The sequence below is a fragment of the Megalops cyprinoides genome, chromosome 2, assembly GCF_013368585.1.
Source record: "Megalops cyprinoides isolate fMegCyp1 chromosome 2, fMegCyp1.pri, whole genome shotgun sequence".
NCBI classification, from domain to species: Eukaryota; Metazoa; Chordata; class Actinopteri; order Elopiformes; family Megalopidae; genus Megalops; species Megalops cyprinoides.
The window spans coordinates 22,285,274-22,573,631 of record NC_050584.1 but is presented as its reverse complement, the minus strand read 5'-3'; the positions used below and the strand labels follow the sequence as shown (position 1 = coordinate 22,573,631).

The 288,358-nt window shown below is 44.4% G+C and overlaps 6 protein-coding genes and 3 non-coding genes across 13 annotated transcripts in view; 6 read left to right on the top strand and 3 right to left on the bottom strand.

The window, feature by feature from the left end:
* Positions 1-16,805, top strand: part of LOC118772617 (protein SSXT-like) — an 18,037-nt gene extending 1,232 nt beyond the window's left edge. The window contains exons 3-12 of one of the 3 annotated variants that reach the window (XM_036521117.1): positions 297-381; positions 4,068-4,218; positions 6,977-7,201; positions 7,907-8,074; positions 9,580-9,657; positions 10,968-11,060; positions 11,843-11,968; positions 14,438-14,568; positions 15,070-15,131; positions 16,041-16,805. In XM_036521117.1, the coding sequence (XP_036377010.1) occupies positions 297-381; positions 4,068-4,218; positions 6,977-7,201; positions 7,907-8,074; positions 9,580-9,657; positions 10,968-11,060; positions 11,843-11,968; positions 14,438-14,568; positions 15,070-15,087 (1,075 nt within the window). In that variant the 3' untranslated portion in view covers positions 15,088-15,131; positions 16,041-16,805. The remainder of the gene's footprint in view (positions 1-296; positions 382-4,067; positions 4,219-6,976; positions 7,202-7,906; positions 8,075-9,579; positions 9,658-10,967; positions 11,061-11,842; positions 11,969-14,437; positions 14,569-15,069; positions 15,132-16,040) is intronic. The other 2 variants (XM_036521116.1, XM_036521118.1) reach the window with 2 other exon arrangements.
* A 19,411-nt stretch (positions 16,806-36,216) lies between these two features.
* On the bottom strand, positions 36,217-40,939 carry LOC118795507. The gene is made up of 6 exons (XM_036554042.1): positions 40,728-40,939; positions 40,375-40,443; positions 40,068-40,184; positions 38,872-39,961; positions 37,569-38,749; positions 36,217-37,469 (listed from the first exon to the last, which is right to left on the bottom strand). The coding sequence occupies exons 4-6, from the start codon at positions 39,867-39,869 to the stop codon at positions 36,415-36,417; spliced, it is 3,234 nt and encodes a 1,077-aa protein (XP_036409935.1). The 5' UTR covers positions 39,870-39,961; positions 40,068-40,184; positions 40,375-40,443; positions 40,728-40,939; the 3' UTR covers positions 36,217-36,414.
* Positions 40,940-58,035: 17,096 nt separating this feature from the next.
* trnad-guc lies at positions 58,036-58,107 on the bottom strand. Its single transcript has one exon. It is a non-coding gene; the product is annotated as a tRNA-Asp (tRNA).
* Positions 58,108-59,528: 1,421 nt separating this feature from the next.
* Positions 59,529-59,602, top strand: trnai-aau. Its single transcript has one exon. It is a non-coding gene; the product is annotated as a tRNA-Ile (tRNA).
* Positions 59,603-60,051: 449 nt separating this feature from the next.
* rpp21 (ribonuclease P 21 subunit) lies at positions 60,052-62,768 on the top strand. 2 transcript variants are annotated; one of them, XM_036522371.1, is made up of 5 exons: positions 60,052-60,505; positions 60,676-60,776; positions 61,175-61,257; positions 61,552-61,686; positions 62,070-62,768. In XM_036522371.1, exons 1-5 carry the CDS (start codon positions 60,419-60,421, stop codon positions 62,306-62,308), a joined length of 645 nt encoding a protein of 214 aa, XP_036378264.1. In that variant the 5' UTR covers positions 60,052-60,418; the 3' UTR covers positions 62,309-62,768. The 2 variants fall into 2 exon arrangements, with proteins under 2 accessions (XP_036378264.1, XP_036378265.1); XM_036522372.1 differs by having other exon boundaries at positions 62,065-62,238.
* Positions 62,769-63,250: 482 nt separating this feature from the next.
* aqp12 (aquaporin 12) lies at positions 63,251-64,576 on the bottom strand. Its single transcript, XM_036518225.1, has 3 exons — positions 63,982-64,576; positions 63,563-63,679; positions 63,251-63,414 (listed from the first exon to the last, which is right to left on the bottom strand). The coding sequence occupies exons 1-3, from the start codon at positions 64,574-64,576 to the stop codon at positions 63,251-63,253; spliced, it is 876 nt and encodes a 291-aa protein (XP_036374118.1).
* Positions 64,577-66,270: 1,694 nt separating this feature from the next.
* trnam-cau lies at positions 66,271-66,343 on the top strand. Its single transcript has one exon. It is a non-coding gene; the product is annotated as a tRNA-Met (tRNA).
* Positions 66,344-68,709: 2,366 nt separating this feature from the next.
* On the top strand, positions 68,710-194,006 carry gpc5b (glypican 5b). Of its 2 annotated transcripts, XM_036522048.1 has the most exons (9): positions 68,710-69,432; positions 76,010-76,171; positions 96,205-96,899; positions 111,844-111,992; positions 113,552-113,611; positions 114,935-115,057; positions 143,792-143,912; positions 165,086-165,215; positions 193,747-194,006. In XM_036522048.1, exons 1-9 carry the CDS (start codon positions 69,264-69,266, stop codon positions 193,947-193,949), a joined length of 1,812 nt encoding a protein of 603 aa, XP_036377941.1. In that variant the 5' UTR covers positions 68,710-69,263; the 3' UTR covers positions 193,950-194,006. The 2 variants fall into 2 exon arrangements, with proteins under 2 accessions (XP_036377941.1, XP_036377942.1); XM_036522049.1 differs by lacking the exon at positions 113,552-113,611.
* Positions 194,007-213,155: 19,149 nt separating this feature from the next.
* gpc1a (glypican 1a) lies at positions 213,156-284,108 on the top strand. Its single transcript, XM_036521494.1, has 9 exons — positions 213,156-213,999; positions 247,885-248,043; positions 267,761-268,152; positions 276,879-277,044; positions 277,454-277,584; positions 279,090-279,215; positions 280,103-280,236; positions 282,509-282,684; positions 283,879-284,108. Exons 1-9 carry the CDS (start codon positions 213,846-213,848, stop codon positions 284,085-284,087), a joined length of 1,647 nt encoding a protein of 548 aa, XP_036377387.1. The 5' UTR covers positions 213,156-213,845; the 3' UTR covers positions 284,088-284,108.
* Positions 284,109-288,358: the final 4,250 nt, after the last annotated feature.

The window sequence follows — 288,358 nt, the reverse complement described above, 5'->3', positions numbered from 1 at the left end:
CGTTTGACTTAATAAAATGTGCTTTAAGCCATGTATTCATGCCACTGTGTCCGTTCTGTAAAGGCGGCATGACTTGCTTTCTTGCCCATTTCCACTTAACGTTAAAATGCTTGGCCACTAAAGAAGGCAAAATGTTTAAAGAGAAAGTCTGAGGTGTGGCTTGCAAACATAAACAGGACCTTGGTGTAACAGGAAGGAATATTTTTTTAATCTCTAAGATGCAGAGAGCTGCAGTGTGTTGGTGGAGAAATGAGGTCTTTCCCTGTGTCTTCACATGGGTCTGTTTGACTCAACAGGTATCAACAGATGCTCCACAGGAATTTAGTCTATCTGGCTACGATAGCAGACTCCAATCAGAACATGCAGTCTCTCCTGCCTGCTGTGAGTATCTGTGAAAGGAAGAATGTGACCTTGAGCTTTTCTGTTTATTTTTTTTAAATATATATTTATATATTTATTTTCTTCCAGCCAAGCATAGTGGAAACCCCACATGCTGGCAAATATCTCAAAGCATCACACAACACAGACTGCGTTTATTTGGTTTAATGTCTTTTTCTTTGAGGAGGCTGAGAGAAGGTGCCAGGGGAAATGTCTGTGTCAGCAGTGGTATTGATCTGTTTCCAGCCTAACGTTGCCTTCTAGTAGGCTTTGCTCAGCAAAGAACAGCTTCATTCCTGCCTTTTTATGTGTGCTTTATATAAGGTAGAACATTTTATATAAAAATCATTAATCAAACATTAATATTTAAATACTGGGTTATGCTCTGTGCAGTGAGGCTCATATATATGTACCTAAATGCTTTGTATTCCTAGCCTGTAATTCTACCATGCAGAGTACTAATCGGACCCAATGACTCCCATGAGATGGCTGCTCATACCATAACAGATCGACTGCCATGTTTAACAGTTGGGAAGAGGTAATATGTGTCGATGGCTTAGTTTGGCTTTCTTCAAACATAAATCCACAAAGATGTAGGATATGAGTAAAATATGACTTATCAGACCATATTACCTTCTTCCACTGCTCAGAAGCCCAGGTTTTGTGCTCATTACATTACAGCTTGGTTAGAAGCAGTTTCTGAATGGCAGCCTTGTTGCGCGTGGGTTTTTAATTTTTTAATTTTGGTTTTATGGCAATTACGCAACTGTTGCTTTGCAGTTTTTAATAACTCTTCCTGGTAAGTGTCAGTCTGTCCCTGTTGGTGAGCTTTGACTTTGCAACCACTATTGATGCAACTTTTGCGTCTTTGGCATAAGCTGTCATGACTTTTGACACTCTTCCCCTTGATACATTGAATAATTTTTCCCTTTCTGTGACCTCTTTCCAAATCTGTTAGATGTCTTGTGTTGCTTTAGAACCTCGCATGTTAAAATGTTGATTTTCAATTGTCTTTTATAGCAGAAACATTTGTAATTAGTATTTGCATTAGTATGAAACATGCATAGACTTCTTTTTAATTGTGATTTAGGTACCTGAAAATATGAGTCATTTTTCATTTGCCGTTTATTTTGTTTACCTTGTGTGGGTATATATGTACACACACACACACTTGCTCACTCACTCGCTCACTCACTCACTCACTCACACACACACACACACATTCACACTCACACTCACATACACACGCACACAATCTCACACACACGCACACACACACACACTCACACACAAACGCTCACACATGTACACTACACATAAGCTTTCTAAAAACTAGGTATTTTAGAAGTGCTTAAGCCTAGTTGGCAAAATACTGAAACGGAAATTGTGAAAACACTTTGAGTCAGACAACCCTTTTTTAAGAGCCGTGTGTGCTCTTGTGGTGTCTTGGATGGAGCGGACACAAGCCATTCCACTGGACTTCAAGGCCTGTATAAAGTGCACAGGCTTAGCCATACCACTTATTGCTGTCTTTGAAGAATCAGGGAGTCGAGGGAAAGATTCGGTAGTAAAAAAGTGGCAGCTGAAACTAGCTTTTAAGTTACATGGGAACATCTGTTGTCCATGTGGTCCACACAGCTGATGTAGTACCATCAAAGTCCTGGAGAATGGAGACAGTCTTTCAGCTACATTTCAAATGGTGAATATAGGTTGAATGTATGGGAGAGCAATCCAATATTTCCTATGTTTGTGTAGAAGTTAACCCTCGTGTTTCAAGGGAGATGTTCACCTACATTATCTGTGCTTGACTTGAGTGAAACGCCCCCTATAGGAGTAGCGCAGTGAGTATCATGCAAACAAGGGTAAATCATGTCATCTTCATATTGGAAGGAATAAAGAATCATCAGCCACTGTTGGTGAGGGCTAATGTATGCCTAACGTGTCACATGATGTAACCCACACAATGTCACTGGATCAGCAGTCCTGTGGTTGGACTGCCTGCCCTGAAATTTGGGGATTTGACTCCCCACCAAGTCATTTGAAAGGAAAAGGTACCCACTGCCTCCCTTTTTGGCCCTTGGCAGTGAGACTTTGTGGGGGTAAAGGACCATGCAGTTTACTGCCATCCTGCCTAGCAGCTGTAATTCTACATCGAGCTGCTTCACACCATGGAAATTAAGATAAGCCTGAGAGGTACAGGGCTCCTTGCAGAGCTAGTTTACTTACGTATGGGCTGCAGTGATCTTACAGTATGAAACAATAAGCCAACTTTTTTATGCGTATGGAGGTTTACATCTGCAGATTCTAAGTCTGTCAGTCTGAGTTATGAGTGCTTTTCCTCAAGACATTTTGACATTTAAATATACTTTAAGAGGAAATTTAACTGAAGAGTAGGTCACTCAGCAAGCACTTGTATACAAGAAATAGTTTGATAAGCACTATCAAAGTCTTCTGCAAAGGTATGGATGCTGTTTTATGTAATGTTGCTTCACATTTCAGCAGTGTTTCTGAAAGTGATGGCTTATGATTTCCCCCTTGTTTATTCTGTTAAATGACTTTCAGGTGATCTGCCTCCAGACAATGTTGTGACAAGCTTATAATTCAGCATTGTCACCAGTGTAATCAAATCAGCCCCTTTACTACTTATCGCACCCACACCTGGTTTAATTGATGCCTCCTTAGACTACATTGAGCAAACACACGTTAATTCTGATGAGTTGTAAATCCTCTCTCAGCCAACCATTGTTTTTCGCTGAGGCTTTTCATTGAGACTCGCCGTTCGTGAAGACCTCCACAACCCTGATCTGTAATGCAAGCCCCACTCCGGTGAAATAACCAATAAGATGGCAAAGAGATCGCCAGGGCAAGAAGAGTTTAATTCGGCAGCTCGAGTGCCGTTGTTGGACTCTTTGTTCTGTTCTGACATCACATCGTCAAGGTCCTCGTCACAAAGTCACAGCACCAGCTCCCCCCCGGGGGGGACATGGTGACAAACGCTCAGAGCTGTCACCCTGTGTATATGGAGCTCAGCAGTGCATTTATTTAAATTTACTTGGGGAGGTAGATTCCCCCCCAATTTGTTTCCCCTCTGGCTCCACACGCACGACGTGGGCGGCGCGGTGAGGGAACGGGGGCTTCCTCTCCAGTGAGGCACTGGCTTTGTGAATGGTACCGGTTGGGTGTGAAGCCATACCACAGGGATTTAGATGCTCTGTTGCTGGCTGATAAGACATAACAGAAATGGTACCCATAGCTGAGACTAAGTGCATCTATGTCTTGGGTTTTTTTTTGGTCGTTTGCCCTTTTTTTAAATTTATAAAAAAAAAAAAAAACCAACATGCTGTGCTTGTCAGTGCCCTGTTTCTGACCCTGATGCGCTCTCAGAAGCCTCCCCCTCGCAGCTCCCTGCCCAGAGGGGTTGGCCATTTGCAGTCGTGCTAGACTAAAATGCCCAGGGTTTAACGGTTCACTCGGCTCTGTTCTCAGAGCGCTCTCTCACCCGTGTGGTGGAATTCCTCCCTTCAGCCCTGCTCCTTGCTCAGTACCTCTCTCATCCTGTCTTACATTAATTTCTTTTTTTCCCTTTTTTCCCCCCATCCCTTCTCCAGCGGGTCTCTCTGTTTGAGGGCACAATGATCTCCTTAACGTGTCTAATTTGAGTGTGTGCTCTTGCCCTCTGCCGTCCGCAGCCACCCACACAGAACATGCCCATGGGACCAGGAGGTATGAATCAGAGCGGCCCCCCCCAGCCCCCCCACGGCCACAACATTCCCTCCGAGGGGATGGGCAGCGGCCCCCCCGCCCCTCACATGCAGAACCAGATGAACGGACAGATGCCCGGTAAGTGCAGCCCCCCACCCACCCACTCTCATCTCTCAGCGGGTTGCCTAGCAACCTGGTCTCATTGCATGACCCCGGGGGAGTCTGCGCCGCTTGTGACGTAACCACTTTTTTCTGCTCGGCTGTGTGTGTGTTTGGGGGGGGGGGGGTTGCATTTGGCGTCAGCGTCTCTGCCTTTGTCATTTTGTGCGCGCGTGTGTGAGCGTGCGTGCGGACACGGGGCGGCGAGTGTGTCTGCGCGCGCTCCATCACGACAGAGAGCAGAGCCTGCCGCTCAGCAGACCGCCACCGGGCTCCAGTTTTAGCTGAGGCACAGCATTCCTGCGATGAGCGAAAACTGGCTGGAACCGGTCTGTGCCCAGGCTCACCGTCGGATTGGCTGAAGAGTTTGTTTGGCGCGGATGCGACGCGTCCTTGAGATAATGAATATTCAGCTGCCTAAAAATATCAGAGGGCATTGAAATCGCTGCGAGAGAGTGGCGACGGTGTGTGTCAGTGTGCCCCACAGTTACACAAACCGGGGGAACATCAAGCCTGTAGGAATAATGATCAGAAGTATCATTTTCTGTTATAAGTGAATAAGTGTAACACCAGTCCCCAGAGTCATCAAGTCCGTTTTACACCAGGCTGTCAGCCTTAATGTAATAAAAGCACCATGTGTCACTTCGGCACAGTCAAACACAGCTGGCTGCTGACATGGTTATAATTACAAATTTGACAGTGTCTGAGCCTTAATTATTGTTACGCAGAATTAGCTGATGACTCTCTGAAGTAATTGTCACTACACCATACTCATACTCAATGCAGATTGTGTATTGTAATTTTCTAATACCTGAATATTGCAGTGAGTGGGATGATCCATTTCTGATCATATTGGAATGGAGGACAACCATGACACACATTGGACAGTGATGATGTGTAAAATGTGAGCTGGAACCTATTGGAACTAATATTGGATTGCAGCTGGTTACCCCTTAACACATGAAAATCTTGGCAAACGATACCCTTTCACATTTTGTTGGAGTTGCTGTCATTTATTGTAGCACACTGGTTAAAAAAGCCAGTCGTTCACTTGGGCATCTGTAGCGCACAGTGTGGAAATATGCAAAATAGGTTTGGAACCTAACCCAAACGGCCTTTAAACTTTGTCATTGATGAAGCTGTTGTAGTTTTGATGGAACTAATTTGGTACCAAAGGTTCCACAAGCAGGAGGCGAGCACATTTCGGGTTTTTTAAAAGCGTTTCATGCCGTCCAGAGCAGTCCGATCTATGCAGTGGAAACAGATGGCAGAGGAGAGCAGAGCAGTGTTTGAACCTCTCGGATGGTCCATCTGAACATGTCACTGATCAGGTTTGCCTTCAGAAGGAGTCTCGGTGCTGATGGGAAACGCATTGCCTGTTGCGGACACGTGTGGCACACGTACTCTCTCTTTGTGCTGGCTCATGATCTAAATTCAAACCACATACACTTGCTAGTGTTCAGTTTTAATGGGGTGATTGATTTTTCTTTTTTTCCCTTCACTCCCACAGTTTGTCCTTGAATGAACTAGAAGGGAGATACAGTATGCCGTTTGTCAGCTTGGTTATTTTATTACATTTTTTGTTTAGCACAGCAGAGTTCATCTTAACAGTGGCTGATTTTAGTCATCGTTTTACTCAGGACTATGAGATGGGCGAATGTGGTTCAACTATAATTCCCTTTTCACTGTTGCAAAAAAAGTTCAAAAATGTCAAAGGCTACTTTTGAGGCTACTGTTTGTGTTGAAGAAGAATAAATTAGTTGTAGTGGTAGAAAATGGTACTGTAGTAGTAGAAGAAAATGACAATGTAGTAGTAGTAGAAGATAATGTAGCTATAGTAACAGTAATAACAGTAGACGGCGATGCAGTAGTGGTAGCAACAGTAGTAGTAGAAGATGTAATGATAGTAACAGTAGTATTAGAAGATGTACTAGTAGTGGAAGATGTAGCAGATGAAGTCAGGATTAAACGTGCATGCAGCCATGCAGGCGTGGGAAGCGCAGAGGCTGCGGCAGGGAGGGAGCGGCTCGGAGACGCCAGCGCAGTCAGGTCAACCTCCAGGTCGCTCCACTCCCACACGGGCTCCCTATTCATGAGGCCTCCGCGCTGTATTTATTTATTTAAATGTGTTCTTTGTTTAGCGTGATTAAAAGGATTGATTTAATGAGCTGCCGGCATCTCATTAATGGCCTGTCTGAGGGGAAATGGTGCCAGAAGAACTTTGCACTGTGACAAGACCTCGCAAGGCAAGAGATTGTTTGAGTGAGAAAACATGCCTGGGATTAGGTTATGAGAATGAAGTGCTATGTGTTGATTAATTGATCGATTAATCAATTTCCTTTTTCATTGTGAAGGATGCCTTGCCTGACCAACTATTGAAACTTGGTCAGGCAGCACTTCTAATATTCATTGTTGTACTCTGCCTCACTTGGCAGTCGCTTTGGATAAGAGCATCTGCCAAATGAGTAAATGTAAATGGATACTCAAGGTTAGATGCACTGCCGTGGTGCTGCCCACAGCATGTTGGGTATGAATGTAACCATCGTGCTGTCACTTCTGTTGGCCCTGAGATGTGTATTTAACAGCAGGATTCTGAAAGTGCGCCCAATACTGACGTGCGTCTCAGGGTGAAATAGTGCATCTTTTCTAAAAATAATAATAATAGTAATAAATAAAATCAACTTAAAAAGTAAACTAAAAATTAAAACAAAACCCTCTCTTGCTCTCTCTTTTCAAGGACCTAACCACATGGCCATGCAAGGGCCCGGACCCAACCAGCCCCCGAACATGCAAGGTAGTGGCATGAACATGCCCCCCAGCAGCCACGGGTCCATGGGGGGCTACAACCACGCGGTGCCCTCCTCCCAGGGCATGCCGGCGCAGGGCCAGATGAACATGACTCAGGGGCAGCCAATGGGCAGCTACGGCCCGCGGCCCAACATGAACATGCAGCCCAACCAAGGTATGCCCACCACCTCTCTGACCAATCAGAGATTGTGCCTTACCCAACAAGCCAGACTGTGAGTTTTACTGCTTGCGTTTTGGAATGGGGCTTCCTTGGCTACATGATCGACAGGATGTGTGTGTGTGTATGTATGTATGCTTATTAGTGACTACATTACATTACATTATTGTTATTTAGCAGATGCTCTTATCCAAAGCAACTTGTATAGGTTACAGTTTTTACATGTTACCCATTTTTGCAGCTGGATATTTACTGAGGCAATTGCGGGTTAAATCCCTTGCCCAAGGGTACAGCGGCAGTGCCCCAGTGGGGAAGTGACCTAGCAACCTTTTGGGTACAAGCCCAGCTACTTACCACTATGCAACACTACGATATACTACTATATACTATACTACTATACATACTGTAGAAATAATTATTATTTGCACAGCAGACATATTAGGTTTATATGTTATAAGTTAATACAGTTAGAGTTTAGAGGAAGCATCTACCTCAGTGGCACATCAGCAATGCCCCACTTAGGATTCGAACCTGCTGCCTGCCCACTTCATCACTACATGCTTCAGATTACATTATAAGTAGATTAATGTACAAGTGACCATGTTACCCAGATGTGGTAGATGATTTCCTCAGCTTTTGTTAACTCATTGTGACTAAGATGAGGTTTTCGATGAAATGTGAGATGGTGGCTTGCATTCCCAGCTCCCATGATGCACCAGCAGCCACCCTCTCAGCAGTACAACATGCCCCCAGGAGGGGGCCAGCACTACCAGGGCCAGCAGAACCCCATGGGCATGATGGGACAGGTCAACCAAGGGAACCATGTAATGGGGCAGAGGCCCATGCCTCCCTACAGACCACCACAGCAAGGTAAAGGCAGACTCAGGCGTCTGCTGGCAGCCTATTTTTTGCGTGTGTGTGTGTGGAGGGGGGTGGGGGGGGGGGTGACTGTGTCCCCGAGCCATCATTTCATAGCAGCTGCTCCACACTGAAGCCATTGAGCCTCATTCCCCTCACCGCTTCAGGACAAATGTGGTCACAACGCATCATCCAGGCCCGGGGAGCTAATTATGTTAGCTATAGAGTGCATCACGTCTGTGATGTCAGCGCGATGCAGCTAGCAGATGGATTTCATTGGCCCCAGAATCGCAAGATTACCACGAGTCTCTTAGATCAGGGGGCTTTCAAAGTCTGGGACCCAGAACTGGGTCATGAGATGTCAGCCTCTGACTGTGCCAAAATATGATGAAGATCATGAGTTGTGAATGTTTTGTAATGTAGTATAGATACATTTTGAAGCAAAAATACATCTGGACAATATTTTCACCCTTCCAAATCCCCCAATTCTCCACACTAGCTAATTCTTCCTTTGTGCCAACTTTACTTTTTTCTCCCAGTTTCATCAGTGTGTACATTCTCTCTGCTAATGAATTTCTGTCTATCTCTGCTGACCTCTTGTTCTCCAACACTATGCAGTAACACTTCAGACGATGCAGCCTAACTTAATTCTGGGTTAGATGTCCCGCAATACCAAATTTCATTGCATTGCACCACACTCGGATTCACGCCACTCAAAGAGAAGTCCTCCAACACAGAAGGAGCAATGCCCTCCCCCGTCTCTCCATTCAGGATGCTAAGGGATCAGAATTTTCCGCACAACAGTATGCCCTTATCAGACACACTGTAACACATTGTAAATCCAGTCCAGTTTGCGTGCTCAGGATGAAGTGCATCTCAAGGGAGTATCAGTTAAAAACACTGCTCAAGTCCAGTTCTGTAGGCCTGTCTTTAAAACAGTGCTTTTTCCATAGCGTCCCCAGTCTGTACAGTCCAGTCTAGTACAGTAGCTCTGTGTTTCCCTTCTGTTTTGCCACGTCCCTTGTTAGTATTCCAGCTATGATGCATCATTTTGTATTTTTCTGTTGTGGACAAAGTGACCCCCGTAACCTGCCTGGAAGGCTTGTCTCCGTGGCACGCTGACCTCAGAGCTAACCGAAATGCTCACACACGACATTTAACCAACACCACTGTACGAGATAAGAGATGCAGCTGGACATGTGTGTGGACTGTGCTCTCCTCTTTTCCCCTCTGCGTGTGTCTGTGTGTGTGCGCATGTGCGTGTCTGTGTGTGTGCGCATGTGCGTGTCTGTGTGTGTCTGTGTGTGTGTGTGTGTGCGCGTGTGCGTGTCTGTGCGCGTCTGTGTTCGCATCTGTGTTCGTGTCTGTGTGTGCGTGTCTGTGAGTCTGTGTCCATGTTCATGTATATATGTATCTGTCTGTGCATGTGTCTCTGGGCATGCATGCCGTTTGGTGTGTGTGTGTGTGTGTGTGTGTGTGTGTGTGTGTGTGTGTGTGTGTGAGAGTGCGTTGTGTAGGACCCCCTCAGCAGTACCCAGGCCAAGAGGACTACTATGGGGAACAGTACAGTCACGGAGGACAAGGAGCACCAGAAGGTGGGAATGTAGACTGTTAGCCTGATGGTAACCTGATCACTTTCGGACTCGGAAAGAGCCTGTTACAGTAGGATGGACCAATCAGAGGGGTAGTACACTGGTAGAGAGCAGCACAGATTACACTGATGTGATAAAATCTAATTGGATGCAGAAAGGCTGTTTTCCAAACAAGGTTAATTGTTTATTGTATATTCAAAGACGTTTTTGTGAAAGATTCAGGTAGTTCAAAATAAGTATTTGATGTATAACATGTTGCCATACATTGCTTGGTCTTGGTCACTGCTTAGTCTTGAGAAGAGAAAGAGAAGGTCAAATTAAAAGTTGAAATGCAATACACAGGTGTAAACGGTAAAAATGTGGTGCTACACTCCTAGGTGTGGATTAGATCTCTAAATACACTAGATCCACTACAGAAGAAGTATGTTATATTAATTAATTTGCTGTGCATGTTGGCAGCTGAGGCATTTTAAGAAAAATCTAAAATAAAATGAATAATAGTTGTCATATGTTGTAAGACATCAAATGATCCTTATTGTGTCATAGTAAAATGGGCTAACAACTTGTTTAATAATGTAGTAGTTATACTTCCTTCTATGCCTCTGTCCTCCAGCATGTTCAAGAGCACTTTCTGAAGGCCACGTAATTCGGAACATATACATACTGTACCACTGACAGACACTGATACACACCACCTGTTTTCACTTCAGACCATCTTTAGACTAGTTTGTTTTCTATTCCACTCTGCTGGTTATAGGGAACCCATTTTATGAAATCACTTTGCTCCGATTCATTTTGTGTCACATCTGCCTTTTATTGATTTTATTTTGGTACTTCACTTTTTCCTTAAAAGAGCGAGCAAGTGCAGAAGTCCCAGTTAACATCACAATGTGTATGAACTGATGCTGTACTGCGATAGAAACTTGTATTCAAGCAGCCTTCAAGAAGTTCATAATTTAAGATATAATGCAGAAAAAAAGAGACAAATGTTTTGGGATTTTTTCCAAATCACAAACTTTTTAAAGCTTCTTACAGACTTGGCTCCTCTGTGCTCTGTTACTGATCTTTATGAATTCAGTGGAAGTCTTATACATTTTAAACTTAATGTTACAAAGAGCAATGTTGGTGGTAACATGCACACAATTGATTTCTCTTTTTGTACTTAGAAACATGACAGATGTATATATATTAATGTATACATTGTTGTTTCCTTTGACAAGTATTTTTTTCTTCTTCATTGAATTTTATCTCTAAAGCCATTTTTAGCCGAGAACATTAACATCTCTCCTTATCTTCTTGTCAAATTGATGTAGGTCATAATGATTACGGTTTTCAACAACCCTCGTATGCTGAACAAGGCTACGATAGGCCTTATGAGGATTCCTCACAACATTACTACGAAGGAGGTATCTATATACCTTCACACAAATACCTACATACAGAAGAATTTCCATCAGCTCAAACACTGCATAAAAACCACTTTTGGATTTTTTTTTAATTATTGTTTTTTTATTTTTAATAACTCCTGCAGAGCTGTTGTAGAGTACTAATTGCCCAGTGTCACAACAAACCCAACAGCACTTTTTTTCCTGCCATGCTTACAGTAGACATTTGAAACATATCTTACCAATAATCAGTTACGTAAGCCTAAATGTTCCCAAAGACCCACGAACATGAGCAGATAAAACACTCAGTAGAGCCACCCCTCTCTCACGGGCTTTGCGCAGCACAGGAAGATCAAACAGCTTGCTGAATTTGTGTAGCTAGTTTGTGCTTAATGTTACTGTCTTCTCTTTTTTTTGCCCTTTTAACGTCGTATGTGATTTCAGATGTATTTTTCATGTTTATTCTTCCCCCCCCCCCAATAATGTGGTGTTCGACTTCTTTGTAATGCACGTTGGCAAGGGATGCTCACAACAAGCAGCAACAACAACAACAAAAAAATCAAACATGCTATAGGTCAGACTTCCAAATACATACATGCATTTTCTAATGTGTGGGCTCCACTTGCGGTCATTTCCTTTCTGTTGTTGTTGTCGTGTCGTCGTTTATCGTTTGATGTTTTTTTTCTTTTTTTTGGTGTGGCGAAGAGGAGGCCTTGTGCTGTGTTCTCTCTGGAGTCATTCACAGAAGACAGGGCCGTGAAGGTGTGGCTCTCACACTCCTCCCCCCTGTGTTGCTCCCTCAGGTAACGCCCAGTACAGCCAGCAGCAGGAGGCCTACCAGCAGGGGGCGCCGCAGCAACAGGGCTACCCACCCCAGCAGCAGCAATACCCAGGACAGCAGGGCTACCCAGGCCAGCAGCAGGGATACGGTAGGTTCCACCTCACAGGTGCTCACATGTCGCTCATATACAAGAGTTATTTTTTTAAGAAAAGGCACATGCCAAGCCCTACCTGGCTGTGCTTTACTGACAATGACCGGGAGCTCACAGCAGTTGAGAAAATTGGCTTTGTTCTGCTAGGGTTGGAGTGGGCACATCAGCCAGGGTTTTCTCCTCACGCCACTGCCCATACCAGTGCCTCGTATTGCCGCCTCTGAATTCCTCAGATGATGCTGAGGAGACGTGCCAATCCTCCGTTTGGCATTTGGCGCTTCCATCCTGGTGGTTGGAAATTTAGACAAGATTCACAAGCATAAACATTGGTTATTGTATTCGTTACACAATGCACTCCTCCTCACCTGCAGAGGCTGTCATGGTGGTAAAGTATAACTGGAGATTACGAAACGGTCAGAGAGAGGCAAAACTGGAAAAAAAGGCCACAGTAGCTGCTTTTAAAAGTATTTACTAACTAGTGCCTGCAAATCCCTGCACTGTGGCCTTACTGTTTGTAGTTTGTGGTAAATATGTCATTAAGATGCTTGAGCTGGCTAATATATTTGGCCAAGAGGGGTTAGCTGAAGAAATTTGTTTTGTTTTCTGCCTCAGCTACAGAAACCCATCTGAAAATATGGCTGGCTTCATTACTGTGTCCTGGTTCAGTAGCTGATGGACCCCGCTTTTAATGCATATGCAATGCTGTGATCGAGCTTATTTATAGGCCCAGTTGCAGATGCAGCAGTCGAGCTGATGTGTTTACAAAAGAGGTCTGAAACCTCTTATGGGACATTTGTGTTTCACACAGAAAGCATTTTTAAAAAGTAGTAAAGACACCCGATGAGGGAGCTAGAGGGAGTCTCCATTGATGCTCAGAATATCGCACTCTTCTTACAGTACACATCACATCCATGGCATCACACATGATACTAAGACAAAATCTGTTAACAGTTAATGCCGAGTCTTAAAGATTCATCTGCAGGTACTGTCTTTCAATATTTGCCACTCCTTTTTTTTTTAATTATTCATGTCCTATTTCACCTGAACCTTATTTATTTTCAGATCATTTACACCCACAGCTTAGAGCAGATGCACTGCGGTAGTTGTGAAATTCTATGGCTGGGGGAAAAGGAGTGGACTGTTTGCTAATTGTCAACTTTGCTGCGCCGGTGCCTCTCCTTTGCCCAGAAGTGGCCGAGACACCTGGGAGAGCTTTTTTTTTTTTTTTTGTCAGGGAGGTAAATGCGATGCACTGGTGATACAGGGGAGAAGTGATTGCGGCAGGTCACTGCAGGACGGAGATAGGATTTCACTTTTTAAAAAAGATGAGGGCCAGTTGATGGGTAATGCTGCAGGCGGTGAGTGAGTGGGACTCATCTAGTTTTTTTTTTTAATCCTGTCAGCTCTCCTCACATTCAGCCCCTGGCCTTTCTGATCTCAGTAATTAGGACTCTAGGAGTGGGGACTGTAGAATCAGCACCATCTGAGAGTGTGTGTGTGTGAGTGTGTGTGTCTCTGTGCACCAGGTACCCGCAAGGTTAAAATATACAGTCTGTTTTGTTTTAAAAGTGCCTAACCATATTCTGGGGATGAAGGGAAGGAAACTTGCATAAATTGCAGATGCAAAAGCAAGCCTGCATGAGGCTGTACAGGCCTTAATGAGATCTGCTGTTAATGGAAAACTAAAGACATCCTCTTGTCTTATCTGTATTAGTGCAGTACCTCTGTGCCCAACACGTTTACAGATGAGAGTGAGTAGACCTTTGAAGAGACGGCACTCTTGTCACTGCATACCTTGGTACTGTGCAACTCTTCTGATGAATCCCACAGCCCAGTGCTGTGTCAGGGACTATGTCAACGTCTGTATCAACTTCCTTGGTGTTTTTCAGTCAATAATGTGCTTTGTTTTGTATGTTTGTTGCAAGCACTAAGAAGGTGGACACACTCTTGTAGTGGATGTCTGATCTATAGAAGCCTCTCGGGCTGAAAGAGGAATCTGATTCCTGGGGAGGGTATTCATCTCAGGGGGAAAAAGACATTTCTCGAGTTTAGTTTCCTCTGTGAACACAAACAGTCTGCAGCATTTTCTCTTGCTGTGATGTGGCCTGTGCTGTTTTGGTATGATTTGTGACACCAGGTAAATGTTATGTACTGTAAGATGAGTGTAATGCTCCGGCCATCAAGTGAAGAGGTTTCACCCTCGGTCTGTCCCTTTCATTCAGTCTCCTTCTCTCTCCCTCATTCCCACTCTCCCTTTCTCCTTCCCTCATTCCGTCTCACTACTTTTTTTTCTCGCTCACTCTCCCTATCTCTCTCCTGCATTCCCCCTCTACTTCTCTCTCCCACCCTCTCACTCTCTCCCTTTCTCTCTATCTCTTATTTGCTTCTTCCCTCTCTCACCCTTATTCACTCCTCCTCACTCCGTCTCTCTCTCTCTCTCTCTCTCTCTCTCTCCCCCTCTCTCAGGTCCCTCCCAAGGAGGCCCAGGGCAGTATCCTAACTACCCCCAGGGGCAGGGGCAGCAGTATGCTGGCTACAGGCCGCCTCAGCCCGGGCCTCCACAGGCCCAGCAGCAGCGGCCCTACAGCTACGATCAGGTGAGGAGAGGCTGACAGGAAAGTTTGAGGACACAACGGCTAGTCTTGTGTTTTTTTCCTAATTCACTCTGAGGTAACTTTGTAAATGTTAGCTTAAGTCGACAGGACTTAGCACAAATGTGAACCAGTGTCTCTGGAAGAGGTCTGATCTGATGTGTTGTGCATGGGTACAGTCTGGGGTCTCTGCTGTTGTGGTGATAATGGGCTCACGAAAAAACGCAGTATTCCGTTAAGTGTCAACAGCCCCTGGCTTTAGTGTGTTGGCCTGGGGAAACCCGATGCAGGAGGAGGAGGTCACGTGACCAGGCCTGCCCCCCCCGGCAATGCACCATGTGGCCTCCTGCCTCTTCGCGTCGGTATCTGCCTACTCAGAGCTCATCTGCTGTTGGGCCGAGACAGTGTTCAAGTGTTGGACAAGAGAAGACCATGCTGCCCTGTTACTCAGTGTGGTCCTTATCAGAGACCCAGCTACTCTTTCATATCTTTATTTTTGAAATTCAGGCCCTCATGAGGAAATAAGGACCGGTTATTTGAACCCCTGACTAGATCTGTAAGACATGAAGGTAATGGTTATCGTGCAAGACACTGAATTCAAATCTAGTCATTTTTATGCTAGATTTTCTTTTTCTTGTGTTTTTTTTTTTTGCTTGTTTTCCCCTTTGTTTCTTTTTTCCTCTTTCTTTTTTTACAGTGTTTTGTAATCAGGGGTCGAAATAATCAAAAAGGTCCTCAAAATTAAAAAGATGACTCTCATACTTGCTAAGCTAAGCACAACACTTAGTTTCAGAAAATGCATTAAATGTATTGATTTATTGCATTGTACTAAAACAGTAAGACTAGTTTTGAATTGCACATAATCGTAGTAGACAACAGAAGTGATTATTTACCTTTTCATTTTTTACCAACTTTAGAAATAAAATACTTTACCACTTTTTTATCCAATGCACAAAATTACAACTGGATTTAATTAGAATTGTTGCTGTCAAGTAATTGCTCTGAATTGCTTTGATTGTTTTTTGTAGCTTGCGAAACCACCTGGCTACCCCAGGAAATAATCTGCTTTCGACCCCTGTTTAGAAATATACATGTAAAAAGCTGAAGTCGCCAAGTATTTTAGAAAATGGCATTGTGAACAGTAAGTTTACAAGTCAGACAAACAACTGATCTATTCCTACAGTCATCTTGACACCTTTGAAATGAATTCACTTCCATTTTCCATGAGTAGATTTCCTCTTGCATAGTGCCATGCTGCCATCTGCTGGTTTGTTTCAGTATTGATGACTGAGTAATTTAAGATGCATTAAACTGGCTCAAAGTGCATCCGTAACATCCACATGCCATTCAGGATATTCCTCTTAGCATGATAATTAAAAAGGAAATACTTTAAGATGCTTTTAAAACTAGCATTATTTTGGTGAAGAGTAGCCAACAAGGCTACAACATTAACATGTACTTTGCCCTCCTCTCCACAGGGTCAGTATGGGAATTACCAGCAGTGAGGTACAAAAGTTCCATTCCATGTGCAAGGTCTCCAAACAACCATTGTCTGCCCTCAGGACTGGAATTATTCCAGTAATGAGACTCTCTAATTTACCCTTTTCTGTTCCATTCTGCATAATGGCTGCTGCTGATCTTTCTTTTTTTTCGACCAGTTAATTAAGAGATGGCTGGGTGTTTTATTTTTTCCTCTCTCTGCATATATCAAGGCCTCCACTTTCTAAATTCAGGTTATGTCTGAGGTTGCTGTTCAGGTATAGTGACAGAGCAGCTACATAGAGTGTCAGTTGGTTGTCGTGGTCACCCCAGTGAGGTTAGCCAGAGTGGTAAGCCCATTCTTAGTCTCACTTAAAAAGTGCTGAGGAAGAAGATATGGTTTTACTTACATCATCTAAGTCCCACCACTTCTGATCTCTACAAGTATCCATTTGTTTTGGACTCACTCTAATAGCAATGATGCCTTAAACGTACAACCACAAAAACAGAATATCTGAAGACATGTCCCAAAGACAGAACTGCCTTACTTCCTCACATTTCAGATTGTGAAATATGGCATCATTTTGGTTTTTGTTCTTTGACATCAGGAGACAGTGACTTGTCACTAACTAACCATAGTGCAATGTTTTTTGGTTTGTTTTTATAAAGCAATAATGAACGAGGGAGAAGAAAGTGAGGTCTCTTGTCATTACACATCATATTATGTAAGATGGTCATTTATATAAAGGTCAGAATATTACCTGATGTACAAATGTATTTTTATGCTTTTAGATAGAATTGAATTTGTATAGATTAGGTTTTTGTTTTTGTTTTGTCATTGGAAATTGTAACTAGTTTTTGAAAGAGCCTTTTTTGAGCTGTGACTATTTTTGTTGTAATTTTTCTTTTTTTAAATTTTGAACTTTACGCTCAACAACTGCAATGGCTTATAGGATGTGAATTTCTGCTGGGATCGAAAGCCGTATGTTTTAGGGATGTATATAGAAAGTGCTCCACAGGATAGAGGACTCATTGCTGAAAAGCTTAAAAGTTTCTAATATAATATTAAAAAGAAAAGATGGCCAGAAACTGACGACTGCTTTTGAAACGCACAGCTGGCTTCAGGCAGTGAGGGTTGTTGTAATGAATTTCCTGATCAGAGCATTCAGCCCTGCCATACCCATTTTTGGGTGCAGTCGACTTTTTCCAGTGATCGTTATGCCCACCACTAACTCCAGGACAGATGGAGGAATGGAAACAGAGCTAGAGTCACATTTTGGGGTTTTCTGTCGGAAATAATGACCATAGCCTCCCGTACTTTTTTTTTTTTTTGCTCTGACTTGCACTGTAAAGCACTCTAACAAAAAGCAAATTCTGAATTTGCCCATTTTACAACTCTGAATAAAGTAAAATCCCAGAAGACAAAATGACACAGACCTGACTCTTAAGTAAGTTTGAAGGTCAGGTGTTTCATGGTCCGTCTACAAGTCAAGAAGACTCAACAAAACTGAACAATGAAAAGACTACAGTTTTGCAGACTATTTTTGGTCTTTGTGTTGGCTTGAACAAAAGCCATTGTTTTTATTTCTCTATACAGTATAGTACACTTACCACGAGGGCCTTGGAGTAGTTTTGCTTCTCTTGTTAGAGGGAGTCAGAATGGTTTGCTCTTAGATGTACAGTTTGATTAAAAGATGAAAACAGTTCTGTTGTATCCAAGACCACCAGCTCTTTTAGGTACCCTGCCAATGTCTGCCACTGTGTTTTGAATTACAATGTAAAGCTGTACGTCACTGGATTTTAGTAAAGATGTCAAATAAATTATTGTGGTTTTTCATACAGCTTTGTGTCATTGCTGTTAAATTTTTCTCAGACCTTGGTTGCAGCCTTGTCACAGTGTGCCATTGGGCAGGTGTTAGTAGTAGTAGTAACATACTGGCCAGAAGGGTTCTCACTTGGTCATTAAATAATACAACAAGTTGAGGGAGGTTGCAAGATAGGTAGGAAAAACACATATACCCCTTTCATGGATACCATGCTAATAAAACAACACTACATTGGCTGGCGTACATGCTGTTAAATTTTACATAAAATAAAACCATTTTCATTCCATACTTGAATGTGCGCTCATGAAGTGGGTCATGGACTTGGATAGGCTCAGCCAGGGAACCCTTGTGTGAAAGCAGTATTGTAAATATCTAGCCCCAGTTAAACCCTGATGTTTTGCCCAGTCTTTTTTTCATATTGGAATACTGTATGCAAATAGTGGCCAATGTACTTAGCTATGAAATGAAGGATTGTATTTCACTGGAAAAAATAGCTATTGTCAGCAGCGGGGTTTCCTTAATTTTAGCTAGTGAGCCAATACATAACTTAAGATAATTGTTGTACTGTATATTTGAAAGCTAATGAATAGACTACCCTGGCATAAATGTACCTATAACTGCTTGATTCAGATTAGTGTGCCTTTTCCTTAGTTAAAGAGGATAAAGTATACAATAAGAATACTGCAGCAAGAGTGGGATTGGTGTACAAGAAGAAGCCAAAAAGGACCCATAAACTCTCATAACTGAAAGGTAATAAACTCCTTCCTGAGTGCTTTGTGTGAGGGAACAAAATCCTCTGTGTTATTTATTACATCTGCTATGACCATTACCACACCCAATAATGGTAATAATAATAGTGAAATAACTTATTAATAGTAGTAACTAAGTAACTAATATTAAGACTGCAATGGTGATGTCAGAATGTTCCTCAAGGATTTTGCTGCAGTAGGCATGTCTGACTGGAAAGCTTTGCCCCAGTTCTTGATGTCCTTGAGTGTTCTTGCTTTAGGCTCGTGGGGTCTGCCGGGGCTTCTAGCCAGGCTCTTGATACCCCCTCTACCCTGCTTAGCTTTGGAGGAACACCCCAGCACCAAAGGGAGTCATTACATGCACAGGTCAGCCCTGTAATAAGCCAGTCCCCACAGGCATCAGTGGTGGGCCAGTCTACCCCCCCCTTCAAACAATTCCATTGTAACCATGCATTACCACTGTGCCTTATAGCAATTTAGCAGGCATATAAAGCTCTTTATTTTATATGGCTGCTGAAGAGCCAAAGTCTTAATTTTGGAAATACTGTAAAAAGTTGTTCTGTTCTTTTCCTTGTACTTGGTAATATCATTCCTACAGCATTTGAACAAGGCTTGTTTTTATCATGTCTGATTGATGTTAACATCATGTTAACATCATGTATAGAAAATCATTCTCACTAGAAGGTTAAAAAAATGTTAAAGGAGAAACAGGGATATAAAATGTAGAAAAAAAAAATACACAAAAAGGAAACAGAATTAACATCAACAGGAAAAAGCAAGGGGACTTTCCTGTGGGTTTATGAATGTGCCATTACTCAATGGGCATGGACATTAGAGGAATTAAAACTGGCAGATCACCAACATGTTTAGTCTATGACAATCTTTGCCAGGGTGTGATCTAACAAGCACAACCACACAATTTTTGTATTTCTGATTCACCACAGTTGGTGAAAAAATGAGGGAAAGATAGCTATTGCCTACTTTTGTGGCATGAGAAAAAGAATAGTCAAGCCAGCCCCATTGCAGCCAACAACATACCATTACAGGGAGCACTGTGTAAAATCTAATCACTATACCTAACCAATGTTTCACTGATGGCAAATATGCACATGAGTGAATGCAGTCTACCTGTCACCTTGTAGCTGAACATGGAAAAGACATGAGGAAAATGATATGAAAATGACAAAAAATAATGTCAAAGTTGGAAAAAGGTAAGATAGGAACTGAATCTCTTATTTTGACATTGCTTTTTGTACTTTTTTACTTTTGGCAAAAATTACACTCCATAAATAAATGCATACTTGACTTTATTTCCAAAAATAAATATACTGCATTAAAAGAAATAGCATCTGCTAATTTCAGTCACCACCCACTTAAAATGGAAAAAATATTTAACAAATGTGTTTTTTATAATGTATATTTATTTTTAGTATTAGTTTTGTAGTAATTAGTATGGATATTGGCCAAGAGCAAATACAAGGATTTATTTATCATAATTTGTCCTTGAACTGAGTAAAATATAAATTCCCCCCCCCCCCCTTTTTTTTTTCCTTTACAGAGGGAAATTTGCAGATAAGAGACTACTCCCTAAATAGCCCATGGCAAAAGGTATCCCAATTAACATACTGGCAGCATGCTGGGAGTAATCATTTAGACCACAAGCACTTGCAGTTACATGCTATTTGTATTTGTTCTTTATAGTAGTGTGTGGTGTTAAAATTGGAATGGGCCCAGGACTGCTTTCCTTTTGATGCAGTGCCAACAGCCAACCACAGTCTCACGCTTGGGCAAGGCTGCAGCCGTGATCCCCAAAGCATTCTGAATGACAGAAACTACATGTCGTCTACAATACAATGTCTGGGCTACAGAAACAAAATCATGCGCTTGACAACTTTCTGGTGAAAAGCGTAGACATATCTGTTTGACCCACACTGTATGGCAGAATGTTAATGTTGTTACTATTGTTTATAAATTGATATTGAGAGAAAATACCAAAAAAATGTTCTTAGCATGCAACCCAATCAAGAGCGCATGATAGCTTTGCATGCGCAATGCCACTGTGACTTTTATTCAGATTTAATATGAACAATCGTAAAAAAAAAAATAAAAAAAAAGGAGTTCAAATTTGAAAATGGAGCTACCAAAGTCATCGGTAATACATACTACCTTCACTTGTTCTTATCTTTCTATCCTGCTTCACTGTTCCTGTCTTTAAAAAAAATCTGTGTTAACTTCCTCACTAGCTGCCTGGTGCCTACATCAAAAGCCCACATCAGAATGTGACATGATTGGGGTCAAGCTAAATCAGCTTTCCACCCGCGTTCCAGGGAGCCCACTACCCCTGGGGTCAGGCCCTGGGCTGGACAGCAAAGCATTGTGGGAAAGGCTGACAGTGTACTTGTCTGAAGTGTTTGTCTTCAGAAGATTGATGGAGAGGGTCCTTCTTGTGTAACTGACATCCCTGAACCAAAATCTGTAAAGGTGCGGCCTCGGGAATGTCGCCCACATCTGTCGCTTGGGCCTCCAGGGTGGAGATGCCTGGTTCAGTATACCTCACTTGCGCTGCACTCTCCTCAAGTTGTTATTCCTTGACGATTTATGCCACATCTAATGTTCATAATTAAATATCAAACGCATTTTGAATGAAAAAGAAAAATAAACTTGCAGCCAGTGCCAGCGGGTAGAAAACCTAAATGACATATGCGAATGACGAGCGTAGCCTACCTAAATTCCTGTTTTAAATTATTCTGACGGCAACACAAATTAAAGGCGAGCACAGCACTGTTAAATAACAGACATGTAATATTACCTGATATTGTAGACAGTTGTAGGCTACAGCCTGCAGCTATCATAATCTGAAAATGGTCCTTCTGACTTAGATCATGCACTAGGTCTACATTAAACAAAGGACAAAAGCAATGCGAACAAATCCCGTTTTGGATGTCCCAGTTCTCGCAAACTATTCATTTTCTACCTTTCTCTAATTTAGTCTCATTTGTGTTTCCTAAAGTGTCAGATTTTTTCCCACAGTTTATGGCTTGGTTAGGTTCACTTATGCCGGGCTAGTTCCAGGTGTAGCATTAAATGGCAAGAGAACCATAAATTGTCCTGTCCCACATCGTCTTGATTTAATCTCACTCCGGAAGAACGAGTTTCGCCTAATTCAGGAAATCTACACTCCAATGGTACAGTACCCGGATGCAAAAATGGCTATAACAGTACCTGGATGCAAGAAAAAAAGTATGGTTGAGAAATCGTCCAGCTAGACGTCAAGTACACAATGCGCTGGAGAACAGTGGTCTTTGACAGTGTAGTGTGTTTAAAGAGTCAAACTACATACGGACCTAACACTTAATTGTAAACAGCTGGCATCTGGCTTGATCAAGGTAAACGTTTACGCCTTTCCTTAGAGTCAACTACAGGGACGACAGAAGGCCTCGATTTTTGCCGCTAAGTAGCCGAAAAATACTGACTTTATGATATTACTCATTGCATGAGCGATCTTCCCCTCTCAGAGGGGTACAAAACTCCACCACACAGCTAAATCAGGCATTGCATTTAATAGGATAGAATGGAATTTATTTACATTCCGTAATACTTTTCGAAACAAATCCTTATGTACCGTTAGATACAGCTTGATTGAAGGCAGATAATGTCTTAAATGTTATTACACCGGTCCATATCCCTATTTATAAACTGTTCTTTACAATAGCCCAGACCAGACTGTGCTCCATATATTCGACCTTTCAAAATATCAAATGAATAAGAAATACAGTACCGGACCCAGGGCTGGCTTTTAGTGACGAATACGTGGGCTATTTCATACTCTCAATCAGCGATGTTCATTAGGCCACATGAGTTTGAATTCGTTGTCCTGTGTGCAGTAATCGGACCTAGATTAATTTGCTAGCTACCCAGTTCGTTAGCGACAGTGTAAATTTTCACTATGCCACGAAGCTAAACTAACGAAACACTAGGACGTCGTATTTATAGTTTGGACGCTGTAGCTGTGAAAAACTAACGTGTTCTAAATTGGCAAGGTCATGGCTGGCTCCTGGAGATGCAGTGGTTTTACAGGAATGGTTAGGGTAAGGCAGCTAGCAACGTTGTCATGGAGGACAATTATTAAAAAAAAAAAAAAAAATCAAATAAGTCTTACAGCAGACAGCAAATATATCTGCCATTTAACCCCAGTAATAATATAAGGTTTATATTCATTTAATGTTTACACAGACGTTTGCATGGTTATGAACAAGCAGATCCTTAATGGATGGAAAAGGTGAGACATCCTTTTCTACCTGAGTTGGTTTTTGGATGCAGATAAAATAAAAGGGTCTGTGAAATGTTGATAATGTGGTGTAATGAAATGTTTGCACATAACCCACAGTTTAAGCCGTCAGAAAATCAATAGGATAACGGCAATGTTCACTGCCACCGCCAGCACCCCAATGGACCAGGATGGTGAAAATTGCGCAGTTTAAAAGACTAAGACAAATTAATGTGCGGGACTGCGTCGTTTCTGAAAATGCCGCCTTAAAAATTCACTTTCACGTGAAGGTAAAATTAAAATCGGTGGCGTCCTCTGTCCTGCTTGTCTCGACACTCAGTCGAGACGCATACCAACGAAAGCGGTGGTAGAAGGCTTCAACTTTCGTGAGGTAAGCTAGACTGACGTTATAGCCTAATACTAGGGTTACAGTAGAAAAGGGACACGTATTCCTATTAGTCCCGTTTTGTGCACACAACCCCCACCTCTAGACACTTTGTTTACGACAATGTTGAAACATGCCTAAACCGGTCCTGCTGCTCCCCTTATCAGCAGGACCCCCACAGGTAACCCGAGGCACAGGCACACCCCCCAAGGACAGCCCCCAGGTCACCATTTGCCCTCTGACCTGTCTGTATCCTGTGGCCACCAATGAGAACCCCTACATGGCCAAGGATATGGGAACAGCCTCAGTCTAGTTGTAGCAGTCTTGCTTTATAGCTTCTCAGGTAAACTGTACTTCTGACTTCACTTGGTCACTTACAGCTGTTAACCATTCCTTGCTACTTTATCGCAGAGACCCAGTTGTTCAGAAGTAATATGATTGGATTTCGGCTGTCGGATTGGATCAAATCTTGAAAATGGGTTGTTCAAAAGAAAAAAAAAAAAAGGATTCTGAAATCAGATTAGATTACATAATCCAGTCTTGATTTTGATCTGGATCAAACCTTCAGTATGTGTTGTTCAAAACTTTTTAGTAGGATTGCGATACCTTTGATCCAAAAAATCAGGATTACCCTGAGCCCAGCAGAAGGGTGGATTCAGGGTGGTTTTCAGGAACAAAATGTAATAAAACCTTGGTCACAAAATTGGTCACATAATACAACATTTGTATATAAACATTTATTTATATTTTGCACTTGATTTGTTTAACCGTTACAGTGATGAAGTAGATAAAGTAGACATTAGGCTACCTATTAAGCCTTTCAGTACAGTAAAGTAAAAAAAAGGATTTTGTCCCCATAAAATGGCGGCACGTACGGACGCAGCGGCTCAAGGCTCTCTACCCCACAATTTCGTTGTACCCCCACCGTGCAATGACAATAAAGTCTATTCTGATTCTGATAAAATGATCCCCCAAACAGCTGTCAATATCAAACAAAAATATTTAATTTTAACTGTCATTTATCACTATATTATTTAAAATGACACATCAGAGATGAACCAGTCAAAAGTTACTAACAATTGCACCCCTTATTGCACGTACAGTCAGTCCCTCATTCTGAGAGAACGCCGGAGGTTGGTCTGGGTCTTCAACAGGCCCAGGTGCATCATAAACATCATCACAGAGAGGGATATCGCACCTGGTAGCGCAAGTATTATGTTGCACACCCCCTGTGCTGTTTTCTGTCTCTTCAAATAAAAACACTTGAAGTGACCCCCTCACTGGCTATTCTACCTGTTGTTGTTTACATAGCTAGTAGCCTACATTGTGATATGTAGTCCCATTTAGAGCACTAACAATCCGGATTTGGTAATCCAAAAAAAACATTGTATCTGGATCAGGGTGATCCAATCCAATGTTGCTTTGAAAAACCGACACAAAAGTAAGATGGATTACCTGATCCTGGATAGCAAAACATGGGATTTCCAAATCCGGATGATTCTGATCCAGATCCTGAACAACTGGGCCAGGGGGATTGGAGATGTAATAGGGACAAAAAGAATCTTTCTCCCCGTCGGGGAATCGAACCCCGGTCTCCCGCGCGGGGACCGAGGATAGTTTAGCTAAACGGCCCTAAACCGTTTCCCATTCATTCTCAATGGTAGTCCTAAACCACTACGGATGTAATATATTTTTGACCGCTGTCGCTTTCCGGCGCTGTTCCGACTTTTTAACGACGCGCGCTCTTTCAAAACTTCTTCTTCTAAAGCGAACTTCTGCTGAGACTAGACAGTCACCGGCGACTCTTCACACGTATTGCTCGTCGATCCAAGGTAAGATATGTTGTTTGGGATGAATGTACAAACATAGGATAAATTTATACTCATATCGCCAGATGTTTTCTTAACAGTTAGCTCGCTTACAGTGACGTTAACGTTACTGTTCGCTGCAACTTGGGTGTTATTACGTGCTAAATAATGAATGAACCTAATCCTTTTTTCGATAATGTGTTCGTTTTTCGTGTAGTTATACGATAATAGCTTGTCAGCGCCTTACTGACGCTAATTGTGTGTCTCCGGTTGGCTAGCATCGCTTGCTTGCTAAGAGATAACTATAGCGGCTTGTGGTGAAATGACATGACAAATAATGAATGAATATGATCGTTTTTAACATTCGTGTGTATTGTTTTATTGTCGTGACGTTAAATAATGTTGTCAGTCCGTTTCTGACGATGTTGTGTTTATGTCTCACAAACGTTAGCTAATGACTATTGCTACTCGACCTGTGCCATAATAATAGCATCTGTGGCTTGTGGTGAACTTGCTCGCTAAATAATGAATGGACACGATCGTTTTATATATTCATTTGTATAGCTTTTATGTCGTGACGTTGAATCATCTTGTCAGTCCGTCTCCGACAATGTCCTGTACTGTAGAAAAGGGCCATGTGTTTCTGTTACAGTACTTTTCCACTTCTCAGGCCCCTCTCACCTTTCTCCCCCCTGCTGGCTCTCTCACTCACTCACTCACTCACTCACTCACTCACTCACTCACACACACACACACACACACACACACACACACACACACACAGTGCTTTTCCACTGCTGTTACCCCCACCCTCCTTCCCCCTTGTTCTCACACACACAGTGCTTTCCCGCCCCTGTTACCCCCACCCTCCTTCCCCCTTGTTCTCACACACATGCCTGCGCATGGACGCGCACACACAGACACGGGGACTAAGGGTCAAAGAGGTGTGAAAAAGTATTGTTTTCTTGACCTTTTGAACTATTTGATTGAAGTACAAAAGTCAGAGAAGATGCACAGCAGCAAGATTTTTAATAGACCTTTAAAATCTGTAAACCTTTTTTGAGGTTTACAAAGGTGATCAAATCAAAGGAGAATCAAATATCAGATAACAAATATCAGTATTTGTTTCATAAATGTCTTAAAAGATCTTCTGAAAATAAATCTAAAATTCTGTTTTTTTCTTTTGTGGTAGATCAAGATGCACAAGAAGGTTGTGTTCTTCCTGGGGAAAATCTGTGTTGTGTTCCGCAAGGGACCACTCGGATTTCTCCTCCAGGACCCGTGTGAAGAAGCCAGACGGATCAAGGACAACCCCAGTATGCAGGACAAATCTGCACCCCTGAGAGAGGATCTTGTGCAGAAGAATGCCCTGGCTGCGGTCCGTCAGAGAGGAGGGGATGCCTCAGACAGCGTGGAGGTGCTGGCAGAATACATCCTCCAGTTTGGGAAGTACAAAGGCAAGTCTTTCAGGTGGCTTTTGGAAAATGATGTAGGGTACACTATGTATCTTATCAAGAGCCTCCAGAAGGAGGAGGCCTCAGGTATTTGTATGGGTGAAGGGAATAGCAAGGACAGCCTACTGTCTTTTGTGAATTATGCTCTGAGTTTTGCAGAGATCCAGTCTCTTCTCAACTATGAGGCCAGTGGAGTGGGTGTTGCGGCATCCTCATCAGACGACGACCAGCTCGTTGGCTTCGGCTCCCGGGCCAAGAGCACCTGGAAGGAGATATGGGATAGCAGAGCTGATGGCTACGCAAACTTCATCTTAGGGAAGAGCTGCATCCCAGCGCACGCATGTTCAAGCAGTACCTGAGGAAGAGGCAGCAAGCTGCCTCTGCTGCCACGACTGCTGAGCATGTGTAACGGGTGGTATCTTGCGTTGTGTTTTTTTTTTTTTTTTTTTTTTCAATATGATGTTACGTGGGTCGGCGAGCGAGCGAGTTTCGAACTGAGGTTCTTACTGCTCGCTGCCAACCCCTTAAAGCCAGCGTCGTTGCCAGTTGAGCTAAAGGCAAATTGCCGTTAGCCTGTCGGCAACAACGCTACTTAACCAGGTCTCAGGGGGAGTGACGTAGCCGCTGCAACCACTCGGCTACCTGCTACCCGCTACCTAAGGCTTTACGCAGGACTCACACGAGCTAATCACTTCAGCTCCGCTACACTTGCCTCAAAGGCAGCAGCTAAACCCCTGGGTACGTTAACGTAGTCATAAGTTTTATTCATATTTTTAAATTTGAAATATAAGCTTAGTATTTACTTATTTTTATCTTTTAAATTTTCTTTGCATGTATTTATGTTGAAACACATGATGTGACATATGCATGTTAAATTGGGCAAACTTTCTTTTCTTCTTTTTTTTTGTACGCACTTATTCATGTCTCCACCACAGTGATAGAAGAGGATGAAGAGCTGGAGACGTAGATGTTGAGCATCTCACCCTCCAAGCTGGAAGCGCATATCTGTAAGTACACTGTTATTACACTGACTGAATGTCACACTTGATGATGGCTAAGCCTATTGTGTATCTGATGTCTTTCTTATTTATTTCTCTGTGTCATTGTGTAACCAGTTGCTGTGCCAGCAGTAGAAGCACCTGCCATACCAGAAGTGTCGCCAGGAGCAAAGGCAGGTTTTTCAATAATAAAAGGTTTCAGGAGGACTGGAGTGCAATTCTTTTACATGACGAATTGCTGTCCAAAACTGAACCTTGACTTAAACTGTTATATTGCCTGTGTTCTGGCCATGTTCCAGCCACATTCCTCTAACACTATGTTTGTATGTTATACTAACCGTCCTAAGGACTATGAATTGATTCCGCCATGATCAACTGATTTCGACCACAGTGATGGTAAGTATGCAGTTTTTCTCTTCATACATGTTTTATTGAAAACAAATTAAGAAGTGATGGGTACTAACACTTGAAAGCATGCTTGTTCATTGAGTCATGTTGCTCCTCCTGCTTGCTTAGATGAGTGTGTAGTGATTACCACAATAAGTTTGTTAGACATTTTAAACTTGTGAAGCTGTGAGAAGTGGGAGAAGTAAGAATATGGCTGGTTGAGTTCCTACTAACACCAACACATGCATACATTTTCATCACCATTCTCTTTTTCTATCAGCAAGGGCCTGTATGCTATTTCTACTACTCAAAAAAGGTGCATCAAAGTTATGCTGCTGAGGGACTCTCTGACTCCAGAATGCCCTTTGTAGATTTTGCAGAGACAGAATTCTTCCAGAGGGAGCTGGAGGCCACCAAGAGACGAGTGGAGGAGAAGATGGAGAAGAAGAGGAAAAGGCCAGAATCCCAGCAAGCAGGCCGCCTCTGCAGATTCTGCCGCATGGACCTGAAACAGGGACCAAACAGCCCACACATCCATACGGGCTTCCCTGGCGTGGCAGGGAAATACATTTACTGCCCATCCAAAGTATACTCTCTGTACCGTGATAAGGGCATGGCCAAGGAGATGGACTGGAAGGAGTTTCAGGAGTCTCCTTTTTACGAATTAGAGAGACAAAGATGGGTTTCAGAAAAGTAAAAATAATTTATGTGTATAGAAGGGTCAATTGAATGATGGTTCTGGGTGTTTATATGTTCTCTAGTCTTAATTTATAGGCATAGATGGTCGATTGAATGATGGTTCTGGGTGTTTATATGTTCTCTGATCTTCTGTATAGATAAAACTAGATGTTATATAGCTGTAAATATGTAAATATGACAAAGTACATGTCCAAATATGTAAAGATTTAATTGTATGTACATAGTTTTGATTATTTTTGTTTATTGTTATTATTGTTATTATCAGTATTAGTATTAATAGTGTTAGTAGTAGCAGTAGTATTTTATAATACACATATAGTTTTGTTTTGTTCACAGTCATTTGCAGCATAGGGATATATGTATATCTATACTTGCAATTTGACTATTTATTTGTTAGTGAAACTCTGTTCATAAATAAAATTGAAGTGTAATTAAAATATTACATTGAGTCCTTATTGTGCTTGAATAAAAATGATATAGCATATACTATTCTACACAATTCCTTTTTCTCAATTTAACCATGCTATCTAACCATAAATTCGGTGTCATAACAATGAATCAGTGTGTTTACATTGGATAAACCTGAGTAGTGCATCGACTATTTACATTACTGTACATTAATCAAATAAATTTGATATAAACTACAGAAACTAAGTATTGGTTAAATAATTTTCAAAATCCAAGCATTTTCAATGCTTTTTACTCATATTTCAAAAACTTGTTATCACCTCAATCGGGATTTGAACCCCGTCTTATGGGGAATTTAAAATAAAAATTCATTAAAACGCTTGGCATTTTCAGCACTATGGACAAGAAAAAAATCTGCATTCTTATTGGCTGTTTGTCTGTTACAACTATCCGCGACTGGCCCCCGCGCGGGGACCGAGGATAGTTTAGCTAAACGGCCCTAAACCGTTTCCCATTCATTCTCAATGGTAGTCCTAAACCACTACGGATGTAATATATTTTTGACCGCTGTCGCTTTCCGGCGCTGTTCCGACTTTTTAACGACGCGCGCTCTTTCAAAACTTCTTCTTCTAAAGCGAACTTCTGCTGAGACTAGACAGTCACCGGCGACTCTTCACACGTATTGCTCGTCGATCCAAGGTAAGATATGTTGTTTGGGATGAATGTACAAACATAGGATAAATTTATACTCATATCGCCAGATGTTTTCTTAACAGTTAGCTCGCTTACAGTGACGTTAACGTTACTGTTCGCTGCAACTTGGGTGTTATTACGTGCTAAATAATGAATGAACCTAATCCTTTTTTCGATAATGTGTTCGTTTTTCGTGTAGTTATACGATAATAGCTTGTCAGCGCCTTACTGACGCTAATTGTGTGTCTCCGGTTGGCTAGCATCGCTTGCTTGCTAAGAGATAACTATAGCGGCTTGTGGTGAAATGACATGACAAATAATGAATGAATATGATCGTTTTTAACATTCGTGTGTATTGTTTTATTGTCGTGACGTTAAATAATGTTGTCAGTCCGTTTCTGACGATGTTGTGTTTATGTCTCACAAACGTTAGCTAATGACTATTGCTACTCGACCTGTGCCATAATAATAGCATCTGTGGCTTGTGGTGAACTTGCTCGCTAAATAATGAATGGACACGATCGTTTTATATATTCATTTGTATAGCTTTTATGTCGTGACGTTGAATCATCTTGTCAGTCCGTCTCCGACAATGTCCTGTACTGTAGAAAAGGGCCATGTGTTTCTGTTACAGTACTTTTCCACTTCTCAGGCCCCTCTCACCTTTCTCCCCCCTGCTGGCTCTCTCACTCACTCACTCACTCACTCACTCACTCACTCACTCACACACACACACACACACACACACACACACACACACACAGTGCTTTTCCACTGCTGTTACCCCCACCCTCCTTCCCCCTTGTTCTCACACACACAGTGCTTTCCCGCCCCTGTTACCCCCACCCTCCTTCCCCCTTGTTCTCACACACATGCCTGCGCATGGACGCGCACACACAGACACGGGGACTAAGGGTCAAAGAGGTGTGAAAAAGTATTGTTTTCTTGACCTTTTGAACTATTTGATTGAAGTACAAAAGTCAGAGAAGATGCACAGCAGCAAGATTTTTAATAGACCTTTAAAATCTGTAAACCTTTTTTGAGGTTTACAAAGGTGATCAAATCAAAGGAGAATCAAATATCAGATAACAAATATCAGTATTTGTTTCATAAATGTCTTAAAAGATCTTCTGAAAATAAATCTAAAATTCTGTTTTTTTCTTTTGTGGTAGATCAAGATGCACAAGAAGGTTGTGTTCTTCCTGGGGAAAATCTGTGTTGTGTTCCGCAAGGGACCACTCGGATTTCTCCTCCAGGACCCGTGTGAAGAAGCCAGACGGATCAAGGACAACCCCAGTATGCAGGACAAATCTGCACCCCTGAGAGAGGATCTTGTGCAGAAGAATGCCCTGGCTGCGGTCCGTCAGAGAGGAGGGGATGCCTCAGACAGCGTGGAGGTGCTGGCAGAATACATCCTCCAGTTTGGGAAGTACAAAGGCAAGTCTTTCAGGTGGCTTTTGGAAAATGATGTAGGGTACACTATGTATCTTATCAAGAGCCTCCAGAAGGAGGAGGCCTCAGGTATTTGTATGGGTGAAGGGAATAGCAAGGACAGCCTACTGTCTTTTGTGAATTATGCTCTGAGTTTTGCAGAGATCCAGTCTCTTCTCAACTATGAGGCCAGTGGAGTGGGTGTTGCGGCATCCTCATCAGACGACGACCAGCTCGTTGGCTTCGGCTCCCGGGCCAAGAGCACCTGGAAGGAGATATGGGATAGCAGAGCTGATGGCTACGCAAACTTCATCTTAGGGAAGAGCTGCATCCCAGCGCACGCATGTTCAAGCAGTACCTGAGGAAGAGGCAGCAAGCTGCCTCTGCTGCCACGACTGCTGAGCATGTGTAACGGGTGGTATCTTGCGTTGTGTTTTTTTTTTTTTTTTTTTTTCAATATGATGTTACGTGGGTCGGCGAGCGAGCGAGTTTCGAACTGAGGTTCTTACTGCTCGCTGCCAACCCCTTAAAGCCAGCGTCGTTGCCAGTTGAGCTAAAGGCAAATTGCCGTTAGCCTGTCGGCAACAACGCTACTTAACCAGGTCTCAGGGGGAGTGACGTAGCCGCTGCAACCACTCGGCTACCTGCTACCCGCTACCTAAGGCTTTACGCAGGACTCACACGAGCTAATCACTTCAGCTCCGCTACACTTGCCTCAAAGGCAGCAGCTAAACCCCTGGGTACGTTAACGTAGTCATAAGTTTTATTCATATTTTTAAATTTGAAATATAAGCTTAGTATTTACTTATTTTTATCTTTTAAATTTTCTTTGCATGTATTTATGTTGAAACACATGATGTGACATATGCATGTTAAATTGGGCAAACTTTCTTTTCTTCTTTTTTTTTGTACGCACTTATTCATGTCTCCACCACAGTGATAGAAGAGGATGAAGAGCTGGAGACGTAGATGTTGAGCATCTCACCCTCCAAGCTGGAAGCGCATATCTGTAAGTACACTGTTATTACACTGACTGAATGTCACACTTGATGATGGCTAAGCCTATTGTGTATCTGATGTCTTTCTTATTTATTTCTCTGTGTCATTGTGTAACCAGTTGCTGTGCCAGCAGTAGAAGCACCTGCCATACCAGAAGTGTCGCCAGGAGCAAAGGCAGGTTTTTCAATAATAAAAGGTTTCAGGAGGACTGGAGTGCAATTCTTTTACATGACGAATTGCTGTCCAAAACTGAACCTTGACTTAAACTGTTATATTGCCTGTGTTCTGGCCATGTTCCAGCCACATTCCTCTAACACTATGTTTGTATGTTATACTAACCGTCCTAAGGACTATGAATTGATTCCGCCATGATCAACTGATTTCGACCACAGTGATGGTAAGTATGCAGTTTTTCTCTTCATACATGTTTTATTGAAAACAAATTAAGAAGTGATGGGTACTAACACTTGAAAGCATGCTTGTTCATTGAGTCATGTTGCTCCTCCTGCTTGCTTAGATGAGTGTGTAGTGATTACCACAATAAGTTTGTTAGACATTTTAAACTTGTGAAGCTGTGAGAAGTGGGAGAAGTAAGAATATGGCTGGTTGAGTTCCTACTAACACCAACACATGCATACATTTTCATCACCATTCTCTTTTTCTATCAGCAAGGGCCTGTATGCTATTTCTACTACTCAAAAAAGGTGCATCAAAGTTATGCTGCTGAGGGACTCTCTGACTCCAGAATGCCCTTTGTAGATTTTGCAGAGACAGAATTCTTCCAGAGGGAGCTGGAGGCCACCAAGAGACGAGTGGAGGAGAAGATGGAGAAGAAGAGGAAAAGGCCAGAATCCCAGCAAGCAGGCCGCCTCTGCAGATTCTGCCGCATGGACCTGAAACAGGGACCAAACAGCCCACACATCCATACGGGCTTCCCTGGCGTGGCAGGGAAATACATTTACTGCCCATCCAAAGTATACTCTCTGTACCGTGATAAGGGCATGGCCAAGGAGATGGACTGGAAGGAGTTTCAGGAGTCTCCTTTTTACGAATTAGAGAGACAAAGATGGGTTTCAGAAAAGTAAAAATAATTTATGTGTATAGAAGGGTCAATTGAATGATGGTTCTGGGTGTTTATATGTTCTCTAGTCTTAATTTATAGGCATAGATGGTCGATTGAATGATGGTTCTGGGTGTTTATATGTTCTCTGATCTTCTGTATAGATAAAACTAGATGTTATATAGCTGTAAATATGTAAATATGACAAAGTACATGTCCAAATATGTAAAGATTTAATTGTATGTACATAGTTTTGATTATTTTTGTTTATTGTTATTATTGTTATTATCAGTATTAGTATTAATAGTGTTAGTAGTAGCAGTAGTATTTTATAATACACATATAGTTTTGTTTTGTTCACAGTCATTTGCAGCATAGGGATATATGTATATCTATACTTGCAATTTGACTATTTATTTGTTAGTGAAACTCTGTTCATAAATAAAATTGAAGTGTAATTAAAATATTACATTGAGTCCTTATTGTGCTTGAATAAAAATGATATAGCATATACTATTCTACACAATTCCTTTTTCTCAATTTAACCATGCTATCTAACCATAAATTCGGTGTCATAACAATGAATCAGTGTGTTTACATTGGATAAACCTGAGTAGTGCATCGACTATTTACATTACTGTACATTAATCAAATAAATTTGATATAAACTACAGAAACTAAGTATTGGTTAAATAATTTTCAAAATCCAAGCATTTTCAATGCTTTTTACTCATATTTCAAAAACTTGTTATCACCTCAATCGGGATTTGAACCCCGTCTTATGGGGAATTTAAAATAAAAATTCATTAAAACGCTTGGCATTTTCAGCACTATGGACAAGAAAAAAATCTGCATTCTTATTGGCTGTTTGTCTGTTACAACTATCCGCGACTGGCCCCCGCGTGACAGGCGGGGATACTTACCACTATACTAACGAGGAGTAAAGCCAATCACCGGTCGTGTAGTCAGTGATTTGAAGAACATGTATGTTTGCTATTTAAAATAGCTGTAATAGAACATACATGGCTGATTATGGCTATAGTAAAACAGGTAAGTGAAAATGGTCTATTAGGTCATGTTGCAGTTGAAGCCACATGAGTCACATGACAGGGAAGCGATTCTGCCAAAGCATTGGTCTCCGGTGACTTGTCTAGTCTCAGCAGAAGTTCGCTCTAGATTAGAATATAAAGTTTTGAAAGAGTGCGCGTCCTTAAAAAGTCGGAACAGCGCCAGAAAGTGATACCGGCCAAAAATATATTACATCCGTAGTGGTTTAGGACTACCATTGAGAATGAATAGGAAACGGTTTAGGACCGTTGAGCGAAAGGCTCAGGTTAGATTCACGGCCAATGCATTGAGTTCTTATTTTTTTTTAAGGAAAGGGAATCTCTTTTTTTAATCAAAATTTAAGACCTTGTTTAACTATTTTGAAACAAAAAACTGATGACTAGTGGGCAAGCACAGTTAAAAGTAAGAGTCAAGCCCAGCGTTTGGATCAAGATTCAGCTTTTAAGTTTTTTTTTATATCTAGTTTACACTACAGTGTGTAGTCATTATTCCCCGTACGCAGTATACTAGAACAGCACAACATGTTAGCATGTGTCAGAAGACCCCACCAAAAAAGAGAGAAAACGTACATCTCCCCGTCGGGGAATCGAACCCCGGTCTGCGCCCATTCATTCTCAATGGTAGTCCTAAACCACTACGGATGTAATATATTTTTGGCCGCTGTCACTTTCTGGCGCTGTTCCTACTTTTTAAGGACGCGCACTCTTTCAAAACTTTTTATTCTAGAGCGAACTTCTGCTGAGACTAGTGAACCACCAATGCGTACATACAACACTTCTTAGGGAAAATCATAAAGATATGTAAATACAACACAGTACAACAGAGTCTTTTTCATTTTAAAGAGATAAAAAGTTAGATCAGAAATTAAATAAATACATGCATAAATATGTTTATGCATATGTGAAAAAAGTCTGCTGGTAGGTGCTATTGTTTAATACTGTAGACTCCACACTCCACCTGCTTTTTTTTTTTTTTTTTTTTTTTTTACTTTTTCATAGTGTAGAAATATCCCATATCACACAGCATTGCTTAATATTGATTCTACTTTGGTACCGGTAGCTAAATGTATGTCTGAGTATAGCGTTCCACGTAACAACATGTTCACCTTATCTGTCTGTTTTGAATGCTACTTTAGCTCAAAACATCACTCCTCGTTAGTATAGTGGTAAGTATCCCCGCCTGTCACGCGGGGGCCAGTCGCGGATAGTTGTAACAGACAAACAGCCAATGAGAATGCAGATTTTTTTCTCGTCCATGGTGCTGAAAATGCCAAGCGTTTTAATGAATTTTTATTTTAAATTCCCCATAAGACGGGGTTCAAATCCCGATTGAGGTGATACCAAGTTTTTGAAATATGAGTAAAAAGCATTGAAAATGCTTGGATTTTGAAAATTATTTAACCAATACTTAGTTTCTGTAGTTCATATCAAATTTATTTGATTAATCAGTAATGTAAATAGTCGATGTACTACTCAGGTTTATCCAATGTAAACATCATTTATGGTTAGATAGCATGGTTAAATTGAGAAAAAGGAATTGTGTAGAATAGTATATGCTATATCATTTTTATTCAAGCACAATAAGGACTCAATGTAATATTTTAATTACACTTCAATTTTATTTATGAACAGAGTTTCACTAACAAATAAATAGTCAAATGACAAGTATAGACATACATATATCCCTATGCTGCAAATGACTGTGAACAAAACAAAACTATATGTGTATTATAAAATACTACTGCTACTACTAACACTATTAATACTAATAATACTAATACTGATAATAACAATAATAACAATAAACAAAAATAATCAAAACTATGTACATACAATTAAATTTATACATATTTGCACATGTACTTTGTCATATTTACATATTTACAGCTATATAACATCTAGTTTTATCTATACAGAAGATCAGAGAACATATAAACACCCAGAACCATCATTCAATCGACCTTCTATACATATAAATTAAGATTAAAATTAAGATTAAAATTAAGATTAGAGAACATATAAACATATAAACACCCAGAACCATCATTCAATCGACCGTCTATACCTATAAATTAAGACTAGAGAACATATAAACACCCAGAACCATCATTCAATTGACCCTTCTATACACATAAATTATTTTTACTTTTCTGAAATCCATCTTTGTCTCTCTAATTCGTAAAAAGGAGACTCCTGAAACTCCTTCCAGTCCATCTCCTTAGCCATGCCCTTATCACGGTACAGAGAGTATACCTTGGATGGGCAGTAAATGTATTTCCCTGCCACGCCAGGGAAGCCCGTATGGATGTGTGGGCTGTTTGGTCCCTGTTTCAGCTCCATGCGGCAGAATCTGCAGAGGCGGCCTGCTTGCTGGGATTCTGGCCTTTTCCTCTGGAGCCTCTTCTTCTCCATCTTCTCCTCCACTCGTCTCTTGGTGGCCTCCAGCTCCCTCTGGAAGAATTCTGTCTCTGCAAAATCTACAAAGGGCATTCTGGGGTCAGAGAGTCCCTCAGCAGCATAACTTTGATGCACCTTCTTTGAGCAGTAGAAATAGCGTACAGGCCCTTGCTGATAGAAAAAGTGGATGGAGGATCCATCATTTTCATAGCGAGACTTAGGCTGTCCGCAGGCAAGACAGGTCTTTGTATGTCTTTTCTTCTGCTCTGGCTGGTGCTGCTGCTGCTGCTGCTGCTGCTGCTTCTCCAAGATGCCCTCCACAATTTTCTCAATAGCGTCTGGTGTCAGAGATGTGGTCAGGGCAGGTGTAGGAGGGTTCACAATGGCCGGCTCCATGGTGACCACAGGAACAGTGGCTGTCTCACTCCCCTCTGTTAAAGAGTGCCACAGCTGCTGAGTCTCCAGAAGTTTTTCCTGGCTTGTGTTCAAAGAGGAACTGGTGTTAAGAAGTTTAGCCCGGTGCTTCACATAGCGGGATATGTGTAGCTTGGTTGTGGGGTGCAACAGGCTGTTGGGATCTGTGGCAGACCGATAGACCATGTCTGCATATTCCTGATCCACAAGCTTCAGAATGTCCTTCTCCCCGTGGTACTTCTGGAGCAAGCTGTCAATCGCCTCTTTCATGGGTGGTGTCCAGCGTGTGTGGTCCAACACAAAAACCCGTCCACCCGTCTTTACAGGTCCAGTGCGGGCGCTCCTTGGTGAGGACCTCAGCGGCAGGGGCAGGGCATGTGAGACTTCTGAAACACAGTAAAGCGCATAATAGTTCCTCAGTTAATCATTTCAACTAATTACAATATAATGCAAAAGTGTATGCCTAAAATAGTATGTTAACTTACCCACTGCTGCTGCAGGCTCCTGGCCATCATCTGGCGGCATCTCCAGCTTTAGCAGGGCACCAGGAGAGAGCAGACGGCCAACGAATGGTGCTGGTCCAGGGGATGTCATGGCAGAGCTGGAGAAGGGTGGCTCATCTGGAGCTAGGACTTGGGCAGGAGCAGGTGTCTGCACAGGGGACGGAGGCACAAGAGCAGCTGGTTGATCTCGCTTTTGCGTTCTGTGCTTGTCCCAATCCAAAGGGACTGGACGGCAGCCTGGCTCTCTGTACTCTAGGCCAAACTTCTCTCCGGTGTCTCTGTCAGAGAGGTGAAGCGCAGGGTACTTCTCCTGTCCAGTCACTCTTCCGGAAGCACAGTTTAACTCGACCATTAAAGTTGGATCAAACACAGCAGGGAGGATGACGCCTGGCTGCTTAAGGTCCACCAGCCGCTGGTAGTTCCACCGTGCCACCCCTGTCATGCCCTGGGCCTGGAACAACTCAGGGGAGACATGAGTCCCGGTGACCCACTGAGCCTGGTGGAAATGGTACCCCTCCTGCTGAGATGTACCTCTGACAGGGATCCAGACGGGGACTTTGGCGCCTTCACCAGGTACGTGATTCAGCTGAAGAGTTCCACCATACCTATACATTGTGCCCTCTGAGAGTTCAGGGTCACTGAGGCAACCACGGAGAATGTGCACTCTCTGTATGCGCCACGTCTTCAGCATGGATGGCTTGAAGAGTGGGACATTGTTGGGGTCCGTGGCCTGGTGAAAATGCTTCAGCACTTTCTCCACTCTGTTTAGCAGCTCAGCAGGTTGTGGTATTTTTGTTCTGCAGTGTTCCCGTATATGCTGTTTGGTGGGATTGGGTGGATGGATACCACAGAATACGTAGGCGTCTTGCAGCTTCTTCAGGTCCTCCTGATCCACCACAGTAAAGGCAGCAGAGAGGAGCTGGCAGAAAGTGCTGTACAGAGGGTGATGCTCAGAGGTGCACTCCCGGGTAAAACGCCTCAGGCAGTGAAACAAGTCCAGCTTCACAACGATGTTGGTGTTGTAATGTGACCGTGAGGCACAATTGTTAAGCAGTGGTCCAGAGGTGGCATCAGCAACAATGGAAGGGGTGGTCTTCCAGGCATCCCAGTGCAGATGTTCACCAGGTGTGCAGTCCGCGATCTTAAATGGAGCACAGCAATCCCTAAAATGCAAGGCACAAGGAAATATATATATACATCTATATTTTTTTAAAAGACACATTGTTAATGACACATAACATTGACAGTCTGAATGACAGCGAAAAGAGAGGATGGCTGTTCTCACCTGTCCATCCAGTGGTAGCCTGCCTTTTCCACTCCAGCATCGCTGTACCTCTTGGCCATTCCCTGGTACATGGGTTGTAAGGACCTCTCAGTCTCAGACTGAACCATCACCCAGGAAACAATCAACCAGTTCTCGTTCATGACGGCGTAACTGGACATGACTCCAGATGCCAGTGTCACTTTCTGTGCCACCTTCCTGGTGTGGTCAGACCTGAAGATCTGCCCAAAAGTGCCCTGGAGGATTTTGGACATGGCTGGCTCTTGACGCCTGAACTCATCTAGTAGGCAGTCAGTCAGGTAGTAAGCGGACACGGAGACTCCGCACCAGCCATCTGCATCATCATATGGCCCAAAGGCACGTGGCGTGTCTTCCTTCCGAAGGAACTGCCCAATGGTCCTCTGCCCATACACGCCGGCCTCAGCATCCCTGACGCTTTCTATGGCATGCAGGTAAGCCAGGTGAGCTCGTTCATACTTGAGGTGCATGAGCTCATTTACCTGGTTTGCCATGTCTGTTGGTGACTTGCCGGTGCGCCTCAGCTCATCCATCACAGACTTGCAGATGGCTTTCTTGTAGGTGATGAACGCGGGCAGAAGGTTGGTAAACCTCTTGGGCAGCTTCTCCAGCCACCGTGGACTGTCAGCAAACCAGTTCCTCCGACAGGCTTTGCAGCAGAGTCGAGAGGACAAGATGTAATACTGCCCACTGGTGCCAACAATCACCCGAGGCCTGCCCACACCAGCAGAGACCACCTGCGGATGAGGACAGCCATGGAGACACGGCAGGATGTAGGTGTTCCTCAGCCTGACCATGATGTCACTCTCGGGTTTCCATATGAAAAATGGGTGGAGCTGAAAGAAGTTGGGGGATGGGAGCTCAGCCGCCCTATCGATGAGCTCCGGCTGTGGAGGAAGACGCCACAGGGAAACTGTGTTCCCAGGGTTCCGCACTGGGCGAGACCCAGGCCACAAACCGAGATCCTGAAGCTCAGTCCTCATCCACAGCTTCTGGTGTTGAGAACAGTTCCAGCTGCTCACGTCGTGGTCATATGCAGGCAGGACAACTGGAACAGGTGGCTTAGCTGAGGGTGCTAGAATTTAAAAAGGAAGATGGATAGAATCACACTGAGTTAAATGATGTCTGTATTAAGCGGAGGTTTAGCTGAACATCAGCTCTACACTAAAATGGAAACATACCTGGAGTTGACTCAGGCCTCTCTGTGCTTGTCGGGCCTGCTGTCTCCTTCACCAGGAATGCCAACTCTGGTGGAAGGGGCACAGGTGTCTTGCTCTTCACACCTGGTGAGGCTGGAGCTACAGGAAAGTAAATGAACCAATCATTATCTTTATGTTACTGAAATTAACACAATACTGAATATATATATATATATATATATATATATATATATATATATATATATATATATATGTGTGTATATATATATATATATATATATATATATATATATATATATATATATGAACAGAATTACAGTGTTTTTACCATCAACTGGTGATGCCTGCAGTTCAGCGGTTGTATCGGGACAGGGTTTGGACAGCGCCGCAGTTGGAACTACAACAGAAAGAGTGATCAGTCATTTCAGAATTCTAAATGTATGCATGTGTTGGTGTTAGTATGAACTCAACCAGCCATATTGTTACTTCTCCCACTTCTCACAGCTTCACAAGTTTAAAATGTCTAACAAACTTATTGTGGTAATCACTACACACTCATCTAAGCAAGCAGGAGGAGCAACATGACTCAATGAACAAGCATGCTTTCAAGTGTTAGTACCCATCACTTCTTAATTTGTTTTCAATAAAACATGTATGGAGAAAAAAAAACTGCATACTTACCATCACTGTGGTCGGAATCAGTTCATCATGGCGGGATCAATTCATAGTCCTTAGGACAGTTAGTATAACATACAAACATAGTGTTAAAGGAACGTGGCCGGAACATGGCCAGAACACAGGCAATATAACAGTTTAAGTCAAGGTTCAGTTTTGGAGAGCAATTCGTCATGTAAAAGAATTGCACTCCAGTCCTCCTGAAACCTTTTATTATTGAAAAACCTGTCTTTGCTCCTGGCGACACTTCTGGTATGGCAGGTGCTTCTACTGCTGGCACAGCAACTACACACGGACACAGAGAAATAAATAGGAAAGACATCAGATACACAATAGGCTTAGCCATCATCAAGTGTGACATTCAGTCAGTGTAATAACAGTGTACTTACAGCTATGCGCTTCTAGCTTGGAGGGTGAGATGCTCAACATCGCCGTCTCCAGGTCTTCATCCTCTTCCATCACTGTGGTGGAGACATGAATAAGTGAGTACAAAAAAAAGAAGAAAAGAAAGTTTGCCCAATTTAACATGCATTTGTCACATCGTGTGTTTCAACATAGATGCATGCAAAGAAATTTTAAAACATTATTTCTGGTCATGAGTAAATACTAAACTTATATTTCAAATTTAAAAATATGAATAAAACTTATGACTACGTTAACGTACCCAGGGGTATAGCTGCTGCCTTTGAGGCATGCTCAGCAGTCGTGGCAGCAGAGGCAGCTTGCTGCCTCTTCCTCAGGTACTGCTGCAGCTTGAACATGCGTGTCCCTGGGACGCAGGTCTTCCCCAAGACGAAGTTTGCGTAGCCATCAGCTCTGCTATCCCATATCTCCTTCCAGGTGCTCTTGGCCCGGGAGCCGAAGCCAACGAGCTGGTCGTCGTCTGATGAGGATGCCGCAACACCCACTCCACTGGCCTCATAGTTGAGAAGAGACTGGATCTCTGCAAAACTCAGAGCATAATTCACAAAAGACAGTAGGCTGTCCTTGCTATTCCCTTCACCCATACAAATACCTGAGGCCTCCTCCTTCTGGAGGCTCTTGATAAGATACATAGTGTACCCTACATCATTTTCCAAAAGCCACCTGAAAGACTTGCCTTTGTACTTCCCAAACTGGAGGATGTATTCTGCCAGCACCTCCACGCTGTCTGAGGCATCCCCTCCTCTCTGACGGACCGCAGCCAGGGCATTCTTCCGCACGAGATCCTCTCTCAGCGGTGCAGATTTGTCCTGCATACTGGGGTTGTCCTTGATCCGTCTGGCTTCTTCAGACGGATCCTGGAGGAGAAATCCGAGTGGTCCCTTGCGGAACACAACACAGATTTTCCCCGGGAAGAACACAACCTTCTTGTGCATCTTGATCTACCACAAAAGAAAAAAATAAAATTTTAGATTTATTTTCAGAAGATCTTTTAAGACATTTATGAAACAAATACTGATATTTGTTGTCTGATATATGATTCTCCTTTGATTTGATCACCTTTGTAAACCTCAAAAAAGCTTGGGTCTATTAAAAATCTTGCTGCTGTGCATCTTATCTGATCTTTGTACTTCAGTCAAATAGTTCAAAAGGTCAAGAAGACAATACTTTTTCACACCTCTTTGATCCTTAGTCCCTGTGTCTGTGTGAGCGCGTCCATGCGCAGGCATGTGTGTGTGAGAACAAGGGGGAAGGAGGGTGGGGGTAACAGGGGCGGGAAAGCACTGTGTGTGTGTGTGTGTGTGTGTGTGAGAGTGAGAGAGAGAGCCAGCAGGGGGGAGAAAGGTGACAGGGGCCTGAGAAGTGGAAAAGTACTGTGTCTGTCAGTTGGAAAGTACATTGCACCTTGATAACATTGTATGGGACATACAGGCTTTGCGCTAACAAAGACAGAAACAGAAACACGTGGCCCTTTTCTACAGTACAGGACATTGTCGGAGACGGACTGACAAGATGATTCAACGTCACGACATAAAAGCTATACAAAATGAATATACAAAACGATCGTGTCCATTCATTATTTAGCGAGCAAGTTCACCACAAGCCACAGAGGCTATTATTATGGCACAGGCCGAGTAGCAACAGTCATTTGCCAAGTGAGCGATGCTGTAACTTTATCAACGTAACATTGTCATAAACGGACCGTATAAGTTATAGGCTATACAACGGTCTCACCCGAGCGATGCTAACGTTTGTGAGACATAAACACAACATCGTCAGAAACGGACTGACAACATTATTTAACGTCACGACAATAAAACAATACACATGAATGTTAAAAACGGTCATATTCATTCATTATTTGTCATGTCATTTCAACACAAGCCGCTTTAGTTATCTCTTAGCAAGCGAGCGATGCTAGCCAACCGGAGACACACAATTAGCGTCAGTAAGGCGCTGACAAGCTATTATCGTGTAACTACACGAAAAACAAACACATTATCGAAAAAAGGATTAGGTTCATTCATTATTTAGCACGTAATTACACCCAAGTTGCAGCGAACAGTAACGTTAACGTCACTGTAAGCGAGCTAACTGTTAAGAAAACATCTGGCGATATGAGTATAAATTTATCCTGTGGTTGTACATTCATCCCAAACAACATATCTTACCTTGGATCGACGAACAATGCGTGTGAAGAGTCGCCGGTGACTGTCTAGTCTCAGCAAAGTTCGCTTTAGAAGAAGAAGTTTTGAAAGAGCGCGCGTCGTTAAAGACTGTCTAGTCTCAGCAGAAGTTCGCTTTAGAAGAAGAAGTTTTGAAAGAGCGCGCGTCGTTAAAAAGTCGGAACAGCGCCGGAAAGCGACAGCGGTCAAAAATATATTACATCCGTAGTGGTTTAGGACTACCATTGAGAATGAATGGGAAACGGTTTAGGGCCGTTTAGCTAAACTATCCTCGGTCCCCGCGCGGGAGACCGGGGTTCGATTCCCCGACGGGGAGAGTTTCATTTTTCATTCATTGCTTAAATTGAGTAGGCCTACAACTAAAAAAAAAATTTTGGAATAGTACTTCTTAAAGCTGAAGCGCTCTAAACGGATCACCACTCATTTTAAATGGTACTGCTAAATCACTACGGATGTAATACCACTTCTGCCGCAGCACATCTGCGTGGCGCTGTTGTCTGCTTTCAGCAATCACCACTGCTAGTCTGTCTCAGCCTCAGATTCCATCTCCTGTTATAACGTTCCATCTCATTCAGCTCTTCTTTCAAGACCGTAATTCTCGCTCGCAGATCGTCACCGGCTTTCTTAACAGTAGTGATTTCTGTTTTCACATCTTGAACTTCTTTATTAAGAAACTCTGATGACTCCTTCAGAGCCTCAATCGTGTCAGCATTTTTCTTTATCAATATGGCAAGACTGTCAGCATTTTCTTTTATCTTGTCGGCTACCAACCGTACGATATTACCTTGCAGCTCGGAGAGAGTAGGTTCCACTCTGCTTTAAAAAAAAAAAAAAAAAAAAAAAAAAATGGCGTGCTTGGAGCTGAGTGCTAATCTCAATCTCCGATAGCACGTAGGAGTGCATGTCCATGGCTCTCACAACCTCCATTACACGCTTGGCAGGTATACCTCCACTTTTCGTACCTGGAGTAGTTTTGTTTATCTTCGGCTTTTGGTCTCTTGATCTTTTATCCGCCGTTAGATTAACTTTCTTTCAAAACTGTACCCACGTGTTGTTCACCTGTTAACGTTAGCATCCGCTACTCTGTTCACAGCTAGCTTGTGCAACAAAGTCCAATAGAATGTTTACATAGTCATAAATTGCTTCATATATATCCCAGACAAACAGGAATCAGCATTAGATTCACGCTCAACTGTTCCTATCCGACCTAATTCAACTTAAAGGAGAGAAAATCGCTTAAATTTGCTCAGCCATGCATTATGTTGACTGCCTTGGCCGCCATCTTGCCCACAGCGCGCCACTCTTACTGACTGGATCATTACCAAAAAACACGCAAGCACAATCAACTTGAACCTAAGCCTTAAACATCGACCCGCCACCGGGAAAAGAAAAAAAAAAAAAAACAGACATTAGATCGTGTTTTTGGAGTAGGTCTCAAAACTATTGTAAGTACGGTAGATGATATGATAGTGATAGGTGGGCGTGAGTGGATTTATTTAGCGACCAGTTTCACGTTAGTCATCTTTTGAATAATTTGGCAACACAGGTTGTAGCCTAGGCTATTAGCTAGTTTCTGCACTGTTGAAACTACTGTACGTTAAATAAAATTTGATTTCAGGATACGCTGAATTCATGTTAAACGACAACCGCAAGCACAGTAGGCTAAACCAATAAAGCAGGTGTTTATTTTCGAAGATAGCTCAGGGCTCCCGCTCGTTGACACAGCAGCTGTGGTGGAGAACCTCTCCCAGTCTAGGCCAATCGGACTGGAGGCTCCCTCCACACTTGTGCTGTAACAGTTCTAAGTTATATAATTTATACATACCTTTTTAATAATTACGGAACGTGAATTCCAGTGCCCAATAAAGAACAAATAGGCCTATCATTCTCAACCGCATCACCGCAATACCGCGGTCATGAGACGCCTACCGCGGGGTTGGGGTCATTACCGCATCACCGACATTATTTATTTATTTTAGGGCTGTCAACGTTAACGCGTTAAAGCTCCTTCCGATTAATCTGGAAACGTTAACGCGTTAATGTTTTAATGCAAATTAACAATATTATCAAGTTTGACCGCAACTTCCTTCCGTAATTCCAGCTTGGATATTACCCTGGCTGAATTACTGAAAAGCGTGGCAAACGCAGATGTGCTGAACGGCAAATTTCGTTTTAACCCTTTGGCATGTAACTTAGGCTATTTGTTATGGTATGTAGCGCGTTTGTTACCTTATATGGTTCGTTATGTTTTCATTTGCGTTATTAAGTTTCTTATAGATTTCAGTTAGCATTTGCTGTATTTTTAAGTCAAATCGCTGTTTCCTCAAAGCTAAAATTAGCTATAATTTCTCCAATTTAGTGTTTAATGCACCAGTTTTAGCATATGCGCTAAACGGCTAATCACACCTGTGTTACCGTCCGCGCGAAAGGGTTAAAACGAAATTTGCCGTTCAGCACATCTGCGTTTGCCACGTAAAATAAAAAGACCGTAAAATAAAGAATGAGCAGATTTCGATTTTTTTGCAGCACTTTATACAAGCAGTGATTGTAGTAGATAGCCTACCGACATCATGAATGTTCAATTATGTTGCATGTTTAAAAACCATTAGCCTAATATTCCCTTACCATCTTATTTGTCATTTGATTTGAAAAATGATTAAAACTGTTTTAATGCGGCTACATATAGCCTACCTGTCCATGCTGTTTCAGACGCCATTATTGTATAGCCTACAGAATTATGTGAATTAAAATATAAAATATTAAAATGTTAAAATGTAAAATATTTTTAAGTTTGCTGTCACTTTCTAAGTTGTAATCATCCTTCCCGAGAATTTTGCAGAAAAATAAACAAGTTGTTCATGTGCAAACGTTATGGGTTGGCTTTTTGTGTTGCACGGGGTCTGAGGGCGGCAAACCGCTAAATCGCGGTAATTTGTTGCTTTATTACCGCGGGAAGAAAAAATCATTACCGTCACAGCCCTACTCTTATCCCCTCCTTCAGTTTCATAACACATTTTCTGCACACCATTGTCTTTCATTGTAGCATCATTTTCATCCCATATTTGGCCTTTCCTGTACATGACTGTTGTCAAGTTCACACCTGTTTAATTATAAAAATAATTAGACCTACCCCGCCTTGGCTGTACACTATTATCTCCAAGGCCGCACATATCTAGTATATAAAAATACTTATACACTTAGTCAAAAATTTTCCACCACACAGCTTAACTGGGACGACGCTGCTAGCTACAACAGTCGTTTAAAAACCAGTGGGCTAAAAAAAAAAAAAAAAAAAAACATGTTCACGAGGTAACCACGTTTGCAAATCAAGGACGTAAGAAGTATTCTGGGGTACTCACCGCACGCTATTTTCGGGGTCAAATTCTCTATAGCCTACTACTGAACACTCTTCTGTATGAGTAGCCTATGTCGTAAATTTTCATATATAACGTTAGCTTGCTACTTATTTCGCTGATCGTTAATGAACAAGCTAACGTTAGCTAGCCTGCTGTTTTGTCACTGACATATTGCTTGCTGAGGTAAAGTTACTATCAGATAGGGATGGTAAGATTCACCGATTCGCATCGGTGCACCGGCATAAAAATTTACGATGCGATTGCCCCAATTAAAAAAGTGTGCAACGGATACAATTTGGGGTGAACTCGGGATGAATCGTTTCTAACATCCTTGCATCGTTAAATACGATTTATGATATATAATTAGCTATTAGTAGAGGCCCTATACTTTTATTATTTAGAAGTGTGACCAATAATTTTATATTTAGATTGATTCCTCCTCTCTAAACTTTCTCTCAAGCGCGCTCCCTCATCTCCACTGCTGTCAGTGCCCAATTCTCGTCAAGTCTTTCGGGGAAGTCTCCTGCGAGTTGGAGGCGTCTCCAGGGAGTTGGAGGCGTCTCCAGGCGAGTCAAAGATTATCGTGGAGGAGGAAGAGCTACACGTTCCACCGAATTGATACAAATCAAATGTTTGGCGACACTTCGGATTTTTCGAGAGAAATGGACAATTTGACAATACGCACGCAATTTGCAAAATATGCCATGCCGCTATAAAGTACAATCACATAACATCAAACTATCTGTACCATATTGAATTGCATATAGCATCATATTCTTTTGCATCGCATCGTATCGCGTTGAATCGCATTGTGCTGAATCAAATCGTGTCGAATCGCACTGCATCGCAATAGGGGTGAATCATATCGTATCGCATTAGTAGTTGCTTTATATGTATCTTTAATGTATCGGATCGTTGGTAATGCATCGAGATACAAGTATAGCATCGGCCTCAGTGATGGAGATGCACACCCCTAGTATCAGATAGCTAGTAATTCCGGCGGGAGAATTATGTGCTTATGTAACCTTAACATTCAAAGTATCACAGATCAGTAAGCTCTGCTGACAACCAGGGACCAATTTCTGTGTCAACTGTTGCGTTAGCTTGCACTAACGTTAATGTAATCGGATACCTAAATGTTTAGACCGAATAGGCCTACTTGACTAACAGCCTTATTTCAAGCCATCCTGATATTGTTTTATTCTTCAATCAAGCTATATGCTCCTTTAAGGACTGGGATTATGTATATAGACATAAAATTAATAGCAAGTTGTGTCCCCACCAATAACAAACTCTCTCCTATGCCCTTGCTTGTTTTTATTAAAAATGACTGACAATGTCCTTGTTAATATGTAATTGCAAACATATTATGTCCTTTATCTTAATAAAAAATTATATTTCATTTTTAGAACATAGGGCCTAACAATCAATAATGTGCATTTGGATATGTTTTAATGTAGAAAACATCAGCCTCTAAAGACAATATATGTCAAGAAAAAATAGTCTGTATATTGACATATATGACGGTTAATGTCAAAAACAACTGACTAAACAGGTTGAACAGTGGAAGATTAAAGTAGACAAGATTAGCCATGACAATGACTAAGCCTACTCGTCTCACAAATGTTTTACAACAGTACGAACAGTATAACTGTTTTATCAATATAACAGTGTGTAACAGTGTAAAAACAGTGTATAACAGTGTAAAAATGAAAATGTTTCATAAAGTAGTTTAATATCAACGGGTGTTTGCTGGTTTGCTAGTGTTGTGAACACATCTATGAATTACTTTTCTAAAACCGAAGCGCGCTTGTTATGGAAGAAGGGACATTCTAAAATGCTTAACGTGAAATGGCTTAACATGGCTTAATGTTCGAAAACAGCGATGAGTATGGACGCTTTTTTGATAGGAGATAGTGTTTATGACATGTGACATGTCAGACAAATTTGGTGATAATTCATCGCTATTTTGGGACATAAGCCACGTTAAGCTTTTTCCTTATAGGCCTAATGGGTCAATGGAGTGGAAAACATAGTGAGATAACGACCATACTCCTAGGATTTCGGTTTTGATTTTTTGACAGGAAGAAGTGTTTCTGACAAGAGATGTCTGAGAGAAATTTGGTGATCATTGATCGCAGTTTTAGAACATTAAACCACGTTAAGCGTTTTAGAATGTCCCCTTGATGATATCGACTCCCACAATAGTCTAACATTTATTTGTAGAACTACAACACTTCACGTATTATTCATAATACCATTTTCCATGTAATATATTGCATTACACCTTTGGGGCTTGAAAGCATTTGATGTAGCTTGCGAACTCCAGTTGTTGTTGCCTGTTGTCACCAAAGACTCATGTTAATACCAGACGTGAACAGGGCCTAAGAAGCACTGCAGTCCACCTCCTCTGAGATGCTGGCCTGGAAGCCAGGCAGATTATGTCGGTAACGGGACACAGATGCAAGAGTAGTTTACGAAGCTACTGGGCACCATGGGTAGTCTAGCTAGCTAACAGTTCAGCTAACTCAATGAAACCACCACAGAAAATAAAGACTTTCATTCAGTTATTTGACTCATGAGTGGTAGTGCCATTACAGTAGCATACCTCCTGTAGGGAAGAGGTTTTTCTCTTTTTGTTAGACCAACAATTTAAAATAGTTGGTTGGCGTTTTGTTGCTCCTCTTCTCATTTTGAGCAGTTTCTATCACTTTTACTTGAAAAAAACCGATGTTGCATTGGCCAGGAATCGAACCCTGGCCTCTGGGTTCCATTCCAGCCGATTTCATTTTTTTCTCATCCATGGTGCTGAAAATGCCAAGCGTTTCAATTAATTTTTATTTTAAATTCCCCATAAGACGGGGTTCAAATCCCGATTGAGGTATTACCAAGTGTTTGAAATATGAGTAAAAAGCATTGAAAATGCTTGGTTTTTGAAAATTATTTAACCAATACTTAGTTTCTGTAGTTTAAATCAAATTTATTTGATTAATCAGTAATGTAAATGCTGCTTCTTTTAACATTGTAAAATACTATTCCATTAGATAGGCAGTACAAATGTTGTTATTGTCTTGTTTGTGAAATTCATTTATTTAGTTACTATTAACACCCTCCACAAGGATAGTCGATGTACTACTCAGGTTTATCCAATGTAAACACACTGATTCATTGTTATGACACCGAATTTATGGTTAGATAGCATGGTTAAATTGAGAAAAAGGAATTGTGTAGAAGAGTATATGCTATATCATTTTTATTCAAGCACAATAAAGACTCAATGTAATATTTTTATTACATTTCAATTTTATTTATGAAGAGTTTCACTAACAAATAAATAGTCAAATGACAAGTATAGACATACATATATCTGCAAATGACTGAACAAAACAAAACCATCTATATGTGTATTACAAAATACTACTGCTACTACTACTAACACTACTAATACTAATAATACTAATACTGATAATAATAATAATAAACAAAAATAATCATGTAATAATAATCTATGTACATACAATTAAATCTATATATATTTGCACATGTACTTTGTCATATTTACAGCTATATAACATCTAGTTTTATCTATACAGAAGATCAGAGAACATATAAACACCCAGAACCATCATTCAATCGACCCTTCTATACACATAAATTATTTTTTCTTTTCTGCAACCCATCTTTGTCTCTCTAACTCATAGAAAGGTGACTCCTGAAACTATCTATATGTGTATTACAAAATACTACTACTACTACTACTACTACTAATAATAATAATAAACAAAATAAAATAACCAAAACCATGTACATACAATTAAATCTATACATATTTGCACATGTACTTTGTCATATTTACATATTTACAGCTATATAAAATCTTTTATCTATACAGAAGATCAGAGAGATCTATACACATAAATTATTTTTTCTTTTCTGCAACCCATCTTTGTCTCTCTAATTCGTAGAAAGGAGACTCCTGAAACTCCTTCCAGTCCATCTCCTTGGCTATGCCCTTATCACGGTACAGAGAGTATACTTTGGATGGGCAGTAAATGTATTTCCCTGCCATGCCAGGGAAGCCCATATGGATGTGTGGGCTGTTTGGTCCCTGTTTCAGGTCCATGTGGCAGAATCTGCAGAGGCGGCCTGCTTGCTGGGATTCTGGCCTTTTTCTCTTCTTCTCCATCTTCTCCTCCACTTGTCTCTTGGTGGCCTTCAGCTCCCTCTGGAAGAATTCTGTCTCTGCAAATTCTACAAAGGGCATTTTGAGGTCAGAGAGTCCCTCAGCAGCATAACTTTGATGCACCTTCTTTGAGCAGTAGAAATAGCGTACAGGCCCTTGCTGATAGGAAAAGTGGATGGAGGATGCATCACTCTCATAACGAGACTTAGGCTGTCCACAGGCAAGACAGGTCTTTGTATGCCTTTTCTTCTGCTCTGGCTGGTGCTGTTGCTGCTGTTGCTGTTGCTGCTGCTGCCTCTCCAAGATGCCCTCCACAATTTTCTCAATAGCGTCTGGTGTCAGAGATGTGGTCAGGGCAGGTGTAGGAGGGTTTACAATGGCCGGGTCCATGGTGACCACAGGATCACTGGCTGTCTCACTCCCCTCTGTTAAAGAGTGGCGCAGCTGCTGAGTCTCCAGAAGTTTCTCCTGGCTTGTGTTCATAGAGGAACTGGTGTTAAGAAGTTTAGCCAGGTGCTTCACATAGCGGGATATGTGAGGCATGGTTGTGGGGTGCAACAGGCTGTTGGGATCTGTGGCACACCGATGGACCATGTCTGCATATTCCTGATCCACAAGCTTCAGAATGTCCTTCTCCCCATGGTACTTCTGGAGCAAGCTGTCAATCGCCTCTTTCATGGGTGGTGTCCAGCATGTGTGGTCCAACACAAAAACCCGTCCACCCGTCTTTACAGGTCCAGTGCGGGCACTCCTTGGTGAGGACCTCAGCGGCAGGGGCAGGGCATGTGAGACTTCTGAAACACAATAACACACATAATAGTTCCTCAGTTAATCATTTCAACTAATTACAATATAATGCAAAAATGTATGCCTAAAATACTATGTTAATTTACCCGCTGCTGCTGCAGGTTCCTGGTCATCATCTGGCAGCATCTCCAGCTTTAGCATGGCACCAGGAGAGAGTAGACGGCCAACTAACGGTGTTGGTCCAGGGGATGTCATGGCAGAGAGAGGAGTCCAGCTGGAAGAGGGTGGCTCATCTGGAGCTAGGGCTTGGGCAGGAGCAGGTGTCTGCACAGGGGACGGAGGCACAAGAGCAGCTGGTTCATCTTGCTTTTGCGCTCTGTGCTTGTCCCAATCCAGAGGGACTGGACGGCAGCCTGGCTCTCTGTACTCTAGGCCAAACCTCTCTCCAGTGTCTCTGTCAGAGAGGTGAAGGGCAGGCTACTTCTCTTGTCCAGTCACTCTTCTGGAAGCACAGTTTAACTCGACCATTAAAGTTGAATCAGACACAGCAGGGAGGATGACGCCTGGTTGCTTAAGGTCCACCAGCTGCTGGTAGTTCCACCATGCCACCCCTGTCATGCCCTGGGCCTGGAACAACTCAGGGGAGACATGAGTCCCGGTGATCCACTGAGCCTGGTGGAAATGGTACCCCTCCTGCTGAGATGTACCTCTGACAGGGATCCAGATGGGGACTTTGGCGCCTTCACCAGGTATGTGATTCAGCTGAAGAGTTCCACCATACCTATACATTATGCCCTCTGAGAGTTCAGGGTCAGGGTCACTGAGGCAACCACAGAGAATGTGCACTCTCTGTATGCGCCACGTCTTCAGCATGGATGGCTTGAAGAGTGGGACATTGTTGAAGTCCGTGGCCTGGTGAAAATGCTTCAGCACTTTCTCCACTCTGTTTAGCAGCTCGGCAGGTTGTGGTATTTTTGTTCTGTAGTGTTCCCGTATATGCTGTTTGGTGGGATTGGGTGGATGGATACCACAGAACACATAGGCGTCTTGTAGCTTCTTCAGGTCCTCCTGATCCACCACAGTAAAGGCAGCAGAGAGGAGCTGGCAGAAAGTGCTGTACAGAGGGTGATGCTCAGAGGTGCACTCCCGGGTAAAACACCTCAGGCAGTGAAACAAGTCCAGCTTCACAACGATGTTGGTGTTGTAGTGTGACCGTGAGGCACAATTCTTAAGCAGTGGTCCAGACGTGGCATCAGCAACAATGGAAGGGGTGGTTTTCCAGGCATCCCAGTGCAGATTTTCACCAGGTGTGCAGTCCGCGATCTTAAATGGAGCACAGCAATCCTTAAAATGAAAGGCACAAGGATACAGAACAATTCATATATATATATATATATATATATTTTTTTTTTTTTTTTTAAAAAGACACAATGACAGCGAAAAGAGAGGATGGCTGTTCTCTAGCCTGCCTTTTCCACTCCAGCATCGCTGTACCTCTTGGCCATTCCCTGGTACATGGGCCTCTCAGTCTCAGACTGAACCATCACCCAGGAAACAATCAACCAGTTCTCATTCATGATGGCATAACTGGACATGACTCCAGATGCCAGCGTCACTTTCTGTGCCACCTTCCTGGTGTGGTCAGACCTGAAGGCCTGCCCAAAAGTGCCCTGGAGGATTTTGGACATGGCTGGCTCTTGATGCCTGAACTCATCTAGTAGGCAGTCAGTCAGGTAGTAAGCGGACACGGAGACTCCACACTAGCCATCTGCATCATCATATGGCCCAAAGGCACGTGGCGTGTCTTCCTTCCGAAGGAACTGCCCAATGGTCCTCTGCCCATACACGCCGGCCTCAGCATCCCTGACGCTTTCTATGGCATACAGGTAAGCCAGGTGAGCTCGTTCATACTTGAGGTGCATGAGCTCATTTACCTGGTTTGCCATATCTGTTGGTGACCTGCCGGTGCGCTTCAGCTCGTCCATCACAGACTTGCAGATGGCTTTCTTGTAGGTTATGAACGTGGGCAGAAGGTTGGTAAACCTCTTGGGCAGCTTCTCCAGCCACTGTGGACTGTCAGCAAACCAGTTCCTCCGACAGGCTTTGCAGCAGAGTCGAGAGGACAAGATGTAATACTGCCCACTGGTGCCAACAATCACCCGAGGCCTGCCCACACCAGCAGAGACTACTTGCAGATGAGGACAGCCATGGAGACACGGCAGGATGTAGGTGTTCCTCAGCCTGACCATGATGTCACTCTCAGGTTTCCATATGAAAAATGGGTGGAGCTGAAAGAAGTTGGGGGATGGGAGCTCAGCCGCCGTATCGATGAGCTCCGGTTGTGGAGGAAGATGCCACAGAGAAACTGTGTTCCCTGGGTTCCGCATTGGGCGAGACCCAGGCCACAAACCGAGATCCTGAAGCTCAGTCCTCATCCACAGCTTCTGGTGTTGAGAACAGTTCCAGCTGCTCACGTCGTGGTCATATGCAGGCAGGACAACTGGAACAGGTGGCTGAGCTGAGGGTGCTAGAATTTAAAAAGGAAGATGGATAGAATCACACTGAGTTAAATGATGTCTGTATTAAGCGGAGGTGTAGCTGAACATCAGCTCTACACTAAAATGGAATCATATCTGGAGTTGACTCAGGCCTCTCTATGTTTGTCGGGCCTGCTGTCTCCTTCACCAAGAATGCCAGCTCTGGTGGAAGGGGTACAGGTGTCTTGCTCTTCACACCTGGTGAGGGTGGAGCTACAGGAAAGTAAATGAACCAATCATTATCTTTATGTTACTGAAATTAACACAATACTGGATTATATGAACAGAATTACAGTGTTTTTACCATGAACTGGTGATGCCTGCAGTTCAGCGGTTGTATCAGGACAGAGTTTGGACAGCACTGCAGTTGGAACTACAACAGAAAAAGTCATCAGTCATTTTAGAATTCTAAATGTATGCATGTGTTGGTGTTAGTAGGAACTCAACCAGCCATATTCTTACTTCTCCCACTTCTCACAGCTTCACAAATTTAAAATGTCTAACAGACTTATTATGGTAATCACTACACACTCATCTAAGCAAGCAGGAGGAGCAACATGACTCAATGAACAAGCATGCTTTCAAGTGTTAGTACCCATCACTTCTTAATTTGTTTTCAATAAAACATGTATGGAGAGAAAAACTGCATACTTACCATCACTGTGATCAGAAACAGTTCATCATGGCGGGATCAATTCATAGTCCTTAGGACAGTTAGTATAACAAACAAACATAGTGTTAGAGGAACGTGGCCAGAACATGGCCAGAACACAGGAAATCTAACAGTTTAAGTCAAGGTTCAGTTTTGGACAGCAATTCGTCATGTAAAAGAATTGCACTCCAGTCCTCCTGAAACCTTTTATTATTGAAAAACTTGTCTTTGCTCCTGGCGACACTTCTGGTATAACAGGTGCTTCTACTGCTGGCACAGCAACTGGTTACACAAAGACACAGAGAAATAAATAGGAAAGACATCAGATACACAATAGGCTTAGCCATCATCAAATGTGACATTCAGTCAGTGTAATAACAGTGTACTTACAGCTATGCACTTCTAGCTTGGAGGGTGAAATGCTCAACATCGCCCTCTCCAGCTCTTCATCCTCTTCCATCACTGTGGTGGAGACATGAATAAGTGTGTACAAAAAAACAAGAAAAGAAAGTTTGCCCAATTTAACATGCATCTGTCACATCATGTGTGTTTCAACATAGATGCATGCAAAGAAAATTTAAAAGACTATTTCTGGTCATAAGTAAATACTAAACTTATATTTCAAATTTAAAAATATGAATAAAACTTATGACTACATTAACATACCCAGGGGTTTAGCTGCTGCCTTTGAGGCATGCTCAGCAGTCGTGGCAGCAGAGGCAGCTTGCTTGAACATGCATGCCCTGGGATGCAGCTCTTCCCCAAGATGAAGTTTGCGTAGCCATCAGCTCTGCTATCCCATATCTCCTTCCAAGTGCTCTTGGCCCAGGAGCCGAAGCCAATGAGCTGGTCATCGTCTGATGAGGATGCCGCAACACCCACTCCACTGGCCTCATAGGTGAAAAGAGACTGAATCTCTGCAAAACTCAGAGCATAATTCACAAAACACAGTAGGCTGTCCTTGCTATGCCCTTCACCCATACAAATACCTGAGGCCTCCTCCTTCTGGAGGCTCTTGATAAGATAAATAGTGTACCCTACATCATTTTCCAAAAGCCACCTGAAAGACTTGCCTTTATACTTCCCAAACTGGAGGATGTATTCTGCCAGCACCTCCACCCTGTCTGAGGCATCCCCTCCTCTCTGACGGACCACAGCCAGGGCATTCTGCCACTCAAGATCCTCTTTCAGGGGTGCAGATTTGTCCTGCATACTGGGGTTGTCCTTGATCCGTCTGGCTTCTTCAGACGGATCCTGGAGGAGAAATCCGAGTGGTCCCTTGCGGAACACAACACAGATTTTCCCCGGGAAGAACACAACCTTCTTGTGAATCTTGATCTACCACAAAAGAAAAAATAGAATTTTAGATTTATTTTCAGAAGATCTTTTAAGACATTTATGAAACAAATACTGATATTTGTTATCTGATATTTGATTCTCCAATCTAGGGCTGTGACGATAATGAATTTTTCTTCCCGCGGTAATAAAGCAACAAATTACCGCGATTTAGCGGTTTATAAAAGAAAGATGCATTTTGGGGGATTTTCGGACTGCTTGGGGTTATGACTGATGACGCTACTGCTCCGCGCGGACCAGCCCGGTTTACTGTAGGCTACGTGATTGCTCACCATATGCAATAAACCTAATTACATCAGACTCTTGAGAATGATAGGCCTATTTGTTCTTTATTGGGCACTGGAATTCACGTTCCGTAATTATTAAAAAGGTATGTATAAATTATATAACTTAGAACTGTTACAGCACAAGTGTGGAGGGAGCCTCCAGTCCGATTGGCCTAGACTGGGAGAGGTTCTCCACCACAGCTGCTGTGTCAACGAGCGGGAGCCCTGAGCTATCTTCGAAAATAAACACCTGTTTTATTGGTTTAGCCTACTGTGCTTGCGGTTGTCGTTTAACATGAATTCAGCGTATCCTGAAATCAAATTTTATTTAACGTACAGTAGTTTCAACAGTGCAGAAACTAGCTAATAGCCTAGGCTACAACCTGTGTTGCCAAATTATTCAAAAGATGACTAACGTGAAACTGGTCGCTAAATAAATCCACTCACGCCCACCTATCACTATCATATCATCTACCGTACTTACAATAGTTTTGAGACCTACTCCAAAAACACGATCTAATGTCTGTTTTTTTTTTTTCTTTTCCCGGTGGCGGGTCCATGTTTAAGGCTTAGGTTCAAGTTGATTGTGCTTGCGTGTTTTTTGGTAATGATCCAGTCAGTAAGAGTGGCGCGCTGTGGGCAAGATGGCGGCCAAGGCAGTCAACATAATGCATGGCTGAGCAAATTTAAGCGATTTTCTCTCCTTTAAGTTGAATTAGGTCGGATAGGAACAGTTGAGCGTGAATATAATGCTGATTCCTGTTTGTCTGGGATATATATGAAGCAATTTATGACTATGTAAACATTCTATTGGACTTTGTTGCACAAGCTAGCTGTGAACAGAGTAGCGGATGCTAACGTTAACAGGTGAACAACACGTGGGTACAGTTTTGAAAGAAAGTTAATCTAACGGCGGATAAAAGATCAAGAGACCAAAAGCCGAAGATAAACAAAACTACTCCAGGTACGAAAAGTGGAGGTATACCTGCCAAGCGTGTAATGGAGGTTGTGAGAGCCATGGACATGCACTCCTACGTGCTATCGGAGATTGAGATTAGCACTCAGCTCCAAGCACGCCATTTTTTTTTTTTTTTTTTTTTTTTTAAGCAGAGTGGAACCTACTCTCTCCGAGCTGCAAGGTAATATCGTACGGTTGGTAGCCGACAAGATAAAAGAAAATGCTGACAGTCTTGCCATATTGATAAAGAAAAATGCTGACACGATTGAGGCTCTGAAGGAGTCATCAGAGTTTCTTAATAAAGAAGTTCAAGATGTGAAAACAGAAATCACTACTGTTAAGAAAGCCGGTGACGATCTGCGAGCGAGAATTACGGTCTTGAAAGAAGAGCTGAATGAGATGGAACGTTATAACAGGAGATGGAATCTGAGGCTGAGACAGACTAGCAGTGGTGATTGCTGAAAGCAGACAACAGCGCCACGCAGATGTGCTGCGGCAGAAGTGGTATTACATCCGTAGTGATTTAGCAGTACCATTTAAAATGAGTGGTGATCCGTTTAGAGCGCTTCAGCTTTAAGAAGTACTATTCCAAAATTTTTTTTTTTAGTTGTAGGCCTACTCAATTTAAGCAATGAATGAAAAATGAAACTCTCCCCGTCGGGGAATCGAACCCCGGTCTCCCGCGTGACAGGCGGGGATACTTACCACTATACTAACGAGGAGTGATGTTTTGAGCTAGTGTAACGTGGAATGCCATACTCAGACATACATTTAGCTGCCGGTACCAAAGTAGAATCAATATTAAGCAATGCTGTGTGATATGGGATATTTCTACACTATGAAAAAGTAAAAAAGGCAGGTGGAGTGTGGAGTCTACAGTATTAAACAATAGCACCTACCAGCAGACTTTTTTTCACATATGCATAAACATATTTATGCATGTATTTATTTAATTTCTGATCTAACTTTTTTGTTTCTTTAAAATGAAAAATACTCTATTGTACTGTGTTGTATTTACATATCTTTATGATTTTCCCTAAGAAGTGTTGTATGTACGCATTGGTGGTTCACTAGTCTCAGCAGAAGTTCGCTCTAGAATAAAAAGTTTTGAAAGAGTGCGCGTCCTTAAAAAGTAGGAACAGCGCCAGAAAGTGACAGCGGCCAAAAATATATTACATCCGTAGTGGTTTAGGACTACCATTGAGAATGAATGGGAAACGGCTTAGGGCCGTTTAGCTAAGGGCCCGGGTTCGATTCCCGGCCAATGCAACATGCGTTTTCTTTCGCAAATAGAAACTGGAGGGCGGGGGCAAACTCTTTATCCCGTGAATTGGCCCGTGAATTGAACCTGAGACCCACTTTTGCCAAGACAGAGCTCCTGTGTATCCCAGCCAAAGTCTTCTTTTTTTTTGCAGGACCTCAACATCGCCCTTGAAAATACAATGGAGTCATGTAAGTACTGACTTACAAGTAAAACTATATAAAAACTATGTAATGCTAATACATCTGTACTCCTTGGACTTCTTCGAGGAAACTACCAAATGTATTTTACACTACCAAATGTCATTATGCGTCGGGATTTTCAAGAAGCGGTGGGCACCACAGGAGTGATTAACTCAGCTCAACTGAGTAGATTAATGCTGTGGTACAGTGGATTGTCTTCAGAATAGAGAAATGAAGAGAAAAAGAGAAATAACAGCGAGCATGCTTTAATGAGGAGTTATGGGAAATGGAGCCCCATAGGGATCAGTGTTGGAATCACAGCTGTTTACATATAGCTCAGATAAAATTCAAAACTCTTGTTCTAGTCTACCAAGCAGTACCAATGCATCCCCATGATCCCCATGCGTACAGTCTATCATCATACCTTGCTTTCCTGCTTGACCGCTCTGCTACCTCTGGTCATTTAGTATTTCCGTTTTGTAAGGGTTGTCATTTCATTTACGTTCCTACATGATCATTGCCCCCAAGTGGTGGAATGAACTTCTCACACTGTCAGAACAGTGGGATCACAGCAACTTTTTGCTGGGCTTTCTTATTTCTGATCGACATGGTTCACGAACATGCATGCTCACTGAGTCAATTGCTGACGAAATTCGTTTGTTGCAAGGTAATAAACACACACAGTCAACTTAGGATTCATGGCCGGTTAGCTCAGTTGGTTAGAGCGTGGTGCTAATAACGCCAAGGTCGCGGGTTCGATCCCCGTACGGGCCAGTTAAATTTTACATTATTATTAATTTCCCTGCATTTACAAAAATGGAAAATGTTAACGTTATAACTACGAAATATATCTGCAGCATGTACGCAGTCGCAGATTGTATTAAATTGTAGATGATTGTAGATGTATTAAACAATCCATTTTGTGACTGAGACTTGGCCAACAAGCAATGGTGGAGTACAATCATACAGTCTACTAAGTAAACGCATGTATAACTCATCAGCTGGCAAGTATTCACATCGATATATGACTTTGGAGATTTGTTCCAAAGATCGTACTGTGGTTGTAACTAGTCCTACGATTACAGTGAGCTGCCATTGTTGGTCTCCTAAAGCGACTGCGGTCAGATGGCTTGTTTGGTGCGGTTTGTCCCATCTAGGAAGCCATCCTGTACGCATTCACGTGAATTTTGCGGAAGAGCTGGTCAGTTGTGAGTGTAGTTGGAAAGGAGCTAATCTCGCCAGGTCGCCAGCTAAATTAAATTTACTTAAACGTACACATTTCGGTGATAGGTACATTTACAGCATATCTCAAATGTTTTCCCCAAGGCTTACAAGATGCAAAATCTAGTGTAAAGGAAAACAGAGGTTATATATATATATATATAAATATAGCTAGCTAATACAGGAAGTGTCTAGCTTCACGAAGTTGTAATGCTGAAAGATTCGGCGTTATAAAGGGGATTGTAATCAATCGGTAGCTTGTTAGCCAGCTGGCGACGTAGAGAGACACGTTTGAAATGAGTATGTGTCGCACTCGCTAGCATTTACGTGCATATCTGTGACTTCAAGCGGCGTCTTTTAGGCCATCTTATGTTGATGAAACACGCATATAATCCAACGATGGCAGGAAATATCAAGGATAAAGAAGCATTTCAGAGACTCAACTTTCTTTATCAGGTAGATCGGTCAATTTATTTTCTGTCGGTAGTGTTTTTATCTAGATACACCGTTTTCAAAATAGAGTCTACGTACGGTATTGGCTGAACCGAAATTATAGCAGCAGCACGTGTTCGCAGTAGCTGTATTTGGGTACATTATTATTACTTGTCTTTTTCGGCGTCTTGCAGGCTGCACACTGTGTATTGGCCCAGAATCCAGAGAATGTGGAGTTGGCCCGCTTCTACAGTTACACGCAGAGGACCATATCCAAACGTCTTGTTCTGAGACAGTGAGTAGTCTTCCCTGGGATTGGTCCATTTGCAATCTAATCGTTTGAGTGATTGAACGTATCATTGTAGTTGTGTATCCACTCTTTTTATAGGCTACTCAGGTTTTGCAAAAGCTTTTTGCTTATGTTAAAATGTGTGGTCAGCATTAAATATTTTGTGTCAAAATCTCAAATGATTCAGATGATGAAAGTGTCACACTGTGCAGGAGATAAGGACACAAAAATGTTGAGAATTCATTACAGGGGACTGGAGTAATGACATAACAAACAAAACTCAAGAACTTTGGCTCATTCTGTACCAAAAAGGCCCCACAGGCCTTCACTAGCTGATCCCCCGTACATGTAATATTTCCTTAAGATGGTCTGATGTGGTGTTTAAATCCTGATGTTTATTTCAGGGACCCTTCTGTGAAAAGAACAATGTGTAAGAAATGCTACTCACTATTGGTGCCTGGAGTCACTGCAACAGTAAGACAGAGAAGTAAGTTGTTTCTTGGGAAGAAAAAAATGTGTGTGTGTTTTCCTGTAATACATTTTGACACAATTATTGTCCAACAAATAGAATGTAGATATCCATGGAACTGTAGCTTGCTTTTTACAGGTAAGATCTAGAATGTGAGTCAACAGCAGGTAAATAAAGGTAAAAGTAAATCAACTATTGTATAGAATACACAGCAGAAACTTAGCATTCCTGCCTCAAAGTATACACGGTAAGTTCTGCCTTAGAAGTGGCATATGGAAGCTGGGGGGTTCCACATCTCCCCTCGCCTTTCAGAAAGCCGAAAGAGGGAGTGCAGAACCCTGGTGCGGTGCCTCAGCTGCGGGCAGACAAGGCGGTTCCTCAATGACCCGGAGCACCGTCTGTGGGTGGACCAGCCCGAGGCCCAGCTGGAGAACCAGACACAGACCGGTGAGATGATGACTCCATTACAGAACCCAGAACCACTGTGTAATGAAGGTGGCATGGGGAACTCGTTTTGTATGCAATAGAGTTGGAACAGTCATGTATTCCCCTGCCATAAACGCAGGCACATTGGCAGAGTGGGTAGATTGAGTGATCAAAGGTCACCTGCTTGGTTTCCCGGTCAGGTCAGCCTGACCGACTGGTTGGCTGGCTGCTGTAGTGACACTGCTTCCTTACCGCCCGCGTCAATGTCAGGTTCACGTTGATGATTCTGTTTCTGCCACAGGAAGGATTTTGGATTTAGCATATTCAGTTGTCTTCCACCTTTGCTGCAGGCTGTTCATGTGCTCAGTTGTGTTGTTGCTTGTGCCTTTTGTGTATCAGAACAGGGGCCTTCATCCAAAGAGACGGAGAAGGGGAAAACTGCAAGTGGGCCCGCCACCTCACAGAGAGCCAGCTCAGTCTCAGAGCCCAAGACGTGATCACTGTGGCCTCCACGGCTTCTTCCTCACCTCAGAGACATTGGGCCTTGTTCACTAAATGTCTCATACCATTAAGTGCACCTTTTCATATGACAGCTGGAAGAAAAAAAAATCTAAAGTTTGATTTGTCAGATAGTGATGCTTAAACAGGTTTATGAATAATACACAGATATTTTTAGATTTTCAGATGCATGCCTGCTTTTAGTTTGCATCATGTTTTTTGAACCATTGAATGAATGAACCATTGTGCACCTTATGAGGTCCAATGACATTTATATTTAAATGGTGTCTGTTGTAACACAATATGACACTGTGTCCAGAAAATCTACTGTCTGCATTCTGTGTAACAGTATGTTTGGGTGAAAATGTCAACTGTTTATTTGCCATCTTTAGAGCATAGAAGATGACATGGGAATGGAGCAGAGGAATTTAATGGGGGGTGACAGTTACTGTAATTGAGAATAAATGTTTTGATTATATTTGCATTTTGGCAGTGCTTCAAATTAACATAGGCCTTTTAGCCCCTATCATTCAAAATTCAAAGTGATATTGATGTCCACTAACCATGCCCTTTTTTTTTGTTTTTTTTTTTACATTTTTAGTTGAAGTCCCATGTACACATCTTTCTTTTGACAACCTGTGTTGTGTCTTGTTTAAGTGACAAGTCAGAAAATTAGGTATCAGGTTGTTTTTCTTGTTGCATTCTTTCATAAGCTGCTCTGGAGTATCCAGAACAAACATTTTTTTTAATGATTGAAATAAGATTTGTGACAGACTTGAAATGTATTTATGTGAGTTCTGTTGGTTTTCCTTCTTATGCAATGATACACTAAATATTCACATCAGTGTATAAAGTATAAGTCTTGTCTGTAAAGAGCAGTCTGACTCATTGAATTGAATGGTACTATTTTCCTAAGGGGAAATATGGTATATGCTGCTTTATAATCATTGAAATATAATTTTCCTTTTAAAACAAGGGATGCATTCATTATCAATAGCTACACAGCTACAGTAACTACAAATGTATTTACAGTACACATATTTATAACTTAGCAATGAGTCTGTCTTGCAGGTAGCACTGGTTTGTGTCAGTCACTCTTCTTATCCCCCTGTGGTTTCACAGTCTTCTCTGCCTGGTCCTGTGAGCTCTTTCCCTTTGGCACCCTGAAGCGGGTTTTCTGGGAGTAGAGCAGGTTGCGGGTGAAAATGCGAGGGATATTACCCAGGTACAGGAACAGCGCCAGAATCATTCCTGAGAGAAGAGAACAGAGAATCACTGATGCTTGTAGTGGCAGACATTTCTTCAGTTATACTTTACTTTAATGTGACCATTAAATAAGTAGATTGCTCCAGGGTTAACATGGGACCAGCTGTGTTTTATAACTTTTTAACAAACTTACCAGCAAGTGGCCCAAGCCAGTACACAGTCATGTATTGAAACAGGGTATACCCAGGGCAGTGGAAGGTAAGGGCATAGGCCAGCGAGGGGTTTATAAACCCAGAGGTGTAGCCGCTGGCTGAGAGAGGGGATAAGGAAAGCCATTAGTTGCAGAGCATAAACCACATGCAATGGGAGCAACAGTGCAACCATCAGAAATGTAAAACAAAAAAAAAGAAACCCTTTCCTCTCAAACTACATGCCAACTTACAGATCTGTAGCAAAATTTTAAAACATTACAGAAGAAAGATACCAACTGTTTCTGCTGTATACACCCTTCCTATTACTACTGTACTGAATGAAAAATGTAAGAACTAAGAACAAACATTTCAATGGACAACTACTTAAGTAAAATTACAAGTATATAAGTTTTGCACTCACCTGCATAGGACAGAAATGCAAGTGTGGCTGCGACAAAAGGCACCCTGAGCAGTGCAGCCTTGCGCTGCAGGTTCAGGTAGAGCAGGTGGAAGGTCAGCGCACACACTCCTTCAGTGAACACACCCTGGAGCACGCCGACGCGCAAGGCAGGGCTGCACTCGCGCATCATCATGTTTTTAATCATGTGCATGTCCGTCAGCTCCAGGGACCAGTAGTACGTGGCCATGAGTCGAGCTAAGAATGTGCCCAGAAACTGACCGGCGAGACCGGAGAGGGCGGACACACAGGTAGCGTCACACGTCAAAAATCTCATCAGCGTGACCGAGGGGTTTCCGGATGCTCCCCGCGAGATGACGCCGTGTATCACCAGCACGAGGAAAAGAAGGGTGACGTTCACGTCCGGGCCAAAGCCCCCGGCCCACTGGCCCACCTCCATCAGCGTCTGAACCTCCAGCCAGCTCGCCACGAGCATGAAAGATGCTGGGAACTCCACGGAAAAGCTCCACAGCGGCTGCAGCCTGAGCAAGAGTCCCCCTGACACGCTCAGTACCGTGACCAACAGCATGTAGGCAAGGGAGACATTCAGTCCGGACATCTTCGCTTGTCAGAATGTGAGAACCGCCAATCTTTTTCATTCAGCAGAAGAGGAACGCGTGAGGTTCTTTCAGTGAATTTGCGCTTGGTTTCTGTAAACGTGGCGCACCAGAAGGCAGGGTCTTATCTTATAATGTTCTTGTTTCATCTCATGCCGCTGGCCAAAATACACACTGGTTGTCAAGGACATTTCGGGAAAGCTGACATATGCCACTGATATAACAATCTAGACTTGAAAAGTTCAGGGAAAAGAGAACTGGCTTGCAACCAGGTTTTGGCTGAAGAAGAACCATTTGTTTGACATGAAAAGCAAAGTTATTACAAAGGATCTGGGCAATTCACAATCCACTTTGTATCTTTCTGAGCACTTGACCTTTAACCCTAGAGGGACAGAAAATTATAATTGCCTGATAAAATCTCACCAGAAAAGTGTGTTCTTCCTTTAATATACTCCTTTAGTTCTTCAGTGCATGACTGCAACACTGGGAGATGTATCTGCTGCCCTTAGTGAGTGCTGGTGAAATCATGGAAACTACAGGTCTAACTCAACAGCTATCACAAAGTCCATCACCAGACCCTGTCAGTAAACTCAGCAAAAGATAAGTAAGGACCCTGATACTTAATATACATTTTTGAAGATGCAAATTTGTTGTAAGACAAATCATCATTCTTCTAAAACGTAGAATGTCTGACTGTGTGGTGGCATTGTAGCCACAGTCTACGTTACCAAACCTCTCCAAACAGTATAATGAATTTGCCAGTCGCAGACTACTTTCACACAGGATAACACCTGCTGCAACTGCAGTCATTTGGGACTGTGATCGGCATTTCAACTCTTTGTACTGAACTACGCAGTCCGAAGATGTGTTTATTGAGTCTTTCAGGCATCCCATGTTGTTTCGGCCATAATACTTATTTTATGCTATATTAGGCTACCCAATTTGTCGACAAATGTTTCCCCTCGAAACCAGTCTTGCAATTTATCGTATTTCACCAACACTGTACTAACATAGCATTAGTTTCCTCAGTACGTGAATTTATGAATCAGAGAAACAGTGAGTTCTAGACAAAATTATTTTACTGTAAATTCCATTATTCAAGGAAAGGTATAACAGATATGCATCAAACCACTAATCACTCACGTCTCTCATAGTCCTTTAGGAAAATGATGATTTATCAGAAATTGCATAAATGTATTGATTTGATCAAGTGACGTTGAATATCATCAGGCAATAAAAATGCAACACATTATGAAAGTAAATTTCTTTGCTATCTTCTTTCTATTGTCAAGTTAAAAGTTGTCTTCCGTACCGGATTTAACACAGGCGCAAGTTGCTTTGCAGCTGGTGAATCATTTCTAGGTGGACCCACTCCTCAATTAACCGTTTATTAGCTTCATTAGGCACCGTTTTTTTAATCAAAGACCAAACCTGTAGTTCCGTAGCTGAGTTTGGTGAGGGTTTCGAGGACGCGATTGGTTCTCACCCTCAGTTGTCCAAAATTTCACGGATTTCATTGGTTTTGCGGTCTGCCTTTTCCAACAGATCCAAGACGTCGGGGCTCTCATTGGTTCAGCGTTCAATAGTTTCTATTTCATGGATTTAATTGGTTAACAAATCAGAATAACATAGCCAGCCGGTGAAGTATTTTGGAAGTTGTAGTACTTCAATTATACATGCGGATATCACTTGTAAGGCCTCGTTAGCGCAGTAGGTAGCGCGTCAGTCTCATAATCTGAAGGTCGTGAGTTCGATCCTCACACGGGGCAAGCGTTTTTTTTGCTTCATGTTACTACGCATTTAGTTCCAGTGTATAACTTGAAAATGCATTTTTGTCTCGTTGCTTCGTCCCGAACAACTACCAATGTCTTCCAGCACCAACACCAGAGGAAAATAAGTACACTGCTGTGTATGGATTCCTTGCATTATCGTGGAAAATCGTCTTTTCCCAGCCTGTTCAAACTGCAGATCAACTCGTGGTGGCATCATTGGCTCATTTTATTCGTCAGCAGGGCTTAGTAATTACTCACGTTAATGCAGAGAGTGCCTCGACTTGATCTGTCTTTTTAAAATATGACTGAATTGAACCTAGGGTCCTTTACCAGGTGTAGCCCAGTTTAGTCAGAACACATGGGCTACATTGTCTGTGCCACAGTGTAGCCTATCCCAAGGTAGCCTATTTCAGGTTTTAAGTGATGTTTTTGATGGTAGATTAATTGTGATGGGAATTGGGATAAGACCTATTTTGTGTTATTATTTTGTCTCACATTCAGCGTTTGGCTTCATCGTCTGTTCGAGTTTAAAACAGTTTTGATTTTATATACATACATACATATTTCCATCTGGGAAGTTGCTATATGAAAATAGGGGAATCAGGGATGCATAGCGAAGGTTGGCAGATGCTATTGTGGATGTGTTTAGATTCGAAGGTTTCTTCGTCCGCGGGGTAAGATTAGGCTAATGCAAAAAATCTGCACGGGTACATTCCGAACTTTATGAAAGTGAGAACCATGTTCAGGCTGTTGGAACAGAGCTTTCAGTAGAAAACCGTCATCTGTTGCGTTTAGAAGAAATAACACCAGTAGGCTACATACGTTAATTACGTTCCACTATAACTCCCTTGCCTGGGCTTCCGTCGCCTCTAATACACTGAACTGTAATGGACTTACATCAATTGATGTAACTGCATTATTGTAAAAATGACTGAGAATGAGCAAAGCATGTAATGGAATTGTTTCATTGTCAAAAACAAGCAGGAAAATGGGAAAAGTCGAATTTTCTTTATTGGAAAAGAAAAAATCCTGTGAAACGACTTAATTACAATAACATGTCTTTGAAGTCTATCAAAACTGTTCAGTTTAGTGTTTAAGGTAGCTTATTGTTAAGTGGGTGTCCTGGGTTGTTCAGGATGTAAAAGCTCTGCTCTGTTAAGCAATGCAACATTAGTGCAATGTCCAGATCATTCACTTTTTAGGAGGAAAAAAATGTGGAAATATTTCAAAATTTAAAACATGTTCTGGCACATACAACCAAAGATTCATAGTAAAGCTGCAATTATTGTAATTGGGTAAGTTTATCTCATAAACCAAAGTCGATTGGTTTACAAATTAGCCTGTTTGGTATTATTGATTTTGTTGGAATTATTGATTGGTCGAATATTCGCAAACTGGGGTAAGGGTTCACAAAACATGTGTAGCGGAGCTGAAGTGATTAGCTCGTGTGAGTCCTGCGTAAAGCCTTAGGTAGCGGGTAGCAGGTAGCCGAGTGGTTGCAGCGGCTACGTCACTCCCTCTGAGACCTGGCTAAGTAGCGTTGTTGCCGATAGGCTAACGGCAATTTGCCTTTAGCTCAACTGGCAACGACGCTGGCTTTAAGGGGTTGGCAACGAGCAGTGAGAACCTCGGTTCGAAACTCGCTCGCTCGCCGACCCACGTAACATCACATTAAATCTAATACACAACGCAGTAAGAGACCACCCGTTACATTGGTGCCGTGACTCGGATCACTGGCTAAAGCACAGCTTGGCCGCCAGTGGTCGCTGAGGAGTCAGAGGAGGTCAAAGGGGGGTGAGTGTAGCGGAGCTGAAGTGATTAGCTCGTGTGAGTCCTGCGTAAAGCCTTAGGTAGCGGGTAGCAGGTAGCCGAGTGGTTGCAGCGGCTACGTCACTCCCTCTGAGACCTGGCTAAGTAGCGTTGTTGCCGATAGGCTAACGGCAATTTGCCTTTAGCTCAACTGGCAACGACGCTGGCTTTAAGGGGTTGGCAACGAGCAGTGAGAACCTCGGTTCGAAACTCGCTCGCTCGCCGACCCACGTAACATCACATTAAATCTAATACACAACGCAGTAAGAGACCACCCGTTACACATGCACATGCTCACATACTCTATATTTTTTTTCCAGTTTTTAAGTCGTGTGCGTGTGTTTACATAATTTGAGTTTGTGTGATGAAAATTAGACACAGTTACAAATGGACAAATTAACATCATTTAGACTAATATGTCTATATGTTCCAAATTATATGCATTCATATGTCAGGAATTATCCAAGCACGAACAATCCTTTAGCCAACCCCCACCCATTTTTTTCTTGGGGGGTGTTCGAGTAAACAAATGGTGTGTCTGTGTAATTAAAAAGTATTGGCAGGGCAAAACATGAATTTGTAATAGTTTCCGGTTTTAATTAAATGGTTTGATTTTGCCGAATTGAATTGTTGAATTCGATGTGAATGTATCTTCTAACTTGTGTTGCTGCTTGTCAAACTAATTATAGTGGAAGCCAATAATCTCATCTCCTACTATTCAAATACTTCAGAGGGACAGCAGGCGCGGGAGAGAGCGAAGGATTGAAAGCTCCACAGAAAGAAAGCATGAACACAGAGAAGCGAGCCGGCTCAAACTGAACAGAAGAGAAAAAAGCTAGCTGGATCGCGAGAGAGCTCGGTCTCCAATTTTGTCTGTCGCGTCCGGAATTTTTTTATTAACTTTTGAGAGCAAACGCGCTGCTTCTTCACAAACGAGAGAATGTGAAAGTCCTTTGGAAGAGCTTTGACGAAGACGAGAACTCTTCACAATTTCTTCAAGATCGTTCCTAAAACATTTCCCACAACTTTTAATAATTCACGGACTTTGTTTTATTTATGTGCATATCATCACACCGCTGCCTGGATATCTGTGCATTGAAATGGTGCAATGCCCCGAGGAATATTCCCACGCGTTAACCTTTGGTGGATTTTGGTGACTGTTGCGCTCCTGGTGAAGGTGTCTGGTGTTAAAGCCCACAGCTGTCATGAAGTTAAAACTGCTTTTCAGATGCGCCAGATTGGCCCGTTGAAATGGGTACCTGAAACACCTGGAACAGGTGAGTGAAATGGACGCTTGGATTTACGAAGGTTGCCTGTGCAATCTGCTGGCAGTTTGTGTGTGTCGGCCAGCCAGACCTGCCTTGCTGCTGCTTAGTGACGGTAGCTGTCTGAGGGAGTTAAAGCATGATGGAACATTTGCTCAGATGTAAATTTGAAACATCGAAAGTTACATATTTTCTCGATTTAGTGCCAGCCATCTATAGATGGATGTAAGTGCCTGACAGAGTGTCGGCAACATAAATAGTAAACGTACGAAATCTGTTAATTGTTATTCGGACACACCGGTATATTGTATGGGGGCACCACAATATCCAAGTTCCACAGGTTTCCTTCGCTGCGTAAAATGTGTTATATTTTGAAAGCCGGTGCAACTGCCCGGTCACGTGACTCAGCGCCAAGGCGTGAGCTACTGTATGGCAAGGAAAAAGCTCTTCTGTGACCTCAGCGACTAAAAAATATTTGCTCCAATTTAACACGGAGACGCTGCGCATACCCGATGCATTCCATTTTGATAAGCGGAAAGAAGTAAATCTCCGTTTACAAACAAGAATAGTTTGAGTTTGAGTTCAAGAAATGTCATTGGCATACTTTCAACCCGCAGCCACCAAGGATAATGTCGCTCATAGTACTCAGAATTTTGTTTTCACATTTATTGTTATGAATATTAAATACTGTAGCATTTTTGAACATAGAATATCGGCACAACAACCCATAACTGTGAACTACTTTAAAATAAATAATTTTGTTTTACTGATGTTTTTCTCCATCATCATGTGGACTCGAGCTCTGTAGTCAGTAACATAACTTTCCAATTTCTGAGTATCGCCTAAATTTGTTGTACTGTATCATGGTGCATGTCATGCGTATTATTGGGTTTGGATGCAGATTGTATCATACAAACCCTGCCAATAAACGGCTGTAATGGGATGGAGGTTTCCAGTTCTCCCAGCTCAGCACTGTTTGAGCCAGTCGGCACTGCTGTCAGGGTGTCTCTTGTCCTTTAGCGTTGTAGTAGTAGTAGTAGTAGTACCACCCAAGATTTACCATGCATGTGGCCCAACCACGGTCACTGTCTGGCTGTGTGGCAGTTGGTAGCGGATAGTAGCTGCAGCCCACTTCTCTGCTGATTCTGCAAACGCAGAGTCAGGGGTGGTGAGGAGCAGGGAGGTGGGTTTGATGCCCTGCTTGGCCAGTGCTGTTGCACCATTGAAAAAGGTACTTAAACCAAATCACTTCAGTAAATGTCCAGCTGTATAAAATGTATAAATCGTGCCGGATGTTATGTAACGTCGCAAATGGCCGGCAGTAACAACCCACATAATTATAGATGAAATCTCAGCTCAAGTGCTTTGTTTAAAAATGCGTAGTGGACAAACAAGCACGGTCAGGGCAGCATAACAGTTTCCTCGAAATTTATGTAACATCACAGGCAGGCAATTAATTGCAGGATGCAGAAGGTTTTTTTTTTCTTTAATTCCACCTCACGGCTATCCCATTGCATGGCTTCAGACTGAAAACCTCCCCTGTTTCCTGTTGCCTCCATCAGCATCATGCAGATCGCTTGGCTTCGGTTCTCCTCATACCAGGCAAACCCCGCCAGAGCTGCAGAAGCATGACCGGCTGACGGCTAATTTATCATCGTCAGTGTTGCTGTTGGTTGTTTGTTGCTTCGCTTTCTTGGGTAAACCCTCTCTTCAAAAGCGCTGGATAAAGAGCGGGGGCCAGGGGTGGTGGTGATGGTAGGGGGAGTTATTCTGCTGTGATCTTAGATCAAATGCCAAGCAAAGCAGCTATTGATTTTGCAAGCTCTCAGACTCCATGTCCTGTTTGCTGACTTGTTGAGGGCTTGATGGCGGGGTGCTTTTCAGTGAGGCCAAGAGTAAAAGGTCACGGAGTCTTGTATTTCCCAAAGAGCAGGCCAGAGACCGGCACTGCTTTATGACAAGGTTGCTGAAGAAGATTAATGAGAGACAAAATAATTCCCTCGGCACCTCGCCTTGTGTTTTTGCAAAGTTATACTTTATGCTCGGTATCTTGGTAGCTAGTCATCGTTTTATTTAAACATGGCAATATCAACAGTCCCACTGTTAACCTGTATGCAGTTAGAAAGACAAACATAATGTCTGACAAGTTCCTTCAGTAACGCTACACATTTTACCAGGTGAACCTTGGGGTGGCTTATTTTTTTTTGTATTATCCCTTTGACAGGAGAGGTACAAGTAATTCTCTTTGGATTCCACAAATGAGTTTTCAGCATACTGCGAAGACAAAAGAATTCTCCTCTTGTTATCACACAGTCTACCAACACATGTTTTGTTTCTCATCTAATTGGTCAACATCGTCATCATGTCTGGCGTATACATTATCCAACAAGAGGGAAAACAAAACGCACCTAAAGGGTAAAATTTATTCTTGAAAATATCAAAAACAATCTGTGTAGCCCTGCAGCTGCACAGTATTTTGCATACCCACGCAATGTTGGCTAGATACAGTAGAGCAAGCAGTAGCTATCAACCAGATGTGAGACTCCTGCAATGGCTTGCATGCTAATTGTAAGCAAAACTTGTGATGTCTGGTAGTTTAGTTTTCTCATAAGCTCCTCAAGACAGTGGAGGAAAGATGTAGGGCTACATTTCAGACTGCAGTTTCTGAATGCAGTATCGATTTTCATGTTTGTGCACCTGTTGATTGGTTCTGTGAGAGACAGTCCCTATCGTCAATAAATTGGATGCAACAGTTTTATTCAGATGGATTGAAGGTGAGAGGTTTTTCTAACCCACCTCATGAGAGCTAGTTAGTCACCCGAAACGTGAATGTGGAGCTGTGGCTGAAGTCTCAGGCAGGTACTCTAAGATGATTTCTTCATCACCACTCCAGATAGGGTCTTCATCTGTCCCACATTCAGTGCTGTGATTTGTCATTAGGGTTTCATCATGTATGGTTATTTCATAAAATCATGAAGTGAAATCCCATTCTGATGTTTGGAATACCCTGTAAGTACTCCCCTCTTGGTGGTACAACAATGGATGGGATCCCATATATGCTTCCAAATGGGTTAAATAATGTATATTTATTTTATTCATTACAAAAATTCCCAATAAAAATAACAGGCCATTACATAAGTAACTGGATTAGATGTTAATCCACCTTGTTTTTTGGCACAGACTTTCATTGAGTGTCCATGCAGTGGCCTCTCTAGACTTGATCCACCTCTATGGACTTCCAGTTAATGAGTGATTAGTGAGTGTTTTTTCAAATTAAGTCATGACTATTGTATGTCAGACTTCAGCCTTATGAACCAGGTTGAGAGACCATTCTGATGTTGTGCCTTGTAATCTACAGTATCCCACACTGATGAAACCTGAACCCGCTGTAGATGACTTGGTCCTTTGTGTCTGGATTGGATCGTGGTCCCCATTGTGCCAGGCTCATTCACAGCTCATTCCATTATCACACCTGCACTGAGCACACGTTTCAGTAAGCATTTTCTGATTGGATCTCTCAATTTGAAGTTCCTCCATTGTGATGCATGTGTGGGCGCATACTCATCTAGTGGGGTAAAAAAACCCACCACTGTGATTTGGCACGGACCCAAAGTTATTGTGCCCTTTGACCAGTGCACGGTTATTTTGGTCTTCATAAACCCCCCCCCTCCTCCATGCTGAAATCTGGCTGCACGCGCAAGGGTATTTTGATGCACTGCACGCATAGCATCCCTCCTTGGGGACTGGATTAAGAACTCCGCTCTGCCAGGGCAGCACAGACCCGCACAAAGGAGGGCATGCCTCAACAGGTGAAGAAACTGAAGGTCCTGTCAGTTATCCCTCCCCACCACATTAAAACAAAATTTTATTCTGGTCTCAAAGCTCAGACAACAAATAAACAGTGTTCAGGATGACTTCTCAAGAGTAAGTGGTACATTACTTATTCCAGAGCAAAACAGACAGAAGCTGCTGATCAATTATACAGTGCCAAAAACAGCAACATATGCTTTTTTATGTTAACCATTTCTAAATCTGGATATTTGCTGAAGCAATGCAGAGATAGCTTGCTGAAGGACACTACAGCAAAGCCCAACCTGAGAAGTGAAGCAATAAACTGGGTTTGTTGGCCAAAAGCTTCGACCGCTTACCCCACACAGCCACCTCTGTGATGGTTAACAACATTAATCTCCTCTGTAATATCCACATTTGATCTTCATGGGCTATGAAATGGTCCCACCTATATCCACAATGAATATATAAAGTACATTTCCTTAATTATTCCTCCGTTCACCCTGGTGCTTAACCTCACACTTCATCATTCTACTGTATCTGGCTGATTGCATTGCAGGAAAAGTGAAATATAATTCAGTGTCTGTGACTGTAATAATGGGGCTCTAATAAGGCCTATATTAATGTATATCTTAACAGGGCCTCCTAGTCATGAATGATTTCTCCATTGCTTATTTTATCTAATCGGGTAAATCATACAGAATTAAAATTCTCTTGTTTCATGGTTATTCCACTGCTAATGGGACATGGTTTGTGTTGGCGAAAGCACCAAGGACGGGTAAGTGCTGTGCTGAATTAGAGAAAGGTGGCAGCCAAAGGAGCATAGCTGCCTGCCCAAAGTAGGCAAACAGGGTGAGGAGAACAGAGGGAGAGTGAAGGGAGAGAGGGAGAAGTAGGCTTGGATAGGGGCACCACCACAAGGTGAAAAGGAGAGGGATGAAAGAGAGGGAGAGTTTAGGAATTTTGAAATGTAGTCAAAAGCCCAACACATCAAATTCAATTCAATTAAATGAAAAGGGGGGGAAAGGGACAGAAAAGCTTTGATCAACCCCAAAACGTCCACTGCAAGGAAGAGAAAGGACATGAATGTTGCACTGGTGTGGCTCTAAAAAGAAAATAAAAAGCAGTTCTCCATGGTGGCTCGCTCACACACACACACACACACACACACACACACACACACACACACACACACACACACACACACACACACGTGTCCACGTTCAAACAGTCCCCATTTAGTGAAATCGGACCCTTTTAAAACTCAACAAAATTACTTGTCATTTTGTAGTATTAGAAATCCAGTTCGGTGCTCGTTTTGGTCATTCCATGAAGTGAGTGATAGGGAGAGAGAGGAAGAAGGGGGCTGGAGAGGGGTAGACAGGGGGAAACACGGAGGGAAGAGCTGGAGTCAGGACAGAGGGAGTGCACTATTGTGCCCTTCTCCTTGTCTCCTGGTCTCCTTTCCCCCCCGGGCAGTGGTGTGCACACTCTGTGGCCATTGCTGCAGCAGTTCCTCCTCAACCCCTTCTCCCTTCTGGCTCCAGACCTGAGCACCGTTCATCAAGGGCAATACCAGCTTGCAGCGAAAAAGAAGCCAAACATTCCTGTCAATTTGGGGTTTCTGAAGAATTTGGCTTCGCTGCGGAGCCCGCTGGAGAAATGTTTTCTTTCGGCGAGGTCGCTCCCAAGCACATCAGATCCGTATTGAGTAAATATCCCGCGCTTTCGGGGAGATGGAAGATCTTCAAAGGGCACGTAGTTCCTGAGCTGGAAGGAGAAGCAGTATCTTAAGAAAACACCTTCTGCAGCAGCAGCCTCACAATGTTCTTGCTTCCAGGGCCAAGAGGAAATGACTTGTCTTATGACAACAAAATTACTGAACTCAAAACATTTACATTTTTAATTGAACATAATGCATGGAAATGTCAGTATATATTTAGGTCATATCCATGTTTTTGGTCTGCTATGACAATGTAAGTTAAACTATTAAATAAAATATATTAGAAATATGTTTTTGATATGTAATTTATATAAAACAAATTACTGGCACTTTCAGATATGTTTGTACACAGAGTTTTTCAAAGTATAATTGTGATATCACACTCATGTGAGTGAAAAAAAAAACACACTGTTTTTGAAAGGGCATGTGGCAATGTGGGTAGTGTCAATTTGACCCTGAAGTAAAGCTTTCATTGCAGGGATGTGGGATTGTATTGAGTCAATATTTTTCAATAACACATGCAGCACAGACATGGCTGAAAATCAAAGAAATGATGAACCAGGTTAATATCCTTTCACTTAGGATAATGACCCACTTCGCATCCAGTTTATTTTTAGTTTAGAGCTGTTAATTTCACAATCTGCTTAATACAACATGGTCCTTGAAGGGCCCTCAGCTCTTAGTGTAAGGCAGCATTGGCCCTGGTGTGGAGCAATGGCTTTGACTGGCTTGTGATTCAGATTCAGAGATGGAAGCTCAAAGCTCTCATCAGAAATTGCGTTCAGTAGCATTGTTTAAATGTAGAAACACTGCACATCGGAGAAGCATTTCTGTTGGTATAGTAGGCATAATATTGTATGTGTGCATGCGCATGTGTATGTGTATGTCTCTCTCTCTCTGCAGTCGTTGATGTTGACTCTTGGTATTTATGTAGAATATGTGCATTGATGGCTGTGTGTGTATTTTTAGCTGTGTGTATGTGTGTGCGGTGTGCATACTGTTGGCTCTGTGTGCACCTATGAACTGTGTGTATCTGTTGTCCTTACACTCCTCCACCCTGCGTGCTGTTCCCTACAGATGCCGACCTGCAGATCTGCAAACACAAGGGCCCCACCTGCTGCACACGCAAGATGGAGGAGAGCTACCAGGTGGCGGTGCGGAGAGAAACGCTACAGAATATCCGCTCATACAGCTTCGAGCTCAAGTACCTCATCGTGGGCCACGCCTCCTCTTTCCAGGGTAAGGGCTGGCCACAGTGTGCCAGCAGCACTGCGTGGCTGGGGAGGAGCAGGTATTAGGTTGACAAAAGCAGCGGTGGAAGAGTGCAGCTGTGGAAAGTAGAAGCACTACTAGTATTTGTTCCAATCACTTGGATTTTCCAACAACTCTTCAGACAGGAGGGGAACCAATCAGTGAAATCGGCTTGGTGAATGCATGGGTGGAGCAAATATATGCAAGTACTACTACTTTTGAGTACTGAAGTTTTACACCTCTGGAAAAAGCAGAGTTTGCCCATATTTGTCTCAAAGGGGCTTAAGAGGTATATTATCTGAAATGGAACCTCCCACTCTATGTAACATGTGGAAGAGGAACACCTTTGTGGGTGGCGTCTCTGCTTCTTTCTCAGTACTTGGTTCCGCATCTTTGCGCATGTGTGGAAGTCAGTGCCTGTCTACCCAGAAGCTAAATAGACATAAGTCCTACATAAGACATAGGGTCTTTCTCCTCATCCTCAGGCTTGCCTGTGGCAGATATAAGTTGCTAATTCCCCAAATGGGACCTGGTCATGGTGCCTTCAGTTGTATAAATCTGTGTTGTTTTTGATGGAATTCAGTATCCAGTTATTTTGTTTCTTCAAAACATAAAGATGAGAATCTTCCCTCAGATAGTGCGCCCTTCAAAGGCCATAGAAAAAGAACTTGTTTGCAATGTCTTAATTGTAAATCATAATTGCATGCCCTCTCGTAGGCTTTGGCTAAGGAAACCAACGCAAGGAAGCTTCCATTGTGTTTAGGAAATCAGGGGGAGCCATTTCTTTTTTGTCTGCCAGATTCAGCGGCTTGTCCACACACTACTGCACAACGAAGCAAGCAGTTGTGAAGTCCAGGGTTGGGCTGCAGCGTCCCAGTGTTAATTTGTGCTGTTATTGCCTGCGAGTGAGTTACAAAAGGCCCACGTGGAGCTGGCTATTTTAATTGATTCCAGTCAGTTCCTCGCTGGCACCAACAGGGCAGAACTGTTGAAAGAACAAGGCGATCACGTCAACGCCTCTGAACAGGATATGGCTTCCCTCTGCGCCGGCCTGCCTCTTGTAACTTTCTCGCAAAGTCTCTTACGTTGCCTCAACTTTATCACAATATTGTCACAACATCAGAGAGAGTTTACTGTGTGCTAACTTGGTCACAGCTGTGAGGGGGCAGGAGGGACTATGAGTCACCGCTGGTGTGGTGCAACATTTCCTTTTTTGCCATCTTTGTTTCTCTTCCATACAGAACACAGCTGAAATGGTACTTTTCTTCTGTCAGAGTATCTGTGTAAAAGGCTCTCATTAAATTCAGTTTCATGACAAGCCTCCGGGATGGTTTTGCCAGGGTTGAATGGAAGGCCCACTACTTTGAGTTTTGGGGGGTTGTGATTGGTGGAGAGAGCACAGAGCTCTTGTAAGAGCTAGGCCACTTTGCTACACTTTGACCTGTGCTGTGGGGGTTGTTGTATTGGTGTCCTGGTTGTCAAGGGAACAGTTATCAGGGCAAATAAGAAGGCGAGGGGCCAGGTTTCCTAAGCTTCTGTCCTGTGAAAATAGCAAAAACACCATTTGAATTCCTAAACATTCTGCCAGCAAATAAATAGTCAGACTTAAAAAATGCAACACCATGCATGAGTGAAGAAGTTTTTGGTTTTATCTTTTGTCTAAGTCCATTCAGCAATTCATTGTGTACATATATCCATTGTTTTATGTGACATTTTAAACACAAGAATTTATGTTGTGTCTTGTTGATGAAGAGTGCAGATTCTGCTGCTCTATTTTTTTTACTTTTAAATCATAGTAGTTCACCCCTTCAGTTGAAACAGTACCCATGTAATCTATGTTCTTGGCAAACAAGGCAGAAAACATGGAGCATCTGAATGGGACCATAGGCTTAATCTCCATCCTGTGGTGATCTGGGGATGTTTGAATTTGCTTCATTCAAAGAGCTCGGATCCAAATAATGTCAGTGTTGGCAGAATATTAACGTGCTGGTGGAATCCAGTTTCTGCAGCAGCGTCCGTCCGGCCAAAGGCTTGCGGTTGTTTTATGGGTCTGTATAGCTGGTCAAATTGGAAGGGCGAGAGCATTGTATGAGATTAATATCACGCTAGAGCGGAGAATCAGACAATGGAGCCCTTTTTCCTAGCGTGATGCGTATTTGTCTTGGATGGTTGGTTAAAGGATACAAAATTAGATTAGGTCATTAGGCTTGATTTATGCAATGCTCCCGCCTCTGATGAGAGTGCAAATGCTGAAACGATTGCATCAGATACTGTTGCAAGCATTAGATAAACCAATTTACTAAGATGGTGAGAAGTAACACCAAGGAATTTTGTGTTTGTGTGCACAGCCATCAGACGTGGCTTTGGTATGACAGCATTTTACTTGAGCATTTTACTATAGATACATATACTGTACATTTACATTTATAGTGACAATGCATTCATAGTCCAAAGTCTGATTTTTTTGTTAGTACTTAGTGATAGTAAATTTCAGAAATCTGACAAGTTGATTTCAAGTTCCTGTGCAAACCCTTTCAGTGAATTGGGGCCCCATGCTGCTACTGTTTAATCTCCCCAACATTGTTTCTTTAAAGTAAATGTTTAAGATTGATCTGCATGCCAGCCTTTTTTTTTTTTTTTTTAAAAGAAATGTCTTTAGGAACAGAGAAAGGGAAAGTTCTACAGCAGGAACATTTTTTATGCACTCTCCCTTTCTTTCTCTTTATCTCTCTCTCCCTCACTCTTTTTCAGAGTTTGGAATAAAACAACAGGACCAATACCAATCGGGCGAGGAAAAAAAAAGGAGGAGTGAAAAATGTTTAAATTCACATAGTATCCTTGGAGATGTTTTACCATTTGAATTAGTCGCTCTAACGAGGTGTCTGAATGGAAAGAAAAGCCCGGTTGTCCTCTCCTGCTTTCAGGGCTCTGTGGTCAGGGCTGGTTCCTTTTTTTAAAAGGAAGCAGGGGTTTCATTCTCTCTGTGTTTTATTTCCATGTGAAAGACTGCAGATGATGTCAGGGATGTAAACAGCGGTGTCTGAAGTAAAGCCGTGTGTGCGTGTGTGTGTGTGTGTGTGTGTGTGTGTGAGGGAGCATCCTTCACTGATAATCACTCCCATGCATGCAGTGCTGTTACCTCCTTTAGTCCATTCCTGAAAGAGCCTCTTTTTTAACATGCCATTGTTATCTGTCAATCCTCGTTTTGTCTACCCATTTTTTTCCCCTTCAAACTTTTCACTTTGCATTTTATAATTCAAGCCATGTCCAGGTCTGGATGGCGCACAAGGTCAGAGCTTATCCCCATTATTCTATGGTGTGAAAGCAACCTGAAATGAGAGGGCAGCCCCTCGGCTGGACAGCAGTCTGAACACAGGTCTGTTACCCCAGTCCCCCTCTCTAACTCTGAGCCCCAAGCAAAGAGCCATAGGACACCATGTTTAAAGTCTTCGAGTGACTATCCTGGGGAGCTCCCAGCCTTCTACTGTCCATGTCTCTGGTGGTTACATGCAGGGCATTGAAGTATCAACGTGTGTAATACCACTGTGTTCAGAGACTCAGCGATAGGATGTCTTATCGTTATTACATGATTATTTTGTACATGATATGCAGAAAAAACGTGAGGGAAATGCAAGTGTATGTTTGCTCTTGAGGATAATGTAGGCTGCCCATCTAGCCAACAATGTTCAAGGTACAACAAAGTCAGGATTTGGTTCTCTGTCGGTTATGGCCATAAACACTTGTAGCCTCATATTAGTTTGTGGATCGACAGTAATGATCACTGCTGCACTGTAGCCAAGGGGCAGTATTGACATTTTCGCAAGCTGATGTATAAATGTCAAGGCAGTTTTGCTTACAGCAGCTGAATCAGACGTTTTCTTCCAGTTCACTGTTGAGATTTTCTTTTGGCCCTCACATGGGCACAAGACAGTAAAAAAATGCTCCAAAACATCACTTTTCTGCTGTCTCTTTAGGCTTTTTTGATGGTTGTCTCGTTGTGGTTTTTGAGGAGGAAGAATAGAGGGGTCTGAAGGGCTTGGCCATGTGGTGGGCTCTCTGGAATGCCGTGTGATCGCTGGCATTCATTCCATATTAACAGTGATGGAGGATGATACAACTCAAGCATATAGACCCTTTTAAGGAGGTCTCAGAACACTGAGAGAGTGTGTGGTAAAATTCCTCCAGGTATTGAAAAGGTCATATGTAAACAGTGCCTTTAATGAGAGTTTTTGCACTCTCACACACACTTGGGTTTCTTTCATACCTCATGCCTCACATTGATGTGGATAGGTCTGCTGCTGGAAAAGAGCTTCTCTGGGGCCGTAACAGCCTGCACGCTTTGGTTAGCCACAGACGCCTCCTCCCACACACTCACCCTCCAAAACACTCTGCTTAGGGCTTGGACTGACCCCGTGCTCCCCTCCACACACACATTCACACATGTGCACGCACACACACACACACACACACACACACACACACACACACACACACAAACATTCCGTGTGCAAATGGGTCCAATAATGGATACAGCGCATGTAACCACATAGCCAATTCCCCTCTGGTGTCCCTGTGTGATGCGGTTTCGGGAGTCTCAACATCCTCCTCCCAGACCACTCATCCACATGGTCCTGAGTGTCCTGTGGTTGGCGCTGAGCTCCCCCCAGCACCCTCTTTGGGTTTGCAGGCCCTCTCACCCCGGGGTCTGTATGCTGGCCTGCTTCTGTGCAGTGAAGACTGTGAACAGGGATGGAGTTCTGAACTCAGCAAAACTGGAGATGATCTCAAGCTTTGGCGATTTCAAAAAAAAAACAAAAACTTCCCGCTCCTTGGTGACTGCCTGGGCATTGTCACTGTGAGACCAGTCCCTTACTCTCTGTGACATGGCTTTTCTGCTATATTTCATCACGACACCCTGCTTTGTTGCCTTTTCTAAGATTGCCGTTTGATGAGCCAGGAAGAAGGGGTAAGAAAGAAAGAAAAGAATCATGGGACATCCTCTGGAAGAGTGTATTAGATTGTACAAAAAGATGGTAACAGATGCTACAGTGTATTTTGCATCAGCCTGATCTCTTTCTTGTTTATCCAAGAATGCTCAGTCGAATTGAGCTGCCCCATGTGATGGCTTAGATCAGTGTCCCTGAGCTCCCTGGAATACCTTATACCACCAAAGTCTGACAGAGGTTTGACATAAGCTTGGAATCTTCCCAGAAGACCACAGAGTAGCTCCAAAATCTCAGCCCAGTGGGGGGTGATCTTGTACCCATCAGTGTGAAGTTATTACACACTTCAGAGTATAATATCTGCTGTGAATTTGTTTGTCTGGTGGTTTCTTACAATGGAAGCTTTTGCTTTAGCTTTTGCTTTTTGCTTTGGCCCCGCCCCCCTGCCGTACCCCACTGTTGCCATTGGCTGAGTAACATTCCGTTCCATGCCATTGTCCGTGTGACTCCATGATCCCAAAACTGGGATGGGTCTGTGCGCTCTTCTTGCAGATGTGTGTGTGTTTGGATAGCGCTGGTGTGTATTTGAACAGTGCTGTGCTGTGTGAAGCTGTCTCAAGAGGGATGAAGACTCTGCGAAAGTGTCAATAAACTGCCTTTCAGATCGCTCACAGTGCACTATTGTAAAACCATTTGTTTTCGGGCTCCGTTTATTTGAGCTTTCAACACATAATGCTTTTACACATGGGTTGGGTGCCTGAAGCAAACACATGCCTGAGCAACGATAAAGCATAAATCTCCAAATCGATGTTAAGTGAAACTAATATGTTGATGCTCGTCGCAAGATTACTTAATACCCCAAGGGCAGATTCAGGTGAACTCAGTCTCTGATCAGTGGTCAGGCTGAACTGTGCCCAGTTAATCCTGTAAACACCCCTTCAGCGTGAAATTATTCATTGGGATAGTCCAAGTGCACACAGACAATATTGCATTGCATTGCATTATTGGCATTTAGCAGATGCTGTTATCCTTGAGCGACTTATGCAGGTCACAATTTTTATATTTTACCCATTTATACAGCTGGATATTTACTGAGGCAATTATGAGTTAAGTACCTTGTCCAAGCGTATAGAAGCAGGGCCCCAGCAGGGAATCAAACTGGCAACCTTTCGGTTACAAGTCATACATATGAGCACCACATATAGTATAGCACACTAAATTAAGTGTGGCGCTTATGCAATGGCTGTCCACTTTGGTTGATTACAAGCAAATAAGGACCACCAGGGCCGTAAGAAAGGCACAGCCCAGCAGGAGCCTAGTCTGAGCATGATCAGATTAATCAGGCTTTTGGTTTTGGGCTTTTTTGGAAGAGGAGCGAGGCCAGTCAGTGTGTCATCTGGCCAATCAGGACTAAGTGCCATTGAACAGCCTCCTCCTAATTGGATTGGAGTGACGAAGCAGATGGTCTGGGAATGGACCCCAGAGATTATGCCACCTCTTAATCTGCAAAATGCAGGCGGTTTTTGCTGTTGCTGCAGATTGAGGTGAAAATCCATCTTGAGTCACTTAATACACAAATGACATTTGTGAAGGGGGGGCTCTTAGCTTCAGACCTGGTATTTGTGGTTGGGGTTTGAGCGTTGTACTTCGGAAATGAGAAGAAAATGTACTCAAACTCAATCTGTAAGAATGTGAGTGTTATGTGAGATCATGTAGACCCTGATTTGCCTTGCTCAAGGTCTTAATCACCATAAATTTTGGTGATTAAGGAGTTGATCTCCCAAAGTTGAAGAGGTTTGACCCCCAGGTGGGTTACTGCTGTGGTACCCTTGAACAGATGCATATATATGTAAATCAAATCACCCACATAGATTACTGTTGGTTTGGTGTACTATTGGTTGGATGTGTTGCTGGTATTGGTTATGGGTATTTCTTGAAGTGGTATTGTATTGCATTGCTGGTAACTGTGTATTGCTGGGAATTAGCTGCACATACTTTCCCTTTCCCATAATTTTCACTCTGATTCGTAACAGGGAGAGTCAAGCAAATTCCATGCTGGAATCCTTTGCAAAGTGAAACCCTGTACAAAGTGCACTAGTAATTTTATCCATGGGGGCACAGGAAAAGATCTAAAACAGAACACTGAGAGACACTAAAAATACACGTGGGCCTATTTACTGTAAGAAGAGGCTATATACACTCATATCGGTCATGAGAATAGATGGTGGGTAGATAAATATTATCCTACCGGCATGGACCATCAGAGAAATCCTCTGACACTGATCTGGCCCTTAAAAATAGAATGGTGCACACCTATATGGCCGTGGTGTGTGTTGCGGTCAGTGGCGTGGAGTCAGTCGCTCTCAAGCCAACTCTCACTGTAACGCTCAAATTCGGCCCTTGGACGGTGTGTGACCGCAAACCCCCTTCTGCGTGAGTTTGTGCGGCTGCAGAAGCAGTCTTTACTGTCAGCTGTCAAGTCTAATGCTTCAAGTGCCCCTGTTGACCCCTGCAACTCTCCGCCCCTCCCCCCAACCCCCGTGTGTCTCAGTTACCAGGGAGCAGGGACCCATCACATGACAGATCAGTAATCCCTGCTGTTACATGATGCCCTTGCGTTTTGGCCAGCGTTGCTAGGACCCTGTCCTCAAACAGAAAGGAGGCAGGAGAGAGAGGCCCCATTTCTCCGTCCTGGGGTTTTAGGAAAAGGGTGCGCGGGCCTTCCGCCCTCTTGGCCCCTGCAACCCGCACGGGGTTAAACACCAAAGCCGCTGTCCAGGAAACCTAGACCGGTGTGGATACCTTTCACATTATCAGCCCTGCTGTCCCCAGGGCTCTCTCACGCTCAACACGCTGTGTGTATGTGTGTGTGTGTGTGTGTGTGTGTACATGTGTGTGTGCATGTTGTTATTGTAGAGCTATTTTTCCTTCCATGAAACACTATAGCGTTAGTTGCCGTTTGGTATAACCTTCGTAACAGGATTCGGTGGAATTGATTTGCACGCATAATTGGAATCACATGTTTCTGGAAACCAAAGAGGGTGAAGAAGTGCCTTGGCCAGAAGTGCAGCTTTGACTTGTATTGGTTTAAAATGTACCAAGGGCATTGGTGTTGAAAACGCTCTACCAAGAATTTTCCATGAGCTTAATTCATCAACTGTACAATTATTCAGTTTTTCCCAAGTACTTGAAAATCATTTAAAATTCCAATTTGACAAAAAAAGAGATCAATAATAATTGTAAGCTGAGTATTGGTAATGTATCAGAAAGGTTTTTAGCAGTTTCATTCTACGGATCTTTTGCAGTGTTTTTTTCTCATTTTTTCATGAGGTACTCTGAGCTGCAACAGACTGGTTCTACATGCGTTTCTGTCTCCAGTCATAAAGTAAGGATTAGAATAACTCTGTGGCGTGGCCTGACATATTTCCACTGTGAAAATACAGTCTTCAAGTGCCTGTTGTAGTCTTCATGGTATTTGTCTTTTATATTAGATTCACAGGCAAAAATGTTGGCACAATCTCCCTGCATCATTTAGTGTTTGAGCGACATTTACCATTTACAGTACCAGTCAAAAGTTTGGACACACCTACTCATAGAGGGGTTTTTCTTTATTTTTAGTATTTTCCACATTTTAGAATCATAGTAAAGCCCTCAAAACTATGAAATAACGCAAATGAAATTATGCATTGACCAAAAAAGTGTTAAAAAACAAAACTATGTTATATTTTAGATTCTTCAAAGTAGCCAAAAAAGTTTTTTTTAAAAATAGTTTTATTTTATTTATTTTTAAAATTTATTTTGGAAAGAAATTCATATTCATTTCAAGCCTTCAGATCGAAATGTCTTTGAATGCATGTTTCCCATTATCTCAATCAGGTGTGTCCAAACTTTAGACTGGGACTGTACAAACCCCCCCCCCCTCCCCCCCCCCAAAAAAAGAGGATTCCATCCCGAAGAATTCAGGCTCTTTGACCAGACTGTTAAAAGAGGTAAAGGGCTACATGCAAAGCTCCTTTTCATGTGGCTGCGTGTAGCATCAGCATGGATGTGGAAAATGGAAACTGATAGAAGTGACTGCACTTGGGGGGGGGCTAAGCTTTATCAGTGTGACCCTGGTTGAGCTCATCCCTCTGGTGTCTCGCCATTGTCGCTAAAGCTGTCTGGGTTTAACGGAGAGCCCAGCTGGCACGCTGGCCGCTGTGGCATGGCCGCAGAATGCCCAGCGCGCTCTGAGGGGGAAGAATAGGGGCCCGAGTTTAACGGGGTCTGCGGTGGGGGACGTGCAGCCCTCTAGAGCCGTTTTTTCCCTCCTTCACTCCTTCCCTCTGAACAGCTGCCGTTCTGAGCTTGCACGCTCGGAGCAGGGGGCTGAAGAAACGTGACGACCAGATTTGTTGGGTAAGGCGGCCATGTTTGACAGGATTAAAGAAGAAAAGCCTTTCCGCTCGAAGTGTTAGTTGTTGTAAATAGGTGCAGTCATTATAACATTTCAGGTAGCTTGATTCCAGCATTTACAAACCATTCAGCGCGCATGCTTGGATTGAATACTGTCAGGCCAAACAAACAGCAGTTTTGGCCAGTCTAGTAACAGTACATCTATGGTGGAGTGAAGTGAACCCTCGTAAGTCCCACAGTGGGCTCGGCTCCGCACGTACACCCCATGTCCTGAAAGCCATCTAAATGAATCAAAAGTTAAGGAAAAATAAAATTCCACCCCATTTTATGAGCACTTACTGTGAAATTTCTCATGAGCCACGCTTGGTTGAATTTATGTCTTTGAAACTAGAAAAGCAGGAGAGAATTACTTTTACAGCATAGGGAGGAGCACCAAAGGTTTTAGTTGTAGGCTTTTTAATTAATTTCCATTATCTATTTGGAATGTCGTATTTCTTTAATCTTATAGTAGTGTAAATTTCTGATAGCCTTTCTTTCTATCTGTAGTACAGAGTGTGATATTTTCTGCCTGCGAATGGTGAGCTTGCGCCGCAGAGCTCGGTAAGCGACACCTGAAGCCGACGCCCGCCTGCCGCATTCTCCGTGTCCCTGTGATGGGTGTATGGTGCACGCACTCCGCTGCAGGGGCGCGCCGGTTGCCCCGGCTAAATCCGTCCCTGCTATAGACGACCCGCGGGGGTCCCTCTCCATCCTCCCCCCCTTCGACCGGGTCCCTTTGATCTGGCTGTCTCCCCTGAAGCCATGTGATCCGCTGACCTTTACTCCCTGCTCCGCACTGTCTGGTCCGCGGTGCTGATCTTAAGGTGAAGCCCACAGGAGAGCAGCTGCTTAGTTCGTTCACGCCGGTCGCCCTGACGCCGTTCTGGTGGAGGAGGGGTGGTGGGGTTGGGTGGAACCCTGTCAAAGCGACACGGTGACAGGTACACAGGTCCCCAGTACAGCAGAGGGGTGTAAAACAGATGCACAAATCAGGATGATGATGTCAGTCATGATGATAGTTATCCACTCATGATCCAAGGTGAACTTCCATAGTGCATACACTTGTTCAAATATAAAAACGTACCAGTAGTTCAAAATAAGTTGGAATAAATGGACTTCCTTATCCCAAATTACCTCTAGACACTTGCTAATGTAGGTGCTTTATTCAGTGAGGTATAATGCTTGGTGTAAGTAAAACTGAAAAGCATTTATTCAAAGGGAAATCTCTAACTATCCAAAGGAGATCTCTAACTTCTTGGCTCAAGGGTTGAGAACAGGAAAAGAAAAGACAGTAAAATAGATTTATCGTGTCTGTGGAAGGTTGGGTAGTGTAAGTTTGTGTCTGAGTCAGAGCAGATGAAGACCAACACGAGCAGAGAGTATACTGTAGGTGTGAAAACCAAAGGCGAGTGAGTGTCTGGGAAGAAACACACAATCTTCAAACAATGTTTTTTGTGAGTTTTGGTCCTATATTTGCTCCAAATATGGGAGAGCATTATAAATGACCTTGTAGAGACCAGTATCATGTGTGGACATTTGTCTGTGTGCATGTGTGTGGAAATTTGTGTGTTTCTGCGTGTACAACTTTGTACTTTTGTGTGCGTGTCTCTGTGTGTGTTTTCACTCATCTGGGCGTGCTTCTGTGTGTGTGGATCTGTTTGAGTGTGTGTGTGTGTGTGTTAACCTGTTTGTATATGTGTCTTTGTGCATTTGCTTGTTTATCTGTGTCAGCATATGTGTGTGTGTGTGTATGCGTGTGTGCCTGCATGTGTGTGTGTGAATTGCTGTGGATCTTGGTATGGCTGGCGGGCCCAGCAGGCAGCGGGCAGCCCAGCCCCGCAGGGCGGCGATAGTTGGAGAGAAATCTCACACAGCTCCGTCAGACGCAGAGCTGCTGGTAACGAGAGCAGGCTGGCTGTGGCGGGACCAGCGCCAGGAGCTCGCTGGCTCAGGGAGCCCTAGCCTCGCAAAGCTGCGCCAGCTGCCAAGACTGCGTGGCAGAGCTGGGAAGCACATTTCTGCTGCTCCTATGCCCTTTTAACTTTCCACGAGTTATCAGAGAGCCACTCTGCCTTGTTCCCTTAACCGGAGATTTGTTTCTCCTTACTTTAAGGTTATTTAGAAAAACACAACACCCATAACTGTGGTGATAATTAACTGACTTCAAATAAATGTGATTTGTGATATTAAAAGGATTGACTTTTTTCAATGATCTGCTTTTATCTCGTTCTGCTTTCATAGTTCTTTTGAACTATGTCTTTAAACCTGGTGTGTGTGTGTGTGTGTGTGTGTGTGTGTGTGTGTGTGTGTGTGTGTGGTGGGGAGGCGGTCTTTGAATTGTGGACAAACCCATGATCCTCATAACTCTCAAACCTTCCTTCACTGGCATCATCCTAGAAAGCAAATGACACCATTCAGTGGGGATTTTCCTGAACATTCTCTTGGAGAGGCTTGCAGCTTTTAACTTAACAGGACTAATGCATTTATCTGTTTTCTCCTGAAGGCCCTTGCAATATGAACTAATGGAGGTGCTGCAGCAGCTGCCCTTCTCCAGCCTTTCTCCCAGTCTGAGTCAACATCACCATGTGCTTGCTTATCATCCTGTCATACGTGGAGCTGAAGGCAGGACCGCAGCAAAAAGGGGAAAAGCCTCTCGTCTTGTGCAAGTTGTGATAAGAGCATGCCAGATTATGGCAACAGCAGCAGGTTATAGGCCTATACCTAACTGACACTGACTAAATGAAAGACAGAAAAAGCAACACTGTGGGTGAAAGGTCTGATGTATAATTTACCTGCATGAACAGTTCTCGTCCCCTTTGTCTATCCTGTGTTATGTATTCATTCCGCTTTATCTCTTGTTACGTGTTGTATTGTGCTTCGTTTTATCAGTTTACACTGTGCTTTTATTATTGAAACAGGTCAAGGTCAACTTTGTGTAGCGCAGTTTGGTAAAACATGATTGTTTGAAGTGCCAGTAACACTTCTTCAGGTCTGATTGCTTCATATTTCATCATGCAAGCTGATGGTTGTTCAAATAGAAGGGGAAAAAGTCATTTTTTTCTAGCACTTTTTAAACCATTTCAGTTAGCTGAACTCCTCATTTAGGCCAGGAGGCAGCAATTGTTCAGGCTCACCCTGAAATAAACCCTACATGTGATTTTTCCACTGACTCTGAAAGTGTGTTAAACTTTTTGTCAAATAAGGGGTTTTTTTGTGAGACTCATTTGGAGTATGCTTGAGCTGAGGAGCTGCAGGCTTTATACCTTATGCTTCTGCAGGAGGTACAAACTTTTTTTGTTAATCATTTAATTCTTTAAATCCAGGGGTGCTCTAAAATTGGAGTCCTTGAGGGAGCTTGAGAAGGAGGGGGGAGATAGAGGGAGAGACAGTGAAGGAGTGATAAAGAGAGAGAGATGGTGATGTTGTGAGATGGTGTGTCCCTTTGTCCACAGTGCCATTGCTGTGACGGTCACATACTCCACATTCACAAATTGCATTAGTTTGAAGAGAAAGCTTGCTAGGTACACTGCATCACAGAGATATCCTCCCTATTGTTCAAAATATCAAATGTTTGAATTAGTTGGCTTGCAGGACACAGTGAATGGTTGGGGTGGTAGGGCATGGTTGAACCATGAATGACATCATCAGAGATTGCAAAGCATGGAGGTTCATTTTTTTAACTCCAGAAGAGAGAACCACATGTGGCCCTAAAAGATCCTTGATATGTTTTCTCAGCAGTTCCTGTAGTTGGCAGGCCCAGTTGGGCCCACACAACATTGCTCTCCTTCATGCAGAGATAATATTACTAACATGGTTCCGCCCACTGAAAGCAACATGCAAGTTGTGAAAATTCAAAATCTAACATAAGGAGTAGGTCAAATGGGCCCAGCTGGGACAGTGTACACAACACTGGTCATATTAACCACTTATTTGTGGCTTTTGGGTTCACAGAACCCCGCGGGAATGGGTCATATTTTAGGGCACAAAGGATCCCCGCAGCTTAAAGACCTCAGTTAAAGGCTATATTGCTGATGTTTACATTCTATGATTTTGCGGACCCTGCTCTCAGCCAGTTCCGCCCAGGATGGGCCCAGCGTCACGCGGCAGCTCTCAGGAATTGTTGATCTTGGACAGTTTTGTAATTGCTGGACTGCCGTCATAATTACAGGCGTGCTGACAGAGAAATGGAGGGCATATTCTTGCCCCCCCTCCGACTCCGAACCCCCAACTGCACCTGCCATCCCCCTGACAGCTCGCCAGCAGACGGCATCGGAGACTGGTGGGGTGGGGCAGCCATTTTACGGAAGGTTACGGCCCCCTCATTGATTGCAATGTCTGGTATGGAAGAGCACTGCAGCGATGGAATTGTTTGAGTGCAAAGCTGAAATGCTTTTGAGTCAGGCAGGGCAGTGGAGCGAGCATGGTTTATTATTACTTCTGTATGTTCTAGTGACCTGTGTATCGTAGCGTATTTGGCTTCTGTTGCCTAGTCAGGATGGACAAGTTAACTTGTGGTTGGGCTTGAATGGTGTCATGCTCACACTCATTGGTCTGGGAGTGTTGTTAGCCTGGTTGGACACTGTTACTCATTTAACTTGAATGGATACACTTATGTTATACTGTGCTGGTAGTCGCTCTGAATAAGACAGTCTGCTAAATGCATGTAATGTAATGTAATGATTCACAGCAAGTTTCAGGAGTCTGTGTTGTGGCTTTCTTCAGCTATACTTATGATCAGTCGCTCGATTGAAGTCAAACTCTCTCTTGGAGGAGGCTCCCTTTTTGAGAAAGGAAAGTCTGCCTTTAATCACTAAGTCAGTGTAGCATTGTGGCTAGGAGCAGGGCTGCTGGTTGGATTCCCTGCTGGGGCACTGCCGTTGTACCTTTGGGCAAGGTATTTAACCCACAACTGCCTCAGTAAATATCCAACGGTATAACATGTAAAAACTCTAACCTACATAAGTTGCTCTGGATAAGAGTGTCTGCAAAATGGCAATGATGAAATGTAAAAGAGAATATAAAATCTGTCCTCATGTGTCTATGTGGAACAGACTTGCCCTGTGAGATAGAAACAGGCCCTGACTGGGATTAACCTCCCATTGGAGGGGACAGCTAAAGCAAGTCGACCGCATCTTGCCGGGTGGCAGCAGTTCATTCTGGCAGTCGGGGCTTGGAACGAAGCACCGCATGAGTGTCTCTCTCCACCCTGCAATGTGAACTCCCCCACCCATTCCCTGAGACCCTGGCGACTGTCCGCTTGTGGACTGGGCCCCTCTGGGGGCATCTGGCCATGCTGGTCCCTGCCACAGGGAACAGTTGGGCAATGCCAGGGTCATATGGGGGGAAGAGACATGCCATTTTTGTGGCAAAAACAGTGGAAATGCCACCATATTTATTTCCAGCCATTTCGTTTTTGAGGTTGCGGGTGTGGAGACATGAGCAGCAGGAATTGAAATAGATGTTAAGTGTAAGTAATTTCTAACAGCCACGTGGAGCTAAATTTAACAGGCCATATTACTTCTTATTACAGCATTATAAAAACTGAGCCACCTTCATTCATTGCTGGGATGTTCATCTCTTGCTGTGGGACAGTACGTTACACCAGAGGTTAAACAGCATCTGTAAGTAATGTGAGAACCCAGTGGTATGCAAAAAAGCAGCCTCCACAAAAATGCTCTTGTAGATTACTGTGGTAAAGAAAAGCTGCAATCAGAAACCGTTCCATTCTGTCATGATGTACTCTGTGGAATCTTAATTTCTTTTTTGGTTCACTTTAGGGGGAGCAATTAGCTAATGTTTCTGTGAGGAAAGTTTTGTTCAGAACAGAGAGGGTTGCTTGGTTACTGCAGACGCATGCCTATAGAATATCATGAGTTATGTGCAGAGTGACTGTAATTCCTCTACAGATCAATAAGAGCTGGGACACACTAGCAGAGTTGATCAGGATGATGGCAATGTCTTTCTTTAGAAGTTCCGTGAAAATATATCCAGCTGCATGGGCACTGAGATATGAGGAAACATTACAATTATGAAATTATGATTCCAAATAATTGCACATCTTCTCAGAAATAGATGTAAGCAACTAACGGAATTATAAATATTACAGTTATAAACATTACAGCAAATCAGATAAATAACTGATCCTCCCAGTCAGGCAGAACCTGGAATGCCCAAATACTGTTGTTTGATCACAAACATGATCCCCTTCTGTGGCCTAGAGATATTGTAATTGTCTCTTCTCTTGTCAGTCACCTGGCAGGAAGTCTGGCTCACTGGGTTCCTCTGGTAAATTATTTCAAATCTGCAGTTCAAGAAGTGACTTGTACCAGCAGAGTTCTTGATATATACATGGATTATCTTTATTTTTCTTGTTATATTTGTTTTCCCCTAACAGGATGTGACCAGATAAGTGCACGAGGACCATAGTTGATTAATCTCGTATGTCTTGGAGCAAATCTGATTTAAAAGAAAGATTGCTTATTTTTTAAAAAAAGATCCGTCTTTTATCAATGGCTGTCCAGAGACAGATTGCCTCAGGAATGCGCTTGTTAGTGGAAACCAAACAAATGGTCATTGCGAAGAGATGACCACTTTCACAGGAGAAACACTGGTGACATGAAAGTTATCATTGATGTTGAAAAATGTCCTTGATCTGACAGTTAGCTTTATGAGCAACGCTGTCACTAATATATGAACTTGTGGTTGGTTTGTCAGGTTGTAGATTCAACCCTCAGCACGGATATCATTATATTTCTATCAAAAACTGTACAAATAGTACCCAGCATTACAGACTGATTGGGGAAATGGCCAGGACACCAATCTGCTTCTCACCACTGAACATTCTGAATGACCTCTGACCCTTGTATGAACCATCTAGAGGCACCGGTTCTGTAGTCCAGCAAATACTTTGACTTTCTGACCAGTCAGACCGTGTGAGGCTCGTAGTCAAGGACACACGGCCTCTGATCTCTCTCAAGCTGAAGTTATGTGGTCTCTCGCCCTTTAAACGGGCACCGGTGACTTGCTTTTACCAGACCGCAAGCTCTAATCCTGTTCTCTGGCCCTGCCTGCAAGCAGCTCCTCTGGGCTCGTGAAAAACCTTCTGGACTCACACGCTCAAATACGACGTTCCTACAGGAACGCCAGTCGCTGTGTTCCGCTTTTGGCTTTTATTAAGGGTCTCATGTTATGAGGCTGCCTCCTAAAATCTGTAACGCAACCCTCTCAGATCCCGTTGTAAAAGCGCACTGTGGTTTTAGCTCCCCATCCAAATCGTCTCTTTTTACACATGCACACACGCACAAACACACACAGACACACACACACACTCTCATAAGCATGCGGACTGGTATTCGCTATGAGTCGTAAGATGGAGCGGCCTCTTTGCTGACAAGTGGCATCTAGTCTTTGCTCTTTTAAAAGTTTATGATTAACACAGTGTTTGTGTTTTACAATAATCACTACTGCTTCTGTTTTCAAAGAGAGATTCGTCATTTTTCTTTGACAAAAATGATTGACCACGCTAAGATTTGCTTCACTTTTTTCTTATGACATTTCTTGAGAGAGAGAGCCAGAGCTCCTTATACCAGAGTTCTATGCAGCTAAATGGTGTCTGAAAGATTTCTCTTAAATCCTGTGTTATTTTCTGTGCGAATTCAGAAGCTTGTGGATGGGTCTTTCTCAATGGGAATAACAATTCTCTGATGTATCTTGAAGGAGTGGTTTTAGCTGTTGCAGCTGTTGTATTTGAGACAGTGTGTTTTTGTCTGCATGCTGCTGGAGAATAGCTATCTGTCTGGGAGCTGTCTGTGTCTGTGTATATGAGAGAGAGGTGTCTACATGGTGACATGGTATCATGTCTGTTGGTGTGTGTGTGTGCATGTGTGCATGTGTATAGTGTGCTCTATGTGTGTGTACTGTATACTTTGTATGTGTGTGAGATGGACTGAATGTGTTTGTACTGTGTGTGTCGTGTACTGTTCTTTTGTATTTGCCTGGGGTACCATGTGTTTGTGTGTGTGTGTGTGTGTGTGTGTGTATGTGCTGTACTGTGAGTGTGTGTGTTGAACTGTGAGTGCGTGTGTGTGTGTGTGTGTGTGTGTGTGTGTGTGTGAGAGAGAGAGTGTGGTGTACTGTATCTTCACACTGTCTTTCCTCAGGGCTCAGTTTCCCCACAGTTGCTGCTGCTCCTCCATCTGTCAGGATGCCATCAGCCTGACATCAGCACTGGAGGAGGGCTTCCCAGCAGCCCGCAGGAGAGGGGCGCTGGACCTCACTGCTGACTACATGACCAGTTTTTGGGAACACGAGCACTCTTCTGTGAAAACAGTGACCCTCCCCGTCTTCCCTACACATAGGGCAGTGTATCCAGAAGTTCCCACATGTGGCTGGGGTCCCAAAGTGCCATGGCACGCAGAGGTCTCATGGTGGCCCTCAGCTGTCAGCCCTGCTGAGCCTTTGTGTCTGTTCACAGCTCTGTGTCTGTGACTAGCTTTCCCTTTCTAAAGCAGAGATGGTGCTTAACAGAGTTTGCTCGGTAAAAAAAATCTTTCGATAAGTCACACTTGTGTGTATAAATCCTACTGCATTTCATATAACAATGATATCCCTAAGAATATCTTTTTTTAGTTTGCAATGAATATGTCTTGACTGGGGGGCAAGGACTTGTGTGATAAACTCTACAAAAATATTTATTCACAGCCAAAAAAAGTGATGAATTTTACTGAGATATCTGTCATATAGTGTGTTAGAATGTAAAGGGTGCGACTGCTATTTGCGGGACAGTGTTTGTTCTCCATAGTCACAAAAGTGAGGTATCACCTTAGATAACGTCGTGAGTCATGGGCTGATGGCCGATGTTATGATTTTTATTGTTCATCCACTAGGCCGGTGTTTTTATAACCTTCTCAGAATCCTGGTAATATAGCCCGTTAACCCTGTGTTTCTGTTGTGGTCACCGTGACTTCATATGGCGTATGGCAGGGGAGCTGCCTAAACCTTGTGTTGGAGGACTGCAGGGCTACACGGCTGTTCAGCCCTGGTCCAAGAGAGGCTTTGTGTCTGCCTGGCTAATCGAACCCTGTCCCAGAGAGCCTTGGTGTCTGCCTGGTTAATCTAACTTCATCCCAGGGATTGGCTACACAGCCAATGATCGCTGGTCCAGGAGGGCCTTAGTATTTGTGCCACTAACCGGCTCTAGTTGCTGAGGCCTGCAGTGTCATCGTGGCTTCCCAGCCCTTACTCTTCTCTGGGGCTGTAGGGCCTACTGCATGTATCTGCAGAGCTACTCCACCCTGTCTTATGTGGCTCTGCAGTGTCCTCATGGGTAGACTGCAGAAGGGCTACAGTGTTTCCTACTGCACCACCCAAAGAATGGACCACCCGATTAAGCTTTAATTAAACATGATTTAAAGACCACTATCCAAGCTCTGAAGCTATCATTTTTTAGAAGGACCTCTAGGATTGGGGTAAGCAGCCCTTGGCAAAAGCATAGTAGCAGTGTCTAAGATTTGGATTCATACTGGTGTCTGTGATCATTTCTATAGTCCCCACCTGTGCAGGGGCGGTAGGGATGCGAGGGCTGGCTGGTTTCCATGCAGTTTATTGGAGGGTGAGCCTTTTCAGATATTGATTGAAATGTACTTCAAAAAACAACAGTCTCTCTTTTCTGCTTTGGTCGACTGGATGGTGTCAAGTGATTTTACAAGTGCCAGAAAGTGTTTTTTTTCTTGTTATTTTTAACATTTTCATCAGCTTGCAGTGGGTATTTCGGTATGCCCATGCCTCCAAGCAGTCTCTGTCTCAGTCTCAGTATTCCATGGTGGTCTGCAGGCAGGGGAAGGATGAGCTCTGAGGGGGTATGAAATGGCTCCCACAGGGGCTGAGGGGAAGGCACAGAGGAAGCTTCAGTTTATGGATGGAGGCATAAATCTTACTGAGAGGTGTGAGGAGCTCGAGGAACCTGTGCCTCCTCTTCTCTTCTCTTCTCTTCCCTTCTCTTTTCTTCTCCTCTCTTCTCTTCTGGTTAGGTCATGTCCTCTGTTCTCCTATCTTCTATTTTTTTTCCCTTTTTTTCCTCCTCCCTTCTTCCTCACACCTTCTCTGGATGTCCCCTTTTCCCCAGGGAGTGTGGGGCTGAATTATATGTAGGCAAAATGATTTACACCCACGTTAAGCCCTTCTGGAGACTAGACAACACTTTGTCAAGGTGGATAGCAGCTTTCATGCCAGGGTTTTATATTTATATTGTATATTTTATTATATACATGTATAATCTATGTGTTTTGTGCTTTATATACTTTAATAATCTGAGAGCTCAGAATGTCGATCATGGATATCTTATAAATTTAATGGTGTAAAGCTCACAGAGATTTATACTGTGACTATAAAACCAGCCTTTGAACAACCTGATTTTATTTGAAAGAGTCCTGCAATTTCACAGACGCACACACATACACATACACCTACACCCACACATAGACACACACACTCTCTCTCTGTCTCTCTCTTTCTCTCTTCCTTGGTAATGCCCTGATAGCACTGGGTTTGGATGATTATGTATTTGTGAAGAGAGGCTTGGTTAATAATTATTATTTTTAATGCATCATTTTAATTTTCTCTCTCTGTCTGTCTTTCTCTCGACAGACACTTTTCAGTCTCTGGTGTCCTTCACCATGAACCACACGAGCGCCCTGTTCGACAGCGCCTACGAGGCCTTGGCCCAGGACGCCAGTGGCCACGTGACCGAGCTCTTCACCGACCTGTCGCTCTTCATCCACGGTGCCAACACCTCGGTGGAGTCCGCCGTGCAGCGTTTCTACGACAACCTCTTCCCCCTGGTGTACAATCGGCTGGTGAACCCGGGCATGGCCGCGCTGTCGGCCGAGCGCAGTGAGTGCCTGCGCATGATCCGGCAGGACGTCAACCCCTTCGGGCCGCACCCGCGGGCACTGGCGCAGGAGCTGGCCCGCTCACTGCGGGCAGGCCGGGCGCTGAGCCGGGCGCTGGCGGTGGGCGCCGAGGTGATGAACGCCACCGAGTACGCGGCGCTGACGCGGGAGTGCGGCCGGGCGCTGGTGCGCATGCAGTACTGCTCGCACTGCCGCGGGCTGACTCTCATCAAGCCCTGCGTGGGGTACTGCCTCAACGTCATGCGCGGCTGCCTGGCGGGGCTCTCCGAGCTGGACCAGCCCTGGAAGCGCTACGTCTCCATCCTGGAGGAGCTCACCAACTCGCTGGCGGGGGCGCACGACCTGGAGCTGGCCCTCCTGGGCATCCGCAACCAGATCAACGATGCCATCCTCTACACACAGCTGCACGGCCCACGGCTGTCCGCCATTGTGAGTCAAACCGCACACGCTCTCTTTCTCTCTCTTTCTCTCTCTCTCTCATCACCTCTGTATGTGCATTCCATTCAAACAGCAGGGGTGCATTGCTATTGGTATGGGGCGGCAGGGTAGCACAGTGTTAAGGAGCAGGGCTTGTAACCAAAAGGTTGCTGGTTTGATTCCCCACTGTGGCACTGCCACTGTACCCTTGGGCAAGGTACTTAACCTGGAACCTCAGTAATTATCCAGCTGTATAAATGGATAACATGTAAAAATTGTAACCTATTTAAGTCGCTCTGGATAACAGCATCTGCCAAATGACAATAATGCTATGTAACAATGTATTGTAAGTAATGTAATATAATGGTAAACATTTCCAAAACATTCTTGTGCTGTTTGTGTGCTGGTCCTTCCGGTCTGTCTAGCCTGATATATTTACAGATATGATTGTTTGAAAATTTTGAAAAGTGACCACATCTTTCAAGATAAAACAACATGATGAAACCTAATTAGGTCCCAAATCTTAACCCACCTTGTTTTATAGAAATGTCAATTTGAAATTGCAGCCTTTGCATTGCCTGTTACGTCTATAGTTTAAGGGTTAAACAAAAAACTTGTTTCGACAGAACTTAGAGTAGAGGAAATACAGTGGATCACATGAGTGTGCATTTGAAAATGAGAAATGGGTTTAAGATTTAGTTTTTGGTGAACATGTATGGTGACTCTTGACAATAATGGGACTTCCCTTATTATTCAGTAGTAAAGTAGTAGTAAAGAGTTTCTACAGGATTTTAACTGAAGCACTTTGCACTTTGATGGGCATTTCCCAAGAACAGGCACCACCAATGGAATTTCAACCCATAATTCTTTAGGTTGGTCAGTTTATCTCAACACAGCACCATACCTTTACCACAACACCTTGTCTGGTGTCTACAGATATATAAAAGGCTGATGCTGTGAGGGCCAGATGAGAGCACCAGCCTGGAGGTTGTCATTGTGGACTAAACCTACTGAACTGAATTATGGGGCAAGAAAATCTATAAACCATGATATATGGATTCCTCCCACCACGCAAGCATCTCTTAGGAGGGCTGCCTGAATTTTATTTTAAATCAATGACTGTCAGTCCCCTCAGAAAGTGACCTCCTGTCTCTGACCTCTGGAGAGGATAGTGTCATTGTAAAAACCCCAGGGACAGTGCCAGAGAGCGGACATCAGAGATTCGTTCAAAGTGGCAGACATTAGTGATATTGTAATGAAATTGTTCAGCCCACATTGCTTAGAGTTTTTGGTCTCTTTGGCCATTTGCCTGAGCAGTGATTTATTTCACTATGAAATATTACACTGTAAACGTGCATGAGATGATATTGTAGTTTATATCATTCACCTTACATAGTAATGGTGTTGAAGAATAACTTTGAGATATGGTTTGATGTATTGACACTCGGGCATTTGGGCAGGGAGTGGGAAGGGTGTTCAGCATTACATGCTACGCAACAACGTTCATACCTATAGGAAAAGAATTATATGAACCTAGATTCAGACATTTACATCAGGATATTTGAACAGGGAGTGACTTGAAATATGTTTTTTAAGAATTAATTCTGAAAATAAAACCCTCACATCTATTGACCTTTAAGATGGAACATGAAACAGAGATGGCTTTACATATAATATTTAAACATACATCACTCTCGAGTTGTCCAGTTCTATTTACCCCACCACCCCACTCCTTCGAATTGAAAGAGCTTTCATGGAAGCGGTCTGCCCTCTGGTCATTCATCAATGAGCACTCTTTAATGAGGATCTGCAGCACTACTGAAATTGTTGGTCACCAGTCAGCACGCCACAATTAGCCAAAATTAAATTACCCCTTGCTAGCCACTTAAATTCTCAAGCCATCGCTTGTGAATACATTGTTAAATCTTAAATGTGCTGGCCAGCAAGGAAGCTATCATTAGTTGGACAGTTTATTCTCTGCTGCAGCTGGCAATCTAGTTACCCATCTAGCCGTGAAATCCTAGCTAGCTGGAAGCTGGATAGCTATCGTATGAACGACTGTTGTACCCACCCTCGCCGTGCCCCACAGCCCGCAGCTCTAACGAGGACTGGGTTTCGAATTGTGAATCTTTTTACCTTGTCATATTACAGTCTTTGGCGCTTGTCTGGGCGGTGGCAGTGTGTTCAGCACCAGTGGCTGTTTGCTGTGTATTTATGTAATGGCAAGGCCTGCCTCATGGCTCAGCAGTCCTGTGTCATTCACATCTTTTATCTGAATATGTGGATCTGTAAAGTTACGTAAGTCAATATATAGCTAGCATTCTGCTCTCTATTTGTGGAGAGTGTCCATACAGCAATACATATGGCAAAGTACTACGCTGACTTTTGGGGCCTGGTGTTATACCTCCCTGATTTGCTATGGCCTTTATTGCATATGGTACTTTGTATGATTAGGCTTCTCCCGAATGCTGATGGGAGCAGATATCAATTGCTGGTACCAAGCTGTTTTTTTATATTTAATGGAACCAGTTCCAATTTGATTCAGCTGAAAAATTGCAACATCAGAGACTTCAGGAGCACCAAAGCCGTAGGGAAAATTTATGGAAGGTTAGTTTTATTTAACTCTTCTTTCCTCCCAAGCACCGCAACTTCTCTGAATATCTGAGCCCCACCCTCTGTCCCCCCCCCATCCAACCATCCACCCATCTGCCACGTGTTCCCATTAGAACCGAAGCGCGGCTGCTCGGCGAGCGAGGCCGGGTGTTCCACCGTCAGCTTTCAACATCCTCATCCCCTCCATAATCCTGCTTGTGGTCCTCTCCCCCCCACCCCCCCTTTCACTGTCACAAAACTTTCCTCTTCCCAGCGTCCTTTGCAGGAGCCCCGTTGAAGTGGCCCGCCCTGGCGACAGCAGCTGCGCCAACCGGCCGTTCCCCGGCGGAGACCCCCCACCCCCTCCAGAAACGTGCGTGCGTGTCACGCCGGTCGATTTTCGGTTAATTGGCAGCCCTCACAATAACAGCGGAGAAGGGGGGAGGTTGCCAGGCTTGGAGGTCGGCTATGGCCAAGTATGTGGATCCCAAGCTCAAGGCTGGCAGACTGCGTGGTATTCATGGAGCGGCCGGGGCGAGGGTGGGGGTACGGGGGCGGGGGGGTGGGGGGGGGGGGGGGGGGTGGTCTGAACCAAGAACGGGACGAATTTGACAAAGCTGAATGGGTTTCAGTCAGCCATACAAATGGAGCCCACTGAGGTGGAGAGAAGCAGAAAATTGTTTCTGGCGATGAGGGGGACCCCGATGAGGCACCGTTGGGTCTCCTGTTTCATCTTTGGGAGTGACATGCAGCGCAGCAAGTCCAGGCCGTCCAAAAGTTCCTGAGCAAGATCATTAACTGAGGCCGGCCTTTTAAAAAACATTTCACTTTTCTTTCTTTTCTGTTTTTTTTCTCAGAGAGCACTTGTGGCCTGTTAATGAAAACTACAAAGCAAGCAGCACGACAGCTCTCTCACTCAGGGGCTTCATGCCTCTCTTGATTTCTTGCGCCCCCCCCCCGCCCCTTTTTCTTTGGATTATTATTATTATTCTCTGTTATTCTTCATCATATTTCTATTCCCGATAAAAAATAGCAAGGGTAAGAAGAGAGCCAGGAAGAAAAGGTTTCTGAACGATTAAGCTGATTATAAGTATCAGACATACTTTGTTTCCATGGCATGAAGAAGTCATATTTTTATGGAGTTTGTATTAGGCAGATTTGTTATTATTGCTGTGGCTTTACGCTGGATGAATTCCAGTGGATTTCTGGTGAGTTCCAGTGTGAAGCGCTGAGCCTATAACGTGCTTCACAACTGCGATTATAAGGAGCGCAATGCTAAGTGTCGCACCAGTCATCTGTCTAACGGGCATTGAAAGGGTATGTTTGGGAAGGGGGTGGCAGGGGGCAACTCTGGTGCTGGGGCGACCTGTTCTGCCTCACACAACGGCCCAGGCGGGAAGTACGGCCGAGTTTTTTGGGAGTCAGCTCCCGTGACAATGTGGGACTGGCGACGCAGATGAAGCTGAAAGGCAGGCATTGACAGTTGTGTGGAGGGATTAAGTTTTAGCACATTCCTGCTGGCGTTGAAAAAGAGCGCTGAGGGTTTAAGGGGTTTCGGCGGACCGGGGGCTGGGGCTTGGGCTGTGGGGTCCGCTCCGTCCCAGAAGGAGACATTCGTTCACGCCCCTTCCATTTTGGCCCAGTGTTTTTACAGTATGCGATCCTAAAGATCAAGTGTTACTCACACTGCATTTATGCATGCTCCGGATGGCTGTGGGTCACTTTACCCACCCCCCGCCATCCGTCCGCGCTGGCATGTGTGGCCTGGAATCGAGGGGGATGGAGCTGGGGGCTCTCCCAGGGTCCGCGACACCACGTCTGTGTCCCCGCAGCTCAGTCACCCCCCTGGCAAAATGGCCCCCAGACTAGCACTGGCACGACATCCACGCTTTCATGGCTGCTCTTTTTTCCTCTTTCTTTTCCCAGAGTTTGATTTAGTGCCGGAGGGTCTCGACCCAGTTAACACATAATGTTGTCACAACATGCCTGACGGCTGCTTGTGGAAATATGACAACATCGCGCCGACGTTGCGGGGAACGTTGTGAGAACGTTGTGGGGAGGGCCTGGGTAATGCTGCTCCGTGGAGATGCCGGGGGAAGACTAATTGACTGCAACTGTGGTGCGGTTAAGGTTTTTTAAAAAAAAAAAAAACTCACGGGAAAACAACCGACAAAAGAATTTCAGATGCATAAATTCACAAGACAGGAGTAATCCCTTTCCATGGAGAGGATTATGAGAAATTAATGTCCAGCTTAACCACTTTCCTCAGTGGTTTTACCAAACCTTCTCATTCGGCTCTCATGACAAATATTAATACCAGCTTCTGTTTAGTCGCGATCTTAACAGACTGATAGTGTGTGTGTGTGTGTGTGTGTGTGTGTGTGTGTGTGTGTGTGTGGGGGGGGGGGGGGGCGTATTTGACAGCTGAGCCAAGCTCATGCTGAAAGCATTCGGTCAGAGGGCCGGTGCGGAGAGGTGGAGTGTGCGGGTTTGGGAGAGCAGGGTTGTGCATCTTAAAACGTTTTGCAGGCCAAGTTTCCTGCCAGCCAGTTTTGCTTCTTCAGCGAGTCTCGGGAGTCCATTAGCCGATACAGAGTTTCACCACTCTGACGCAGCACAAAAAAAGTCTCAAAAAAATCTCCCTCCCCCTTTACCAGCTGACCTCCAATTTGTCTCAATCTGCTGATAACACACACCCTTCCCGGAAGCCGTAAACAATCAGTGAGTCACCGAGTGGTATTTCAGAGGTCAGGCGAATTCTCTCCACCAGATTTAAACATTGCAGAGGTCATGTGGTCTGTCTCAACCAAGCCTGATCCATCTGCACGCTCTCCTCTGCACTGGCCTATTCTTTCCTGACCCATGGCAGGGAGATTAGTTTAATAAGTTTGCGCTCATTCCTCTGTGATCTCAGTGCCACATCCCCAATCCAATTGTCCAATTGCAGATGCATTGAGTTCTCCAAAGTCAGACATCTGAAGTCCTGACAAACTCTGTGGACTGGGAGTCAGAAATCCTTTCTGTCTTTGCAATTACATTGCACAGGTCAAAAAACAACAGTTATCGTCTTGTCGAAATAAGAAATGCAAACATGCACATACACACACACACACACACACACACACAAAAGAAGTGATATATTAGTTTTATACAAGTAGTCTATTACCACGTCTCTGTAAAAATATAAAAATTCCAATTGTACAGCTCCTGCAGTAATGGTATTTTACCACTAGAGGGCAGAAAGGGCTGTGAACTAGTTGTATGTAACATGAACCTCTTCAGTGCCTCTTCAATTTTTTTTTTTTTTTTAGTCGCTGACATTTTAAACCACTCCAGCCTTACTGTTAATACAGCTAGTGTCATTCATTACAAGTTTCATTGGCTTTACTATTCAGGTTGAACTGTTTACTGTTTTATCTTTTAACCATTTCATGTGACATCTGCCATGCAGGTTTTCATGCAGACTTTTTAACACTATAATTTCCCCCCCAGAATTAATTTCCAGTAAAGATTTTCTTGGGAATGTGGCACATACACCATCTATATACACCACCTCTGGGTGAATTAAGTGATTACTAGCAAAAACCAGTGCAACAGCCTAGAACACCCCACTCCAAAGCAGGCTCCAATGAAGAGCGGCAGTGTAGCATAGTGGTAAGGAGCTAGGTAACTGAAAGGTTGCTGGTTCAATTCCTCGCTGGGGCACTGCTGCTGTACCCTTGGTCAAGGTACTTAATCTAGAATTGCCTCAGTCTTATGGATAAGTGTGTCTGCTAAATTACGATAATGTAAAAGACAGCTCAAACTGAATTGCTCATGCTGACTGAGAGCCAGCCGCAATCTCAGAGATGTGGGTCCACTGCAGGGTTTTCCTGCGCTGGTGTTTCAGCACGGCCCCTAACAGTAGGAGATCCCTTTAGGTAGGCTCAGGTTGGCCAAGGTAGGCTCAGAATGCAGCCAGCAGACCTAAGGACAGTTTTATCTTCATTCACAGTGGCTTTGCACCTGCTGTCCTCCATGCCTGGCCGGGGCACAGTGAAACGCCCACTGTAAAACAACAGAGGTCAGAGCTGGACAGAAGTTACTCTTGTTTCTCTGATGAGCTTCTCCTCATTCTGTCAAATATTTCCTCCAATAAAGAAGATGATGGTCCTATCTAGCACTTTGTTACTTCAGCTTTTGCTGGCAATGGATCGGCTAAATTAATGCATGTCATAATTCTCCTGATGAAAGATCAGCTTTAGAAAATGCATTCTTAATGTTTTGAACTCACATGCTAAAACAAGATGAAGATTAACAACAATTAAAGGGGAGACAAATGTATCAAATTCCATAACCCGGTTTTTTTTTTTTTTTTACTTCAGACATGAACAAGTATTTACAGTGAATTATGAGGGAGGGTTTGTGTCTGTAATTATGGCTGTCAGTTATGGCTTTGGAAAAGAAACAAAGCCAAAAAAAAAGATTTGAAGTGAATATAATTCATCAGTCCTTCACTGAGAGTAAACCAGGTTACACATGCTAGAGGAGAGGAATTCACAAATGGGATGTCTCCAGGGACTAAATTATATGTATCTATTCTAAATATTTATCCAATAAGGTGCCACAAAATAGGCAATGTTAAGGTATCACACAAGATAAAAAAGTGGCTTTTTTCAAATGCTAGAAATGGTTTAGTTTCCTATGTAGAAATCTCTTCCCTCAAGGTGCTTGCATATAGTGTAGTATAGTGATAAGAAGCAGGGCTCGTAACTGAAAGGTTGCTGGTTCAATTCCCTGCTGGGGTACTGCTGCTGTACACTTGAATTGCCTCAGTAAATGTCCAGCTGTATAAATGGATAACATGTAAAATTAGCTGGTACAGTCTGCTGAGAGATCTGGGTAGGGACTTTGGGAACCACTGGTCCGTAGTAAATCATTGCATCATGACAGAGCGTGTCTAACTGTAGGGGAAAAAAAGGAAAATCAACTTCCTGGAAATTTTCAGATGCACATCCTGACCTGTTTAAATGGCAGCTGAGTCATACCCAGCTGAAATTGCTACCACTGATGTTTTCACAGTACTGTAAAAGCTGTAGAAATACTTTGACACAGAATGTTTTGAGAATAGTTGTGTAATAGCTCAGTATCCAGTGTCGGGGGAAAGGTATCTGATGCAGGGAATGCTAGTTTACTGCCAAATGTGTATAATAATTGCTCTACCCCTTATTCATTATGTTTTTTTACTCAGAAAGGTATTATTACTTTAATCATGAAGGCTGGAAAATATGGAACTTACAAGGTACCAAGATTTTATTGGTTTTGTACATAAAAATACTTGGCGGAAACATTTTGGAATGCAAGGCATCAATATCACTGAGGCATTAATGCGGTTATGCTTATGTTACTCTACCAGGATGCTTAAATGGTGTTTTTCTTTCATGAGAAACCTTAATGAATCGAGGAGTATGACCCCTTTCTTTTTTCCCTTCCAAGGCAGTGAGTGGAATAATGTAAAACATGATACTGAACATTTTGTAATATTCTCTCCATTTGACTACCGTACAAATCTCTAAATTAATTTTGAACTCACAGTCCCATAATTATGCTTCGTAATTTCGGCTGTGCTTTGGCCTGTATTCAGAGACAAACATTTCAATCCGTGTACTCACCGCACTGGGCTAAGCTATGTCATGGCTGCACACAGTTAAGAAGCCTCTAATGCCTTTTTAATGCCGCTTTTGATATAGCTTTTAATGCCATTGACAGCTGTCCGTTGATTTAAATGGAAACTGGTGGAGTGAATAAGTGTTCAGTAAGAAAGAAGCGTGGTTTACTGGTTGTCATGCAAGTGTCCCTGTTTCAATACATGCTTATGCATTGACACAGGCTTTATGTCCAGTATGATGTGGAATGTCTCCCCTCCGTCATCTCCACAGGTACAGTCAGAGCCTGCTCACTATACTCACCGCTTCAGTACCTCTCTGAGGTTGTGTAGGTAGAAGACTTCTCATCACCTTCACTCTTTCTTTGCTATTTTTCCTGCTAATAAAAGCTCAAAGGTCCTAGCTGGGTAGGAATGCTGCTTGAAAACACATTGCTGTGAGTAAAACTTCCTATTGGAAGAACTGGGTCTCTTAAAGATGTGAGGTCAAAATAGAAGGTGATGTCATGTGCCGCATCTCTGGTTGTGGATAATGTAATGGAAAAGTCAGCCAGCCGGTGCTAACCTGGCTCTGGCTCTGGTAGAGTGGGGTTACTTGAGTCCCACAGAGTGTGGCTATGGGAAGGGGGGGTGTCCTATATATGACAGGGGTGTGAAAACGTTTGAGAGGAAACATTCTGTGTGGGTCCCTGGGGGGCGTGGGGGAAGTCGCACTGTATCCGAAAGAGTTTGCAACTGTTTTTTGAGATGGCATTTTGTTGAGGCATGAAGGGGACTCTGTCTGAGAGGGGGAGCGAATGATTGTGTGAGAGAGACTGGGACTGCACTGGAGTGGGCGGTCTGTCAAGGTCTGGAGGATACTGCTAGTCTTTGAGACTGTTCTCTCTGCGGCTCTGTGAAGACTTTGGGGAGGGGGAGGGGGAGGGGGAGGGGTACGCTGCAAAATTCCCAGGGTGTCTGAGGACGACCTGTTGTGCCGAATGCAAAAACAGCAGTGGACAAAGGGTGTTAGTGCTGTCCGGACAACCCCTTCCCACAATGCACCGTGGTGTGGGTCAGAGAGAGCGCTGAGAAAGTTCCTGAGCTTCTGTGGCTAATCCTTGGACAAATAAACCTCTTATGCAGACCACCACTGGTAGCTGTAAGAGAATACTCCCAAGGAAGCACCATACTTGCAGACAGATTTCTTTGCTCTTTGCTCCTCTTGGGCCATCCCTTAAGTCTCTCTCTCTCTGTCACACACACACACACACACACACACACACACACACACACACACAAATGGAGGGACATAACCATATACAGATGCATATACAGGTTAGGAAACACTGCAAGACACAGGGACACACAAACAAATATTCATTATAAAAACACATACCTGCACCCATCAAACACAAAGACCAGACCAACACTGAAATTCAGGCTAACGGTTTTATTGTTAATACTGAGAAACAAATTCAAGCATTTCTTTTTTCTTTCTTGGGAAACATTTTGAGTTTGGTGGCTGCATGCCTAAATTTTCCATCTATAAAATTAGGGGGTAAAGACAAAACTTTTGTGGGCAGATTTAATTTGCACCCACTATTATCTATATTATACAGCAGCATTGAGTAACCAGTTAATTAAATAGTGTAGAATATGTTAAAAATGTTGGCATAACAGATTGAGATATATAGTACAATAGTCTTTATCTTAGTGTATATCACAACATGGCTGTATTGATTGCTTACTGCCTCTCTAGACAGGCACTCAGTAATACAGCGATGGATTCACATGTAATGGGCTTGTAATAGACTTTTGTCCTGTGGTTGCATTTGTTCCTCAAGCTGATTCAGGCCACTGAATGGATAAAGTTTGATTCAGTGAGTCCCATCCTAGACTCAGCTGTAAGACAGACTGGCTTGTTAGACATGAGGTAAGCAATTCATGTATTGATTGATTGATCACTTAACAGGAGTCCAAGTGTAAGTCAGAAAGCAGTAGGAGATGAGACTTGCCGGAGTGAGCAGCAGCTTAAAGAGGCTTTGTGCCAAAACTATTTCTCTGGCCATTATTTTCTTTTTGTTGGGGTGCCTTTACTGTATAATGGTTTGCATTTGTTTTGCATGGCGGTCCATCTGATTTTTATTTGTGTTACTATTCATTGTTTGAGTTTTTTTCACCATTTGAAAATTTAAAAGGCCATTCATGCTGTTTGTGAATTTCTGGCACTTTTATTTTGTTACAAAAAGTCTAATTCATTTGGCCACACATATTTGTAGATGCACTGGCTACTTGCTTTCACTTTCTGGTTCCTGTGGATGCCAAATTAATTGTTGATAAGCAAGCCACCCTATGCCTCAATGCCTTTACATTTTAAGAACTCAATGCCCATTGGTCTCCCAAGCCATAAAATATAAATCAACTACCCTAAGTGAAAAGGTCAAGGAAAATACCAAAAATACATAAATGTTTATGGATATTTGGATGTTTTATGGATGTAATAACAAAGAAAAATGATTTTTTGCAATCACGCTTATTTTGGCACCAAAGAATACATACATTCTATGCATCAGTGTAGCATGGTGGTAAGGAGCTTGGCTTCTAACCAAAAGGTTGCTGGTTTGATTCCCTGCTAGGACACTGCTGCTATACAATTGGGCAAGGTACTTAATCTAGAATTGCCTCAGTAAATATCTAGTTGTATAAATGGATAACATTGTAAGAAAAACTGTAACTAATGTAAGTGGATAAGAGCGTCTGCTAAACGTCAGTAATGTAATGTAATGTGTGAGGCACAGGTTAAAGCCCATCTTTGTGATGGGTGCAGGTAGGGCCTCGTCAGGGCCCTGGCTATGGGTCTTTCACAGCCTTCCTTTTCGACCTGCGCTGGCAACGAAGGCTGAGGTGTGTTAGTCTTGGCTGCAGGTGAAAGCTCGTCTGAGCCGCAGTGATGGTGCCGGGACCTTTCCCTTTGATCTAGGTCCAGGCTGTCTCCTTGCTAACACTCCAGGGTTCCCGATGCCTCTTTGTCTGGGTGTCTGCAGAATTCCAGCCCCGTAGCATTCCACCCTGCCATCCAAACCACCCACCCCGTTTATTAATAACAAGCACCCAAACAGGGGAGTCCAAAGCCCGTGCCCCCCTGGCAGAGAACCCTGAATGTCTGATGAATGGAGGTGCTCCAGACAGAAAGAGAGAGAGAAACAGTTTAACAAGATTTTAACAGAGAGAATGGAAGGGCCCAGAATGGAAAAACCATGGAAAAAATGTTGATAAATTTGGCTTGAAAATAAAACATGACCCCCTTGCAAATCACCAGCCTTTCAGATTTGTACTTGGAGTATAAGTTCATAGACAGGAAAGCAGAAAATGGTACAATGGAGAATAACATTGGAGAATAACAACAAATAGTTTTAGCATTGCGCTACCATTCTGTTTAGATTATAAATTAGCCTTGCTTGTAGCCACCATTCATTTTTCACTGTAGATGAACAGCACTTAGACATACACTGTTTTATAATGATAGCTGACTTAGAAAAATAGGCCGGTGTCCCATAAAGATAAAGGTGTCATTAGTAAATGAACATATCTGACAGCTGTAAGGTGTACACTGTAAGACTTGAAGTATAGTAATGGCAGCACTATTTTCTAACAGAAAAATGCAACAGTGAATGAAACGCTGCAATAGGAGCGCATCAAAGGACACGTGATAACTATTTTTTATTCCTGTGTCAGTTGATTACCCCTCCCATCTCCTGTCTGTAGAAAGTCCTCAACTTCAGCAATGTGTTTAAAGTTTTCAATGTCTGTCTACCCTTACCATCTGTAAAGCTTTCAAACATCCTGTAATGGATGTAAATAACTGGGTTTTGTTTTCATGTTGAGGTTCCCAGCGTGACCACTTGATCCATTAGGAAAGCTGTTACAAATGAAACACAACCAGGCTCAGTTTGCCATGGAGATACTGTGCTTAACATTGTGGTAAACCTCTTTGTGTCCAGTATTGGATTGGTTGTAGAATGTCTCACGGCACGCAGGTCAAAGGGTATTTCTGTTCTGAGGGACTATATCCCACATTGGATTAAATCTGTGACCACTCCACTTGTTAGTCGAAGAATACAACCCTGCTTTAATGAAAAGTTCATTTTGTGGCCACATTCTTGCCTCCTGAAATGGTAATGCTAGGTAATGAATAATGGGCGGGTCAAAGTTGATTTCATTGCAGTCCCAGCTGTGGAAGATCTGCCAGGGTTTGGCTTTTTCACAGTTTGGCTGAAGTCCCCCTGATTTTATGGTGATTTATGAGAATGAAAATCAAATGGTACTTTGGGTGATATTTGCCATATGCCAAGACAAACTGGAATATTAGTCACTATACCTTTCTACTCACCCACTGAAAATATACAGGAAATAGACTTAAGTACTGGAGTTTCCAGTAGTCCAGAATGTTATTCTTTTCAGTTAAACCCTAAGAGAGAAATCCTACTTTCAAATGGTATTTTGTATAGTGATGTCACTGTTTTTCTTCTTTGGCTGATTCAGATCAGCAGCCCTGGATATGAGGTTCCATTTGAACTTGAAACTTCACAGTTTTCTAGGCCTGTCTTGCTTAGAGAAACTTAGGGTTTGATACCATTGTCTAAACAAAGCATTTCTGTGGTAGTGTTCAATGACATATTCCATATTCTTTTGTAATTTGTGTTGAATGTGACACATATTTCAGATTGGCACTATATGCAGGATGCATAGGGTATGGCACTTAAACAAATCAGTGAAAGTTAAGACAAACTGCTTTGTGAGAGGACTGAACTATGCCCCTTTGTTTGATCAAAGACCATTAAATAAAGAGCAGTGCTTTTAAGACTATAAGTAGTCATTGTTTCAGTGGGCAAAGCGTTGACAGCTTTTCATTACCTGAGTAGGCCTTAATTAGGGAGGCCCCAAAGCCCTTCGTGGGCCAAGGCCTGTCACTTTTTCACCGTATGTATGGATTATCTCTTTAGGCCTTTGACTGCACTAATCCCATTAAGAGGTGTTTAAAGTGCTCCTGCGGGGCGGGGTCAGTGGCATCCCCATTACTTTGTGGTGTAATTCTCCCTTTCATTGAGCTCTTCCTCTTCTGTGTTGCAATTTGTTGGAAGAGGAAGATTGCAAATTTCCCCGTTGTGGGACAAATAAAGGATTATCTTACCTTATCTGTTACCACACACGTAAAGGACATGGGGATTCCAGTCAGGAGACGCGAAAGGATGAATGGCATCACACAGAATTAAGATATTTACATGAGCGGCACAGCACTGTGATGCAGCTACTACCATTAACAGAGCTGGTATATAATACAAAGTTCTGTGTATTGTAGACTCCTGCCTTTGTTGTTGTTATGACTTTCATTTTGGTCCGACTTTTGTTAGCATAAACAGTGTTGTATTGCCCCTCACATCCAAAAATAGTCTATTAAACTGGGGAATGAAGAATATAACCATATATAAGTGTATAATCTTTTTTTTTTTAAGTAGCTCTGGGTAAGGGCATATTTGCTAATTGACTAAATGTAAGAATGTAATATATACACACATGTTCATTTATTGTTAAAAGACAGCAAATGATGCATGTGATATATTACACATAGCATTTATTGAATATTTTATTTCACTTCAAACCTAAACTGCTCTTTTCCAGATGACTGTGTGGGTGCAGTTCCCTGTAATATAAGCCAAAGTGACAGCATCCTTTTTGTTTATTATTTCCACATTGAACCAAACAAGAAAAACATGGAGCCCACTGGGACAGAATTAAAAAGAAGAAGCTTCCAAAACCACACTGTCCCCTGCAAAGACACGACCAAGCCAGTTCCAGGAAGAGTAACATGAGACCTCTGTTTTTCTCCCCTTAGTGTAAAAGCGGCGTGAAGTGTCGGCGGGGTGGGGGGGGCGATCTCGCGGGTCTGCGGGCCTGGCCACTTGCATGCTGGTTGTTTGTTGGCACAGGAGGGCTCTGACCTGATGAACCGAAGGCATGCTTAGGATTTCTTAGGTCGCACGATACCCACCCTCTGTCTAAGAGTCGAAAATCTTTCAGCGTTATTTCACCTGTCAAGAATTAAGCAGGAACACCTCAGGTCGCCATGCAGTGCAGTTTTGTTGTGGGGGATTCTTTCATTTGGTCCCCAACTTTCGCCAGGTGATGCGCACCTTGCGGGAGGGGAAGCCCTTGGTGAACGAGAGGGGTCCCGCCCCCACGGCCTGTGCCCCACGTAATTCCCCTCTGGTCCTACCCACCCCGGACACTACCAGACTCTTAGGCCAGTGGAATCCTACAGCTGTATGGCTTTAGAACAATCATAATAGTATTACATTTATTATGAGCAATCCATTTTACTGTAGATATTAATGAATGACATGTTCTATAACACACACAAAGTAAATTTGGGTGAAATGAAGGCTTTGTTTTTAAAGAACAAATTGAATCTTATTATGTGCATGGACTAATACCTTTACATTTACATTTACATTTATTCATTTGGCAGATGCTTTTATCCAAAGCGACTTACAAGTGAGGTATAGTACAACACAAGCGAAAAACTGTATGGAGTTTGATTATGTCAGTAATGGAATGTTAACAAATGATGAGTGCTCAAAATCCAAATGGGGTTAGGATAAAAAAACTGAAAATGTGATTTATTGGGTTTTTCCAGAACAACAGACCAATATTTCTCTCTCTCACCCCCCTCTCCCCCAGGTGGACAAAGTGTGTGGGCAGCTCACAGAGGTGGCACCAGCGACAAGTGCGAGTCCGTCCACTCAGACGGCGACCCCCACGACCCCCACCACAGCCACGCCCCAGCCCTCGGCTCAGGTCCAGCACGGCCAGCTGGCACACATGAGGCGGTAAGGCCAGGGCCTCATAACTCCGCCCTCTCATCCCATTATTGTGGCCATATTTTAGAGGATGCTAGAGGATTTTCTTTCCCAGAATTTATTCTTTAGACATGTGTGATGGACATGTCATACATGTCCATCAATGACAACTTTTTTGCTCCAGGTGATCTTGGTCATGAAAAGCTTAAAATGACACACACACACACACACACACACATGCACATACATATTCTATCTGGGTCAGCCCAGCCCAAGATGGGTTGATATAGACGAATGTGTGTGGGGGTGGGTGGTTGGTGGTGGTTGGGGGGGCATCTGATCTCTCTTTCCACTTGAGAGAGAGAGAGACAGAGAGAGAGAGAGAGAGAGAGAGAGAGATGTGAAATGTGAATACCACTACCTTCATTGGTACTGCAAAACTCTCCATGGTAAAATGCCAGCATTATAGTCCCACTACATTTTAAATTGGGTCTGAATAGGACCATGTAGTGCAGCTCTGAAATGTGTGGGTTATTTCACAGTCTGGGAGTAGTGTTTAACTTCTTTATTTCCCTTGCTGTAAAAGTTCTGCTCTATTAATAATGAAGTACAAGCCCCCTGTAGACACTGGCAGGGACCAGCAGAATGGGTATTGGGAGCCATTTTTCCTGAAGCACTTAGTGGTTAGCACTGTATAAAAGACCAGTGCAGTGCCAATAGGAGATGCACAAGCAGGCAGCTCAGAAACCTTCAGTGGCTTCAGACTGGTCTTTTTGGCTCCCACATCAGAAGCACCAAACCTTCTCATTCACAATTGCTTGTGTAATGAAACTGCAGGATGTGTGAGTTATTGCGGGGAGCTGAATTTGGTCCCCTGACATAGGTCTGAACATTGGTCTGTGTATCTGAGCTTCAAGTTCTGTCGACAGAATGGCAGGGGTGTGGTTGGAGAGGGGAATAGAGAGCTCCAGAGTGAATGTGTTCAGCTCAAACCTGAACCACCTGACCCCCCCCCCCCCCCCAACACACACAAGTACACACACACACTCACGCACACACACACACAAGCCACCAGTTGCCAGCCCTGGTGCTGTTCCACAGCCATGCTCTGCCTAAGAACATAGGTAGCGGTTATCCAGGTTTCTGACCAATGGCATGGTGTGAGGAACTTCAGCGAGAGACCAGGTCAACGTGGAACCTGAGCTTAAGTGAATGTTTTTGCTGTGCCTGTGAAAAAAGGTAAGAAGGAGGCACAGATGTCATAAACTGGACCCAGTTCCCCAGAGCACCCCCTATAGGCCATTAAAGGCAAGGCAGGGAGGTGGTGATCTTAGAACAGAAGCTGGTGGATGGATGCTCTGCATGCTGTACACTCCTCCTGCCCAGGGCCATCTCTGCATGCTGCATGACCAACTTTATTTTCCCAGGTTAATGGTGCTGCTCTTGTCTTTGTTTTGTCTTTTTTTGTCTTTATTTTTTTCTACCCTCTCTCCTCTTTTCTCCCTACTTTCCCACCCGCATCCCTCCTGCTTGCATCGACTGACCCCCCTCCCCCCCTCCCTCAACACCACACAACTGGCCTTCCCCAGATCCCTACCTCTGAAACCTTCCAAGAGCGATAAACCTAGAAGTCTGAAAAAGATATCTAGGTAAGCATGGATCCTCCGAGCCGCTGTCTCACTAACCTGTGTTAGACATCTATCACCTGCGACTGTGTGTGTTTGTATGTACATGTGAGTGTGTATTTGTATCAGTGACTGTGTGTGTGTATATGTGTGGGTGTGTATTTGCCTGTATTACTCATCGTGTCCATAGATTAGTGACCTTCTCTCCTTGTATGGAAAAGTACTGCCCATATCATCAACTGATGTACATATTTCTCCATTTCAAGTTTAAATCAAAATTTAATCTTAATCATTATTTTGTGCAACTGACAGCTATGGTAAATGCTTCAAAGGAAATTTGTTTATATCACTTACTTTATATAACAGCATATATTGCACTGACATTCACTCCATGGTCCAGCAAATCTATCAGTGTACAATTTTATATAAAATTTCAGTAGGGTTATTATTTGCACAAAACTAGAAATGGGGTCGAGACTTGACACCCATGTCACAGGACACGCATGAATTGAAGGGGTGGGGTTGACACCGTGACCCCCTGTGACCCTGCTTTGTAACTGCCGCCTATCCAGGGTGGCCTCAGCAAGCACCCATTCAGGTTTGGCCTTTGTCCCGCTAATGTAACACATTCCAATCCAGCCATTTGTTAATCCTGCTTGTTGTCCAGTTGTGACCAGTCTCTCAGTTCAGCACCATTATCACCAGACATTCCATTTTTAACTTCACAGCCTTTCCTAATAAATGATATTGTGTATCATATGCTACATGCCACATTAAATAGTAGAAATTATACTTTCTATAACTTATATATATATATATATATATATATATATATATATATATATAAAATTATACTATTCATGTATTTGTAATAGGAATAGGAGTAATAGGAGTTTGGACACACCTGATTAAGCTAATGGGGAAAAAACATTCAAAGACATTTTAATCTAAAGACTAATGCTTAAATGCTTCAAATGTAAATATAAATAGTGATGTTGATGCCTATGTATGAATTTCTTTCCAAAAAATTATTTTTAAATAGTATTTTTGGCTACTTTGAAGAATCAAAAATACGAGATAGTTTTGATTTGTTTAGCACTTTTTTGGTCACTGCATAATTCCATTATTATTTATTTATTTGTTATTGTTTTGATGTTTTTATTATCATTCTAAAATGTGGAAAATAGTAAAAATAAAGAATAAAAGCTGTGTCCAAACCTTTGACTGGTACTGTATATTTACATTGCTTTAGATTACTGCCTTTCTAAGGGTGTGGAAGACAGCAGTGTGAGGATACCCTTTCACTGTCCCTTTCTCACAGGCTCGCTGCTCTTTGCTCTGTTTCAGGGAGTTCATGAGCTACATCCAGCGCTACAAGTCCTTCTTTGCAGCCCTGCCGGAGATGCTGTGCGAGGGAGAGATGGTGGTGGATGACTTCTCCTGCTGGAGCGGGGAGGACGTGGTTCCGAGGTATGACTTTGCTCCTCAGCGCCTCTGGTGGCCGGTGGTCCAGTGTCATTAAACACCTGTTTAGCCTCATCAGGTTTGTTAATAAGACTAAGGCTGAGACTAAGGCTGAGACTAAGACTGAGACTGAGACTGAGAATAATAGGAAGAATAGGAATGAGAATAAGAATTCTTCTTATTTTGCCTCATCAGAATTATGATAGGGTTACAATTGAGTTAATCTAGATATTGACCTTGACTTTTTATCTTTTCTTTTAAAGAGCAGTACCTTTTTTCTCCTTAAGTGCAGCTTGTTTCTCTCACCCTCAGTGCTGTTATTTATGTGTTTACAAAGCATAGGGAGGGGCACTTAAGGTCAGCACGGCACCACAGCCAATGAAGGATGGTAGAGTTTAGCAGCAGCCCGGTTAATGTGTTTCTCCCCAGCCCCGTGTGTGTGTGGCTTTGGTCTCTGAGTTATGGGGCGTTTAGCCTCATGATGAAGTGTGCACCACGGGCCCTGTCGGAGCGGCCTGTGGTGTGCCAGGCTTCGGTCACACTCCCAGGCAGAAAGAGCGCTTCGTTCACGCTTTTCAGGCCGGAATGGAGTCAATAAGCCAACGCTGATCCTCTGAGAGACCATTCCTCTGTCGGGCCTGTATTCCCAGGTGCTCCTCTGAGACTGTTTCGGATCAAATGGAAATACGATAACCAAACTGTTTTGTGAACGCCCCCCCCGTCCACTTAGGCATCTGTCCTGTCATGTCTTGATTTATGGACCGTCTGTTACACCCAGAGGGAGCCACACACCCCATGCCTCTGGAGGTCCATCCAGAAGAGCATCTCCCTGCGTTAGTGTTTTCATTCGTTACCGCTCGTGCTGTCTGCAGACGTTCCCGGCAGAGGCGCGTGAAACAGCAGGCGCTCCTCCTAATGGCCTGCTCTTTTGTCTCTGTCCCCACTTTTAGCATCTGCACGAGCTGCCAAAATGATGCGCTCATCGCCTAGGTTAAGTGCAACAGTCTACCCATTATTCCACCCCAACATTTCCAGAAAAGGGCTGTAACCTTGATGCTACATTAGAGCATGGCTGGAATGTCATGGCAGTGTTTTGGTATTATTATTTGTTAAGGGGGTAACATATGTCTCCAGTTGATGCATGGCGTGTTGATGTTCTAAGGGCTGGAATTGGTGCTGGGCTGATATTACATCATTGGCATCATCTTCATCACCTCTCTCATTGTCATCATCATCACTATCTTCATCATTATACTTGTGAAAGCAGTTACTTGAAAAGACTGAGAGCTATTTTTTGATATGCCAAAGTACAAACTAAGATATGTATGACACCCAGGAGGCTGTCTGATAAGCACATAATAATAATAAATTATAATAAATTATAATAAACTTATGCCCAAAACCAATCCGGTGACAGCTATGAGATATCCACTTGTTTTTGGTCAGTGGAGCTGTTGACTGCTGACTGATTCCAGGTGAAAGTGAGAAGTTTCAGAGATGGGGAGGTTTACAGAGACTTCTTTCTCCCAGTAATGACTCACAATACAATCCATATTGTTAATTTCAGCCATATGGTTACCTATTGGAGCCATAGTATAGTGTGTTTACCAGACTCTGTTAGGTTGGCATTTTATTTGATATAGCTCTTGCTTATTCTTGCTTACGTGATATATTCCTGCTTCTGCTGTTGCTGAAATGAAGTCAGAGAGCTGATAGGTTATAATAGGTCAAATAGGTGTTTGTTTCTGTGGCTACGTGCTCACATATATTGGCTTGCACCCAGTGGGTGGTGGGATTGAATCCCGGGCGTGACACTGTTGATGTGTCCTACAGCAATTGCTTACACTGAATTGCTTTGGTCAATACGCACTCAGACCCAGCTGTACAGAAGGGTTATGTGTAGAATGTCAGAAATGTAAATCGTTGTGGATAAGACTTTCCACCAGTAAACTGATGATGCAGTGACCTGATATGTTGTGTGTATGCCTGTGTGTGTGTATCAGAGCGGAATTTGATGACTTCTGTAGATAACTGGATTATAGGATCCAGGGTCAGGCAGTACCATTCTCTGGGGGCAAGCTTATTACAGTGATATGAAACACTGGGGTCATATTTTACTTCCTTGAGTGCCTCAATGTGCTTGTGTTATTCCCCACAAAGTATCCTGATTGAATGACCTGTTTAGAAACCACAGAGGCTCAGCAGTGATTGGTGGGGCTTGGCCACAGCTCTGGGAAGTAGGGGCTTAGTTATGGATCTCAGGGATTCCAGCAGTCACTTTTCCCTTGGTGTCTTTGTGACGATGTAGTGCGCTAACCCAAGGATGGGTATTTATAACTATGAATATAAGCTGGCTGCCAGTGTCATGAAAACACTGAATTATGTAGCTGTATCAGCCATTAGGCCACTAAAGGCACTCCTTATTGTTACCATGTTAGGACACCTGGGTGAGCTGCAGGTGTCCTACATTGGCACTTAACTGCCTTTGCAACCTGTTGCAGTATGATCATTAAATGAATGCGTTGCTGGATAATCACAGAGATGAGATTCTGTGGTTGGGTGTATCTATGTGTGTAGCCATTTTCGCACATGAACTCCGGACAAATGTCTGGAGAATCGGGTCCGGAAATTGGCCAGAATTGCCCTTTCACACATGTAGCACATAACAGGAGATTGTCCGTGACAGACGTGTTCTCACATATGTGTGTGTGTGTGCGTGCGTGTGTGTGTGTGTGTGAGAGAGAGACAGAGACAGCAAGTGAGGGACAGATGAGATGCACTTCTCCGGTTCTCAAGGACCCTGTGGCTGGGTGCCCCTCTCTGTGCATTTTGGTGGAGGGGGTGGTGGTAGAGGGGAGGGGAGGGTGCATGACGTGTACCCATCCTGTGGGATGCTGGGTAGGGGCGGGGAGTGGGGGAGAATGGTCCATTGTAAGGGGAGCGGTGTGGGGCACAGCTCAGCTTTGGGACCCCAAAGCCGGGTGGAGGGGGGAAAACAATGGTTCTCCTATTGAGCTTCTGTGGGAAAAGGCAAACCCCGAGGCTCGGCAGTACGGCAAATGGCAGTGCTACTCCCCTCGGAGCGATGGCAGGCACCCGCGGCGTAAGGTAATCTCTGAGCATGTGCGAGAAACAAAGGCCGCAGTTTCATACGCTGACGCATTCAGCTAGTCAGCCTCAACCCCCCCCAACTGTCTCCCCCAGCTCCCTGGACAGCTTGGCCCTGTCAGTGTGGAGCCCATGTGTACCAGCTGTTGCCCCGGTTCACTGCAGGGCTGGCCTTGCCCTACTGGTTTCCCTGGTTCCACTGGAATCCGTCCTGTTGTGCCTTTTGTTTTTATGAGAACTTTGTTGATTCTCTCTTTTTTCTCTCCCTTGGTTTGTTACAGTACTTGAAGTCACATCACAGGCACAGACAGGACCTTTCACATTCCTAAAGACAGACAGCCCCTGTACAAACACACACAGACATGATAATATATGTGCTCCATTCCTCAAGCTTGAGGGTTGTTTTTTTTTTTTTATACATCTTTTGTCCTCTGTTTAAACAGTGCTCTGTGATCTTGGATTTGGGGAAGTTGTGATATGTAATGAACCACAACAGAAATGGGGGGATCATGTTACCGTGCATGTGTGCACAGTGTCTTCAGGACACACACATTTAATCAGTGCCGAGATTTTTGATGTTTCCCCTTTGTCGATGGCAACAAGTGGAGTCTATGATTCGGAGCCCTGAAACCTGTCATCTCTTGGAGGGAGCCAAATTTCTGCCTTAGCCAGCCGGTGCATACATACCCATATGCCAGTCAACAGCTGGGAGCCTTGTTGCTTTCACACATTCACTCGCACATCCCACACACGTGTGCACACATCCCGCCCATATAACCACACACACACATTTCTTGCCAGTCTGAGATGCTTGAACAGACAGACGTGCATGTGTGGCCACACTTCCTGTCATTGTAACACAACACGACTGGATTCCCATTAGAAATGAATCATGCCTTCAAATTAAAAGATCGACCTTGGGGTGGTGGGGGGCAAGCCATGGAAGTGGAGTGCTATAGACAGAGGGTATTGGAGGGGCGGAGGGGGGCTTGTTTACACTAACACAGAAGAGCACTTGGCAGCCACTGACTCACGCTCTAGGGGAGTTATGAGCTGTGTAGAGGGCGGCTGGTGATAAATGGCCTTTTCTGTGCTGCTCTTTTACGTATGCAGTGCAGAGGCCGCTGGGATGTCAGAGCGGCAGAAAGAAATGTGAGGATTTTTGGTGTTTGTGTACTTATGAGAGCAGAAAATGTTCTCAAAGCTGGAGCCAAGAAACCAAAGGGCCGTGGTCCCAATCCGACGGCTCTCGGTTTTGTATATTCAGAGCTTTGTATAGACAGTGCGCAGGGTGTTCTCAGACCCGCTGTGCTCTGGGAATACAAACAGGCGTCGCCGTGGCCTGGACTCCCATTCGAGATGGACTGCCTTCTATTCATGTATCTGCCCATCTCTGTTTTTTTGCATATATATGTACCTCTGATTTAAATTTTGTTCAGAGGGATGTGGATGTACATTTTTGGGCAGATCTAATTTCAGGACATCTCACTTAAGTCTGTTTTGGAGGACGGACTAGTAACAAATGTGACGATGGACGAAGACAATGGCAGCCTGTCAGAGCATCAGAATGCCTGACATTTTTATCAGGTTCTGACAATCTGTTTGTTTACCACAGAGACATCTGGAATCCATTCTGGCGTCAACTGGCAAATGGGGACTGGGGGTGGGGGGGCTCCAAGCACATGCCCCCAGACATGCTCCCACCACTGTCACAAACCCACAGACCCAAACCCACACACTCTCCAACATCTTACAGTCCCCACAGCTCATGCTTAAACAAAGGCAAAGTCCCACTTTCTCACAGTGTCACACACCCACACGCTTTCTCTCACAGAACTGGGCCACAGTGTCAGCAGCCAGCGCCACTGCCACCTTTTCAGCTGATGTAAAGAGAGGAAGAGAAAGAGAGAAGTGTGTGAGACAGTGTCTCACTGACAGGTATGGCTGAGTGGGTGCGGTGCCGGGGTTTGGGCTATGTATAGGCCCTGAGTCTTCCCGGCTGGTTAATAAGGAGTGAGTGTAGGCCTTGGTGCCAGACCTCACCCCTTGACTAGAGCTTTACTGACCTGTAATTCTCCTCATGCCAGGCAAGCCTGCCTTTCTCCAGTACCAGGACAATGGGCAGCCATCTCTCTGCCAGGATAGTAACATAAAGCCTGGACCATACAAGCCTGGATATCTCTGAATGCTGGAGTCACCAAAGCGCAAAGGTTGAACATTACTTATCATGGGTCCCATCATAGCTAGACCCTCCTCAGCTTCCACGCAGCTTCTGAGGGTGGCAGTGTAGCATAGCGGATAAGGAACAGGTGAGAAGCAGGGTTCATAACCAAAAGGTTGCCGGTTCATTTCCCCACTGGGGTTCTGCTGTTATGCCCTTGGGCAAAGTACTTAACCCACAATTGCCTCAGTAAATATCCAGCTGTATAAATGAATAACATGGCAAAAAAAACTGTAGCCCATGTAACTCGCTCTGGATAGGAGCATCTGCTAAATGACAATAATGTAATGTAAAATAATTTCAGGGTGGGTGTGACAGGGTTTGGGGAAGAAGGGAGAGTGTTTCCCTCTCTCCACACCCCACCACTCTGTGAGAGACCCTGAGGCATGAGCTCATCCCCTGTCAGCCACACCCCTTTTATTGAGAGTTTGTACTGGGTGGGCGGGGTCAAGGTCCTCTGGGCTGTTTCAAACTACTGAGCATCTCCACGGTAGTGATTCCCAGAATGGGGATTAGTTACTCAGTAGAGCAGCCAGGCCCAGCACGAGTCATGGCAAGGGTGAGGGTAACCGTGTTAATGGAGGGATGCCGTGAGGGCCTCACCCTGGTTAACAGCCCCTCCTGCAGCCATCTCCCATGGTCCATACCAGGACTGGACCCTGCTGTCACTGCTGTTGGCCTGCTGCTGCTGCTGTTAGTGAGGTGGGGGGGTGGGGGTGCGCTCCGCTCCCCACTCCACAGCTGGTGTGGGAGGTCAAGGCACAGGGTGTTGGGGGGTTTCACGGTGATCGAGTTACCACTACAGGGCGCAGGGGGCTGCATGTGTTTTAGGATAACAGTTCACGCTGTGTGGCTGTTGGGCGTATAAAGAAAAAGAACATGTGAGTGTATGCGTGGTCCTGTGAGTGTGTGTGTGTGTGTGTGTGAGAGAGAGAGAGAGAGTGAGAGAGTGAGAGAGAGAGAAAGACAGAGAGAGAGAGAGAGAGAGATTTTGTTTTGCTGTTTGAGTGTAAGGGTATATATGTTCTCTTGGTGTGTCCATGTAAAAGTGAGTGATTTTGCCTTGCTGTGTGAGTGTAAGTGTATATATGTTTGTGTGTGTTTCTGTGTGTGTGTGTTTGTGGTAACGCATGTAGGGGTGCATGTGTGAGTTTTTTGGGTGTGCACCCATGCATGGACGTAACAGGAAACAAAGGACACTTATGCCTTTCTCTGGTGCCAAAGATGAAGTGAAGTTCCCATGAATGGCTGTGCTTCTCAGGCTCTGCTCCTTGCGCCCCTGCCAATACATGCTCTGGGATTAATTCCTCCTCATATTCATGTGCTTTTTATTCCTACATCATCACTACATGGAAAATCCTGTATATTGCAGCAGTGGGGGAATGACCTCACAGCAGAGGATGATGGGGGGGGGGGGGGGGGGGTGAGGTCGTAAAAATTGTCGTTTCTGGTCTGGGAAGCTGGGCTGAAATGTCCCTTTTGAAGCTGGTGGCTCCGCACTGCACAGCACTGGAGGGCAACAAGTGGGTGACTCTGTTCTCACCTCTTTGTCTCCCGCTTTTGTGTCGGAACTGTGAGAGCGAATTCTGGAACACGCTACCGGAGAGGACAAAGCCGTCCCTTATGTAAGAGTTCCTGTCTGATTATGCAAAAATAAAAAGCAAAACAATGGCAGATGAAACAGGTTAACGGGGAGCAAGTGACGGGAACTAACTGGAGTATATATCACTCTGGAGGTCATGCAAACAATGCACAGCCGAGCATTGCAGCGCACCATCATTTCCAATGTTTTTTCCCGAGCGTTTTAATTAAAAACTTGATGGGACAAAGAGATCTTGAGAAGTTTATGAACAATGAATGACATCATTCACGTACTTTGGGGGGTGATCTGGAGTTGCGAGACATAATTTAAAAGTGAAGAAGAAATGTAATGAGCACAAAGGAAATTGTTTCAAATGTTGAGTGTGGCCTGGAGGCAAAGACAGACCACCAGTGCTGTGGAGCAGCATAAACCAATGGCAGGCATCCAGCTAACATATAGCATTCTGTCAGTGTTCATGTAATGCTGTGGCTCTGTTATAATCAATGTTAAAGAAAGGCCGGGGCAATGTCATGTCAGCTGGACTTTGCCATGGGAATGTGTTGCTTATGTTTGCAGCAAAAATGAGGAATTATTGTGTTTCTTGCAAATATCTGTCTATATGCTGGGGGGATCACTGCGTAGAATTATATTCATCTTCTTCGTCATCATCATCATCACTGTGATCGTCATCATCATCCTGCCTACCACTACCACCGTGCTTCTTGTCATGAATATTATCATGACTGTTGTCAGGAGGAAGGTCAGTCAAACAGAGCTTAATTACAATTGAGGTAGTGAAAACATTTTTTAATTGTTTTATTACATTACATTGCATGCATTTAGGGGATGCTCTTATCCAGAGCAACTTCCAGTACAATAGAACATAAGTGTATCCATTGAAGTTAAATGAACAACAGTGCCAGACTAGGCCAACAACACTCAAAGACCAATGAGTGTGAGCATAACACCATTCAAGCCTGGCCACAAGTTAACTTGTGCAACCTGACTAGGCAACGGAAGCCAGGTACACTAAATCACAGTACTACACATAAAATAAACATCAAATTCTAGAGGTAGCAGGTACGAGAATTGAGGTGGACCGGCGATGCAGTCTGAAGAGGTGGGTCTTCTTCAAACACACACACACACACACACACACACACACACACACCAAAAAGTCCTACTAGGTTCAATAATCATGAAAGAAATTAGAATTAGAATTGGAAGAGTCTATTCTTTGTAGACTGGAGGGTTAGTTTTATGAAGTAAGATTTATTACACAAACAATTCACTGTTTTCTCAGTTATAAGCAACAGAAGCAGAACAGAAGTCTCATACTTCCATAAAGCAATGCCATCAAAAATCAGGCAGGGACAGTTGAGCTGACACATAGAGAACAAGTTCTTCTCATCTGTCTGTCTTCTGTGAGAGACACTCTTGCCTACTGTGCCTACTTGAGGAGATATGAGGAGGGTACAGCCTGATGATGGAGATTAAAACCATTGAATCTCAGCAAAATTCACAAACAGGTTGAATTTTTATTAAAAGAGGCAAACCTTGCACAGGCCCCAGCTTGGCTGTATGTGTTGGAGTTCAAAGCTCCTCCTTGGCTGCTTATTCCGGAATACAATGATGTAGGTTCTAGGAACACAGTGCTCTAGTTTGACTGTGTATTCCAGAACTCTTTGCTCTGAAACAATGTCTGCATCAGAACAACACCTCTGCTTTGTATGGGTGTACAATGTCTTGTAGCACCTTTTCTAAAAGAACTGGTAAATCTGACTGTGGTGCTAAGTAAGAGGATGGAACCTCTGGATCACAATGAGGATCATGTTTTTTATTTGAGGGTTAATATCACTGTTGTACTTATACTGGGGGAATGGGATTGTCATTGCCATTGGTTTGAAGAAAGAGCCTGCTGTTAGCAAGTCCCTAAGGGACTAGAGTTAAGAGGAAACTGCTGAATCTGTCACACTTTCTTTAAAGCACACCAGAGATGGCTGGGTGGATGGCTTTGCAGCAGGGAAAAGGGTGAGGGACATTACATTTAGAGAGCTTTTTTTCCTTGAAAAAACAGGCATGTCTGGAATGGCAAAATTGTCCCTGTCCAAATACAAAGGCAGTAATTATTTCACAGAATTTAGTCTATGCCAGGCTATGAATGTTTGCTTTTGAGCGCAAAACCTCCAAGCTGAGTAGACCTGAAAGACATGCTGACGCATATGTGCACATAGAAACACACACACACAAGCATGCACACACCAAACAGGTTATTTGCCCTCTCTCTTTTTGCCCTGTCTCTATTAGCCTGCCGCACTGTCACGGTTGCCTGGTTACCTTTCAGCGAAGTGCCGCTACCACCGAACCTGTGGAAAGCAGTGGGAAAAAGGGCAATAAAATGCATTGACTGACTTTCGTGTTGAAGGCCTTTCACCAGCGCCAGCTCGTCCCGCTCGGCTGTCTGCTTCTCTTCTCCCCTCAGTGGAAGCCCTCTCTCCGCTGTGAGCGGACTCAAAGGGGCCCCATTCTGTGTAGCCGGGTCTTCCCACCAGCCATTGAAGAGGGACAGCTTTATTGACATCTTCCTGCACAGTTTCCTCATCCAGTCAATCAGACGGGGAAACTCTTGTGCGCGCACTGGCTGCAGTGGGGAGCTGGCGCCAGGCGCGACGCTAGAGGTCCCGATTAAAACCAGGACCAGCTCGGCTACCCGGGAAACCATAGAAACGCGGTGGTGCCTGACAACAAAACAGACAGCAGCGGAATGAGCGAACCGTATGAGTCCTCAATTCCTTCAGTTTTACCAGTTTCTTAGAAAATGACAACCAGTAATTTTTGCGCCAAAGTTTACAATTTTAGAATTGCTGCTCATCAAATGTGGGGCGTTGCCATGATGTTAGTCCACTTTTATTGGCTATGGGGGTTAACTCTCATCTCATTGATCAGCAGGTGGCCTCCATTCCTTCCCTTAACCCTCTTACATTTACATTTATTCATTTGGCGTTTGGCTTTTATCCAAAGCGACTTACAAGTGAGGTAGAACCCTCTGCAAGACAAGGTGTCCAGAATGTCTTTCTTCAGAATGCAGGGGTATGGGCCTTCAACAAATCAGACAAGCACCACCAAAAAGTGATGATGCCATGATTAGTCCACTTTAAGTAGCCAGGAGGTCAATGGACTCTCCCATCTTGTTGGTCAATGTATGCCCATCTAACCCCCTGCAGGACACGGTGCCCAGCATGTCTCACCACCACAGAGTGCAGGGATTTGGGCTTTCAGCGAAACACCACCAAAAAGCGAGGCCGAGCTGCCTGGTCCTCAGTGGCTGTATAATAGCTTCAGATGTGTGGAGAAATTTGAGGAGAGACCAGCAGAGCCCAAGGCCCCAGCCCACACGGCTCTATTTATCAGACAGATGAATGAAAATCTGCAGCACACAGCAGAACGCGACTTTACCATTTCCTAACTGAACCGTCTGGGACTTGCTTTCATCCAGGAGCTCTCAGAGTGTAGCATTCAAGTTGTTTTGTTTTTTTCAGTGCATGTGTTTTTGTACCGTTTCCAAAATTTGTGCGAAAAGGACTTGAAATGGTCCTACTGAGGTGTGAGTTCTCTGAAGTACCTGAAGGATAAACTGAACCTCTGTTCGATGCGATCGTGTAATCACTTTGTAGTTACAGTGCTATAAAGCCTTGAGTCACGCCATAGTCAGCGGATCAAAAAGACTTGGTGGTGGATACAGTAAGCCACACATAGCTGAAATCCTGTGCCCACGTAGTTGAGCCGTATGTGTGTTTTGGTTTGGTGAGGCTTTAGAAGAGGCCTGTGGATTGGTCTCTTTGAGGTTTGTTGAAGCGTGTGAAGGGGAGAATAGCCCTGTACCTGCTGGGTCTCCCAGGCTGAGAGAGAGGTTTGTTCTACGAGTCTGGAGTGCTGCCAGAGGCAGTTCAGCGGAGACAGGGCCGCAGGGGCAACGCTCCCACACGTATACTGTACCGGACCCCTCCTTCCTTTCCCTCCCATTCCCAACCTTACTGTGTGTGTGTATATGAGTGAGTGTGGGTGTGTGGGTAAGGTTGGATGGGATAAGGTTGTTTGTGTAGGAATGTTTGTGTATGTGTGCGAGTGTAAGGTCAATTGGGTGTGCAGGAGCATGTGTGTGTAAGTGCTAGCTAGTGCCTAGGCTTGTAGGAGTCTGTGGATGTCTGGGTGAGTGTGTATTAGTGTGTGTGTGTGTGTGTCTGTATGCTGGTGTGTGTGTGTGCATGTCAGTGCTAGTATGTGTGTGTGTGTGTGTGTGTGTGTGTGTGTGTGTGCGGCTGTGTGACTATTTCCCACCTGTTGCTTCCATTTTTGTCTCCTTCACTAAAGATGCATAGAGGACCACAGAAAGTCCTATTGTTCATCCACTCCTGTGGTAAATGGGCCTGTCCTTATGGATCTTTCCACAAGGGTTCACAACTCCCCACGAAGATTATCCTCTTACATCTCATCAGTTTGCAGCAATAAGTCACTGTCTACTTCCCACTGAATGAATAACATTGTTGTCACATGAAGCGACATTCTACAATCATGCATAAGTGTTTAAGCAGATTCTCTGTACAAGGGATCCACTGGCAATTTTGAATGAACCTCACATTGTATTTTATCAATCACATCACTAGTTTACCACAGCATTTGAATTGGTGTTGTTGGACAATTACTTCACGAATATCAGGCCAGAAAACCAAAAAAGCAGCTACTGGCTTGAAAGCCATACTTTTTTTAAATGTATGTTTTTCACTTTTTATGATATTATATGCACAGGCTGGGGTCGTGTGAAACAGCTTGTCATGCTCTCACCCTGGTCTTTTTCGAAAAGCTGTTGACTGTTTTGCGGTGAAAATAAAAGCTTTGAGCAGAAGGCTGAAAAATGTGGTGCTGAAACAGCAGCAAATGTAATGTGAGGCAAATGAAAGCTCTATCATTTCACACATGACATCTGAGGGCTTGGAGAGCATATCTGGAAAGGCAATGGGCGAATGGAGCGCTGGAGTTATCCCAGGGGAATATGTGGTGTCAGCGCAGTGTCTGATCATTGCCCTCGGATCAGCAGGGACCTAAAATGGGAGCGCCGCTCCTGCGGAGCTCTTCCTGTAAGTGAGCGTGTCTGACCCCCTTCATTCAACGCTGCGACCCTTCTGGCTTGCAGTGTGTGTGTGTGTGTGTGTGTGTGTGTGTGTGTATGTGTGTGTTTGTGTGTGTGTATGTCTGTTTGTCTCTACACACCTGTGTATGTTTACTGTGTCTGTGTGTGTCAGTATGTATGCAGAGGCTTGTGTGTGTGTGTGTGTGTGTGTGTGTGTGTGTGTGTGTGTGTGTGTAGGTCGTCTGTATCTGTGTGTCCTCCTCAGTAGCTAAGGTTGTTGGAGTCCCAGCACCAGGAAGACTTTCAGACATGCGGGCGGTTCGGAGTAAGGGGTCATATTTTTATGGCCTGGACCTGACCCAGGCCACAGAAATTTGTGTCCTCCTTCAGCCAGGACCCTTCGTCACATCTCCCTCTCTCAGCATCCAACACCCAGTGACTCTCACTGTCCTCTTTAGGGTCCAACACCCAGTGACTCTCACTGTCCTCTTTAGGGTCCAACACCCAGTGAATCTCACTGTCCTCTTTAGGGTCCAACGCCCAGTGACTCTCCCTGTCCTCTTTAGGGTCCAACGCCCAGTGACTCTCCCTGTCCTCTTTAGGGTCCAACACCCAGTGACTCTCACTGTCCTCTTTAGGGTCCAACGCCCAGTGACTCTCCCTGTCCTCTTTAGGGTCCAACACCCACCAACACCCAGTGACTCTCACTGTCCTCTTTAGGGTCCAACACCCAGTGACTCTCACTGTACTTTTAGGTCCCAACACCCAGTGACTCTCCCTGTCCTCTTTAGGGTCCAACATCAAGCCACTCTTCCTGCCCTCTTCGGGTGCAACACCCAGCTACTCTCCCCCATCCTGGCTCTGGAAGTGTAAGACAAGCTGTTTTAGGGATGAGCTATACACCTATGGGCATCTAGGCCCACACTGCCACTTGGTGGGTATGCAGGGCCTCAAATGCAGTATGATTTTAGTTTTGATTTAGCCACAAATTTGATCACTTTTCAGTTTGTTGTAACTTTTGCCTTGACCCCTAGGCAAGGTGATCATTAGCTTAACAATGCACAATCAGACATTGCAGTTTGTCAGGCGCAAAAGATTTCTTATGCTCTTGCTCGTAATATTTACGATCCAGTCAGAAACATTTTGTCAGAATCATAAAACATTTTTTTTTCAGAATCACACTTAGCATCGGGTTTCATGAGCTTATGAAGAGGACCTGCCAACAGCCTATGAATAATAACCACTCAGCTACACATTGATACAGCAGCTGTTCTCTGTTGAAACCCAGGGCGTTTTTCTCTGTTCTGTGCCGATTCAATGACTAAGAAACAAAACAAGCCCACAACAAAGAATCAGTGAGAGACACACAGACAAAAACAATGCAGAACAAGACGCAAAACAAGGTTGGGCAGAGATGGAAAATGAACTTATTTAGCTATTGCATGTCTATTTGGCAGCAGTGTAGCTGTGCCATGAGGTGGTGCCCCGTTGTCTGTATGTACAGTCCACACTAGATGAACACAGTCATAGTCCAGCGTTGACAGTGTTGACCTGCTGGCTGTACTGCTGACATTAACCTGGCAACACATTTGTCTGATTTCAGAATTCATTTGGTATGCCAGTATCAAACGCAGGAAGTAACATGTACTGTACGTTAGAGGTCGGATCTGCAACACTCCATGGAACAATCCAAGGTGGTCTCTGTGTTCCATAATATTTTGCTAAAAAGCACTGCTGTGAACTTTTTGTTGCTATGTTCTAAGGCTACATACAATTTCAAGGGATTGACTTGTTTATTTTGTTATTTCTTATTCTGTCTTTATAAAACAGGCTTTTATATATTAATTTTATACATTAATTTTCATGTTATGCCCCAAATAAAATTATGTTTGTCTCTAAACCACCTTGCAGGCTAATTCAGTTGTCTAATGTGCAGCTACTACTGTATTTGCTCACCCTTCCAAGTCTCTCTCTCTCTCTCTCCCTCTCTCTCTCTCTCTCTCTCTCTCTCTCTCTCTCTCTCTCTCTCTCTCTTTCTTTCTCTCTCTCTCTCTCTCTCTCTCTCTCTCTTTCTCTCTCTTTTTCTTTCTTTCTCTTTCTCTCTCTCTCTCTGTCTCTCTTTCTCTCTCTCTCTTTCTCTTTCTCTCTCTCTCTCACACACACACACACACACACACACACACACACACACACACACACACACACAAAAGCTAATTCACATTAACATTTTATTGCTCATTATCATGCAAGGTGGTACCTACAGCCTGCCTGCTCTCTATTGGCTTATCAACTGGTGTTGATGACTCTGTTCATAACCATATTGTGTGAAACTGACAACATAAGAGCAGCAATGAGGGGAAGAGGACCGTAAGGGGAACTTGTAACCACACTTGTTCACACTGTGTGCGCCCATGGTGAAAGGGGTGTATGGTTTTGTTAGATAACAAGGCTGCCACACTCAATTATGTCATTCATATCATAGAATAATGGCAAAGAAATGTCACTTCATGTTCAATATATTTACCACATAATAAATAATAACAACACAAGACACCCAACAAGAATGATTTAAGACAATGCATTACTGCTACCGTGCTATGTGTTATCCAGCTGAGTTGTGTCAAATGGCATTAGGAGTTATCTTAGGAGTAATTTTTACTGCTAAAAAGGAGTTATCTTATTAGGAGTAATCTTTCTGCACAGAGATTCATGTTCCCAAAGGAAAAAAAAGAGTTTCTGTGTGAGGGGGGAGAAAAAAAAGCACCTTTGGATTCTGGCCGTGAACTGTGGAAATGGGCTGTAAAGGTCAGCACCATCATTGTCTTATGTTAACAAGATCGGCTTTGTTTTTTCCTCCATGTGAGGAGTTTAGTGCCGACTGCACTCCTGAAATTAACCTGGCAACACGGCTCTGCGAGCTCATGTGCAGCTCGCAGTGGGGAGGCAGAAAGCTGTGCGTTTCGCGGGGCCGCTGCTGGCTGCTTCGCCAGGTTTATTTATCACCACCATGACTTGGTGGGTTGAGCTCTAATTAGCCCCAGATGGAGATACCGTGCATCTTTCCCTGGCATGCTTAAAACACTTTTCCACTTCTTGTGAAGAAACGGCGAACAATGTGCAGTGTCAAATTTATGGGTGGAGTTTGCTGATGCTGATCCAGGATCAGTTGAGACAGCCCTGACCAGAGCTGCAGCTATTTTGTGCAAAACATAAACTGGTCTGGGGTCACCCCTTGGGCGTACCGTAAGTCTCTCCTGTAAGTCTCTCCTGCCTGATGGTTGAAGCTAAGCAGGGTTGGATTGGGTTCATGTTACCTTCTTGGAAAACTGGGTTTCTTGTGGAGGTGGTGTTTTTTGGCCAGTAGAGGGCAGTCTTATCTCTCAACAGGAGATAGTGATACTGTGCTATAGGAGATGCTGTCTTTCAGATGGTACTTATCAGATAGAGCAGGTCATTTTCTGGTGTCCCAGGCTTGATTCCCAAACAGGATCTTTCATTATGGCTGTCAAATCATACACCAGTTAAATTTTCCAAAATAGTTCCCCCTATCTCTACTTCCGCCGACGTGTGATGAATGTTCTGCAAAATGGCTGCCACGCACCCAGGTGGGTGCTATGCTTTAGTGATTGTTGAGATGAGTCACCCTTGCTTTGAAAACCTTGAAAAACTAGTCCATTCATTCATTCATTGTTTCATATGCCAACTCACACTGACTCAGTGCTTTAGTGAGATGTTAATATTAGACAAATCTGAGTTGGGGGTCTGATATTTTCCATTGTTGTTCAGGCAGCAGTGCTCAATGTGCATCCACTCTCTTTATTAATGGCAAAGGTATTCAAACCATATCTTTTTGATCTCCCTTTTACCGCGTGGGCTTGTTTTTCATCCTCAGAGCCATTCTGTCTCCCATATACAGCTGTTGAGTTTTAGGCTGACAGCTCCACAAACACACACAAGCGAAGACCCCTCACTGACATCCAAACGCCCGTTGAGCGTTCTCATTGACCCTTTGGAAAAAGTGAGCTTTCTCTCAATGCACTGACACCTCATCGGAGTGAAGCCTTCTGATTTGCCTGATGTCTTCTGATGTCTGAAGTCAGCTCTGTTACAGCACTCAGTGCCTGTGAAACAGCCAGTCGGTCAAATCTGATGGGAAAGTGTTGCAAGTGCATATTTGGTCATTCCCTGCACCATTGATTTATCTTTGTGTCTTCCACAGTGAGGAACACATGGCCCTTGCACCCCCCCCCCCCCCCCAGCCTGCCTTCAGTGGCAACACCCCAGAGGTGGGGCCAGACCGAAACTGATATTTTCTCAAGAGGAAAGCCACAATGAGCCAGTTACACACGTAGCCTCTCTTAACGAGACCTGTTTCCTATACACCCCCCCCCCATGAAAACGAAGCCTTTATTTCTACCCCCAGATTTTAATTACAGACAATTGTTTCCCCACAAACCCGCCACCCGGTCCTAATGAAGGGAAAGTGAATGAGGATGTGGTATTTCTGGTCCGCGGCTCAGAGCTCTTCCCATGTGCGGCTGTGTGGTCCCTGCGCAGAGCTTTCTCATTCTGTTGGCATGTGCTTTTTTTTTTGGGGGGGGGGGGGGGGGGTAGTTTCTAGGGTACTGCCTGTGCAGCCTCTGTCAGTAGGGTAGGTAGGTACACACTGACCCAGGGGCTTGTTGGGTAGACCCACAACCAGGGCCCAAAGTCTCAATGCTCAATGCTTTATTTAAGAACTCCTAAACCCAGTGGCTCCAGATAAATAAATCCAGAACAAATCTGAATCCCCATCTGTGTCTTGTTCTGAACAGCCACCTAATTTTCTCACTTGCTAAAGGTCTTCTGAAACCCATGCAAACTTGTAAGTTTTATATTTATGTGGAATGGTTTAAAGTCCAGGTATGATGCAGGTACACATTGTGTTCTTTGGCTAGATCAATGGAATAACTTGCTCTTTGCTAATGTTGCACACATGTTCCTCAAATGAAGTCCAGATTAACTATTAAAATTGTTGGAATTTCTTCACACCAGTTAAGCTTTATTTAATGATTCTATTTTAATTCTTTTTTTCATCTACCCTTTATTTAATCAAGGGTGTACCTACCATAAGACCACACCAGAGTTGTACCCCCAGCAGTGGGAGCAACGTTAGAGTTTTCTTAGCCCAAAAATGTAACCATTTCTTACACCCCTTGGAAGTGCTAGGCCAAATCTATTTATCTCATTCACAACAAAAAACAGACAGAAAAACACATAGGGCTGACCATCTCACCTTCACCGGATGATAGCAGGGGTTGACACACTCAGTTTGACTAATTGCCACCAGGGGGAGCCTGCGACCTGTGAATAGAGGTACTCTGAAAGACTGAAGAAGAGGGAATCCATCACTGAGTGTCAGTCCCATCAGTAGCAGAGCTGTCCAGCAATATCTGAACTGAACTTTCATGAAGTAGACTTTTTTACATATCTTTGGAGGTGTTTGATCATGACTCTGATTGATATGAAGGGACTATATTTGATGCGAAGGGATCAAATTAGCAATATTTCACACTGCCAATTGCTTTCTGCCACCCTGCTCATTAGCAGGCTAAACGTCTTCACACGGTAGAAATCTGAAATTCGTTTAACTGCATTCAACAGATGAAAACCTGTTTGTTCCTGCTTTTTTCCACAGGTCATAAACACATCTGCATTTCACTCATCTGTGAGCTAATGTGTTGTCACAGCAGGCAAGCAGTGTGCCCTCAGGACCGTTTTGGGCAGGGCAGGGGTGGTGATGGTCCCCTGTTTGTGTGAGCGCAGCCTGGGGGTGCTCCTCTTGGCCTGCAGTGCCCTGCACTGTCAGCTGAGAGCTTGCTCTGGCTTGTTTGGCCTCAGGCATCCCGTTGCCAATAACATGTTATCATGGCTCCGACTAACAAAGTCTGTGTCTATAGTTACGAGGAAAGGGTGAATAAAAAAAAAAAATCTCAAGGATCTCTAAGTGGGTCTGTCATGGTGGCTTGCTTGCGTTTGTGTGCTCTTAACATGAAATCATCTCTGAAAAGGTTATGTTGTTTGTATACAGTGCGCTGTTGCATGTAAGAGGTGTGGAATCTGGGTAGAATGTGATGAGGTCACACAAGCGCGATGCTCATTGTTGCCTTTCCCTCGTGCCTGGTCCCTCCCTGCTGGGGTTTCAGACTGGGTGTCAGAGCACCTTCGCTAACACACACACACACACAGACACACACACGCACACACACACACACACACACACACACACACACACACTGACAGGTACACGCACACACACACTCATTGGCAGGTACACACACTCACTGGCATGTACACAAGCACATACATGCACACACACACACACACACTCACTGCAGGTATACGCACACACAGACACACTCACTAGCAGACACACACACACACACACACACACAGAGCCCCACCACACCCTGCTGGTGGGGGGCTGGTGATGAGTCCCATCAATGTGCTGTTAGCACGCAGCCATTCGCACAGACGTGGGCTCTCTCTGCTCGGGATCACTGGTGTTTCCACCCTGTGAGCTGGTGTCTGATGCCTCCCTCCCCCTCCCTCTGGTGCTGCACAGAGGAACACTGCACTGTTGGTCTGGGAGCTGCATTCTTCTGGTGACCTTCTCCAGCAGAGGTCAGCTCCTCAGGTGGAAGAATTGGCCGGTGTTCTCTCTGTCGTTTAGCACAGCTCTTGGGGATCTTGCTGCTTGCTCTCAGCGCCCCAGGTTTTTTTTGTTGCTGTTGTTGAAATTCACCTTTTGAACCGGAATGATGAACTGGAGGCTCGTTCACCCACGCTGTAAAAAGGGTTCTCATTCCTGACCTGTCCTTTCCACAGGTGTCTCTGTTAATTATTATGATTGATGACGGGGTGCTGCTGTGAACTGCAGGCAAAGGGAAGCTCTGTCAATGCTGGTCTGAGACTTGCACTTTCAAGGACTCATTCAGGCTATAATGACTTGGCAAACAGTAAACAAGAGCTTTTTAAAAGCTGGTTTGTGTATTATCATGTCATCAGAAGGCCTGGCACCACTAGAGGGCAGTATGGGAGCAGGAGAGGAGGCCTTTACAGGTGGTGACAGGTACACCAAACTACTCTCTCAGTCCTCCGGAGGACACAGAGCACCAGAGCTAGTTTAAAACTGTACAATGCAGCTGAGGCCATAATACGTCTGGCTGTAAAGTTGGGCGCAGGAGCAACAACAGCGGGAAATGGATAAATAATGAATACTTAAACAGTTTCTGAGCTGAGACGGGTGTCCCAGAGAAACTGACTCTCTGTCGCCCCTGTTTCCCAAAGTGGGGGTTGTTGTGTGTCTGGTTTATGTTATTACCGATATCACAAGATGCTGATTCTGACAAAGTGTGCTTTTCAGGCCCATAAAGCAGTCCCATAGTGCCGTGCGGTCCGCTTCTATGAGGATGAAGGGAAATAGAGTAAAAGACCCATGTTGAAAGAAACCCACAGCACAATAGTGCATAAAGCATAATGGCACATTATAGCATGAAATATAGAAATATATTTCTCACAGCCTGGGAACAAAAACGGCACAAAAACGAAATGATACACCGCGTTGTACATTTGTTACATTTAGACCATGAGTAGGCTAGATTTCACACATGCCGTGTGAGCTTGGGTTGTAAACCTATTGGCACCTGCACCTTGCCTTTTGAAACTGCAGCGGCGTTGTCATGAGCAGGACCACCGTCCATCAGCAGGGTGAAATCAGGGTCCCTTCAGCCAGGGTTTCCTCTCCTCTATGTCCCTCTCCTGTTCGCCCCGGTTTCATCTGGCGAAAGCCGAGGAGAAGAAAACATGAAACCTGGTGTGAAAACAAGTTGCAGATGCATCTCAAACCAGTAACATGAACCATGGAAGGTACACATGCAGGGGAAAAGAGCATGAGGAGAAAGGTCAGCATTCTTTGTTGTGTTCCAAGTTCTTTATCCCTGATTGGTCACATTTGAGAGCATATTAAAATTGTCAGGGTATTTCATTTCAGTCCCGGGTTTTACCTATCATTGAGTGAGTTACACCCATAGTACTGGCATTAGAAACCTTGAATAAGGGGATTTAACTTGTCGTTTCCTCTTTGTTTGGTTGGTAACCAAATCAAGATTTGTCAGTTTTTTTGTGTGTGTGTGTGCCCTAACCCCTTTGAGTAGTTGAGTTGATTTTAGTGAGGAAACAGTTTTGTTCACCTTACCACCGCTAAAATAGACTTAACCTCCTTTTTCATTAGCTTTTCTTGCAAAGTATAAGAACAGGGCTGTGGATGAGAAGTTGCTAGCTTGCAAGTAGGGCAGACGAACATCTTAATTAAAGCTCGTCAGGTGGAGGTGAGTATGACTGTTAATCCATCGGAGAGAGAAGAACTCTTAAATGCCTTTTTCTCACGTGCCGTTTGAGTTGTGAAAAATCTTCAGCGGGTGTCACTGTAAATTAGCATGCAATTCTCGAAAAGAAAATAAAGACGGTTAAAATCCTGCTGTTCAAGAGAAAAAGAGAAAGTGGCATTAAACGGTGTCCCAAGCCTCACGGGGGAAAGAAATCCCACCCATGATGAGTGATGTCCGACATCTTAATATGGGGGTTGTTTGCGAGGTGGCTGTTTCTTTTTTGAATGACGAGCGGGCATGTGCATTTTTAACCCACCATTCATTAATAAAAACCGACCCCTGCAGTGCTTTCTTGGAGAGCTGCGTTTTGTAACAAGCCATCGTCGGTCTGCATGGGCAGGTGTTCGCAAGGCCCGGCTGTTACCGGCGGCTTCAGGGATATCAGGTAGAAGGCCGACCTTTAACCTGAGACTCGGGGGGAGTTGTCTCCAAGCGCTCTCTCTTACAACCTCGTAAAATATGACTGATGGGGGCAATTCAGTTGCTGAGCCTTTCTAAAATATCTCTTGGCCCAGTTCCCCCCTCTTCTCTGGTGATGGTGGAAAAATATATATACCCTTGATCTTTTGTTTTGCGTGTTGAGCCTTATTGCGATGCCTGATTGCTGTGCCGTTTTTTTGTGTCTGCAGATAGACGTCTGTCTAATGAATGGTGGCACTTCCGAGTGACTCTCTCCTGAGGAATGTGCAGCCAGATGCCGGCCACATGGGCACCAGCCCCACAATCTCTCACAATCCTCAGGGCTGCTCAGCACACTGTTCCATGCATTGCTCCACACACTCCACTTGTGTGTTTTCAAAGGCCCAGTGGCATAAACAGAATGTTCCTCAGAGAGTCTGAACTGTGCTGTAGGCAAATGAAAGATTGAAGATAGGGCAGCCAGATTTGACAAAAACAAGGTAGTCAGGAAGGGCATTGCTCACCATGTGACCTTGCCTATTAAGGAGGCAGTTTCCTTGCCAGGCTTAAAACCTCTTAGCATTCTCACCACCTTGCTGTGGAACTGAAGTAACATTAGTGTTACCATATTGTTGCAAGTAGGCTGTGGAGGCTTGACATATGTATATATTCTAGATGAAGTGTTGCAAAGTTCCTCACTTCTACTCTCTGCAGGGTTTGTGTCGGTGTGGGAGAGTGACCTCATTCACTTCTTTCACCAAGACAGATAACCGAGAGCCATGCTGCCTAGTTAGCACGTTTGGGAAGATTGCATTAATAACATAATTATGGGGCTATACCGTTTGTTTCGGCTCCAATGGAAGTGCTTTGAGAAGTTGAGACCCGCAGTGTCACTGAGGAGAACATGGCCTCTGTCTACCTTTGAAGATGGGCCTTACGGCAACAAGCAAACTTTAGCCACTGCTACCTTGATGTTTTTCATGCACTGAACCCAGGTTCATGTCTGCAACACGACTGACCTATTGTTCTGCGAAGATCTTCAGCACAAAAATGGGGTGGCTTCCTCTTCACAAACTGGGACAGCTGCTGTTCCGTCTACAAGTAACAGCTGAGAGGGCTGGGCTGAGCAGACACAAAGCTGTACAAAACAGAGAGAGAGGCGTGCAGTACCCGTCAAACGACACGCCGCAGCTGAAGAAATTAGTGTGGTGTTAGGCGCTGTGCAGTGTTAGTGGGTTGCTGGGCATCCTGTTTATGTGCCAACCGGTCAATTTTTATTGTTGCTCCAAATGTATGTCAAACTCACTGCCACACACACACACACACACATACACACACACGCGCACACGCACACACACACAAAAGCTCACCTTTAAAGGCTTTCAATATCAATGTATTGGGACAGTATCAGACACAAAAAGAATTATGAACAGGAAATGACTCTTAGCCATCCATGTTTAACGTATTTGGTGGGTTGGTGTGTGATGTGGTTTGCCCTCGGGAGGAGTACCTTTGCAGGGTCTTGTTTTTTGTGTATATGTGAGTGATGATGGTTGGTTTCTTTCGGAAACTATGTGAATCACACTCCTGGGTTTAGCTTGAGTTATGGAGTTGGGCTAGGTTTGTTAGACACATTTAGAAATTGTTAAGAATTTGACCGCCAGCCAAAAAACAATAAAAAAAGATTTGAACTGGGAGATAATTACAGTTTTTTTTCCTAGATTTATTTGGTAATGTGTCAGTGGTGATTGCTCTGAACAACATGTGGAGCTAAAAGATACATTGCTATTTTGAGTTCTGGCTGATTAAATGGTGCACTGCAATATCTTGTACATGAGCTTGCTGCAGAATCTGGTTTGGGTTTTTTTTCCATCATGCCAGAGGCTCGGGTGGATTGATTGAGGTGAGCATGGTTTTAAATACCTGTCGCTTTATGATTATTGATCTGTCTAGTGATGAGGACTCAGCCTGTTGTTTGCTCAGCCAGGCCCTTTATTCAGGGTGGATTACTCTTCTACACTCTTTGTAACTCTTTTAGACTTGGTGGAAAACTGAGACTAACTATTTTGTATTGGTGGGTATTTGGAGGATGAGCTGAAACTAACTCTTTTATATTGGTGGGAGAACTGAGATTGTAACTCTTTTATATTGGTAGTAGGTGTTTGATGGAAGAGCTGAGACTGTGACGTCTTTATATTGGTGGGTATTTAGTGGAAAAACTGTGACTAACTCTTTTATATTGGTGGGTTTTTAAGAATTGAGACTGTAACTTGTGATATTTGGGTAAAAGAAATCCTTAGAGGCACAGCAGAAATCTCACCGCCAAGATTCAAACCTGCCTCCTTCCGGTGCTTTTGCCACTGCATCACGCTCAGCCTCACGTGCACAGCAGCTCCAGCCCGGGCTGTGAAGTTTGAGGGTAGAATTCCTCCGGTTTGATCCTCCTCCCCATTACCCGCCGCTGCGCCCGTGCATCCGTAAAGAGATGCATCGTGGGATATTCCAGGGTGAGCGCACAGCCGCCGTCCTGCCCTTGATGATCTGCGGTGGGAGGATACGGTTGTGTGTTGCCTTGGAAACCGCCTGTTTGTTTGCATGTGATGTGCAGACCGCTGGTGCTGTCTGGATCTCAGCTGCATTTCTGATTCGAAAAGGGGGGAAGGAAAAAAAACACACGCAAAAAGCAAAACTCCAAAGCCTCCTCTCAGCTCACTCAGGGCCAATCGGGCATGTCAGCTGACGGCTTCTCAGAGGACACATATTATACTTCAAGCGCTGAACGAAAGATGTGTGCACGTCGGAAAGCGCATGCCAATTATTTCAACACATTCTTGGCACTGCAGCTTTGTTACTTGGGACAAAAAACAATTTCCTTGTTTCTTAACTCAACGTGTTTTGAGAGCAAAAATAAATCGCATAATCTGCTTGGGCAGAGGCTTTTATCACGGTTTTTCATCATATTGCCTACCTAACGCTTACCTAACGTTAGATTTGTTTATTTATATATACTGTCTATGCCCAGCCCACTCGAAAAGTGAAGTACACCCGGCACGGTGATCTGTAATCTATTCGGACGGCCGGGTGTTTCCTGGAGCGATGGAGGCGAAGTGCCTCGCCCAGTCGTCCCCCGGGGGGGGGGACTCAAACCCACAAGTTCTTCGGTCGGGCCACAGCCCTGTGAGTCACAGATGCTGCGCTGCTTTGTAAAATGGCACGGGCTGTGCAGTTTCGGGAGTGGCTTGTCATTAGGGTTTGTTCTGGAACAGTGAGCTAGCAGCACTGAGACAATCTTTGGAGAGCTTCCTCCAGGTGCCAAATGTGTCCTTGCCAGGAGGCAGCAGGAGCGAGACGCAGTGTTCTGAAGTGAGGAATGGAAAGGGAAAGGGAGAGACAGAGAGAGATTTTGATTTTAAACAACCGAAAAAAAACCTCATTATATTCAGACCAAACAAAACAGCAAAAACCATCTTTAGGGAACATACTTAAAGTGAGCACACAATAATATAAAGGATGACTATGAATAAGTATATGAATCCTGAAGAAATTTACAGCTTTTTACATAAAGTACATTGTAAAAATAGTAAGCATTTAAAGTGCCTCTGATAATATGCACATAATGTGTTGTAATAAATGGCTGACATTGTGTAAGCCATGCACTACACGTGTTTGATTTTAGTGTGTCAAGGCAGCAGCTCAAACATATCTGGGCTGATTAAATATTTGCTTCTTCGTCTCTTGTGTATGACTTCAATTATTTATTTACCGAAAGTATTCGCATCTTGATTCAGCCTCTCAGTTTTGTGAGAAAAACATAGCTTTTAGGAAAAAAAAAAAAAAACTCATCACTCAGGATTTCAAGATGTTCAAGTGCTGCTGGTAAACTGCAACAAGGACCCACCCACTGTCTGAAGAAGTTTGAAGTGTGTTTGAGCCCTGGTGAATTACTGCTTCTTTATGTAGCGCTGCGTAGGCTGCCTAAACATGTTTTCTTTTTGTGCGGGTGCAGGCATGTGAAGCTGTCCCGTGGGGTTGGTGGGGTCATGGGGTCCTTGCATAAGGGGGTGGCTGCTCACTGAGCTCAATGGGCTAGAGAAGGGCATGCTTTCGCAAGCTGGGAACAGATAGTGCCTGGCCATCACAGATATGCACATGATGGTGGTAGAGTGAAAAAGTGATCACGGCTCTTAGCGCCACGTAGGGAACTACTGTTCTATCCTTGAATGAGCCGTTTTGCCCAGCACTGTAGGCGGTTGGCGGGCCGTGTTAGAGATAGAGGCAGTAAATGCAGGTGGTCCTGGATTAGTGTGGAGAGCCAGTAAGCGTGAGCCACCCACTGCAGGGAGCCGTGAGGGCGATGGAGCTGGAGAACAAGGCCCGAAACAACCCCGCTGCCGGCGCCCCGTCTCCGAAAGCGCTCCAAGGCGCAGCGTGCTGAGCCACCGTGGGGATTTTGGGGGATGGGGGATTTTTCAGAGGCTTTTTTTTTGTTCTTCCGCGCTTATGAGTCATCCTGCGGATCTGTCCGCGGAGCTCCGAGCCTTTCTTGAGGAGCATCATTAGCGAGCCCCTGTGCCGGGGGCTCCCGGGCGGTGTTCGTTTGATGAGGGCAGAGGGGTCCAGGGCCATGCCTCGGTACACGGGCAGCACTAAGGCCAACCTTTCAAGTGCAGGCTCTAAATGTCCCGGCTAATCACAGACCAGGGAAGGAAAGAGAATAATGCATGCTGTACCTACGGACTGGGGAGGAGAAAGAGGGGGTCACTTCTGAAGGGTTAGCCTGAAATGAATAATTGAAATGCCGAGATTGTTTTTAAGGATATGCTCTTTCAGCTGGCCTCCTCCTCTGCCTGGAGTTGTGTACTGAATTTGCGGGACCCCACATGTTATTATTAGCTTGGTATTATTATTTTCATTTTTAATATGTGGTTTGGATGCACCAGTTTGGATGGAAAGCTCTAATTCTGAAGTTGCCTGCGCAAAACAGCTGAGCAGAATGTTTATGAGAATAAAAAAGGCACAGGATGTGACTCCACCTCTGGATATACCCTCACACTCAGGCACACATGCACACACATACACACAGAAACATACACACTCGCTCATACATGCATGCACATGCACGGTTGCACACACAACGCGCTTACTGTAGCCATCCCTCTCACTCTCTCTGTGCCTGCTCCATTTACGGCAGCGTAACTTGGCAATCAGCGTTTATATGTTTCAGACCCCGAGCGGAGAAGTCAAGAGCTCTGCACATTAAAGCATTTAAGGAATCTCGCAGCCCGATGAGTCTCACATGTTGTGTTAATTGGCTCCAAGTGTTCAGATCCCTTCTTCTCAAAAGCGCAGAGGTTTTGGATGTCAACGCTTTCCTGCGGAAACAACCGGATACTCATAATCTCTCCCCAGTCCTCCAAATACCGCACATGCTGATGCTGGAAAGATTTCCCCCAGTTGTCCTCACGGTTTTTGTTTGGCTAATGGGAAAAAGGGCCCTTTGCTGTTGTTTAAAATTCCGCACCCAACGAGAACAATGGCTGGCCTCTCTCTGATGTCTTCAGTGGTTAGGAGTCAAGACGGGCTACTCTCAAAGCTAATCTGTTTTGTGCCATGTGAAAAAAGAAGGACCACTAAAGGCTTGCTTTCTGTGGAGCAGTAACTGCCCCAGACTGAATGAACACTAAAACAGCATTTACATTTCTATAAAACAGCTCTAACCCAATGGGAAAAACCTCATTTATCCCTTTAAGAAACAATACCGAGCACAAAGGGTTAGGCAACTCCTCCAGTGCAAGTCCAATTATGTGTGTATCTGCTTTCAGTCCTCCATTGCCTGGCTGATATATTCAGTTCATTATGGATGTACATAAATAGCCCAGTGGTGTGGCAGTTAAAGTATTGGAAGCGGACATGATTTCTTAAGAAAGCGTCCAGGAATAGGTGTTTAGGTGTGTGAGCTACCCATTGATCTGCGAATCAGATAAATAGTGTGGAGAAGCATGGTGCAATGTGGAGGTGTAGAGGCGCGTAATTGGGGATAATAACATGGCTGAGAGCACGCCCAGGGGCAGAACTAGAGCCGGAGTCCTGTCCTTACCGCGACAAGAAAGAGCGGTGCTCTTCACCTTACTGCGGGCTTCGAGAGCCCTGTCCCTCCCTCCTCCTGCCTGACAGTGGTAATTAAATCCCAGGTGCAGCTCCAAGCTCTCATTAGTGCTCTGCTCAGAGGAGGGAAGTTTGCTTCAACAGCCAGCCCATCAGCGGGGGGCTGGCCAGGGTGGTCGGGACCCCGGAGTGGGGTCTCTGCGATGCTGTCAAGCCGCCCCCCCCCCCCCCCCACCCCCCTGCCAGCCACGGTGGAAACGGGCTTTGCTCCCCTGCTTAAAAGAGGTAGCTTCACCAGAGACCCTGAACCTTTACCGTCTGTTCCTGACCTGGTTGGTGAGGCGGACGGTCAGATCAGCCAGCGGTAATTAAAAGTCTCAACCTTGGGGTGGCTGTCGGGGCTTACCTCGTGAAAGAGCAGGAGGCTTTTTTTTCTCTCTCTCTCTCTCCCTCTGTCTCTCTCCCTCTCTCTCTTTCACCGTTTCTTCTCTAATCCTCCCTGTTCTTCTATTTTTAACTCCGGCCTGTAACAGGAAACCACAGAGGAAGAATAACTTTTCAACACGGACCTGACCAGCTAATCCCTCGTCTTGCTGATCTGAGTGCAAGAGAGAGAGAGTCAGACAGACAGATAGAGAGGGGGAGAGATATAGCCTGGCAGAGACACATGCTCATGCACATTCATATACAAATACAGACGGGGGTGCTGAAGAAATCTTATTTCACAGTGGCTTATGTTTGTGCCCCTCTGCGTTCCCCTTTGGTCTGTAATTGGGTGGCTTACATCAATGCTAACGTGTAATTAAAATATCCAGCAGGACGTCCTCCGCTGAGAAAATTGGCATGTTTTTTTCCTTTAAAACGTGCGGTAATGATCTGACTGATGTAGTGGCTGATGACTTTTTTTTCCATTACCCTAATCAACGGTGTCCTCCTGCTCTGTCTCTCTGATCACTGAGCGGGGGGGGGGTGGGCGGGGGTCAATATTGCGATTTGCAGCCAAGGAATACCATCTCGTTTCACAGCGGGCAAAGCATTTGACTTTGTAATGAATCATGTTAGGAGAGCGGGCAGTGCAGAATTCATTGATTGTTGCTCCTAAGAAGACAGACATTCAGATTCATCCAGTTTCAATGAGGTGCTTAATTAGTCTGGATGCTGAATGTTCCAGACTGTTGAAATCTCCCGGGATTGCGTGGGCACTTTCTATCCTGTCCCATCCATGCTATCTTTAACTAAAGATATGAATGCCAGCTGACTACTTTCACAGTTTTCAAGGTACACATGCAGCGCTTACAGTGTACGGTGATTCTACTACAAAAATTTTCTGTTACAATTGCACACAAGCAATGGCTGTTTTTCACACCACAGTCTCAAACCTGGGACTGAGCTGTAGGATTCAGCCAGTGTAAAGCAAGCGCTTTAACTGGCTGAGCCACTCGGGAGCCATCTGTCTCTTTAACTGAGACAGAAAGGGCAAGATAACTGTCACTTTATACCCTAGCAAGCAGGGATAGGCCAACATGACAGTTTTATAATAAAGGCCACCTTTTTATGTTTACTCTATTTTAAGTGTACCTGTATATATCTATCCCGGAAATAGACAAGGAGCTGTGACCTTTAAAAAGGCAGAAGTGTAATAACAGTAAATGCAGTGTGAAGATGATTTCCTTACCTAACCTGCATGTCAGTTCGGGACACAGATGAACACATGCTTTATACTGAGTCCTTCTTTACCCCTCTCTTCCTCTCTGTATTCCTCTCTCAGTTATTCTGGCCGCGTGGTGGGAAACGGCCTGCAAGCCCAGAAACTGAACCCGGAGATGAAGGTACGAAGTCCTGACCCCATCCTGGCAGAGGTGAAAGAGAGGCTGGTGCGCTTCAATGAGGTGGGTCACACCCTGGTGTTCCCTTCATCCATCCAACAGCTGCCGCTGCTGTCATCGTCGTTTAAGACACTCCCCTCCTGCCACCGTTGTCACTGTACTGCTACATCACATCCCTCCTCTCACTGCTGTCAGCTTTCTTTCGTGTCCCGCAGCTTCCAACCAATGGCACGCTGCTGCTCTCTTACATCCTATTACTGACACCAGTGTCACACTGATGCTCTGTCATATCCCACTGTGTCACCACCGTTGCAGTGACACAAGTAGAAGATGTTAGCCTCAGCAATATGTCTTAGACTGTTTCAGAAGTGCTGTTCCTGTCATTGCTATGGATGTTGGGAGTGTGGTGGTGGTGGGAAGGTGTACTTTAAGAAAGAACAGGGAGGGAGAGACAGTATTTATAGACTATAGAGTTTTTTTGCTGGGTGGGACTGTGAGTTGGTGGATGGGGGAAGAGCATGCAGTCTCAGTGTCATTGGCGAGGGTGTGCTGGTGAGTGGAGGGGTGTTGTCTGAGCTGAATGCTTGTCTGGGACGGGGTGGAGTGGCTAGTGTCTGCCCAACCATGGGCTTTCATGTGAGCCCGCAGCTCTCACCAGCAAGGATCGCAGCAAGCTTATCGTGCAAACCCAGAAAGAATGGGTAAATGCAAGCGCACAGTTCCGAAACAAGGAATAATGTGTCTGACTATTTAAAAGAAAAAAGAAAAAAAACAGCATCTCTGCTCTAGTGGTGTGCTCAGTGGGCACTTGATAACTTGTGTGTGTTGTGTTTCTCTGCATTGCCTTTTTTTCTCTCTAAATCTTGAGTCTGGGGATCGCTCCATTGGATCAGTTCAAAGTGTATTCTCTGGAGGTGGGAGACCAGGCAGTAGTGGGTACTTTGTTATGAAATAATTGCAAAACCACAACTGTCTTTTAGGAACACAATAACTAGGTCTTATCCTGTACAGCCCTGTTGTAAATTGGCCTGTCTTGTGGGGCATTTCTGTATGGAGAGTGCTGGTCTTTATCCCTCCTTCATGTCAAGTGGGTGGGCGGGGGGGGATGGGTGGGAAGGGGGTGGTATTCCCAGGGTTTTGGAAGAAGGGCCCTGAATGCACTGGACCAGTCAGCCAGCTGCCGTAATGACTACAGTACCTCTCTCTCGGGAGAGTGCAGAAAAAAAAAAACATCAGCTTTCTGTCAGCTGTCAGGGCATCCAAGCGTTTACTGAGATCCGGGCTGGAAAGACATCACTGATCCGCTGCATTGCAAACAGGCGGTTGGCACCCTGAGCAAAGGGGAACAATGTTTTCATGTAGATGAGTGTAGTTACCAAGAAGCAATTATTTAACACTGTTGACTCTGTTGGGCCAAACCACCCCCTGACTCCTTCCTGATTCTTGTTACTGTCATAATTTAGTGGCAGTGTAGCACAGCGGTAAGGAGCAGGGCTCGTAACCAAAAGATTGGTGGTTCCATTTCCCACTGGGGCACTGCTTTTGTACCCCTGGGCAAGGTACTTACCCCAGAATTGCCTCAGTAAATATCCAGCTGTATAAATGGGTAACATAAAAAATTGTAAACTATGTAAGTTGCTCTGGATAAGAGTGTTTGCTAAATGGCAGTAATATCTTTGAGGCTTGATCTTGAACAAGCCTGGATTATATTTTGATGAAAGAAAATGTGCCCCAAGTCCTCTGTGTTAGTTCATCGCTTTGGACAGATGCTCGGCTACAGCCTGATCGGATCCCTTCCGCTGTATATTTATATCACCCGGCAATGCTGTCAGACGTCCCCACCCTCACACCTTTCTGCCTCGTTGGCTGAACATGCTTCTCAACTGACAGAAAGAAACCTGACAGCACATCCAAGAAGCAAGAGCACCCACTCACAAACACACACGCACACACGCTCATACGCACATGCACGCACACACAAACACACACACACACACACACACACACACACACACACACACACACCTTTGCTCTTGTATTCAGCAGGGCCAGCCTGGATGACAGCACTATCAAACACCACAGGCGTCACTGCCCTCTCTCTCATACTGTATACGGTAGGAGATCAAGGCCAGCAGCAGCGCATGAGTGAGAAACAGAGGAGTGAGAGAAAGAGCGTGAGTGAAAAGGGGAGAGAGGGCTGCTCATAAGTGATCCATATTGGCATGACTATCCCTCTTAATTGTCCCAACCAATCAAGAACAGGTTCAGAGCAATAGCCAAGTGAGGCCAAATTTTCAGTGTCCCCTATTTGTAGACCACCAGATGGTTGTGGCCTAGTGAAGCCTGTGTTGGTAATTCAGACTGTACTTATCTTTGATCATAACCCCATAACCCAGCAAACAGCATGTTTATGGAGATCACCTAAAGGATTGCGTGGGAGACGGCTACGCTAAGCTCAGAGTTCTCTGTGCTCGGCAGGACAATAAGATGGTGTGTTACCGTGGGGCCCAGGTGTGCTCCCTGCATGACATTGTATTCCCTGGAAGTGACAAACTGATGTTTTCTGTAGGCGTTACAAGCCAGCTTGAGGGGTCGAGATGCACCACCTGTTCCCGCTTTCCATTATATCTTACAGGCAACAAAACAGAAACCTCCTATTTTTAGCAGCAGCTGAGGGTAAGGGGTCATGGTGGATATTGGGCTTATGCACCTTTGAATTCTTTACCCATCTCCCCACTTCTTGCCTGTGTTAAACTGTATTTGTGCCCTTAGACTTGGCTGTGTCACCTAGCTAGGGAGGGTTCTGTTTTTCAGGTTCAGTTCTAAGCCCTACTCTCTGAAAGGAGTTGGATGTCTAAGATACTGACCTGGAACTTATAGTATGCTGGGAGCGAGATGTTATAGTCCAGTGTATCCCATGCTTTGATCTTGGTGTCCAGAGAGACAGTCAGAAAGGCTCTTGTATGTTTTTTTGTGTTTTATGGGTGTGTGTGTGTGTTGAGCAGGGTGGCGAGGGAGAGGTGCAGTGAATAGATGTTTATGCATATTCAGAGCGTCAGGTAATGTTTAGATGAGCACCAAAGTAAATCAAGTAGTTTGCAGTCAAAAACATGACAAATTTGTATGTAAACATCTGTTGATGGATATTTTGGGAACACCAGTATTAACTTGAGGTCATAAAAAAGACAATAATAATAGAGCAAATATTACAGTTATAATAATACAAAGTTATAATAATACAATAATATTACATTCATCACCATCAGGGAAAAGAGAATTTGTAAAAGCATTTTTAATACATTTATATAGAGCCTATATAGAATAGGCATACATATTGTAGCAACATCTGTATACATATCTGCAACATTCAATAATATGTTAACATGTATGTTTTCTCTGGAGGTATGGGAAAAGGGGAGAAACAAAAATAAAATAAGTTTTTCTAAGCCTTTTGCTGGTGCCAGCAATATGATGAGGAGTTACAGTATACCAGGTTAGAACAAAGCCATGCACATCCCTTAGGACCAACTTCTCCAGTCCTGTGTGTGGTATGATTATTATTGATAGCTGAGTTACACCAGCAGATGGCTATCATGTTTTTTATTTAGAGAATTCAGAATTTAAACATATGTGTGTTCCAATCTTGGACCTCATTTTTGGCCTTAACAAGTAGAACCATTCTAATCATTCTCTATGTATGTTACTGTATGCCATTGGAGTCCATAGCCTTACCTTATTGTCATTTAGCAGACACTCTTATCCAGAGTAACTTGCACAGGACACATGCTATCCATTTATACAGCTGGATATTTACTGAGGCAGTTGTGGGTTAAGTACCTTGTCCAAGGGTATAGTGGCAGTGCCCCAGCGGGGAATCAATTCCCATAGGCTAGAAGCTTTGACTGTCCTGCCCTGACCACACCAGACCAATGGGTTCAGGGTACCTGAAAGAAGTGCTTTCAATGACTTAAAACTAGCCAATAGTAGCAGGGTTAATGAATGTTTCAGTTGCCCTTTAAATGTTATATTATCTTCATCAACAGACTGTTTTATTTGCGTGTGCTTTAAACCTACATGGTGTTGTTCTGGTCTGAGGTGCAATTCATAATGTTACAATCAAATCATTCCAATACTGATCTGAGAAGCAGCTAATGGTCTGCCTTTACTCATTAATGATCTTTAACAGCAAAAGCGTGAAGATATTACTCTTTCTGTGCATAACTAACCGGAAATCTAAGTCATCAACTCAGACAAAAAAAGTGCATAAAAGATCAATGAGATGGTGCACAAGGTCGGGAAGGAAACTCTGGAATGAGCAGAGATGACACAAGCCCCCTTTAAAGCAAGGCTTTTGTCATGGAAATGTGATTAAATCTGAATAGGGCAGGAATGAAAAAAAAAGTGACTTTCTCAGGCTCCCCGGAGACCTGATCCGGAGACAAACAGGGGGTATCGAGTTCCACTCGCTCCTCGTCAGCTCTCACAGATATGAAACATGAGCGAGGCTGCCTGTCGGCCACGCCTCCTCTGCGCTCGCGACACCAGCCTCAGGCGGTCATACCTCCACGCAGCCGTGTAGAGCCCGCTCCACCATGCAGGATAGTCTATTCCCATCAGCCTTTTCAGCTGCTTCTCTGTTCTTCCTCCTCCTCTTCACGGTGGCACTTTGAAGCTACCCCTCCTGTCCATCGGCTGTCAGATTTGAGCCACGCTTGGTAGCTCCCGCCCCCCTCCTCACCCCGCACAGAGCTATGGCTGTATTGGGGGTTTGTCATCATGGAATTGCGGAAGCCAGTGCTGTCCTGTTGACATTTAAGAAAGGATTTAGTCTTTGTTTGCTCTCAGGTATGAAATATTAAACAAGGCCTCCCTGGTCTTTTGTGTTTACCAGATAAGCAGTTGGCACGCCTTGATCATTGTGCCAAGCGGTGAAGTTTCTGCTCTGCTTTGGGTGCACTGTATTTATAGACACACACACACACACACACACACATACATACATGCATATTCACATGCGCACAACACATATGCACGCACACACGTACACACACACACACATATCCACGCACACACAAACACATATGCATACAAACACATGAACACAGACACTCATACATATCCACATACACACAATTGCATGTGCACACACACACACACACACATATGAATGCATAAGTTTGCATTTGCACATATGTTTTCAGACAGGCATGCACATGCATGATTGACAAAAAGTAAACTGTTTAGAAGCTGATAAAGAAAACAGTAGCCTTGTGAGTGTACTTCCTAAAAATATGCCAAGAGTGCGTGCCATCTAGCTCAAGCTGTGATTTTTACACAGCATTCCTAAAATGGCAAATTCTAACTGACACTGGAACTGCACAACTGATTGATTTCATTCCCACACTGTGGATTAGATAGAACGGGCACTATGTTTCCACTATGCACCCCCAGCGAGTGAACACTTAGCCGTGCAGGGGTGTTTCAACGTTGCATCACTGTAGCGACATTCAGTAAGGTTCTTTGAGCCTGTCACTTGGGAGGACAGATCTCCACCCCACCTGTCTGTACACCGCACAGACGTTAAGCAAACTCCCCAGCTAAAACGAACATTAAATGCTGTCTCCTCAGTTTAGTGGGAAATCATCTTCATATTAGATCGAGCGAAAGCCTTAAGATGCAGGGGAAACGCAGGTGAACACTAAAGCACAATGGAAATCTTAACTACAACATTGTTGTGGCAACGATCGATGCCTCTCCGCTGCAAAATGGGCCATGCTTTATTAGATTTGGAGCAAAGATTTTCTGTAAAATGGACACAGAACATGCTCCGCGGCCGAAAACAAATGTGAATTTATGTGTCTCCCTGGTACGCTGTTTAGTGGAGCCTGCCCACCCAGAGCTATAAATGTATCTGATGGGAACTGGAAACATCAAAAAGAGGGCTTTTTTTGATTACAGGCCATTGTTCCAGCTGTTTTTGGGAGGGGGCGCACAAAAGCGAATCTATCCTTCCGAGAGTAAGGCCGATTCGTCCATTAAAACCAGACCTCCTAATGCTGACGCATGGTTGGTCTGTTTTTCATCAAGCGAGATGCTGAAACATTTCTGAGTTTGATAAAGAATATAGCTGCTAGATGTGGACTGCATTAAGCCCAGAACCTCTCAAAGTCAATAAATTATGAGTTTAATAGTTATAGTGCTACTGTACCTGTGACAGGACAAAAAATGATTATTAATTGCCATCAGTTGAATTTCTGTGTTGACTTTGGACCACACGCCTTTTCAAATTTCAGTTAGATACTTCATAAGGGTGAGGTTTAATACTTGTAGCAGTGTTTTTGTTTCTGGCTAATGCGGTACACTGAAGATGCCCCGGAGTCCCTCAGCATAAAAGAGGAAGGTCACTGTCACTGTCACTGTAACTGGTCCTCATAAAATCATTCAAGATTAATCAAAGAAAAGTTATCTTCCAGCTGCATGGATGCAAGATCTTGCCAAGCCATTCAGCTAAAGGGAAACATTTTTCTCCATATAAATATCAAACTGTCTCGGGATTCAATTCTAGGCTGCGGGCCTAGAAGATGATAAGAGACACCCTAACCCATGTGCAACATTCTCACAACGTTGCCATGACGTTAGCAACATTAAAAGCATTGTTACCGCGTGCAGAAATGGTGTGAGAACATTGGGAGTCAGTTGGATGACTACATTATATCATAGTTTGCTCTGCTAAAATGAATCAAACCTGTCCTTGCATTAATATGTCTATGTAAATGCATTATATTGGCAACGAGGGGGGGAAGCTATTGGGTTTGCAGTCAGTAAGTGTTTCCCAGCCATTTGTTTCCACAGTAAAAGACTTTTGATTTATGGAGTCCAAGCTATTCTGTTCCCCGGGAGAGCGCTCTGTCTTATAAAATTTCACAGATGAAATCGGTTTATGTCTGTTACAGCTGACGTCGGCCAAATTAATCACCCGCCGTTCGCAAAGCGCTTCTTCAGCAAGTGCCTGCTATACATTTCTTTTTTCAGAAGTCATGCTTAATGTATTCATTTATGTGTGTGTTTTAAATATTTATTTTGCACTCCTTGTTCATGTAATCTGGTCATAGGTCCCCACAGGACTCCCTCATTAAAAAGTAATATGTGCAAGTCCATGTTAGAATATAACATCAAAAATAGAACTAATACATTTTTACGTGTGTCATGTATTACAAATATATCACTTAATGCCATGGTCATACTGCACCTGTCATTTTATGCTTAGGTTGCTGAATGTATTTTGCAAGATATGCAATATTATTGGATATTATTATTCTACAATACATTATGCATGCGCGTTGGTATGTGACAAGCAGTAAATGGCATCTGTAATAGATTACATGCTTTTAGTATACTTTGATGTCATATTTGTTATATTGTTGATCGTGTATTTCAATATACAGTGTTTGATGTTTCTGGTAAGGGTTCCCCACCTGCTCACCAAGGTTGGCATTAGAATGAGGTCCATCCGAACCCTCCCCCCCGAACCCCCCCGACAATGACGGTGAAAAGAGACACCCAGGCAGCCAGAGGAGGAACTTGTGTTTATACCGCAGGAAGGAGCAGGAGTGAAAGACCCCTGGAGGGCCACCGATATCTGTGACTACCCCCCCACCCCATCCCCACCCCCACCCTTCCTGCGGTATGATATATCAAAGGCCACAGCTTTGTCATATTCTCCAGGGATTCATCTCAAGCGTTTGAGGCCGTGAGTGAAATTTATAGCTCGGGGAGGGGGGGAGTCAATATTCCAGACCATTATTTTTTCTTAATCTCACACCACAGCGGTCGGAAGGTTTACAGTGTGGCCATTTAATACAGAATGGATTTATTTATGAAGAATCTTGGCAAAACAGCAAATTGGGGAACAGCGAAGTCACCAATATAACAATTACCGTGACGCAGTGTATCTGCCGTGGGTACTAAAGAGACTAAACGCTTCCCTGATAGGTGTTTTGCATTGCATTTAATATCCTGGCCATTTTCCAAAATTTAAAAATTGTATAAATATAAAATTGATCTTCGGGGAATTATCTGACAACATCCGCTTGGATAAATCGAATCTGCTTGCTTACTTATTTCAGCATATTTTAGTGCATTATAATTTGCATCCTGAAATTTGAATTGTTTTCTGTTAAAAGTAGGTTAAAGATTTTTTCTAGAAAAGTTGACACTTACACCTATATGCTGTTCCCCAAAGTATCTTACAAGGTAAATTGCACTTTATCCAATAAAAAGCCTGAAAGCATGCCTCAGGAATAGAGCACCCTAGTACAGATACACCAACTAGGTTCCTAGGCCTTATGCATAACACAGTCTCAGTGCTTAGGGTTTTGTCCTATTCATGTCTGATTTCTGGTATTTGGAGCATTATGGAAAATGTTTCCAGTTCTGGGGTCGCTAGACTTTATCAGACAAGGTGGTCATTAAAGCACTCCTCAGTGAGTAAGGAGGGTGTGATTTCAGTGTGGGTTTGAATGGCTTACTTTACTGTAGATCCTTGAGGCATAAAGAATTGTAGAGAGGAGATTCTGTGGGACCTAATCAGCATCAGATTGGAGCCATGAAGCTACATGTAGCCCTTAATGGGTGGAACTGCCATGTGCTGTCAGTCATTGAGTGGTTTCATCTCAGACAATCCCAATGCCATGGTCTGATAGCTCCTCCCTTTAAGCTGTGTCACTGGTTTTTGTCTGCTGACCAGGCCACAAACTGTGAATAAATAAATTCTATCTTGTCCTAAGCTTTTAATATTGTAGTTAATAGGATGAAATTGCAAAATAAAGATATAAAAACAGGATGTGGCTTGCTGCTATTCAGACCAGCACAGAAGGAGCTGCAAAGGAGTTGTTCTCACAAAAGAGGCCTATTTTGAAGTGAAAGAGCAGGGCTGTGTGCATGTGGATCCAGTCACACACTAAGTGTATGCTGTTTTGCTCCTAATCACAGACCAAAAACAAAATGATGACAGCCCAGTTTGTGGTCACTAGCAACCTACTTGCATGTAATCACAAACAAGCAGAAATTAGCTCTCAAGCACTGCCCCAGGACATTTCTTTAGTTTCATACATCTGATGTTGTATGGTTTATCTCTTGTATTGAACAGGCGTTAGTGCTTTCTTGTGTATTGTACAATATTAATCTGAGAGGCTGCAAGCCCACAGTTTAACTGCTGTATAAGCAGACACTGACAAGCATAAAGGGAGAGACAGAGAGAGAAATAAGAGAAAGAGAAATACAGACAGAGAGGGACAGTGGCACAGAGACAGAGGGAGGGGGAAAGAGAGAGAGAGAGAGAGAGGGAGAGAGAGAGACAGAGAGAGAGAGAGACAGAGAGAGAGAGAGAGAGAGAGAGAGAGAGAGAGAGAGAGAGGGAGAGGGAGAGGGAGAGAGAGCACTGACCCTGGCAGCTCCTGATCCTCAGCAGCTCCACGTCTCTGGAAAATGTGATTATTTTTGCTGTGTTGCACTGATCTGCGGTGCAGACAGAAGACTGCAAAGCCATGTCTGTCTGGCAGCTGCATCACTGATGTGCTGCTCTGGGTAACTTCAGTAAGAGAGTAAGAGAGAGAGAAAAGGCATGGGGAGAGGGAAGGAGAGACAGGCGGCACTGTAGAGAGACAGGAATGAGTGAGAGTGAGAGTGCAAGCATGGACTTCCGAAGGTGGGGGTGCATCCTGCTAATGCAAAATGTTTCCAGGATGTTTCTGGGAAATTTTGGCTGCGTTATCATGTTAACAGTGTTACAGGCATCTTGGAGGAGTGATAATTGTTTCTGTAGTTGCTTAAATGTGTAAGGGGGATGTAATGGAGAAATAAGTTAAAGTTTTGGAATTCAAATGAGAAACTGTTTTTCATAGTCTCAGACACTGTCTCAAACACTGTTTCTGTTGTTGACGGTCTCCAAATGGGCTATTGCAGTAGGCACCCTTTCTGATTTTGTAATGTCTGGAGGACATTTATAAAGAGATGCTTAGGTAGTCAGGCTCTCTCATGGACACTGTCACATCAGCACAAAGACACAGTGGCACTTTCAAGAAGCTTCTCTCTGGGACACATGAAAAAGAGACAAATGAAAAAGGGAGGATTTTGACAGAGAAGTGGAGGCAAAGAAGGCTGCTGTAGATGCAGCTAATGACTTTAGGATGTCTTCATGTAAGCCTTCAGCATGGCAGCGTTGTCGCCAGTCACAGACATGAGGGAGAAAAAGAGGAAAAAACCTCTTTCATCTGAGGTTTGGAAGAGAAAAGCGTGTCACGCCTGGCTCCGCTGGGTTCTCTGTAGGCCCCTGGAGAAGGAGCCTCGTCATGTTACATTTTCATTTAAAATAAAACAGGAATGTGTTTGGGAAGCCGCTACAAAGCCCTCGTGCTGGTAAGAGCTCCCTCTAGGGCGTCTCTGTTTTCCCCAATCCATCCCCACCTCCTGCTCACTGCCAACACTCCTGTTGGCCTAACTCTCACTCTGGGCCACACTTACATTACATTATTGTCATTTAGCAAACACCCTTATCCAGAGCAAATTACATAGGTTGCAGCTTTACATGTTACCCATATATACAGCTGGATATTTAATGAGGCAGTTCTGGGTTAAGTATTTTGCCCAAGGGTACAGCAGCAGTGCCCGAGCAGGGAATCGAACCTGAAACCTTTTGGTTACAAGCCCTGCTCCTTACCACTCCGCCACTCTGCCGCCCACTGTCTGAGTGGTAAGATGACAGGGGCACATTGCCACTATGTTTCACCAAAATGAAAAATAAAAATGAAATGTATTACACTGTTTCTTGACTTACCCCCTAAAGTGAAAATTTTGTTTAGGGGATTTCCTGCTGATTTGGAAAAAACAAACCAATAAAGGCACCTCTCAGATCCGTACTCTGGAGTTCCAAACCCCCAGCCTCAAATGAGGGATTTCTCTTTTCCCTGTAGAGGAAGAGCATGGCTAAGAGAGATCAGATCACATCCAACTCTTTTTCCCTTCCTGCACTGTTAACATGACCTGGCCGACTATTCAGCCAACTCCTAGTGACCTTATAAGGTTGCCTCCTGTTCTGGCTTCTCCACCTTTCGTCCAATAAGCAAGCATGGCACTGAAAGGAAATCAGCCTCTATCCTCTATCTTCCTGAACTGCCAGCATGACCTGTCTGACCATTCAGCTAACTCCTAGCATCCTCATGATGCTGCTGTAATGTTGTGGTGGAATTACCTATTGAGCTAAAGCTAAGGGCATAGAGCCTTCGTGGTGGGGGGGGGTCTAGTATCCACCCATAGATCTCTCAGCACTGGCCTGGATCAGATCAGGACTCATTCTAGTTGAAAAGCAATGGGATTAGAGTGGACGAGAGGTCAGCGATGGAGTCAAATGTCAGACTCTAATAGGAATTCAGTTATAGGACCCCTTTGAAGCACTCTCTGATGGCTGTTTTAATGGCTGGGCTGTGGAGGGAGCGATTCCCCCTCTCAGCCATTAAAAACCTGGCGTTTGATTTTTTTTTACGACTTCTCATTAGAGAGGGGCGGTGTCGTCCGGTTCATCTAACCCTGCCCTCTCCTTGTTGCGCTCTGATGATGACGCCCCCTCGTTCAAGCCCATTAGGAACCCCCCTTTACCATTCAGTGACCCACGGTCACACCCCCGCCCAGTTGTTTTGGCTCCAGATTCCCATTTAATGAAATGCCTAAATGGCAGTCCTCTTTCCTGTTAGTCTCCTACGTTTAGATTAGGGAAGATGGGGAGGGGAGTGGGCAGCGTCAGAGTCAGAGACAGACTACACAATTGGGAGATGAAGGAAGAACGCAAGTTTGATACCTTGTCTGCCCCACCCCTCTGTGCTCTCCTGTCAAAACTACAGCCCCACCCTCCAAACACTCACACACACACACGCACACACACACACATACACACACACACACACACACACACACACACACACACACACACACACACACACACACACACACACACACACACACACACACACACACCACACTCCCCTGTATCTGCAGAAGCATTGCAGAGATATTTTAAAAAGACACCATTTCACCATTTACCTGCATACTGGAAGCACTTATTGCAGCATGCCCATTGTTTTAGAGTAATGCATACTGTGCAGTTGTGATTGAACAGCAACTGTTTTCATGTACTCTGTGTTTAGAAAAAAATGAAGCACACCTCACAAACAAATAGCAAATTTCAACATGAGGTGAATCATTTTAGCACTTTTTTAGGGCTAGATTGACTGAGACACTGATTTCATAATTTACACCATCCCTAATTAAAGAAAACACCAAGATAATGGGACCAGACTGTGCAAATTAAAGTCTTTTCAGCTCCGGAATAATGACTTAATACCCTGTCAGTAATCTTGGTATTGTCGCTGTACAATATTTATCTGCTTTTCATTAACATACGAGTATGGCTATTAAATGAGGTATTTAATTACTTCAAATTTAATTATGCTACTAAAGTTTGATGTGCTAATCTTCCTATTTACTGAGGGCCTAATTCAGAGTTTGTTTTCTCGATTTTGTGTAACAGTTATAATTAACGTCCATGCTCTGTATCAAATCAGGTCACCTTTGCCTTTGGAAATTACAGAACATGAGACCATGGCTGTGCGATTCACTGTGTCAAATATTCACTCCAGGCATTGCTCCTTAGTGACAACTGCACTCTCTATGAAGCAAAATCAAGATGTCTTATATTTATTTTACATATTACACTCACTTATGGCATTCTAGCATAAACATACATATTAATCATTTGTTCATGTCATTCATATTACATACACATTTTTAAACTGAAAGTGCAGTTGTGTTGTGACAGGATCAAATCCTCTTTGCGAGTAGGTCTTCCTTGTCATAATAGTGCAGTATTTGTGGTTTTCTCTATTTCTCTAGTCTTTAGAATGCATCTGCCATGTATTGGGAGGGTCTCTTATTCTTTTTTAAATTAAACAGCCTGTGGTGTCCCACTGAATGTATGAAGGGATCCGTTGCATGTTAAGTAAAATTTTTGTAAGAAATATTATGTATCTTTGAAATATCAAGCCATGTGCCATTTGGTCTCTGTCACAGCTTCAAACAAAATGAACTGAAATGTAAAGTTGACGTTGAAGCCATTTTTCAGTGCCTACAGATGGTACACTTAGATCTCAGATGAGACTAACTGAACATGATTCTGGTTCTGAAACACTATATTTTAATGACCGATAACCTCTGCCTGTGAAGACGCAACTGGTTCAGTGACTAGTGTCTTGACGATATGGTTCGGAGACTTTCAAAATGGAAGTCTAAAAATGGGACAGGCTGTTATGCCAGGCTGCTTCAGTTGATATATAATTGGGCTGAACTCCTACATCATACTCCATCCAGGCACACAGGAAGAAATCTATTTTAATACCCTCATTGAAGCAAAGTCAGGATCTTACATCTGAGCTCTTCTGATGGTTCTGTTTTGCAATCCTACATTACAATACGTACCAAGAGCATGTGCGTTTTTTAGGTAATGAAAGTAATGTATTGAAAGCCTCGGCAGATTGCTGCTTCTGCTTTCAAGTTTAAGGGTAATTTAGTGCTGCTTTGGTAAAAATCTGTTTTGGAGGATGTCTTCCAATCAAAACACAATAAAATTTAGCATGTCCTTAAAATATATTGTAACAATTGTATAGTGACATCTTTGAGGTTGTATACTTTGAGAACAAACAACAGCTAAAAGCACTTTAATTTTTTAAGATCAGGGCTTAGGCTGTGTACACATAAGTGTTTCATAATTCTCTACGGGTGCAAAAACAGTTCTGAACATTGCAAAATGCTGTGGTGGTGATGGGGCTGGGTTTATAAGCCAGGGGTTACACATTTAATTCTGCTGTATCCTTAACCTGATGTGCTTAACCTGAAAGGCTTCAGTGAATATCCACCTGTATTAATAGATTATGTGTAAAATATATGTAAGTAGCCCTGGATTAGGGGTCTCCTAAGATAATAAATAACACTCTTCCACAAGCAACCTTGCAGAATTTATGGTAAATTAAAATCATATTATGTTGGAAAGAAATCTGCTGTTTTAACATAGTTAATCTTAACAATTAATTAAGATGAAATATGAACAGCTGTTTTTTGTTTATTTTAATATCACTTGACATTAACAAGCCCTGCACTATTTACAACCATTTCTACTGAGCAAGACACAGAAGTCTTACGTAATTATCCAGCCACATAACACGAGTAGCTAGGTGCAAATGGATAATGTCTATCAGCTAACCAGCATTAGGAAGTCTATTCACATCTACTAGTTTGGCAGATGCTCTTATCCAGAGCATCTTACAAAGTAAGGTACAATAGCACATCTAATATAGAGTTCTGATTTTACTGAAACATGTCAGTTTGTTCACTTATTCTAAATCCTATCAATCACATTTTAGGCTATATGTGCACTTAAGTTTCATGAAGGCATTTTGGTCTGAGTGTAATGATAAAAGACTGTTAGATTCATATTTGAGGATTATGGGACACAGAATAAATGCTCCTTTTAGAACAGAAATCACAATTAAAAAAACCACAGTTATTTCACAGCAATCTGGATGCCTTAAGATGGTTATACCAATGTTCAGAACATGCTTGTCAAACAGCCTGGACAGGCCCTAAGTGTGAAACGCCTGTACTTCACAGCACGGTTTGGGATTGGCAGCAGCGCTTAAAAGTCCAGCTAAAAGAGACCTCTGTGTGAGAGAACACTGTGTGTTCACCAACAAAATCTTCGGAGAGCTGAAGTCTTCTCTTAGATGTGAAAAGCTCTCTTTGTTAAGGTGCCACCGTGGAGACTTAACGAACTCTGTTTTTAATTTCACAACATTACCTGCTCCCTGCTTGCTTTTTCCATCAATCCTGACAGCCCATTTCTCCGTGGATAAATTCCAGAATTTTAATAGGTCTGTTTTGAAAGGGTGTTTTTTTTTTTTTTTTATTTGGAGCCTCAACAACCACATGTCAGTGGTGCTGTAACAGTCTTTATGGTTCCATTGTTAGGGGGTTTTCCTAGAGGTTTTTTCCAGTGTTGCTCCTGAGCCACCTCTCGCCTCCTCCTGAGAAATGGCGCTATGAATTTTTCAGCAGGTACCCAAATTAAAGAGGCACAGAAATACTTTGAGGGCAGAGGAAGAATGAGGAAAAAAACTGCAAAGCTTGCCTTTTGATTAATTTGAAGTCTCTGAAGCGCAGCGTCCTAGAATTTTTTTATGCAAAGATAATATTTGCCTGAGAGGGTGACATAGTTAGCTCAGAGGCTACAAGGGGCGCTGTGCTGTCTGTGTGTCTCAGCTTAGGAGGGGAAATAGAAAGGATTTGCACGGGAGAACGGACAACATCTCTGGGCTTTTAACATCCGTATGCCCTGCAAACCGGCCAGGAGCTACGCTGATACAGGCACACAGTTGATTACAGCCTGCGACGTTGTTGAATGCAAGAACATGAACGACACTGTGTAAGTGATGTGCTCTCCTTCTCTCTCCGTGTGTATCCGACTGTCCATCCATCCTCCCCCCTCCCGTCCCTCAAGCCAACAAAGAAAACAGTTGCTCTACAGCTAATAACCAACAATAACACTGACAAGCTCTCTAATGTGACAGAAAAAGTGCCATGCCGGTACTACAACGGTTTTAAGCAAGCCTCAAGTCAGCATGGGAAACCTAATTGACTGCATTGATAGGGGCTGTCGAGGCACTCAAGCAGCAGGTCTACAGGCAGACTCAGCTGTTTTAATGGCGCTGATTCGATCTGCCCCTGTCTGCGAGCTATTCCTCCATGCTGTTCGTTGTCATCATGCAACAGATTATGGTGAAAAGGCCCTCGTTTGTACAGATCTCCTGGCTGGTCTTACTCAGACATTGTGAGGAGAAAAACATTGAATCATGGGGAGAATAACTGTACAATCTGGCAGCATTGCATTCGCCAGTTAAGTAAAGGTGTGGCTTAGTTGCCAGCTGCGTCAGCTGATGCTGGCACTGCCATGCTGTGGGGAAAAAGCTGCACCGTGTGTTGAGGCTGTGTTGGCTTGTGATATGTGTAGACTGAGTGCCAGTCATCGCTGTGTGAAGTACCTGTGTCGTGTTCTTCCTCACTGTCCTGTTCAATCAAATAGGAATAAGACCATATTACAATATGTCTCCTTTTATGTAACAAAAAGCTACCCACTATTTTAGCATACATTATATTGGGTGTAACAGTTTCCCCTGGCTGTCCACCACTGTGACCCACCAGCCTCCTATGTACTTAAGTATTTATACATTTCTTGTCAACCAATCAACCAAATAACTCTGTGTAACTGTACACAACAGTCACATCATAAGGAAACTGAGCAAGAGTACCCCTTGGCAACTCAGAAATGTAGGTGTTGCTGTGGCTGAGGCAACCTGAGGCAGCTGCCGCACAGCAACTGGCCACCAACCCCAGAGCATGGTAGCCCCCAGCATGCTCCGGCTGCCTTTTGTCTCACTGCACAAAGTAAATGTGAGTGGGTTTCTCCATTTCCAAATGGCTCCTTTGTTCTCCATCTTTTGAATGACCTTCGGGGCACAGCCTTATGACGGAAATCCACCATAAAAATGGTGCAAAATGCTCCCGTCGAAATCCCTGCACAATCTCTTCTCTTTATGCCTGTGGTGGCTTTTGGAAATGAACTCATGATTTTTAGGAGCCCCTATAAGTCTCTCTCTGCAATTAAAAGGGAAGTGGTGGTGGCTTGAGTGAAATAAGACGGGAGTTTTAAAAGGCCAGAGGTGGCAGAGTTGGGTGCTCTCTCCTTGCCTTTCCAAAAGGCACTCAGAGTTCAGGAAGACGAATGAAATGAAAGCCAGACGGCGTCTGACCGCTCTCTTTAATTATCCCGAATGATTCGCTCATTGTATCCTCTGGATTAGTCGGGGATTTTGCAATGAAAACCGTGAAGAGCATTGTGGCATATTGGCGTTCACTTTTTTTAGGTACAGAGAAATGAAAAGGAAAACAAACCCTGAGGAAAAAAGACCAGTTTACAATTCTGGAAATCATTTTGAGGACAACAGAATGGTTGATGAAGAAAGAGGGAGAGAAGAGGGGCTCGGGAAGTTTTGAGAAATCATGCATTTGCAAATTTGCATTTCAACTTCAGGAAGAGTCATCAATGTTCTGCAATTTTTCCTCTAATGAGGCATGATCATTTCTGCTTAACGTGATTCTGATTGTTGTTTGCCCTGTGCATATCTGACAAGAATGACATCTGTCCTCCGAAGCTGTTTGTTAAAGTATGATGGTTAGGCAGTGAGAGTGTAGGAGTGTGAATGTTTATGTGAGTGTGTATGGGTGGGTGGCAAGTTTATAACAACTCGACACCTCTGAACTTGTGTTATGATGGTTGATGTAAATACAGCAAGCATGATTTGTCAAAAAATAGATTGGCATTGTGGAATGACTCCCTCCATTGAGCTGAACTGCCTGTCTTTGAAGTCTGAATATGTTCATAAAGCCCATTTGGTCACTGAAAAAAATCCAACAAAACCAATAATCAGGGCAATTAATTGCAAGTCTTATCTGTTGGCATTCAACTACATGGATGAAGGATTTGATCTGAAAAAAAAAATGTCTTGCTCATGCTAATTAATTATATTTTCATCTGAAGTTTAAGATCTTTGAATCTAATTTCCACATGCAGCCTCCCTTAATCTGATAGACATTGAAGAGCCTTTATTTATGAGGGAAAAAGAATAGAACTCCAGATCAAAGCTTGTTCCCATGAGAACCACAAAGAAACAAGCTTTTGCTTGCCTGACTCTGGTCTGACCACTGTGTACCGGCTACTTTTCCATGTTGTTGAGTCCTGGCCTGGTGTCTGCTTTCTGAATACAATTATGCAAATATGTATGTGATAATTGTCCCATATGGAAATGAAGCGTATTGTAATATATTGAAAAATATGTTGCTCTGCAAATATAAATGTATAAATATACTGAAATGGAAATAATTACCGTATTTTAAATATATACATTGTGCTAAAATATATTCTCCAAAATATATTACTAAGTACACTATATGGCCAAAATTATGTGGACACCCCTTACATAGCCATGCAATCTCCATAGACAAACCTTGGAAGTAGAATAGGTCGTACTGGAGAGCTCAGTGACTTTAAATGTGGCACTGTCATAGGATGCCATCTTTGCCACAAGTCAATTCATGAAATTTCTGCCCTGCTAGATCTGTCCCAGTCAACTGTAAGTGCTATTATTGTCAAGTGGAAGTGTCTAGGAGCAACAACAGCTCAATGAAGCATTAGACCACACAAACTTACAGAGCAGGGCTGCCGAGTGCTGAAGTGCGTAGCATGTAAAAACTGCCTATTCTCTGTTGAATCGCTCGCTATAGAGTTCCAGAGTGTCTCTGGCTGCAACATCAGCACAAGAACTGTGCGTCAGGAGCTTCATGAAATGGGTTTCCATGGCCGAGCAGCTGCACACAAGCCCAACACTATGCCCAATGCCAAGCGACGGCTGGAGTGGTGCAAAGCACGCTGCCACTGGACTCTGGAGCAGTGGAAACACGTTCTCTGGAGTGATGAATCACGCTTCACTATCTGGCAGTCTGATGGATGAATCTGGGTTTGGAGGATGTCAGGAGAGCACTATCTACCAGAATGCACAGTGCCTACTGTAAAGTTTGATGGAGGAGGGATAATGGTCTGGGGCTGTTTTTCAGGGTTTGGGCTAGGCCCCTTAGTTCCAGTGAAGGGTAACATTAATGCTACAGCATACAAAGACATTTTAGACAATTGTATCATTCCAATTTTGTGGCAACAGTTTGGGGAAGGCCCTTTCCTGTTCCAGCATGACTGTGCCCCTGTGCACAAAGCAACGTCCATAAAGACATGGTTTGACGAGTGTGGAGGAACTCCAGTGGCCTGCACAGAGCCCTGACCTTAACCCCATTGAATACCTTTGGGATGAATTAGAACGCCGATTGTGAGCCAGGCCTTCTCGTCCAACATCAGTGCCTGACCTCACAAATGCTCTTTTGGCTGAATGGGCACAAATTCCCACAGACACACTCCAAAATCTTGTGGAAAGCCTTCCCAGAAGAGTGGAGGCTGTTACAGCTGTGGGGGGTGAGAGGGGGGGGGGGTGTGGGAATGGGAATGGGAATGGGATGTCCAATAAGCTCATATAGGTGTGATGGTCAGGTGTCCACATACTTTTGGCCATATACTGTATATATGATTTCAGATGCTAAGCTCTTTTTGTGTGGGGTAAGACAGTATAAAAGAGAAAGAGAAATTATGAAACAAGAAGAAATTAAAAAAGCTTTTTTGTTTGCTGAAAATGCACATCTTGCTTAAGCTGTGTTTTATATCATTTAAAGAAAAGAATTAACAACAAAATTACCATTTAAAAAGCAGCAGCACAGCATTATTTCATTGCCTACAACCCAATTTCAGCAGACAGTGCATGGCTGTCATAACAGTTAACTTAAGAGGTTTGTTTCAAGCAGGAGCAAACCTGCTAGAAGTTGCTCCTCCTCTGGAAGCTGTAATAAACCTGTTATCACCATTCCCATTTGTTTGCTGGTCATGCTCGGCTGGGCTATGCACCTCTCTCTCTCTCTCTCTCTCTCTCTCTCTCTCTCTCTCTCCCCGTGCTTTCCAAATGGGCCCTGTTGCTTGTTGACATTGGTCCTGATTGATGTGACAGAGTAACCAAAGGAATGAACCGTAGGGCGCACTTTGCTATCGATTCGATTGTCACAAAGTGTTTTACATAAAGCTACTCATTATATTCGGCATGTACTGTCATTCCGGAATGTTCAGCCCATAGAGTCTGCAACTCTGTGAGCAAATATGATTATGCAATTATCTCCAATATGTATTTTAACAATTTTTTATTTTTTAGATTAGGTTCTAGTTTAGAATCCAACAAAGTGTGATCAAAAAATTTTGTCTGAGTTTCCATTACATTACATTCATTTAGCAGACACTCTTATCCAGAGCAACTTCCAGCACAACATAACAGAAGTGTATCCATTCAAGTTGTATGAGCAACAGACCAGACTAACAACACTCCCCAGACCAGTGAGTGCGAACATAACACTATTCAAGCCCTACCTCAAGTTTTACTTGGGTGCAACCTGGTGCAAATGCAACCTCGCTATACAAGGGAAGCCAAGTATAGTACCATACATCACAGTCACTAATTTCCAGTAATGTTTGATCCTGGTGACATGGCACATGGGAAGTATTTCTGTTTCGGCTGTTGAGAAATGTGAAAGCAGTATTATCAGACATCGGTCTTAACATGCCCAATATCATGCCTCTGATGTTTGACTTCTGGGATACCATTGAAATTGGTAGAATTATGGTTTCAGTTAGAATTGTTCCATCTGGCAGTCCAATACACCGCATGACTAAGTTGACCAGGATTTCATATTTACTTTTTCCCATGTGATGTTCCATTAATGGTAGGCTTTGCTGAAAAAAAAAATTAGATTCAAAAAGATTATTCAATTCGCTAAGTAGCTCCCTTGAAAAGTACTCAGCCAATTTAAACTCTCCCTCTCCTATCAAAGTAGCATGAAACCAGCCGATTTGAACGCTCAGTGTGAGTTATAATTGGATCTCTTAGATCACATTAGCTGTCGAGGCTCTTTTTTGCTTTTGTGATTTCATGCAGAATCCTTTGGCAGCATTTGATTTCCCCTTGTAAGCCTAATTGTAGGTAACCTGAAGGAGAGCTACTTAAGATGTTTCGCTTACAATAATTATGAAGCCCAGCTATACAGAACACAGAAATTAGCCGTAGGGTCACAGGTGTGTAACTTGACTAAGGAACAGTGTCATCATGATTAGAGAGCAGTCATACCTTAAAGGCAACTGCTGGTGATGAAAGCAGCCCTTTGTGTGCCATTTGGCAGTGTGGTGAATGAAGGCTTGTGCATTTCCTATCCTCAAGTTTACTGTTAGCATCAGTACAAATCTCATGTGGGCAGGGTCTATTTTGCAAGGAATCAGAAAGTGTGTTGAAAGTAGGGGACAGGTTTTCAAGACAGCACTTATGCATGAAAAAGGCTGTTCTTTTCTCCAGTTGAGTGTGCTTTTGAGCTCCCTCACTGATAAAGCCCTCATGTCCTGCTGTGCCCTTGACCTCTGACCCTGCCCTATTGTGTTTGTATTGCAGGAGATGCAGGGAAAGACCCCCCGGGAGAGGAACAGGGGGGCGTGGGTAGAGACAGGCAGTGGGACGGAGGAGGGCAGCACAGACTGCGACGACGAGGACGGCTGCCAGGGCTCCGGGGAGGACACCGACGGTAAGTCCTCCTGTCTTCACTCTTCATCGTCTTCCTCATCCTCAGCCCCATCTCCCGTCCCTCTACACCTCATCTCCTCACACCTCCCCTCATCTTGTCCTCACCCCCCACCACCTCCATACACACCTCATTTGTACAACCAACATTTCTTTCTTCTTAATGGGCCCCAAACCCAATGCACCTCCACCATGCACCCCAACCCTCATCCCCTCATCCTCTGTAACCACCCCACAGCCCACCCCTATCCCTCTACCCCCAGCGTGTATCCCACCTGTTCACCTCCATCTCCTCCATTATGAGTATGTTATAGTGTGCTTCTGAGGTTGAGCCAGTGTGTGCCTGCAGGTAAGGTGAGGGTACCATGTCCATCTGAGCTATAAACATGGCTATTGTTGATGCCTCCATTTGCTGTGCAGTACTTTCACAAGCCCAATGGGCTTTTTTCCCTAGCACAGATCGATCTGTGATAAAAAAAATGCCATACTGGGAGCTTATAACTAAAAGGTTGCTGCTTCAATTCCCTGCCCGCGCACTGCTGCTACTGTACCCTTGGGCAAGGTACTTAACCCACAATTGCCTCAGTAAATATCCAGCTGTATAAATAGATAACATGTAAAATTTGTACCATATATAAGTCGCTCTGGATAAGAGTGTCTGCTAAATGACAATAATGTAGTGTAGCACTATAGATCATTTTGGCCAAGTTCAATTGAGAAGTGCATAGTCAGCGCGTGAAAGGGAGTATGTGTACTTTATAATGGAATGCTGCTTTTTTCTCTGTGACTCCACCAACACCACCACACATGTACCCCTATCCATAAGTGCAATACTTAAACTTCATTCTTGAAACCTGTTGAAAGCAGACTGTTCTTTACCAGCCCTTACTTGGTTCACCACACCTCAGCCTCACTGGCAGCTTCAACGCACAAATGTCAGAATCGTAAGTGGCACAGCACAGCTTTGTAGCTGTAATTGTAGATGGTAAATTTGGTTGTGATTCCCTGGTGTGTCTGTGTGGCAGGAAATGCAGGGAAACAATCCAGACAGGCTAGGAAGACTGGGGCATAAAGAGAAAGATACTTGCTGAAGCTTTTTGCAGCCCAGTGGTCATGAGTTTAGGGTGGCCAACTCTGAAACCCAAGGATTGTGGGTTTAATGTCTCACTGAGTCATACCAAAAACATCTCATAAATGATACCCATTGCCTCCCTGCTTGACATTCAGCAATTAAACATATTTTATTACTGCAAAGTGAAGTTATTTCGTTTTAGTGGGAGGAAAAAAGGAAGACCATCAAAGACAGACATGATTCTCTTCCTCGTAAGTATCAGTGGTTTTATTCTCTCCAATAAAAAAGGCTAGAGATCTCATCTGAGGTGCTGTAACATTGATTGGTGGCCTGACAGTTTTTGGGGGAGAAGTCAAAAGGGCATGACCCCATGGACCCTGTCGCATGCTTCCTTTCTTGCTGACCCTATGAGACAGGAGTTGTTGCCATGGAAACGGGGGGGGGGGGGGGGTGTTAAATTACTACTCCTTTTCTGGCAGATTGAAACTGCACTGAAGGTGCATTTTGATAAAGGTAAGCTGCTGGTCGTTCAGCATTGAGCAGGAGAGGGTCCAGGGGACGTTGCTCTGTCTGAGTAGAAGTACGGGTGCGTGGCTGCTCGCCATTCCTTCTCCATTAAGACACTGCAGAAGGGTCGCGGAGGCAGGTCTCCGCAGATGCCAGCCCACGAAAACCTGGTGCACCCTGGGAGCTTGGATCGTGATGCAGGGCGGTGGTCGGGCCCGGCGCTAAGCTCCTTCAGCTCGTTTGCTCCCGAAAGTCTCGGAGAACAAATCCGAGGAGGGCCTGCACCGTGGGCAGCCGCACTCGTCGGGTTCTGAAACCCATTAGACAGTAATAAAACTGTCAGTCCCGCTTCGCGAAATGAGCCGTTTATATGACAACATCAGCTGAGTGCGCCTGTTTTTCTGGGTGTGGAGTAATTTCTGTTTAATAGACACAGCTGTTTTTCGAACATTTTTTGAGGGGGGGCGGATCTCCTCCAGTGGGAGCTTGGTGGAAAAGGAATAAATTAAGGGCGAATTTAATATTCATTAAATCATATGTTGTGTTTTGAGGAAATGCTGAGTGCCTTTTGTGTCTGACACAGTTCACTAAATCATCAGAGTCCCTCAAGCCTTACAAAAAACAGTAAATATGCCAATATGAAAACAAGACAGTGAATAGATGTGTATATATGGCACAGTTTCAAAATATCATAAATATAGCAGTTATTTAAAGTATGTAATAACAGATAAATGTGTAATATATGACATGTAGTAGAGATTTTTACGGTATGCTGTTGAAATTTTTTTACATAGAGGGTCTGGTCCAAGGCCAGCCCTTGCAATCCGTCTCTATGGATATGGCCTTCAACAAAATATGCTGAACAGTTACTGCAGTTACACACACACATACACGCGCACACACAGACACAGACACACACACACACGCAAACACACACACGCGCACACACACCTACATACATATGCACACACACAGTTAAACACATGCACACAAATAACAAGTGTTCCACACATCTACTATATTAACAATGACAGCTACAAGGATGTTACCTGTGAATGTGTTACAGCATGTTGAAGTCCAGATTGACGGTGCTCATGTCTCCACCTGCTGCCATGGTGGAATTTCCATGACATACATGCACCAGCATGTGCACGGTCAAACACACTCACTCACACACACACACCCACACACATACACACATGCATACAAATAACAAGTCTTCCACACATCTACTACATTAACACATATCTACACACACACCCATGAAGCCATATGAAGATGGCTGACCTTTCCCTTACATTCTGTGTGCTTACAAAGCAAAATGGGGAAAAAAGGACATGTTGATCTTAAAGACACACCCTAGGCTGGCCGTAGTTAATGTTGATGTAAGAGTCAAATGAAGAAAAGCTATGAAAAAAGCATGACCAACCACAATTTCCTGATGTGCTCCAACAGAACAAAGGAGTACATATCAGCTGTTTCAGGTTCAGCAGTAATCCCATTACCTGTTCAAATCTGCTTTTTTTTTCCTCTTTACTAAACTGTCATTTTTTAATTCAAAATCAAGAAGCCATTTCAGAGCTGTAATTAGAAGTCACTAATCTGTGCATCTCTGTTGGTCCCTAAATACTGGTGCAGTACCATGCTTTGTCACTCCATTCTTACAGCTGACTTTTACTGCCAGCCCCAGCTCATACAGCATTACAGGGAGGAGATAAAGTGGGCAAGTTACACAAATTGGGCTGGGGGGGTTGGGGGGGTACTGTTTTTTGGGTGTCTTCGCAAATGGCAGCGGTCATGGAAACAATGAAAAAACTGGGGTGGTGGAAGGGGGTTATGGGAAATAAAGATCACATTGTAAGAGGTTAGCTTTGCTATCCAAATACAGGGGCCAAAAAAGGTTTAAAAAGAAAGTAAACTGGCATGCGAAGGCAATGTTTCAACCAGGCCCTGAAATAAAGACAAGACAGGTTCCTGACCTTGGTGCAGAGTTTCCAGGGAAAGAGGCAGGGCATGTGGGGTCCGCGTTAAGGACGCAGCGCTTTATTTCCTGTGGGATGCACTGACCCGGGGCGAGTAGGAAGTCATTTCTGAGGATTGTTTTTGAAGCCCCCCTCCATGCGACCCTGCGGCCCGGTCTTAAATCACGGTCTGGAGCTTTGCTGATGTTTACAGGTCCATGGTTTTGATCGGACTGGCTCTCCTCTGACCTTACAGTCCTCTCGGTAGCCACAGATGTAGCCTTGCTTCATGGAGGCGGCAGTGTGGAGTAATGGCTATGGCAGTGGACTCTGAACCTCAGGGTCATTTGAACCCTGGTAGGGACAATGTAAAATAAAGGGTCCAGCTTTAAAACAGCAACACAATCCATGCATAATTGAAAGACTTATTATCCTGGATAATGTTGCTAGCTGTGTTTTGGGGGCTAAACCCATCTGACTCCCATCATGACATCTCTGTCATGCTGAGATTTGAACCCAAGTCTCTAGTCACAAAAAGGTTTCTAGAAGAGTCCAAACTGAAGTGAAAAATCGCGGTGATATCAAAAAAAAACTTTAAAAGTATGTTTTGCACCTTTTTTAAGATTTGGTGCTATGGGATTTAGCATGTCAGTGGTGTAAATGAACAATGTAAAGCTTCTGAAGGTACTGTGATTAGTGTGAAAAAGGCGTGCTGTGAACACAGACTCTGTCTGCTTCCTGTCCGTCTGCAAGTTTCACCTCGACAGTTGAACTTGCTCTCTGTTTGCGAGCGTGTAATGACACCTGTCACTATGTTGTGTGTCATCAAAAGGAAAATAAAAAAACACGATAGAAGAAATGTCACTCCTACACATCTCAGGTTGCGGAGACAGAGAGGTCTACAGTCATTGTCAATCACAGCGCGTCATGGCGACAGCTGCTATGTGCGTTGTCTCTGTAGACAGTGATGGATAGCGGCGGTAGTGTAGCATATGTTACCGACGGAGTCTGAAGGTGAAGTTGCCCGTATCACCTTGCCTCATGAATCCACACAGTGTATTGTCACAGGCAAACAGCAAGCTGTCGTGTCGGAGGCTTGAATGGCAGGCTAATCTGTGAGTATGAGCAGCAGGAAGAAGGATCTGAGTGGCAGGTTTGTGTGTACAAATCCTCACCGCCACCCAAAGCCGTGACACTATAATGCACAAGATCCTTGCGCTGCTGTGCTATCAGGCAATGTTCCATTGATGCCACAAGGAAGTCATTTTCCACTATGACTGATTCCTGTCGCTCCCCGTTTCACCTCTTTGAAATCCTGATACTGCAGAAAATGTGTAATTGAATGCGCCTATTGAGGCTGAAGTGCCTCGCCCCATTCGGTGAGTTAATGCCACCCAATCACGCGCCTAATGGTGATTACGGCACTCCAAGGTTTGAATGTGCTTTGCAGGAGAGCAGAAAACCTCCCCTTGTAAGACCCTCCATTGGTCTGGTTGCTCTTCACTTCCGCTCCCGTCTTGTTAATTGACTGTCACCGAAACACGAACCTCGTCTGAACCAGAAAGCGCTTTTAAAAGACAGGGAAAGAGGTCTTGCCCATGCAAATTTGCAGCTGATGAGAGCCGTTCCGGAAACCCTGAGAGCTCCCGAGATTGGTGCTGATTTGTGCAGTGTAAAGCAGTTTGAAATACAAGCACACAGTCCAACTCAGATGTGAAGCCATTACCATAATCCACCTCTTACTAAGGTAACCACTTAAAATAAGTACATTTTCCATTAACACTACAGTGGAACTCTGGAAATTCAAACTGTCCAGACTGATTTTCACATGTTGCTTGATGAACATGAATCAGAGCTATTATTATTTGTTACTGATTTGGTATGATATAGTGATTATGTTGGCATACTGTTTAGTATAAGGCATTAGCCTTTATATTATGGTATTTAAGAGTTATACTCATGATGCAAAGGACAAACTCCAGTCCAGAGGTGCTGGAAACTCAGAGGGACTACAATATGTAGCTGTGAGCTCCACAGTCTATTATGGAGTACACACTGATTGCAAGGGTATATGTGACCCACCATCAAATGTCTGCCTTGTGCTGGAAGTTCAAGTGGCAGCTGCCTTCTTTCAAATGCTAATTGTAATTAAGTGTGATTGATCTTGAGATGAAGCACATGAAGGTAAGCACTGTTGTAACCCAGTGTCTCTCTGTTTCATATTTAAGCATTTTTATTCTTCACCATACCTAAAGGTTTGTTTCTTGACAAGTGTAATTTGTGGCCACCTGAGTCAATCCACTGTTAGATATGCAGCACATTTTTAACATGGGTTGGGCAAATGCTTGGAGGTAAACAGTGGCATTATTTTCAGGGAAGGATAATTAATTACTGTGTTCGTTCCTCCTGCAAGTCATGACCAGATGTCACAATGGCATGCGAACGCTGATGGTGTCACAGAGCTGTCTTTGTTTGGTCCCTCATGTTTGGTCACACCCGAGCTGACCAGCCCCTGACCGATTCCTCATGGGAAAGACTGCTCACGTGAATATTTACAGCTTTCGCTGGTCCAGGGGGAAGGAGTTCCCTCTGATCATGCAATCGAAGGGTGTCGGCATGTGATGAAGGAAGCCTGTGTGTGTGTATGTGTGTGTGTGTGTATGTGTGTGAGTGTGTGTGCGTGCGTGCGTGCGTATGTGTGTGTGTATGTGAATATAGGTCTGTGTGCATTTGTGTGTGTGTGTGTGTGTGTGTGTGTGTGTAGGCCTGTATGTGTATGTGTGTGTGTCAGTCTGTGTGGATGTGTGTGTGTGTGTGCGTGTGTGTGTGTGTGTATGCATGTGTGTCTGATTGTGTTTTTGTCTGAGGGTGATGGATACTCCTGAGATTAAAGTCCACAGCCATATGTAGCTCTCACAGGAATGGCACTGAATTGCTGATCCTGTTGCCTCCTCACTGATCCCTGGACAGGTATCGGAGTGAAGTGGCTGTGAACATCACATTCATGTTACCTCCATTTCAGACTGAAATTTAAAAAAAACACACACACATGCATATATGTACACACACACATGCACATACACGCACACACCCAGGAGGCTGTTTATTCTTTCACAACATGTCTGGTATATCTGTATTCAGAAAAAGTGTGCGGAATCCTTCATTGACATGCTGGCGGTATTCGGGATTGGGGGGAGGGGAATCAGGGTTGTGCTTTAATTGAAGTGTGGACACGCACTGTATGGAATTCCTATCAGGGCATTCTGCAGCAAAGGCCTCTGGGAGATTCCGGCCCTGGACGACTTGACTGATGCGATACCAGAGGCAGAACCATGAGGCGGGGCCACCCGTGGAACAAAGTTTGATTATGACACCTAGCTCAGATGAACATCAGATCCACACAGTTTCCTTGTCTTCTTGTGAGTGTCTTTGAGGCACTGAGAGGGGTCTCAGCCTTTTGCTGAAGGAGTAGGGTGCCGGAATTGGCACCGGCTTCATTTCGATTAGCCCGGCTAACAGCCCCCCCACCCCAGTCTCAGCTGGCAACGCCAGCAGCATGGAAACACGAGATAAGCAACCGGCCGGGCAGCAGAGTCGCTGCCGGAGGCAGGCCGCTAATCTTGCAGTCCTGCCTTCATTTGCAACATCAATTATTTACGTGGGGCCAGCTCCTTTGGGTCAGCCGAGATGCCTTTAATTAACTGAGCCCAGGCTGAAATATTACACATCAGCGACACCCTCCCCCTCTGCATCCGAGCCGACCGATTAGCATGACCCGCGCGTGTGTGACACTGTCACTGTCACCAGGCGAAACACGCCTTTGAGAACAGTTTTGTTTTTCTGCTTGGTTTACTCAGCTGGAGACGACTGCAGTTTTTTCCCTTCCGCAGGCATGTCTTTGGTTGTGTTTTGAGGCACTTTCTCTCAGTTGCTAGCCGCATAAGCTTCCGTTGAGCCAGCCTGGTCATTATGGGATGTGGATCTTTTGCGCAGGAATTTTTATGCTCTCTGGGATCTGTCTAAAGCGAACCAGGAGCCCCCAGTATTCTCACGATGTGTTTTTCAATATTGAAGGAATGTTTTCTTTGCTTATAAAGTAATTGGGTTATAGATGGAATGCTGGTCTGGATTGGTGCGGCCCTTTGGGGTGGGCGGTGGCGGCGGTGGGGTAGCGGGGGAGTGGGGGGGGGTAGCAGTCTGGGGTATTTCTGCTATTCCCCCAGAATTCCCCGAGTCTTAGGATTAATTTTCCCATATAAATGAACAGGACCCCGATACTGAGAATAGTCAAGGGTGTCAATGATGGTAATGCTATTTACAGTCCAACTGAAAATTTCCTGTAGAATTCCCAGAATGCATTGCTGTAGTCTCGGAGCAGAGCATCTGTAATGCCGAAAAAACCCACGTCCGTTGCCATGGTCACCGTCATGTGGGTGTTTTTGTCCATCGGGGAGGAACAAACAAACAAATAATTAAAAAAAAAGAAAGAAAGCATGGTCATACCAGTCATACCTCATTAATTACCTTACTAAACATTTGAGTTGCTTCAGACTTCTCTTTCATCTCGCGCTCAGACCGTGAAATGCTTCTCAAGCACGCTGAAATCGCCAAGGAACGCGTTGCGTGAATAACAAGCGTGCTGCTCGCTTGCCGATTTCCCTCGGAACGCGGCTCCACAGCTGGGATGAACGCTTTTGAACCACGGCCCTAATGAGAGGAGTGGAGTTTCTGCTATTTCCCGTCAGCTCTGATCTGCGACGGACGACGAGGAGTCTCTCTGGGGGGCTGGGTCTCTGGGGTGTTGGGCAACCTCACGGAAAGGGGGAGATGACAGGCGGGAGGATTGTGTTTTTCGGCAGCACTTGCTGACCTCGTTTGTACGGCGAGGAGAGCGCTAACCTGGGGGAGTTGGCAGTCAGGTGTCGTTCCTTATCTTTCAGCCACCACCTGTGTGCCCTGGCGGTTCGGGGCTGGGTGTTAATGAACAGGTCTGCCAGCATGACTTCGCCACTTTGTCCACCACTGTGTGCACTGACTCACAGCCCAGGGCTGCATGTCTGAAGACGTGGGACGAGGGGCAGGGACGAAGGGACATCTCTCCGCCCTTCTCCCCCCTGAGGCTTCTGGCAGCCCATCCCTGCCACTAAGTCTCCAAACATGGCCCGATAGAGTCCTCAAACCTCGAGATGACAGCCGCGCCTCTGGGTCCTCTGAACCACAGCTCGTCTGTGTCTAACGTGCTTCTGAGCCCCGCATTAATGAGGCCTGCCTTACAGGACAAACACGGCTGAGTACCCGCGCGTACCAAAGGCTGCAGCATGTGATAGTGATAGCTATACAGACATCTCTCTCTCTTTCTCTCTCTCTGTCTTTTTCTCTCTCTTCCTCTCTATTTCTCCCTAGCATACAGTGATGTTGTTTTTTAGTCTGACATCAAGCAAGAATGCAAAACAAAAACAAACAACTGTACTGTACAACAGAACAGTAAGGTTGAGTCATAATTTCCATCCTTTATTGCGACACTCCTGCAAATACCGCCTCGCTTGGTGGAAGAGGTCAGTGAGTTGTTGGGATGTGGAATGGGTACCAGTTGGGGATAGGTGGGACTTAGGCTCAACGGTCCTTCTGATTGGTGGGGAGGGAGAATGTAATGTGAGTGACTTGGGGGGAGAGAAGGGTGTTGAGGAACACAGTATCCTTCACATCACCCACAGTGCAGATGTGACGGATACCTTCTTCCTCAACTTTCCCATTTTGGCCCTGCCACCCCTTTGGGTGCTGAATACAGCTGTTTGGAACTCCCCCACTTGTGTTTTGTGGGCCGGGTCTGTCTTTGATGGTCTGCCATTCATAAATCCAGCTGTACGGCCCTGTCAGACGTGGTGGGTGGTGGGTGGCGGAGGGATCAGAGTCAGGACAAAGGAGCAGACACACATTTTTGCACAATTCGCAGAGTGGGAGAAAGAAGGTTCATTATCTCATTTAGGCAGTGGACTTTCTCTAGGGTTACAGCTTTGTGGTCAAACGCAGAGTGAAACCTTAAAGATTTAGGAGGAAGGGATTACAGTCTCACTCTAGGAGACAAATTATGCTAGCTCTGCTAGCAGCTTTCCTTCCTCTTGCGGTGCTGTAGTACATAAAAAGTGAAGTAAGCACTCACTGTGTTGCTGACTAATTTTCTTTAGTTTGGACCGGGGAGCACTTTAGACTCATAGTCTACTTTGTGCACCATAATGACTCTGAACATTTTGTGAATAGTGATTTCAATCTAAATTAGAGCATCAACTGATTGAACTGTTTTAACTTTGGTTTTGGGCTAAGGTTCGTGGTTTAATAGTTCCTGGGGATAGAGGCAGTAATGTAATAATGCTGCTCTGTGCTCCGTTTCAAACTGCCAGTTCAGAAGACTAAAGGAGTTGCTCGGGAATAATGCCAATGGGAACGCAGCTCTTTCAAGGCCTGATGATCTCCCATCGCAGTTACAGTGCAAACGCACTGTTGTTAAGCACATTTGCGAGTGTGCTAACTTCACCCGAAATCCTGCACCGGCAGGAAACTGTAGTATGGGACACATTCAGATGTGACAAATGTATTTCAAGTGATCAAGAGAGAAGAGTGTTGGGAAAAAAAACAAACCTGGATGAGGACAAACTCAGTCTCAAACCCCCCGGCTTAGTTTGGGGACGGGTTCACAATAGTGCTCTGCCACCCCCCAACACCCCCCCCCCCCACCCCCCCCCGGACAGGAGTGGCCCGTGACAGCGTCAAGAGAGTTCCGCATGGGGCAGATGGGAAATGAACGTGTTTTCCAGTAATATCCTCTTGTCTTGCTCGGCACCAGCCCAAGGCTGGATTAGACGCTTCTGGCTGGTCCGCTTCCCCCCCACCCCACACAGACACATACACCACCCATCCCATCCCCTCACTCCCTCACCCTGGAAAGGCAGGTGCGTGCCACTGCGGAGTCCTCAGTGGACAGAGGCGCAATCCGCCCTAATCCCACTCACTCCAGAGGCTGCACTGCCATATCCTGTGCTGCCCGGGCCCATGGGTCTGGAATGCGCCCCCCCCCCCCCCCCCCCCCCCTCCTCCACACCTCCCCCCACCCCTGCCAAACCCCACAGCTGCGAAGCACCTTAACCACCATGATCCAGATTCATAAAGACCCGCTGTGTGCTTGCCTCCCACACATAAAGTGCATTTAAAAAATATGTTTATCGTCTAAACCAGCTTCTGCTACATCTGTTTCAACCAGAAACTAATAACGACCAGGCTTCTGGAGAAAGAAGCTTCAGCCTCTCCTACTTCATTACATTCATGTGTGCAGTGTTGGGGTTCGACTGTCCTGAACCTCAGCCGGTTGTGGTAGTGTTGATAGTCACCCTTCACAAGTTCACCTACAGAAGAGGAAATAAATCCTTGCAATAGGGGACCAAACTGAGGTGGGCCTGCTTAATTACCCCTCCTCTCCTGTCTCCATCCTGACATGAATGATGCAAACATGGACCAGCTCACTGTTGGTGCGGCATGAGGGTTCATACAGGCACAGTGCGTGTAGAACGATTTATTCAACCATGGGCCCATGATGGAGTCCCGATACAGTGAAATCTGGCACTCACAGATCTGCTCCCAAAAGTCCAGCTGCTGTGGGTAGCCTTTGAAGAGATGCACTGTGGGGCTTCGTCTAGGTTTGCATGCTTCACGGAGTAACTGGCAGAAGCAAACAGCAGTCCTCTAAAATGCCTGACAGCTGCACATTGTGAACATAGTCACTACCCATGAAAGATAAAATATATTACATATGCTCACAATAAGCATTTGCAATATGTTGAGAAATACAATGTTCAGAGAATGTCCAAGAATACATTGCAAATACATGTAAAATATATGAATGCAAAGCAGAAATATATTGCAATATATCAAAATGGCAGTAATTTCTCTATACATACAGACTCATCCACGTTTTGTTTCTTTTCCCGGAAACTGCTAGATTAAAAATAGATGTGCCACATAGACGTACACCTGACGTTTTGAAAACGCAGTACCTTTTGAAGATAAAGCTGCATGACAGAATATGAAGCAAAGTTCTGATTCCAGCCTAAGCTCCCTTGATGGCTTGGCCCCTGTGCTGATTGAACTGTTGCTTTTAATGAGCATAATCATTCTAGTCATTCTGTTTTATGAACGCGAGTCCATCATTTGTAAAACGCTTCCCCTAGCTTGTGTTTTTTGTGCTGACTCACCTGACAAGGCGCTGATAAGTCTGAGGAATGGCTCAAGGGCCTCCATCACGGCAATTAGCGGACAGTACATCATTTTAGCACAAGGACTAGCGTCCCTGTAGTACCATCTGACCTGGCAATCCAACGAGGAAGGAATGTTTGCTCTTATTTCCGCCCTCAACAAATAAAACAGCATAGGTGGTCAAGCCTCTTTTCTTTTTTAATGCTAATTTCAGACGATTCAAAAATGAGGCATATTTTGCATCTTCAGGCTTTGGGACGCTAATAAGCTTTTTAGATATGAAAATGAATAGACCTCTCAGAAGTGCAGCCGTAAACAGTTTTTTTTTTTCTCGCCTCTGCATTTAATAAGTGATAGGCGCGGCACGTAATGGGGCGCCGACACAGCGCTGCGCTCCCAGGGGAGGGGAGATAACCCTCATTAAAGAATTAGAGATTTATTCGCCTGTTTATCAGCGCTGCTCCTCATACGCCCGGGAACCCGCAATCGTCTCCCGACCTCGCATGCTCACGCACGCACACGCATTCAATCTTATGACTCACGCGTGCACTCAGACATACAAATGCGTGTGCCTGCATGCACTCGCGCATACGCGAGGTGTATCGCCGCCGCAAGAACAGTGCCGGTACATTACTGCTCCATGGGAACGTGGCGAAAAATGCATTCAGCGGAGAGGCCACTGGAAACTCCCAGCTTAGGGTCGTTTTGGATCGCGCTCAGAGGATATGAAACCACAGGCTGAGGTTTTTAGCAAATTATTATGGTGATGCTCTGCTATCTGTCAACAGCCCCGAATTATGGTTATTATAATGATCATATTTTGTTGGCTCACGCTATTGGCTGATGTGTGAGTTAGTCGCACAGGTTTGCAGAAATGTAGGGAACAACATCGTATTACAGTTTTTATCATCTTACTAGGTATTAATAAATATGTATTTGACAGACTGATTATTGGAAATTTAGCCTGAATAAAATTAATATAGAATAATGTAGAAGTAGATAGCGATATAGAAGGCACAGATATGACATATGATATGAGCAATGGGCCCATGGTAACATAGAAACATAATTGCTCAAACCAGCATGGTGCTGTGTCATATTCTCAATGGATTAGCTAACTGTACTGGTACCTCTTGTTTCCCACCACATTGCAAGCTGGTTATGCTGAGCAGGTGAGTAAACGTCCAGATTCTAGGAGGAACAGTTGTGCTTGTTCAGAAACATGGCATTTTGACGTGAGGGGGAAGCAGGGAGGAGGTGTTTATCTAGAGCATCAGCAGTGTAGCTGCTGGTGGGGTGGCTGTTGATATTATACTAAAAAGAAAGCACGGGCTAAAAAAAACTAAACCTGAAAAGATCTTGTGGAAAATACTCCTGGGCCCCGAAAAGATGTGAGAGGTGAAAGTGACCTCCACGTCTTATTAAAACCCAGAAGAGCGGAGGCAAGGGCGATGCAGGTTGGAATGTTTTTCATCTCCTTCTCTCCTCCCTCTACCCCCTCCCCTCCCCTCCCCTCCCTCCTTCTCTCCATGTTGTTCCAAAAACTCTCAATTACCGAAAGCTTGTTTTTTAAACATGGATTAAAACCTGCCAACAATTTCCCAGGCAATTTGCTACATCTGCCAAAATATGAAAAGCTCTATCTGGGCCGTTGCCGTTGTAATTACGGGGCTCTGGAGAGCACTGCTTTTGAAGAGAGAGGCTGGGAGGAGGCCTGCTACGGCCCTTCCAGCACAAACGAAGGAACGAGAGGCTCAGCCGAAAAAAACACAGCGCAGGGCACGCAGCCAGTTTCCCTGTACCACGAGAGACACAGACTGTGCCGGGCTCCGGCCTGGCCCTCTGTGGGGTGGGGCAGGCACACTGATGTATATAGGGCTAATCAAAGTCAAAAAATGCTAGACAGTCCCAGAAAAGCATCCCAAATCACAACAGAAGTGAATGAGAGTGGATTTAGAGATGTGCGAGTCTGCCTTTCTCCTTACTGGGGTGGGAATGTAGCATAGTGGTAAGGGAGCAGGGCTTGTAGCTGTAGGCTGGGCTGGGGCACTGCTGTACCCTTGGGCAAGGTGCTTAACCCAGAATTGCCTTAGTGAAACATCAAGCTGTATAGATAACATGTAAAAATGTAACCTATGTAAGTCGGTCTGAATAAGAGCATCTGCTAAATGACAATCATGTAATGTAATGTAATGTTGAAGGGTTCCAGCTTGACCTTTACAATGCCGGCCCTGATTTCTCCAGTCTTATACCTCCGGTTGTTGGAGAGCATATTGTTATAGCAATGCACACAATGCATTTCACAAGGCAAGCTCCATCGCGAGCCGTTGGGATTCCTTTTCTTCACAGAGACAATGTTATAAGAGGGACTAACTCAAAGGGATTTGGGCAAAGTTATTATTACTTTATAAACATTTCTGTGTCTAAATGTACTTACACATGAGGTACAATATAAATATTCAGTATTACAGAAATGCAAATCATGGTCTTCAGACAGGTGTTAATTACAAGGCGAGTAAGACAGCACATCCACTCAAAGGGTGAAATAAATTAGTTTTCCTCAGCTCTCCCTCACAAGTTCATTGAATGAAAATGAGGAGCAAAAAATTAAGACATCACAGCAAACTAAAGTTAAGATTCCTGATTTGACAAAATATCATTATGCCATCAGGCAGACAACCTTTTCCAGGGCATCGTGCAAATTATGAAATAATTTAATATCAACATAGTGTTAGTGAATGGAATGGCTTGGAAAAATAATGGTTTTAAAATAATCGTTTTAAAATGTATGTTATTTAATTTGTATTAGTTGAGAGTAAAACCATTCAGATAAGCAATATCTGTCTAAAATATTGCAGTATGTGCTGCATGTGGATGTGTGCCTGCATCTCATGTTAATGTTTGGATAGCCCCACTATGAGGGTGCATAAATATTCTTATTGCTTTTCATCTGAACAGCTGGCGTGGAGATGAGACAGTCTGCTGTTTTATGTATATTTTTTTAATGAAAGATGAAGGTTTCGGGGTTGATTTCATACCTAGACTGTGAGAGTACGTGTTCATTTTGTCTATTACACGTTTTTCCAAAGCTAATATGGTACTTGTGACTATTTTTGTATTATTTTGTTAGCAACACCGAAATTGTGATTGTAATCCTGCTTGAGGCATGACTTTGCTCTAAACACTGGATGACAGGATGTGGCTACAACTGTAAAATGTAATTTTAGGGTTTAAGTGCAGGATATTTTTAGTCACACCTACAGTAAGTCTAGGTCTTAGGTTGTGGTCAGAGGCCAATGTAAAGCCAATAAAGATTAACCAGATGCTTGGAGATGTGACCTTGGATTTCTGCTGTGTTCAGTGTGGTGCTGTGTGTCTGCACTGAGTATGTCTGACTTTGTTCCTGTGTGGTGCACCCCCCTGAACTTAAGAAACGAAAGGACAGTTATGATGCTCAGCATAATTTTGCACAATCTGTTCCCCACAATTTGCAAACTCCCAGGATTTTGTACTTCAGAGATTGTGGCCACAGAGGCTGCTCCTGTCTAAAACAACTTTGCCCCACTGATGGATTGAAGTTGGCAACATCGTCTTCACCATGGTATGCTCCTCTGACTGCCGGTGCCGCACACTGCTGTCCACTGATTAGCAGTGTTGCTGCAGGGCCATCTTCTCACTGCAACCCCTAGTGCAAATCCGGGTGGGGTTAAGAACAATCAAGCTCAATTAGCTGCAACGTGTTTATCTGCCACGCTTGAAAGGGAAAATCGGTACCTCTGACTCGCTGGCAGGGCAAGGCAGACGCCAGATTAACTGCGTCTTTGTTTGTGTTCATTAATGTTTTCTGACCTGCTTAATTAAAATGCACTCTCCTGTGAAAAGCCAGTGTCAGACACAGCAGCGGCAGTGAGCCATTCATCTCAGTGTGGACTTCTGTTCCACTGTGTCACCACTCTCTCCTCCTCTTTCTTCCTTTACCTCTCTGTTTCTGCTTGTGTTTTTCTCTCACTCTCCCTCTTTCTTGCTCACTCTCTCCCCCACTCTCTCTTTCTCTCTCCCCCTTTCTCCTCTCTCTCTCTTCCTTTTCCTCTTTGTTTCTGCTTCTTCCTTTCTCTCTCTTTTTCACTCTATCCCTCTCTTTCTCTCCCAGTCTCTCTCCCTCACTCTCTCTTTTCCTCCCCCCTCTCTCTCTCATTCTCTCTCTCTCTCCAGCATTCTGAGTAGTCACTCTACACTGTAGTAAGCGATTTCAATATTTAATCTGTTATGCGATACAAAAGGGAACCTAATAAATACTGCCTGTCAGTGTAATCTGCTGCCAGCGTAATCTGATGCTTTTGCGCAGATCTCTTTGGGGAGCACTCATCTTGTTGCGGGGATTGTTTCATTTTTTTCTTTTGGCCCAGAAGATTAATGCTCTTTATTAGCCTTTTAATTAAGTTGCTCTACAATGTAGGTAGCCAGGGGAAGGTCAAGATGTTTTTCAAAAGTGGTGAGGAGGGGGAAACATAGTGTGAACCTAGACCGTGGGAGAGAAGGCCAGGACAAGATGATGACTCTACGCATGTGACCGGCCTTAGAATAAATACACCTCCGCATTTTGTCGTGAAGCCACCTGCTGCCCTCAGGGGATGGCTGGATGGCTGGAAGGTGGGAAGTGTGTGGGGGTGGGGGTCACCGACACGTGATTTAAAATGTAATAGCTATTGATTTCTGTATTAGCGCGGTGCCTCTCTCACTTTCATGTTTCACCCCACTGACAGGGCAATCAGCCAAGGCAGGCAGCAGGTTCTTCTCTGGTCAATGCCATGGTACCACCCTCTACATAAGCATGTGTGTGTGTGTCTGTGTGTGTATGGGGGGGGGGGGGGTGTCTGTGTGAGTTTATGTTTCTCTGTGTAAATCTGTGTGTGTGTGTGTGTGTGTGTGTGTGTGTCTGTGTGTGTGTATGTGTAAGTTCTCACAGTGGTTCTCCCCTGGGTTCTTTCCACTGGGAGCAGGAAGGTAGAGTACCCCCTCTGGAATGGCGTCCATCGCTTGAGGTTTTTCTGTCTCCCTTCTTGTGTTGAATTAAATGCTTTTATCTTTGTCATAACCAACAATAGCCATTCCCCTAGACAAGAATTGCACCTGCAGTTGAAGGGGAATGTGTATCAGTTACAGTAAAATGGAGGGATTTATGGAGAGCCTGGGGGTGATATAGATTTCCTGTTTGCCTGTCTCTGTCTCACAGTGGGTGGACCGTAATTGCAGATGATTAAAACGGGCCTTGTAAGGTTGCTAGAATGATGATGTGGTTTCAGAGCATAAACACACACACACACAGGTTTGGTAAAAACTTTCAAAACTAATATCAATTTATCTACAAAGGATGCTAAGGCATTGAAATGTGCAGTGCTTTCTGGATCACAGAGGGAAATTGATTGTGTGTGCTTGTATGTGTATGCATGTATGTCTGTGTGTGGGTGTGTGTGCGTGCGTGCATGTGTATATGAGCATTTGTGTGCGTGTGTGTGTTTTATTAAATGGCTGACTCTTCACACACGTTAATGAAAATAGATAGGTAAGTCAGAATCTTAGGTGCTTGCCGCCGTGATGGAGGCCCGGAGAGAGCCATTATTTTCCAGGTTCATTTGGCAGGCCTGAGATTAATTAAGAGACACGCGACATGTTCCTCCTGGAATCTCCACAGTCTCTATGGCAGCTAATGGGAGCCAATCACCAGGGACTAGCATCCGCCAGTGTCCCCTCAATGTATCTTAAACGCTGGAGTCTGACACTTCCTCCTGCGTACAGTAAATGTGCAGGTATCATGGGAGACAGAGGGTAGCATTGTGGTCAGAGCTCCGGTCTCTGGACCCCTGCAAGTAAAGGAACGAGGCAGGTAGGAGAGGTCTCTCCGGATCGGTGCAGCCCGGCGGTCCCTGGTGGGATAATGACTCTGAAGGCTAATGAAGTGCTCATTACTACTGCAGCTGGTAAAGTGTACAGGGATACACTTTCACCGCACACCCCCGCTAACGCTCCAAGGTCGAGCCGCTCAGTGTCAGCGGGGTGGGGGGGGGGGGGGGTATGGAGGTGCTGGGGGAGGGTGTCTGATCTGCTGAAGACAACAAACACCGTGCAAGCCCCCCCACCCCCCCATTCTCCCTCACCGAAACACATGGGCGACTTCTTAAAGAGGAACGAGATCGACTGCAGCAGGCGTGAACCTGGAAGCCTACAGAGGAAATCAAAAGTGATTGCCGCGATCGCTGGTGCGGTGTCATAAGTGAAGGACATTTGAGCTCTCATGGGTTTGGTAGCATAGCAAACTGTCTCATCTTTCTTCATTGATGTTTCAGCTGTGCATGAGAGAGAAGGAGGATTGGGGGCTGGGTTGTGTTTTAGGGACGTTAGAGGTGTGGGGGTGTGGGGTGTGGGGGGTGGGGGGAGGTCTGTGTTTCAATCTTCCTCATCTACTCAACAGCACATTGCTGACTACCATCTATGTTCACTGTAGAGAGAGAGGGAGAGAGAGAAAGAGAGAGAGGGGGAGAGAGAGATAAGGAAAGAGAGAGATAGACAGAGGCAGAGAGAGAAAGAAGGAAAGAGACTAAGACAGAGAGAGGGAAAGAGAACGAGACAGAGACAGAGAGAGAGAGACAGAGAAGGAAAGAGAGAGATAGACAGAGGGAAAGAGAGAGAACAGCTCACATGGGGCCTTTTGTGATTACTCAGCTCCTATTCGAGGCTGTGTCAGAATTGCATTATGGCGAAGGAATGGAGCAGTTTCCTTTTAATGTGTATTAGGAGACAGTTTGAGAAATGTAGATTGAAATGGGTTTTGACTGAGGCCTGTGTTTAATAGGACTAATCAGGTGGGTCTTGTGCATCTAATAGCCAAATATTGCAAAAGTGGCCCACAGTGCAGAGGGAAGATAAGGAGCTGGTGCACACACACAGACATGCAGAAGCACACACACACACACACACACACACACACACACACACACACACACAATCTTGCATGGTCACGCACAAATACAAGTACACAAACACACACACGCACACGCACACACCACAATCGTTTTGTACACATTGTACACACACAGACATGCAGAGTCACACACACTTGCACACACGCGCGCACACACATACACACACCACAATTGTTTTGTACACATTGTATGCACAGACACATCTTAAAGGCAGTTTAATATGCAGACATCCCTTTGGAACAGAACTCAGACGCATGCTTATGTCGCACCGCACCCCCAAACAATATCAGGTGTCATCACAAATGTGGGATAATTGTGGAGTTAGGATTCCTGCAAAGGGACTCTTTTGTTTCCAGGTAAAAAGACACCCCCGACAGCTACTCCAAATGTAATTAGGAGGTGACCCCACTTCACACAAATGCCGACATGTGGCAAATAAGCAGGGATTTTTTTGGAGACATAAAGGCATTATGCATTCCACTGATAGCTGTGATGGTACTGCTCTGTAGGTGTGAAGCTGGATGCCTGGGGTAGAGTGAAGCACAGCCTGTTCCCAGCCTCCTCCTGGGTAGCTGCTGGTTAATGACTGTTGATTTTTGACACCACAGGCCTTTATGAAACAAATACTCAGAGCTTTTTAGTGAAGAGCTCACAGGCTTGCAGAGGATTGTATGTGTGTGTGTCTGTGTGTATGGGTACATGGTTTCTATGTGTGTGTATGTGTGCATTAGTGTTTATGCGAGTGAATATGAATATGTGTCTGTGTGTGTGTCTATGGATGTACATATGTGTGTAGGTGTGCATGTGTGCACACATGCCTCTGTGTGTGTGTGTTAGAGTGAATTTGTTTGCATTCATGTCTGTGTGAGAGTTAGGGTGTAGGTGTATGCATGCCTGTTTGTGTGCGTGTGTGTGTGTGTATGTATGCCTGTGTGTATGCCTGTGTGTATGTGTCTATGTGTGTTTAAGGTTGTGTATGTGTCTGTGTGTGTGTGTGTGTGTGTGTGTGTGAATGCGCGAGTGTGTGGGTATGCCTGTGTGTGTGGGTGTCTGTGCATGTGTATGCCTGTGTGTGTGTGTGTCTGTCTATGTGTGTGTAAGTGTGTATGGGTCTATGTGTGTGTATGTGTGTGCATTAATGTGTGGGTATGCCTGTGTGTGTGGGTGTCTGTGCATGTGTATGCCTGTGTGTGTGTGTGTGTGTGTCTATGTGTGTGTAAGTGTGTATGGGTCTATGTGTGTGTATGTGTGTGTGCATGAATGTGTGGGTATGCCTGTGTGTGTGTGGGTGTCTGTGCATGTGTATGCCTGTGTGTGTGTGTGTGTGTGTCTATGTGTGTGTAAGTGTGTATGGGTCTATGTGTGTGTATGTGTGTGTGCATGAATGTGTGGGTATGCCTGTGTGTGTGTGGGTGTCTGTGCATGTGTATGCCTGTGTGTGTGTGTGTGTGTGTCTATGTGTGTGTAAGTGTGTATGGGTCTATGTGTGTGTATGTGTGTGTGCATGAATGTGTGGGTATGCCTGTGTGTGTGTGGGTGTCTGTGCATGTGTAGTCCCCCGCATCCTCACAGACCCTTGAGACGGGAGCTGATCTGAGTGACAAGGCAGAGATCTGTGGGGCAAAGAGGCTGCCTGCGCTGTGGCCTTGGTGAGGACAGTGACAGATCCGCCCTGCTGTCTGTCCATACAAATGGAGCCCAGTGGCACATACAGCAGCAGCAGCGAGCCATTCATCTCAGTGTATGCATCTCTGCTACCGCATCACCGCTCTCCACTCTTCCCTCCCTCTCTCTCTCTCTCTGTCACCACTCTCCCCTCCCCCTCTCTCTCTCTCTGTCTGTCACCACTCTCCCCTCCTCTCTCTCTCACCCTTTACCTCTCTGTTTCTGCTTCTCTTTTTCTCTTTTTCTCCCACTCTTGCTGTTTCTCTCTCCCCCTCCCTTCATCCTCTTCTTTCTCTTGCTGATGCTCTGTGTCAATTCAATTCAGTCCGTTGTGCTTTACTGTCATGACAAAGATTTCATTAATACTGACAAAGCATTTGATTCAATGTGAACAATACGTTAAATTATTGAGGATGAGGAACATTATAGGTACCTATACTGCATGTGTTTACATACTTATAAAATTAAACAAAACACAATTACCTCTGTGTCATATGCTGTCCCTCAATCAAACTGTGGCAGACTGTGATGTATATTGCCACAAGTGCTGCCAAAACAATAATTATAATTATGCTTACTGAAAGAAAGCACACACTCACAGACACACATACATATATTTTGATGAGTAGTTATCTCTTTCTTCCTCACTCTTTACTCCCTTCTACTCTGTCTGTATGCTTGTCTTTGTTACTGCTGACTACCTCTCTTTATGTACCTCTCACTCAGTGCTGTCTCTATACTTCTCTCTTTCATCTTTCAGTCTCTACCCCTCTGTCTCCCGATCTTTCTGTTTCTTTCAGTCTCCACCTTTCTACCTTTGTTTATTCTCTCAGTCTCTAGCCTTCTACCTCTCCCTTTCTCTCAGTTTCCTTTAGTCTCTACTTCTCTGCCTCTTTCTGATTTTTTTTCTCTGTCTCTATTCCTGTCTCTCTCCTTCTTTTTGTCTGTCTACCTGTGTCTCTCCCTGACTTTTTATCTCTTCTTTCTCTCTCCCTCTACACCATGCTTTGTGAAAGCACAGATAGTATATTAATAGATATGTCTGGGTATTTATAGACATGTAAGACCATGATGCTGGAAAGAAGAAGCACCTTGCATTTACTTTGTGGTGCCATATTGCCTCTCCTCATTTTGTGATAGCAAGTTATCACCCTGAAAAAAAAAAGACATGGAATGTTTTATGATGCCATTTAAATGATATGGAACGGGATATGAAATGATATGTGTGGGATCTTTGGGATGTGAAATATGAAAGAGTGAGGTGAAACAAAAATGTCCAGCCAAAATGTGTCTAAAGAAAGAGTCTCATATCATTTATAGTAGCTGCTGCAGTACAAACTTGATAGAAAAATCTATACTGTTGCGTTACACTTATCTCAGCAAAGAATCTGCTGGTAAATTTCTCTCTGCGGTTGTACCACTGTGGGTTAAACAATGCTTGGAGCCTGCGAGACTATGGTGAATTCAAAATGAGTCCAGACAGAGTTGGACAGTATATCCTCCATATATTCTTTCATTTCCTACTAATAACCGCTACGTGTGCGGTCTCCAACACACACACACACTGTACGCATCGCCCTCAAGGTTTAATTCTCTCAATTACGTTGATTGAAATTTTTGTGTAATTGCTCTAATAATTATGTTTGGTTTCGGTGTGACGCGACTGTGTGATATGTCTGTCTGGCTGATATCATGCTCCTACTTGTGTGTGTTGTAAGGGGGGCGGTGTGTGTGTGTCTTACAGATATACAGAGGATCTTCTTTTTCTACTACAGAGGATGACCAATAGCAGAAGGCAAGCTCATAGTTTGTCCAATCCTGTGTTACAGGGGGTTTTGTTGTAGGAAGGGAGTTCTGTGACTCGGACCACCCTCAGGCACCACTATCTTCTGACCCGGCAGCATAGTGTTCATGCACTCTGGTGTAGCTAACGATGAGATCTGTGGTTGGGTACATGTATGTGAGGAAACATGCACTGCGGCTGTTCTTAAGAGTCAGTGTACTGAACACTCTGCAAGGTCCCTGTACAGAGCTTCAGGTGTTACACACTGCAAGGGCACAGCGACAGCACCGCGCAATTCCTCACACATTCAGGAAGAAAAAACCTGGCCGTGCTTTCTGTTCCCTGGATTGGACAGTTTGCTCTCGTCTCATTTCCCATTCCATTTTCCCTGCGATTTGAAAACCCTGGGATTGCTGGCTTTCAGAAACACCGCCCAATGCCACATGGCAGCAGGATAAAATCGCTCACATGTATCTGGACAGATTGCACAGTTCCAGTCAAGTGCCTGTCAGACGCCATCCCACGACATTTCTGTGACGTTTCATCAATGTGCTGCGTCACGTGAATGCTCTCAGAATGTCCTGTGTCTGTTGCAAAAATATCGACATGCGGAGGAAAAAGCGGGCCATGGCTTAGGACACCGCAGAATACCTAAATGCCTCTTTATGGCCATCTGCAGCCAACGTTACCCTCCTCCAGCGACCACAGAGGAGCCAGTGACTGAGCCAGACCCGGCTGCACCCGTGCCATTTCACCACCACAGCCAGAAGCACGCCTTTCACTCTGCGCCAGGAGACATGAGAATGAAATCGCTGGTTTAAAAGGCGTTTCTAAAATTTCGGAAAAGGCACCCTCACCCAAGCCCATCTTCCCCATACCTACCCTCGTGCCAGAACATCGGAGTAAATGCCGGCATTGTAATAAAGGCTAATATTAAAAATACGGTAAAGAAGTGGGGCTGGTGGGACCACGGGTGTCCCCGAGCGGCCATTACTCCGGCTCCTAATGAGGAGGGAGATGATGGGGGGGCTCCGCTGTGTGGATCTGGCGCCCTGTCAGCATCTCCATGCTCCCTGGCCTGCCCCTATAACACACAGTAATGGGGTCTGGCCTGTTTCCACGAAGCAACCCGAGGAGATGTATTAGCCTCCACACAACTTAATAACTCACGCAGGATAGGAGGTTCATTTTCTGTCCTGTATTTTTGTCTACTTTTTCCTTTTTTTCTAAAAAATTGATTTCCCTGTTTTATGGAGAGAGAGTAATATATATTTACGGTGAAGGCTTACGGCCTCCCCATCTCCATATTCCTTTTAAATGGTTTTAAAACAGCATAATGCAGCTCTTTTGTTGTCTTTTTTGACATTCAATGCCTCATGCATTGAATCCCCTTTTTGGGCATGCCGCATCAAGTTTGTGGATGTGCCGTCTTCCCGGAGAACAGTTGGGGAAAGCTGTTCGCCACATTGAGAGCTGAGTCAGACTCTAATGAAGGAACCGTGAGCTGAAAATATGGAGGAAGTCAGCAGTCAGCCTTTCTTTGATGTCCAGGCCTCCCATCTTTTGAATAACCACAACTGGTGGTGCCTCTTGTGTTATCGACGTGACACGTCGCGTTCAGTTCGGGTTGACATCGGAGGGAAACGTGTCGAACGTGTGGGAAAAGAAGCACGTCCTCAGCAGTGCCCGGCAAAGGTGAAGCCAGACTGGCAAATGCGAGATGATTGAATCCTGTCCAGTATAGCAAACCACCACATTAGAAAAAAAATGGGACATAAGCCCCGGGAAGATGGATCCATTGGGAATCTCTGTTCCCCCTGATCAACAGCTTGCACACAGTGTAGGTAAGATAGACTACAGGCTCGGCAATCACCATTTTCAATCTGAAATTCAATTACCGCGGTCGACCGATTGCCTCCCCAGAACCTTTCTCTTTTCTATTTCTCTCTATGAGCAGTAAATTATTGCTTTTTCAGATAAGTCACAAACGTGGGCCAAATTGGAAGGCTCCCCGACCCCCACCCCCTCCTTCCCGAAACAGAAATGCGTGGAAATATTTACTGAAAGATTTGCATTAGATGTATTATTTTTTCAGTTAAGTGTGCGGTGAGTCTTAGATGCCACAGTAGCAAAGGCTGTTGGACAGTCTTGTGTGCAAATCTTTTTGTTCTGCATGAACAAGAAAACTTTCCAGGGCACAGGCCTCTAGGACCACAGCTGTGTTTGATGACTCCTGATGTTAAGAGGAACCTTTACATTGCTCCCCTGGGGTGTGTGGGCAGTGTTTTTTGGGATGATGTGTTTTGATTCCTTTTCCCCTCCTACTCAACTGCCAGTGTGTATCAGAGCCCTGGGACTCAGGGGCTGCTGTTGACACAATCAAAGCACCTCGCTCTGAAATCACCCCGTCACTCCCATCTTGTTCTAATAGGGTAGCGGATAGCTAAAACTAACTGAAACACACACACACACACAGTGAGAGAGAGGGAAAAACATTTGGGTGCAACATTTTGAGATTCTAGTCACAGCCCAGATGCAGGAACCCAATGGTGGTCTTTTTATAAAAGCCTTTAGTAGGCAAATCTGAGCCACTGTGTAGGCTCACTGTGGACCATCTCGGCCCCTCAGGGCTTATCAAACACTCTCAGCTTTTTTACATGGGTCTCCTAATTGACAAGTGCCATTTATCTGCACCTGAAGCTGATGTGAAATACATTTATAATTATTAGCTGTCAGGCCATCTGGAGTGGTCTGTGAAAAAATCCTGCTCTGTGGAAAACTACACGACTGAACTTTCGGCTTTGTAGTCCTCAATGTTCCGTTTTGATCTGTGCAGGTATTGAAGTGAACTGACTTCATAGATTGTTTCCTGCGTGGCGTCCTTTGAGAAACTGTTTGACAAACTTTTTAAGCCGTTCTGTGCGGCATTTACTTTGTCGATCCTGCAGGATGCCTGGCTAATCATCTGATATCCATATGCACTCAAGATGATGTGCTGATGTGCGGAAGAAGGAAACTATAAACGGCCAGCGGAACGCAGGCCAACATCGTCAGTCTCCTCTTGCTCTTCCTCTTGTACTGTCCACTGAGTGAATACAACAGGCAGTAGGATGGAATAAGATTGTCAGGCTCGGATATTAACTACCTGTAATTTTGTGACTTCCTGCACACATATATTTTCTCTCTGTCTCTCTCGCACTCTCTCTCTCTCACACACACACACACACCCACACACACACTTACAAACGCCCAAATGCGCGCACACACACACACACACATACACACACACACACACACACACTTGCAAATGCCCAAGCGCTCGCACACACACACACACACACACACATATATACACACATTTTTGGAAAGCCAAAACAGATTCCATTCCTTTGTCAAATCTGACATGGTTTTGATCAGCATAAACAGCTCATCTCATTGCGATTGTAGATAAATGACTCCTTTGTCTATTGTTTTCAAAGTGACAATGCCCATTGTGTAATGGAATCAAATTCCAGTCCCTAAAGGTATGTCTGAATTTTTTTCTCTTTTGGCTCTTTCCTTCAACCTATTGTGTGCTACATTCCTAATCTAGCTGTTTAAGCAGAATGAGCACATTTTCGACTGATTCTGTGTCTTTTGTTTGGAGTGACTGAAGTGTGTCCCCACGGTGCTGGGAACAATATGAATTCAGGGGCACAAAGGGGGGATCTTAATTAGGTGAAAGATAAGGCCCTCGCAGCCCAACTGGTTGTCCAGGTGGAACACTTTGAGTCTGTCGCAGTGGAGGCCATCATCTGGAAAAGGACGAATTTCCTCAAAGTGTTCAGGGAAAAGGCAAGAAAAAAAAAACACATTAACATCGTCTGTCACCGCAGGAACACCTGACGCCAATCTACAGGAGTCACTCTTGCTTAGCTGTAATGACAGGCTTTGGTCAACACCTTATTCTGGATTTAATGAGGAAAGAAGCCGTGGCGGGCGTGTAATGCCGTACAAAACCCGATCAGCGGCTTAACCGCACCTGCTTGCCGTCCCTGACACTGTTCCTATTACCGCACATGCTCTGCCAAACCGCTTCAGGCCTGGAAACGCAGCCAGCTTGAGGTGTGAGGCTGCTGTACCCGGACGGACGGGGGTAAGGCAGGAGCACTAGCTTGTCCTCTTATTCCCTCAATCTGTGGTCAGCAAGTGTGCGCATTGTGTGACATAATGAGCGCTGTTCTGAGATCAGCGGGGATTGTAGAACCATGGGACAGAACATTTTTAGAGTAGAATCTAGCTGTGAGCTTATTATCTAATTTCTTTTCTGTTCTAAAAATTCTGCTTCTGAGAATGTTTACATACCTACATACATGTTTACATACTCCAGTATATGCCAGCAACACCTACTCAGCCAAAAGTATACATTCATATACATTCATTTACACCACAGAACAGATTAGATAAAATGATCTAATGCAAACATATGACAAGTAGGGTGCAATCAAGAAGCATTGCTGTTTCAACTTAAAACCCTGACCCGGATGTTGCTGCCTCTGTTGTGCAAAAATTCCCTTTGTTTTCAACTCAATGTAGGTTCAATGCCTTCTCAACGAGTTTCCATTCATTGCACCGGTGTTTATTACACCCTGTATCCAATGGAAGGCATTGTTTCATTTGTGGTGAAAATGAAGATCAGGACGTCCTATGTGTTTCAGAGTTCAGCTCCCTGAAGTTTAGTGGGGAGACAGTGAACGGAGGCTGACAACGTGAGTGAGAGTCATACACCCATCTCATTTCTTCTAATCCGCTGTTTGGGAAGAGGGAGGGACCGTGGGGGCTCAATTACAGCCCGGGGAGTGTGATAATACGCCTTCGATTTGGCTGATTTAGAGCGTCTCGCGGGCTGACAAGGCCAGACATGACAGGCGTGAGGAAGAGGGATCCAGGCCAGCTCTAATTCAGAGGGGGTTGGTGAGGGGGGGTGCTGGTTGGGAGGGTGCAGAGGTAATTAGGCCACTATGGGAGGTTTTAAAAGGAGAGAGGGATAGGAAGAGAGAGAGAGAGAGAGAGCGACAGGAGCGTATGGTGTGGATGAAGCTGGCGCTTCATCACTCGGCTTAATTCCTCAGTCACTGGAATGACATGTTGAAGGTCATGTAGATGTGCCTGAGACACAGTATGGGAGACACACTCTAGTGTGCGCATGTAAGGTCACAGGTTAACGTCCTGCCCAAGGCCAGTAAGGACCTCCACTATTGTAGACAACCCAAGGGTTAAAATTGTCCTTCACCTCCTGAGCGCCCAAAGCCCAGTGCTCCTACCAAGCTGGCCTGCAGTTACATCCCATGAACAGAATACCCCACACAATACTTTAACCTAAGGAGCCTTTGCATTGCTTAAAGAGTACATAATTATTACATCGCATTATTAGCTATGTACATTACTACTGCTGAGTACATTAGTCTTTCCAAGAAGTTGTGTCTTCTACGCACAGGAGCAAGTCAATCTATGTGTCTTGCTTAAATTCCCTATCCAGGATTCAAACCCATATCCCTCTTCTCCTTAGTCCTCTGCTACCACAGCCAACGTCCTTGGGTCAGAGAATCATTTTCCAGTTTTTCTCTAATCTGATCTGGGTTTCCTGTTTTCCAGTCCCCCCTTTAAAACAAACTTCATTTTGTACCACTTTGGGGTAATATGATTGTAAACGCACAATAACATGCAATAATAATAACAATAATTCATTTTGAGGGGTTGACTGATTTGAGTTATCGGTCAGAATCAGAGCACCTGCTCTGAAGTTCCCTTTCAGGGGAAGAGGAAGGAAGGGTCATATTGCATGCGTGTCTGTCTAGTCAGGCACTGTCCGTTCATAATCCACATATTACCTGTCATACGAAGACCTCTTCCCAGTAATACAGGATTCAGCCACAGTAGTCCAGACTGAGGAAACTGTTACTGTGAATGAAACCCAGTATGGCTCACAATAGACTGTTAGCTGGCTTTACATGTATCCTTTACTCTTTTGTTATGACAAGGTATTGTTATCATTTTATAGCTAATACTGCGTTAATGTTGCCATTGTATGTCAGGCCTGCGTGTTTGCTTACTGGACCTTATTTGAGGTTTGGAGTGCGTCCAGACTTCCTTATGTTCCACCTGTCCCATTTGAATGAGTGGCTGTCTGGTTGGGTTTTTGAAGTGGCGCCAGTAGCCTGCAGCTGTGAGGAGTTTTGACCCTGTGGTCCTGCACTCTGCCCATGGTGCTGTGGCCTAACCCCCGAATCTGCTCTCTGGCTCTCAGTAACAGCAGGATCTTCTGTTTGTGTCTCCCCCTGCAGTGCACAGAGAGAGGATCGGCGACTCCAACGAGGGGGTCTCCCTGGGGCAGGAGCCGGGGGTGCAGATCCCCGGGCGGGCCCCCCCGGTCCGTGCGCAGCCTGACGTGGGCAGCAAGACGTCCGGCTGTGCCCATGCATCCGGCCCGGCGCTGCCCGCCATCTTCCTCGTGGGCCTGCTGGCGCTGCGGTGGCCCCTGCACTGATCCAGATGCACACGCACCCCCCCCTCCGCCCTCACCTCGCAGCTCAGGATGGGACTGGATGGGGAGAAAGGGAGGACAGGATGGAGGAAGGGTGGTGGTGGTGGGGGGTGGCGGTGACGGTGACACTGTGCTGTCAACCTGCAAGACGGACTCTGGTCACACTTGAGGCGTGCGCGCTCAACCTAACCTGCTGCTATCCCTTGGCTGCTCTGCATTGGCTAGGAAGTTGGTGGTGCCTTTTTTTTCTCTCTCTCTCTCTCTTACAGACAGATTGAAGTCACTTTGCATTCGCTGTCATGCTGCTGATAGTCCTAATTCTAAAGGGCTTCCTGGCATGACTCCACCCTCCCCCTGCTCTGCCCTGCCCCGCCCCTGCCCTGTCCCGTCTAGCTACTCCACTACCCTGCCTCACAAGCCTCTCTTTCACAGCATACTGTGTTTGGCCAGGATCTTGCCCTTAGCACTGGCTGTCAGTGTGCCAGAGAATCCATTCTCCTCTAATCTTTATCAGGATGTATTTTTAAAAGCCAGTAGAGTCCCTACTGCACATCTGTGTCTATTCCACCAGCATACCTATGGAGACTGAAAAGGCCAACTACTTTTGATTTGGTGTTTAAAAACATTTTTTTTTTTCCTCAAACTTCATTAGTGGAAACCCTAAACACATGGTGGAGTTGGGGGAGCTGCATGTGCTATTGACTGAGGCTTAACAAACTTGGTTTTGCTCAGAAAAAGGGCCTCTGGCTGACACACTCCCTCAGCTTCACCACAGAACTTTGGCAGCGATAGGACTCATCGATTTAGCACTGTTCCCAGTGCCCTCTAAAGATGGAGATACAATGAAGTGGAAATGAGATAACTCAGTGTGTAGCTCTGAAGCAGGGTCCTCCACAAAGAGCATGCATGCAATAGCTGTGCACGCACATGCACGCACACACACACATGTGCACACATACACACACACACCCGCACGCACACATAAACCTGCCTATGCACACACGTTCTTGCATGTTCACACTCACGTATGCATACTCATGCACTCACAAACATATGCACACACATGTGCAGTGCAATGACTGCAGAGCTCTTCAGTAGACCTGCACCTAAAGCCCTGGCCTTTTGTGTTGCCCCTTTGTCTTGCCCGTTAATAATAGCCCTTAACAGGGAACCAAACCAACAAAGAATCTCAGCTCTTATCAGAGTTCTAGTTTAATCTCATACAGCCAAGCACAAGTGTCCACAATGATAACGAAGTACAGCTGAAGGAGAAAAGAAGTGGAGGGAGAAGGACGAATCTGATTTGCAGTGTAGCATTGCTGCCTGGGCCTTAGTGCTTCCAGCCTCATACTGTGTACACAGTTGAAATCATCAGTAATACATTCAATTAGAGGTAAGCTGGGGTTCTGCTTACAGAACAGAGTGGGTGTGATTGCTATATATATATATATATATATATATATATATATATACGTGCTGTTGCTGTTTGTTTAATTTAGCCATTCATAGGGAGGCGAGATGCTGTCAATTTTGAGTGATTCCCGTTGAAAAGAGGTTCAGTGTGGCACAGCTTAAACCAAGGATTAAAACCAGCACTGTTTCTGTGGTTTGAAACATGACGCACAGAGTTTCCAGCATGATTTTCTCCCGCTTTCCAAATTTTACCATTCAGTCTCCGGCAGCTGAGACGCAGGAGAAAGAGGAAGGAATTACATCATGTTCACAGCTGAAAATGATGAACTGCAATGGAGATGGTCAGGGCTACACTTTTACAAAAGCACTGACTATTGTGGGAAGTTGAAGCACAAGTTCATCACTCAGCAAACTCGCCTTTGGAAATGGGGTCTTCTGAACAGCCTTTAAGAGGCTCCACCACTCACCCTTCAGGTCAACCCCTCTCCCTCCCTCTCTTTCCCTCTCTCTCTTTGATCAGCTGTTACTTCTATGACACCCCTCTCCAAGCTGACCAATCACTTGCATGCCATGGCATAACAGTCCACAATGATAGGCTGCCTCCCTTCAGCACAGAGCCAGACCACACAGTGATTGGAGTCATCAGATCGCTTCACTTACAGAACAATGTTCTCTACCCGTTAGCAAAGTGCACCATTATTTCCTGCATTCTAAATCCTGTTCCGTATATTTCACAGTGATTCTCTGTTTTAATCATTTAGTAAGTAAATACATGTTCATGCTCTCATCTGACAAGTATATAGGGCATAAACTGTCCCGCCAGGGTATAGCCAAGCTAACATGTAATGTTTTCACAATGTTGCTATGGCGCTATAACATGATATGTTGCTTCTTCAAGGGCCCTTGTGACCTGAAGCAGATGCCCCTCACGACATGTCCGTTTTTCCATGCAAGATGTTTGTGTTTTTATTAGTTGGTTATCACCATAAACCAAGATGTATCTGAAAAAAAAGAGTACAAAAAATTGCAAATGCAAATGCAAATTACCGATTAAATTGTACAGTGACATGCCATACATTTCTTGTATTAACATCTGTGATCACCATTCTTTGTGTGTGTATATGTGTGTGTTGTGTGCATATGTGTACGTTTTTTTATCAAAGTGATGTTTTCAGTACTGTGCTGAATAATTTGTTCATTATTAATGACTAGAACTTGTATAAGTGGCCTGTACAGTACCAGGGATTTAAACCTTAGTGGATGAATGCAAATAAATATATTATATATATATATATGTTATATATATGAAAGTGTAGGGTGTCATGAGTTTGACTGGTGGATGTTGTAAGATCTAGAGGAAAATAGATATTTTTGTGGAGTTTTTACGAAGCAGCATATATTTTTGTGGAAGAAGCAGCAGTTCTTCTGGCCTGCAAAGATCAACACCATGTCTTTCATCCTGTCTCCTTGTGTTTCTGCTGACAGTCATCCCTAATGAACACACATCGAATGCACAAAGAATACTTCTATAGCATGTGTATAAATGTATATATTTTAAGTGACTCACTCTTTTATCCTTGAGTTTTCTTCCTTTTTTAATACAAAATATATGTGTGGGTAAAAGTATCCTGGTAAGGTTTTTTTAAAGATGAATTTTTTTTTACCCAGACAAACTCATTCCCTGTATAATCAACCCGTAAATTCTTTTTGTTATCCATATTCTCTGCCACAGTGAAATCCACCCTCACAGAGTCATTGTCTGTATGGGAGGGGTGCTCTCTGTCTCATTTGTTTCCCAGTGGCTTAACACGTATGTGGTTTTAGCCCCAGACTAATAAGAAGCACTTTCACATAGCTGTAATGCTGTGCCAGCATTATAACTGTTTCGGAAACGCTGTGACATTGGTACATGATCAACAGAAACCACCACGCATGCAGCTGAAATTCACAAGCCCCAGCCTCTCCAAGCTTCCAGGAGAATACTTTGACAGCTGACATAATGATTGACAGGCCCTGATCACCAGTAGTGGCGGAAATGAATGGTTACAGCTGTGCTGGTTTTTTGTTTGGCATGAATGAAATGGAAGTTTATTACACTGTGGAAATGACGCCCTCTCCCGTGCTCATTACATTTTCCATTATTTATACCAACTTCAGAAGAAAAAGCTGTAAGGTCTCACAACATGAGAATCACATCTCTGTACCATCTAAAGACTTGATTTTATTTAAGCTTTAAGAGCAAGCTTCAGTCCCCATTGAAAGAGGACCTGGCATGTAGATTGCTTGGCCATTCCACATGACAAATTTAAAAGTGAGGGGGAAGAAACTACCTTCCATTGTGACAGCTGTTACACTGTTCATGTTGTACTGGTATACTGTTTATGATCAGCTTACACTGACACCCTGGCAGAAGATGTCTACAAAACCATGTAAATTTAACTGATCTGTTTTATACGACACCAAAAATCGTGTATGTATCATGGGCTGTTTGTAGTATTTGTGACAGAGATGCATTTAAAATGGAGCACCTGCACCACAGGTGGATAAATTACAAATACCTTCTGTGGAAAAAGGAATTTGACATTTCTTCATGACAAACAATAGCAGTTTATGGACATATTCTGTTTTGCAGACACGTCATAAAGATACATAATAAAGTTCATTGTTGAGGGCACCACGATCTGTTGGAAGGTATTGGATGTTCCAGGTATTTGCAGTATCAGTATCAGTTGTGTGTGGGGGTTTACCAGAGTTTTCGAATAATCATTATTTGGTTCTCTATCAGACAGGTAATTTTCTTCATCAAGCTCAAATGGTACATATTATTTTATAAGTAAATATAAATCTGTACAGAGAGAGAGCGAGAGAGAGAAAAAGAGAGAAAGAAAGAGAGAGAGAGAGAGAGAGAGAGAGAGAGAGACCTCAGGGGTCACTTCTTCTCTGGTGTGACTGTCCCAGAAGCTGTTGCTGTACTGAGGTTCACTACATCTCACTGCACTAATAGCTGACACTGCCACTCCTTGGAAAGCCTTACCCTTAATGTGCTATGTGAAAAACAGGCAGGGTTGGAACATTTTTTGGGCCGAAGCTAAATTTACTTCTAGACTTTAATTTGATATTTCAGTAAATGTCTAAAAGGTCTGCTTGGTCATGCTGTCCGTGGCCTCTTTTTTGGCATAATTTTCAGGTTTTACTCAGAAATTAATCAGCTGTTAAGTTCTGATAAAAATGGTTCTGAAGATGAGATTGTGGGTTGTAATTGTGTGGTGTCCATAAAAGAATTACCACAGTACTGTTACCACAGTTACCACAGTCTTGGTATTACCTCTATTCATTTTGCCTTTATTAATGATTCACAGCAGTAAAATGTAAACACACTTAGGACAGGTCAGCACCCCATAATACAATCAGTGCATTAGTGACCTTTCCGTTATGGCAGGAACGGTTCCATTGTTTCTCCCTTTGTGGAGGACCCACGAGTGACCTTGTGTAAAAAGGTATCTTCATAATTGTGGCGGGTCTGGACGAACCGTCTGCTCTGCTTCGCTTTTGTTCCGGCCCCATTGTTACCGCGGTGTTGTGAATCATGACTCATTTATTGAGATATTTTCGGCACTGGGCTAATCCTCCTGGCTGCCGTTGGAGTGTCCGTTGCTCTCCAGCCTGCTGATTCATTAACATAATTGAATTCGCTCCACGGATGCCAGGGACCCACGAGTGCTGTCAGTCACCGCGATTGCGCCATGGGTTTCCGGGTGATTGGCAGGCCCTCAGCGGATACTAGGGGGAAGGTGTCTGTGCCTGGGATCGACGGCCCGCCCACTCCCATTTTCACTCATGTCAGAGGAGAGGCTACTAATGTATTTTATATGTATTGCCATAAAAAAAAAAAAAAAAACAACACATGCATGCTTTCACAGGGGACAGGAGCGTGGGTCTTGTACTGTAGGCAATACACCCACATTCTTGCATGAGGTCTTGTTTTTCACCTCTTGTGATGATGGCTCTGTCTTCTCCTGGGAAATCTCTCACAGCACTTCAGCATCTGCCAATGATGTTGCCCCTGTGCTCTGGTGTCATTGAGGTGTGAGGTGTATCATCGTGAGCCTATCACAGTGAGATCAGCTTGAATTGCAGCCTGTTGCAGACCAGTGTGAGACAACCTATCACCCTGGGATTGGTTGAGACAGCTTATCACAGCTGGGTCGGTGTAAGACAGCCTATCGCAGTGAGATCAGCTTGAAATGCAGCCTATTACAGCTGGATCAGTGTGGAACAGTCTATCACAATTAATTCTGTATAAGACATGTTAACATATTATTATACATTATAATATATTATACATTATATATAATATATGAATTTGGGGCGGCAGTGTAGCGTAGTGGTAAGGAGCAAGGCTTATAATCGAAAGGTTGCTGGTTTAATTCCCTGCTGGAACACTGCTGCTGTGCCCTTGGGCAAGGTGGTTAACCCAGAATTGCCTCATTAAATATCCAGCTATATAAGTAGATAACATATAAAAACGTAACCTAAGTCGCTTTGGATAAAAGCATTTGCTAAATGCCAGTAATGTAATGTAATAAGAGCCTATCACAGCTGGATTGGTGTGTGAGGTGGCCTATCACAGTAAGATCAGTGTAAACATAGCCTATCATTGTGGGGTCCTTGTCAGACAGTCTATCGCAGCAGAAACAGTGCAAGATTTTGGATGGCATACCCTGCGAGCGGAGGGTCAGATCCCCGACAAGCGTGGCGGCCTTTCTCACCACACCTACAGTACATGCAGCTGTCGGGCGGTCAAACGGACGCTCAGACAGACGTTCTGATCAGCCGGCGGAAACGCTTGCTGTCATCGGTCTGTTATTTCTGTAGCTGGAGGCTCGCGGATCGAGTGTCCAGGGCTCAGAAGTGCTGACGAGCCCCAGACAGCGTGCCCCCTACACTGGCTTGGCTTGGACCAGACACAAGAGCTAATTGAGGCCCCGCTGGTGCCATCCCCAAAACGCTGATTTGTGGCAGGTTTTTAAAATAGCAGGGAGAGAGGCGAGAGAAGGGGACAGAGACAGGCGCAGAGGGGCCCTCATGTACCAGTCTACACTGGGCTCACAGTCTTGTTACCTTACATTGTTCACATAAATTGCTGATCAGTGCTAAGGCTTTTATACCTTACACTTTCTGGATTCCATTCAAACAGTGTTGTTCTGCTCAAGGGTACACCAGTGGTGTCCTGTTATCGCTAATATAATATAGCCATTGCCAGTGTTGGGGAGTAACTAGTTACATGTAACGCCGTTACATAATTAAATTACAAAATAAATGTAATTGTAATCTGTTACAATTACTGAGAAAAAAATATGTAATTAAATTACAATTACTAATCGAAATGTTGGCGATTACAAAGGCGTTACATCCGAAAATATTCTTTTTGCCTTCTTTTGGCATATTTCCGGACAACATGGGTCAGCAAAGCCACTGGGACAAATTTGAGTGCAACACCATCAAGGGTAGGATAGAAGCTGTCTCTACATCTAGACAGGCTCCATTCCTTTGGCAATATGCACTCAAATTTTGAGCGTTGTTTTTGATTGGTTCTCTTGTTTGAATTTGCACCGCCTCTCGTCTGCCAATCAAATCAATGTACATTGCTCTAGTCTAGAGTAACCTGAGTCTGCCATGCCTGCAACCGATCACGCCAAGGCGGGTGGCCATGTTGTCGGACTAGAACGCCTTGCAGTGCTGGAAATTCAACAATATTTTCCTTCTGAAATCAGAAAAGGGCTCTAACATTACTGTACAGTGTAAAGCATGTTTACCAGCAGTGAAAATGCAACATCGAAAAGCTCAATGTCAAACCTGAGGAAACATCTACTGGTGAGTTAGTGTAACCACAATCAGTCACATAAAATACAGTACCTCCTGCCCCACCATGTTATTTCTGTGTGTTCAAGACGTAATTTAGCTCTATATATTGCTCGGTGCCCGTCCAGTAGGCTACATATTTATGTTTAATCTCCATTCATGACAAATGAATTGCTAGCTAGCCAGCAGACGCCTTTTGCACAGCCGCACCTCCATTTATGAACCCTTTGATAGAAAATCTTAGCTAACGTTAGTCCTCCTTGAATAGTGATATGTGGGTAGTGTGTGAGATCTAATAACACTCACTGTGCTTTTTGCTGGGCACACAACAGTAGTTGTTGCCAGTTTGCCCTGTGCGCAAAGGACGGTAAGACAAGGCAGATTCTCACTAATGCACAAGGACGCACACTCCCTACTTCACACTTCTTCAATAATTGTTTTATTTGATAGTAAGGGCTGGGTATCAATTCTTTATTTTTGTGGTATCAACTGATTTATATCAATAGTATTGACTGCTGAAAAATGCAAGGAATAAATGTTTCGTGTAATTTTCTTTTTTGTTTATTTTAAATCTGGATATGACCTCAGTACTTTCTGTAAATAAAAAAGAGGTATTGAAAAAGAGTCATTCAGGAACCAGTGTCAAAAAACTGAACAGTACCCAGCCCTATTGATAGTTCTATCACCACTCAGCATGGAGACTTGAATGAATGAATGTAGACTTGGTTTGAATCAAAACATTCTGATCTTAATTCAAGTTATATTGAACAACTTTTAATAAACGTTTGACAGTAATCAGTGCTGAGTACTGTTGTGAGGTTTACACTGCCTAGTTTTAGGACTTTTCAGCTTTATTGCCCAGTTTAAAGCATTTGTTAGAAAAGTAATCAAAAAGTAGTCAAATGTAATAAGTTACATTACTTTGATGAAGTAATTAAAATTATTACATTACTTATTACATTTTAACAGGGTAACTACTAATCTGTAACCTATTACATTTCAAAAGTAACCTTCCCAACACTGGCCATTGCACTCCATTGCTCTGTTGTGGACAGGTCCCCTGATCCTTGAAGCATTTTGGAGAGCGGCAGTGTAGCATAGTGGTATGGAGCAGGACTCCTAACTGAAAGGTTGCCAGTTCGATTCCCCGCTGGGGCAATGCTGTTGTACCCTTAGGCAAAGTACTTAATCCACAATTGCCTCAGTGAAAATCCAGCTGTATAAATGGACAACATGTAAAAAAAAAAAAAAAAAAGTGACCTGTGAAAGTTACTCTGGATAAGAGCATCTGCTACTCCACTGCTACCCTACACCGTATTAACCACTGAGACGTGGTGTTTTTCAGAATGAATGTGTGTGTGCGTGTTCCTTTGCTTATCCTTCATTGCAGCCCAAGAACCATTCATCAGTGTGTTGTCCCCTAATGGAAAGAGTGGGTCGTGTAATCTCCCATTTCAACATTGAGTGATGAGGTTGCTCCGTGTTCTCACTTGGTCCACAGTGTGGACAGGGAGGTCCTGGCATGGCTTTAAACACTTTAAAACCATCGAGTGGTGCACACTGACAAGGATGCGTCATTCTGAGGGAGCCCAAGCTGTCACCCTGCCCCCTCCCTGCTATCCCCATGCTGCCTGGTGGCAGGAGTTAAGCCCAGGCTAATTTGTTATAGCCGTTGCTTAGTAATTATTTTCCAGAAATAGCAGAGATTTTTCCTGAGAGGAGTGGCTATCAGCCGAGAGAGGGACAAGCAAGCGCCACCGGCTCCCTGCTCCGGATGTCTGACGCAGCCTGTTGCAGAACAGACTGATATGGTTAGCCAATGGCTCTCTGAGCGAGAACCAGAGAAGGTCCCTGACAGTTTCGCTGCCGGGGTAGCAGGACGCCACCCATCCCGTCTGCTGAGGAGGGACCCAGGAGGGGGGAGCAGCTCCTGTTATGCCTAAATGCAGGCAGGGGAAACAACCTGGCCCTCCCTGTGGCACGGCGATATTCACCGCTTGGCGGTTTACGTCACAGTGAATCATTTCACCGTTGCAAAGCCGGGACAGCGTTCACCATAACCAGATACTCGTGCGAGTGGTGGTGTGAGGGAAAGGGACCCCAGGATTTATCATCTCTAAGACTCGCTTACACTCGTGCACATCAAACCACTATCTGTGCTTGTAGGCATAGTGGCTAGACACTGGTGACAGAGAAGATGAATTAACCCCCATTTGTCAGGGAAGAGAGAGCTGTAAAAATCTGGCTCTTTTTTTGAACAGGGATGCAAAATACTCACGCCGCTAGCGTAGATGTCATCTGTGAAACTGGAGGACTTGGGTTACTAATGCATTACCTGCATGACGAGCAATAGCAATTGCTCCTTAATGCATTGCACTGCATGGAGGAGCAAGAGAAATTGCATATGTTTTTCACATAAATCATTGCATTCATCTTGGAGCTCAGTGATGGGAAAATGGAAAGGAGGACTAATTTGCGGACAGATGTATGGCAGGAATTCAATGCACACATACACACACGCCTGCATGCACACCACACACACAAGCACACAGAGGCAAATTTAATTCCATGACTACCAGACATCACCATGTCTAATGTAGTGCAGCAACCCCTGTGAGTCATTACCCTGTGAGGACAACAGAGACTTGCTACAGTAATGCTGAGGAGCCCTGCTGAGCAATAATGCCAAATCCTCTCGGAATTCAAGAGTTATTCTCTTTTTATTAAATGAAAACAGAGGTGGCACGGCAGCCTGGTTTTGAGGTTGCTGTGGTGGGAGCGATGGTGTGAGGTATGTGTGCGTGTGTGTGTGTGTGTGTGTGTGTGTATGTGGGGGGTGTTGATGCTCTGTAGTTCCATTGACACTCCTTTGCTCCCTCTACCACGTTCTCACAGCAATGTAGGAACCAACCACAACAATCCATAAATGTTATTTAATGGTATGTAATAATTGGAATTAATGTGCCAGGTGCATTTCCCCTCTGACTATAAAATTTCATGTAAGTATTATGAGCCTGAGCACATGCTACTGCTGAAATCAGATTGTGTACATATGTGGTCGTAGTTTGTAATGTTAAATTATTTTTTTTTTCATGATATTTTTTGTATCAATAATATTCAATTGATATAAAATAAATATCAATATGAACTGATTTATATCTGTAGATGTACTGTAACTGCTGTCAGTTTGAGCATTACAAGGTCAAACAAAGGAACAGCATTAAATTGCATTAGAGGCAAAATAAGTCCACAACAGGAATATTAACTTAACATTACCATTATACTGATATAGCTTCATAATAACATCAGCTTAAATCATCATTAACATTTGAGTAGGTGTATAAGAGTGAAGTGTCCATCCTGTAAATCTAGTGTCTATGAAAGACTGGACATGTGCTGAGAACTCATTCAACAATCCACACACCATCCTGGAATTTTAGCTATTAAAGAATATAATAGCAGTGTTATCGGAAAAGAAAAGAAAAAAAAACCCTTTGCATGTTTGAGTGCATGTGCACACAATGGCCTATGTAAGGGATAATACAAAGGTACAATGGCATCCTTTCAGACAACTACACCATGGTGTCCTTGAAGAACCACATCCCTGGACCCCATGTTAAAGGACTTATTGAGTGTGTTCTTCCACTGTATGGTTAGGCTGACATTTTTCTCCTGATTTCCGTTTTTTTTTTTTTTTTTTGATGTTACGAATAAGCAGAATGTGAAAATTCCCCTCTCTTTTGTGTTCTTTCACATGCTGCTAATGTTACGTCGCACTTGCGACACCTGTACATGGTATGTGGTTTTCCCCAAGGTTGAATTCACTGATGGATTTGTTTTGTTCAAATAAAACACTTCCATTATACCCGGAATGAGGTCTCACCTTGAGAGACCCACTGGGGCTCGTGCAGAAGGAAACTCTTAATGTGCTGTTTCAAGCTGGATGCGGGATTCGAGCTGCAGCGTCGTCTCCTCTCGAGACTCCTCCTCCTCTCCTCCTCTGCTCCTTTTTCTTTTATTTCTATCAGATGTTTTCAGTGTTTTCACTGTAGAGGTAAAATATGCAGCAAGAGCAGAAGAAGTGGAAGAAGAAGGGCAGAAGTGTAGCATAGTGGTGAGGAACAGGGCTTGTAACCAAAAGTTTGCTGGTTTGATTCCCCGTTGGGGCACTGCTGCTGTACCTGGAATTGCCTCAGTAATTATCCAGTTTTATTAATGAATAACATGTAAAACCCTGGAACTTACGTAAGTCGCTCTGGATGAGCGACTGCTAAATGCCAATAATGTAATGTAATGTACAGTGGAGATGATTGCCCTCCAAAGTGCAGCGTGCCCTGGAGAGCAGAGAGGACGAGCTGACCCTGAGAGCTTCCGCCCAAACTGCAGATGCGGAAAGAGAAAGGCCTGCCCTGTGTTTCTCCACCCTCGTTCACCATAACCCATTCAACTGGAGTCTATCGACCAACCAGGTCTGCCTGCAACGTGACATATAGGAGAAAGTGTCACTTCAGCCTGCGCGAGGCTAAAGTTACTAGAGAGCCACTGCATTCGGGCATGTGATAAAAGCCATTGTGTGAATTTCAAGTCCCGTTTCCTCTGGAGGTTTGCCTCTAAGCAGGAAAAGCTTTGTTCATGTAGGACTTATGCCTCACGGAGAGCCCAATGACATACAACACGGAGGAGTGGGTGGAGCTGCAGGGCATGTCACTGATTCAGCAAAGGGCGTCCTCATGGCCAGGGGTAAGGCAGAGATTGGGATCGCGAGCGCAGCCCGGCTGAGTGTGAATCAGTGACACAAGACAGCATCAAGAACCTGAGCCTGGGTTCTGAGAGCCGCTGGAAGAGCAGTAATCACACTCAATAGGCCTCCCAGGAACTGACTCACCATGAGCAAATAAGGAAACCTCTGAGCGGAGAGCATATAGATATAGAAATATCACACCATACATTCCCCTGAGTGCGAGAGCTGGGGCCATGGAGTGTGAACTGGGGCAGCCACATTGATCAGGAACAGCGCGATTGGTCCACAGTAGAGGCTGCACTGGTTTTAATTGGAAGGGTTAGAACATCAGGTTTTCAATGTGCAGTGCCATTTGTGACTCCATCTTGAAATCCTGCTTCTTTGGCACACCTCAGAAGGCAATGTCCCATTCACAGATTCCACAGTTATGGGAGAGAGAGTGCCACTTCAGTCTGTACAAGTACAGTGACTTTTCATGTAGGTGATAAAAGCCAGTGTCTGGATTTCAAGCCTCTGTTCCCTCGGGATGTGCTTGGCTCTGACCAGAAAGCATTGCCCATGCATCATTTGCACCTTATGGCAAGAATAAGGTCAAAAAGAGCGAGCTTTCATGGAGAGGGACATTTTGACATGAATTATCCACATATAACCAAAAATAAGTTGGAGGAGTTGAAGTTAATGCCACCCCACCACCCCTTTCTCTGTACTTCTTGATCCACTTGAGGAATCATTTCATTTCTTATAAGGTAACCAATGTAGTAATGGGGACTTTTAACAAATTATGCTGCTTTCACCATATAAGCTACAATGATTCACTTGGCAACAAGGTGTTTGGTCCCCTGATGGCTGCAGTCCTGATATTGGCCTTAGTATTGGCCATAGTAATTTTGTGAATGCTCTCCATATTTAAACATCAACCTTTCAAAGCAAAAAGTGTTAAATTAAGGCTAGATGCTGTGAAAATGTGTGAAAATGTGTGAATAAAGGGGTACTGTGACAGTTCAGGACACTGACAGTCAAACTGACCTGCAGAACTGAGAATGACAGGATGGGAGAATAGGAAAATGGGAAAATCCAAGCCAATCAACAATCACTTTTGTTACACAATGAACTGCACAATAGAATTGCTACAGAACATTTTTGCAAAGACCAACAGAAATGTGATTGCAAGTGATCAGTTACTTACGTAAATGTACACATACAATAGATACAAGTTATGAGTAAATGCTGAATATTAGATGCTTTCCCATGCTTAGAAGCAAATGTACTTTCCCTTTCCTCAAAATCTCTCACTCTCTTTGCCCCTCCCTCCCCTTACCGTCTTCTGTCTCCCTGTCAGTTTTACCTGCTCTCTCCTCTCTCTCGGTACTTTCCACCACATCCAAAAGGAATGATTTCCTCTGCATCTCCCTCTCTCCTCCCTCCCTCCCTCTCTGCCTTGTGACAATCCAACCACCGACGGGGGAAACTCGAAGCCCAGATGAAGTGATTGATTAAAATATTTATAACATGAAAATCCCCATAATTAGAGGGGGGTTAATGCGCTCCTATTTGTAATTACCTAAGAGACTGTGAACTGTGCCAAAAAAACTCACAGGAATGAAAGAGCTGACAAAATGCCATTCACCCAAAAAGCAATTTCTCCCCAACAATGGCTTCCCACAAAGCGTGGCTGGGCGAAAGCTGGGAAAGGAATGTGGCAGATGACGGGATTCTGAGAAGAAAGCAGCTGTCTCTGTGTGGGAATGGTCAGCACGCCTCTCCTTCACAGCGATCGCTGAAATTATATATCGTTCTCTCAGCCAACAGCAATGTAACGACACTTGTTGCTATACAGACGTATATCTTCAATACAGCGTTGTTATGGCAATCCTTTAACAGCAATGAATGATGGTGCCTTTTACAGGGTAAAACATGATCCATGTTGGTTTTCTAAATGTGTTTTATTACGGAGATGACTTGGAGCTGGCTGTATTAGCATTTTTTAAATGTATCAAGTCTTATTTTGCTTCAATGCCTATGATCTTGACATTGACGAGCTGTCTTGATAATCTGGGGGCCAGGAACTGTTGTTCAGTTTGCACACAATTTTTGAACCAATATCTAAATCTGACTTGTCATAACAACTTTACCCTTATTAAATTTGCCAGAAGATATTAACAGGAAGCAGCATCATAGTCTTCTGGGAGTCATCTTATCTCAACAAAGATTATTCAATGTGCACCAGCATTGTACTCCCAAACTAAAATTCACCCATGAAAATGTGTTTATTACAGTCATGCCACCCAGGCTGTAAAGTGCTGCATTATAAGAGGTCTGTGTTGCACCAGAGGAACCATTTTATAACAAAAAAACCCCTCCTCATTCTGTCATCAACCATCTGTGCCTTCAATCAAGAGAAGTGACCTTGGTCAGAAGATCAGATTTAATTATTTTTTTCATAGATGAGAATAAGACCCACTGGAATGTGTCATGAATTGCAGGTACATGAAAAGGATGCAATTCATTTCTGTAAACTGGAATATCATATTTTCAGCTCATTAGATGTTTGTATTGTCACACAAACAAGCCCAGAAGCCTGTCATTACCTGTTTACTGACAGCATTGTGAGTGAGATCCTGACTATGGAACCCACATGATAATCTCTGCACGCAGTCAACTTTGGACAGACTGTGGCTTGCTATTACAGGCGACTCTATGACAGCATGTTTGTCAGTGTGAAATTCATCCATTGTTTTCATGCGTGGAGCAGATAAGAATACTCTGCCAAAATAACTCTATTGCTAAAGGTGTGCTGAGGTCTGAGGCTCCTGAGTGGTACAGTACAGTATAAGCCCTACAGCTCAGATCCAGTTTCATTCTGAGCTGTCTGTTATTTCCCGAGAATGATTGGGAGAGGTGCAGAGCACAACTGGCTTCGTTCTTCTGCATTATGGCAAGTTATGATGTCTAGGGTTGCCTCATCCCTCTGCTTTGGGTGCCCTCTAGCAACTCATGAGTTACTCACAAGTAACTTGGATAATGTCAATGGAGATGCGCCAAGCCTCAGGCCAACATCTGCACATTTGCTTTGCTTCAATATGCTATGATAAAAATAAACACGATATATTTCCTACCAATCAAGTACGATATATTTATTTGCATGAAACAAACGTATGTGTGGGATAGCAGCTCCATGTATTTCCTGAACAGAAGCCTGTATCCAAACTTTATCCAGACTTTATCCAGCAACATTTATGAAAAAATAAGATCATGTTTCTAATGAAGCAATGCAGATTATGCACCTTGCTTAAAAGGTGAACGGTTTTTATTAGCAGGTTTCAAACCTTCACCCTTGTGCTCATAATGTAATTTACTGAAAAATCCTACTCATAAGATAGAGATAGGGACTAATGTGTCCCTGACACAATGCATCAATGCACATCCAGTGCAGAAGAATGCAGAAAAACAGATAAAAAAAGGATTATAGTGTTTGTCTCCTTTGTACTTGTGCTTGTATTCACTGTGATTACTCCCACATCCCTTACAAAAATGTGCATGTGATTTCAGTGGGAAGGTGCAAAAATAGACATCAATTATGAAATGTATTGTATTGCAGATGAAATAATTTATGGAAGCAATCGGCCTCATTGACAGATATGCGTCAATAGTTTGACAACTGCCAGCCCTCCCTCAGATGTGAGACTGTGCACTTTCCCATGTCAGATGAACAGATGAAGCTTGTTTGCACCAGCGAGAGTCCCAGTCACTCAACCACCTGTCAGCTTCTGTCACTGAAGTTTTAGAGCCCCCCCACCCCACCCCACCCCTAATTCTGTCCCTGTTGAAGAAATGCACACACTCACACACTCATCCTGAAAGTGTCAGCAGGGTGTTGGCAGAATGGACTGGGAGCATGGTTTCAGCAGAATAGCTGCAGAAGGTGGCTGAGAAAGAGAGAGAGAGAGAGAGAGAGAGAGAGAGAGAGAGAGAGAGTCCCACTGTCACTGATCTGTTCAATGTGTCTTCTGTCTGTGTAATTGTGCTGGTGCCCTCTGATGCCCGGATGCCTTCATGCAGCTGTGCAGAGCTGCCAAGGCTCTGCCTGCCCTTCCCTCCCTGTCTGTCTGTGTAAACTGACCTCCCTCCTGCTACTGTGGCTGTGCACTCTGGAGGGATACAGGGATACAGAGGTCTACTGGCTGGTGTGTGCGTGTGTGTGTTTGTGTCTGTGTGTGTGTGTGTGTGTGTGTGTTTTTCTCCCACAGCAGACAATAAGTGCCTTCAAGAGCAGACTTATTATACAGTTCTTATACAGACAGGTGACTAGCCACACTCACACACACGGTGTATAATATGACTGACAAACCCCCAAGCGGTAATGATAGCAGCCCAAATAAGAGCATTGTAAGCTAAAGAGGGACTCAGATTGGTAAAGTACTGTTTTTGTGCATGTGCAAAGTACCAGTGGTGCCTGAAAGCGCGTCTGCAAGTAAAGTGCTCCTTGCAGCTGTGTGTGTGTGTCTGTGTGTGCGTGTGTGTGTGTCAAGAAGTATTTGGAGTGCTACTAAGTGCTAGGTTTAGGACAGGATTATTAAGAACTATCTGTACCTCCAGGGAAATACTTGCACTGGCTGGAGAAGTGTCAGTTAATGTGAAGGAGACACAACACTGTCTGTGTGCAGTATCTCAGACTGTGGGTGTGTGTGTAGGTGGGAGATATCATTTTTATGTAGACAGTGCAGACAGTCTGCCCAGAGACGTGGCTATAGGGGCGGCTCGTTTCTCTGTACCGGTCCAGTCCTCGCTCCTCCGTTATGAGGGAGTGCCTTTCATGGCTGAATCCAATAAAACTTTAAGTAAGCCAGATGTAGAGAATCTCAAGGCACTGCAACTTTTGGTGCACGCTAATTACATAACACTGTCAGCACCAGCCAGTGGCCGTCAACACAGAAATCATAGGAACGCAGACATCGGCATTCCACGTTGATGTGGCTGCTAACGAGAAAAACATGCAAAGAAAAAGAGAGAGCAGGCTTTCAAAGACACTCATTTGCAGTGTTAAATTTCCTCTGCCACTTAATGAGGCTTTTGCACTTTTTGCTGCATGGCTGTTTTTGGTTCTTGGTTTTTGGGCTTTTGACCTTATTTTGTACACCGCAGTCATCTTTTTTCATACATGGGAATCATGCAAGCTTGCACAGATCAGAATGTTTCACTGTCCTCCACTGGAAAGGAGTCATAATTGTGTAAGCTATTAGATTTGGGTTAGAAAAGTGCACAAATACAAAGAAAGTCACTAGGTGTGGAAAAAATTCTATACTGAGTAAACACTGTGTCAGCTCACCATACCACAGTATCAACACTGACACAGTGCCTGCTTGGCCCCTGAGTTTGGCCAGTGTTAGTGTCTGTGGTCAGCTGATCTGGCTGTGCCACAGTGCCCTGTTGATGGCTGCAGCCAGCTTGCTACCTACAGGTGCCAGGAACCAGCATCTATCACTGCTCTATTGAAGATGCTGTCCTCCTGCCTGGACTACACAATACCCACTGAACGAAGATATCATTAGGATAGCTGAGTGAAAGGCCATTGGGTATTGAGGATTGTTTTGTAAGTGGTAAGAAGCAAACCACAATGATTCCTGTTCTCCCCATGCACCTTATGTGTGACTGAATGCAGTACGGGTTGCAGCTAAGAGACTTGCACAATGTGCAAACTAAAATGTATGGGCAATAAATTCCAGAGACTGACAGAAGCCATGTAAGAATAACATGATGGATGCACCACTATGCCCTTGGATGAAACGTCACAATTTGTAATACAGTGGGGGTGTTTTCACATAACCAATGAGAGATCCTCTCATGTCACTGTAAATGGAAAATGTCACACAACAATACCTTCAGGATTTATACATGCATATATTTATGTGTGCCTATATGTGCACCTATAGCGTTCTCTGGAGTCGCATTCATTACTGCATTTATGACCAATAGGACTTTAGTCTGCGTGAGGGGACAAGGATATATAATTTTTTCATGTCCTTTTGGTCTCCTGGTAACAAAGGAAAGAAGAGTTTACCCGAGGTGAAACTATTGCTATAACTGAGGCTGAATATGAAACATTGTATGAGGAAAGAAAGACCTGATTGACAAATTAATATGTGGTATGGGCTTACTCATAGGAAACTATACTTAGGCCAGAACGACCACACACAGCACACTGCTCAGGAAGTGTGTGTGTGAGTGAGTGAGTCTGTGTGTTTGTGTAGGTGAGTGAGATTTTGTGTGTAGGTGAGTTTGCGTGTGTGTGTGTGTGTGTGTGTGTGTGCGCGCAAGTCAGTGAGCGAGTTTGTGTGTGTGTGTGTGTGTGTCTTAGTGAATGAGATTATATGTTTTTGTTGGTGAGTTTGTATGTGTGTATCAGAGTGAGTGAGATTTTGTGTGTATGTGTTTAAGTGAGTTTATCTGTGTATGTGAGAGTGAGATCATGTGCGTGTGCGTCTGAGTGGGTTTATGTGTGTGTGGTTGTGTATGTGTGAGTGAGTCAGTGAAGGTGGGAGTGAGTGTTTTGGGGAGAGTGGGAATGAGATTTGCACATAGACATTTTCAAGGCTGGAGAAAAATGAATGGACAGAACTGAAACAGATCCTGACATGCTATTTGTGAGTAATAGAGATGTTTCCCTTTACAGACAGAAATGGATGCCTGTGCCTTGAGTGGTTCCAAGATAAAAACACAACTGTGACTTTGGAAAAGCATCCATTTGCAGAAATAAGAGGCTAAAGCAAGTTGCAACTTGTGTTAGGTCTGCTGCATTGTACGGTAGAACGTCATGTGTTGACTGTCATTGATTAGTAGGTGGCAGCTTGGTTGAAACCCATTCTGTGAGCCAAAAGGACTGCACACACAGATACATGCCTACATACATATGGGTGTAAATGTTCACCATAACCTCTTACCCTGTTACACCTTGCTAAGGCTTGTAGGAATGTGTCAACTAAGAAAATGCAACACGCTCGCAGTAAAAACCTCCTCTAGCAGAACTGATTTGTGACTTGACCGGAGCCCCTGGACAATAAACCAGCTTTTGGGATTCCACCGAGTCAATCACAGCCTGCCTGTACAAGAAAAAACACCCCATCTCCATTGGCCGGCCGGCTGGTTTGATGCAACATCCTGTGGGGAAGATCCGCAGCAGACGCGCATTGCCCTGCAGGTGGTGCCTTCCTCATTGCTGTACGGGGCAGTACCACAGGAGCATCTCCAAGATAAAGCCGACCCGAGCACTCCTGACTGCTGCAAAACCCCCGCACTCTCTAGCACCCGCACGCTCACCTAACACTGCCGGTTGTCTGCGTTTCGAGAGTTCCTTTCGTTTAACATTAACGTATTTTAGTGGCTAATACAACAGCTAACACAACAGCTGCGACTTTTTTTTCGCCGATTGTCGTATGGATTAGCGTTGCGCGTCTTTTGTAGCGTTTTAAATCGTTCCGTTTTCCACTAAGGTCGTTTAACACCGACAGCCTAAAAATTGACAATAAGCAAGGTAACTCTACACAAATGAGTCACAGAAATGGCGTCATTTTAGTCGATTGATTTTTTGTTTTTTACTTCGGATAAGCAGATCAGCTACCCTGATAGGAGGACTGGAGTTCTTGCTGTCAGTCTCGACATACAGTACACTTGCGTTTCGTTTTTAGGCTTCTGCAGGACACTGCTCGCCTGGTGTTTGTCACTGTACAGTATCCTCAGTGCAGCAACTACATTACAACGGGAACCTGCTACTGTCGCTGAAACCGGCTGGATGCCTCACGCAGTTGCCTAGGACTTTGCTGATTTACTTGCACTTACTCTCGGATTTGCGCCTCGTCGTGTAGTGGCTACTTCGACCTCCTGTCAGTATGGATTTTGCGTTGGCTTTTTTCTTTTGCTTCTTCACTGTCCCGATTTTGGGAGACAACGCGAGCAGCAAACCCCGGAGTTGCTCGGATGTCAGACAGTTCTACAGCGGAAAAGGCTTCAGTCTTAGCGCGGTCCCACAGACAGAAATATCTGGTAAGAGCAATAAGAACATTGCAGTCACATTCATCCCGTGAAATATGTATCTAGCCGGCCTTTCACGTGTAATATGTTCCTCTAAATCCAGGTCATAAAGATAAATTTCCGCTACGAATGTATGTGATGCACTGTCAGCTATCTCAAAGTCTAAAGCATCGCTATATACGGTAGCAATTGCTTGTCAGATATAAAGATAAGATAGTTCTCAGTCTTTCATGAAAGTAATACACAAGCACACCAGATTTCGAGGCAGATCATGCCATTCTCCTGTGCAGTAGGCTATGTTTCTCTTTTGCTGATTGATATTCATCTGTGTCTTGGTGTTAATTCATTTATGCAGCAATATTCAACGTGATTTTGAATGGAGCGTATTGTGCTCTGCGAACAAGAACTTTAGCATATTAGGCGTACTGTGGACTGCGTCTGTACATCTTTAAGGCATGTCCACACACCCGGTCAAAGGGGGGTTGCCAATATACCTTGTATAAGGTTGTTTAAAAACAGAGTAAGTTTTCGCAATTTGTGCCGCTACTCTTAACCTAAACAGACATCTGACGAAGTTTTCGGATTTAGAACTGCACCCATTTGCAATCCGTCGAATTTAAGATTTTTTTTTTGTTCAAAAAATGACATGGATAAAGTATCACAATTTTAAACTCTCCAATTTTAAGAAATTACCGTTGTGAAAATCAAGTAATCTTGTTTGGTGAGATTTGATAACGTACCGCGCCGTGCTATTACTCCTCTCAGCGCAAATCCTTATCCATTACACCAACAATATTAATTGTATGCTCATTTTTTTACATTTTATATAGGGAAATAGTTCAAGAGCAGCCATGCAAATACAAATAAGAAACACAATTAAAACAGATTTACGGAAATAATACAAACACGCATAATATAAATACAGTGGTTGTTGTTATTAAGATTATTATTAGACCATTACAACTTTGAAACCGATACCATTATTGTCAAGTGATTTATTTTCCGTGTGCACGTGCCATGAGAGTTGCATGAATCTACCATGAAAGAGTTATACTATATTTATTTTGCCGGTGAACACACAGCACACGATTATTCTTTCCAAGTAGCTGTTATTTCTACGCCTGTCCATGGTGCATCCACTCGGTTCCTCATTCTCGCTGGTCAGGCCACTATCACGCTCCATCTGGCCACTGGTTTATCGCTGTCTGCTGCCCTGCGAATTGGCCTGTGCTATATGTCTGGACCTTTCTATTATTCATCAGTATTTGAAGACTCAGAAAAAATCCTCAACAAACCATTTGCACGAATTGCGGGTCTTTGTTCTCTTAACGCACTTCTACCGATTTTTTTCAGATGTGTTTTCGAGTATATGGGTACTCCAGTATGAACTTTATTTTTTGCTTCCCGTTTTCTTATGTTGAACGGAACATAAGAAAACGGGAAGCAGGGTTCAAAGGCTGGGGTGTCGGGGTTTCACTCCCCCTCTATTGTTAGGCATCCAAATAGATGTATTTGTGCGTTGTTTGATTACGGGAGATAAACTGCTGTTCCTGCTCTTTACAGGCTAGAGAGCCATACATCCAGCTGTATTTTAAATGTGCACGCCTGGGATGTTGAGACCCCTGACCCAGTTGTACAGGCACAATTCATTGAATGAACCCCTGTTGATTCTCTTGCCATTCATAAAGGAGATGCTACACTGCTCCCGTGAAGGGGGAATATCTCGTCAACATTAAATTGACACCTCAGACTGGGAAGTCAGATGCCATAATTAATTTTGGGAATGCTGAGTTTCTATTGTGTTGAAATCTGGTTCCTGGAGGGTTGAAGGTGCTTGGTTGTCATTCCTTCAGACCCCCTTTACTGGGAGTTGTTTACTAGAGTACTTTATTGAGCAGATTTAGCCATTTTCCTTGCTCTCATGAAGGTGGAAGTTCAAATGACCCTACTGCAGTGCAGCCTCCAGGACTGGAACTGAGGAACCCTGCTGTGCTCAGGCAGTAGATTTGCCTGTTCGGTCTTGTCCTGAATTTTTTTTTTTTGTCACTAAGCTAAAAAAAAAACCCTTTGAAATGTCACCGCACTTCATTGCCAGTCATGTCAGCACACATGTTAGCTGCTTCTCAGAAATACGCAGACGTTCTGTCATGGACCACGGGCACAAACATTATGTCATGGCAAAAGCGAGATGTCATCAAAGCAGGGTTAAGATGCACCTTTTATTTGGGTTGCTCTTTGTTGCGATGGCTCACTAGTAGGACTAAAGGACATACTTTCACACCTGTATATTTCAACTCCTCTGGGAAGTGTTGTCAGTTTCAAAGAAAGGGCATGGAGCGGTGTGCAAAGATAGACAGATGGACAGGAAGACAGACAGACAGACTGTCTGAATGTCTTTTACTTTCTCACATATCGACATATGCACGAGCATGCACACTCACACACACACACACACACACACACACACACACACACACAATGTCACCTACACGCACTGTGTCCATATATTGCAAGAATTTCCTCTGCAGTTTAATAATATTAAAGCAAACATCAGGTTAATGGCAGGAAATCACATTACACACCACATCTATATTATAGTGAGCTTCTTTCCCAGGCTAAAAAAAGATAAATACTTGGAAGATTATCTGTAGCAGTCCACTATTCTCTCTGTGTGACACGGCTCTGTTCTCAGAGTCTAAAGAGCATATCGTTTGTCATATCCTGTAAGGTCGGAGAAGCATTAATTTAATGTGGATAATCTCTGTTTTAAAACTGGGAACTACAGCTGAATGGGAAGCATTCCTTTGCCCGCTTTTGTATCCGGATGGCAGCTTCAAAGCCACTGCGCCAGACAGAAAGCGGTTATCTGTCAATTTTTAATTATTAAAACTTCCCTCCACAATGTGCTGGAAGAAAACATTAAATGCTGGAAGAGACGCATTAGTGCCATCAGCAGGGATCCCTCACTCTCTTAGAGTCACAGTCGCTAATGTATCCATCTCAATCCCGTGTAAGCGCTTCAGCACAGGAATGTGTTTAATCACAGTTATTAACTGTATGAATCAATAGCTTGGATTAATGCTCAAGCAAGTCTGTGTGATGGCCCTTTTCTCCAAATGTGTAATCTGTTGGGTATTTAAGAAAGGGAAAATGAACATATGTTTGTGCTGCACAGCCTGTGTATAGGTCTGTTTCTCATACACACACACACCACACATACATGCACGCACGCTTACACACACACACACACACTCACAAAGGGTCAAAATTCAACACAGACAGGTGCTGAAGAAACCATTTTAACATGCTCTGCCTGTACCAATCAGCTGAGTTTGTTGATCCAGTCAGGAAGAATCACACACCTTCCATGAGGGTGTCATTTCATTCCTTTGTTGCCCTCTTTTTGACAGACAATTCACGTTTTACAGCTTGGCATCTTGCTACATTGGAAGAGAGAGGCTGAGATCTCCACCTCTGATCATTTTTTTTCTCACGGGGCGTCTCTTGATTGTTCTGCCAGGGAAGCTGGAGATTGTGAATTGACGAAGCAGAGACTGTGAAGGGGGTCATTGTCTTCCATTTCGGCGATGCTGCGAAAGCCAGTGGGCAACCATGGACGCATTAAAAATGCCACTCGTAAATCATTGACGATCTCTGTCATATTTTATTCATCCAGACAGCAACGTCACTGTCTGTTAAGACAATTTTATATTCAGAAGCTTTGACAAGAAAAAATGCATCCGCCATGGTTTGGTAAACATTTGAACATGGAATTACTGAACGTACTTTCGGGTACTCTCATTATAAGGGGAATGACAATGGAATTAGCATGTTCATTCCTGTTTAATGGGGAGACACACACACGTTTAGGAGGACAGTAATAATGTAGCACTAGGATTCGGCGGGGTGTGTGTATGTGTGTGTTTGTGTGTGTGTGTGTGTGTGGGGGGGGGGGGGGGGGGTGTGGCATGGATTGAATTTCAGATTTCATCAATCTGAAATCACGTTTCCTCTTGCCCTCCGACTCCTCACCGCTCACGGTGTGAGAGCAGAGTCGCCTCCTTTGTGTCCTCGCCACCATGTGATACCGGGCCGTGTCGCGTTTCCTGAGGTATATCTCGACAAAGGGGGGATCGTGTTTCGCCATTGTGCCAGTGGACGCAGGGGGGCTGTTTTGAACACTGGATACTGCGGAAGTTGCATGAGCCCCCTCTTATGCCGGAGAGCCGCCTTCGTGTCAGACGTTGAAATGTAGCCCCTTTGTGTCTCGCAGGCCGCGCCGCTTGCTGCTGGTGGAGTGGTCTTGCGGCCTCTTGGGTGGACCCAGCTGTAATACGCACATGGCAGCTGTAGGGCTCTGTCACGGGCGCGCCCTTGAGCTTTAGACCAGCAGTCGTGACTAGAAAAGCCCCGTTTCCACCCTTTATCTTCTTCTGCTAATGTATGACTCTGTCGGACCCACTGGCACCCATTAGAGGTTGAACATTACACAGTGAAGGTGATTGTTTGAGCAAATAGCGATGGCGGGCTGTTGTTACCCGGTGGGTGGACTGTAAATAAATGCCATTACTGCTCTTTGGTCCGCTGTATTTGTTTAGAAATAATGATGCAGTCTTCCTGCAGCTTTCTTGACATTTTTCTGCTACGATGCTATCTCATTCTGAGGTCGAGAGGGGGTTTCCTCAGCTTTTCTTTTTTCACCTCGGCTTTACTACAGGTGATTAGACGTTATTGATTTTTTGAAGTGAAGGCAGTTCATTGGCTGTCAGGAAAGTGAGAGTTTTTTTAAGGGTTTCTAGTCAGGCGTGTCAAACAGGGCCTTTCTGACCTGCAGTCATAGTCGCTGCCATGTTAATTGTCGGATTGTGACGTCAGTCTGATGAACTCTTCATGTTAATCTGTTCCCATGCACTAACGCTCTGTCAGGATCCCCTTTCTCATATGCACTGCGTCAGTAAATGTCCACAGCTGTTTGCTTTTTCTGTTTCCTCGGCATCCACAGACACACACACTTCCTAATCTGCTGATGTCAGTAAAATCTGTGGGAGCATTAAGGCGTAATCAGCCACTGGTGGTGGTGGTGTGGGGGGGGGGGTGCATGGGATGAAAAGGACCACATTGCGTTTGATGTTGTTCTGCAGGCCTCCCTCACTAAAAAAAAAGAATGCAATTGCCCTCCTCACTGGTTAAATGGAGAAGGGGGAGGGGTCAGCAGACATAACTCCAGGCCAGTGAATACTGTAGCTATTAGGTATTGTACTCTGAATTGCTTCCAGTTCTTTCTGTTTTTTTTTTTTTTGGTTTGAACTGAGAGAAAAGAGAAAAGTCCCCAGTTCAGGCATGCCAGAGCCACAGAGGTTTTTTTCACAAGTGAACCTCTTTAGCACAGCCTTTGCTGAGTGCCACTGCCTTTCACTTCCTCCTCTCTCCTTTAGCTGTCTGGGACAGGGGGCTGACTTCATGTGTGCCTCTAAGCCTGTGCTGGCAAAGGCGACTCGCTTTTTTAATACAGGGCTGTATGTTAGGTCGCCTTGTCTTTCAGTTCCAGCTGCTAGCTTGCACAGTGCAATACTCAACCACATGAGGCCACACGTCACTGGCTCTCTCACTAGGGGATATGAGTCATCAAGCCATCGCGGCCCTGAAGAGGGAGGTTTTATTGGTATGGCTACAGGTGGATGAAGAAACCAGCTAAGTGCGTTTCTCTCTGTTTGGCAATATGTTGCTGGTAGCTGTGGCTTTTGTTAGAGAAGAGGCTTACAATTCGGGCACCACTGTGAGTTTTATATTTACAGAGAAAACACACTCGCTTAAAGGATATCTCACACCAACACACATGCATGCACTGACACGTGTGCATGCAGAGTTGCATTGACTCAAGTACATAGACACTATACACAGATAGACACACACACACGCAAATACACACATCAGAATGGCATACATGTCAAGTTCAGAATCCATGCACACTTGTGACAACACCACAGAGAGACAACTGACCTTGTCATGGCTTGGTCAAGGTGACACCACAGAATACCCTGTGTAATGACATTCATCAGAGCTCCCGATTGTGACGGCCTTCAGTCTGAGGAACAGAGAAGGTTGACCCCACTGACCTCCATCCACCTGGACATGGCCAGCTTACAACCGGGCACTGCATGGAGGAGACAGAGAACTAGAGATGAGAGAAAGCGAGCGAGTGAGAAAAAGCGAGCGAAAGAGACAGAGAGAGAGAGAGAAAGAATGAGAAAAAAATTGAGAGAGAAAAATAGAGAGAGAGGGAGAGAGAGAGATTGACAGAAAATCAGTGAGAGAGACAGAGAAGGAAGAGCAGTGTGACAGGGCAGTAGATCAGGACATGCTTCATGCAGAGTTAACTTGATTTACCGTGTGATATGATCAATCGATAAATGGCTCATAGGTACAGAACTGCTGACAGGATGATTGAGAGAGAGGACCCCTGTCACATCCACCCCAGAGGATGTACAGTATACTCTACAGTATACAGGTGGAGGGCCGGGAAGTCTTTCTCTCTCTCTTTCTCTCTTTCTTTCCTCATTGCTTTCCCTTTTCTCTCAAAGCTGCTGCATTGCTGTTTGAGGCTGGGGAGGAGAGAGCCTGTTTTCATTGCCAGGAAAGCGTTTCATGGTGGCTTCCCTCTCCCCGTTCCCCACTACAAACGGTGCTGGAGTGCTTTGGTGTCCCCGCCCCGCCTCAAGCGCAGCTGTTGCAAAGCTGCTCCACGCCGCGTGGGAATGCCTCCCTGCATTTTTAGGCGTTTTTTGGCAGGGCACGCAGCGCTCCCCGTCGTCGGATGCCATCAGATCCACATCAGTGCCGCGCTTGTGACACCGTGAGGCTTTGCAGCGGAACCAGAGGTGAAACCTCACGCAAGTGCGTTCATGTTCGTGCAGCGCTGCTACAGGGTCGCAGCGGCTGTTGAAAGAATGTCATGTGCTGGCTGGGTTTGTCTTTGCTGGTTAGGGTGGGGTGCTCCGATGCATGTCAAATTCAACAGATATTAAAAAAAATAAAAACTAACAGATAAAATTAGATCATTTGAAACAGATAAACAGATAAAATTAGATCATTTGACGAGCAGAAAAGATCGCTTTGATAGGCTCCCTTCGCTCAAGCTATTGGAGTACAAAGTTTAAAAGATTATAGAGGGCAAGCTGTGAAACACAGTTAATGTGAGACGGAGATATCCTTCGAAATGATGGACCCGTAACCAAACAGAATGCCCCCCGAGGCAGTGGCCAGGACCCGATGCTAATTTATTTACCACGGTAAAATTGTGTTTAATGTGACCGTTAGGGACAGTGTGCCGGCTGACTACCTGAATCAGATGTTTTGCCTGTGATGGCGATGCTCTGCCCCATGTCCTGCATGCCTCCTGAGGCCTTCAACATGTTTTAGCACTTTATTTCACACTCGGATGACCGTTATCCTAAAGACATGATGTTATGATCGCTCGTTTTCACGGTGGTAAGTCCCCCTGCTGCTGTAGTAGATTCTTTGACACCACGGGTTAATGCATACTGGGTTTTAGTATCTGGCAATTATTAGCGTGTTGAAAGGGCAGTGTCATTAGCACATGATTCCTGAATCCAAGCAGAGGCAATTGAAAATGACCACAGAAAGTGAAATGTTACCAAATAGGTGTGGTATTATACTGTCCATCCTCTGGAATGAAAAGTGGATGAGACCACCAGCTTCACTCACTCTGGGCATTGTTCTGTCTCTGATTCCGGATCTGTCTGTACTGTATGTGAACATGCTTCTGCCCTGGTTCTGTCTGTAGTGAATCTGGTGCTGGTTATGTATGTGCTCAATGTTGAGCTGGTTTTGTCAGTAATGTCTCTAGTGCTGGTTCTGTCTCTACTGAATCTGGAGCTATTTCTGTCTGTACTAATAGTAGAGCTGAGTCTCTTTGTAATGTCTGTAATACTGATTCTGCCTGTACTGAATCTAGAGCTGGTTCTGTTTGTACTGAAACTGATGCTGGTTCTGGCTGTACTGAATCTGGAGCTGGTTCTGTTTGTACTGAAACTGATGCTGGTTCTGGCTGTACTGAATCTGGAGCCGGTTCTGTGTGCACTGAATATGAGCTGTCTTCGTGCAGGTATCCTCTGCAGCGTGTCATACCCAGTGTGAATGGCAATGACATTTTGCAAATCCGACGGCTTTGAATAATTTTCTCGCAGCCTCTGCCATATTTCTGTCATTAAGCTTTCAATATTAGTTGAGGTTAGTTTGCAGGCGAATTAGGCTGAGGTGGGATTGAACCTGGGAAGGAGAGGAATTATATGCAGCTGAGAGGAGATCTTTATCCAGTGGCCTGTATTGGCAGTGGGACAGGGAACTCTGAGTGCCGGAAGATCTGATGACACTTTTACCTCATCGATGGCATAGGCATAAGTGCAGTGTAAGAGTGTGGAAAGCCTCGCAACATGGATTGGTAACATGATGAATTGATTAGCTTAAAACCTCTATTTTTAGAAAAACTGTGTAAATATTAATTGGGCATCCACCTCAGACTCGCAGGTTCTCTCTCTCTCTTTCTCTCTTTTCCTATCAGAGTATACAGACAAATCCATCAGCTTTCTCTCCAGGGGAGGTGCTGTACTTAAGTATTCCAGCACTATCCACCATAAGAACTATGGACATCCCTACCTATCATAAGCTATAACACCTTCTGGCTGAAGATGGATGTACTGAAAATGGAAAAATATTGGTTACGAGACTAAATTTGATTCTTCCAGTATTAAACCCTGCGGTTACCAATCTATCCCTTGAATTAGTAACTGAATGCTTATCAACTATGAAACGAGCGAAACCACAAAAAATCTGGTGTTCTGTTACATGAATGAAATTACTTTTCATACAATGTACAAGCAAAAAACTAAATTTTGGCCTTTATTATTAAAATATTTGACCTTGGGAGCCATGGAATTTATGAATATGGAATTAACTGAAATACACATCACTAAAATATAGCCCATGCATAAATATCATATCATAAATATATTTGAAGCAAATATTTTATAAGTAGAAATCAGAAATCATGAATATATGTCCACAAATGATGTGTTAATTGCTCTCTTATCTCAAGACATTGTACACATGCATGTCTGTGTTAATAGTGGGTACTTTAGTGGCGTTTGTTTGGAAAAGGAGCCGTTCATTAATGCCTTCCATCTTGTCTTTTTTATCAGAGAGAGGTATTTGTAAACTGATGCAGAATAAATGAAGAACAAGCTGGATGTAGTAGAAGCTCATTAGCAATACTCAATGGGTACAGCGTTAATGGTGGTTCTGCTGTTGCGCTGGAAGAAAACAAACGCTCTGAAGACTTTTAAATCCCCATTAGAGAGACATGCCTTTTATAGACCCCCATCACAGAGAGTCCGCGGAGGAAACGGCTCCTCTCTAACCTCCGGTTCTTTCCCCGGGATCAACGAGCCTCTCTGAAACCTTAAATGAAGCGGGAAAGGCAGCCAATGCGGGAGGATGGCTGGTGCTTGTTTGGCTTGGCTGTTAATGAGCGCAGCTGCCGTGCATGGTAGGGGTTAGGGTTAGGTTCGCCTTGTTAGCACAGCGCCGCCCTGCTGGATGGAGCCCCTCTTCCAGGGCAAGGTTATGGGTCCACCCCAGGGGTCAGTTTTCCCTACAGATTTACAGATTGACCTTCTGAGCAACACCCCAGGCCTGCATGGAAACCAGTGCCTGACACACGCACACACACACACATACACACAAACACATGCACAGGCACAGACATACACACACCACACATGAACACACACACACACATATGCATAAACATAAACACATGGCAGAGATGAGGTAGAGAATAGAAGTCAGGACAGAGGGATGATCTTTAGTTTGGGTTAAAAGTCAGGTGTCACAACTTGTGGGTATTATTGCCTAGGCTGCGCTTATTTCATTTTGATCAAAGATGCATATCTTGCAACATTTATGCAGGACTTTTGGACATTCAGGTAACAGTTTTTCTTGACTGCTTGCTCATCCAAACAATAAATGAAGCGAGACAAGTTTGCCAACATATACATTTCTGCTGGAGAATTCACTGATACCCAAACCTAAACCAAATAAGGCCATCAGAACAGAATCATTTTTCTTCTCATGAAAAGGCCTTTGCATAAGCCATTTCACAACAGTGCAGTTTCAATATGACATATCAGTTTCAATATGACATGGTCAATCCTGAGTGCATGCTCTCTATACTATGCTTTGCATGGACCAATTGTTCTTCCTTTAATCGTATGTAAATGGTAATAAAAAAAGATTTTACCACTGTAAAACAACCTGTATTCATGTTCTCTAATTTGAGACCAAAGACCAAAATAGAAATACTGGGATGTCTTTCCTCCTGGAAAGACATCCCATGGAATCTAATGTAGAGATTGCCTGACAATCACCATTGATAGCATCAAGTAGTGACGTTCGGCTATGAGGACGGTTATTATAGATCTTCGATCAACTGCCTGAAAAAAAAAAAGTTGGGGTTGAGAATAGGAGTATATGGGGGTATGTATTACATTGTCACGTGGAGCTACAGCAGTACCACATCCAGAATTCAAATCTGCAACATTCTGGTTTCAGATTTAGCTTCTTAGCTGAATTGTCCGATAGTCCTGCAGCACTTGTTGGAGGTAGATGGGCTTGACCTGACTACGTTCTCTATTTTCCCCTACCATTGGACAAAGATTTGGAGTAGTGGTTACGCAAAATGGCGTGTGGCCGAGTTTCTTTTTCTTTGTGTTTGGGTGGTGAGCACCACTGTATCGTGAAGTAAGATACTGCATGTAGATTGCCTCCGCATAAAATCCATCTTTATGGCTTTATTTCGTACTGTGCAAGTTATAAAAACCGTTAGCACTTAGTGTCCCTCTGGACATTTTATTTAACGAATAAATAATCAAACTGCTGATAATATTTCCCCCTGCTTGCTTGCTTGCTTGCATCACGCTGTCGATAACACAAACAATGCCAAGGTTTTTTTTTTTTTTTTGCTGACTGCATTCATCTGTTGAGACAGCGAGGCCTGAATGAAAGCGTGGCTCCGTGCCTGGTGAAGGCTGGAGAACGGGGCGCATGCCGGCACGCTTGACGTGGCATCCGAAATTCGGCGGCTGGCTTCCTGTATCCCAGCGTGAATGTCATTAAAAAGTGAAGCCGGCTGAAATACTCCTGTCCTCCACTGCTGTAATTCCTGTGTGCTGTCCTGCTGTTTTATGGAAAGGCAAAAATAAATGGCATTAATACATATTTTACTAAAGTGTCTGTTGCACAGTTGCAAGGCCGTAAAGATGCTATAATTAAAGTATTGGGGTGTGTTCTAAAAGGAGGATAATGGCTCCAAATGTGCACAGATCCAGATCACTTTCTTCTTTTGCGATTCTTATAGTGCAGTGTTTGTAGTTTACTCTCTGATTAGCACTTGTGTCTCTTAGCACATATGCCATGTGTTTTTTGAGGACTTTTTTGGGAGTTCGTTTTTCCAGACGGAATGGTTCCAATCTTGAAAAACAGCATGAATTAATGCTTGTGACATGGTCCAGAGATTAGCTCATACCTTGTGGGAACTAGGAAGTGATTCAAATTATGTGTGTATGTTTGTTTCTGTGTGAGAGTGTGTGCAGGTGTGCATGTGTATATGTGAGTATGTGTGTTTGTGTGTGTGTGTGTGTGTGTGTGTGTGTGTGTGTGTGTGTGCACGCACATGCCTGTGTTCATGGGTGTGCATATGTGTGCATGTGTATGAGAGTGTGTTTGCATGTGTATGTGTATGAACTGCTGGGCTTTGGGGAAGCAAGTGATGCTGTCCTTCATTATTCTAAGGCAGTTGGAGGTGACAGTTTCACACAGCGGTGCACCCGTTCAAGAGTTTTGAAGATAATGTTATCACAACTTGGCACACAAGAATCTCACAGGGTGCACCTGCTTTTGTAGCGGGTCAGCTGGTTCTTGGTGGCATGACCGCAGGTAAATTTTCTTATGTGTGGAGTCACTCGGTATCCCCTGTGGTGTGGGTGTTTGGCTTCTCCTTTCAGCTGCATTCGATGCACGTGTTACTGGTGGAAGGGCCTGGCATGGCTTTCTGTGTGTTACCTGCCATGCTTGAGAGCCCGTCCCAGGAGGAGGTCCTGGGAGCTGATGGGAGTGTGCTACAGGCCATGCCTCACTGCATACCCAGCCTCCCTCTCACCGCTTGCCACACTGGAATACATGCACACCTCTCATCGCGTCTCCAAACACTGCAATTTGCTTCCTTTTAATGACTTCAGGGAAAACAGAATTCGGTCTCGTCAAGGTTTCCAGCAAAACCTTCAAGGGGTATTTTTGAGAGACTGTGTGAGGGTGCACCCCCCCTTCCACCCTACCCCTATCCCAAGAGCTATCAGTAGCAGAGAGTTCATGTGGGTGGAAAGACAGGAGGGTTTTTTTTTTCTTCACAGTGTAGAGGGGGCATCTCTTCTTTTTCCTTAATTTTCTTTCTCTTCTCCCTCCATCTCTCTTGGCTCTCCTGTCAAGCTTGCACTCATTAATATTTCACTGCACTAAAACAAACTGTGTCTGGAGGGGCTGTGTGTTTGTGTGTGTGTGCATGTGTGCACGTGTGTGTGTGTGCGTGTGTGTGTCTGTGTGTGTGTATGCCTGTGTGCATGCATGCGTATATGCATGTGAGATGTGTGTGTGTGTGTGTGTGTGTGTGCGCACGTGTGTGTGTGTGTGTGTGTACATGCTTGCACACGTGTGTGTGTGTGCATGTGAATTCATGCAGGTTGTCTGCGTAGGTTGCTCTTTGTTTTAGGGCAGGGATGGAGTGGCTTTGGTTTGAGCCCGGTTTGTTAAAAGCTTTTGGCTGTAAATTTTTCATGGTTTTTGAAGACTGGCCTGAGGGAGGGGATCTCGCTGGTTTAAGGAGACAGGACTGAGCTTCACTCAGTGTCATGGCGCTGTTTGTCTGTCTGCCCCTTACCTCTCTCTCTCCATTTCTCTCCCCTGGTAGATCCCCTCTTCATCTCACTCTTGATTTACCCTTCCTGTAATATTTCATGTTATTCTCAGTGGCCCTCCCTCCTTGTCCCTCTCTGTCCAAAGACAATAAAATACATCTGCTCTCCAAATGGAGGTAAATGCTACAAATGAATCTCTTTCTCTTGATGTGGTTTTATCTTGGGTATGCAATTGTGTTATTTTTGCTTTTCTTTTTTTCATGAAGCAGGAAGAGCATGCTCCAATCCAGGGACAAATTAAAGCATGGATGCCATTCGCTGTGGTTGCTTTGAAGAGGTGGTAAAAATAGAGGCAAGCTGCTAAGATGTCGTAATCTAGATAATAAGATATCCCAATATCTTTGACAAAGCAGTTGGTTTGACTCCAAGCCTCCCTCATGTTAATGTTTCCTGGCGCTTGCCAATGCGAAGATGCAGCAGCAGAGAAGCTTGTGAAAATGCCAGTCCTTGAAGATGTGACGGGGCAGAGATTTTTTGGTGTCTCTGTATCCCTTTTATACTCCTGTGCAATGTAATTTACACGGTTTAAAGCATCTCATTTATTTGTTTCTTGTCAGTCGGGTCTTTGGAAGTCATTCCATTGGGACGGATGTGGGAAGGGGTGGGGGGGGCAAGGGGGGCAGGTGACCTATGAATCATCTTGCTGCTATCATCTATATCGCGAGGGAAGGAGCCCATTTCCTGCCGCAGAATTCCACATGCACAGCGAATGGGATTTGTTGTCAAGAGCTTGTTACTGACAAATGGAGACGAGGCGAAAATCTTTGTTTGCGAGCACAGATCGCTGGGACGTGTCGGCGCTGTTTTCCAGCCTGCTGCTATTGAACAGTCGGGACAGCTCCGGTGCACCTCACCTCCATCTCTGTACTAGATTTAATTTAGGATGCTTGATCGATGTACAGCTGTCACGTCACTCACAGAGCTGAGAACTGGCCTTTCCTTCCGTTTCTCTCTTTTTTTTACATTGTTGGATAAATTGGCTTTCTGTTTTTACCCCGTGTTGATTTGATCTCGTGTCAATCTCAGATACTATTATTGGAAGAGCAGGCCCGTTGCTTTTTCCCATTACTACACCGTGTTACAGTGTTACTCCAATCAATTATGGCTTTAAATGGCATCTCTTGATGCTGCTCGCTTGTCATCCCTGAATTCTATCGTCTGTTTTCGTACGGCAGCATTCCTGTATGGTCCTCACTTTCTGGTGAAATAATGTTAAAAATATTACAATGTCATGCGAGCTGTTCAAGGGTTTACTTGTGTTGACAATGCTCTCCTTTTGAAAAAATAATACATTTTAGTGAAAGATTAAATCTGCATGCTACATTGAATCAGGATTAATGCCTGAACTGTAATGCGCCACACCTGTTTAACTAGGAGTGATTTATGATGTCATAGTCTCCTGAGCAGTAGAAAAAAATTAACTTTCAGACATTGATAAAAAATAGCTACCAAGCTAACATGACAAAAGTGTCTACATTTGGCATTGTTTTGTTTTACTTCTTGTTTGAGCACAGCTGATAAGTACAACAACTAATGCTGTCTGTGATAAGTAAGAAGTCTGCCTAGCCATTGATTGGTGTAAGTATAAAATTCCATCTCAAATGGACAAGAATGTACATTTGATAGGAACAAATGTTCCAGGTCAATTTAGTCTGCAGTCTTTCAACAGCATGTCTTAAATGCAACACTTCATGGAAAAAAGTATTGAAGCCTCTGGTATTATTTCCTTACCTGTGTCTTTGGAGTTGATAGAGTCAACATCAAAATGTAGTTTGATAACCAAAACTCTGGCCTGCCTGTAGCCACTTGTATGCCAAATTGTGGGATATGGTTGGTTAAAATACTGAAAAATACCGTGGGAGACCAGCTTGATACCTTAGTTAGATATATTAGTGAGACTGATTCAGGCATGACAGTGGAAAAATAGCATTATTGCCCAGGCTCCTTTTCCATCTGGTGGAAGACAGGACAGTGGAGCAGGCAGTACAGGGGCGGGGGTGTTTCCCTACGCCAGCATCACTCGCCAAGCCCATTTTGAATGCAGTGCTGTCCACGGCTGAGCTAACCCATGAGGGGAACACACCATGAGCTGAATGCCTACCCCCACCCCCCCTCTAGTGAACACATTAGAGGTGCTGTGTGATTGGCTGCCTGGCTGCCAGACTGCCACCTCAGGAGAACGAAACCTGTCAGACAGGCAGACGGAGAGGCTAGATCGGGGGGGGGGGGGGGGGGGGGGGTATATCTGGGGAAGGACAGAATTATTTATCCCACCCATTTCTTCTCCCTATGATGCTGGAGGCCTCCACATTAAAAGACGGAGCAGAGAAAGAAATATTGGGGATTGAGAGAGTGTATGTGTCCATATTAAGAGATGGAGTACAGAATAGAAAATGGTATTTAGAGAGTGTACGTGTCCAAATTGAGAGGCATGGTATGCAGTTGGAGTGCAGGCTTGGTAAGACAGTAGCAGACCACCCCACCCCTGCTCAGTGATACGACTGCATTGACATTCCTCCCTTGCTGCTGCTCACACTCCTGAGAAGGTTTAGAGGTGTTTGGCCTGTCTCAACAGCTCCCTAGCTGTCCCTTAATCTCTGTAATTTGGTCAGATTAGCTCTGGGAGGAAGTTTTGCACCAGTGGTACAGTGTAGGACAAACATGCAACCTTCGACTACTTGCCAGCTCACCTTTTGGAAGACTGTCTCCTCCAGTGTGATTGCCATCCTGGCGTCTGAACATCTCTGTGGATAAATGCATCTGGCGTTTGATCATTTAGATCCCAGCTCACATGCTGAGACACAGCTGTCTTTCTTGTGTATTTTGTCCAGACTACTAATGAACGTCAGTAGCTGTAAGGGCAAATAGGACACGTATTCAAGTCAACCCCATCTACCTCCACTGAGCACTGTATGAACATTCTGCTCTTTCTCATTTAACGCAGGGAGTGTAGGCCATCCTACATGGATTTTGGCCGAACAGAAAAAGAATATTCAAATGCTCATGGCTGAGCGATGGCTAAGTGTTGTCTTCACTTGCTAGCTAGCAAGCTCCTCCTCCTTCCTTTGCTATTTTTAACAGACTGGTAATATCTAATGGGATCAGAGAACATCCTCCAACAACAGTTATATGTGGCTACCAGAGTCCGTTCAGTGAGAGCGCTGTCAGGTTGCGGATCGTCTCCCTGCTGAGCAGATGTGTGGCCCATGCGCCGTGCTTGCGTCATAAATACTGCAGCGCTTAATGGCTTTTTTTAAAGGGCACCCAAGGCCACCCAGCGACAAAAATCACACATTTCCTATTAAGTCAAGTAGTTTAGTTTTTATAAATAAATTTGTATGTGTAATTGGAACACGAAATCCCTTTGATGTTTTCTGGAAGAGGACAATAAGTGCTTATAACAAACCCGAGGCAGGGTGTTTAGCTGGGTGCTCTTTTGCGAAATGCACACCAAATAAAGCCTCGGTGCATCTGGGCAAATACTTCCCCCCCCTTCTCTCTTTTGTAAAGATCGAGGCTCGGCGTGATTTCGGGAGGATGAGGGGAGGACCTGTTGCCTCTTCCGGCTGTCAAGGGTTCAGTGGAGGATGAGCTACAGGGGGAAAGCTGTAGTGTACCCAGGCTAAAGCCACTCAGACCTCCGCTTGTTTACCTTGGGATTAGGAAGTCTTTAAGAAATTACATTTCCCAGGAATCCAGAGGCTTTAATCTTTCCCTAAGATGAGCAAGGTCCTGTCAGACAGCAGTAATATCAAAGCCTGTAAGCGAGAACCCTGGAGACAGGGAAGAGGGGGCCATCGGGGTAATTACCATCGTTATATTGCAATTAGCTTGTGTTTTTCTGGTAATAAATTGTACAGAGGGAGAGTCTTTGTGCGCTGGTGTGGGTAAATGTGGGTAAATGTAAACAGAACGTCATCTGACTTCGTGCCGAGCACAGACGACAGCCCCTCTTCCAATTTTAATCAGCCACAACAAAAGCGCTCTGTGTTCTGCCTGCAAAATCCAGGCCAGCTGTCACCTTTGCACACTCTCCATCTCTGTCCTATTGTAGGACAGCTGGATATTCACAAGGAACACTTAAGGTAAAGATCCTTGCTTGAGGGTACAACATGTGTCCCAATAGAGTGCCACAGGAGATTCAAACCTATATCCATCTGGAGTTTGTTGCACTTTTCATTGCATCATCCTGCAGTCATTTTCGGGGATATTCAGCCAGTGTATGATAAATCTCACTCATTGATTTTTTTTTTTTTTTTTTTTGCTCTGAGAGTGCACTGTAGGGTTTGCCATTTGGAGTAAGTACCTTAGCTTCACATGTTTGGGTTTGTGCACAGTTAATACAAAACCAGTAGTTGTTAAGCTTGGTCAAAAGAAGCAGAGGACTGAAGACGAAGATGAAGATAGAAGTTGATAAAAAAGAATATGTCATACTGCATTAAAATGTCGAGATGTCGCTGGCACGAGATGAGGGTCTTAGCTTCTCTGGTGTTGACACGCCATTCAGCACAATGTTCAGCACAATCTCCAATGTGCGGGTGGAGAGATTTGGAAAAGTGAGACCCTGAAACTGGATCTGGCCTCGCATACAGTGTGAACCCTGTGTCAGTCTGTCAGAGGGTGCCGGTCGCTGTTCTGAGAACAGTGGATCAAAAGCCCCGCTGCGGCTGACCAGAACAAAGTGGGCCTTTGTCTGGCTTGTGTTCTGGGCCGCGTGCAACGGCCACGGATTCCCATGCTCTGTATTCCAGGCACAGCCGGAGAGAGCTCCCATCTTCCATCACCGCGATGGGCGGGCTGGCCTCCCAGGAACGCGTGACTTTCTCACTGTCTTCCTTCGGCGTTGCTGCGCTGTCACAGTGAGCGTCATCGCCTGTCCCAAGGAGGTCATGTGCCGGCTGGCGGAACGCCCTTAAGGTTTGCGTTCAAGGCCGGCGGACATTTGAAGCGAACCGTGGCGTATTTAAACGGCCCAGCTCTCGGATGATCCTGTCAGTGTTCGCGTGTCACAAGATCTTCAGATGAGCTACTGTTGCTGATGTGTGTCTCGCGCCGCATTTGGCTGTGTCGGAGGATCACTGCTGGGAACACTTAGCCAGCCAAACTCTCCGAAACACTGGCCGGGTGGAATTTGTCTCAGGTGTCACACATGGCCAGATGGACGCTGAGTGCTACCCAGTCAAACCCACATCCTATTCCCAGCTTCTCATTCATTGCAGTCCGCTCCATTGTTGACAGTGTGTAGTCAGCCAGAGACCTCTGTTATGTGCTATCCCTGCTGCAGTCCGTAGTCACTGTTAGACGTGTAATTTAGCGTCTGTGTGCCAGCGGGCAGGTGAGGACTTGCAGGTGTGTCATGAGGGCTGGCGTGTCGGCGCACGGCGCTGCTATTTACAGTGCACTCCGATCCTGTGGAAATCCAGGGCGCTGCTGTTGGGATGGGGAAGCTGCCAGCAGTGATTATTAGTGGTGGACAGAGTGGGGCTCTGTGAACTGCCAGACGCTCACTGTAAAATGAACTCTTTCTAGATGAGTCATCGACTGAGCTAAAAGCCGATCAAAAAGGGTGGCAGCGTAACATAGTGGTAAGGAGCAGGACTTGTAACCAAAAGGTTGCCGGTTTGATTCCCTGCTGGAGCACTGCTGCTGTGCCCTTGGGCAAGGTACTTAACCCACAGTTGTGTCAGTAAATATCTAGCTGTATAAATGGATAACACTGTAAGAAAAATTGTATAACCTATGTAAGTTTCTCTGGACAACAGCGTCTGCTAAATGCCAGTAATGTAATGCTAGTAATGTAACGTAAAAGGGCACCAACTCCTTGCTCATCTCTACCAAGTACGTGCCAAACAGTAAAACTGCACTTTTCACAGTGACAAGCTTGTTCCCTCTCTCCCTATGGAATGTAATAGTGACATGTGACACATATGCTAGGACACCTTGTGTCCAACATGAACTGCAGATCAGTACTGAAGACCAACTCCACACATCAGAGGTGTGATAAGACCTTGTTAGGTCATTACTAGGCATACACCTCTCTCAGCAATGACGGTGTGCTACGAAGAGGTATGCTGATGAGGATCTGCCTGAGACTGGCTTCTTAGTAAAACTGTGCCTCATCTCTGTGATTTTTCACAGTATCTTCATATCATAAGAGACAATGATTTATTGTCAGATGGCTTAGCTGCTAGCAGTGGCTCTGTTCCGATTGCATTGTTCTAATCGCAGTTTATTGTTGTGATGAATATGTTATCTCAGCCAACCTACGGTATGTTCTATCTTCGAGTTTATGTAAGAGAAACAGGGTTTTTTTTTCATTTTAATTAGGATGCGCTTGAGGGACAAAGCGGAGCTGAATGGAAGCTTTTGTCTCGCGTGGTTGGTTATTGGTTTTGTAATTCGAGCTGCCTGGGAAGGTGTAAAAGTAATAGTGTTGTGCTGTAGATGCGCTAACAGAGGCCCTACTGTTGCACAAATCTCACACCTTTGCCAAATCAAATCAGGCGAGTGCAGCGGCTTGGAGACGTTGCCCTTCCCCAGTTGTCCCCTCTTAGAGAGTCTCGACACGCAGCGTGCTCTGAGAAAAGGAGCATGATCTGTATGGCTGGCCGATGAATGAATTGATCCAAATGGACAGGCCCTCTCATGATCGCATAGGAGTGCTGAAAGTTGTGGGAGTATTGGCAGGCCCCTCTCTCTCTCTCTCTGTGCTTTCAGGGAACTCTTTATCCAGTCTTGGCATGGGGCACAGTGCCTTTTGAAGTCAGAACCATTAACTACCACAACAAAAAGGCAGAGCAAGGTGGCACTGGGAATGTGTGGTGTTCTTATACACATAAAAGAATGTCTGGTTGTTCTTTTTTTTTCAAATGAACAAGAGGAAATTTACATTCAGAAAATTCCCTTACACATGTAAAGCTGCTTGATTTGACATGTTGTTTTGGCGTGACTGATAGATTTCCAGTTAATTGGAAGACAGTCTTTTGTTCATTCATTTACCTCCATGTGGAGTGATCAAGGCGTGCAGAACACATCTGTGAAGGGTGCAGTGGAGTGGATTTTGGACAGGTGGAATGGGGCAGGTGGGGTTTAGGGGTTAGACAGAAAAGAAGTTAGAAGTTAAAATGGGTATGATGATGTCAGAGGAGCGGAGTACTTTCTGCATCTCCAGCTAGCTTATACCTTGTCTGGCCAACTATTGTAACTTGGTCATGCAGTGCTTCTAAAATTGCTGACTCCTTATATGGCTTTTTGCTTGTGTTGTACTCTGTCTCGCTTTCATTAAAAAAGTTTGGAAAAAATTTGGAAAAAATTTATTCCAAATGAATAAATGTAAATCTAAATGTAAATGCATATGGCTCCCTCCACCAAATACACATGTGCCCAGTGCTCTTGCACACTCTCAGTGCCAAAGAGCTTTACTTTCGCCCTCCCCTCAGCTGATAAGCCAATAACTCTGTCCCCACTAAAGCCGCCAGTCAACAGGCCAGGTAGAGGGAAATTAGAGACAGTCAGCTTTTTCTCTCAGACTCCCTCAAACTCCAGCTCCTTTCCAGCTTGCTCCATGTGTTGCCGTCTGTGCACACATGTTCATCTTCTCATTCAGAAGCAGGAAATTAAAAAAAAAGTAAAAACCTGTGTGCTGAGCAGCATATGAAGAAAAGGCAAAAATGAGATGTTTTGAGGCTTGGGACTGGGGGTTGTGTAGATGAAATTCTGAAAGGGCCCTGAGAAAAAAACACTACCTCCAGTGAATAGAAGAGATGCTTGATTGATACACATACATGTTATTCAGCAAGAAGGGAGATGAACAGTGTTTAATCATTTCTACCTGCTCCTTTGCGAATTTCTGTTTTTGTCTGAATTTATATGCTGTTGCATTTTGTATGCTTTGGTGGTGAATGATACTACTGCAGGGGGTTGTGAGAGGAGATTGGGAGGTGTGGGATTTCTGGGGAAGGGAGGGGGCATTTTGGGATGGAGCTTGAGTCCTATCTGCGCATCTCAAAGACCCCAGCCTGAGGTAAAACCGGGCCTCCCTGACACTGAGGCCACCGATGCTGTCCAGCCTGAAGCCAGGATTTTCAGACTCTTCCTTCACGAGGCCAATTCTTCACAGAGTGGTCCGTAGAGGCAAGGGGGGAGGGAGGCATGGCAGAAACCAAGAGCAGAATTTTAACCATGCACCAGACTAAAAATACCTCCAGGAACACTAAACCAACCACCATGAGGCCTACAGGGGCTCACACACGTATCGTCTTGGTAACTGCTAAAACTAATGGGGAGAAAAACACTGGTTTTCTCAGGCATTGGGTTTTAACTACTTGATGAAATTACATAGATTACACAGAATTACATTACGGGCACCTACAACTAACTCTGGCAGGCGTGCCCAAAGAGGCAATAATCTATTCTTAGAGTTAGACTTGTGTAAGCATGGACATACTCTCAAAATACTTATTTGATGCCATCTGGTTATGCCAAGTAAAGTGCAAGATGTTGAAAAAAAAGCAGTTTTTGATATTACATGCGGTTGAGCCATATTAGGAAGAATCATGATCACATGTTCATTTTCGTGTTACTCCAAAGCATTAGCTTACTGCTACAGAGACATTTGCACTTCAGGAAGTGTACTTTCATTGCTGTCCAAGAGTAAGATGATTATTTTAGATATAAAAGTGGCTCTGCTCTTTTCTCAATACAAAGCAGCTAAAAGCCTTCAAATTACACCGCCTGACAAGATCAGGACCTTAGAGTGGAGGGATTCCCAGACTCCCCTATTTCAGAGAAATTATTCATCGGTGGAACATATATATGTCATGCAAGACTGTTTCCGTGGCTATAATAGGATGGTGTATTTCAATATTTTTTTCTCCAAAGGTAAGCAGAGGCAGGCCATGTGAGTTAGAAATCTGTGACAGGTGATATTTTAAGAGCAGGTTGCAGGCAGATCTCCCAGCTTGGATGGCTGTGGTGGATAGAACGAAAAAAGAAGTTGCACTTGACTAACACGCAAAAAAAAGGGGGGGGGGGGGGGGGGGAATGAAAAGAAATAAATTAAACTGCACATTTCATGTTTTATAGAGCGCGCCGGGCACACTTTGATGTAGTCTCTCGTGTCACATAAAGAAAGCGGCTATAGGTTGGCCATCAATCATGTTTACTGCTCGAGGGGATGGCTTTATGGGCCCTGGGGGGGGGTGTCAACAGTCAGGGGAGCTAAAAAGATGTTCAGCTGGAAAACTTCCTGCATCCCACTTTCAGCCAGTGCTGGGCCTGAAAGGGGGGGACAAGGAGTCACACTGCAAAGGTGGGTGCCAATTATGGCTACATGGATTGGGGGCAGAGGTAGCGATATGGGGGAGAGAGAGAGAGAGGAGGGAGAAAGAAGGCAAAGGATAGAGGGAGAAGATGGGGGGGGGGGTTAGAAGCTGGTAGGCACAGGTAGGGAGGGCGAAAGTACTGTTGTTTTATGCTGTAGATTTAGAGGCATCTGATTTCAAAGACATCTGCAAATAGCTTTCTTTCAGCATTGCATTAAAGAGGTTTCAAAAGAAGCAGGGGAGTAAGTGTCACACTGTCTCCCCAGTCTTGTGCATTATCTGTTAGAACACAGGGATATGCCCCGTTTCATGTGCAAATATAATGCACTCAGAAATCCTTTGCCATTTTAAAAATATTTATATGCGTATGTCTCTTGATCTGAGTCATACTTGGATATTTCTACTAAATAATAACTGGTAGCACTTTGCGGAATGACATTCAATACTGCATATCCAATTTCTTTGCTGTGCTGCCCACATAAATATGCAACAACGTGCAGGTTTTGCTATATTTAAGTTTTGTTCAAGGGCTTGGACATGTAGTAGCACAATGATTTGTCATTGTACAGAACATGTTCATAAACTGGAGAAACTGTTGGGGAAGAGTAGGGAGCCAGTATGCAGCTTAATCCAATCCCCATAAGAACAAACACAGTGGAGGCTGGGTCCAGGAAAAGATGCAGCAGTACAACCTCACAGCTGTACTGTATGCATCTTTGCCCCTGAGAAAATCTCTGGAGTAAACAGAGCACAGCGACGGCAGAATGTAGAGCTTACATCTCACCTTGCCTCAGTCACAAGCCGCCTGCGAACACTGAAAGGCAAACTACAGGTTAGTCAACTCAAATAACAAGGGAAACATCTCCTCACCTGCCCGTAAGGTCAGATCGCTCATCGTCCTACAGTAATCTGTGTGTGTAGCAGCAGTGTGTCATTAGCGGTTGTTTCTCATGTCAACAGCAGCTCAGCCACAGTAACTGAGTGTCAAAGGCAAGTATAGCAAGATGGGTGAATATTTGACCCAATTTTGCATGGAATGGTGACACGCAAACATAAAAAAATAGGATGAGAAGCGTAGTCTTTCCCTAAATTAATACTGTATGTGCTTTAACATATATGTATATGTATGTGTGTGTGTGTGTATGGGAGTGAGAGAGAGAGAGAGAGAGAGAGAGAGAGACAGACAAAGGAGGTATAGTTATTGAGTGGGGATAGGTTCATTCTCGTGTGGCCTGTTTGATGAATATGGACTATCAAGCAATGTAGCAATCTGTCCTTAAAACTAACACTGAAGTGGGTCCTGCACTCAATCTCTGTGACATTATTGTGTGTGTGGGGGCGGAGGCTGAGTGTCTGTCCTCGCCTGACATCTTTATGATGGGAATTATGTGTGTATATTGTCTGAATGGAGCTCATCTGCTTTATTGACGCCGTCGGTTTTGTTGTGTTTTGTAATGGATGGGAAGGGCAGTACCACTGGCTCAGTGAGAGTGTGGTTCCAGTGCTTGTCCTGGCATCAGAAACGTGTGGGTTCAGAAATGGTACACTTTGGGTATGGTACCCTTCTTTGACTCTCACTAATGGGTGGAATCAGCCTTCATGTACATTGTAATATGACCCAGTTCTAAATGTAGAGCCTTCAATAAGATAAGATCTGTACACAAAATTGGTTTTTTTCTAATTGCTGTCTGCTATATTTTGTTACATATTATGGGGGTATTGATGCAAAGAAAGTGAAATAACGATACACGCTTATGATGTCTTCAGACTTTCTGGAGCCTGTGTCATTAGAGAGGTTTTAATTAATCGATTATGATTGATATGATTTTCCTAGCCATTCAGTAATTTTGTCATTAACTCTTTGGTTTAATTAAAATAATCTATTTCTTGTGCTTTACGTGAGAGCTCAACTTAGCTTTTGTTCGGCCTCAGTGCTGAGTTGGCTTCAGATCAGCTGTCTAATCTCTCTTATATTTAGCTGTGGGGGGAACTGGCTGGAGGTTTGGCAGAAGCAGCCTTCGGGCTCCTGGTCTGTGCACGATGCTGGCTCAGGCGGTACTTGGTGTCCCTGGGGGTTAGCCGAACAGAAGCTCAGAGAATTAGGAGTGTCCCATCGCTCCCCAGGCCCTGGACTACTCCTCGCGCACCTGTTCAGACACGCTCTGGCATTCTCAGCCAAGTGCAAGAGATGCGTGTGTTTTGTCACAAAAAGAACCTTGAGTTCATGGATCTGCAGGAGAACTGGGCAGAAGGAGAAGAAGGACATTGGGTATTATAATGAAATCCCATGACATATTGTGCTGTGAGATTGTTTCTAATTCTTCATTCTGTTTGGCTTTTTTTTACATACCCTTTTATCTGCATGCCAGAAGAAGGAATGCAGAAATTATACAGAGCTAATAATGCACAGTGACATTTTGTTACATAAACACAAGCTATTTTGTCATTTACATGCAGTAATATGGAGAATATGACTCAATGTGTTTATTGCTTTTGTTGTCTTACTGGTGTAAAACTGTACCAGTGAGCATGCATTTTTAGCAAGGACAATATGAGCAAAGCCCCTAGCACTGCTAGTTAGATAAACCTGTTCATGCTGAGAATGCATTCTCCTTTAGCCTGCCCAAAGTGCTGGTGAGGGTTGTACAGACGGATCGTGCCCCCAAACACAGTCAGCGGATCAGGTTTACTCTTGTGTACAAAACGAGTGGTGTTGGGATTAGGATTAAGTTATCAGATCCTGGATCAGCTCTTTGAGGCAAGATCATCGCCATACCTGGACAGAGGGGAGAGGGGGTGGGACCATGTGGCTTACTGTGGCAGCTGTTGGGAGGGGTGTAACCATTGAGTTTTTGTCCCAGGCCCATGACAAATGACTACAAAAAAAGAAAGGTGAAAGACTACTGATGACTCAAAACTGTTTTTTTGGAGATTTGGGAGTTTTGGTGAGCCTTAAATCATGGCAGAAATGTGAGGAAATGGAAAGCCAAGTGAATGTAGGGAATTTCAGGATCCAGTTATGCATTTTGAGTGAAGCAGGGGTGAAAACTTTCTGACCCCCCAGGCGAGGGAAGACAGAAAAGAGTGAGATAAACACAGACGTGCTGGCCCTTTTGATCTTGGCCCAAATTATAGGTGTCTAAGCTGAAACGTAAATCTTATTTTGCGAGGGGGCGTCGCCTGCGAGTTTTCGGTGGCAGTGATTGACAGCGGTGTCAGTACCTGAAAGGGCTGCAGAGAGGCAGGCAGAACGTTAGACCACTGTCACAGGGGCTTAATCCACCCGCCCCCCCTTTTCTTTTCTTTTCTTTTCTACTCTTTGTCTCCTGTTTGAAAGGAAACCCTCTCCTCTGTCACTTTCCTAATATGCAGCATCATTCAGTCGCTGTTGGGTCCCACAGAGCACTAGTGTTTGCAGTGACTGGGAATAAGACCACCCATTAGCCTACGCTAGCTTCATTGCCACCCCTCAGCTTGCACTGTGCTGTGTTGTCATTCATATAATTGACTACTGCATCCTTACCCTCTACCCCTGTCCATCCTTGCCTTGCCCTGCCCTCCCTCTGTTTTTCCTTTCTTGTACCTGTGTGGTGACCCCTGGACTGGGGGTGTGGTTAAGGGAGGGTGAGAGGTCATGGTTGAGGCCTTGCGGTGTCAATAGTTTCTCTCTCTGACACATAGATATGGAGAGCAGCAGGCGCTGTTGAACTCTGGCCTCTCTAACCCCTCTCCTTCCCGGCTCTGCCACTCAGCTCGGCCTTCTTTCTTGGCTCATGAGAATGTCCACAAAAGGAACTGCATCACCATATTTGACAATACTCTGTGTCTGTGTGCTCCCTAGCCCGGGAGGTGAAAAGTGTATGATCAAGTCATTGGTCATTTATTGGTGCTTTGTGCCCTTCTCTGGTTGGGCCACCTTGACGATTTGACCCCTCTGTAAGATGATCCTGCTTGAGAATAGATTCTACTGGTAAAGCGAAAACAAATCTAATGCTCCAATTTCCTATTGATCACATTGTCATTTGTTGATGTACTTCAAAGCCTTTAAAATAAACACAAACTAGCACGGCACCAGGATTACCTCCCCATGCCAGGTAAGGACTCAGCCACTATTTATAGAGAGAGTAATAACTAGGGCAGGGCAGTCAGGCCAGCTGTTTGGGTATGTTTTTTATTCAGAGACAGCAGAAATAGGCTGGGTTTGAGAGATCATAACAATACAGGTGCTTGTGCCCACTAGGCCAGGGCAGAAGTTTAAGGGATTTAGACTTATCTATCATTTATTAACAGCGCTTTTTCAGGTTCAAGTAAGCTGCTGAAATCTGAGCAAAACATTGCCATCCAATCAGAGCAGAACATACTGTGAAGCATGTGATACAGGGATGATCCAATCAGTTTTGGATGGGACTGGGATATCTCATGCATAAGGTCATAATGACTGGTTGCATAGGTCATTGGAATAACCTCAGGAGGTTATTCGAGTGTCAGCATAGTGTTTAGTGTTTGGGATGTGCTGGTTCTGCCATTCTTGCTGGCCCTAGGCTCTTGTGTGTGTCAGTTTGTGGAATGTGTGCTTGCTATTGATTTCATTTTTGCATCTGTCTGTCTGTGCCTGGGAGTCTTTGATTTTGATGTTAGTCATATGTCCCATGCAAGCAGGAGAGATGAAAGTAAGATGGCAAGAGGCCACAGGTCCTAGTCATGAGTCACCATGGTGACTTAGGGAATTCTGGTCGTAGCAACAAGGATTGGGATTGCCCCTGCTCAAGTGTTTGTCAGATTGTCTGATCCACCCAGCAGTGACATATACTGACAAGACTCTGACTGTAGGATGGAGCTCTTGCCATTGGTCTCTGGTTGAGGGATATTGTACGCACATCTTACATAAGCGACAATGTCATCATGTTAAGACTACATCTGAATCTCGAATCCTAAGCCTAACCCCTAAATTAATTTGATTTTTTTCTATTCTGAACCCAGCGATGACGTTTGCAGTAACTGCGTAAGCAGTAGCCTTTGGCTTGTGGCACTTACGACAAGAGGTCACACTGGATGATGGATGAGAAGATCAGGACACCAGGGATCACCCTTTCCTGCCAGATCAACCACTTCTGAACAATGCCCTTTTTTAAAAATTTGAGCCCCTACCCTCCCTAATGTCTGTGCATGGGCCTGATTGGGTGCTTGCTTTACCTACAATCAGTGGACATGAACTACCAGCTGAATGATCTCCCTATCCCAGCATCCACATGGTAATCAGGGGTCATTTAGTGCTGCTGTGAGGAGAAAAAAAAGTAAGGAGCTTTAATTTGGCATTCTTGGTTCCATACTGTATTTGGAAAGAGATTCCAGCAGAGATTGTCCTGAACACACTGTTTTGCTAATGGGCCACTTGCATATGCAAAACCACACCAGCGAGATGAGCATTGGCCAAAAAAACTGACGGGGAGATAAGGCTTTAATTCCCAGAGAGGCATCGGGAGATTAGCGCCTAAGAACTACCCGTTACTGGGCAACAGATTTATTGTGTTTGCTGATGAAAACTGAATGGAAATGAGTCTTTGTGAGGCACAAATCATTTTAAAAAGTTTCCTTTTTTAGATTTGCTGGTTATCTGTCACAGCTACGTTTGGCAGCTAAATACAGTAACAAGAATGCACAGTTTTTATATTACAAAATGTTCCATTGTAGCTACATTTACATAACAGCACCACCCTGAAAAAAGAAGCTAAATTTGGCAATTAAGTAAGAGTAAAAAAGAAAAACAAGGTGTTTAACTGTCCATCTTCAGCGATGGCTCTGAATCTTAAAATCCCACAATCCTTTATTTCTATGATCTTACTCATGGAGGAAAACTCATGACTATGTCTGTACAGTCCATTATTTCTAACACCATACCTCAGAACAGGATCCTTTATTCTAACGCAATTATTGTTAAACATACAGCATTACCATTGATGATGATAAAAAAAGATAATTAAAAAGAAGTTCTTTTTCACAGACATCCAAATGTTTTGATCTAAAATATCTTACATATCTAACAGTGAGACTTGAATCAAACTTTTAATTGGAACCTAAGGTGTGACAGATCATATGTGGCAAAGGGCCCATGAATTTGATCATCAGCTTGCCAATGTACATCAGTTTTTCCATTTCTTTAGAGATAATGGTGCTTCCCCATCAAGGGTACCTTCATTCGATGCCTACACACACACTTACATGCAGACACACAAATTAATGTCAAATCTGCTTTCTCTGCCTTTCTGTGGGTCACACAGCTGTAAAGCTGGGTAGCTGGGTGACTTTATCAGTCCACCACTTCGCTTTTTTTCCCTCAATTATTCTTAAACGGGAGCCTGCCTCTCAGGAGAGTTTTGATAAGTTAATGATCGGATGCAGTCATTACTGATTAGATGTCTTAACTGTCAAAGAGGAGGAAGCAGTGGAGACCATGGAAGGGACGCTAAGTAAGCACTTTAAAACCTGTCCCCACGGAGATGGCAGAGGAAAACAAGCCTCTTTTCCAGTGGTGTGACAGACGAGCCAAACCTCTCTGATTAAGTGATCTGCCTGTGTTGGAAGGGTTAGCTGTATGAGAAAGGCCAGGTCTGCAGGTAATGCTCCACTGAGCACACGGGACTCCACGTTTTCATCTGGGCTGCCTTCATGGGGGCTGGAGAGACTGGAGCCCTCAATGACTGTCAGATGAGATGAGGGCGAGGGTTAGAGGCCAGTGAAAGTGCGCAATCGAGTGTAAAGAACTACAAACAGAGCCTGGAGGACTCTCCCTGGTGCTGACAGGTGAAATACTCTCTCCCCTAGCCTCCTTGAATTTAGGATAATTAACGGGAATTTCAGCTCCGTCTTGTCGAATTCCCCAGAGTGTAGAGCTGAGCGTGCGTCCGAGTGGCGGGCTTCTGCACAGAGCGTTCATGTCAGGGGTTGATGGGTGGCATCTGCTGGTGAAATCTGTCATGGAGTACGTGCCTCTCAAACCTCATCAACAGATGCATCCAGATCCAAGCTGACTCCAGGTGCTCTCTGCCTGCATCTGTAAGTCTGCAGTAAAACACTCCCTATCCCTGCTCTCCAAAGCCTGAAATGAAGATAATCAGACCCTTTTCAATCTCTGTCTGTTTCTCTTTCTCTGTCTGCCACTCTCCTTCTCTATGTCAGTGCAATTTACAAGTTGGAAAGTAGTCCATACCCATCACTCCCAACTTACCTTTAAATAGGGTTGAATACAAGGATTGTTGGGGGGGATCGTGGTGAAATCTGAACTACTTTCCAACCTGTAAATTGTACTGACAAAGAGAAAGAGAGGGTCACAGACTGAGAGAAAAACAGAGAGATTAAAAAAGGGCAGGGAGGGGTTAGGTTTTCCTTGTACCCTGGCATGGGTCAACACCAAGGGAATGTCTGCATTAGACACAGTCTCCATCTGTCACAAATTCTGAATTCATTCCACACGTGACAGTGAAAACCAAGCTGTGCTGATGTCATCTCCAAATGGAATGTTCATTCTCTCTGTAGCTGGGAGTGTCCCCTGTAAAATTATATGGCATTTAGCAATTACACCAAAGTCCTTCACAGATTAAATTGTTGGACCGGATAATTGGAGTGGGGCTTGGTAGCTAAAAAAAAAATGGCACAGGTCCCAACTAATGTCCACAATGATCTGATTTACAAGATTTATTGAGACAGTCACCTCAGATACTTTGGAAAATCTGGAAATATGGAAGCGGCATGATTTCCGTACTAATCCCAGTATGAAAGCTTCGCGACAGTCAGATGGTCCCAGAATAGTCCCACGTCCTCCATCGCTGTTCGTGGCTGGGATGGGAGTGTTCTGTCATCACACTTTTCTCGCGGTGACAACACAGCAGACGGCTTACCTCTGCTGTCCTTTTAACCGGCTGGTGAGGAGCCCTGTGGCAGGATGGCATAGTTCCCAGGTATTTAGTGTAACTGTCCTGCATCCGACAGATTGCAAACGAGCCAGAGAGGGAGCTGAACAGTGTCCTTGATACACAAGGACAGAGGAGAAGCCAAATGTTAGGCTTCCAGTGTCAGAGTGGAGTGGAGTACGTGCCTCAGACAGCCTGCTGTTTTGCTCTGTGGGGTCAGGCTGGGTTACACTGATGAACACGCACTGCTTTGAATGGAGCGTTAGTTAGCGGGATCTGTTGGTTTTGTGGGAAGGCCTTGCATCTACCCATTTGTCTTCATTATTTCGATACCTTTGCACTCAGGCTTGCCGTTATCCTGTTGTTCAGTTTATTTATTGTGTCCTACACTGGTATTTAGTGGGTGCAGCTGCAGCTTTTATCGATTTAACAAAGACAAAGCAACAACATTCCCTCATTCTGTCTGAGGAACAAACACAGGCTGCCGTGACAACAATGGCTGCACCTCTCTGAAGATAAATGAGTGGAATGTTTTGAGTTTCTTTATTCCCCAGTTTTTATTTTTTTTCACATTCAAATGAATGTATTTCATGTTCATTTTCACTTACTTGAGTTCAGAATTAAACTGGTGAGTTTGGTGCACCGTGCTTAGAGGTACAAGAGCAGTATCTGACTTTGGATTCAAACCAGACTAGTTCTCTAACCTCTGGCCAAACTGCTTCCACATACATGGTAGATTCTATTAAGCTGGATCAGTACTGGTTCAACCTATAGGATGCATTTTTTCAAGCACCTCAGGTTTTTTTCCCTGTCTTGACCTCACCTTGAGCTCTTGGATGTGGGAAGTGGAAGGCTGGGAGAGCAGCTCGATGGTGCTGGGGACCAAAGAGGCAGTGAGGCGGTCCCCCTGTCCCATGTAAGGACAAAGCTGCAGTTCCCCTTTCCGATGTGCCGCTGCTTTTGTGCAGATTCTGATTCTGAGTAGTAAAGTGCATGAGTTGTTGGCATCAGCAAAGCAGACACCACTCTAAGGGAGAGTCTGAAGGAGGGTTTGTTAATAGGCATGGTGCTTTTGATGAGATTGACATGAGGAGGGTGAGGTGGGATGTGTCCTGCTTACCTATGTTGTCTCCTTTTTCAATTTTGTTGTTTCCAACTAAGGCTAACCTCCTTAAAAGCTGAATCATTGTATGTTTCACAGAGAATGGGGCTGTGGATGGCAGGCACAGCTGTATCATACTTAATTAGTACAGCTTTATGGCGGGGAGGGGGAATCTCCTGACTTGCGTGTGCGTTGCTTATAACTGAGTGAGGGGAAACAGCTTGTGTCCTGCGTCAGTATGTGGTATGACTGAGGTAGGATTTATGCAATTAGCATGCTATTAAACATTGCTCATGAAAAGCTGTCATACTCGTTAGCAAAAACAACAGTAGTGGTAAGGGATACAAATCGTCAGGACAGGAAATAAAAATAAATGAATCATTTTACGCATTTTACTTTTTAATTTTTCCTCATTTCCACCCAACATTTAGTAATCACCGTTTACACATTTAAGCTTGTCACCACAGCAAGGACACCCTCTGATCCCTCGTAAAAGCATGGGACGAGACGCGTCCGATACATACTCTACTGTGACTTTTTTCACACTACAAGTCCCACAGTGCACCAAGACGTAAACACCACTGGGAGTATTGTGTATCAGATGCTATCTGAGTAACTCGGTTAGGTCCCAGGGTATTGGGTCCAGAGCAATGTGACAGGCAACCTGGCAGACCTACCCACCCCTATCCCTGGAAGAACGAAGTATATTATTACAACATTATGTTACAAAATTTTGTTCAAAGATCTGCCAGTTCACTGAGTTAGCCAAGCATGATGCATCCCAGGGTTACTTTTCGATGCTACTGCAAAGCATCTCACAGCATGTGGCTAGAGTACAGTTTTATATGGCCTGTGTCGCGCTGATATTAGAGATAACATTTTCTGGTAATCTCTGCTCTGGTGTGTGTGTCTCAGTCAGTCCGCCCAAGTGTACGTCTTAGTCTTCACACCTACTTAGCAGCCGTTGAGGTGCAAGCCGCTAGCTAAAAATCAGGCTAAGCGCGTCGCTCGCCCTCGGGGACGCAGCGCGTTCCTCTCGCTATCCCGCCGGAGCCGTTCGCTCCGCGGCGATTTGATGAGATGTTTAATGAGATTTAAGCGCTTTTACCTCCGTCAGCTGCGCCGCCACAAGTGAGATACGAAATGTGATCCTAATAGAAATGCCTCTGTTCAGGTTTTACAAGTTTCCATGCTTTGCCCCGTGTAATAAATCACGTCGAACGAGCCTGTTTGATGTTTCACTTTTAAAGCTTATCGTCGCCTCAAAGTGAAAATATAATTTAAAAAGAGCTTGATGCTCCGACTCGCGCGATGGAGAGCAACTTTAATGGATGTTGTTTGTACAGTGCGAAGTGTGACAAAGGAGAGTGGGTGTTGCTGTACATGCAATCAAACTGACAAAGCACATGCTGTGCTTTTTGATATGACTGATAGGAACAAATTGGCACAAGTGTTGTTTGCTCATATCGTTTAAACGCTTCTGTTGGTTTAGAGGAATATGCGAACCTGACAAGATGACAAGGTGATTCCCTGAAGCATTCTGAAATTGCTGCACACACGTAAAAAAGAAAATTTAAAACATTACTAAACCAGTGTAAGTTTGTTTCTTAATTAAGCCAGATTTCTCTGTATAAATCCACGATATTTCACCGAAAAATGTCAAGAGGGATTCATTCCTTGGTGTGAATTTGGGGGTAATAAACAGAACCCCTCCTGCATGCTTTCCCCTAAAGTCAGAAGTCATAAAAAATGCATACGGTACCATCCCATGCTCCAATTCCTCACCCGCCGTGGAGACAGCGGATGCAGGCAGCTTGTTTGCGAATCGCAGAAAGGGCTGGCGCTTTGCCGCCGCCCGGGGCTGACCCGGGGTAACGCGCGGGCCGCAGAGGGGCCGTTCCCTCACCGCTCCGTGTCGGGGCTATCAGTGAACGCTCTGCCAATGCAGAATGAGTTCCAACATGTTCTCGAGTCGCGCTGCAGAGCCCTGCGTGCAATGTCATGCCACTGAACGTGTTCGGGGTTTGTCAGACAATGGCTCTTGTGATTTGGCTGCATTCTGCAGGGCTCTGTGCTGTGTTTCCTGGGTTTGGGAGTAAGGAAAGAACCAGGTCTAGTGTCCTCTTCTCCAGCCAACCTGGAAGAGGCTTCGGAAAGCTCCCATTAAAGCTTTGTAAATTAATGTCTTGCAAAATATAATTGTATTGATATTTTGTAAAATGTGATTATTGCTTGGTGAAGAAAAATTAATGTAATATCAATATCACTGTGTTTTGCTGTTCCTAGTGGCTAGAAGAGAAACAAAAAAAAAGAATGAACTTTAGGGCCCCTCCTCTCTCTCTTTCAGTCTCTATATGTAGTTTGGTCATAGATTTCATTTAAGAAAATTGCACTTACAGAGACAAGAGCAGTCCAGCTGTAGAGAGTACATTCTGAATATCAGCAGTCACAGGTGGATTTTGTGAGGTTTGATAAAGGAGCTCATGTCCCCCTGTCCTCGCTGTTCTTCCCCTCTCTAGGTGAGCACTTGAGGATCTGCTCTCAGGGATACACCTGCTGCACCAGCGAGATGGAGGAAAGCCTCTCCAACCTGAGCCGCCGCGAGTTCGAGGGTCTGGTCAAGGAGGCGGGGCGATCCCTGCAGGCTTCCCTGAATGCTCAGTACAGGAACTTCGATGGTGAGTACCCCCCCACATCCTGACCACCCTCTCTCTGTCCCCACTACTTTTCACCCCTGTATCCCAATCCCAGTTCTGGGGAACCTCTCCTCACCTCTGTCTGGAAAGCCTGACCTACCCCACGCTGGGAACACTGCCCCTCCTGCAGGCCTGTGAAATCCAGTCCCCTCCACCCACCCTCGCCTGTCTCTGCTCCCCTTCCTCTGGCCTGGAAATGCCCTAACTGGCTTTCCATCTCCCAGTCATAACCCCCATCATTCCTCATCCCACCCGACCCGGCCACGCATGCTGCTATGGCAGTATTAAAGCCTCTGCAGTGTTCATTTTTCACACAAGGCCTTTCTGGAGCCTTTCTGTACATTCCACATGAGGAAAAAAAAACATCAAATAAACAAGATGTCATCTCAGATAATGCAGGGGGTTTATTTTCCAGTGTAGCTGGATGAACATAGCAGAAAAAGAATTTACTTCAAAAATCCATTATGGTTGTGGCATGCACCTGTGGTTTAGCTCCCTTTTACTGGACTGAGATGACACACCCAGGAAAATACTCGCTACAGCACAGTGGGGTGTTAGTTGCACACATTTTGAGCCTTTGAGTATGTTCAGTGCCATTTATTGTATATTTTAAGTGCACGGTGATGGGCGTTCCTAAGCTCCAGCAGCTGTTACCAGAGAAGGGGCGAGGCCCTGGGCCACAGCTGCCAAAATGAAATGCCAATAATGTGCTCTTTTCTTTTGAGACGGGTTCGCTGCATTGACTTTTTGTCAAGAGGATGCCTCCCGTGTCACCTGGCACCCCCGCCCACTTTGTGGGGATGCTGCCCGCTGCTGGTGTCATGGGAGTGCCGTGTGGTAGTCAGGTGACCTCTCATAACACAGAGAGGCAAAGGGCAGGGCCTTGAGGCTGGCACACTGCATACACTGCCTGCGCTCTTGGACAAAGTGCACAGACACACAGGAGACACAGGCCCAACACATGGCACCCTGCTAATGGGTACGCAGAGATAGTCTCTTGCGTAGAGAAATTTGCCCCTCTCTTTTTCTGATGGAAAGCAAAACACATTCACTTTAGAATGTTCAATGGTGTGTGACTTAGACAGCCCGTGTGTGTGTCTTCAGTAATGTCATTCTGCAGATGCTACTATCCAGATCAACTAGGCTGTGAAGACTACGGAATCGATAAAAATATGTTAAATACATTCAACAAAAATCACAGGAGAAACAGAACAACAGAAACATGGCTGCAGAAGAACAAGTAACAAAGTAAATGGGGCTAATTCAGTGCTAAAATATCGGCATATGACAGTAATCATTTGAGCAATTCTGTAGTGCCTCACAATTATCTTTAAGAACAGCATACATTAGGCTGACGTGCACGTAATGTCTAACGATCTCTAAGGGCAGAATTACTGTTTCCATTATTGTTTTTCATTTCTAAATGTATGGTAGTGCCCGTTGTTTTCTGCCCGAGTGCGATAACAGCCCCGCACGCTGCAATAAAGCCGTATTAACCTGTCTGCTGTTCCGCACTCTGTAATCTCCTTGTTTGCCCCACCGTATATTCCAGCACAGCTGCGTTACCGTACCTGCCAGTCTGCTGTCTGCGGGCTGTGTGCTGTGATGCAACATGCCTTTAGTGTTTCACCTTTTCAGAGCTCTCTGGATGCGATTCCGCTGCAAGCTGGCGCTGTTTGATCGGCTCGTGTCCACCGGCTGGCCATTGGCTAACTCGGCACCTTTTGCCATATCCCCCTTTCATTTTCTCTCTTTTTATTTCCAATTTCCATCTCTCACTTTGGGTTCAGGAGCGAGCTTTGCAATCAACGACTCCGCGGTTTGTCGTTTGATTGGCTCGTACGGTCCGACAGCCGGAGGTTTGAAGTTACCCAGCGCTAACGTCGTTAACGCTGCAGGTTATTGATTACTGGCCAAGCCCGCGATGGCTTTTGTAGCTCTCCTATATTTGGCTCACTGCATGTCTGCCCCTTCTCTATGGAATGTGTGCATAACAGTAAGTTTTTATTAGCGTTGTGTTGTACCTCAACGCGGTTTCAGTTGTGTTACAAACAATTGTCGTACCAACACTGCAGTTCATTTGCCTAGTCCCCATGCAGTGTAAGATGCTTGCAATGTAAGCTGCTCTGGATCAGAATGTTGGCTAAATGACTGAGCATAAATATAAATAATGTGGAACAAATAGCACACAATGTTGACTTAGTGACTCAGAGTACATGAGAGCAAAATGGCAAATATCAACATGTCAGACTGAAGGGTTGTAATTTCAGGATGAAGTCAGGGAAATGTGCTTTATGATTTTCTTGTGTATGCTGTAATGATTTGTGTATTTTTATTGCTTTTTCACTTGGATGAGCAAATATTCTTCCACAGCTGCGATTCTTCCCCACTCTCATAACAGACATATTTTGTCCTGTGTGAGAATTTGTTTTTGAAGGCTGCACCATTAATGTTTCTGGGACAAATGCAAATAAATCACACTTTTATTTAGGGCCAAATAATCCTCAGACATGTGGATCTCAGCATAGTAAAAGATTAGTTATCAGCATGCAAAGAATTTGGTGTTGACTTAGGACAGAAAAGGCACACAGTTCTGTTCAGGGTAAACAGTGTATGGAGTATCAGCAAGACACTCAGAGGAATATGTTGGAAGTTACTTCCTGCTGCAGTTGGCAGTCCTCCTTCAAAATCTGTGGTTGCATGCTTGTCTTATGATTATTCTCCAAGTGTGTGTTTTTCAGAGCGCAAGAAAAGATGTACGCATTCTTAATTTAATAAACAAAAGTGCTTGGTTCCTGGCTTTGGCAATGGCTGTTTGGCCCGGCACACAGAGGATTTCACTGAAGCATTTTTGAGCCAGTAGACGGGAGATTGTACCAGAGGGGAGGGGTCGGCCAAGTTTCGGAGATGACACGGTGTTTTTGTGTCTGCTGCTTGATTTATACGGATGTCTGAGTGTGTTCTGCTGAGTGGCGTGTGGGATTGCCGGGGATGCCAGGTGGAGACAGGGGTGATGAGTCACACATGGGAACACAGTGATGTAATCGTAGCCCCCCCCCCCCCCCCCCCCCCCCCAACCCCAGCCCCAGCCCCAGCCCCATGCTGCAGGAGGGAGCACTCTTCCTGTTACAGTGGTCCACTGGCCACATGAGGGAGGTTTGCTAATCTTTTAGTAATCCTCAGCGCTGAAGACCTGAAGTAATCTAGTGACCCATTCATGATAATGCTTAGATCTGAGCTCTAAGATTTAAGTCTTTATTACATGCCCTAATCTCATCAGTGACAGTCGAGAGTGATCTAAAGAGCATGGCAAATGCCTAGAATGCTTGAAAATCTTGTGTTTACCTTGCACACCATACAGTTTTGGTCGTTGGAACCAGGGGGATGACTCGAGCTGGGGGGGTGAAACAGAGGCAAACATACTGTAGCACTGTATGTGTCACCACCCCAGGACATGGCTACGTTTATTAGCCTGCTGTGTGCAAGCTTGCTGCTTGATAAGCCTTATCCCTTGCTAAGCTTTTAAAGAACAGAGCATTATTCCACAATATACACATTCGTTGGTAGTTGCTACCAAGTCACTTTCCAGGTTTCTTCCAAATCACTGTGGTCCTGCTTCTGTGACTCTCACATCGCTTTTTGCAGAAACCCACAGCAGGAAGTTTAGGACAGTTTTTTGAATCATTGCTTTACAGATCCTGTGTTAATTCACTGATACTCAAACCATCAGGTTGGCTCATTCCATTTATTGAACTTGCTGTTACCCAGGTCCACATAATATGAGGGTCGATGGATCTGAACAGAATTCAGCCAAAAAGACAAGCAGATAAAGTTGGGTGGATGGTGATTTTTCATTCATTGCTAGTCCTTCTTGTCTACAAAAAACTGAATGTAATGCTGATGAAAATTTTCATCGTGATAGTTGACTCAAAGCTCATAGGTGCATACAAGAATTATTGTCACTCATAAGCACTTGTCACACTTAAATCTTAATTGTTAATTTCATGTACAGCTTAAGCTTACACATGTTTATTTTCCCCAGCAATAGCAACAACCTTTTAGCAAATTTGTAATAGCTATAAAGAGGGCTGAAATGGTACTTTGTGTTGCAGAATTACGGGTCTTAATAGTTTCTGGTCACCTATGGAATGACCTGCTGGCCTCTTGGGGACATCTTCTCATGTTTTCTGCTCATCTCTGACTTTGGATGGTCAGAGGATGTAAAAATGACCATGCTGAACATCAGTTCATGTTCAGCAATCAGCATACAATATGCACCATGGCTGGATGGAAATTATTCAGGCTTTAATTAAAGTGCTAGACCACACACCAGACAAACACCATGGATAAGCACTAATACATATTCATATGACCTTTCCAATGACCACTGACAAGAAATGTTTTAGGGTTAGGGCAGGATTTGCCAGCGCGACAGTTGACGTCGGTTTTCACGCTGGGATGAATATTCATGAGCGCTGATAAATCCGGTCTTACACGATGGTGTTTTGGAGGCCATTAATTGTAATTAAATATTTGAGCGGATGGATAATCCAGTCCTGGATGTGCAGGACTTGCCTGCAGATCGCTCCCTGTCTCATAAGCTGTCAGACGCATTTCTCCCATGATGCACTGGGGTATGGTCTGGTTGCAAATGCCAGTTTTCCCATATCTCCTTTTCAGTGAAGGACATGGAGGCATTTATACAGTACCAGTCTGGACAAAAGTTTGGACACACGTGTTTAAGATAATGGGAAACATGCATTCCAAAACCTTTCGTCCTAAAGACATGCTTAAATGCTTAAAATTAGTTTCTTAGACAAATATAAATACTGAAGTTGATGCCTATGTATGTATTTCTTTCCAATTTTTTTAACACATCTTTTGCTTACTTTGAAGAATCTAAAATATAAGCTAGTTTTGATTTGTTTAATACTTTTTGGTCACTGCATAATTCAATTTGTGTTATTTCATAGTTACCATAATTGTAGAATGTGTACAATGGTAAAAATAAAGAATAAAAGTTGTGTCCAAACTTTTGACTGGTACTGTATCTGTATTTGAGGCCCAGAGCAGCGGCTGGAGAGTTGGAGAGAGACAGAGAGCTGCCCAGGTGTAGCGATTAGCAGCTGTTGTGATTAGAGTGCATCAAGGTTTAATCACAGCCTGCAGACATGTAGTAGGTATCGCTATGCTCACGCTGTGGGACGTGGCAGCCCTGCGATGATCAGAACCGTACCCTATCTCTCTTAATAATCTGCATCTGGTCCGCCTTCTTTGTCATCCCCCCTACGTCTGTGTTTCTTGGTGCAAGTGTATCATTCGTTTCCCAACTGCCTTTCCCCCTGCCCATGCCTCCACCCTTTTGGGATATTGACGTCTACCCTCCCCACACCCGCGGTTTTCTGACCAGCGTCGACGCTATGCTCATTCAGCGGACTTGAGCTGTCTGGTTTCTTAGTTACAGCAATCTATGTTACCAAAGGAATCCTGTTTTCTAAAATAAGATGACAGTCCATTTCTTCCTAGACATAGGAGTCCACTCTTTATAACTGAACTCACGGATATTCAGTGACAGGCTGGTCTGAGCTTTGTTTTGATTCTGACTGTTTGGCAGTTAATGTAAACCCACACGTGTCGATAGTGATTACGGTCAGAACTGAACAGTCTCACTGCCATTGAAGATTCATGAAGCCTTCATCATTACTTAGCAGGTTTATTGTGGTAGACATAGTGCTTTCTCAGTAAAATCTTACCAGAGAGTCTCTGCTTTTGCTCTTTATTTTTCTCTCTCTGTATTTTACTTGTCTGCCTGGTTCAGTGTGCCTCTGTGATCTGTTATTCTGCCTGCTCCGTTTTGTCTCTGTGATCCGCTTGTCTGCCTGGCCCTCTGCCTCGCTGTGATTTACGGCCGTCTTCTCAGCAGCATCGGAGACGACAGGGCACTTCCGACTCAGCGAGGTCATCGCACCCTGACTGGGATCAGTCATAATGCCAGAGTTCAGCTCTTTCCACAGCTCACCCAACGCAATCACGCAAAACACCATCTCCACATGATCTGACCCACTTCACTGTCTTTGTATAGGAGCAAATACTCACACTCCGGGGCACTTTATAACAGAACAGATTTGTGATAAACAGACAAACAAAAATCAGAGTGACTGACCGGGTGAGAGGTGGAGATGGAGGGAGGGATACTGTGGAAAGGGATTTATTTCCCGCAGTCAATGTGAGTGAGTCAAGTACAGTACACAGAGCCATTATAAAATCAGCAAAACAACACCAGCCCTTCGCCTCAATCAGATTTCACCTTGATGTTTATGTAAACCTGTATTGGAAGTGGCAGACTGTTCTACCCTCAGTGACCCTGGCTGTTTTGTATTCAGAATAGGGTTGAATACGAATATATATTCAGAGTATACACACAATACATACCGTACTGATGAAGTTCCTCCATGTCTATAAATGGGTGTGTGAGTGTGTGAGTGTGTGAGAGAGAGAGAGAGAGAGAGAGAGAGTGTGTGTTGGGGGGTGGCTGTATGTGTGTGTGTATGTGTGTGTATGAGTGAGTGTGCGGAAGATGGATGTGTGTGTGTCTGCACATGTGTGTGTGTCTGTGTCTGTGTCTGTGTGTGTGTATGTGTGGGGGATAGATGTGTGTGTGTGTGTCTGTGCATGTGTGTGTGTGTGTGTGTGTGTGCATGAGAGACTGTATCAATTCAGGTTCACTAATGAAATGGTAGCCTGCCAGACATCCCCTGATGGGATGGTGGTGGGGTGTGAAATCTCATTAGCAGCCCCACCTTAGCCTCAGCACAAGCCATGGAGATGAGCACTTGACCCCCCGTGACCCCTAAAGAGGAGCCTTGCGACTAACAGACAGCCAACCCGACTGCTGTCCAGAGGAGGCAGCAGGCTAAACAGGTTGGGGGGGCGGGGACTGGGGCAGGAGTCCTTATGAACATATTGGTTTCAGCCCTGTGTTTCAGACATTACCAGATTTATTACCTGGATCCTGACTGAAATAGTTGCTTCCATACACACAGAAGCAGAATCCCAGTATCACATTACAGTGTGTTATAAACATCATTACTATTGATCTGAACACACTTTATTGAAATGTTAATCTGTTGCCTTCTTCTTTTTTGAAATACTATGCATTTCATAAATGGAAGTCTGTCCTGGGTGTTTTCGTTATTGGTGATAAAACAAATTGGAGTTTGCACTGAAGCTATTTGAAATTCAGCTGAAAACCTCTGGGGTTTATTATTACAAGCAGACAGTGACAGCAGACAGACATTCCCCGCAGTTTTGCAAGGGTGACTGACTCTTGCATGCAAATCGCAGTGTTGCAGCTTGAATTCAAATGCAAGGGGGGAGGTTGCCATGTGCCAGGAAATACTCCCCAAATTGAGGATGTGTGTGCAATGGTAAAAAAAAAACATGCTGCTTATTTTGGGAGGGAGTGAATGGTGAATTGGGCTTGTTCATGGCAGCGAAGAGAGAGAAGAGTGCATATTTAGCTTTTTTCTGGCGGCTGTGGCCGCATGATTTATGGAGTGCGATGAAATCAGCCCCTGATGTCATATTTACCCGACGGAGACAGCCTAGCAACCGGGACGCCTGGGTACACAGTGTGTGCTGGCCAAGACGTGATCGCATAGAGGGTGGAGTGCCAGCCTGGAGTCTCCCAGCTGCGTATGCATCCGCCATCCATATCCATCACCTCCTGCCTCACCCTTTCCACACTCCGCAACCTCCTATCCCCCCACCCCTCTCCCCTAACTTTAGTCCCTTACCCATCTCTACCACCCTTCTCCCCTAGTATCTACCCCACCCACCCCTCTCCCCTGCCTTCTATCCCCCTAACCCTCTCCCTCTGCTCCGCCCCTCCCTTTCCTCTCTCCCCCACCTCCTACCCCACCATCCCCTCTTCCTCTGCTCCTGCCCCGCCCACCCTCTTCCCTTGATGGTGTGTGGCATGTCGCACTTTTGTTAGAGGTGCAGAGATACAAGCTGCTCCGTCTTTCGTCCTGCTCTCCCTGTCCAGCCTGCTCAGTACAGCCGTACTGCAGGACGCTCTGACTGGCCTTACTTTCTACAGCACGCTCAGGCATACGCACACACAGATGCATGCAGACACACACACACACACACACAGGCATGCACACATACACACATTCGTCCCTACACACTGTACAGTGCATTCACATACACACACATGCACATTCATACAGGAGCCGGAGTAGTAGTCATTATTGCAGTCAGCAGCATCAGTGTAGTAGCAGGAGGAGCAGCAGTAGCAGTAGTTGTAGGAGCAGCAGCAGGGGCAAGCAACGTCTTGCTGCAGGACTAAGAAGAGTAGGTCTGGTGACAACAGGGGCAGAAGGAGCAGTAGCTACCAGAGCAAGAGCAGCAGACACCTCTGTCCCCCTGCTTCACAGTACTGCACATCTGGATGTGCTTAGAGATGCTGGGCGTGGGCTCAATCTCTTCCAGTTAAATGCAGGGTTTTCATCCATGGAGCATTTTTAGGCCTAAGCGCCTTCGCCCTCTGCGTCTAGGAAACCACGGATTAGAGGGAGAACGTGAGCTCCCTTACCCCTCAGGGGGCTGGGGGGTCCCTCTGCAGCATTTGCGGTTCGGTTGGTATGACATTGTGGGAATGTTAAAAGTTGCAGGACGCTGCACATTTCATCCAGTATCATAATGGGATCTCTGGAGGGATCAACAGCAACAGTTTATGTGGTTTGAAATTAGACCTAATAAGCCCTTTTTTGTCCGTTCTCTGCCATTACAGTTTTTTTTCCATCCTGAAGTCTTTTTTACATACAGGAAGTTTGGTCATGGAGCTTCCTGAATGGTTTCTCTCAGTTTTAGAATGTGATACGTTGTACCACCGTAACAAGGCAAATGTTCATTAACAACAACTCTAGGCTCCAAGTTGTCTCTCAGCTATTGATAATTAATTTTCTGCAAGGTTGTCTCAGGTATTTCCCAGTTGGCATGGGAAATAATGCGTTGATCTTTTAACGCCCATTGTGCTTTTAGTGTAGGGGAGTCTCACAGCTCTGTTTTGGAGAAAATTACTAAACCCTCTGATTGGTATTTTTGTAAAGAACGATGTACTGCTTTTGTTCTATTCACATTGGAAAGTGGCCCACTGAGCTTAATAATATTTATAATTTAAGAGCCAGATTGAGAAGCACAAGCCATCCCACCCAGGATCTCAGCAACAGGTTGAGTTTTGACAGGTGTGCGTGCTTGTGATGCAGCGTGCACAAGGCCACGTGGGTCCGTGTGTCCCCCAGCGTGGACGCGTGCAAGTTGGGGCATGTCCGTGAGGCGAGTGCGTGTCCGTGTGTTTGCCTTCGCACGCACAAATGCTTGCGTACCTTCTCTAGCTGACTGCAAACACGAGCACGGAGCTGATGAGGGAGTGTCAGAGGAGGGATCCAGTTCCCTGCTCAACGGACCTGGTGCAAATTGCGTTATCCTCGCTCCAGAAAAAAAAGGTAGAAGGTTAAGTAGCTGCTGCCCTCCCAGCATTTAATCTCCTCAGGGAAGCAGGTTATCTGATGCCCCCTGTCTCAGTGTGTGTGTGGTCACCCTCCATTACCCCCATCTGAACACTGTGTTCAAACATGCAGGCTGGCTGCTGCTGGCAGCCCCTGAGAGGGTGGCGGTGGCGGAAGAGAGAGCCTTCTGTCATGCAAATGGAGCAGTGTCTGGTCGCCCTGAAAGACCTGCATGAGTGGATGTCCTACCTGGATGTGTGGAACAGCGCCTCTATTATTTAGTCCCTTTGGACCCCCCAGGCCTCTAGGGGGCAGCAGTGTAAACTGCTGGTATGAACTGCAGGTATATGTTAGTATGAACTACAGTATGAACTGTCTGCTGCTTTGGTAGGAAGCTGATGGTTTACTGGGGAGACATGTTGTATGGTGTAATGTATATACTGTATAACGTTCTTTCTATCTCCACTTGACGGTCAATGTACTAGCCGCAGTTTTCCGTTTTAAGGATTGTACATTGCGATGTTTCCATGAAAGCTTGCCAAAGTTTGCTGCCTGAAAAAAACCACAGTTGTTTTGCTGTTCTATTATCAGTTAGAGTCTGAGTGTAATTGGATATATATTACAATGGCAAACAGATTTTGACTTGTATTCTGAGTTTGAAAAGAGTTCTGTTTCTGAAATGAGTTTTTGAGGTTTTGTGGAAAAATTCAGCAGCATTGTTTGGTTGGGTGTGGCAAGTGTACTGGACTTACAAAGCTAGCGCTTGGTGCCCTTGAGCACAGTGAACGATTAGGTTGGCCTCGTCGGTCTGTTTGTCTGTAGCTCTGGGTCTAAGGCTTTGCCACCTTCTTTTTCTATAGCCTTTTTTCTACCTTTGCTTTTCTCTGGATTTAGACCTTGCTCTCTCTGGTCCGCTCCATGAGCAGGGCCTGCTCTCCCAGCTGGAACAGTTAGCATTAGCACTAACACAGTGTGTTTTGACAGTAGTGGCTGTGGGGCGCTTGGGGTTGGGCAAAGGCTCAGCGGGCGGGGTCGACACTGAGAGCAATTGCTGCCGCAATCTACTCTCTGGGCAAGGGAGCGGGAGAGACCAAGGGCGAGGATAATTCAAGCTGCTGAGGTTCTGTGGGGGGAGCCGCTTTCTTCCGCCAGAGCGGGGAGCGATGAGTGCTGACAGGTGTGGTGGCCAGAAGGTGTCGTTCTCATGACAGGTGGCGTCCTGGCTAATGGCGCCGTACCTCACATCTGTATGCAGCTGAGCAGATACGCGCGCTTGAGAGGGAGAGCGTGAGCCGTTACTGGAGCGCATGGGACTGCTGTAGCGAACACGGCCATGTTACGCTCTCCCCCCGACTCCCTGCTCCACCCTGGGGGACAGTGTTAAACTTAGCAGGAATGTATTTTTCCGGTCCAGTCTAATCGCTCGTCTGTGAATTTAATTGGATCTGACCGCAGCTCTTGGCTGACGGAATGCTTCGTTCCCAGATGGTGGTGTTTGTTATTAAGAGCAGGCCTTTAGGTTCTGTTAATGTTTTTTTTTTTTTTTCTCACTCTGTCTAAAGCTGTACGGGGAAGTAAAAAACTCATTCCGACATCCAAACCTCTTGCTGTAATTGTGTAAATAAAGGTTGTGGTGCTGTCAGTGCCACACCGCAGTGTTGGCAGCCTAACAGGATATACCCTGCACCTGAAAGCAGCCATTAGGACTGGGGACAATCCATTTGGGCGAGGTGATCTTGGCAGATGAGGTCATGTCCGTGGTACTACCGGCTGGCAGAGTCACCACAGACGGATTCGGGGGGGCAATGGGTGCTGTGACCACACCACTGTCATTGCGCCAGTGTCATTGCTCTGGGTGAATTTTGGCTTTGTGACACTGAAAGCAATAGAGGGGACATTAGTTGCATGACAGGTGACACAGTGGCCTCCCAGCCTTTCGTCTGAGACCCTTTAATAAGCAGAGATCACAGTGACGTCTGACTGTTTTTTAAGGATTTAAATGAGCCCTCTGGTGATCAGAGGGGCTTTGTTTAAGTGTCCTGGGTGAATGAGATTCTGTCTGGCAGATAAACACTCCTGAGTAGTCTATTCCCAGAGTGTTACACACTTCCACCGATCGTCTTACAGGCCTTTTGTCTCCGTCCATGGGCCAGAGGAGATGGACCAGGGGGACTGATTTTATTACTTCAACTTTAAGCCATCTGCAGATGTGAGCAGTAAATAGCCCTATAGTCATAACCGGTACAGGATTGGGTCAAGATCATAGGACTTCAACAGATGTTTATGTTGCTCATTGACAATGCAGCAATTTCATTTTACATTACATTATTGTCATTTAGCAGATGCTCTGATCCAGAGTGGCTTATACATTTGGGAAAGTTTTAATCCAGAATTGTTGAAATATATGACTATATTTCTGAATTGCTACCTATTTGTAAATTACATTACATTATTGTCATTTAGCAAATGCTTTTTTACAGAGCAACTTACACAGGTTACAATTTTCATGTTATCCATTTATGCACCTATCCATTTATACTGAGGTGATTCTGGGTTAAGTACCTTGCCCAAGGGCACAGCAGCAGTGCCCCAGCAAGGAACTGAACCCACAACCTTTTGGTTACAAGCCTCACCACTATGCTATACTGCCGTAAATAAACGTATGATGTGTTTTGATACTAAGGTGCAAACAGAGATGGTATGATATGAGCCAAAGGCATAAATCTGTGTTATGCAGTATTTAATGAACAGGAATGACATTTCGAATTTGGGGTGGGTTTCTCACCCTGCGGACACCGCTGTCTCCCCTGCAGCAGGGACGACACACAGGCCCAGGCAGCGCTGCCTCCACAGTCACCCGGACCAATTTGTCCGCCGGCCTGCAGGCCGCGGGAGAAGCCCGGTGGAGCTTGATGGACGACCAGCGGCATGCTCAGCTGCCTCACCTTGGCAGGACCGAGGGCGCTGCGGTGCCGAGATGGGGGGGGGCGAATGCTTCCCCTGACAATTAAGCCCTGCCTGCCTGCCGCTGCATGCGGAGCGAGGGGGGTGGGCGTGCGGAGACAGGGAGATTCACTTAAACGCTGCATCAATATCTGTACTCATCTTAACCATAGCCTCTCGTACTGTTATTACCAGCGCTCTAAAGGGGCTGTTTCTGCCCTAGTTGTCAGCTGCTGGCTGCAGTTCTCCCCACGTCTTTTTTACCGCAAGTGCATTGCATTACGTTCTGTCATTATTTCCTCGGTGTGTGCTCGTGCCCAGGTGACTTAACAGCATGACAGATAGTTTCCCTGTTTAAGAGCTTGATTCTCTCCCACCGCGGTAATTGAGGTGTCTTGTTTCAGCATACCGTAGTAGTGTTCTACAAAGGATTCAAGCCCCAAGCCCCCAGCCCCTCTGAGGTCAAGTGATGTAGCCTGAAGGTCAAGTGCCACTCAATGCTACAGTGGCAGTTAGTTGTTAGCTGGTGTTGATTGCTGTAATATCTCCAAGGTTTCTATATGCGATCTTTTGCATAAGATCTTATTAGAAGCAGAGGCGGGAGAGTTTCAGCCACAGCAAATGAGAGTTGTATCACTCTCTCATGTTTAACAAACTTGTATATTTTTCAAGCTCGAGACATGCAAGGTGTCTAGATGTCATGTCTGTTGCTGTACGCTGTAAATTCGCCATCACGTTTGGATGCGGTGTCACGTTTCTTGGCAGGCCCTGCAGAGATTGGCTGAAAGAGACAGGCCGTACGATAAGGTACCGTGAGAGCTCCATCTCCTGCGCCCGTAGCTGAAGGAATTGGGAGAAAGCTGAAACAATGGACAGGGATAAATATGCTTGCCATCTGCTGCTGTCGGGTGGGCGGGACGCGGCTGGGGGAGAAGCGACAGCCAGGGAAGGGCTTCCCGTCAGCAAGATGCCGTAAAGCCAGCAGCAGCGCCAGCTTCGGTCCACCTTTGGAAACCCCTGAACATTTCGCTAATTGGATCAGCACCTCTTGTCGATACGGACAAATGCAATTAGAGGAATCAGATCTGCAGCGACATCACCACTTAGAGACCTCTCTCTCTCTTTCCCCCCCTCGTAAAACGCACCCATATCTCCCCCCTCCCTCCCTGGCTCTTCCTTCCTCCTGTTTCTGCATTCTCTCGGCGACACCCTCTGACGTCCTTATCCCGATTCTCCCTCCCCTGCCTCCTGCATGTTGTTGGGTCACTCACCGTGCCTCTTCAGGGGTGTCATGAATGGGCGTGGTATCTGAGGGATGCTGGGTGTCGTAGAAGGCAGACAGGCTGTGGGAGGAATCTGTTAGTACCTCCTGACCACCCAAGACTCCTCGCTCCCTCTCTGTCTCTGTCTCTCCTTCTTCCTCTCTTTGTGTCTATGTATCTGTCACCTTCTTTTCTTCCACCTCTCTGTTCAGTTGAATGCAAATACTTTATTGCATGACATACTGAGTGCATATTGCCAAAGCACAAGCGATGCTTGCCCTCATCACAGACGCCGGGTGAACTATTTGTTGATGTTTATTCTTCCTCATAATTCATGTAGTGTGTGTGACTGACAGCTCCTGTCAGGTCTTTGATGGCTCTTAAACCCCTGGGGGGTGTGACATAGCCCTGCGTCCTGGCGTCCGAAAGCGCGGCAGGGTGAGTCACAGGCAGCAGCACGCCGCTGTGCAGAGCCAAGGCAGCAGCTCTCACACAGTGGGGAAAGCATTCGCCTGTGCCAGACAGTTACCTCAGTTCCCACCTTTAACTTAGGTGTCGCCCCATGTTGGCTGTCTGACTAGAATATGAATGTATTGGAGTGGTGTAGCAAAGAGGTAAGGAACAGGCTTGTAAAGTTGCTGGTTTGATTCCCTGCTGAGGCACTGCCGTCGTACCCTTGAGGTACTTAACCCACAATTGCCTCAGGAAATGTCCAGCTGTGTACATGGATAACGTGTCAAACTGTAGCCTATGTAAGTCGCTCTGGATAAGAGCGTCTGCTAAATGACAATAATATAGTGTAATGTAATAGGAATACCGCCCCGATCTATGGCAGGCCACGTCTACACTCCAAACTTCACGCGCTTGTAAGGATGTACTTGAGGTTTTTGAGGCTGGTCAGCATCACTGCTGCTGTAACAACGCTTTTTCTGACACATTCAATGTTTGTCTCATCAGGAAGTCTTCCCATGATGCAATTCATGAAGTACGCTCTGGGCGTGGTCTCTCCGCCTTTCACAGAGCTGTCACCTGAGCCTTGCTCCACGCTCTCCACTGGTCTGGACCAAGTGTATTGTCTGCTGTGGGAAGCCCAAGCAACCGTAAACTCATTCCCTGGCTCTTTCTAGGTCTATAATGAACTCCTGAATATTTCACGGAGACTAGAGAGTGATAACATGCTGCAGCAGGGACTTCACAAAATGCTGAGCTCGACTAATGAGACTCAGGTACTGAGACGCACTGTGTTTGCAGATATAAAGCCTTGATAGACCATGCTAAAACACTAGAACAGCAGCATTTATGAGTGGGTCAAACTGCCCAGTGAGTCACATTTAAAATGTTCTTATTAGAGTAAAGGACAGCATTTCATTGGGATATTTCTTTTCATTTAAAATCAGCAGTTATTACAGAGATGATTCTTCTTTTCTTGTTGATGCGCTTTGTGCGCTCCTGTTGTGGCAGAATGAGGTCTGTTGTCCCATCAGGAGAGCTATAGTCCCTGCTTAGTGTGTCTTGTGTCTCAGTGTGTCTCAGTGGGCCCCCCATCCACAGATTTTCATCTGTGCTGTATTTGTGTGCTTCTGCCAACTCGCGCCAAAAGATTTGAGGGGTGTCTCCTGAACATGTGAGGGGAGTCACCAGTATGTCTCACCTGTGTGGAGGATTCAAAATGGTTTCCAAGAGTCCATGCAGGCAGGTTAGAGTTAGGTTTAGGGTTAGGTCACAGGTACGTCTCACCCTTGTGGAGGATTCAAAATGGTGTCCCAGACCTCAGGGGCTGAGAAGAGAGGAAAGAGAGCCCATGCAGTCAGGTTAAGGTTAGGGTTACGGTTAGGTCACAGGTGTGTCTCACCTGCGAGGAGGATTCAAAATGGTGTCCATGACTCAACAGGCTGATGAGAAAGAAGAGAGATCCCATGCAGGCGGGTGATGGGAAGAAGGATAAGGAGCTGCTCCTCAATAATGAGCCCATACATCAATGTCTCCTGCCTCCATTCCACAGCAAATCACTCCTTTCCCCTCCACTTGGACGAGGAAGGCAGAAAGACACCAAGGCACCGGGTTTTCTGTGATAGCCCAGGTGGTGGGAAGAGACAGAAGAGGAGAGCGGACGGACGGGCTGTCAGCGGCGTTGACGCGCTCGCTCGGCTCGGATCAAACGTTGGCAGCTGTTTCGCCCTGTCCTGTTTTTCAAACACGGGGCTGAAAATAGCTGCAGCTCCAGCTGTTGGGTTGAAGGAACGCTGCCCCTTTTAACGAGTTTCAGGGGATTTTGCCATTTAGAGTGGGTATGTGATAAGCTTCTTGTTGTGGTGGAGAGTGTTGATCTGCCTACCCCGATGCACACATTGAAAGGTTTAAGTGTTGGTGTTGGTCAGGAGAGCATATAATGTAGCTCAGTGTTTCTTTTCCTGCGCGGTGTTGCAGGGCTGGTGGAGCTATAAACAGATCGCACTTCATTCTTCCCCGCCTGCCTACACACGTCGAGGCGTTAAGCGTTTGCTGGGAAAGTGTAAGGCTAAGTGTTTCAGCTCATGTGAGGCTCTGTGAGCCATGAGTGCAGTGGATGTGCTGTTTGCTTTGCGGGAAGTGTCGATCACAGCCCTCTTCTAATTTTTGCAATAAACATTCCTCCCAGAAAAAGCACATCTGTGGGAAGGGATTAGGGAGGGAAAAAAAGGATTCGTTATTTCTGAAGCCCTATTACTGGCATGTTTTAATAGGAATAGGAAGGCGTTTTTGAAAGAGAGAATGGTGTTTTTCTTCCATTTGAAATATAAAAACCAAAATTAGGTGCTCTGGCTGCTAGGGTGTGGATATTGGTATAACACAGGGCAAATAAGGGATGTTTATTTATTTCTTTAACAGGGACAGTACACCTTAATCAACATTTCATTTTGCACATCAATTTAAATGCGCCAGATTTAGCTAGAAGGCTAATTTGCATCTGTAGTCCCAGGGCAAGTTAAAACAACACATAGATGAACAGGATAAAATGCACAAATATCAGTAAAAAATTCAGTTTCATACACATAAAAGCAATTCTGTATATTCTGTGCTGAATGTTTGGTTTAGAAAACAAGCCCTGTCTTCAGTTCAGCAAACACAGTGATACCCAATTTCAGCAAAACAAAGCCTGCCCCATCAGAAAATAACATCAGACTCGCATGTCAGCAAGCATGTCTCTGTCAGGTCTGCTGCGCACTCGATCGAGACAGTTAATCCCTGTCAGGGATCTGAGACCTGAGAGCGCTAGGCAGTGCCTCTCCTGTCTCTCCTGTCCTCTTTTGTGGACAGATCTTCCTTGTGTTTGTCTTGAAGGCAGGAGGTAGACCAAGTTAAGCTGTTGTTCTCCACAGCCCAACCGCTGTGGGTTGGCAGTGTGAGGAGATTCCTTGACATTTTATGCGGCATCCGTGTTCCTGCCTGGAAGACCTGCAATTACCGTTCTGGTTGTTTTTTGTTTGTTGTGCATCAAATCTGTGCTTATTCCTGTCGGACATGCTCTGCGGAGCACTACAGACGCCCTGGCTACAGAGCCACACATGGCAGAAATCTGCAGTCACATTTTTTGTTACTCATTTTGTGACTCACATGGTTTACAGTTTACAGCTTCTTTATAAATTTGTACAGCTGGATATTTACAGGAGCAATCAAGGTTGGGTGCCTTGCGGAAGGGGCACAACCGCAGTCTGCCACCTGGGAATTGAGCCCACATCCTTCTGGGTACAAGTCCAATTTCTCAATCACCATCCCAGGCTGCCGCAGTAAACAAGACCAGTGAGATTACGACAGGAGTGGAGAGGAGGAGGTAGAGGAGGTAGAGGTGGAGGCAAGGCCAGGTTTTGGGAGATTGCACATGCAGACATTCATGTATGATTTAGGGACAAATGTGAACTGGATGCTTTAGTGAAATCTGACTGTGTGACTATTCTGCCTTTGTCTGTGCCAAACATTAGAATGGGACACACTCTCAGGGCTTGGCAGTTTATTTCCTACATGAAAAAGAGGGACTTGAAAACTTGTGAGGTGCCATGCATTCAAGAAGGGGTTACTGCTTTACAGTTTATGCTAACCTAGGTGTGTGTGCCGTTATAACTTGCGCAAACATGCATTGTTTTCGGTCCGTGAGAAATGTGAGAGAGCGGCGCTGGGAATTGCCTAACCCAGTTTCCAGCACTTCGCCGAGTCCTGCTGCGCTTTAGATCCTCCGTTCCCTCCATCTGTGCTGTCAGAGACGGAGGGAGAAAGAGAGGAAGAGGGAGACCAGATGACCTGTGGTAGTCTGGGGAGGGAGAGGAAGGGAGTGAAGGAGAGGGGGACCAAGTGACCCGCCTCACTGGAGGGAAAGGGAGAGAGAGAGGGAGGGAGAGAGAGGAAGCCCTACAGCGTGAGAGTTCTTATGACTAAACAAAGAATAAAATCTGCTGCAGCAAGGGTATGAGACTATGCTGGGATTGGTTTGGATATTGTTTGTGTGCTTGGGAGAAAATGAGGTGAGGGGAAACCAGCCAGCTGATTGCAGGGTCTCGTTTCACGTCGTGACCAATTTCTGTGTGATCTGTCTTGTCTCTTTTTTTTTTTTTGCTTTTTTTGCTGACGTTTGCACTGAAACCCCCCTGTTGTGTGTGGTACTGCGATGCGGGGGTGTGTGATTGTGCCCATGTGTGTCATTGTGGTCTCTGGGATGCGTGGTTCTGTGTGTGTCATTGTGGTGTCCTTCCTCTTTCATCTTTTCTTCATTTATATTAAACGTTTAATGTGCTTTCAGATGGGTTTTATGCCATCTGTGTATGACTCTTTGAAATGACAGGAAAGGGAAATGGGTTTTCAGGTATGTCATGAGCATTTGGTGCAGAAGTGGATCTTTTTTGCTGGTTAAATTGCCATGGATGAGAGGGGAGTGCTATATCACTGGATGAATCATCACTTTGTGAAACTTCCGCCGTGTGGCGTCTGGCAATAGGATTTTTTAAGCAAAATATGCCTCTTTCTTCTCTTTGCTCCCAAAGCACAACGGTAATGATGACTGAAGTACAGAACTACACAGCGATGCTCCACGTGACTGTCGTTCAGTAGATACAGAGAGCATGAGGCCCAGAACACTGTCGTGCATACACAGTGCACAATACAGTCAGTGTGCAGACCCTTTAGACATCTGCTGACTGGGGTTTAGACCTAGGGTTTCCATGATATATCCAACCATTATTTGTATGACATCCCCCCTTCCCCATGTCTGTGGTAATCTGAACTGATAGGAATTATTGATCTTATTTCTGTTCAGAGCACGGCTACATATTCTAACAGCTATAGTCACACCATTGTAACAGATGAGACCCTAGATGCTTATAGTGTGGGTGTACAGTAGCTCTTGTTATGTCAAACACGTTCTTCAAGGTAGATGCGAACCGGCAACCCTCGCAGTCATATGGCGATCAACATCTGGCAGAGGGCGTTCAGCCTGAGACATCAAAAGACCTGTCTGGGAGACTAAATAAGCTCCTGCCATCCACTCCAGAGGGCAAGGATACCATCTGTAATGTAATGGAGTCTTTATGCTGCTGTGATCATACCATAAACAGTGGAGCTGTTTCGGTGGAGTCAGCCACAGCACTTTCTATACAGGGCGAAGCGCAGCTGTTTGCATGGTGTTTGCAGTGATGGAAGCAGGGTGCCTCTTGCCATGCCCCCTAGTAAAGCAAAGCTTTGACTTTGTGTCATTGAAGCAGATAACGCTTTGAATTCTGGCCATCCTTTCCTTTCTAACCTCTAATGAAAAACCACTGTTTCTCATCAAGCACCAACTGAGAATATATTGAGGAAGAGTGTATGAGCGGAACACAAACAAACAACGTGAATATGTACTGTAATATTAAAAATAATCATCTTCTGGGGGGCTGATTAAAGAAAAGAACATCGAGCTGAATTGATCCCCTGCTATTTTTTTTCTTTCTTTCTTTCTTTCTTTCCTTCCTGCAGGCTACTTCCTGGAGCTGCTGAACGGCTCTGAGCGCTCCCTGCAGGAGTCCTTCCTTGCCACCTACGGGACGCTGTACTCGCAGAATGCCCACATCTTCCGGGACCTGTACGGCGAGCTGCGACGCTACTACCGCGGCTCCAGCGTCAACCTGGAGGAGGCGCTCAACGAGTTCTGGACCCGGCTGCTGGAGCGTCTCTTCAAGGCCTACAACCCGCAGTACGCCATCGGCGACGAGTACCTGGAGTGCGTGGCCAAGCAGACGGAGACGCTGCGCCCCTTCGGCGACGTGCCCCGCGACCTGAAGCTCAAGGCCACCCGCGCCTTCATCGCTGCGCGCTCCTTCGTGCAGGGCCTGACAGTCGGCGGGGAGGTGGTGCGCAAGGTCTCCCAGGTACGTCCCACTTCCCGTCTGCGGTTTCCTGTCCGTAACTTCCTGTAGCCTCCATCCCCATCTGCTGTTTGTCCAAGAAGGCAATTTCCAGAGTGGTCTGGCGGTAAATTGCTACGTCTTGGCAAATGTAAGGCAGTTTTTCCACATTTTTTCACACAGAATCAAATGCAGAATTTGAATATTCCACTAGAAACTCTACAAGCCATGAATCGATCAAAGCTGCTTCAAAGAAACCGATATATATGCTTTTCCTGCTTTCTGCCTTCCCTTTTCTCTGTCTTCCTTTTCACATCTTCTTTCATCTCCTTGATCTCATCTCTTTGCCCATCTTTCCTTGTATTTAGTCTGCTTTGTGTACATGACACTCACCAGTATTCCACTCACAATAAAACACTGTGTGTTTTAGCATGAATATCTTCAATAACCATGATGGCAATGTATTTGTCTCTAGCAAGGTACTGCTTATTAGTAAAGTAAAGCAACGTACACAGAGGATTTTATTGTTCCAGCCATGTAGCTCTTTTAGTCTTCTGGATTCTGGCTCAAGGAATTATGTGACAGGCACAGACGGACCTGACCACTAAGAAGAGGATTAGGTTGAAAAGTGTTGAGTGATCGGATTGAACTTCACCATCATCTGTATCTAATATACACAAATACATTTCATAGTTTAGAATTTTGTATTTTGCATTTTTACATGTTTTTAAGGGTCTGGCTGAATTAATTTTGTGTCTATATATAGGTGCTAAATTCTTAAAACCCACCTGCAGACACAGCCAAATGCCACCGGCAGACAGAAATAAAAATAAAATGACTTGGACAAATGATTTCAAGAAAGGGACACGCACACGTGTGCACGCGCGCACACACACACACACGCGTGCACACACACGCGTGCACACACACGCGTGCACACAGCCTCAGATTCCACTGAGCAGATAAGCAGAATGAATCAATGTGCAGGGGCAAATGAACAGCGGAAAATACAGTATAAAGCAGGGCTTGGGCCGGGAGCAATCCAACAGCTGCAGAGGCACATAATGTCACTCCACAATGAGAGATGCTCTCGCTCACCTCATCGAGAAAGCCAAAAAAAACTCCTCCTCCCCCACCCTGCCAGCCCCAGGAACCTTGAAATTAATCAATTAAACAAATACTATAGATCTCCATTGACACTGCTGCCACCAGGAAAAGGGCAACATATTGGAAAGGTATGCTATGCTGGCATTTCCACAGAACTGGCTGCTCCATGCCCCCTGATTCCTGCTGGGACCAGCACTATTACCATAAATTCCCTCCCCCTCCTGTCTCTCTGTCTCTCTCCCTCTCCTCTCTCTTTCTCTAAAATACTCATGACTCCTGTTGTGAGCTTGCTTAGAGAAATGAAGCCACCAGCTGTCTAATTTTTTTTCTTGTTCTTTCCATGTTCTCATGTTTTTTGCTTTGAAGAGGAAGACTCAGTAATCAGTGAGGAACACTGGAAGTGTGTCAGTGCATAGCACATCTATTTTTACCAAAATGGCCACAGCCCAGTAACTGCTGATGTTTCTGAGGAAGACAATCAAGTATTTACACATATTTAAATATATTCAGCTGCTTGTGTTAGAAAAGTGGAATTCAGCAAAGAATAAAAGCGCACATCAGCAGTCAGCTTTGCTACTTGTTTAGTTCTGTCTGAGGCTGAAAATAATGTACCGTAAATGAGGTAACATCAGGTGATAGAGCTGGGCAATAAATCCTTATCTTTAATTTAAATACATCTTTAATGTACTGATTTGCAGAGTAGTCTGGTTCAGGGATTCAGTTTTCTTAGATTCCATAATCCATTCATACAACTATAGTTTCTTCTCCTGGGTTATAATAGATGTTTGCAATCTAAGATACATACCCAAACCCCACAGATTTAGAAGCCAGTCCTTTGTCACTGTACAACAGCCCTGCCATTTTGTACTGAATGTGAGAAAAGGCACACAATCAGACTTTTGTCTGTCTGATTCAGAATCAGTGCTCTTCATGTTGCTAATCGAAGCAGGTAAGAAGGGAGAGAGAACGATTTGTGTGCAAAAATGACTTTGCCTGAAGGTCGGCCGCCGGAGCGGGCGTCTTCCTCCCCGACGGCAGCAAGAGATGGAGGCTACCAGGGGAAGGGCTGCTCCTCCGCTGGGTGGAGCAGGCGTGCCGTTTGGCGGGGAGGCACGCTCCTCTGGAGCTGCACGAAGCAATTATTTTCCCATTTACTCCCGGGCTGGCGTCATCTGTGTTTGTGCGCTTTGTAGTCATAAAGGTCACGGTAAAGCGCTTAGCTACCTGAATTAATTCACTGCTGTGTTAAAGAGGGGAGGGGGGAGGAGGGCTCGCCCTGCTTCACCACAGTGTCTCTGTGCCGAGGTGAGGCTCACAGAGCCTCCTGTCTCGTGTCTGCGCTCGTCACGTCTGTTTGCGAAAAGGAAACGGTGAAGGCGCTGGCCACCTCCGCTCTGCCCTGACAGCGCAGTCCTCGCCTGCCTGAATGTGCTCCATTGAAAGCTCAGAAATATCCATGAATTCTGTCAGCGTGTGTGTCTGTCTTTGAGGATGGGGCAGAAGACTGTGGGTTAGTCGCGCGAGTTGGCAGCCCCAGTAATATGTCTCACAGGCCCTTAGAGAACTGGTGCCGTTGTGGCTGCCTGTCATATCTTGGCACGAAATGGGGCAGGTAACTGGTGGGAGGTCTCAGTATCACTGGTGCTCCAACCCTGCAGCCTAGATTCTGAGCAGCAGGGGGCGACGTACGCTCATGAGCCAGTATGGTGCACCTTTCTCCACCCCTCTGCACCCCCCACTTTACTATTCTCTCTCGGTGTCTTCCTGCTGTTTTCTTTTTTTTTTTTCGCTCTGCATGACTCCTTCACCTCAATCCACCTCCTCTCCAGAACCCCCCCCCCCCCCCCCCCCCCCCCCCCCCAGTGTGTAGCCTGCCTCCCACTGCATTAACAACCTGCCCGCACTCTGATTGATGCAGCAGGGGGACGTGACGCACGGAATGTAAATTGTAGTTTTGCTTTAATTGCACTGTGATGTGTGCCATGGTTACCCAGCACGCCGTCTGCCATTTAGCTAAATCTAACCCCCCCTTCTCCCTCCGCCAAAATTAATATGTGTCCTTCAACGTGAAGCTTTTCAGGCACCACGGGAATGTTATGGCTTGTTGTTTCTTTTACGTCCGTTTGCCATTGTCGTTGAGCGAGATTTATGTGTCCATCACTGGTGTGCTTGAAGGGAATGATCTTCGCTCCCCTCCCTTCACTGTCAGTTTATCCACTCTTGATTGCTCGGCAGTAAGGCCATAAGGCCGTATTTATGGGCTGTTAATTAGCGGATGACTGAGTGCGCTCACCGCACGTTTGTTAAAAGTTTCGCTGTCGGGGTGTGTGCGTGTGCGCGTAGGCGGAGACGGAGGGCCGACGGCATCAACAGACCTCAATCATCTTTGTTTAAACAGCGCTCTGTTTATTGTCTAAAAGGCCTGGTGGATACAGCTTCACAACCGGCTAAACAGATTCTGTTCCTTTCTTGGCGGACGAACTGACAGTTGACGGTTTTCGGGGAAGAATTATGAGAGTAAACTAGGTCGCGGGCAGCGTTGGCTCCGGCAGTGGTCAAAAACACCGGACTTGGACGGTTTTGTAGTCCTGGGTGGTACGTGGCTGCAGTACCCTTGGGTGAGGCACTTAACCTCAGCCGCTCCAGCAGAAATCGCACTATATAAATAGGCTCTGGCGTATGTAAAACTGGAGGCGTCAGAGTTGCCCTGGATTATGGCGTATGGTAAGCAGATGAATAATGTACCGTGAGGGTTGCCATCCGTCTGAGTGCACTGTATTAAAGAGCGAAGTCTCCCCTCAGAGGCTGCTCCGCCGACTCCCCCCCTTGCTTATACCAGTTTTCTGTGTCCTTTACTGTGTGAGAACACTTGTTTCCCAGACCTCCAATTAAAGTACAAAAGCAAAAGTAGGGCACAAGCAACATGTGTCTTCTTTAAAGAGCAGGAGCCAGAAGAGGCCCAGCCAAGCTAACGCTTTACATGCTAATTTCTGAACATGTGGATGGCGGGAAACAGGACTATTTGTTTCTTCCCTGGACTTGCCCGTGCGGCCAGCCTGTCCGAAATATCACTCCTTAAAAGATGGCAGCAGTAGTAAAACGAGCCGTAAGGTGCTGGAAGAGGATGCTGGTGGACATGAAAGACATTATTCTAAGTAGAGGAGCTCTTTTAATTGTGGGGGGGGGGGAGATGTCCAAACATAGGGGAAAGTCATCTGCAGCATGAGTCCACTCCACAGCCCAGCTTTCTCAAACTGTTCATTAAACTCCACACACAAGGCGGTGTTGTGAGGAGAGCTCACTGCCAGTGCATGCAGGGGAGAGATCCGGCCTTGGCCATTACTCAACGATGTTCCACCTGAGTGCACGTTGGGTAATTGTGGAGGGCTGCAATTTACACCTCAATGGTCTTTGGCGGGTCATCGATCCAGTTTGCGTGCCCATTTGGCCTTACAGTACAGGAATTACAAGAAAAATCCAATACCCCAGTCACACGCAGGAGCCAGAAGGGATTTCTGCTGAATTTTATATTTTCTGCCACTCTGACATAGTCATTAAAGAGTACATAAGCGGAATGGTTATATGGTTGTATAAGAGCCCTTTGGGGTAACACTCCAAAACCTTGTGATGGTTAAGAATGGTTATTTTTGGTTTATCATGTATTATCCTTTATAAAGTCATTTTTGGCTCATATTGCAAGTGCCAAGTTAATTGCCCTTCTGCTGTCTGTTGAGCAGCAATCCTCATTAATGTTTCACTTAAGATTCACGCTAAGATTACCCAAGGTCAATACAAACAGGTCGAGGGGTGCCGCTAACTCGGAAAGCGATCTGATTAGCGGAATCCTCAACCCAACGCTACACCCAATTAGAGCGAACGAGCATAGCTGATAGAGGCAGACAGCTCCAAAAAACAACACCAAATGAATGAAAGCATAACCTCATCTCAAAGATGCCAGGTTCTGCCATTTTAAAAACCGGACTTGGCCACTCGCATCCGAGCATTGGCCATGAGCAGGACTGCGTCTGTTTGCTCATTAAACTCCCCCTAGAACAGCAGAGCAATCCCCATTCCCCATTAGCGTTGGCACAAATGCACCAGAGGCTGTCCCACTTTAAAAAGTGCGCTATATTTAGCACAGATGCTACGACACCCAAACTTTCTTAAAGTGAGAGAGTTGAGAAAGCATGTAAGAAATGGGTAATGGATTATTAGTGTTATGAGGCCCTGCAGTATCAGATGCCTCAGTAGGAACATCTACATTAATCCATTACATTACATTACAGTACATGATAATCCATATCTGATCACTGCAGTGTGCAAGCGTAGGGGGTGAGAGTGGCCGTTAATTGCATTAGGGCTGTTGTCTTGGCCTGGCACACTATGGCCATTTTTTTTCTCTACTGTGATCAGAAAAGAAATGCAAGAAAAAGTCACTTTGAAGATTGAATTGAATGACTGCCTTTGAGATGTGAGGTCCTTGTGACTCTCATTCATGCTCGTCAGCTTCCCTGCCAACCTCAGACAGAGGCGTTTTCTGAGGAGGCTGGCAGTCAAGCCACGTCGGCGGGTCGTCATGGCTACTCAGGCAGTTTTTAACATAACATTCTGTTCTGATGTAGTAATACCCCCCCGAGAGCCCAGCTCCTTGGCTGGTGGCCTGGCGGGACGTCCTGGGGGGGGCATGCAGACCAGAGGGGTGGCCGCACACTGCGTTGGGGGTAGAATGGGGACGGCTGGTGGGGGGGGTTGGGGGGGGGGGGGTCTAGGGAGCGTACTCCTCTGTGTAAAACACAGTGCCTCCAGGCCCCTCCCCTCAGCCTGCTGGGATCTGACGACTCACAGATGCCCTTCTTGCTTTGATGTGGCATAATCCATCCATTTATTATATGTCTCACTCCATTAGAACAATCTGCAGATCTGGGCAGGCCCTGCCCTTGGGGAAATGGGCAAGGAAACCACTCCAAGAAGGCGATGGGCCAGAGGTAAACCCCGCAGGCGTGGGGATGCTGGGAAGCCAACAATTGTTTTAAGGGAATCCATTTGTTTATTAATGTTTACACACGACTGAGACTCTTTTTTCCCTCAGAACATGTTTAAAAGCACTCAACCCCTCAGGTAGCTGTCTTGTGGGTTCAGTCATACTGTAGTAAGCATGGATTTAATGTTTATATAGGCAAGGTTGACGTTCAAATTAACAGTTGCACGAATTGATCCAAGATAACTGTCAACACGTCAGCAAAATTGGACCAGGCAGTTTAGAAGTGTCTGTTCTTGAGCTATGAGGTAAAGCTCAAAGGTAGCACTCAAAACGGATTTTATCCTTCAGAAAAAGAAATAAATAAAAGTAACAATGTATACCACAGAATGCTAAATAAACACAACCATGAACCACACTAGGGTTTTTTCTTCCAGTTTCTTTAAACACAGCCTGTGTCTTCTCATGTCTGAGAGCTGATCCAAAAATACCTCCAACAACAGTAGATTATGACTCCATAATGTATAATTATTATATGTATACTGCAATGTATAATTCTCCATAATTTGATAATGATTTTGTGCTTGGCTATCTATGTCTTTGCTAGGGAATTAAAAAAAACTTCCTCTACTCATGACATATTTAGAAAAAAGGACAATATAAAAACTAGCATTAATAAATGAGTTGTTCTCATTTACAGGACATTTTGAAAGGATATGTTGTACTTCTACAGATCCTATATTCTCTAGTGGAACAACAGCACAGTCTCTTATACTGAAATGAAGTACAGTAGAACTGTCTCCTGTAGAAAACTGTGATATACTAAGATTGTCTCCTGTAGTGTACTGTGCTACAGTAGGACTGTCTCCTGTAGAGAAATGTTGTACAGTCAGAGTGTCTCCTGTAGTGAATTTTAGCACAGTGGGACTGTCTCCTGTGCTGAAGTGTGGTACAACAGCACTGTCTCTGATAGTAAAGTGTGCTGTAAAATGTGGTACAGTAGCAATGTCTCTTGTAGTGAAAGGTCAAGTTCCCAGGTCCACTACTTTACATTCACAGACACAGCAGCAGATGAAAATTATGTGACAGACACAGTAGAGAGTGTTCTTTGTGACCAGAGAAGTGATAATTAATGAAAGAAGAGTTCAGCAAGTTCAGCTGGTCTGTTTTTATGCAGTCTGTGTGCGCATGCAGACGTTTTGTGTGCATGGGTGTGTGTATGTGTGACCAAACACCACCTCTGCCTCTTCTACAAATGGCCCCTCTCCCACATCTTGTGGGTTTCTAGCAGGTTGCTCTCCGTGGTGCTGGAGCTTCAGTGCATCCCACAGCACAGAGCTGGAATGAAATCAGACACAATTTTCTGAGCAGTCCTTAACAAAAACAATAAAACATGCACTGTTTACAGATTTCATTATCAGGTCAAACCAGTTGCTCCCCTGACTGATGTAATTAACTTTGTGATTGATTGATAATTAATGCAAGAAGCTTGTTTTGTTTTCATTCTAAAGCAGGAATAGTAGCGCATGGTTTTAGTTGATGTAATCTCTTAATTTGATCCTTAATCTTTGACTTTTTGATTATTTTTATAAGGTGGTACACTGTCCTCTAACAGTTATTTGTAAGCACCCTTAAAATGGTTGAAAAAAGGGGCAAAAAGGGTAAAGATCTCTTGAACTGATTACATAAGCTTCATAATCTCAAAGACAAAATGACACCATCTCTCATATTGGCTAAATTGGCAAACAGTTGGAGAGAACTTTAGGAGCGAGCCTTGATGACAAGATGACAAGATTAAGGGAGATAAAATCCTGGAACAGTCAACAGAGGCAACCCACTGATATGACAGAATTCATCTGTGAGAGAAGCTTATCAGTATTAGCCCGTTTTTATGACCGTTTCTGCATGGGTAAGCGTGATGACCTCTCCTGAGTGCAGGGTATTGTGGGATAGATTGACTGACCAAAGGACGCTGTCTTTCATAGGAACAGGGAGAGGCAAGAAATTGTTCTTTTTAGAGGACACCTTGGGCTGTTCTGAGAAAATGTTAAAAAAATAAAAAAAATGAGCCTTGAGTGAAGCGTTATACAGTTGTCCTCATACGAGACATTGGCTGATATGCACTCGCTATAGTCCCAGTCAAATGTTTGGACACACCAACTCATAGAACTCATTTTCTTTATTTTTATTATTTTCCACATTTTAGAATAATAGTAAAAACATCAAAACTGTGAAACAACACAAATGGAATTATGCAGTGATCAAAACAGTGTTAAACAAATCAAAACTATCTTATATTTTACATTATTCAAAGTAACCAAAAAAATACAATATGAAAGAAATTCCTACATAGGCATCAACTTCATATTTATATTATATTTGTGTAACACACAAATTTCATTTAAGGATAAGTCTTTAGATCAGAATGTCTTTGACTGCATTTTTCCCATTATCTTAATAAGTTGTGTCCAAACATTTGACTGGTGCTGTATGTCCAACCACCTCATTAACCCTGGATTTTACTCTCAGATGCTGGTTTCCTTAGACCTTCAATTAAAACAGTTTGGTAAACTGGAAACCAGTAAACCTTTGAAACTGCGCATTCTTGGGTTTTGAATGTGATGTAATGTTTCAGCCATAAAACTCTGGCTCTCCCCGTCCCCAGGTTCCCCTCAGCCCGGAGTGCACGCGTGCCATCATGAAGCTCATGTACTGCCCTCATTGCCGCATGATGGCCTCCATCAAGCCCTGCACCAACTACTGCAGGAACGTGATGAAGGGCTGCCTGGCCAACCAGGCCGACCTGGACACCGAGTGGCAGAACCTCGTCGGTGAGTGGAGCCAGATGGACTCGAGCTAAACCAGCCTTGATTGAAATTACATTACACTACACTACAGTCATTTAGCAGACACTCTCATCCAGAGTGACTTACATAGGTTGCAGTTTTATATCCGGATATTCACTGCTATAGCTAAGAACCTTGCCCAAGGGTACAGCAGCACTGCCCCAACAGGGAATTGAACCTGCAACCTTTCGGTTACGAGCCCAGCTCCTTACCACTACCCCACACTGCAGTACCTGTACTGGAGTCCATAGCATGCAGTCAGAGCAGCAGAATGTGCAGACACAGCTCCCAGGGAAAAAAAAAGGGTCGCCACACACTCATGCCAAATCCTCTCTGTTGCTGGTGGCTAGGATCTGGTGCCATGGTGTTGTGTCTCTCTCCCTGTGTGGTCCAGACGCCTTGCTGCAGGTGACGACCCGCTTCAGCGGGGATGCCAGCGTGGATGTGGTCATCTACTCCATCCCCCTGCGCATCTCTGAGGCCATTCTTACCCTGCAGGAGAGCATCATGGTCTTCACCAGCAAGGTGAGTTTTTACCTTTTTTACGTTTTTACCTTTTCTTGTAGGATGCCATCATGTATGCATCCTTACACACTCACAGACACACACACACACTCACAAACACACACACACACACACACTCACAAACACACACACACACATCATGCTACTTCCTAAGAACACATGTGTACACGGAGGATTCCACTGACATTATTCTGTAGATAGGACTGTACACAGTGGACCGCCAATACAATCGCTAGTGCCTAATTGCCAAAGCAGACCTCTGTAATGCCAGGGCTTGAGAGTCTGGGATTTTATTTATTTCTGACATTACAGCTCCTCCTTTTGATGGTTTCAGTAACATAAAATTGATCACACTTGATTTTTCATTTAAAAGGTTTAACATCACTGGTGGAAAAGCTGTTTGATTGCCTTGTTTAAAAGGTGTAAGAGCAGTGAAATGCCTCTCACAGCTGTGTGAATTAATGGGATGGAATGCACACTCTGTCCTGTGGACGCTGTTCCTCCAGGAGTGCCTTCTTGAACATACGCGCACACACACACACACACACACAAATAAATCAAAACGGATCTCTCCACTGCTGACAGCCAGGTAGGGCGCACCTGAAATCACAGGGGGGTTGCCAACATTCACACTCGCAGGTGTAAAACAATATCTTCTTTGTTTGTGGGTTAACAAGGGAACTCACACAATGTTTTGTGAAGAGATAGAAATATTTCATATTGTCTATATTGTAGGGCAAAACAAAAACTCATTGTTGCTGTATATGTGAGCTGGCAAAACAAAGACAGTGCGGTAACTAGCTCCAGACTTACTGTTTCCACTATAGCCAGGGAACACCCCAGTTAAGACATTTATGTTCCTGTAAATTTGTTTGGCAGGCTGCAGTGGTACCATAACTTTGGTGTACCGTTATAGCAACATTAAGAGAAGGTTATGTGTTAGCCCAAGCATTTCTGTTACATAGATGATGGACTTGGATCCAATGGATGGTGTACCCCAGGGTGGGCTGTGTCGACGTCAGCTGGCCCCAGTGCTGGCGGTGTGGTTCCTGGGATCATGGCAAATCAGATTATGGGTTCATTACTGCCATTATGTAATGTTTTAAGACTGAAGGGCAAAAAAGTTCATAGTGCTGAGGCGTTCTTGTAAGTGGCAGTAGTGTAATGTAGAGGCATTCACCATCAGGCTCTTGGAAGGTGTACTGCTGGCTACAATGCTGAAACACTCCAATGTCCACCATAAAATACATTATGTGAATATAGGGAATTACAAATTGTAATATCAGATGATGCATCTGAATCTATCTGTCGTGAGTTGTGTTTGCTTGTGTTTGGTTTTTGGTGTCAGGCAGCTGCTGGCTTGGCTGGGGGCGGGGGTGCTTTGCCTACCAGCAGCTGCAACGTGTGGCCCAACAGAGGGTGACCAATGGCAGGACGGTGTTCATGCACCAGCCTGTCTGATCCAGCGCTGTCATCCCCCCACCCCCCAACCCCGTGTCCCGCAGGTGTTCCAGGCGTGTGGGAACCCCAGGGAGGCCGGGACCCGCAGCCCCGAGGACACAAGAAAGCGACCCAACGCGGCGGTGGAGGCCAAACCCAGCCCGACTTCCAGCGTGCGGCTGGAGAAACTGGTCAGTACCCCCTTCACCTCTGCTGACCCTGGCAAATGAAACGTACCCCTAGCGCACACCAGCGCCCGTGAGCAAACACCTCCTCGCTGCAGACAGACCCCCCCTCCTCAGAGAGGCGGCCGGGTAATGAGCAGCATTAAAGCAGTGCGTGTCTAATCAGGAAAATTGCTGAGGCCATTAAATATGAGAGGGAGAGCATCGAAGAGGACTGCTGCCTGTGGCCTGTCTGTGCACGTTGGCATGGTGACATAGCACAGATGTTTTTTTTTTAAACATAATTTCATTAGTTATTTATTTATATGTTTAGCAGACGCCTGTATGCAGGACGACTTTGATTTAAGCACCCAGATCTTTAGAGTGGCCTGCGACCCATTCACAATTATGCTGGAGTAGATGAGGTGAAGTACCTCAGCACAGTCGCACTCAGAATGCAAACCCACAGCTATCTGATGTAGGGATCAGTCTCCAAACCACTACTTCACACTTCTTCAGTCTGTTGTGGGCCCAGGTGCTATAATGTTTATTAAAATTATTTCATGTTTTTGCCACTCTTACAGTTAATATTAATATCATGGGCATGCTTTCTTAGATGATGCATATAGTTGTACAATGATATCCAAAGTGCACATGTAGAGCAATGATTTGTTAGGTTGTTATTCTCAGCCTCTGATGAGGAATCCGAAATGGGTTACAAAAAAAGGAAGCATAATTTTACAGTGTGATGGTGGGTGTGTGATTGGTCTCCCCCCAGATCTCACTGTATAACATAACAGTATAATAATGTGTCTTGTTTCAACAGGCAGTCTAGTTCAAGTTGTGTTTGGCTAGTTTCACGCAGGTCTTTTTGAACAGTGTAACTGATATTATGTGTGGCTGGTCTCTCCCAGGTCTCTGATGTGACAAGCAAGTTGAGGGAGATGCAGCAGTACTGGGTACAGCTGCCCAATGCACTCTGCAACGACAAGGTGACAGCAGGAGCAGCCAACGAGGACAAGTGCTGGAACGGAATGGCCAGGGCGAGGTAGGCGACCAGGCCACAGAAGGAAGCACTGCACCCTCATGATATACTAAGCACTATAGCTTCCTTAGATTAGGCTGACTTGTGTCCAAAGTCTTTCCACAAAAGTGCTTCGTTCTTAACTTTGAGGGTAAAAGCTAAGCAGGGGCTAACATTTTTTATTTACACATTTTTTGTTAACTTTATCATTCACTGGCACCACGTTATCCACAAAAGTAACACTCACTTAGTTAACTCTATTCAAAGACAGAATTAATGGCTTTAGCCTTGGAATTGAACCCTGCTTGTGTATACAGTGCTTTCACTATCATAACCTCAGATTGTAGCCAGCTAGTCATAATTGTTGTATGTGAGTTTTGCTCTGCTCAAAGTTGCGATATACACTGACGTGATGTGTTAAGGGTCAATCCCACACAATAACACATGCTGCAAAAAGAATGCAAAGTACAAACAGGGGAAGATGGATTGCTTAACCAAGAAAATGAATTAGTGGCAGTGAGACAAACTTACCCAGAGAATGTGAAGGCTGTAGCAGGTTCTGGTCTATGTCCGCTAAACACATCTTTCAATGGGTTTCATTTTCTCAGATATTTATTTCCTCTTTTGTTTCTGTAGAACCATTTTTCGTACAAGTGCTTCATGTTTCAGCTGTAATGCAGACCCCCGACCTGAATGCCATTAAACCAAATTGATCAGTGAATGGTTTAACTCTATTCTGTGGCGCCAGAATTTTGCCCTCATTAGGATGTTATAGCGGGTGAAATTTATTGCACAGTGTCAAATATAGAGATATATTCCAAGCGATGTGCTAAAAACAGAACAGAAAGGCCATGTATTATCAATAATGCACTTCCTGCGGCTCGTAGTCTATTGTATTTTTTTTGTCTGCATGAAGAGTTCAGCTGTGGTGCATCAGGGAAGCAGGGTTTCTGGTTTGCATTTCGCCATAATTGGTGCTTAATCACCTAAACGGGTCAGTTAATTGCTTAATTGGGGAAGTTCAGCCATCTTCCTTTTGCCTGAATGAAGGAGGTGATAGGGCGGCAGTGTAGCATAGTGGTTAAGGAGCAGGACTTGTAACCGAAAGGTTGCTGGTTCAATCCCCGCTGGGATACTGCTGCTGTACCCGTGGGCAAGGTACTTAACCCACAGTTGCCTCAGTAAATATCCAGCTGTATAAATGGATAACATTGTAAATAACTGTAACCTATGTAAGTCGCTTTGGATAAAAGCGTCTGCCAAATGAATAAAATGTAAAATGTAAATGATACAGAGGTCCTGCAGGATCAGCATTCAGAAACACTGTGGTAAGGGACTGGGGACCAGAACGGGGACAAATGCAAATACATTTGCAATTAAAATCCACTAAATCAAAGTGTTGGCAAAGTGTTTGTTCAGTCATACATTGAACATTTTTTGATGTGAAATAACGAGGTGGAATAAGGTGCTCAGCCAAAATACTCACACATACATACTACGCACGTTTAAATTAAGTCCATCACTCAAAATACTTGGCACGAAAATGCAAGCCTAGAAGTGTAAACAATCAATGACAAATATTGAGCTCTCTGTTGCTTTCAAGACAAGGTGATTTTTTCTGCATAGCCTAATCAATCAATATGATTATCGCACAATTATCTAACCAACCATCTGAAACATAATTTAAGGTGGCTTTCAATGCCAAAACATGGCTCTGAGGCAAAAGCATTAAACTATGATTTGTAGCAATGTTTAACAGAATCTGGAGAATTATGAAATGAAGTGTGAATTCAGGAGTGGCCTCCCCTCCTTGTATTCCTGAAAATGAAATCACTTCCTTTTCCGTTTCATTTTATTCACATCTGCCTCTGAGAATTATGTTTTTTTTTCATAATGCTAGAAGTGGTGTGAAGGAATTGTTTTTCCAGTTATGACAGTTCTACAGTGGTGTAGGTACTAATTAGTCCCTTAGTGGCGTATTTTGTTTGCATACCTTTATGGTGTCTCCCAGTTGAAATACACTGGATAAATCCCATGCATTGAAGTACAATACATTGGGATAGGGATTTCCTGGGTGGATTTCTCTGGCAGCCCTTATCTGCAGGAGTTCCATGTATCTGCAAGAGAGAGCAAGGAGCATGTGCTGGAAATTGCCTTTCTTTCCTGCCTGTGTGTTTGTGTTTTACAGAACATGTGTGGCTAGCTCAGTAGCTGGTGGTTGACTATTTTGCACTTGTGTGTGTGTGTTTTAGATCCATATTGGTGGGTGACCAAAGTGCACTTACATACATTTCAGGTACCTTCCCGAGGTCATGGGAGATGGCCTGGCCAGTCAGATCAATAACCCTGAGGTGGAGATCGACATCACGAAGCCCGACATGACCATCCGACAGCAGATCATGCAGCTGAAGATTATGACCAATCGCCTGAAGAACGCCTTCAACGGCAATGATGTGGACTTCCAAGATACCAGTGAGTTCCCTAAGGGCTCTCCCATTCAGACCCGCCAGCCAACTTTTAAAGCTCATCTCACCTGATGCAAAAACTACGGTGTCACCAGAAGGACAATTTTCAATGCTACAGGTGTACAGTCAAAGTTCACACACACACGAATCACAAAGACATTCAAATTACAAACATTTGTTAAGTTACAGAATAAATTGCACAAATATCTTATCCCAACCCATACTTACTTCATAATAAACAGCAAAAAATACAAATTGCAAAAAATGGTCCCTTACATACAGATTTCAGATTCAGATATTACATTTACATTTACATTTATTCATTTGGCAGACGCTTTTATCCAAAGCGACTTACATAGGTTACAGTTGTTTTACAATTTTATCCATTTATACAGCTGGATATTTACTGAGGCAGTTGGGGGTTAAGTACCTTGCCCAAGGGTACAGCAGCAGTGTCCCAGCGGGGATCGAACCGGCAACCTTTCGGTTACGAGTCCAGCTCCTTAACAACTATGCGACACTGCCACCCATATTAGATTTCCTTTATTGTCATTTTATCATGCACTTGCGTGCAATCAAGAATGAAATAACGTATCTTCTGTACCCACAGTGTACATAAGTTAAGAAAGAGAATTAGAACAACAAATATCTATATACAATACACACACTACAAACAAGGAGTGTACTGTAAATTGTCTTTGAGTCTTATAGCAACATGTCTTTGCAGTATATTTGGAGGGGAATAGCAGCATGTACTGTCAATAAATTATCTTTATAGCCTGTACAAAAAAGTGCCAGGTGCAGCATGAAAAGGATTGCACTGGTGGAGAGACGTGAACCATGAACCATTAACTTGGGAGAGAAGTGATGGTTCACTTCTCCCCACTGGTGTGAACCTCTATTTATAGCTACAGTACCGGTGTTTTCAGGCTTCCTCCACTGTGCTGAGCACAGATACTCTAATTATTGCCAAATATTGGAGTTCTTTTCCACTCCATAGTGGTGAAAGTAGGGCAGGACAAAGGTTCAGAGCTGCAAGCCCAGCGTAGGTCACAACTGTGGGCAAGTGCACAGCGGCAGCTTTTTCTTTATGTGAGCCCATTGCCCTCAGAGATTAGTTTAGCTGCTCTTATGAGAGTCCACTTGATGTTATTTTCCTGTTTCCCTCATATTTGACTGTTTTCTTTTTTTTGTCCCCCAGCTGATGACGTCAGCGGTTCGGGGAGTGGAATGTGTGCAGATGAGCAGTGTGCTCGCAGCCCTCGTGTCATCGTCCCCAACACAGACCGGCCCAAACTGTACGCCTACCCCGCTGAGAATAAGAAGGTTGTGAAAGGCACAGGCAGCCAGACCCAGCCTTGTGTCGCCCTCCTCCTGTTCTCACTGGTCGCCCTGTTGTTTAGGCGATAATTGACAGGCTATGCCACCAATCGGGACTGAAAATTGGGATGATTGGGGGGTGGGGGGGACGGGGGGGGCAGGAAAATGGAAAAAGGGTTGGTTTAATAATTTCGCCAAAAAAAAAGAAACATGAAAAAATGAATGGACTACCTTTTATCTCTGAGAAGAAGAAAAAAATGGAAAAGTAATATTCTTAATTTTTGTTTTGTTTTTATTTTTTAATATATGGTAAGATTTAGAGCTGGTCTTTGGCATCTTTTATTTCTGGTGTTTGGTTTCTTTGAAAATTCTGTACCTAAGAAATGTTAAAAGAAATTGTATAGATGATACGTATGTTAGGGTTTCAAGTCAGCACGGTTAAGGCCGGCTTCCCAGCACTCTGATAATGAAATCAGAATGTTGCTGTGGCATTTCAGCAACATGATAATATTGATAAAATGTTACAGAAATGTTGTGGGAGCATGCTGTAAGTATGCTCGGTTTGTAGTAGTGCTGAGCCAGACTTTTGTTTTTCTACTCATTTTAAAGGGTTAGCGTATCATTTATTTATTAAAAGGAAAAAAAGTATGTTGTTGTAAGGGGCTAAAATACTGATATTGTTTTATGGCTGTTCTCTGAAAGAGCTCTTGAAATGTGCATCGCTGAGCGGAACGTGCAAAAAATATATATTAAAAATGCTTCATATTTCAATTTGCCGCTCTTCACCAAAAAACATAATAGTGTCATTTTGTGTGAGGCTGCAATCTGGAGCAAGTTTAAATTGATGAGCCGATCTGTTCCCACTGGTGCAGAGACAGTGAGCGTCTGGAGAGAGAAGAGATACTGGGTAAAAAAAAGAGACATTACTGCATGTCTAATGGCATGTAACCTCTCTCTCCGTGCTGACAAACCTTTTTATTTGAGGAAAAAAGGGTCGAAAACCCAAAGTTTCTGCTCAGCTCTACCCACCAGCAATGAAGAATATGGACAGCATGATGAGTTCTTTTTCCTCAAAATGATGCAGAGGCATTTTTGAGAGTGCAGATTTTACAGAAACCTAAACATAACCTGTATCAGTTCTTAAAATCAAAGATCCTGAAAGATGAATAATCCAGCCAGTGGTGGCCAAAGTATCGTACATGTACAGTGGGAAAGGGTGCAGGTGGGTGGTTGGGGGGGGGGGGGGGGGTTATTCTTCCGTATTTCTGAGTTCAGTTTTCCAGGTCTCACATTATTCATACAAAGCCCTGCATTATACCCACTTTAAAAAGGTGCTCCTGCCACCGATATATTCCTCCATACTGATGTCTCAAGTCGCAGCGGCATAACTGCGGCGGCCATCTCAACAAAGAGTCTGTCTCTGCCCTTTCTGCCCTGGACATTTTTCTGATGGAGCACACAGGGAGCCTTCTGACACGTTCGTCTGACTCCCATGGCGTCACTGTTACATTTTAGCAATGTCGGGCTAGAAAGTATATATACAATCGTTATGGGCGTGTTGTGCGAGCGCTGAGTCATAGGTCGCTGTTCTAACCCACTGTGCTGCGAACCAGCTGGTCCGGAGATTGTGGGCCAGGGAAGAAAGAGGTGGTGCGGAAAAAAGAAAAGTCTTTCACAATCTTCTGGTTAATGTTTCTGTGACAGCAGACGAATTGATGCAAGAAAAGATCTAAAATGGTTGCAAAAGTGGTACCCTGTGAGTGACAGATGGTGAAAGTTCCCAGCAAAAAAAATGGAATAAGAAATAAAAGAATTGTATATGGCTGCAGCAGTAAGGTATAACATAATACCATGAATATCCATCAGTGTACCACAGCGCGTGTGCGTGTGTGTGTGTGTGTATCTGTGTGTGCGTCTGTGCATGTGTGTGCGTGTGCATCTGTGCATGTGTGTGTGTGTGTGCATCTGTGCATGTGTGTGTGTGTGTGTGTGTGTGTCTGTGCTTATATATAGGACTCCTGATTTGCACTAGTGGCAGACTGAACCATTTGATTTCCCATGGTGTCCTGAAGTAAGAAATAAAAAAGGAGGTCAGCTCATGATTTAAATGAATTGTGTGGTCCCTCTCACGAGTGCTTCTTCCTTTCCATTTGCCTAAATTTGCACAGCCCCCCCGGCCCTCCCTCCTCAGCATTTCCAGGCACGTGGTGAAACCCTCGCATATAACATCCCTCACTGTGTTCAGTGATTCAGGACGTTCTTTCACATTAGATTTTTTCCCCCATATTTACTTTGCAGCGGTTCTGGTTTTCGCTGGTTCAAGGGTCTAAATTGGAGTGAGGGTATCTCACTCGACTCGGTGCAGACCTGCGTTTCTGAATCGTTGAAAAGGCTTTCTGCACATGGAGACCAACAGATGGAAAATCAATATGCTAGAAATGGCTGTAGAAGTGTTGATTGATTCTGTTACAGATACCCGCGGATGGATCATTAGATTGTGATTTTTCCCTAGGAAAAAAATCGATTAGAATCAGGAGCCCTACATATGAGATGAACTGTGTCAAGTGTTGAGTGTGTGGCTGGCATTATTAAAATGTGCCAATTTAGAAAATATTTCTCCTGTTATTTTTTATTTTATTTTGTTTGTTTTTTTTATTTTTAAATTCACTATGTAGTTTCTTTTTTCGTGGCTATAATAGAGCACCACTTGAAGCAGAGATGAAATATGTGTCAGTTGCTGTCGTTTGTTCTTGGATCCTCGTGTCGATTATAAACGTGATGAGATTTTGAAGGTGTCTGTGTCATGCTCATTCTGTTTTTATCACAGGTGAAAGTTCTGAATGATGTCTGAATATGCTAGAAATAGTTATGTTAGAATGCAGGTGTGAAATGATTACAACACATTACAGCCGATATTGTCAGAATGCAGGAGGGCAGATAATGTTGAAACACAAAAAACAGAACGAATGCTGTCAGACCAAAGGAGAGAATATGAGAAGATAAATTTTAATGTACTACAAATAATGCAAAAAAAAGGTGACGTAAGACTAGATGAGCGCTAATGATGTCATAATGCAGGACCCCCACACTTATAAACTATGTTCCAGAGCTCCAGCTCATTCTGATAATTATGATGGATTCCCTATAACACTCATGCTCCTGTCAGAAAATGCAAAGGACATGTGTCTCACTCCAGCACATTCTCAATGATACCACCTGGGCCTAATGAAAACCATGCAGACCAGAACAAGGTCAGATATCTATTACAGATGCAGATGAAGTGAGAACAGGCACATTGCATTGTACAGGGCATACAGGGCATCATAGCCTTCATCTCAAATATATGTGCACTAGGATGAGTGGTAAAGATGCTGCCTCCTAGCCAAATGGTATCTGGTATCTATGTTATCCAACAGAGGATTACTGGTTGGAGAATCAGAGGTGCGTCGCCTGCACTGCACTCATTAGACTGGATTCTCTCCCTCTCTCAGCTCCATGTGATACCCTAGGGTTCTGCAGCACTGATAGGCCAAATCGCAGTGTCAATGTCTGACACAAAAACACCCCTTCAGATTTTCAAGACTCACAAACCCAAACAAACCCAGCGGTGCATTTTCTTAGCATGCGACGTAAGTAAATCTGTTTCTTTGTGAAACCGTAACTCTGGGCTATCGTGTGTGTGGCCTTGTATTCTGCTCTCCCCACACAGTGCCGCATCATCACATCCACTGCCCCCACGCTTGCTTTTAAAACCAAACCTTATTTGTTATGCTGTGTGCAGGGAGACATCACGGACACATACAGGGACAAGCGTGCTCCTAAACATTACTGACAGCGGAATAAATATTTATGGACATAATGATATTACACACCAGAGAGGGAAAGAGAAAACAGGAAACTCTTGGCCCACGCAGATTGGTCTCTCTGATGGCTCTATCTTGGAAGTATGTCCTCCCGTCATCTGTTTGCCAAAATCCACCCACCTGTAAAGACGGATCGTTTTTGGTGAAGAACCAGTGGCATATATCGGGCAAAGCCAGGCATACAGTAGGTGCTAGAGTTGACTGCATTCTATACCCGTGTATTTATCACTTCTGGGGAGAGAAGCAGTCCTGTAGAATCAATATATGTTATGATATTATCATGTTATTAATACTTTGCAGTATTACATTGTCTAGTCAATTAAAATTTATTTTTGGCCTGAATTTGTGTCATCCTGTATGCCAGAGAAGACAAAGATGACTGTGGCAAAGCACCGCTGTCATTGTTATTTCATTTACTGTTAAATAAACGTTAAGTCAACATTCAGGGCAGTGATGTCCAATACCAATTCAGTAATCCATGCACTGAATGCAGTGAAC

What these genes read in the sequence shown, in the direction of transcription:
- LOC118795507 (XM_036554042.1), bottom strand. Translation starts at nt 39,869, where the DNA reads ATGAGGACTGAGCTTCAGGATCTCGGTTTGTGGCCTGGGTCTCGCCCA. An exon ending in GGCTACCACTGGATGGACAG is followed by an intron (nt 38,750 to 38,871) that starts GTGAGAACAGCC and finishes CTTGCATTTTAG; the next exon opens with GGATTGCTGTGCTCCATTTA. An exon ending in GGAGCCTGCAGCAGCAGTGG is followed by an intron (nt 37,470 to 37,568) that starts GTAAGTTAACAT and finishes ACTGTGTTTCAG; the next exon opens with AAGTCTCACATGCCCTGCCC.
- rpp21 (XM_036522371.1), top strand. Translation starts at nt 60,419, where the DNA reads ATGTTGATGAAACACGCATATAATCCAACGATGGCAGGAAATATCAAG. An exon ending in GACTCAACTTTCTTTATCAG is followed by an intron (nt 60,506 to 60,675) that starts GTAGATCGGTCA and finishes GGCGTCTTGCAG; the next exon opens with GCTGCACACTGTGTATTGGC. An exon ending in GGAGAACCAGACACAGACCG is followed by an intron (nt 61,687 to 62,069) that starts GTGAGATGATGA and finishes GTATCAGAACAG; the next exon opens with GGGCCTTCATCCAAAGAGAC.
- aqp12 (XM_036518225.1), bottom strand. Translation starts at nt 64,576, where the DNA reads ATGTCCGGACTGAATGTCTCCCTTGCCTACATGCTGTTGGTCACGGTA. An exon ending in TGCATTTCTGTCCTATGCAG is followed by an intron (nt 63,680 to 63,981) that starts GTGAGTGCAAAA and finishes CCCCTCTCTCAG; the next exon opens with CCAGCGGCTACACCTCTGGG. An exon ending in CTGGCTTGGGCCACTTGCTG is followed by an intron (nt 63,415 to 63,562) that starts GTAAGTTTGTTA and finishes CTCTTCTCTCAG; the next exon opens with GAATGATTCTGGCGCTGTTC.
- gpc5b (XM_036522048.1), top strand. Translation starts at nt 69,264, where the DNA reads ATGCCCCGAGGAATATTCCCACGCGTTAACCTTTGGTGGATTTTGGTG. An exon ending in ACCTGAAACACCTGGAACAG is followed by an intron (nt 69,433 to 76,009) that starts GTGAGTGAAATG and finishes TGTTCCCTACAG; the next exon opens with ATGCCGACCTGCAGATCTGC. An exon ending in CCACGCCTCCTCTTTCCAGG is followed by an intron (nt 76,172 to 96,204) that starts GTAAGGGCTGGC and finishes TTCTCTCGACAG; the next exon opens with ACACTTTTCAGTCTCTGGTG.
- gpc1a (XM_036521494.1), top strand. Translation starts at nt 213,846, where the DNA reads ATGGATTTTGCGTTGGCTTTTTTCTTTTGCTTCTTCACTGTCCCGATT. An exon ending in CCCACAGACAGAAATATCTG is followed by an intron (nt 214,000 to 247,884) that starts GTAAGAGCAATA and finishes TCCCCTCTCTAG; the next exon opens with GTGAGCACTTGAGGATCTGC. An exon ending in CGAGTGGCAGAACCTCGTCG is followed by an intron (nt 277,045 to 277,453) that starts GTGAGTGGAGCC and finishes TGTGTGGTCCAG; the next exon opens with ACGCCTTGCTGCAGGTGACG.